Source organism: Gorilla gorilla, chromosome 15 (genome assembly GCF_029281585.2).
Source record: "Gorilla gorilla gorilla isolate KB3781 chromosome 15, NHGRI_mGorGor1-v2.1_pri, whole genome shotgun sequence".
Lineage (NCBI taxonomy): Eukaryota > Metazoa > Chordata > Mammalia > Primates > Hominidae > Gorilla > Gorilla gorilla.
In genome coordinates this window covers 8,374,160-8,662,517 of record NC_073239.2, presented here as the reverse complement: position 1 = coordinate 8,662,517, position 288,358 = coordinate 8,374,160, and positions in this window count along the sequence as shown.

Sequence of the window (288,358 nt, the reverse complement as noted above, 5' to 3'; positions counted from 1 at the left end):
AGCGGTGTAGATATTTCCATGTTTATACAGATAGCGGTGAAGATGTATGCATGTTTGCACAGATAGTGGTGTAGATATTTCCATGTTCATACAGATAGCGGTGTAAATATTTCCATGTTCATACAGATAGTGGTGTAGATATTTCCATGTTCATACAGATAGCGGTGTAGATATTTCCATGTTCATAGAGATAGCGGTGTAAATATTTCCATGTTCATCCTGAAGGCTGTGTAGATATTTCCATGTTTATACAGATAGCGGTGCTGATATTTCCATGTTGATACAGGTAGCGGTGTAGATATTTCCATGTTCATACAGATAGTGGTGTAGATATTTCCATGTTCATACAGATAGCGGTGTAGATATTTCCATGTTCATACAGATAGCGGTGTAGCTATTTCCATGTTCATACAGATAGCGGTGTAGATATTTCCATGTTCATCCAGATGGGTGTGTAGATAAATCCATGTTCATACAGATGGCGGTGAAGATATTTCCATGTTCATACAGATAGCGGTGTAGATATTTCCATGTTTATACAGATATCGGTGTAGATATTTCCATGTTTATACAGATAGCCTAGTAGATATCTCCATCTTAATACAGATGGCGGTGTAGATATTTATATGATCATACAGATGGCGGTGCAGATATTTCCATGTTCATACAGATGGCGGTGTAGATATTTCCATGTTTATAGAGATAGCGGTGTAGTTATTTCCATGTGTAAAGAGATAGCTGTATAGATAATTCCATGTACATGCAGATAGCTTTGTAGATATTTCCATTTTCATGCAGATAGCGGTGTAGATATTTCCATGTTCAAACAGATAGCGGTGCAGATATTTCCATGTTCATACAGATAGCTGTGTAGATATTTCCATGTTTAAACAGATAGTGGTGAAGATGTATACATGTTTACACAGATAGCGGTGTAGATATTTCCATGCTCATACAGATAGCGGTGTAGATACTTCCGTGTTCATCCAGATGGCAGTGTAGATATATCCATGTTCATACAGATGGCGGTGAAGATATTTCCATGTTCATACAGATAGCGGTGTAGATATTTCCATGTTCATACAGACAGCGGTGTAGATATTTCCATGTTCATACAGATAGTGGTGTAGATATTTCCATGTTCATACAGATAGCGGTGTAGCTATTTCCATGTTCATACAGATAGCGGTGTAGATATTTCCATGTTCATAGAGATAGCGGTGTAGATATTACCATGGTCATACAGATAGCGGTGCTGATATTTCCATGTTTATACAGGTAGCGGTGTAGATAATTCCATGTTTATACAGATAGCGGTGTAGTTATTTCCATGTTCATACAGATAGCGGTGTAGATATTTCCTTGTTTATACAGATAGCGGTGTAGATATTTCCATGTTTATACAGATAGTGGTGTATATATTTCCATGTTAATAGAGATAGAGGTGTAGTTATTTCCATGTTCATACAGATAGCGGTGCTGATATTTCCATGTTTATACAGATAGCGATGTAGATATTTCCATGTTTATACAGATAGCGGTATAGATATTTCCATGTTCATACAGATAGCGGTGTGGTTATTTCCATGTTCATACAGATAGCGGTGCTGATATTTCCATGTTTAAACAGATAGCGGTGTAGATATCTCCATCTTAATACAGATGGCGGTGTAGATATTTATATGTTCATACAGATGGCGGTGCAGATATTTCCATGTTCATACAGATGGTGGTGTAGATATTTCCATGTTTATAGAGATAGCAGTGTAGTTATTTCCATGTGTAAAGAAGTAGCTTTGTAGATATTTCCGTGTATATGCAGATAGCTGTGTAAATATTTCCATTTTCATGCAGATAGCGGTGTAGATATTTCCATGTTCAAACAGTTAGCGGTGTAGATATTTCCATGTTCATACAGATAGCGGTGTAGATATTTCCATGTTTATACAGATAGCGGTGAAGGTGTATGCATGTTTGCACAGACAGTGGTGTAGATATTTCCATGTTCATACAGATAGCGGTGTAAATATTTCCATGTTCATACAGATAGTGGTGTAGATATTTCCATGTTCATACAGATAGCGGTGTAGATATTTCCATGTTTATACAGATAGCGGAGTAGATATTTCCATCTTAATACAGATGGCAGTGTAGATATTTATATGATCATACAGATGGCGGTGCAGATATTTCCATGTTCATACAGATGGTGGTGTAGATATTTCCATGTTTATAGAGATAGCGGTGTAGTTATTTCCAAGTGTAAAGAGATAGCTGTATAGATATTTCCATGTATATGCAGATAGCTTTGTAGATATTTCCATTTTCCTGCAGATAGCGGTGTAGATATTTCCATGTTCAAACAGATAGCGGTGTAGATATTTCCATGTTCATACAGATAGCTGTGTAGATATTTCCATGTTTAAACAGATAGTGGTGAAGATGTATACATGTTTACACAGATAGCGGTGTAGATATTTCCATGCTCATACAGATAGCGGTGTAGATATTTCCGTGTTCATCCAGATGGCTGTGTAGATATATCCATGTTCATACAGATGGCGGTGAAGATATTTCCATGTTCATACAGATAGTGGTGTAGATATTTCCATGTTCATAGAGATAGCGGGGTAGATATTTCCATGTTTTTACAGAGAGTGGTGTATATATTTCCACGTTTACAGAGATAGCGGTGTAGTTATTTCCATGTGTAAAGAGATAGCTTTGTAGATATTTCCATGTATATGCAGATAGCTGTGTAGATATTTCCATTTTCATGCAGATAGCGGTGTAGATATTTCCATGTTCATACAGATAGCGGTGTAGATATTTCCATGTTCATACAGATAGCGGTGCTGATATTTCCATGTTTATACAGGTAGCGGTGTAGATATTTCCATGTTTATACAGATAGCGGTGTAGATATTTCCATGTTTATACAGATAGCGGTGTAGATATTTCCATGTTTATACAGATAGCGGTGTAGATATATCCATCTTAATACAGATGGCGGTGTAGATATTTATATGTTCATTCAGATGGCGGTGCAGATATTTCCATGTTCATACAGATGGTGGTGTAGATATTTCCATGTTTATAGAGATAGCGGTGTAGTTATTTCCATGTGTAAAGAAATAGCTTTTTAGATATTTCCGTGTATATGCAGATAGCTGTGTAAATATTTCCATTTTCATGCAGATAGCGGTGTAGATATTTCCATGTTCAAACAGATAGCGGTGTAGATATTTCCATGTTCATACAGATAGCGGTGTAGATATTTCCATGTTTATACAGATAGCGGTGAAGATGTATGCATGTTTGCACAGATAGTGGTGTAGATATTTCCATGTTCATACAGATAGCGGTGTAAATATTTCCATGTTCATACAGATAGTGGTGTAGATATTTCCATGTTCATGAAGATAGCGTTGTAGATATTTCCATGTTCATACAGATAGCGGTGTAGATATTTCCTTGTTCATCCAGAACGCTGTGTAGATATTTCCATGTTCATACAGATAGCGGTGCTGATATTTCCATGTTGATACAGGTAGCGGTGTAGATATTTCCATGTTCATACAGATAGCGGTGTAGATAATTCCATGTTCATCCAGATAGCGGTGTAGATATTTCCATGTTCATACAGATAGCGGTGTAGCTATTTCCATGTTCATACAGATAGCGGTGTAGATATTTCCATGTTCATCCAGATGGGTGTGTAGATAAATCCATGTTCATACAGATGGCGGTGAAGATATTTCCATGTTCATACAGATAGCGGTGTAGATATTTCCATGTTCATACAGATAGCGGTGTAGCTATTTCCATGTTCATACAGATAGCGGTGTAGATATTTCCATGTTCATCCAGATGGGTGTGTAGATAAATCCATGTTCATACAGATGGCGGTGAAGATATTTCCATGTTCATACAGATAGCGGTGTAGATATTTCCATGTTTATACAGATATCGGTGTAGATATTTCCATGTTTATACAGATAGCGGAGTAGATATCTCCATCTTAATACAGATAGCGGTGTAGATATTTATATGATCATACAGATGGCGGTGCAGATATTTCCATGTTCATACAGATGGCGGTGTAGATATTTCCATGTTTATAGAGATATCGGTGTAGTTATTTCCATGTGTAAAGAGATAGCTGTATAGATATTTCCATGTATATGCAGATAGCTTTGTAGATATTTCCATTTTCATGCAGACAGCGGTGTAGATATTTCCATGTTCAAACAGATAGCGGTGTAGATATTTCCATGTTCATACAGATAGCTGTGTAGATATTTCCATGTTTATACAGATAGCGGTGTAGATATCTCCATCTTCATACAGATGGCTGTGTTGATATTTATATGTTCATTCAGATGGCGGTGCAGATATTTCCATGTTCATACAGATGGTGGTGTAGATATTTCCATGTTTATAGAGATAGCGGTGTAGTTATTTCCATGTGTAAAGAAATAGCTTTGTAGATATTTCCGTGTATATGCAGATAGCTGTGTAGATATTTCCATTTTCATGCAGAAAGCGGTGTAGATATTTCCATGTTCAAACTGATAGCGGTTTAGAGATTTCCATGTTCATACAGATATCGGTGTAGATATTTCCATGTTTATACAGATAGCGGTGAAGATGTATGCATGTTTGCACAGATAGTGGTGTAGATATTTCCATGTTCATACAGATAGCGGTGTAAATATTTCCATGTTCATGCAGATAGTGGTGTAGATATTTCCATGTTCATACAGATAGCGGTGTAGATATTTCCATGTTCATACAGATAGCGGTGTAGGTATTTCCATGTTCATCCAGAAGGCTGTGTAGATATATCCATGTTCATAAGGATGGCGGTGAAGATATTTCCATGTTCATACAGATAGCGGTGTAGATATTTCCATGTTCATACAGATAGCGGTGTAGATATTTCCATGTTCATACAGATAGCGGTTTAGATATTTCCATATTCATACAGATAGCGGTGTAGCTATTTCCATGTTCATACAGATAGCGGTGCAGATATTTCTATATTCATACAGATGGCGGTGTAGATATTTCCATGTTTATAGAGATAGCGGTGTAGTTATTTCCATGTGTAAAGAAATAGCTTTGAAGATATTTCCATGTATATGCAGATAGCTGTGTAGATATTTCCATTTTCATGCAGATAGCGGTGTAGATATTTCCATGTTCAAACAGATAGCGGTGTAGATATTTCCATGTTCATTCAGATAGCGGTGTAGATATTTCCATGTTTATACAGATAGCGGTGTAGGTATTTCTATGTTTATACAGATAGCGGTGTAGATATTTCCATGTTCATACAGATAGCAGTGTAGATATTTCCATGTTTAAACAGATAGTGGTGAAGATGTATACATGTTTACACAGATAGCGGTGTAGATATTTCCATGTTCATTCAGGTAGCGGTGTAGATATTTCCATGTTCATCCCGATGGCTGTGTAGATATATCCATGTTCATACAGATGGCAGTGAAGATATTTCCATGTTCATACAGATAGCGGTGTAGACCTTTCCATGTTCATAGAGATAGCGGTGTAGATCTTTCTATGTTCATACAGATTGCGGTGTAGATATTTCCATGTTCATCCAGATTGCTGTGTAGATATATCCATATTCATACAGATGGCGGTGAAGATATTTCCATGTTCATACAGATAGCGGTATAGATATATCTATGTTCATACAGATAGTGGTGTAGATATTTCCATGTTCATACAGATAGCAGTGTAGCTATTTCCATGTTCATACAGATAGCGGTGTAGATATTTCCATGTTCATCCAGATGGCTCTGTAGATATTTCCATGTTTATACAGATTGCGGTGCTGATATTTCCATGTTTATACAGGTAGAGGTGTAGATATTTCCATATATATACAGATAGCGGTGTAGATATTTCCATGTTTATACAGATAGCGGTGTAGATATTTCCATGTTTATACAGATAGCGGTGTAGATATCTCCATCTTAATACAGATGGCGGTGTAGATATTTATATGTTCATACAGATGGCGGTGCAGATATTTCCATGTTCTTACAGATGGCGGTGTAGATATTTCCATGTTAATAGAGATAGCGGTGTAGTTATTTCCATGTGTAAAGAAATAGCTTTGTAGATATTTCCATGTATATGCAGATTGGTGTGTAGATATTTCCATTTTCATGCAGATAGCGGAGTAGATATTTCCATGTTCAAACAGATAGCGGTGTAGATATTTCCATGTTCATACAGATAGCGGTGTAGATATTTCCATGTTTATACAGATAGCGGTGCAGGTGTATGCATGTTTACACAGATAGTGGTGTACATATTTCCATGTTCATACAGATAGCGGTGTAGATATTTTCATGTTCATCCAGATGTCTATGTAGATATATCCATGTTCATACAGATGGCGGTGAAGATATTTCCATGTTCATACAGATAGCGGTGTAGATATTTCCATGTTCATACAGATAGCGGTGTAGATATTTCCATGTTCATACAGATAGCGGTGTAGCTATTTCCATGTTCATACATATAGCGGTGCTGATATTTCCATGTTTATACATGTAGCAGTGTAGATATTTCCATGTTTATACAGATAGCGGTGAAGATGTATGCATGTTTACACAGTTAGCGGTGTAGATATTTCCATGTTCATACAGATAGCGGTGTAGATATTTCCATGTTCATCCAGATGGCTGTGTAGACATATCCATGTTCAGAACGATGGCGTTGAAGATATTTCCATGTTCATACAGGTAGCGGTGAAGATATTTCCATGTTCATACAGATAGCGGGGTAGATATATCCATGTTCATACAGATGGCTGTGTGGATATATCCATGTTCATACAGATGGCGGTGTAGATATTTCCATGTTTATAGAGATAGCAGTGAAGTTATTTCCATGTGTAAAGAGATAGCTTTGTAGATATTTCCATGTATATGCAGATAGCTGTGTAGATATTTCCATTTTCATGCAGATAGCGGTGAAGATGTATACATGTTTACACAGATAGCAGTGTAGATATTTCCATGTTCATACAGATAGCGGTGTAGATATTTCCATGTTCATACAGATGGCTGTGTAGATATATCTATGTTCTTACAGATGGCGGAGAAGATATTTCCATGTTCATACAGATAGCGGTGTAGATATTTCCATTTTCATACAGATAGCGGTGCAGATATTTCCATGTTCATACAGATAGCCGTGTAGATATTGCCATGTTTATACCGATAGCGGTGCTGATACTTCCATGTTTATACAGGTAGCGGTGTACATATTTCGATGTTTATACAGATAGCGGTGTAGATATTTCCATGTTCATACAGATAGCAGTGTAGATATTTCCATGTTCATAGAGATAGCGGTGTAGATATTTACATGTTCATACATATAGCGGTGCTGATATTTCCATGTTTATACAGGTAGCGGTGTAGACATTTCCATGTTTATACAGATAGTGGTGTAGATATTTCCATGTTTATACAGATAGCGGTGTAGATATTTCCAAGTTTATACAGATAGCGGTGTAGATATCTCCATCTTAATACAGATGGCGGTGTAGATATTTATATGTTCATTCAGATGGCAGTGCAGATATTTCCATGTTCATACAGATGGCGGTGTAGATATTTCCATGTTCATACAGATAGCGGTGTAGTTATTTCCATGTGTAAAGAGAGAGCTGTGTAGATATTCCCATGTATATGCAGATAGCTGTGTAGATATTTCCATTTTCAAGCAGATAGCGGTGTATATACTTCCCTGTTCAAACAGATAGTGGTGTAGATATTTCCATGATCATACAGATAACGGTGTAGCTATTTCCATGTTCATACAGATAGCGGTGTGGATATTTCCATGTTTACACAGATAGCAGTGAAGATGTATGCATGTTTACACAGATAGCGGTGTAGATATTTTCATGTTCATCCAGATGGCCGTGTAGATATTTCCGTGTTCATACAGATAGCGGTGTAGATATGTCAATGTTCATCCAGATGGCTGTGTAGATATATCCATGTTCATACAGATGGCGGTGAAGATATTTCCATGTTCATACAGATGGCTGTGTAGATATATCCATGTTCATACAGATGGCGGTGACGATATTTCCATGTTCATACAGACGGCGGTGTAGATATTTCCATGTTCATACTGATAGCGGTGCTGATATTTCCATGTTTATACAGGTGGCGGTGTAGTTATTTCAATGTTTATACAGATAGCGGTGTAGATATATCCATGTTCATCCAGATGGCTGTGTAAATATATCCATGTTCATACAGATGGCGGTGAAGACATTTCCATGTTCATACAGATAGCAGTGAAGATATTTCCATGTTCATACAGATAACCGTGTAGATATTGCCATGTACATACCGATAGCGGTGCTGATACTTCCATGTTTATACAGGTAGCGGTGTAGCTATTTCCATGTTTATACAGATAGCGGTTTAGATATCTCCATCTTAATACAGATGGCGGTGTAGATATTTATATGTTCATACAGATGGCGGTGCAGATATTTCCATGTTCATACGGATGGCGGTGAAGATATTTCCATGTTCAGACAGATGGCGGTGTAGAAACTTCCATGTTCATACTGATAGCGGTGCTGACATTTCCATGTTTATACTGGTATCGGTGTAGATATTTCCATGTTTATACAGATAGCAGTGTAGATATTTCCATGTTTATACACATAGCGGTGTAGATATTTCCATGTTTATACAGATAGCGGTGTAGATATTTCCATGTTTATGCAGATAGTGGTGTAGATATCTCCATCTTAATACAGATGGCGGTGTAGTTATTTAAATGTTCATACAGATGGCGGTGCAGATATTTCCATGTTCATACAGATGGCGGTGTAGATATTTCCATGTTCATACAGATAGCGGTGTAGTTATTTCCATGTGTAAAGAGATAGCTGTGTAGATATTTCCATGTATAAGCAGATAGCTGTGTAGATATTTCCGTTTTCATGCAGATAGCGGTGTATATATTTCCCTGTTCAAACAGTTAGCGGTGTAGATATATCCATGTTCATAAAGATAGCGGTGTAGATATTTCCATGTTTATACAGATAGCGGTGTAGATATTTCCATGTTCATACAGATAGCCGTGTAGATATTGCCATGTTCATACCGATAGCGGTGCTGATACTTCCATGTTTATACAGGTAGCGGTGTACATATTTCCGTGTTTATACAAATAGCAGTGTAGATATTTCCATGTTCATACAGATAGCGGTGTAGATATTTCCATGTTTATACAGATAGTGGTGTAGATATCTCCTACTTAATACAGATGGCGGTGTAGATATTTCCATGTTCATACAGACGGCGGTGTAGATATTTCCATGTTTATAGAGATAGCGGTGTAGTTATTTCCATGTGTAAAGAGATAGCTGTGTAGATATTTCCATTTATATGCAGATAGTTGTGTAGATATTTCCATTTTTATACCGATAGCGCTGCTGATACTTCCATGTTTATACAGGTAACGGTGTACATATTTCCGTGTTCATACTGGTAGCGGTGTAGATATTTCCATGTTTATACACATAGCGGTGTAGATATTTCCATGTTTATACAGATAGCGGTGTAGATATCTCCATCTTAATACAGATGGCGGTGTAGATATTTATATGTTCATACAGATGACGGTGCAGATATTTCCATGTTCATACAGATGGCGGTGAAGATATTTCCATGTTCATACAGATGGCGGTGTAGATACTTCCATGTTCATACTGATAGCGGTGCTGATATTTCCATGTTTATACAGGTAGCGGTGTAGATATTTCCATGTTTATACAGATAGCGGTGTAGATATTTCCATGTTTATACACATAGCGGTGTAGATATTTCCATGTTTATACAGATAGCGTTGTAGATATCTCCATCTTAATACAGATGGCGGTGTAGATATTTATATGTTCATTCAGATGGCGGTGCAGATATTTCCATGTTCATACAGATGGCCGTGTAGATATTTCCATGTTCATACAGATAGCGGTGTAGTTATTTCCCTGTGTAAAGGGATAGCTGTGTAGATATTTCCATTTATATGCAGATAGCTGTGTAGACATTTCCATTTTCATGCAGATAGTGGTGTATATATTTCCCTGTTCAAACAGTTAGCGGTGTAGATATTTCCATGTTCATAAAGATAACAGTGTAGATATATCCATGTTTATACAGATAGCGGTAAAGATTTATGCATGTTTACACAGATAGCGGTGTAGATATTTCCATGTTCATCCAGATGGCTGTGTAGATATATCCATGTTCATACAGATAGCGGTGTAGATATATCCATGTTCATACAGATAGCGGTGCAGATATTTCCATGTTCATCCAGATGGCTGCGTAGCTATTTCAATGTTCATACAGATTGTGGTGTAGATATTTCCATGTTCATACAGATAGCGGTGTAGATATTTCCATGTTCATACAGATAGCCGTGTAGATATTGCCATGTTCATTCCGATAGCGGTGCTGATACTTCCATGTTTATATAGGTAGCGGTGTAGATATTTCCAAGTTCATACAGATAGCGGTGTAGATATTTCCATGTTTATACAGATAGCGGTGTAGATATCTCCTTCTTAATACAGATGGCGGTGTAGATATTTATATGTTCATACAGATGGCGGTGCAGATATTTCCTTGTTCATACAGATGGTGGTGTAGATATTTCCATGTTTATAGAGATAGCGGTGTAGTTATTTCCATGTGCAAAGAGATAGCGGTGTTGATATTTCCATGTAAATGCAGATAGCTGTGTAGATATTTCCATTTTCATGCAAATAGCGGTGTAGATATTTCCATGTTCAAACAGATAGCGGTGTAGACATTTCCATGTTCATACAGATAGCGTTGTGGATATTTCCATGTTTATACAGATAGCGGTGAAGATGTATGCATGTTTACACAGATTGCGGTGTAGATAATTCCAGGTTCATACAGATAGCGGTGTAGATATCTCCATGTTCATCCAGACGGCTGTGTAGACATATCCATTTTCATACAGATGGCGTTGAAGATATTTCCATGTTCATACAGATAGCGGTGTAGATATTTCCATGTTCATACAGATAGCGGTGTAGATATTTCCATGTTCATACAGATAGCGGTGTAGATATTTCCATGTTCATCCAGATGGCTGTGTAGATATATCCATGTTCATACAGATGGCTGTGAAGATATTTCCATGTTCATACAGATAGCGGTGTAGATATTTCCATGTTCATACAGATAGCCGTGTAGATATTGCCATGTTCATACCGATAGCGGTGCTGATACTTCCATGTTTATACAGGTAGCGGTGTACTTATTTCCGTGTTTATACAGATAGCGGTGTAGATATTTCCATGTTCATACAGATATCGGTGTAGATATTTCCATGTTTATACAGATAGCGGTGTAGATATCTCCTTCTTAATACAGATGGTGGTGTAGATATTTCCATGTTCATACAGATGGCGGTGTAGATATTTCCATGTTTATAGAGATAGCGGTGTAGTTATTTCCATGTGCAAAGAGATAGCTGTGTAGATATTTCCATTTATATGCAGATAGTTGTGTAGATATTTCCATTTTCATGCAGATATCGGTGTAGATATTTCCATGTTCAAACAGATAGCGGTGTAGATATTTCCATGTCCATACAGATAGCGGTGCAGATATTTCCATGTTTATACAGATAGCGGTGAAGATATATGCATGTTTACACAGATAGCGGTGTAGATATTTCCATGTTCATACAGACGGCTGTGTAGACATATCCATGTTCATACAGATGGCGGTGAAGATATTTCCATGTTCATACAGATGGCTTTGTAGATATATCCATGTTCATACAGATGGCGGTGACGATATTTCCATGTTCATACAGACGGCCCTGTAGATATTTCCATGTTCATACAGATAGCGGTGCTGATATTTCCATGTTTATACAGGTAGTGGTGTAGATATTTCCATGTTTATACAGATAGCGGTGTAGATATTTCCATGTTCATCCAGATGGCTGTGTAGATATATCCATGTTCATACAGATGGCGGTGAAGACATTTCCTTGTTCATACAGATAGCGGTGTAGATATTTCCATGTTCATACAGATAACCGTGTAGATATTGCCATGTTCATACCGATAGCGGTGCTGATACTTCCATGTTTATACAGGTAGCGGTGTAGATATTTCCATGTTTATACACTTAGCGGTGTAGATATTTCCATGTTTATACAGATAGCGGTGTAGATATCTCCATCTTAATACAGATGGCGGTATAGATATTTATATGTTCATACAGATGGCGGAGCAGATATTTCCATGTTCATATGGATGGCGGTGAAGATATTTCCATGTTCATACAGATGGCGGTGTAGAAACTTCCATGTTCATACTGATAACGGTGCTGACATTTCCATGTTTACACAGGTAGCGGTGTAGATATTTCCATGTTTATACAGATAGCAGTGTAGATATTTCCATGTTTATACATATAGCGGTGTAGATATTTCCATGTTTATACAGATAGCAGTGTAGATATTTCCATGTTATGCAGATAGTGGTGTAGATATCTCCATTTTAATGCAGATGGCGGTGTAGATATTTGAATGTTCATACAGTTGGCGGTGCAGATATTTCCATGTTCATACAGATGGCGGTGTAGATATTTCCATGTTTATACAGATAGCGGTGTAGATATTTCCATGTTCATACAGATAGCCGTGAAGATATTGCCATGTTCATACCGATAGCGGTGCTGATACTTCCATGTTTATACAGGTAGCGGTGTACATATTTCCGTGTTTATACAGATAGCGGTGTAGATATTTCCATGTTCATACAGATAGCGGTGTAGATATTTCCATGTTTATAGAGATAGCGGTGTAGATATCTCCTTCTTAATACAGATGGCGGTGTAGATATTCCCATGTTCATACAGATGGCGGTGTAGATATTTCCATGTTTATAGAGATAGCGGATAGTTATTTCCACGTGCAAAGAGATAGCTGTGTAGATATTTCCATTTATATGCAGATAGTTGTGTAGATATTTCCATTTTCATGCAGATAGCGGTGTAGATATTTCCATGTTCATACAGATAGCGGTGCAGATATTTCCATGTTTATACAGATAGCGGTGTAGATATCTCCATCTTCATACAGATGGCGGTGTAGATATTTATATGTTCATACAGATGGAGGTGCAGATATTTCCATGTTCATACGTGTGGCGGTGAAGATATTTCTATGTTCATACAGATAGCGGGGCTGATATTTCCATGTTTATACATGTAGCAGTGTAGATATTTCCATGTTTATACAGATAGCGGTGTAGATATTTCCATGTTTATACACATAGCGGTGTAGATATTTCCATGTTCATACAGATAGCGGTGTATGTATTTCCATTTTCATACAGATGGCGGTGTAGATATTTCCATTTTCATGCAGATAGCGGTGTATATATTTCCCTGTTCAAACAGTTAGCGGTGTAGATATTTCCATGTTCATACAGATAGCGGTGTAGATATTTCCATGTTCATACAGATAGCGGTGTAGATATTTCCATGTTCATACAGATAGCGGTGTATGTATTTCCATGTTCATACAGATAGCGATGTAGATATTTCCATGTTCATCCTGATGGCTGTGTAGAGATTTCCATGTTCATACAGATAGCGGTGTAGATATCTCCATCTTAATACAGATGGCGGTGTAGATATTTATATGTTCATTCAGATGGCGGTGCATATATTTCCATGTTCATACAGATGGCGGAGTAGATATTTCCATGTTCATACAGATAGCGGTGTAGTTATTTCCATGTGTAAAGAGATAGCTGTGTAGATATTTCCATGTATATGCAGATAGCTGTGCAGACATTTCCATTTTCATGCAGATAGCGGTGTATATGTTTCCCTGTTCAAACAGTTAGCGGTGTAGATATTTCCATGTTCATAAAGATAGCAGTGTAGATATTTCCATGTTTATACAGATAGCAGTGAAGATGTATGCATGTTTACACAGATAGCGGTGTAGATATTTCCATGTTCATCCAGATGGCTGTGTAGATATATCCATGTTCATACAGATAGCGGTGTAGATATTTCCATGTTCATACAGATAGCGGTGCAGATATTTCCATGTTCATCCAGATGGCTGTGTAGATATATCCATGTTCATACAGACGGCGGTGAAGATATTTCCATGTTCATACAGATAGCGGTGTAGATATTTCCATTTTCATACAGATAGCGGTGTAGATATTTCCATGTTCATACAGATAGCGGTGTATGTATTTCCATGTTCATACAGATAGCGGTGTAGATATTTCCATGTTCATCCAGATGGCTGTGTAGATATATCCACGTTCATTCAGATAGCGGTGTAGATATTTCCTTGTTCATCCAGATGGCTGTGTAGCTATTTCCATGTTCATACAGATAGTGGTGTAGATATTTCCATGTTCATACAGATAGCGCTGTAGATATTTCCATGTTCATACAGATAGCCGTGTAGATATTGCCATGTTCATTCCTATACCGGTGCTGATACTTCCATGTTTATACAGGTAGCGGTGTACATATTTCCGTGTTTATATAGGTAGCGGTGTAGATATTTCCATGTTCATACAGATAGCGGTGTAGATATTTCCATGTTTATACAGATAGCGGTGTAGATATCTCCTTCTTAATACAGATGGCGGTGTAGATATTTATATATTCATACAGATGGCGGTGCAGATATTTCCATGTTCATACAGATGGTGGTGTAGATATTTCCATGTTTATAGAGATAGCGGTGTAGTTATTTCCATGTGCAAAGAGATAGCTGTGTTGATATTTCCATCTAAATGCAGATAGCTTTGTAGATATTTCCATTTTCATGCAAATAGCGGTGTAGATGTTTCCATTTTCAAACAGATAGCGGTGTAGATATTTCCATGTTCATACAGATAGCATTGTGGATATTTCCATGTTTATACAGATAGCGGTGAAGATGTATGCATGTTTACACAGATTGCGGTGTAGATATTTCCATGTTCATACAGATAGCGGTGTAGATATTTCCATGTTCATCCAGACGGCTGTGTAGACATATCCATGTTCATACAGATGGCGGTGAAGATATTTCCATGTTCAAACAGATGGCTGTGTAGATATATCCATGTTCATACAGATGGCGGTGAAGATTTTTCCATGTTCAGACAGATGGCGGTGTAGATATTTCCATGTTCATGCAGATAGCGGGGCTGATATTTCCATGTTTATACAGGTAGCAGTGTAGATATTTCCATGTTTATACAGATAGCGGTGTAGATATTTCCATGTTTATACACATAGCGGTGTAGATATTTCCATGTTTATACAGGTAGCGGTGTAGATATCTCCATCTTAATACAGATGGCGGTGTAGATATTTATATGTTCATGCAGATGGCGGTGCAGATATTTCCATGTTCATACAGATGGCGGTGAAGATATTTCCATGTTCATACAGATGGCGGTGTAGATACTTCCATGTTCATACTGATAGCGGTGCTGATATTTCCATGTTTATACAGGTAGCGGTGAAGATATTTCCATGTTTATACAGATAGCGGTGTAGATATGTCCATGTTTATACAGATAGCGGCATAGATATTTCCAGGTTTATACAGATAGCGGTGAAGATATCTCCATCTTAATACAGATGGCGGTGTAGATATTTATATGTGAATACAGATAGCGGTGCTGATATTTCCATGTTTATACAGGTAGCCGTGTAGATATTTCCATGCTTATACAGATAGCGGTGTAGGTTTTTCCAAGTTTATACAGATAGCGGTGTAGATATCTCCATCTTAATACAGATGGTGGTGTAGAAATTTATATGTTCATACAGATGGCGGTGCAAATATTTCCATGTTCATACAGATGGCGGTGTAGATATTTCCATGATTATAGAGATAGCAGTGTAGTTATTTCCATGTGTAAAGAGATAGCTTTGTAGATATTTCCATGTATATGCAGATAGCTGTGTAGATATTTCCATTTTCATGCAGATAGCGGTGAAGATGTATGCATGTTTACACAGATAGCGGTGTGGATATTTCCATGTACATACAGATTGCGGTGTAGATATTTCCATGTTCATCCAGATGGCTGTGTAGATATATCCATGTTCATACAGATGGCGTTGAAGATATTTCCATGTTCATACACATAGCGGTGTATATATTTCCATGTTCATACAGATGGCGGTGTAGATATTTCAATGTTCATAAAGATAGCGGTGTAGATATTTCCATGTTTATACAGATAGCGGTGTAGATATCTCCTTCTTTATACAGATGGCGGTGGAGATATTTATATGTTCATACAGATGGCGGTGCAGATATTTCCATGTTCATACAGATGGCGGTGTAGATATTTCCATGTTTATAGAGATAGCGGTGTAGATATTTCCATGTATAAAGAGATAGCAGTGTAGATATTTCCATGTATATGCAGATATCTGTAGATATTTCCATTTTCATGCAGATAGCGGTGTAGATATTTCCATGTTCAAATAGATAGCAGTGTAGATATTGCCATGTTCATTCAGATAGCGGTGTAGATATTTCCATGTTTATACAGATAGCGGTGAAGATGTATGCATGTTTACACAGATAGCGGTGTAGATATTCCATGTTCATACAGATAGCGGTGTAGATATTTCCATGTTCATCCAGATGGCTGTGTAGACATATCCATTTTCATACAGATGACGTTGAAGATATTTCCATGTTCATACAGATATCGGTGTAGATATTTCCATGTTCATACAGATAGCGGGTTAGATATTTCCATGTTCATACAGATGGCTGTGTAGATATATCCATGTTCATACAGATGGCGGTGAAGATATTTCCATGTTCATACAGATGGCGGTGTAGATATTTCCCTGTTCCTACACATAGCGGTGTAGATATTTCCATGTTCATACCGATAGCGGTGCTGTTATTTCCATGTTTATACAGGTAGCGGTGTAGATATTTCCATGTTGATACAGATAGCGGTGTAGATATTTCCATGTTTATACAGACAGCAGTGTAGATATTTCCTTGTATGTACAGATGGCGGTGTAGATTTCTCCTTCTTAATACAGACGGCGGTGTAGATGTTTATATGTTCATACAGATGGCGGTGCAGATATTTCCATGTTCATACAGATGGCGGTGTAGATATTTCCATGTTCATACAGATAGAGGTGTAGATATTTCCATGTTCATACAGATAGCGGTGTATATATTTCCATGTACATACAGATAGAGGTGTAGATATTTCCATGTTCATACAGATAGCGGTGTAGATATTTCCATGTTTATACTGGTAGATGTGTAGATATTTCCATTTTTATACAGATAGCGGTGTAGATATCTCCATCTTAATACAGATGGCGGTGTAGATATTTATATGTTCATACAGATGGCGGTGCAGATATTCCCATGTTAATACAGATGGCGGTGTAGATATTTCCATGTTCATACAGATAGCGGTTTAGTTTTTTCCATGTGTAAAGAGATAGCTGTGTAGATATTTCCATGTATATGCAGATAGCTGTGTAGATATTTCCATTTTCATGAAGATAGCGGTGTATATATTTCCATGTTCAAACAGATAGCGGTGTAGATATTTCCATGTTTATACAGATAGCGGTGAAGATGTATGCATGTCTACACAGATAGCAGTGTAGATATTTCCATGTTCATCCAGATGGCTGTGTAGATATATCCATGTTCATACAGATAGCGGTGTAGATATTTCCATGTTCATGCAGATAGCGGTGTAGATATTTCCATGTTCATCCAGATGGCTGTGTAGATATATCCATGTTCATACAGATAGCGGTGTAGATATTTCCATGTTCATACAGATAGTGGTGTAGATATTTCCATGTTCATAAAGATAGTGGTGTAGCTATTTCCATGTTCATACAGATAGCGGTGTAGATATTTCCATGTTCAAAGAGGTAGCGGTGTAGATATTTCCATGTTCATACAGATAGCTGTGCTGATATTTCCATATTTAAACAGGTAGCGGTGTAGATATTTCCATGTTTATACAGACAGTGGTGTAGAAATTTCCATGTTTATACAGATAGCGGTGTAGATATTTCCATGTTTATACAGATAGCGGTGAAGATGTATGCATGTTAACAAGGATAGCAGTGTAGATATTTCCATGTTCATACAGATAGCGGTGTAGATATTTCCATGTTCATACACATGGCTGTGTAGTTATATCCATGTTCATGCAGATGGCAGTGAAGATATTTCCATGTTCACACAGATGGCGGTGTAGATATTTCCATGTTCCTACACATAGTGGTGTAGATATTTCCATGTTCATACCTATAGCGGTGCTGTTATTTCCATGTTTATACAGGTAGCGGTGTAAATATTTCCATGTTCATACAGACAGCAGTGTAGATATTTCCTTGTTTATACAGATAGCGGTGTAGATATCTCCTTCTTAATAAAGACGGCGGTGTAGATGTTTATATGTTCATACAGATGGCGGTGCAGATATTTCCATGTTCATACAGATGGCGGTGTAGATATTTCCATGTTTACAGAGATAGCGGTGTAGATATCTCCTTCTTAATACAGAAGGCGGTGTAGATGTTTATATGTTCATACAGATGGCGGTGCAGATATTTCCATGTTCATACAGATAGCTGTGTAGATATTTCCATGTATATGCAGATAGCTGTGTAGATATTTCCATTTTCATGCAGATAGCGGTGTAGATATTTCCATGTTCAAACAAATAGCGGTGTAGATATTTCCATGTTCATACAGATAGCGATGTAGATATTTCCATGTTCATACAGATAGAGGTGTAGATATTTCCATGTTCATACAGATAGCGGTGTAGATATTTCCATGTTCATACAGATAGAGGTGTAGATATTTCCATGTTCATACAGATAGCGGTGTAGATATTTCCATGTTCATACAGACAGCGGTGCTGATATTTCCATGTTTATACAGGTAGTGGTGTAGATATCTCCATGTTTATACAGATAGCGGTGTAGATATCTCCATCTTAATACAGATGGCGGTTTAGATATTTATATGTTCATACAGATGGCGGTGCAGATATTCCCATGTTAATACAGATGGCGATGTAGATATTTCCATGTTCAAACAGATTGCGGTGTAGATATTTCCACGTTTATACAGATAGCGGTGAAGATATATTCATGTCTACACAGATAGCAGTGTAGATATTTCCATGTTCATCCAGAGGGCTGTGTAGATATATCCATGTTCATACAGATAGCGGTGTAGATATTTCCATGTTCATACAGATAGCGGTGTAGATATTTCCATGTTCATACAGATGGCTGTGTAGATATATCCATGTTCATACAGATAGCGGTGTAGATATTTCCATGTTCATACAGATAGTGGTGTAGATATTTCCATGTTCATACAGATAGTGGTGTAGATATTTCCATGTTCATACAGATAGCGTTGTAGATATTTCCATGTTCAAAGAGATAGCGGTGTAGATATTTCCATGTTCATACAGATAGCTGTGCTGATATTTCCATGTTTATACAGGTAGCGGTGTAGATATTTCCATGTTTATACAGATAGCGGTGTAGATATTTCCATGTTCATACAGATAGCGGTGTAGATATTTCCGTGTTCATACCGATAGCGGTGCTGATATTTCCATGTTTATACATGTAGCGGTGTAGATATTTCCATGTTTATACAGATAGCGGTGTAGATATTTCCATGTTTATACAGATAGCAGTGTAGATATTTCCATGTTTATACAGATAGCGGTGTAGATATCTCCTTAATACAGATGGCGGTGTAGATATTTATATGTTCATACAGATGGCGGTGCAGATATTTCCATGTTCATACAGATGGCGGTGTAGATATTTCCATGTTCATACAGATAGCAGTGTAGTTATTTCCAAGTGTAAAGAGATAGCTGTGTAGATATTTCCATTTATATGCAGATAGCTGTGTAGATATTTCCATTTTCATGCAGATAGCGGTGTATATATTTCCCTGTTCAAACAGATAGCGGTGTAGATATTTCCATGTTCATACAGATAGCGGTGTAGATATTTCCATCTTCATACAGATAGCGTTGCTGATATTTCCATGTTTATACAGGTAACGGTGTAGATATTTCCATGTTTATACAGATAGTGGTGTAGATATCTCCATCTTAATACAGATGTTTGTGTAGATATTTATATGTTCATACAGATGGCGGTGCAGATATTCCCATGTTAATACAGATGGCGATGTAGATATTTCCATGTTCAAACAGATAGCGGTGTAGATATTTCCACCTTTATACAGATAGTGGTGAAGATGTATGCATGTCTACACAGATAGCAGTGTAGATATTTCCATGTTCATCCAGATGGCTGTGTAGATATATCCATGTTCATACAGATAGCGGTGTAGATATTTCCATGTTCATACTGATAGCGGTGTAGATATTTCAATGTTCATACAGATGGCTGTGTAGATATATCCATGTTCAAACAGATAGCGGTGTAGATATTTCCATGTTCATACAGATAGTGGTGTAGATATTTCCGTGTTCATACAGATAGCGGTGTAGCTATTTCCATGTTCATACAGATAGCGGTGTAGATATTTCCATGTTCAAAGAGATAGCGGTGTAGATATTTCCATGTTCATACAGATAGCTGTGCTCATATTTCCATGTTTATACAGGTAGCGGTGTAGATATTTCCATGTTTATACAGATAGTGGTGTAGATATTTCCATGTTTATACAGATAGCGGTGTAGATATTTCCAAGTTTATACAGATAGATGTGTAGATATCTCCATCTTAATACAGATGGCGGTGTAGATATTTATATGTTCATACAGATGGCGGTGCAGATATTTCCATGTTCATACAGATGGCGGTGCAGATATTTCCATGTTCATACAGATGGCGGTGTAGATATTTCCATGATTATAGAGATAGCAGTGTAGTTATTTCCATGTGTAAAGAGATAGCTTTGTACATATTTCCATGTATATGCAGATAGCTGTGTAGATATTTCCATTTTCATGCAGATAGCGGTGAAGATGTATGCATGTTTACACAGATAGCGGTGTAGATATTTCCATGTGCATACAGATAGCGGTGTAGATATTTCCATGTTCATCCAGATGGCTGTGTAGATATATCCTTGTTCATACAGATGGCGGTGAAGATATTTCCATGTTCACACAGATAGCGGTGTAGATATTTCCATGTTCATACAGATAGCGGTGTTGTTATTTCCATGTTCATACAGATAGCGGTGTAGATATTTCCATGTTTATACAGATAGCGGTGTAGATATCTCCTTCTTTATACAAATGGCGGTGGAGATATTTATATGTTCATACAGATGGCGGTGCAGATATTTCCATGTTCATACAGATGGCGGTGTAGGTATTTCCATGTTTATAGAGATAGCGGTGTAGATATTTCCATGTGCAAAGAGATAGCTGTGTAGATATTTCCATATACATGCAGATATCTGTGTAGATATTTAAATTTTCATGGAGATAGCGGTGTAGATATTTCCATGTTCAAATATATAGCTGTGTAGATATTTCCATGTTCATACACATAGCGGTGTAGATATTTCCATGTTTATACAGATAGCGGTGAAGATGTATGCATGTTTACACAGATAGCGGTGTAGATATTTCCATGTTCATACAGATAGTGGTGTAGATATTTCCATGTTCATCCAGATGGCTGTGTAGACATTTCCATTTTCATAAAGATGGCGTTGAAGATATTTCCATGTTCATACAGATAGCGGTGTAGATATTTCCATGTTCATACAGATAGCGGGTTAGATATTTCCATGTTCATACAGATGGCTGTGTAGATATATCCATGTTCATACAGATGGCGGTGAAGATATTTCCATGTTCATACAGATGGCGGTGTAGATATTTCCATGTTCCTACACATAGTGGTGTAGATATTTCCATGTTCATACCGATAGCGGTGCTGTTATTTTCATGTTTATACAGGTACCGGTGTAGATATTTCCATGTTCATACAGATAGCGGTGTAGATATTTCCATGTTTATACAGACAGCAGTGTAGATATTTCCTTGTTTATACTGAGAGCGGTGTAGTTTTCTCCTTCTTAATACAGACTCCGGCGTAGATGTTTATATGTTCATAGAGATGGCGGTGCAGATATTTCCATGTTCATACAGATAGAGGTGTAGATATTTCCATGTTCATACAGATAGCGGTGTAGATATTTCCATCTTCATACAGATAGCGTTGCTGATATTTCCATGTTTATACAGGTAACGGTGTAGATATTTCCATGTTTATACAGATAGTGGTGTAGATATCTCCATCTTAATACAGATGTTTGTGTAGATATTTATATGTTCATACAGATGGCGGTGCAGATATTCCCATGTTAATACAGATGGCGATGTAGATATTTCCATGTTCAAACAGATAGCGGTGTAGATATTTCCACCTTTATACAGATAGTGGTGAAGATGTATGCATGTCTACACAGATAGCAGTGTAGATATTTCCATGTTCATCCAGATGGCTGTGTAGATATATCCATGTTCATACAGATAGCGGTGTAGATATTTCCATGTTCATACTGATAGCGGTGTAGATATTTCAATGTTCATACAGATGGCTGTGTAGATATATCCATGTTCAAACAGATAGCGGTGTAGATATTTCCATGTTCATACAGATAGTGGTGTAGATATTTCCGTGTTCATACAGATAGCGGTGTAGCTATTTCCATGTTCATACAGATAGCGGTGTAGATATTTCCATGTTCAAAGAGATAGCGGTGTAGATATTTCCATGTTCATACAGATAGCTGTGCTCATATTTCCATGTTTATACAGGTAGCGGTGTAGATATTTCCATGTTTATACAGATAGTGGTGTAGATATTTCCATGTTTATACAGATAGCGGTGTAGATATTTCCAAGTTTATACAGATAGATGTGTAGATATCTCCATCTTAATACAGATGGCGGTGTAGATATTTATATGTTCATACAGATGGCGGTGCAGATATTTCCATGTTCATACAGATGGCGGTGCAGATATTTCCATGTTCATACAGATGGCGGTGTAGATATTTCCATGATTATAGAGATAGCAGTGTAGTTATTTCCATGTGTAAAGAGATAGCTTTGTACATATTTCCATGTATATGCAGATAGCTGTGTAGATATTTCCATTTTCATGCAGATAGCGGTGAAGATGTATGCATGTTTACACAGATAGCGGTGTAGATATTTCCATGTGCATACAGATAGCGGTGTAGTTATTTCCATGTTCATCCAGATGGCTGTGTAGATATATCCATGTTCATACAGATGGCGGTGAAGATATTTCCATGTTCACACAGATAGCGGTGTAGATATTTCCATGTTCATACAGATAGCGGTGTTGTTATTTCCATGTTCATACAGATAGCGGTGTAGATATTTCCATGTTTATACAGATAGCGGTGTAGATATCTCCTTCTTTATACAGATGGCGGTGGAGATATTTATATGTTCATACAGATGGCGGTGCAGATATTTCCATGTTCATACAGATGGCGGTGTAGGTATTTCCATGTTTATAGAGATAGCGGTGTAGATATTTCCATGTGCAAAGAGATAGCTGTGTAGATATTTCCATATACATGCAGATATCTGTGTAGATATTTAAATTTTCATGGAGATAGCGGTGTAGATATTTCCATGTTCAAATATATAGCTGTGTAGATATTTCCATGTTCATACACATAGCGGTGTAGATATTTCCATGTTTATACAGATAGCGGTGAAGATGTATGCATGTTTACACAGATAGCGGTGTAGATATTTCCATGTTCATACAGATAGTGGTGTAGATATTTCCATGTTCATCCAGATGGCTGTGTAGACATTTCCATTTTCATAAAGATGGCTTTGAAGATATTTCCATGTTCATACAGATAGCGGTGTAGATATTTCCATGTTCATACAGATAGCAGGTTAGATATTTCCATGTTCATACAGATGGCTGTGTAGATATATCCATGTTCATACAGATGGCGGTGAAGATATTTCCATGTTCATACAGATGGCGGTGTAGATATTTCCATGTTCCTACACATAGTGGTGTAGATATTTCCATGTTCATACCGATAGCTTTGCTGTTATTTTCATGTTTATACAGGTACCGGTGTAGATATTTCCATGTTCATACAGATAGCGGTGTAGATATTTCCATGTTTATACAGACAGCAGTGTAGATATTTCCTTGTTTATACTGAGAGCGGTGTAGTTTTCTCCTTCTTAATACAGACTCCGGCGTAGATGTTTATATGTTCATAGAGATGGCGGTGCAGATATTTCCATGTTCATACAGATAGAGGTGTAGATATTTCCATGTTCATACAGATAGCGGTGTAGATATTTCCATGTTCATACAGATAGAGGTGTAGATATTTCCATGTTCATACAGATAGCGGTGTAGATATTTCCATGTTCATACAGATAGCTGTGCTGATATTTCCATGTTTATACAGGTAGCGGTGTAGATATATCCATGTTTATACAGATAGCGGTGTAGATATCTCCATCTTAATAGAGATGGCGGTGTAGATATTTATATGTTCATACAGATGGCGGTGCAGATATTCCCATGTTAATACAGATGGCGGTGTAGATATTTCCATGCTCATACAGATAGCGGTGTAGTTTTTTCCATGTGTAAAGAGATAGCTGTGTAGATATTTCCATGTATATGCAGATAGCTATGTAGATATTTCCATTTTCATGCAGATAGCGGTGTATATATTTCCATGTACAAACAGATAGCGGTGTAGATGTTTCCATGTTTATACAGATATCGGTGAAGACGTATGCATGTCTACACAGATAGCAGTGTAGATATTTCCATGTTCATCCAGATGGCTGTGTAGATATATCCATGTTCATACAGATATCGGTGTAGATATTTCCATGTTCATACAGATAGCGGTGTAGATATTTCCATGTTCATCCAGATGGCTGTGTAGATATATCCATGTTCATACAGATGGCGGTGAAGATATTTCCATGTTCATACAGATAGCGGTGTAGATATTTCCATGTTCATACAGATAGCGGTGTAGATATTTCCATGTTCATACAGATAGCGGTGTAGATATTTCCATGTTTATACAGATAGCGGTGTAGATATCTCCTTCTTTATACAGATGGCGGTGGAGATATTTATATGTTCATACAGATGGCAGTGCAGATATTTCCATGTTCATACAGATGGCGGTGTAGATATTTCCATGTTTATAGAGATAGCGGTGTAGATATTTCCATGTGCAAAGAGATAGCTGTGTAGATATTTCCATGTATATGCAGATATCTGTGTAGATATTTCCATTTTCATGCAGATAGCGGTGTAGATATTTCCATGTTCAAATAGATAGCTGTGTAGATATTTCCATGTTCATACAGATAGCGGTGTAGTTATTTCCATGTTTATACAGATAGCGGTGAAGATGTATGCATGTTTACACAGATAGCGGTGTAGATATTTCCATGTTCATACAGATAGCGGTGTAGATATTTCCATGTTCATCCAGATGGCTGTGTAGACATGTCCATTTTCATACAGATGGCGTTGAAGATATTTCCATGTTCATACAGATAGCGGTGTAGATATTTCCATGTTCATACAGATAGCGGGTTAGATATTTCCATGTTCATACAGATGACTGTGTAGATATATCCATGTTCATACAGATGGCGGTGAAGATATTTCCATGTTCATACAGATGGCGGTGTAGATATTTCCATGTTCCTACACATAGCGGTGTAGATATTTCCACGTTCATACCGATAGCGGTGCTGTTATTTTCATGTTTATACAGGTACCGGTGTAGATATTTCCATGTTCATACAGATAGCGGTGTAGATATTTCCATGTTTATACAGACAGCAGTGTAGATATTTATTTGTTTATACTGAGAGCGGTGTAGTTTTCTCCTTCTTAATACAGACTCCGGCGTAGATGTTTATATGTTCATACAGATGGCGGTGCAGATATTTCCATGTTCATACAGATAGAGGTGTAGATATTTCCATGTTCATACAGATAGCGGTGTAGATATTTCCATGTTCATACAGATAGAGGTGTAGATAATTCCATGTTCATACAGATAGCGGTGTAGATATTTCCATGTTCATACAGATAGCTGTGCTGATATTTCCATGTTTATACAGGTAGCGGTGTAGATATATTAATGTTTATACAGATAGCGGTGTAGATATCTCCATCTTAATAGAGATGGCGGTGTAGATATTTATATGTTCATACAGATGGCGGTGCAGATATTCCCATGTTAATACAGATGGCGGTGTAGATATTTCCATGCTCATACAGATAGCGGTGTAGTTTTTTCCATGTGTAAAGAGATAGCTGTGTAGATATTTCCATGTATATGCAGATAGCTGTGTAGATATTTCCATTTTCATGCAGATAGCGGTGTATATATTTCCATGTTCATACAGATAGCGGTGTAGATATTTCCATGTTCATACAGATAGCGGTGTAGATATTTCCATGTTCATCCAGATGGCTGTGTAGATATATCCATGTTCATACAGATGGCTGTGTAGATATATCCATGTTCATACAGATATCGGTGTAGATATTTCCATGTTCATACAGATAGCGGTGTAGATATTTCCATGTTCATCCAGATGGCTGTGTAGATATATCCATGTTCATACAGATAGCGGTGTAGATATTTCCATGTTTATACAGATAGCGGTGAAGATGTATGCATGTTTACACAGATAGCGGTGTAGATATTTCTATGTTCATACAGATAGCGGTGTAGATATTTCCATGTTCATCCAGATGGCTGTGTAGACATATCCATTTTCATACAGATGGCGTTGAAGATATTTCCATGTTCATACAGATAGCGGTGTAGATATTTCCATGTTCATACAGATAGCGGGTTAGATATTTCCATGTTCATACAGATGGCTGTGTAGATATATCCATGTTCATGCAGATGGCGGTGAAGATATTTCCATGTTCATACAGATGGCGGTGTAGATATTTCCATGTTCATACCGATAGCGGTGCTGTTATTTCCATGTTTATACAGGTAGCGGTGTAGATATTTCCATGTTCATACAGATAGCGGTGTAGATATTTCCATGTTTATACAGACAGCAGTGTAGATATTTCCTTGTTTATACAGATAGCGGTGTAGATTTCTCCTTCTTAATACAGACGGCGGTGTAGATGTTTATATGTTCATACAGATGGCGGTGCAGATATTTCCATGTTCATACAGATAGAGGTGTAGATATTTCCATGTTCATACAGATAGCGGTGTAGATATATCCATGTTCATACAGATAGAGGTGTAGTTATTTCCATGTTCATTCAGATAGCGGTGTAGATATTTCCATGTTCATACAGATAGCGGTGCTGATATTTCCTTGTTTATACAGGTAGCGGTGTAGATATTTCCATGTTTATACAGATAGCGGTGTAGATATCTCCATCTTAATAGAGATGGCGGTGTAGATATTTCCATCCTCATACAGATAGCAGTGTAGTTTTTTCCATGTAAAGAGATAGCTGTGTAGATATTTCCATTTTCATGCAGATAGCGGTGTATATATTTCCATGTTCAAACAGATAGCGGTGTAGATATTTCCATGTTTATACAGATAGCGGTGAAGATGTATGCATGTCTACACAGATAGCAGTGTAGATATTTCCATGTTCATCCAGATGGCTGTGTAGATATATCCATGTTCATACAGATAGCGGTGTAGATATTTCCATGTTCATACAGATAGCGGTGTAGATATTTCCATGTTCATCCAGATGGCTGTATATATATATCAATGTTCATACAGATAGCGGTGTAGATATTTCCATGTTCATACAGATAGTGGTGTAGATATTTCCATGTTCAAGGAGATAGCGGTGTAGATATTTCCATGTTCAAGGAGATAGCGGTGTAGATATTTCCATGTTCATACAGATAGCTGTGCTGATATTTCCATATTTATACAGGTAGCAGTGTAGGTATTTCCATGTTTATACAGATAGTGGTGTAGATATTTCCATGTTTATACAGATAGCGGTGTAGATATTTCCAAGTTTATACAGAGAGATGTGTAGATATCTCCATCTTAATACAGATGGTGGTGTAGATATTTATATGTTCATACAGATGGCGGTGCAGATATTTCCGTGTTCATATAGATGGCCGTGTAGATATTTCCATGTTTATAGAGATAGCGGTGTAGTTATTTCCATGTGCAAAGAGATAGCTTTGTAGATATTTCCATGTGTATGCAGACTGCTGTGTAGATATTTCCATTTTCATGCGGATAGCTGTGTAGATATTTCCATGTTCAAACAGATAGCGGTGTAGATATTTCCATGTTCATACAGATAGCGGTGTAGATATTTCCATGTTTATACAGATAGCGGTGAAGATGTATGCATGTTTACAAGGATAGCAGTGTAGATATTTCCATGTTCATCCAGATGGCTGTGTAGATATTTCCATTTTCATCCAGATGGCTGTGTAGATATATCCATGTTCATACAGATGGCAGTGAAGATATTTCCATGTTCACACAGATGGCGGTGTAGATATTTCCATGTTCCTACACATAGCGGTGTAGATATTTCCATGTTCATACCTATAGCGGTGCTGTTATTTCCATGTTTATACAGGTAGCGGTGTAGATATTTCCATGTTCATACAGATAGCGGTGTAGATATTTTCATGTTTATACAGACAGCAGGGTAGATATTTCCTTGTTTATACAGATAGCGGTGTAGATAACTCCTTCTTAATACAGACGGCGGTGTAGATGTTTATAGGTTCATACAGATGGCGTTTTAGATACTTCCATGTTCATACTGATAGCGGTGCTGATATTTCCATGTTTATACAGGCAGCGGTGTAGATATTTCCATGTTTATACAGATAGCGGTGTAGATATTTCCATGTTTATACACATAGCGGTGTAGATATTTCCATGTTTATACAGATAGCGGTGTAGATATCTCCATATTAATACAGATGGCGGTGTAGATATTTATATGTTCATTCAGATGGCAGTGCAGATATTTCCAAGTTCATACAGATGGCGGTGTAGATATTTCCATGTTCATACAGATAGCGGTGTAGTTATTTCCATGTGTAAAGAGATAGCTGTGTGGATATTTCCATGTATATGCAGATAGCTGTGTAGACATTTCCATTTTCATGCATATAGTGGTGTATATATTTCCCTGTTCAAACAGTTAGCGGTGTAGATATTTCCATGTTCATAAAGATAGCAGTGTAGATATTTCCAAGTTTATACAGATAGCGGTGAAGTTGTATGCATGTTTACACAGACAGCGGTGTAGTTATTTCCATGTTCATCCAGATGGCTGTGTAGATATATCCATGTTCATACAGATTGCGTTGTAGATATTTCCATGTTCATACAGATAGCGGTGCAGATATTTCCATGTTCATCCAGATGGCCGTGTAGATATATCCATGTTCATACAGATGGCGGTGAAGATATTTCCATGTTCATACAGATGGCGGTGTAGATATTTCCATGTTCATACAGATAGCGGTGTAGATATTTCCATGTTCATACAGATAGCGGTGTATGTATTTCCATGTTCATACAGATAGCGGTGTAGATATTTCCATGTTCATCCAGATGGCTGTGTAGATATATCCATGTTCATTCAGATCACGGTGTAGATATTTCCATGTTCATCCAGATGGCTGTGTAGCTATTTCCATGTTTATACAGATAGTGGTGTAAATATTTCCATATTCATACAGATAGCGGTGTAGATATTTCCATGTTCATACAGATAGCCGTGTAGATATTGCCATGTTCATACCGATAGCGGTGCTGATACTTCCATGTTTATGCAGCTAGCGGTGTACATATTTCCGTGTTTATATAGGTAGCGGTGTAGATATTTCCATGTTCATACAGATAGCGGCGTAGATATTTCCATGTTTATATAGATAGCGGTGTAGATATCTCCTTCTTAATACAGATGGCCTTGTAGATATTTATATGTTCATACAGATGGCGGTGCAGATATTTCCATGTTCATACAGATGGTGGTGTAGATATTTCCATGTTTATAGAGATAGCGGTGTAGTTATTTCCATGTGCAAAGAGATAGCTGTGTTGATATTTCCATGTAAATGCAGATAGCTGTGTAGATATTTCCATTTTCATGCAAATAGCGGTGTAGATATTTCCATGTTCAAACAGATAGCGGTGTAGATATTTGCATGTTCATACAGATAGCGGTGTGGATATTACCATGTTTATACACATAGCGGTGAAGATGTATGCATGTTTACACAGATTGCGGTGTAGATATTTCCATGTTCATATAGATAGTGGTGTAGATATTTCCATGTTCATCCAGACGGCTGTGTAGACATATCCATGTTCATACAGATGGCGGTGAAGATATTTCCATGTTCATACAGATGGCTGTGTAGATATATCCATGTTCATACAGATGGCGGTGAAGATTTTTCCATGTTCATTCAGATGGCGGTGTAGATATTTCTATGTTCATGCAGATAGCGGTGCTGATATTTCCATGTTTATACAGGTAGCAGTGTAGATATTTCCATGTTTATACAGATAGCGGTGTAGATATTTCCATGTTTATACACATAGCGGTGTAGATATTTCCATGTTTATACAGATAGCGGTGTAGATATCTCCATCTTAAAACAGATGGCGGTGTAGATATTTATATGTTCATACAGATGGCGGTGCAGATATTTCCATGTTCATACAAATGGCGGTGTAGATACTTCCATGTTCATACTGATAGCGGTGCTGATATTTCCATGTTTATACAGGTAGCGGTGTAGATATTTCCATGTTTGTACAGATAGCGGTGTAGATATGTCCATGTTTATACAGATAGCGGCGTAGATATTTCCAGGTTTATACAGATAGCGGTGAAGATATCTCCATCTTAATACAGATGGCGGTGTAGATATTTAAATGTGCATACAGATAGCGGTAGTGATATTTCCATGTTTTTACAGGTAGCCGTGTAGATATTTCCATGGTTATACAGATAGCGGTGTAGGTTTTTCCAGGTTTATACAGATAGCGGTGTAGATGTCTCCATCTTAATACAGATGGCGGTGTAGAAATTTATATGTTTATACAGATGGCGGTGCAGATATTTCCATGTTAATACAGATGACGGTGTAGATATTTCCATGATTACAGAGATAGCAGTGTAGTTATTTCCATGTGTAAAGAGATATCTTTGTAGATATTTCCATGTATATGCAGATAGCTGTGTAGATATTTCCATTTTCATGCAGATAGCGGTGAAGATGTATGCATGTTTACACAGATAGCGGTGTAGATATTTCCATGTGCATACAGATACCGGTGTAGATATTTCCATGTTCATCCAGATGGCTGTGTAGATATATCCATGTTCATACAGATGGCGATGAAGATATTTCCATGTTCATACAGATAGCGGTGTAGATATTTCCATGTTCATACAGATAGCGGTGTAGATATTTCCATGTTCATACAGATAGCGGTGTAGATATTTCCATGTTTATACAGATAGCGGTGTAGATATCTCCTTCTTTATAGAGATGGCGGTGGAGATATTTATATGTTCATACAGATGGCGGTGCAGATATTTCCAAGTTCATACAGATGGCGGTGTAGATATTTCCTTGCTTATAGAGATAGCGGTGTAGATATTTCCATGTGCAAACAGATAGCTGTGTAGATATTTCCATGTATATGCAGATATCTGTGTAGATATTTCCATTTTCATGCAGATAGCGGTGTAGATATTTCCATGTTCAAATAGATAGCAGTGTAGATATTTCCATGTTCATACAGATAGCGGTGTACATATTTCCATGTTCATACAGATAGCGGTGTAGATATTTCCGTGTTCATACCGATAGCGGTGCTGATATTTCCATGTTTATACATGTAGCGGTGAAGATATTTCCATGTTTATACAGATAGCGGTGTAGATATTTCCATGTTTATACAGATAGCAGTGTAGATATTTCCATGTTTATACAGATAGCGGTGTAGATATCTCCTTAATACAGATGGCGGTGTAGATATTTATATGTTCATACAGATGGCGGTGCAGATATTTCCATGTTCATACAGATGGCGGTGTAGACATTTCCATGTTCATACTGATAGCAGTGTAGTTATTTCCAAGTGTAAAGAGATAGCTGTGTAGATATTTCCATTTATATGCAGATAGCTGTGTAGATATTTCCATTTTCATGCAGATAGCGGTGTATATATTTCCCTGTTCAACCAGATAGCGGTGTAGATATTTCCATGTTCATACAGATAGAGGTGTAGATATTTCCATGTTCATACAGATAGTGGTGTAGATATTTCCATGTTCATACAGATAGCGGTGTAGCTATTTCCATGTTCATACAGATAGCGGTGTAGATATTTCCATGTTCATAGAGATAGCGGTGTAGATATTTACATGTTCATACAGATAGCAGTGCTGATATTTCCATGTTTATAGAGGTTGCGGTGTAGATATTTCCATGTTTATACAGATACTGATGTAGATATTTCCATGTTTATTCAGATAGCGGTGTACATATTTCCAAGTTTATACAGATAGCGGTGTAGATATCTCCATCTTAATACAGATGGCGGTGTAGATATTTATATGTTCATACAGATGGCGGTGCAGATATTTCCATGTTCATATAGATGGCGGTGTAGATATTTCCACGTTTATAGAGATAGCGGTGTAGTTATTTCCATGTGTAAAGAGATAGCTTTGAAGATATTTCCAAGTGTATGCAGACAGCTGTGTAGATATTTCCATTTTCAAGCAGATAGCGGTGTAGATATTTCCATGTTCAAACAGATAGCGGTGTAGATATTTCCATGTGCATACAGATAGCGGTGTAGATATTTCCATGTTTATGCAGATAGCGGTGAAGATTTATGCATGTTCACAAGGATAGCAGTGTAGATGTTTCCATGTTCATGCAGATAGCGGTGTAGATATTTCCATGTTCATCCAGATGGCATTGTAGATATATCCATGTTCATACAGATGGCAGTGAAGATATTTCCATGTTCATACAGATAGCGGTGTAGATATTTCAATGTTCATACAGATAGCGGTTTAGATATTTCCGTGTTCATACCGATAGCAGTGCTGATATTTCCATGTTTATTCAGGTAGCGATGTAGATATTTCCATGTTTGTACAGATAGCGGTGTAGATATTTCCATGTTTATACAGATAGCAGTGTAGATATTTCCATGTTTATACAGATAGCGGTGTAGATATCTCTTTCTTAATACAGATGGCAGTGTAGATATTTATATGTTCATAGAGATGGCGGTGCAGATATTTTCATGTTCATACAGATGGCGGTGTAGATATTTCCATGTTCATACAGTTAGCCGTGTAGTTATTTCCATGTGTAAAGAGATAGCTGTATAGATATTTCCATGTATATGCAGATAGCTGTGTAGATATTTCCATTTTCATGCAGATAGCGGTGTATATATTCCCGTGTTCAAACAGATAGCGGTGTAGATATTTCCATGTTCATACAGATAGTGGTGTAGATATTTCCATGTTCATACAGATAGCGGTGTAGATATTTCCATGTTCATCCAGATGGCTGTGTAGATATATCCATGTTCATACAGATAGCGGTGTAGATGTTTCCATGTTCAAACAGATAGTGGTGTAGATATTTCCATGTTCATACAGATAGCGGTGTAGCTATTTCCACGTTCATACAGATAGCGGTGTAGATATTTCCATGTTTATACAGATAGCGGTGAAGATGTATGCATGTTTACAAGGATAGCAGTGTAGATGTTTCCATGTTCATGCAGATAGCGGTGTAGATATTTCCATGTTCATACAGATAGCGGTGTATGTATTTCCATGTTCATACAGATAGCGGTGTAGATATTTCCATGTTCATCCAGATGGCTGTGTAGATATATCCATGTTCATACAGATAGCGGTGTAGATATTTCCATGTTCATCCAGATGGCTGTGTAGCTATTTCCATGTTCATACATATAGTGGTGTAGATATTTCCATGTTCATACAGATAGCGGTGTAGATATTTCCATGTTCATACAGATAGCCGTGTAGATATTGCCATGTTCATACTGATAGCGCTGCTGATACTTCCATGTTTATACATTTAGCGGTGTACATATTTCCGTGTTTATACAGGTAGCGGTGTAGATATTTCCATGTTCATACAGATAGCGGTGTAGATATTTCCATGTTTATACAGATAGCGGTGTAGATATCTCCTTCTTAATACAGATGGCGGTGTAGATATTTATATGTTCACACAGATGGCAGTGCAGATATTTCCATGTTAATACAGATGGTGGTGTAGATATTTCCATGTTTATAGAGATAGCGGTGTAGTTATTTCCATATGCAAAGAGATAGCTGTGTAAATATTTCCATGTATATGCAGATAGCTTTGTAGATATTTCCATTTTCATGCAGATAGCGGTGTAGATATTTCCATGTTCAAACAGATAGTGGTGTAGATATTTCCATGTTCATACAGATAGCGGTGTGGATATTTCCATGTTTTTACAGATAGCGGTGAAGATGTATGCATGTTTACACAGATAGCGGTGTAGATATTTTCAAGTTCATACAGATAGCGGTGTAGATATTTCCATGTTCATCCAGACGGCTGTGTAGACATATCCATGTTCATACAGATGGCGGTGAAGATATTTCCATGTTCATACAGATGGCTGTGTAGATATATCCATGTTCATACAGATGGCGGTGAAGATTTTTCCGTGTTCATACAGATGGCGGTGTAGATATTTCCATGTTCATACAGATAGCGGGGCTGATATTTCCATGTTTATACAGGTAGCAGTGTAGATATTTCCATGTTTATACAGATAGCGGTGTAGATATTTCCATGTTTTTGTACACACAGCGGTGTAGATAGTTCCATGTTTATACAGATAGCGGTGTAGATATCTCCATCTTAATACAGATGGTGGTGTAGATATTTATATGTTCATACTGATGGCGGTGCAGATATTTCCATGTTCATACAGATGGCGGTGAAGATATTTCCATGGTCATACAGATGGCGTTGTAGATACTTCCATGTTCATACTGATAGCGGTGCTGATATTTCCATGTTTATACAGGTAGCGATGTAGATATTTCCATGTTTATACAGATAGCGGTGTAGATATTTCCATGTTTATACACATAGCGGTGTAGACATTTCCATGTTTATACAGATAGCGGTGTAGATATCTGCATCTTAATACAGATGGCGGTGTAGATATTTATATGTTCATTCAGATGGCGGTGCAGATATTTCCATGTTCATACAGATGGCAGTGTAGATATTTCCATGTTCATACAGATAGCGGTGTAGTTATTTCCATGTGTAAAGAGATATCTGTGTAGATATTTCCATGTATATGCAGATAGCTGTGTAGACATTTCCATTTTCATGCAGGTAGCGGTGTATATATTTCCCTGTTCAAACAGTTAGCGGTGTAGATATTTCCATGTTCATAAAGATAGCAGTGTAGATATTTCCATGTTTATACAGATAGCGGTGAAGATGTATGCATGTTTATACAGATAGCGGTGTAGATATTTCCATGTTCATCCAGATGGCTGTGTAGATATATCCATGTTCATACAGATAGCGGTGTAGATATTTCCATGTTCATACAGATAGCGGTGCAGATATTTCCATGTTCATCCAGATGGCCGTGTAGATATATCCATGTTCATACAGATGGCGGTGAAGATATTTCCATGTTCATACAGATGGCGGTATAGATATTTCCATGTTCATACAGATTGCGGTGTAGATATTTCCATGTTCATACAGATAGCGGTGTATGTATTTCCATGTTCATACAGATAGCGGTGTAGATATTTCCATGTTCATTTAGATGGCTGTGTAGATATATCCATGTTCATTCAGATAGCGGTGTAGATATTTCCATGTTCATCCAGATGGCTGTGTAGCTATTTCCATGTTCATTCAGATAGCGGTGCTGATATTTCCATGTTTATACTGGTAGCCGTGTAGATATTTCCATGCTTATACAGATAGCGGTGTAGGTTTTTCCAAGTTTATACAGATAGCGGTGTAGATGTCTCCATCTTAATACAGATGGCGGTGTAGAAATTTATATGTTCATACAGATGGCGGTGCAGATATTTCCATGTTCATACAGATGGCGGTGTAGATATTTCCATGATTATAGAGATAGCAGTGTAGTTATTTCCATGTGTAAAGAGATAGCTTTGTAGATATTTCCATGTATATGCAGATAGCTGTGTAGATATTTCCATTTTCATGCAGATAGCGGTGAAGATGTATGCATGTTTACACAGATAGCGGTGTAGATATTTCCATGTGCATACAGATAGCGGTGTAGATATTTCCATGTTCATCCAGATGGCTGTGTAGATATATCCATGTTCATACAGATGGCGGTGAAGATATATCCATGTTCATACAGATAGCGGTGTAGATATTTCCATGTTCATACAGATAGCGGTGTAGATATTTCCATGTTCATACAGATAGCGGTGTAGATATTTCCATGTTTATACAGATAGCGGTGTAGATATCTCCTTCTTTATACAGATGGCGGTGGAGATATTTATATGTTCATACAAATGGCGGTGCAGATATTTCCATGTTCATACAGATGGCGGTGTAGATATTTCCATGTTTATAGAGATAGCGGTGTAGATATTTCCATGTGCAAAGAGATAGCTGTGTAGATATTTCCATGTATATGCAGATATCTGTGTAGATATTTCCATTTTCATGCAGATAGCGGTGTAGATATTTCCATGTTCAAATAGATAGCAGTGTAGATATTTCCATGTTCATACAGATAGCGGTGTAGATATTTCCATGTTTATACAGATAGCGGTGAAGATGTATGCATGTTTACACAGATAGCAGTGTAGATATTTCCATGTTCATACAGATAGCGGTGTAGATATTTCCATGTTCATCCAGATGGCTGTGTAGACATATCCATTTTCATACAGATGGCGTTGAAGATATTTCCATGTTCATACAGATATCGGTATAGATATTTCCATGTTCATACAGATAGCGGGTTAGATATTTCCATGTTCATCCAGATGGCTGTGTAGATATATCCATGTTCTTGCAGATGGCGGTGAAGATATTTCCATGTTCATACAGATGGCGGTGTAGATATTTCCATGTTCATACCGATAGCGGTGCTGTTATTTCCATGTTTATACAGGTAGCGGTGTAGATATTTCCATGTTCATACAGATAGCGGTGTAGATATTTCCATGTTTATACAGACAGCAGTGTAAATATTTCCTTGTTTATACAGATAGCGGTGTAGATTTCTCCTTCTTAATACAGACGGCGGTGTAGATGTTTATATGTTCATACAGATGGCGGTGCAGATATTTCCATGTTCAAACAGATAGAGGTGTAGATATTTCCATGTTCATACAGATAGCGGTGTAGATATATCCATGTTCATACAGATAGAGGTGTAGTTATTTCCATGTTCATACAGATAGCGGTGTAGATATTTCCATGTTCATACAGATAGCGGTGCTGATATTTCCATGTTTATACAGGTAGCGGTGTAGATATTTCCATTTTTATACAGATAGCGGTGTAGATATCTCCATCTTAATAGAGATGGCGGTGTAGATATTTCCATGCTCATACAGATAGCGGTGTAGTTTTTTCCATGTGTAAAGAGATAGCTGTGTAGATATTTCCATTTTCATGCAGATAGCGGTGTATATATTTCCATGTTCAAACAGATAGCGGTGTAGATATTTCCATGTTTATACAGATAGCGGTGAAGATGTATGCATGTCTACACAGATAGCAGTGTAGATATTTCCATGTTCATCCAGATGGCTGTGTAGATATATCCATGTTCATACAGATAGCGGTGTAGATATTTCCATGTTCATACAGATAGTGGTGTAGATATTTCCATGTTCATAAAGATAGCGGTGTAGCTATTTCCATGTTCATACAGATAGCGGTGTAGATATTTCCATGTTCAAGGAGATAGCGGTGTAGATATTTCCATGTTCAAGGAGATAGCTTTGTAGATATTTCCATGTTCATACAGATAGCTGTGCTGATATTTCCATATTTATACAGGTAGCTGTGTAGATATTTCCATGTTTATACAGATAGTGGTGTAGATATTTCCATGTTTATACAGATAGCGGTGTAGATATTTCCAAGTTTATACAGATAGATGTGTAGATATCTCCATCTTAATACAGATGGTGGTGTAGATATTTATATGTTCATACAGATGGCGGTGCAGATATTTCCGTGTTCATATAGATGGCCGTGTAGATATTTCCATGTTTATAGAGATAGCGGTGTAGTTATTTCCATGTGCAAAGAGATAGCTTTGTAGATATTTCCATGTGAATGCAGACTGCTGTGTAGATATTTCCATTTTCATGCGGATAGCGGTGTAGATATTTCCATGTTCAAACAGATAGCGGTGTAGATATTTCCATGTTCATACAGATAGCGGTGTAGATATTTCCATGTTTATACAGATAGCGGTGAAGATGTATGCATGTTTACAAGGATAGCAGTGTAGATATTTCCATGTTCATACAGATAGCGGTGTAGATATTTCCATGTTCATCCAGATGGCTGTGTAGATATATCCATGTTCATACAGATGGCAGTGAAGATATTTCCATGTTCACACAGATGGCGGTGTAGATATTTCCATGTTCCTACACATAGCGGTGTAGATATTTCCATGTTCATACCGATAGCGGTGCTGTTATTTCCATGTTTATACAGGTAGCGGTGTAGATATTTCCATGTTCATACAGATAGCGGTGTAGATATTTCCATGTTTATACAGACAGCAGGGTAGATATTTCCTTGTTTATACAGATAGCGGTGTAGATAACTCCTTCTTAATACAGACGGCGGTGTAGATGTTTATATGTTCATACAGATGGCGGTGCAGATATTTCCATGTTCATACAGATGGCGGTGTAGATATTTCCATGTTTATAGGGATAGCGGTGTAGATATCTCCTTCTTAATACAGATGGCGGTGTAGATGTTTATATGTTCATACAGATGGCGGTGCAGATATTTCCATGTTCATACAGATAGCTGTGTAGATATTTCCATGTATATGCAGATAGCTGTGTAGATATTTCCATTTTCATGCAGATAGCGGTGTAGATATTTCCATGTTCAAACAGATAGCGGTGTAGATATTTCCATGTTCATACAGATAGCGATGTAGATATTTCCGTGTTCATACAGATAGATGTGTAGATATTTCCATGTTCATACAGATAGCGGTGTAGATATTTCCATCTTCATACAGATAGCGTTGCTGATATTTCCATGTTTATACAGGTAACGGTGTAGATATTTCCATGTTTATACAGATAGTGGTGTAGATATCTCCATCTTAATACAGATGTTTGTGTAGATATTTATATGTTCATACAGATGGCGGTGCAGATATTCCCATGTTAATAAAGATGGCGATGTAGATATTTCCATGTTCAAACAGATAGCGGTGTAGATATTTCCACCTTTATACAGATAGTGGTGAAGATGTATGCATGTCTACACAGATAGCAGTGTAGATATTTCCATGTTCATCCAGATGGCTGTGTAGATATATCCATGTTCGTACAGATAGCGGTGTAGATATTTCCATGTTCATACTGATAGCGGTGTAGATATTTCAATGTTCATACAGATGGCTGTGTAGATATATCCATGTTCAAACAGATAGCGGTGTAGATATTTCCATGTTCATACAGATAGTGGTGTAGATATTTCCGTGTTCATACAGATAGCGGTGTAGCTATTTCCATGTTCATACAGATAGCGGTGTAGATATTTCCATGTTCAAAGAGATAGCGGTGTAGATATTTCCATGTTCATACAGATAGCTGTGCTCATATTTCCATGTTTATACAGGTAGCGGTGTAGATATTTCCATGTTTATACAGATAGTGGTGTAGATATTTCCATGTTTATACAGATAGCGGTGTAGATATTTCCAAGTTTATACAGATAGATGTGTAGATATCTCCATCTTAATACAGATGGCGGTGTAGATATTTATATGTTCATACAGATGGCGGTGCAGATATTTCCATGTTCATACAGATGGCGGTGCAGATATTTCCATGTTCATACAGATGGCGGTGTAGATATTTCCATGATTATAGAGATAGCAGTGTAGTTATTTCCATGTGTAAAGAGATAACTTTGTAGATATTTCCATGTATATGCAGATAGCTGTGTAGATATTTCCATTTTCATGCAGATAGCGGTGAAGATGTATGCATGTTTACACAGATAGCGGTGTAGATATTTCCATGTGCATACAGATAGCGGTGTAGATATTTCCATGTTCATCCAGATGGCTGTGTAGATATATCCTTGTTCATACAGATGGCGGTGAAGATATTTCCATGTTCACACAGATAGCGGTGTAGATATTTCCATGTTCATACAGATAGCGGTGTTGTTATTTCCATGTTCATACAGATAGCGGTGTAGATATTTCCATGTTTATACAGATAGCGGTGTAGATATCTCCTTCTTTATACAAATGGCGTTGGAGATATTTATATGTTCATACAGATGGCGGTGCAGATATTTCCATGTTCATACAGATGGCGGTGTAGGTATTTCCATGTTTATAGAGATAGCGGTGTAGATATTTCCATGTGCAAAGAGATAGCTGTGTAGATATTTCCATATACATGCAGATATCTGTGTAGATATTTAAATTTTCATGGAGATAGCGGTGTAGATATTTCCATGTTCAAATATATAGCTGTGTAGATATTTCCATGTTCATACACATAGCGGTGTAGATATTTCCATGTTTATACAGATAGCGGTGAAGATGTATGCATGTTTACACAGATAGCGGTGTAGATATTTCCATGTTCATACAGATAGTGGTGTAGATATTTCCATGTTCATCCAGATGGCTGTGTAGACATTTCCATTTTCATAAAGATGGCGTTGAAGATATTTCCATGTTCATACAGATAGCGGTGTAGATATTTCCATGTTCATACAGATAGCGGGTTAGATATTTCCATGTTCATACAGATGGCTGTGTAGATATATCCATGTTCATACAGATGGCGGTGAAGATATTTCCATGTTCATACAGATGGCGGTGTAGATATTTCCATGTTCCTACACATAGTGGTGTAGATATTTCCATGTTCATACCGATAGCGGTGCTGTTATTTTCATGTTTATACAGGTACCGGTGTAGATATTTCCATGTTCATACAGATAGCGGTGTAGATATTTCCATGTTTATACAGACAGCAGTGTAGATATTTCCTTGTTTATACTGAGAGCGGTGTAGTTTTCTCCTTCTTAATACAGACTCCGGCGTAGATGTTTATATGTTCATAGAGATGGCGGTGCAGATATTTCCATGTTCATACAGATAGAGGTGTAGATATTTCCATGTTCATACAGATAGCGGTGTAGATATTTCCATCTTCATACAGATAGCGTTGCTGATATTTCCATGTTTATACAGGTAACGGTGTAGATATTTCCATGTTTATACAGATAGTGGTGTAGATATCTCCATCTTAATACAGATGTTTGTGTAGATATTTATATGTTCATACAGATGGCGGTGCAGATATTCCCATGTTAATACAGATGGCGATGTAGATATTTCCATGTTCAAACAGATAGCGGTGTAGATATTTCCACCTTTATACAGATAGTGGTGAAGATGTATGCATGTCTACACAGATAGCAGTGTAGATATTTCCATGTTCATCCAGATGGCTGTGTGGATATATCCATGTTCATACAGATAGCGGTGTAGATATTTCCATGTTCATACTGATAGCGGTGTAGATATTTCAATGTTCATACAGATGGCTGTGTAGATATATCCATGTTCAAACAGATAGCGGTGTAGATATTTCCATGTTCATACAGATAGTGGTGTAGATATTTCCGTGTTCATACAGATAGCGGTGTAGCTATTTCCATGTTCATACAGATAGCGGTGTAGATATTTCCATGTTCAAAGAGATAGCGGTGTAGATATTTCCATGTTCATACAGATAGCTGTGCTCATATTTCCATGTTTATACAGGTAGCGGTGTAGATATTTCCATGTTTATACAGATAGTGGTGTAGATATTTCCATGTTTATACAGATAGCGGTGTAGATATTTCCAAGTTTATACAGATAGATGTGTAGATATCTCCATCTTAATACAGATGGCGGTGTAGATATTTATATGTTCATACAGATGGCGGTGCAGATATTTCCATGTTCATACAGATGGCGGTGCAGATATTTCCATGTTCATACAGATGGCGGTGTAGATATTTCCATGATTATAGAGATAGCAGTGTAGTTATTTCCATGTGTAAAGAGATAGCTTTGTACATATTTCCATGTATATGCAGATAGCTGTGTAGATATTTCCATTTTCATGCAGATAGCGGTGAAGATGTATGCATGTTTACACAGATAGCGGTGTAGATATTTCCATGTGCATACAGATAGCGGTGTAGTTATTTCCATGTTCATCCAGATGGCTGTGTAGATATATCCATGTTCATACAGATGGCGGTGAAGATATTTCCATGTTCACACAGATAGCGGTGTAGATATTTCCATGTTCATACAGATAGCGGTGTTGTTATTTCCATGTTCATACAGATAGCGGTGTAGATATTTCCATGTTTATACAGATAGCGGTGTAGATATCTCCTTCTTTATACAGATGGCGGTGGAGATATTTATATGTTCATACAGATGGCGGTGCAGATATTTCCATGTTCATACAGATGGCGGTGTAGGTATTTCCATGTTTATAGAGATAGCGGTGTAGATATTTCCATGTGCAAAGAGATAGCTGTGTAGATATTTCCATATACATGCAGATATCTGTGTAGATATTTAAATTTTCATGGAGATAGCGGTGTAGATATTTCCATGTTCAAATATATAGCTGTGTAGATATTTCCATGTTCATACACATAGCGGTGTAGATATTTCCATGTTTATACAGATAGCGGTGAAGATGTATGCATGTTTACACAGATAGCGGTGTAGATATTTCCATGTTCATACAGATAGTGGTGTAGATATTTCCATGTTCATCCAGATGGCTGTGTAGACATTTCCATTTTCATAAAGATGGCTTTGAAGATATTTCCATGTTCATACAGATAGCGGTGTAGATATTTCCATGTTCATACAGATAGCAGGTTAGATATTTCCATGTTCATACAGATGGCTGTGTAGATATATCCATGTTCATACAGATGGCGGTGAAGATATTTCCATGTTCATACAGATGGCGGTGTAGATATTTCCATGTTCCTACACATAGTGGTGTAGATATTTCCATGTTCATACCGATAGCGGTGCTGTTATTTTTATGTTTATACAGGTACCGGTGTAGATATTTCCATGTTCATACAGATAGCGGTGTAGATATTTCCAAGTTTATACAGACAGCAGTGTAGATATTTCCTTGTTTATACTGAGAGCGGTGTAGTTTTCTCCTTCTTAATACAGACTCAGGCGTAGATGTTTATATGTTCATAGAGATGGCGGTGCAGATATTTCCATGTTCATACAGATAGAGGTGTAGATATTTCCATGTTCATACAGATAGCGGTGTAGATATTTCCATGTTCATACAGATAGAGGTGTAGATATTTCCATGTTCATACAGATAGCGGTGTAGATATTTCCATGTTCATACAGATAGCTGTGCTGATATTTCCATGTTTATACAGGTAGCGGTGTAGATATATCCATGTTTATACAGATAGCGGTGTAGATATCTCCATCTTAATAGAGATGGCGGTGTAGATATTTATATGTTCATACAGATGGCGGTGCAGATATTCCCATGTTAATACAGATGGCGGTGTAGATATTTCCATGCTCATACAGATAGCGGTGTAGTTTTTTCCATGTGTAAAGAGATAGCTGTGTAGATATTTCCATGTATATGCAGATAGCTGTGTAGATATTTCCATTTTCATGCAGATAGCGGTGTATATATTTCCATGTACAAACAGATAGCGGTGTAGATGTTTCCATGTTTATACAGATATCGGTGAAGACGTATGCATGTCTACACAGATAGCAGTGTAGATATTTCCATGTTCATCCAGATGGCTGTGTAGATATATCCATGTTCATACAGATATCGGTGTAGATATTTCCATGTTCATACAGATAGCGGTGTAGATATTTCCATGTTCATCCAGATGGCTGTGTAGATATATCCATGTTCATACAGATGGCGGTGAAGATATTTCCATGTTCATACAGATAGCGGTGTAGATATTTCCATGTTCATACAGATAGCGGTGTAGATATTTCCATGTTCATACAGATAGCGGTGTAGATATTTCCATGTTTATACAGATAGCGGTGTAGATATCTCCTTCTTTATACAGATGGCGGTGGAGATATTTATATGTTCATACAGATGGCGGTGCAGATATTTCCATGTTCATACAGATGGCGGTGTAGATATTTCCATGTTTATAGAGATATCGGTGTAGATATTTCCATGTGCAAAGAGATAGCTGTGTAGATATTTCCATGTATATGCAGATATCTGTGTAGATATTTCCATTTTCATGCAGATAGCGGTGTAGATATTTCCATGTTCAAATAGATAGCTGTGTAGATATTTCCATGTTCATACAGATAGCGGTGTAGTTATTTCCATGTTTATACAGATAGCGGTGAAGATGTATGCATGTTTACACAGATAGCGGTGTAGATATTTCCATGTTCATACAGATAGCGGTGTAGATATTTCCATGTTCATCCAGATGGCTGTGTAGACATGTCCATTTTCATACAGATGGCGTTGAAGATATTTCCATGTTCATACAGATAGCGGTGTAGATATTTCCATGTTCATACAGATAGCGGGTTAGATATTTCCATGTTCATACAGATGGCTGTGTAGATATATCCATGTTCATACAGATGGCGGTGAAGATATTTCCATGTTCATACAGATGGCGGTGTAGATATTTCCATGTTCCTACACATAGCGGTGTAGATATTTCCATGTTCATACCGATAGCGGTGCTGTTATTTTCATGTTTATACAGGTACCGGTGTAGATATTTCCATGTTCATACAGATAGCGGTGTAGATATTTCCATGTTTATACAGACAGCAGTGTAGATATTTATTTGTTTATACTGAGAGCGGTGTAGTTTTCTCCTTCTTAATACAGACTCCGGCGTAGATGTTTATATGTTCATACAGATGGCGGTGCAGATATTTCCATGTTCATACAGATAGAGGTGTAGATATTTCCATGTTCATACAGATAGCGGTGTAGATATTTCCATGTTCATACAGATAGAGGTGTAGATAATTCCATGTTCATACAGATAGCGGTGTAGATATTTCCATGTTCATACAGATAGCTGTGCTGATATTTCCATGTTTATACAGGTAGCGGTGTAGATATATTAATGTTTATACAGATAGCGGTGTAGATATCTCCATCTTAATAGAGATGGCGGTGTAGATATTTATATGTTCATACAGATGGCGGTGCAGATATTCCCATGTTAATACAGATGGCGGTGTAGATATTTCCATGCTCATACAGATAGCGGTGTAGTTTTTTCCATGTGTAAAGAGATAGCTGTGTAGATATTTCCATGTATATGCAGATAGCTGTGTAGATATTTCCATTTTCATGCAGATAGCGGTGTATATATTTCCATGTTCATACAGATAGCGGTGTAGATATTTCCATGTTCATACAGATAGCGGTGTAGATATTTCCATGTTCATCCAGATGGCTGTGTAGATATATCCATGTTCATACAGATGGCTGTGTAGATATATCCATGTTCATACAGATATCGGTGTAGATATTTCCATGTTCATACAGATAGCGGTGTAGATATTTCCATGTTCATCCAGATGGCTGTGTAGATATATCCATGTTCATACAGATAGCGGTGTAGATATTTCCATGTTTATACAGATAGCGGTGAAGATGTATGCATGTTTACACAGATAGCGGTGTAGATATTTCTATGTTCATACAGATAGCGGTGTAGATATTTCCATGTTCATCCAGATGGCTGTGTAGACATATCCATTTTCATACAGATGGCGTTGAAGATATTTCCATGTTCATACAGATAGCGGTGTAGATATTTCCATGTTCATACAGATAGCGGGTTAGATATTTCCATGTTCATACAGATGGCTGTGTAGATATATCCATGTTCATGCAGATGGCGGTGAAGATATTTCCATGTTCATACAGATGGCGGTGTAGATATTTCCATGTTCATACCGATAGCGGTGCTGTTATTTCCATGTTTATACAGGTAGCGGTGTAGATATTTCCATGTTCATACAGATAGCGGTGTAGATATTTCCATGTTTATACAGACAGCAGTGTAGATATTTCCTTGTTTATACAGATAGCGGTGTAGATTTCTCCTTCTTAATACAGACGGCGGTGTAGATGTTTATATGTTCATACAGATGGCGGTGCAGATATTTCCATGTTCATACAGATAGAGGTGTAGATATTTCCATGTTCATACAGATAGCGGTGTAGATATATCCATGTTCATACAGATAGAGGTGTAGTTATTTCCATGTTCATTCAGATAGCGGTGTAGATATTTCCATGTTCATACAGATAGCGGTGCTGATATTTCCATGTTTATACAGGTAGCGGTGTAGATATTTCCATGTTTATACAGATAGCGGTGTAGATATCTCCATCTTAATAGAGATGGCGGTGTAGATATTTCCATCCTCATACAGATAGCAGTGTAGTTTTTTCCATGTAAAGAGATAGCTGTGTAGATATTTCCATTTTCATGCAGATAGCGGTGTATATATTTCCATGTTCAAACAGATAGCGGTGTAGATATTTCCATGTTTATACAGATAGCGGTGAAGATGTATGCATGTCTACACAGATAGCAGTGTAGATATTTCCATGTTCATCCAGATGGCTGTGTAGATATATCCATGTTCATACAGATAGCGGTGTAGATATTTCCATGTTCATACAGATAGCGGTGTAGATATTTCCATGTTCATCCAGATGGCTGTATATATATATCAATGTTCATACAGATAGCGGTGTAGATATTTCAATGTTCATACAGATAGTGGTGTAGATATTTCCATGTTCAAGGAGATAGCGGTGTAGATATTTCCATGTTCAAGGAGATAGCGGTGTAGATATTTCCATGTTCATACAGATAGCTGTGCTGATATTTCCATATTTATACAGGTAGCAGTGTAGGTATTTCCATGTTTATACAGATAGTGGTGTAGATATTTCCATGTTTATACAGATAGCGGTGTAGATATTTCCAAGTTTATACAGAGAGATGTGTAGATATCTCCATCTTAATACAGATGGTGGTGTAGATATTTATATGTTCATACAGATGGCGGTGCAGATATTTCCGTGTTCATATAGATGGCCGTGTAGATATTTCCATGTTTATAGAGATAGTGGTGTAGTTATTTCCATGTGCAAAGAGATAGCTTTGTAGATATTTCCATGTGTATGCAGACTGCTGTGTAGATATTTCCATTTTCATGCGGATAGCTGTGTAGATATTTCCATGTTCAAACAGATAGCGGTGTAGATATTTCCATGTTCATACAGATAGCGGTGTAGATATTTCCATGTTTATACAGATAGCGGTGAAGATGTATGCATGTTTACAAGGATAGCAGTGTAGATATTTCCATGTTCATCCAGATGGCTGTGTAGATATTTCCATTTTCATCCAGATGGCTGTGTAGATATATCCATGTTCATACAGATGGCAGTGAAGATATTTCCATGTTCACACAGATGGCGGTGTAGATATTTCCATGTTCCTACACATAGCGGTGTAGATATTTCCATGTTCATACCTATAGCGGTGCTGTTATTTCCATGTTTATACAGGTAGCGGTGTAGATATTTCCATGTTCATACAGATAGCGGTGTAGATATTTTCATGTTTATACAGACAGCAGGGTAGATATTTCCTTGTTTATACAGATAGCGGTGTAGATAACTCCTTCTTAATACAGACGGCGGTGTAGATGTTTATAGGTTCATACAGATGGCGGTGCAGATATTTCCATGTTCATACAGATGGCGGTGTAGATATTTCCATGTTTATAGGGATAGCGGTGTGGATATCTCCTTCTTAATACAGATGGCGGTGTAGATGTTTATATGTTCATACAGATGGCGGTGCAGATATTTCCATGTTCATACAGATAGCTGTGTAGATATTTCCATGTATATGCAGATAGCTGTGTAGATATTTCCATTTTCATGCAGATAGCGGTGCAGATATTTCCATGTTCATACAGATAGCTGTGTAGATATTTCCATGTATATGCAGATAGCTGTGTAGATATTTCCATTTTCATGCAGATAGCGGTGTAGATATTTCCATGTTCAAACAGATAGCGGTGTAGATATTTCCATGTTCATACAGATAGCGATGTAGATATTTCCATGTTCATACAGATAGATGTGTAGATATTTCCATGTTCATACAGATAGCGGTGTAGATATTTCCAAGTTTATACAGATAGATGTGTAGATATTTCCATTTTCATGCGGATAGCGGTGTAGATATTTCCATGTTCAAACAGATAGCGGTGTAGATATTTCCATGTTCATACAGATAGCGGTGTAGATATTTCCATGTTTATACAGATAGCGGTGAAGATGTATGCATGTTTACAAGGATAGCAGTGTAGATATTTCCATGTTCATACAGATAGCGGTGTAGATATTTCCATGTTCATCCAGATGGCTGTGTAGATATATCCATGTTCATACAAAAGGCAGTGAACATATTTCCATGTTCATACAGATAGCGGTGTAGATATTTCCATGTTCATACAGATAGCGGTGTAGATATTTCCGTGTTCATACCGATAGCGGTGCTGAAATTTCCATGTTTTTACATGTAACGGTGTAGATATTTCCATGTTTACACAGATAGCGGTGTAGATATTTCCATGTTTATACAGATTGTAGTGTAGATATTTCCATGTTTATACAGATAGCGGTGTAGATATCTCCTTCTTAATACAGATGGCGGTGTAGATATTTATATGTTCATACAGATGGCGGTGCAGATATTTCCATGTTCATACAGATGGCGGTGTAGATATTTCCATGTTCATACAGATAGCGGTGTAGTTATTTCCATGTGTAAAGAGATAGCTGTGTAGATATTTCCATGTATATGCAGATAGCTGTGTAGATATTTCCATTTTCATACAGATAGCGTTGTATATATTTCCCTGTTCAAACAGATAGCGGTGTAGATATTTCCATGTTCATACAGATAGAGGTGTAGATATTTCCATGTTCATACAGATAGTGCTGTAGATATTTCCATGTTCATACAGATAGCGGTGTAGCTATTTCCATTTTCATACAGATAGCGGTGCTGATATTTCCATGTTTTTACAGGTAGCGGTGTAGATATTTCCATGTTTATACAGATACTGATGTAGATATTTCCATGTTTATTCAGATAGCGGTGTAGATATTTCCAAGTTTATACAGATAGCGGTGTAGATATCTCCATCTTAATACAGATGGCGGTGTAGATATTTATATGTTCATACAGATGGCGGTGCAGATATTTCCATGTTCATATAGATGGCCGTGTAGATATTTCCATGTTTATAGAGATAGCGGTGTAGTTATTTCCATGTGTAAAGAGATAGCTTTGTAGATATTTCCATGTGTATGCAGATAGCTGTCTAGATATTTCCATTTTCATGCAGATAGCGGTGTAGATATTTCCATGTTCAAACAGATAGCGGTGTAGATATTTCCATGTTCATACAGATAGCGGTGTAGATATTTCCATGTTTATACAGATAGCGGTGAAGATTTATGCATGTTTACAAGGATAGCAGTGTAGATGTTTCCATGTTCATGCAGATAGCGGTGTAGATATTTCCATGTTCATTCAGATGGCGTTGTAGATATATCCATGTTCATACAGATGGCAGTGAAGATATTTCCATGTTCATACAGATAGCGGTGTAGATATTTCCATGTTCATACAGATAGCGGTGGAGATATTTCCGTGTTCATACCGATAGCGGTGCTGATATTTCCATGTTTATACAGGTAGCGATGTAGATATTTCCATGTTTGTACAGATAGCGGTGTAGATATTTCCATGTTTATACAGATAGCAGTGTAGATATTTCCATGTTTATACAGATATCAGTGTAGATATCTCCTTGTTAATGCAGATGGCAGTGTAGATATTTATATGTTCATACAGATGGCGGTGCAGATATTTCCATGTTCATACAGATGGCGGTGTAGATATTTCCATGTTCATACAGATAGCGGTGTAGTAATTTCCATGTGTAAAGAGATAGCTGTGTAGATCTTCCCATTTATATTCAGATAGCTGTGTAGATATTTCCATTTTCATGCAGATAGCGGTGTATATATTTCCCTGCTCAAACAGATAGCGGTGTAGATATTTCCATGTTCATGCAGAGAGTGGTGTAGATATTTCCATGTTCATACAGATAGCGGTGTAGCTATTTCCATGTTCATACAGATAGCGGTGTGGATATTTCCATGTTCATAGAGATAGCTGTGTAGATATTTCCATGTTCATACAGATAGCGGTGCTGATATTTCCATGTTTATACAGGTAGCAGTGTAGATATTTCCATGTTTATACAGATAGCGGTGAAGATGTATGCATGTTTACACATATAGCGGTGTACATATTTTCATGTTCATCCAGATGGCTGTGTAGATATTTCCATGTTCATACCGATAGCGGTGTAGATATTTCCATGTTCATCCAGATGTCTGTGTAGATATATCCATGTTCATACAGATAGCGGTGTAGATAATTCCATGTTCATACAGATAGTGGTGTAGATATTTCCATGTTCATACAGATAGCGGTGTAGCTATTTCCATGTTCATACAGATAGCGGTGTAGATATTTCCATGTTTATACAGATAGCGGTGAAGATGTATGCATGTTTTCAAGGATAGCAGTGTAGATGTTTCCATGTTCATGCAGATAGCGGTGCTGATATTTCCATGTTTATACAGGTAGCGGTGTAGATATTTCCATGTTTATACAGATAGCGGTGAAGATGTATGCATGTTTACACATATAGCGGTGTACATATTTTCATGTTCATCCAGATGGCTGTGTAGATATTTCCATGTTCATACAGATAGCGGTGTAGATATTTCCATGTTCATCCAGATGGCTGTGTAGATATATCCATGTTCACACAGATGGCACTGAAGATATTTCCATGTTCACACAGATAGCGGTGTAGATATTTCCATGTTCATACAGATAGCGGTGTAGATATTTCTGTGTTCATACCGATAGCGGTGCTGATATTTCCATGTTTATACAGGTAGCGGTGTAGAAATTTCCATGTTTATACAGATAGCGGTGTAGATATTTCCATGTTTATACAGATGGCAGTGTAGATATTTCCATGTTTATACAGATAGCGGTGTAGATATCTCCTTATTAATACAGATGGCAGTGTAGATATTTATATGTTCATAGAGATGGCGGTGCAGATATTTCCATGTTCATACAGATTGCGGTGTAGATATTTCCATGTTCATACAGATAGCGGTGTAGTTATTTCCATGTGTAAAGAGATAGCTGTATAGATATTTCCATGTATATGCAGATAGCTGTGTAGATATTTCCATTTTCATGCAGATAGCGGTGTATATATTTCCCTGTTCAAACAGATAGCGGTGTAGATATTTCCATGTTCATACAGATAGTGGTGTAGATATTTCCTTTTTCATACAGATAGCGGTGTAGCTATTTCCATGTTCATACAGATAGCGGTGTGGATATTTCCATGTTCATAGAGATAGCGGTGTAGATATTTCCATGTTTATACAGATAGCGGTGTAGATATCTCCATCTTAATAGAGATGGCGGTGTAGATATTTCCATGCTCATACAGATAGCGGTGTAGTTTTTTCCATGTGTAAAGAGATAGCTGTGTAGATATTTCCATTTTCATGCAGATAGCGGTGTATATATTTCCATGTTCAAACAGATAGCGGTGTAGATATTTCCATGTTTATACAGATAGCGGTGAAGATGTATGCATGTCTACACAGATAGCAGTGTAGATATTTCCATGTTCATCCAGATGGCTGTGTAGATATATCCATGTTCATACAGATAGCGGTGTAGATATTTCCATGTTCATACAGATAGTGGTGTAGATATTTCCATGTTCATAAAGATAGCCGTGTAGCTATTTCCATGTTCATACAGATAGCGGTGTAGATATTTCCATGTTCAAGGAGATAGCGGTGTAGATATTTCCATGTTCAAGGAGATAGCTTTGTAGATATTTCCATGTTCATACAGATAGCTGTGCTGATATTTCCATATTTATACAGGTAGCTGTGTAGATATTTCCATGTTTATACAGATAGTGGTGTAGATATTTCCATGTTTATACAGATAGCGGTGTAGATATTTCCAAGTTTATACAGATAGATGTGTAGATATCTCCATCTTAATACAGATGGTGGTGTAGATATTTATATGTTCATACAGATGGCGGTGCAGATATTTCCGTGTTCATATAGATGGCCGTGTAGATATTTCCATGTTTATAGAGATAGCGGTGTAGTTATTTCCATGTGCAAAGAGATAGCTTTGTAGATATTTCCATGTGAATGCAGACTGCTGTGTAGATATTTCCATTTTCATGCGGATAGCGGTGTAGATATTTCCATGTTCAAACAGATAGCGGTGTAGATATTTCCATGTTCATACAGATAGCGGTGTAGATATTTCCATGTTTATACAGATAGCGGTGAAGATGTATGCATGTTTACAAGGATAGCAGTGTAGATATTTCCATGTTCATACAGATAGCGGTGTAGATATTTCCATGTTCATCCAGATGGCTGTGTAGATATATCCATGTTCATACAGATGGCAGTGAAGATATTTCCATGTTCACACAGATGGCGGTGTAGATATTTCCATGTTCCTACACATAGCGGTGTAGATATTTCCATGTTCATACCGATAGCGGTGCTGTTATTTCCATGTTTATACAGGTAGCGGTGTAGATATTTCCATGTTCATACAGATAGCGGTGTAGATATTTCCATGTTTATACAGACAGCAGGGTAGATATTTCCTTGTTTATACAGATAGCGGTGTAGATAACTCCTTCTTAATACAGACGGCGGTGTAGATGTTTATATGTTCATACAGATGGCGGTGCATATATTTCCATGTTCATACAGATGGCGGTGTAGATATTTCCATGTTTATAGGGATAGCGGTGTAGATATCTCCTTCTTAATACAGATGGCGGTGTAGATGTTTATATGTTCATACAGATGGCGGTGCAGATATTTCCATGTTCATACAGATAGCTGTGTAGATATTTCCATGTATATGCAGATAGCTGTGTAGATATTTCCATTTTCATGCAGATAGCGGTGTAGATATTTCCATGTTCAAACAGATAGCGGTGTAGATATTTCCATGTTCATACAGATAGCGATGTAGATATTTCCGTGTTCATACAGATAGATGTGTAGATATTTCCATGTTCATACAGATAGCGGTGTAGATATTTCCATCTTCATACAGATAGCGTTGCTGATATTTCCATGTTTATACAGGTAACGGTGTAGATATTTCCATGTTTATACAGATAGTGGTGTAGATATCTCCATCTTAATACAGATGTTTGTGTAGATATTTATATGTTCATACAGATGGCGGTGCAGATATTCCCATGTTAATACAGATGGCGATGTAGATATTTCCATGTTCAAACAGATAGCGGTGTAGATATTTCCACCTTTATACAGATAGTGGTGAAGATGTATGCATGTCTACACAGATAGCAGTGTAGATATTTCCATGTTCATCCAGATGGCTGTGTAGATATATCCATGTTCATACAGATAGCGGTGTAGATATTTCCATGTTCATACTGATAGCGGTGTAGATATTTCAATGTTCATACAGATGGCTGTGTAGATATATCCATGTTCAAACAGATAGCGGTGTAGATATTTCCATGTTCATACAGATAGTGGTGTAGATATTTCCGTGTTCATACAGATAGCGGTGTAGCTATTTCCATGTTCATACAGATAGCGGTGTAGATATTTCCATGTTCAAAGAGATAGCGGTGTAGATATTTCCATGTTCATACAGATAGCTGTGCTCATATTTCCATGTTTATACAGGTAGCGGTGTAGATATTTCCATGTTTATACAGATAGCGGTGTAGATATTTCCAAGTTTATACAGATAGATGTGTAGATATCTCCATCTTAATACAGATGGCGGTGTAGATATTTATATGTTCATACAGATGGCGGTGCAGATATTTCCATGTTCATACAGATGGCGGTGCAGATATTTCCATGTTCATACAGATGGCGGTGTAGATATTTCCATGATTATAGAGATAGCAGTGTAGTTATTTCCATGTGTAAAGAGATAGCTTTGTAGATATTTCCATGTATATGCAGATAGCTGTGTAGATATTTCCATTTTCATGCAGATAGCGGTGAAGATGTATGCATGTTTACACAGATAGCGGTGTAGATATTTCCATGTGCATACAGATAGCGGTGTAGATATTTCCATGTTCATCCAGATGGCTGTGTAGATATATCCATGTTCATACAGATGGCGGTGAAGATATTTCCATGTTCACACAGATAGCGGTGTAGATATTTCCATGTTCATACAGATAGCGGTGTTGTTATTTCCATGTTCATACAGATAGCGGTGTAGATATTTCAATGTTTATACAGATAGCGGTGTAGATATCTCCTTCTTTATACAGATGGCGGTGGAGATATTTATATGTTCATACAGATGGCGGTGCAGATATTTCCATGTTCATACAGATGGCGGTGTAGGTATTTCCATGTTTATAGAGATAGCGGTGTAGATATTTCCATGTGCAAAGAGATAGCTGTGTAGATATTTCCATATACATTCAGATATCTGTGTAGATATTTAAATTTTCATGGAGATAGCGGTGTAGATATTTCCATGTTCAAATATATAGCTGTGTAGATATTTCCATGTTCATACACATAGCGGTGTAGATATTTCCATGTTTATACAGATAGCGGTGAAGATGTATGCATGTTTACACAGATAGCGGTGTAGATATTTCCATGTTCATACAGATAGTGGTGTAGATATTTCCATGTTCATCCAGATGGCTGTGTAGACATTTCCATTTTCATAAAGATGGCGTTGAAGATATTTCCATGTTCATACAGATAGCGGTGTAGATATTTCCATGTTCATACAGATAGCGGGTTAGATATTTCCATGTTCATACAGATGGCTGTGTAGATATATCCATGTTCATACAGATGGCGGTGAAGATATTTCCATGTTCATACAGATGGCGGTGTAGATATTTCCATGTTCCTACACATAGTGGTGTAGATATTTCCATGTTCATACCGATAGCGGTGCTGTTATTTTCATGTTTATACAGGTACCGGTGTAGATATTTCCATGTTCATACAGATAGCGGTGTAGATATTTCCATGTTTATACAGACAGCAGTGTAGATATTTCCTTGTTTATACTGAGAGCGGTGTAGTTTTCTCCTTCTTAATACAGACTCCGGCGTAGATGTTTATATGTTCATAGAGATGGCGGTGCAGATATTTCCATGTTCATACAGATAGAGGTGTAGATATTTCCATGTTCATACAGATAGCGGTGTAGATATTTCCATCTTCATACAGATAGCGTTGCTGATATTTCCATGTTTATACAGGTAACGGTGTAGATATTTCCATGTTTATACAGATAGTGGTGTAGATATCTCCATCTTAATACAGATGTTTGTGTAGATATTTATATGTTCATACAGATGGCGGTGCAGATATTCCCATGTTAATACAGATGGCGATGTAGATATTTCCATGTTCAAATAGATAGCGGTGTAGATATTTCCACCTTTATACAGATAGTGGTGAAGATGTATGCATGTCTACACAGATAGCAGTGTAGATATTTCCATGTTCATCCAGATGGCTGTGTAGATATATCCATGTTCATACAGATAGCGGTGTAGATATTTCCATGTTCATACTGATAGCGGTGTAGATATTTCAATGTTCATACAGATGGCTGTGTAGATATATCCATGTTCAAACAGATAGCGGTGTAGATATTTCCATGTTCATACAGATAGTGGTGTAGATATTTCCGTGTTCATACAGATAGCGGTGTAGCTATTTCCATGTTCATACAGATAGCGGTGTAGATATTTCCATGTTCAAAGAGATAGCGGTGTAGATATTTCCATGTTCATACAGATAGCTGTGCTCATATTTCCATGTTTATACAGGTAGCGGTGTAGATATTTCCATGTTTATACAGATAGTGGTGTAGATATTTCCATGTTTATACAGATAGCGGTGTAGATATTTCCAAGTTTATACAGATAGATGTGTAGATATCTCCATCTTAATACAGATGGCGGTGTAGATATTTATATGTTCATACAGATGGCGGTGCAGATATTTCCATGTTCATACAGATGGCGGTGCAGATATTTCCATGTTCATACAGATGGCGGTGTAGATATTTCCATGATTATAGAGATAGCAGTGTAGTTATTTCCATGTGTAAAGAGATAGCTTTGTAGATATTTCCATGTATATGCAGATAACTGTGTAGATATTTCCATTTTCATGCAGATAGCGGTGAAGATGTATGCATGTTTACACAGATAGCGGTGTAGATATTTCCATGTGCATACAGATAGCGGTGTAGATATTTCCATGTTCATCCAGATGGCTGTGTAGATATATCCATGTTCATACAGATGGCGGTGAAGATATTTCCATGTTCACACAGATAGCGGTGTAGATATTTCCATGTTCATACAGATAGCGGTGTTGTTATTTCCATGTTCATACAGATAGCGGTGTAGATATTTCCATGTTTATACAGATAGCGGTGTAGATATCTCCTTCTTTATACAGATGGCGGTGGAGATATTTATATGTTCATACAGATGGCGGTGCAGATATTTCCATGTTCATACAGATGGCGGTGTAGGTATTTCCATGTTTATAGAGATAGCGGTGTAGATATTTCCATGTGCAAAGAGATAGCTGTGTAGATATTTCCATATACATGCAGATATCTGTGTAGATATTTAAATTTTCATGGAGATAGCGGTGTAGATATTTCCATGTTCAAATATATAGCTGTGTAGATATTTCCATGTTCATACACATAGCGGTGTAGATATTTCCATGTTTATACAGATAGCGGTGAAGATGTATGCATGTTTACACAGATAGCGGTGTAGATATTTCCATGTTCATACAGATAGTGGTGTAGATATTTCCATGTTCATCCAGATGGCTGTGTAGACATTTCCATTTTCATAAAGATGGCGTTGAAGATATTTCCATGTTCATACAGATAGCGGTGTAGATATTTCCATGTTCATACAGATAGCGGGTTAGATATTTCCATGTTCATACAGATGGCTGTGTAGATATATCCATGTTCATACAGATGGCGGTGAAGATATTTCCATGTTCATACAGATGGCGGTGTAGATATTTCCATGTTCCTACACATAGTGGTGTAGATATTTCCATGTTCATACCGATAGCGGTGCTGTTATTTTCATGTTTATACAGGTACCGGTGTAGATATTTCCATGTTCATACAGATAGCGGTGTAGATATTTCCATGTTTATACAGACAGCAGTGTAGATATTTCCTTGTTTATACTGAGAGCGGTGTAGTTTTCTCCTTCTTAATACAGACTCCGGCGTAGATGTTTATATGTTCATAGAGATGGCGGTGCAGATATTTCCATGTTCATACAGATAGAGGTGTAGATATTTCCATGTTCATACAGATAGCGGTGTAGATATTTCCATGTTCATACAGATAGAGGTGTAGATATTTCCATGTTCATACAGATAGCGGTGTAGATATTTCCATGTTCATACAGATAGCTGTGCTGATATTTCCATGTTTATACAGGTAGCCGTGTAGATATATCCATGTTTATACAGATAGCGGTGTAGATATCTCCATCTTAATAGAGATGGCGGTGTAGATATTTATATGTTCATACAGATGGCGGTGCAGATATTCCCATGTTAATACAGATGGCGGTGTAGATATTTCCATGCTCATACAGATAGCGGTGTAGTTTTTTCCATGTGTAAAGAGATAGCTGTGTAGATATTTCCATGTATATGCAGATAGCTGTGTAGATATTTCCATTTTCATGCAGATAGCGGTGTATATATTTCCATGTACAAACAGATAGCGGTGTAGATATTTCCATGTTTATACAGATATCGGTGAAGACGTATGCATGTCTACACAGATAGCAGTGTAGATATTTCCATGTTCATCCAGATGGCTGTGTAGATATATCCATGTTCATACAGATATCGGTGTAGATATTTCCATGTTCATACAGATAGCGGTGTAGATATTTCCATGTTCATCCAGATGGCTGTGTAGATATATCCATGTTCATACAGATGGCGGTGAAGATATTTCCATGTTCATACAGATAGCGGTGTAGATATTTCCATGTTCATACAGATAGCGGTGTAGATATTTCCATGTTCATACAGATAGCGGTGTAGATATTTCCATGTTTATACAGATAGCGGTGTAGATATCTCCTTCTTTATACAGATGGCGGTGGAGATATTTATATGTTCATACAGATGGCGGTGCAGATATTTCCATGTTCATACAGATGGCGGTGTAGATATTTCCATGTTTATAGAGATAGCGGTGTAGATATTTCCATGTGCAAAGAGATAGCTGTGTAGATATTTCCATGTATATGCAGATATCTGTGTAGATATTTCCATTTTCATGCAGATAGCGGTGTAGATATTTCCATGTTCAAATAGATAGCTGTGTAGATATTTCCATGTTCATACAGATAGCGGTGTAGTTATTTCCATGTTTATACAGATAGCGGTGAAGATGTATGCATTTTTACACAGATAGCGGTGTAGATATTTCCATGTTCATACAGATAGCGGTGTAGATATTTCCATGTTCATCCAGATGGCTGTGTAGACATGTCCATTTTCATACAGATGGCGTTGAAGATATTTCCATGTTCATACAGATAGCGGTGTAGATATTTCCATGTTCATACAGATAGTGGGTTAGATATTTCCATGTTCATACAGATGGCTGTGTAGATATATCCATGTTCATACAGATGGCGGTGAAGATATTTCCATGTTCATACAGATGGCGGTGTAGATATTTCCATGTTCCTACACATAGCGGTGTAGATATTTCCATGTTCATACCGATAGCGGTGCTGTTATTTTCATGTTTATACAGGTACCGGTGTAGATATTTCCATGTTCATACAGATAGCGGTGTAGATATTTCCATGTTTATACAGACAGCAGTGTAGATATTTATTTGTTTATACTGAGAGCGGTGTAGTTTTCTCCTTCTTAATACAGACTCCGGCATAGATGTTTATATGTTCATACAGATGGCGGTGCAGATATTTCCATGTTCATACAGATAGAGGTGTAGATATTTCCATGTTCATACAGATAGCGGTGTAGATATTTCCATGTTCATACAGATAGAGGTGTAGATATTTCCATGTTCATACAGATAGCGGTGTAGATATTTCCATGTTCATACAGATAGCTGTGCTGATATTTCCATGTTTATACAGGTAGCGGTGTAGATATATTAATGTTTATACAGATAGCGGTGTAGATATCTCCATCTTAATAGAGATGGCGGTGTAGATATTTATATGTTCATACAGATGGCGGTGCAGATATTCCCATGTTAATACAGATGGCGGTGTAGATATTTCCATGCTCATACAGATAGCGGTGTAGTTTTTTCCATGTGTAAAGAGATAGCTGTGTAGATATTTCCATGTATATGCAGATCGCTGTGTAGATATTTCCATTTTCATGCAGATAGCGGTGTATATATTTCCATGTTCATACAGATAGCGGTGTAGATATTTCCATGTTCATACAGATAGCGGTGTAGATATTTCCATGTTCATCCAGATGGCTGTGTAGATATATCCATGTTCATACAGATGGCTGTGTAGATATATCCATGTTCATACAGATATCGGTGTAGATATTTCCATGTTCATACAGATAGCGGTGTAGATATTTCCATGTTCATCCAGATGGCTGTGTAGATATATCCATGTTCATACAGATAGCGGTGTAGATATTTCCATGTTTATACAGATAGCGGTGAAGATGTATGCATATTTACACAGATAGCGGTGTAGATATTTCTATGTTCATACAGATAGCGGTGTAGATATTTCCATGTTCATCCAGATGGCTGTGTAGACATATCCATTTTCATACAGATGGCGTTGAAGATATTTCCATGTTCATACAGATAGCGGTGTAGATATTTCCATGTTCATACAGATAGCGGGTTAGATATTTCCATGTTCATACAGATGGCTGTGTAGATATATCCATGTTCATGCAGATGGCGGTGAAGATATTTCCATGTTCATACAGATGGCGGTGTAGATATTTCCATGTTCATACCGATAGCGGTGCTGTTATTTCCATGTTTATACAGGTAGTGGTGTAGATATTTCCATGTTCATACAGATAGCGGTGTAGATATTTCCATGTTTATACAGACAGCAGTGTAGATATTTCCTTGTTTATACAGATAGCGGTGTAGATTTCTCCTTCTTAATACAGACGGCGGTGTAGATGTTTATATGTTCATACAGATGGCGGTGCAGATATTTCCATGTTCATACAGATAGAGGTGTAGATATTTCCATGTTCATACAGATAGCGGTGTAGATATATCCATGTTCATACAGATATAGGTGTAGTTATTTCCATGTTCATTCAGATAGCGGTGTAGATATTTCCATGTTCATACAGATAGCGGTGCTGATATTTCCATGTTTATACAGGTAGCGGTGTAGATATTTCCATGTTTATACAGATAGCGGTGTAGATATCTCCATCTTAATAGAGATGGCGGTGTAGATATTTCCATCCTCATACAGATAGCAGTGTAGTTTTTTCCATGTAAAGAGATAGCTGTGTAGATATTTCCATTTTCATGCAGATAGCGGTGTATATATTTCCATGTTCAAACAGATAGCGGTGTAGATATTTCCATGTTTATACAGATAGCGGTGAAGATGTATGCATGTCTACACAGATAGCAGTGTAGATATTTCCATGTTCATCCAGATGGCTGTGTAGATATATCCATGTTCATACAGATAGCGGTGTAGATATTTCCATGTTCATACAGATAGCGGTGTAGATATTTCCATGTTCATCCAGATGGCTGTATATATATATCAATGTTCATACAGATAGCGGTGTAGATATTTCCATGTTCATACAGATAGTGGTGTAGATATTTCCATGTTCAAGGAGATAGCGGTGTAGATATTTCCATGTTCAAGGAGATAGCGGTGTAGATATTTCCATGTTCATACAGATAGCTGTGCTGCTATTTCCATATTTATACAGGTAGCAGTGTAGATATTTCCATGTTTATACAGATAGTGGTGTAGATATTTCCATGTTTATACAGATAGCGGTGTAGATATTTCCAAGTTTATACAGAGAGATGTGTAGATATCTCCATCTTAATACAGATGGTGGTGTAGATATTTATATGTTCATACAGATGGCGGTGCAGATATTTCCGTGTTCATATAGATGGCCGTGTAGTTATTTCCATGTTTATAGAGATAGCGGTGTAGTTATTTCCATGTGCAAAGAGATAGCTTTGTAGATATTTCCATGTGTATGCAGACTGCTGTGTAGATATTTCCATTTTCATGCGGATAGCTGTGTAGATATTTCCATGTTCAAACAGATAGCGGTGTAGATATTTCCATGTTCATACAGATAGCGGTGTAGATATTTCCATGTTTATACAGATAGCGGTGAAGATGTATGCATGTTTACAAGGATAGCAGTGTAGATATTTCCATGTTCATCCAGATGGCTGTGTAGATATTTCCATTTTCATCCAGATGGCTGTGTAGATATATCCATGTTCATACAGATGGCAGTGAAGATATTTCCATGTTCACACAGATGGCGGTGTAGATATTTCCATGTTCCTACACATAGCGGTGTAGATATTTCCATGTTCATACCTATAGCGGTGCTGTTATTTCCATGTTTATACAGGTAGCGGTGTAGATATTTCCATGTTCATACAGATAGCGGTGTAGATATTTTCATGTTTATACAGACAGCAGGGTAGATATTTCCTTGTTTATACAGATAGCGGTGTAGATAACTCCTTCTTAATACAGACGGCGGTGTAGATGTTTATAGGTTCATACAGATGGCGGTGCAGATATTTCCATGTTCATACAGATGGCGGTGTAGATATTTCCATGTTTATAGGGATAGCGGTGTGGATATCTCCTTCTTAATACAGATGGCGGTGTAGATGTTTATATGTTCATACAGATGGCGGTGCAGATATTTCCATGTTCATACAGATAGCTGTGTAGATATTTCCATGTATATGCAGATAGCTGTGTAGATATTTCCATTTTCATGCAGATAGCGGTGTAGATATTTCCATGTTCAAACAGATAGCGGTGTAGATATTTCCATGTTCATACAGATAGCGATGTAGATATTTCCATGTTCATACAGAGAGATGTGTAGATATTTCCATGTTCATACAGATAGCGGTGTAGATATTTCCAAGTTTATACAGATAGATGTGTAGATATTTCCATTTTCATGCGGATAGCGGTGTAGATATTTCCATGTTCAAACAGATAGCGGTGTAGATATTTCCATGTTCATACAGATAGCGGTGTAGATATTTCCATGTTTATACAGACAGCGGTGAAGATGTATGCATGTTTACAAGGATAGCAGTGTAGATATTTCCATGTTCATACAGATAGCGGTGTAGATATTTCCATGTTCATCCAGATGGCTGTGTAGATATATCCATGTTCATACAAAAGGCAGTGAACATATTTCCATGTTCATACAGATAGCGGTGTAGATATTTCCATGTTCATACAGATAGCGGTGTAGATATTTCCGTGTTCATACCGATAGCGGTGCTGAAATTTCCATGTTTTTACATGTAACGGTGTAGATATTTCCATGTTTACACAGATAGCGGTGTAGATATTTCCATGTTTATACAGATTGTAGTGTAGATATTTCCATGTTTATACAGATAGCGGTGTAGATATCTCCTTCTTAATACAGATGGCGGTGTAGATATTTATATGTTCATACAGATGGCGGTGCAGATATTTCCATGTTCATACAGATGGCGGTGTAGATATTTCCATGTTCATACAGATAGCGGTGTAGTTATTTCCATGTGTAAAGAGATAGCTGTGTAGATATTTCCATGTATATGCAGATAGCTGTGTAGATATTTCCATTTTCATACAGATAGCGTTGTATATATTTCCCTGTTCAAACAGATAGCGGTGTAGATATTTCCATGTTCATACAGATAGAGGTGTAGATATTTCCATGTTCATACAGATAGTGCTGTAGATATTTCCATGTTCATACAGATAGCGGTGTAGCTATTTCCATGTTCATACAGATAGCGGTGCTGATATTTCCATGTTTTTACAGGTAGCGGTGTAGATATTTCCATGTTTATACAGATACTGATGTAGATATTTCCATGTTTATTCAGATAGCGGTGTAGATATTTCCAAGTTTATACAGATAGCGGTGTAGATATCTCCATCTTAATACAGATGGCGGTGTAGATATTTATATGTTCATACAGATGGCGGTGCAGATATTTCCATGTTCATATAGATGGCCGTGTAGATATTTCCATGTTTATAGAGATAGCGGTGTAGTTATTTCCATGTGTAAAGAGATAGCTTTGTAGATATTTCCATGTGTATGCAGATAGCTGTCTAGATATTTCCATTTTCATGCAGATAGCGGTGTAGATATTTCCATGTTCAAACAGATAGCGGTGTAGATATTTCCATGTTCATACAGATAGCGGTGTAGATATTTCCATGTTTATACAGATAGCGGTGAAGATTTATGCATGTTTACAAGGATAGCAGTGTAGATGTTTCCATGTTCATGCAGATAGCGGTGTAGATATTTCCATGTTCATTCAGATGGCATTGTAGATATATCCATGTTCATACAGATGGCAGTGAAGATATTTCCATGTTCATACAGATAGCGGTGTAGATATTTCCATGTTCATACAGATAGCGGTGGAGATATTTCCGTGTTCATACCGATAGCGGTGCTGATATTTCCATGTTTATACAGGTAGCGATGTAGATATTTCCATGTTTGTACAGATAGCGGTGTAGATATTTCCATGTTTATACAGATAGCAGTGTAGATATTTCCATGTTTATACAGATATCAGTGTAGATATCTCCTTGTTAATGCAGATGGCGGTGTAGATATTTATATGTTCATACAGATGGCGGTGCAGATATTTCCATGTTCATACAGATGGCGGTGTAGATATTTCCATGTTCATACAGATAGCGGTGTAGTAATTTCCATGTGTAAAGAGATAGCTGTGTAGATCTTCCCATGTATATTCAGATAGCTGTGTAGATATTTCCATTTTCATGCAGATAGCGGTGTATATATTTCCCTGTTCAAACAGATAGCGGTGTAGATATTTCCATGTTCATGCAGAGAGTGGTGTAGATATTTCCATGTTCATACAGATAGCGGTGTAGCTATTTCCATGTTCATACAGATAGCGGTGTGGATATTTCCATGTTCATAGAGATAGCTGTGTAGATATTTCCATGTTCATACAGATAGCGGTGCTGATATTTCCATGTTTATACAGGTAGCAGTGTAGATATTTCCATGTTTATACAGATAGCGGTGAAGATGTATGCATGTTTACACATATAGCGGTGTACATATTTTCATGTTCATCCAGATGGCTGTGTAGATATTTCCATGTTCATACCGATAGCGGTGTAGATATTTCCATGTTCATCCAGATGTCTGTGTAGATATATCCATGTTCATACAGATAGCGGTGTAGATAATTCCATGTTCATACAGATAGTGGTGTAGATATTTCCATGTTCATACAGATAGCGGTGTAGCTATTTCCATGTTCATACAGATAGCGGTGTAGATATTTCCATGTTTATACAGATAGCGGTGAAGATGTATGCATGTTTTCAAGGATAGCAGTGTAGATGTTTCCATGTTCATGCAGATAGCGGTGCTGATATTTCCATGTTTATACAGGTAGCGGTGTAGATATTTCCATGTTTATACAGATAGCGGTGAAGATGTATGCATGTTTACACATATAGCGGTGTACATATTTTCATGTTCATCCAGATGGCTGTGTAGATATTTCCATGTTCATACAGATAGCGGTGTAGATATTTCCATGTTCATCCAGATGGCTGTGTAGATATATCCATGTTCACACAGATGGCACTGAAGATATTTCCATGTTCACACAGATAGCGGTGTAGATATTTCCATGTTCATACAGATAGCGGTGTAGATATTTCCGTGTTCATACCGATAGCGGTGCTGATATTTCCATGTTTATACAGGTAGCGGTGTAGAAATTTCCATGTTTATACAGATAGCGGTGTAGATATTTCCATGTTTATACAGATGGCAGTGTAGATATTTCCATGTTTATACAGATAGCGGTGTAGATATCTCCTTATTAATACAGATGGCAGTGTAGATATTTATATGTTCATAGAGATGGCGGTGCAGATATTTCCATGTTCATACAGATTGCGGTGTAGATATTTCCATGTTCATACAGATAGCGGTGTAGTTATTTCCATGTGTAAAGAGATAGCTGTATAGATATTTCCATGTATATGCAGATAGCTGTGTAGATATTTCCATTTTCATGCAGATAGCAGTGTATATATTTCCCTGTTCAAACAGATAGCGGTGTAGATATTTCCATGTTCATACAGATAGTGGTGTAGATATTTCCTTTTTCATACAGATAGCGGTGTAGCTATTTCCATGTTCATACAGATAGCGGTGTGGATATTTCCATGTTCATAGAGATAGCGGTGTAGATATTTCCATGTTCATACAGATAGCGGTGCTGATATTTCCATGTTTATACAGGTAGCGGTGTAGATATTTCCATGTTTATACAGATAGCGGTGAAGATGTATGCATGTTTACACATATAGCGGTGTATATATTTTCATGTTCATCCACATGGCTGTGTAGATATTTCCATGTTCATACCGATAGCGGTGTAGATATTTCCATGTTCATCCAGATGGCTGTGTAGATATATCCATGTTCATACAGATGGCAGTGAAGATATTTCCATGTTCATACAGATAGCGGTGTAGATATTTCCATGTTCATACAGATAGCGGTTTAGATATTTCCGTGTTCATACCGATAACGGTGCTGTTAGTTCCATGTTTATACAGGTAGCGGTGTAGATATTTCCATGTTTATACAGATAGCGGTGTAGATATTTCCATGTTTATACAGATAGCAGTGTAGATATTTCCATGTTTATACAGATAGCGGTGAAGATATCTCTTTCTTAATACAGAGGGCAGTGTAGATATTTATATGTTCATAGAGATGGCGGTGCAGATATTTCCATGTTCAGACAGGTGGCGGTGTAGATATTTCAATGTTCATACAGATAGCGGTGTAGTAATTTCCATGTGTAAAGAGATAGCTGTATAGATATTTCCATGTATATGCAGATAGCTGTTTAGATATTTCCATTTTCATGCAGATAGCGGTGTATATATTTCCCTGTTCAAACAGATAACGGTGTAGATATTTCCATGTTCATACAGATAGTGGTGTAGATATTTCCATGTTCATACAGATAGCGGTGTAGATATTTCCATGTTCATCCAGATGGCTGTGTAGATATATCCATGTTCATACATATAGCGGTGTAGATAATTCCATGTTCATACAGATAGTGGTGTAGATATTTCCATGTTCATACAGATAGCGGTGTAGCTATTTCCATGTTCATACAGATAGCGGTGTACATATTTCCATGTTTATACAGATAGCGGTGAAGATGTATGCATGTTTACAAGGATAGCAGTGTAGATGTTTCCATGTTCATGCAGATAGCTGTGTAGATATTTCCATGTTCATCCAGATGGCATTGTAGATATATCCATGTTCATACAGATGGCAGTGAAGATATTTCCATGTTCATACAGAGAGTGGTGTAGATATTTCCATGTTCATACAGATAGCGGTGGAGATATTTCTGTGTTCAGACCGTTAGCGGTGCTGATATTTCCATGTTTATACAGGTAGCGATGTAGATATTTCCATGTTTGTACAGATAGCGGTGTAGATATTTCCATGTTTATACAGATAGCAGTCTAGATATTTCCATGTTTATACAGATATCGGTGTAGATATCTCCTTCTTAATGCAGATGGCGGTGTAGATATTTATATGTTCATACAGATGGCGGTGCAGATATTTCCATGTTCATACAGATGGCGGTGTAGATATTTCCATGTTCATACAGATAGCGGTGTAGTTATTTCCATGTGTAAAGAGATAGCTGTGTAGATATTCCCATGTATATTCAGATAGCTGTGTAGATATTTCCATTTTCATGCAGATAGCGGTGTATATATTTCCCTGTTCAAACAGATAGCGGTGTAGATATTTCCTTGTTCATACAGATAGTGGTGTAGATATTTCCATGTTCATACAGATAGCGGTGTAGCTATTTCCATGTTCATACAGATAGCGGTGTGGATATTTCCATGTTCATATAGACAGCGGGGTAGATATTTCCATGTTCATACAGATAGCGGTGTAGATATTTCCATGTTCATACAGATGGCTGTGTAGATATTTCCATGTTTATACAGATGGCAGTGAAGATATTTCCATGTTCATACAGATAGCGGTGTAGATATTTCCATGTTCATACAGATAGCGGTGTAGATATTTCCGTGTTCATACCGATAGCGGTGCTGATATTTCCATGTTTATACAGGTAGCGGTGTAGAAATTTCCATGTTTATACAGATAGCGGTGTAGATATTTCCATGTTTATACAGATAGCAGTGTAGATATTTCCATGTTTATACAGATAGCGGTGTAGATATCTCCTTCTTAATACAGATGGCAGTGTAGATATTTATATGTTCATAGAGATGGCGGTGCAGATATTTCCATGTTCATACAGATGGCGGTGTAGATATTTCCATGTTCATACAGATAGCGGTGTAGTTATTTCCATGTGTAAAGAGATAGCTGTATAGATATTTCCATGTATTTGCAGATAGCTGTGTAGATATTTCCATGTTTATACTGATAGCGGTGTAGATATCTCCTTCTTAATACAGATGGCGGTGTAGATATTTCCATGTTCATGCAGATGGCGGTGTAGATATTTCCATGTTTATAGAGATAGCGGTGTAGTTATTTCCATGAGCAAAGAGATAGCTGTGTAGATATTTCCATTTATATGCAGATAGTTGTGTAGATATTTCCATTTTCATGCAGATAGCGGTGTAGAAATTTTCATGTTCATACAGATAGCGGTGTAGATATTTCCATGTTTATACAGATAGCGGTGTAGATATCTCCATCATAATACAGATGGCGGTGTAGATATTTATATGTTCATACAGATGGCGGTGCAGATATTTCCATGTTCATACGTATGGCGGTGAAGATATTTCCATGTTCATACAAATGGCGGTGTAGATATTTCCATGTTCATACTGATAGCGGGGCTGATATTTCCATGTTTATACATGTAGCGTTGTAGATATTTCCATGTTTATACAGATAGCGGTGTAGATATTTCCATGTTTATACACATAGCGGTGTAGATATTTCCATGTTCATACAGATAGCGGTGTATGTATTTCCATTTTCATACAGATAGCGGTGTAGATATTTCCATTTTCATGCAGATTGCGGTGTATATATTTCCCTGTTCAAACAGTTAGCGGTGTAGATATTTCCATGTTCATAAAGATAGCGGTGTAGATATTTCCATGTTTATACAGATAGCGGTGAAGTTGTATGCATGTTTACACAGATAGCGGTGTAGATATTTCCACGTTCATCCAGATGGCTGTGTAGATATATCCATGTTCATACAGATTGCGGTGAAGGTATTTCCAAGTTCATATAGATAGCGGTGTAGATATTTCCATGTTCATACAGATAGCGGTGTAGGTATTTCCATGTTCATACAGATAGCGGTGTAGATATTTCCATGTTCATACAGATAGCGGTGTATGTATTTCCATGTTCATACAGATAGCGGTGTAGATATTTCCATGTTCATCCAGATGGCTGTGTAGATATTTCCATGTTCATACAGATAGCGGTGTAGATGTTTCCATGTTCATTCAGATGGCTGTGTAGATATATCCATGTTCATACAGATAGCGGTGAAGACATTTCCATGTTCATACAGATAGCGGTGTAGATATTTCCATGTTCATACAGATAGCCGTGTGGATATTGCCATGTTCATACCGATAGCGGTGCTGATCCTTCCATGTTGATCCAGGTAGCGGTGTAGATATTTCCATGTTTATACACATAGCGGTGTAGATATTTCCATGTTTATACAGATAGCGGTGTAGATATCTCCATCTTAATACAGATGGCGGTGTAGATATCTATATGATCATACAGATGGCGGTGCAGTTATTTCCATGTTCATACGGATGGCGGTGAAGATATTTCCATGTTCATACAGATGGCGGTGTAGAAACTTCCATGTTCTTACTGATAGCGGTGCTGATATTTCCACGTTTATACAGGTATCGTTGTAGATATTTCCATGTTTATACAGATAGCAGTGTAGATATTTCCATGTTTATACTCATAGCGGTGTAGATATTTCCATGTTTATACAGATAGCGGTGTAGATATTTCCATGTTTATGCAGATAGTGGTGTAGATATCTCCATCTTAATACAGATGGCGGTGTAGATATTTAAATGTTCATACAGATGGCTGTGCAGATATTTCCATGTTCATACAGATGGCGGTGTAGATATTTCCATGTTCATACAGATAGCGGTGTAGTTATTTCCATGTGTAAAGAGATAGCTGTGTAGATATTTCCATGTATAAGCAGATAGCTGTGTGGATATTTCCGTTTTCATGCAGATAGCGGTGTGTGTATCTCCCTGTTCAAACAGTTAGCGGTGTAGATATTTCCATGTACATAAAGATAGCGGTGTAGATATTTCCATGTTTATACAGATAGCGGTGAAGATGTATGCATGTTTACACAGATAGCGGTGTAGATATTTCCATGTTCATCCACATGGCTGTGTAGATATATCCATGTTCATACAGATGGCGTTGAAGATATTTCCATGTTCATACAGATAGCGGTGTAGATATTTCCATGTTCATACAGATAGCGGTGTAGATATTTCCATGTTCATACAGATAGCGGTGTATGTATTTCCATGTTCATACAGATAGCGGTGTAGATATTTCCATGTTCATCCTGATGGCTGTGTAGATATTTCCAAGTTCATACAGATAGCGGTGTAGATATCTCCATCTTAATACAAATGGCGGTGTAGATATTTATATGTTCATTCAGATGGCGGTGCATATATTTCCATGTTCATACAGATGGCGGAGTAGATATTTCCATGTTCATACAGATAGCGGTGTAGTTATTTCCATGTGTAAAGTGATAGCTGTGTAGATATTTCCATGTATATGCAGATAGCTGTGCAGACATTTCCATTTTCATGCAGATAGCGGTGTATATATTTCCCTGTTCAAACAGTTAGCGGTGTAGATATTTCCACGTTCATACAGATGGCGGTGAAGATATTTCCACGTTCATACAGATAGCGGTGAAGATGTATGCATGTTTACACAGATAGCGGTGTAGATATTTCCATGTTCATACAGATAGCGGTGTAGATATTTCCATGTTTATACAGATGGCTGTGTAGATATATCCATGTTCATACAGATGGCGGTGAAGATATTTCCATGTTCATACAGATGGCGGTGTAGATATTTCCATGTTTATAGAGATAGCGGTGTAGATATTTCCATGTGTAAAGAGATAGCTTTGTAGATATTTCCATGTATATGCAGATATCTGTGTAGATATTTCCATTTTCATGCAGATAGCGGTGTAGATATTTCCATGTTCAAATAGATAGCAGTGTAGATATTTCCATGTTCATACAGATTGCGGTGTAGATATTTCCATGTTTATACAGATAGCGGTGAAGATGTATGCATGTTTACACAGATAGCGGTGTAAATATTTCCATGTTCATACAGATAGAGGTGTAGATATTTCCATGTTCATACAGATGGCTGTGTAGATATATCCATGTTCATACAGATAGCGGTGTAGATATTTCCATGTTCATACAGATAGCGGCGTAGATATTTCCATGTTCATCCAGATGGCTGTGTAGACATATCCATTTTCATACAGATGGCGTTGAAGATATTTCCATGTTCATACAGATAGCGGTGTAAATATTTCCATGTTCATACAGATAGCGGGTTAGATATTTCCATGTTCATACAGATGGCTGTGTAGATATATCCATGTTCATACAGATGGCGGTGAAGATATTTCCATGTTCATACAGATGGCGGTGTAGATATTTCCATGTTCCTACACATAGCGGTGTAGATATTTCCATTTTCATACCGATAGCGGTGCTGTTATTTCCATGTTTATACAGGTAGCGGTGTAGATATTTCCATGTTCATACAGATAGCGGTGTAGATATTTCCATGTTTATACAGACAGCAGTGTAGATATTTCCTTGTTTATACTGAGAGCGGTGTAGATTTCTCCTTCTTAATACAGACGCCGGTGTAGATGTTTATATGTTCATACAGATGGCGGTGCAGATATTTCCATGTTCATACAGATAGAGGTGTAGATATTTCCATGTTCATACAGATAGCGGTGTAGATATTTCCATGTTCATACAGATAGAGGTGTAGATATTTCCATGTTCATACAGATAGCGGTGTAGATATTTCCATGTTCATACAGATAGCGGTGCTGATATTTCCATGTTTATACAGGTAGCGGTGTAGATATTTCCATGTTTATACAGATAGCGGTGTAGATATCTCCTTCTTAATAGAGATGGCGGTGTAGATATTTATATGTTCATACAGATGGCGGTGCAGATATTCCCATGTTAATACAGATGGCGGTGTAGATATTTCCATGCTAATACAGATAGCGGTGTAGTTTTTTCCATGTGTAAAGAGATAGCTGTGTAGATATTTCCATGTATATGCAGATAGCTGTGTAGATATTTCCATTTTCATGCAGATAGCGTTGTATATATTTCCATGTACAAACAGATAGCGGTGTAGATATTTCCTTGTTTATACAGATATCGGTGAAGATGTATGCATGTCTACACAGATAGCAGTGTAGATATTTCCATGTTCATCCAGATGGCTGTGTAGATATATCCATGTTCATACAGATAGCGGTGTAGATATTTCCATGTTCATACAGATAGCGGTGTAGCTATTTCCATGTTCATCCAGATGGCTGTGTAGATATATCCATGTTCATACAGATAGCGGTGTAGATATTTCCATGTTCATACAGATAGCGGCGTAGATATTTCCATGTTCATCCAGATGGCTGTGTAGACATATCCATTTTCATACAGATGGCGTTGAAGATATTTCCATGTTCATACAGATAGCGGTGTAAATATTTCCATGTTCATACAGATAGCGGGTTAGATATTTCCATGTTCATACAGATGGCTGTGTAGATATATCCATGTTCATACAGATGGCGGTGAAGATATTTCCATGTTCATACAGATGGCGGTGTAGATATTTCCATGTTCCTACACATAGCGGTGTAGATATTTCCATTTTCATACCGATAGCGGTGCTGTTATTTCCATGTTTATACAGGTAGCGGTGTAGATATTTCCATGTTCATACAGATAGCGGTGTAGATATTTCCATGTTTATACAGACAGCAGTGTAGATATTTCCTTGTTTATACTGAGAGCGGTGTAGATTTCTCCTTCTTAATACAGACGCCGGTGTAGATGTTTATATGTTCATACAGATGGCGGTGCAGATATTTCCATGTTCATACAGATAGAGGTGTAGATATTTCCATGTTCATACAGATAGCGGTGTAGATATTTCCATGTTCATACAGATAGAGGTGTAGATATTTCCATGTTCATACAGATAGCGGTGTAGATATTTCCATGTTCATACAGATAGCGGTGCTGATATTTCCATGTTTATACAGGTAGCGGTGTAGATATTTCCATGTTTATACAGATAGCGGTGTAGATATCTCCTTCTTAATAGAGATGGCGGTGTAGATATTTATATGTTCATACAGATGGCGGTGCAGATATTCCCATGTTAATACAGATGGCGGTGTAGATATTTCCATGCTAATACAGATAGCGGTGTAGTTTTTTCCATGTGTAAAGAGATAGCTGTGTAGATATTTCCATGTATATGCAGATAGCTGTGTAGATATTTCCATTTTCATGCAGATAGCGTTGTATATATTTCCATGTACAAACAGATAGCGGTGTAGATATTTCCATGTTTATACAGATATCGGTGAAGATGTATGCATGTCTACACAGATAGCAGTGTAGATATTTCCATGTTCATCCAGATGGCTGTGTAGATATATCCATGTTCATACAGATAGCGGTGTAGATATTTCCATGTTCATACAGATAGCGGTGTAGCTATTTCCATGTTCATCCAGATGGCTGTGTAGATATATCCATGTTCATACAGATAGCGGTGTAGATATTTCCATGTTCATACAGATAGTGGTGTAGATATTTCCATGTTCATAAAGATAGCAGTGTAGCTATTTCCATGTTCATACAGATAGCGGTGTAGATATTTCCATGTTCAAGGAGATAGCGGTGTAGATATTTCCATGTTCATACAGATAGCTGTGCTGATATTTCCATATTTATACAGGTAGCGGTGTTGATATTTCCATGTTTATACAGATAGCAGTGTAGATATTTCCATGTTTATACAGGTAGCGGTGTAGATATTTCCATGTTCATACAGATAGCGGTGTAGATATTTCCATGTTTATACAGACAGCAGTGTAGATATTTCCTTGTTTATACAGATAGCGGTGTAGATTTCTCCTTCTTAATACAGACGGCGGTGTAGATGTTTATATGTTCATACAGATGGCGGTGCAGATATTTCCATGTTCATACAGATAGAGGTGTAGATATTTCCATGTGCTTACAGATAGCGGTGTAGATATTTCCATGTTCATACAGATAGTGGTGTAGATATTTCCATGTTCATACAGATAGCGGTGTAGATATTTCCATGTTCATCCACATGGCTGTGTAGATATATCCATGTTCATACAGATGGCGTTGAAGATATTTCCATGTTCATACAGATAGCGGTGTAGATATTTCCATGTTCATGCAGATAGCGGTGTAGATATTTCCATGTTCATACAGATAACGGTGTATGTATTTCCATGTTCATACAGATAGCAGTGTAGATATTTCCATGTTCATCCTGATGGCTGTGTAGATATTTCCATGTTCATAGAGATAGCGGTGTAGATATCTCCATCTTAATACAGATGGCGGTGTAGATATTTATATGTTCATTCAGATGGCGGTGCATATATTTCCATGTTCATACAGATGGCGGAGTAGATATTTCCATGTTCATACAGATAGCGGTGTAGTTATTTCCATGTGTAAAGTGATAGCTGTGTAGATATTTCCATGTATATGCAGATAGCTGTGCAGACATTTACATTTTCATGCAGATAGCGGTGTATATATTTCCCTGTTCAAACAGTTAGCGGTGTAGATATTTCCACGTTCATACAGGTGGCGGTGAAGATATTTCCACGTTCATACAGATAGCGGTGAAGATGTATGCATGTTTACACAGATAGCGGTGTAGATATTTCCATGTTTATACAGATGGCTGTGTAGATATATCCATGTTCATACAGATGGCGGTGAAGATATTTCCATGTTCATACAGATGGCGGTGTAGATATTTCCATGTTCCTACACATAGCGTTGTAGATATTTCCATGTTCATACCGATAGCGGTGCTGTTATTTCCATGTTTATACAGGTAGCGGTGTAGATATTTCCATGTTCATACAGATAGCGGTGTAGATATTTCCATGTTTATACAGACAGCTGTGTAGATATTTCCTTGTTTATACTGAGAGCGGTGTAGATTTCTCCTTCTTACTACAGACGCCGGTGTAGATGTTTATATGTTCATACAGGTGGCGGTGCAGATATTTCCATGTTCATACAGATAGAGGTGTAGATATTTCCATGTTCATACAGATAGCGGTGTAGTTATTTCCATGTTCATACAGATAGAGGTGTAGATATTTCCATGTTCATACAGATAGCGGTATAGATATTTCCATGTTCATACAGATAGCGGTGCTGATATTTCCATGTTTATACAGGTAGCGGTGTAGATATTTCCATGTTTATACAGATAGCGGTGTAGATATCTCCATCTTAATAGAGATGGCAGTGTAGATATTTATATGTTCATACAGATGGCGGTGCAGATATTCCCATGTTAATACAGATGGCGGTGTAGATATTTCCATGCTAATACAGATAGCGGTGTAGTTTTTTCCATGTGTAAAGAGATAGCTGTGTAGATATTTCCATGTATATGCAGATAGCTGTGTAGATATTTCCATTTTCATGCAGATAGCGTTGTATATATTTCCATGTACGAACAGATAGCGGTGTAGATATTTCCATGTTTATACAGATATCGGCGAAGATGTATGCATGTCTTCACAGATAGCAGTGTAGATATTTCCATGTTCATCCAGATGGCTGTGTAGATATATCCATGTTCATACAGATAGCGGTGTAGATATTTCCATGTTCATACAGATAGCGGTGTAGCTATTTCCATGTTCATCCAGATGGCTGTGTAGATATATCCATGTTCATACAGATAGCGGTGTAGATATTTCCATGTTCATACAGATAGCGGTGTAGATATTTCCATGTTCATAAAGATAGCGGTGTAGCTATTTCCATGTTCATACAGATAGCGGTGTAGATATTTCCATGTTCAAGGAGATAGCGGTGTAGATATTTCCATGTTCATACAGATAGCTGTGCTGATATTTCCATATTTATACAGGTAGCGGTGTTGATATTTCCATGTTTATACAGATAGCGGTGTAGATATTTCCATGTTTATACAGGTAGCGGTGTAGATATATCCATGTTCATACAGATAGCGGTGTAGATATTTCCATGTTTATACAGACAGCAGTGTAGTTATTTCCTTGTTTATACAGATAGCGGTGTAGATTTCTCCTTCTTAATACAGACGGCGGTGTAGATGTTTATATGTTCATACAGATGGCGGTGCAGATATTTCCATGTTCATACAGATAGAGGTGTAGATATTTCCATGTGCATAAAGATAGCGGTGTAGATATTTCCATGTTCATCCAGATGGCTGTGTAGATATATCCATGTTCATACAGATGGCGGTGAAGATATTTCCATGTTCATACAGATAGCAGTGTAGATATTTCCAAGTTCATACAGATAGCGGTGTAGATATTTCCATGTTCATACAGATATCGGTGTAGATATTTCCATGTGCATACAGATAGCGGTGTAGATATTTCCATGTTCATCCAGATGGCTGTGTAGATATATCCATGTTCATACAGATGGCGGTGAAGATATTTCCATGTTCATACAGATAGCAGTGTAGATATTTCCAAGTTCATACAGATAGCGGTGTAGATATTTCCATGTTCATACAGATATCGGTGTAGATATTTCCATGTGCATACAGATAGCGGTGTAGATATTTCCATGTTCATCCAGATGGCTGTGTAGATATATCCATGTTCATACTGATGGCGGTGAAGATATTTCCATGTTCATACAGATAGAGGTGTAGATATTTCCATGTCCATACAGATAGCGGTGTAGATATTTCCATGTTCATACAGATAGCGGTGCTGATATTTCCATGTTTATACAGGTAGCGGTGTAGATATTTCCATGTTTATACAGATAGCGGTGTAGATATCTCCATCTTAATAGAGATGGCAGTGTAGATATTTATATGTTCATACAGATGGCGGTGCAGATATTCCCATGTTAATACAGATGGCGGTGTAGATATTTCCATGCTAATACAGATAGCGGTGTAGTTTTTTCCATGTGTAAAGAGATAGCTGTGTAGATATTTCCATGTATATGCAGATAGCTGTGTAGATATTTCCATTTTCATGCAGACAGCGTTGTATATATTTCCATGTACAAACAGATAGCGGTGTAGATATTTCCATGTTTATACAGATATCGGTGAAGATGTATGCATGTCTACACAGATAGCAGTGTAGATATTTCCATGTTAATCCAGATGGCTGTGTAGATATATCCATGTTCATACAGATAGCGGTGTAGATATTTCCATGTTCATACAGATAGCGGTGTAGCTATTTCCATGTTCATCCAGTTGGCTGTGTAGATATATCCATGTTCATACAGATAGCGGTGTAGATATTTCCATGTTCATACAGATAGTGGTGTAGATATTTCCATGTTCATAAAGATAGCGGTGTAGCTATTTCCATGTTCATACAGATAGCGGTGTAGATATTTCCATGTTCAAGGAGATAGCGGTGTAGATATTTCCATGTTCATACAGATAGCTGTGCTGATATTTCCATATTTATACAGGTAGCGGTGTTGATATTTCCATGTTTATACAGATTGCGGTGTAGATATTTCCATGTTTATACAGGTAGCGGTGTAGATATTTCCATGTTCATACAGATAGCGGTGTAGATATTTCCATGTTTATACAGACAGCAGTGTAGATATTTCCTTGTTTATACAGATAGCGGTGTAGATTTCTCCTTCTTAATACAGACGGCGGTGTAGATGTTTATTTGTTCATACAGATGGCGGTGCAGATATTTCCATGTTCATACAGATAGAGGTGTAGATATTTCCATGTGCATACAGATAGCGGTGTAGATATTTCCATGTTCATACAGATAGCGGTGTAGATATTTCCATGTTCATACAGATATCGGTGTAGATATTTCCATGTTTATACAGATAGCGGTGTAGATATCTCCTTCTTTATACAGATGGCGGTGAGATATTTATATGTTCATACAGGTGGCGGTGCAGATATTTCCATGTTCATACAGATGGCGGTGTAGATATTTCCATGTTTATAGAGATAGCGGTGTAGATATTTCCATGTGTAAAGAGATAGCTTTGTAGATATTTCCATGTATATGCAGATATCTGTGTAGATATTTCCATTTTCATGCAGATAGCGGTGTATATATTTCCCTGTTCAAACAGTTAGCGGTGTAGATATTTCCACGTTCATACAGATGGCGGTGAAGATATTTCCACGTTCATACAGATAGCGGTGAAGATGTATGCATGTTTACACAGATAGCGGTGTAGATATTTCCATGTTCATACAGATAGCGGTGTAGATATTTCCATGTTTATACAGATGGCTGTGTAGATATATCCATGTTCATACAGATGGCGGTGGAGATATTTCCATGTTCATACAGATAGCGGGTTAGATATTTCCATGTTCATACAGATGGCTGTGTAGATATATCCATGTTCATACAGATGGCGGTGAAGATATTTCCATGTTCATACAGATGGCGGTGTAAATATTTCCATGTTCCTACACATAGCGGTGTAGATATTTCCATGTTCATACCGATAGCGGTGCTGTTATTTCCATGTTTATACAGGTAGCGGTGTAGATATTTCCATGTTCATACAGATAGCGGTGTAGATATTTCCATGTTTATACAGACAGCAGTGTAGATATTTCCTTGTTTATACTGAGAGCGGTGTAGATTTCTCCTTCTTAATACAGACGCCGGTGTAGATGTTTATATGTTCATACAGATGGCGGTGCAGATATTTCCATGTTCATACAGATAGAGGTGTAGATATTTCCATGTTCATACAGATAGCGGTGTAGATATTTCCATGTTCATACAGATAGAGGTGTAGATATTTCCATGTTCATACAGATAGCGGTGTAGATATTTCCATGTTCATACAGATAGCGGTGCTGATATTTCCATGTTTATACAGGTAGCGGTGTAGATATTTCCATGTTTATACAGATAGCGGTGTAGATATCTCCATCTTAATAGAGATGGCTGTGTAGATATTTATATGTTCATAAAGATGGCGGTGCAGATATTCCCATGTTAATACAGATGGCGGTGTAGATATTTCCATGCTAATACAGATAGCGGTGTAGTTTTTTCCATGTGTAAAGAGATAGCTGTGTAGATATTTCCATGTATATGCAGATAGCTGTGTAGATATTTCCATTTTCATGCAGATAGCGTTGTATATATTTCCATGTACAAACAGATAGCGGTGTAGATATTTCCATGTTTATACAGATATCGGTGAAGATGTATGCATGTCTACACAGATAGCAGTGTAGATATTTCCATGTTCATCCAGATGGCTGTGTAGATATATCCATGTTCATACAGATAGCGGTGTAGATATTTCCATGTTCATACAGATAGCGGTGTAGCTATTTCCATGTTCATCCAGATGGCTGTGTAGATATATCCATGTTCATACAGATAGCGGTGTAGATATTTCCATGTTCATACAGATAGCGGTGTAGATATTTCCATGTTCATAAAGATAGCGGTGTAGCTATTTCCATGTTCATACAGATAGCGGTGTAGATATTTCCATGTTCATACAGATAGCGGTGTAGATATTTCCATGTTCATACAGATATCGGTGTAGATATTTCCATGTTTATACAGATAGCGGTGTAGATATCTCCTTCTTTATACAGATGGTGGTGGAGATATTTATATGTTCATACAGGTGGCGGTGCAGATATTTCCATGTTCATACAGATGGCGGTGTAGATATTTCCATGTTTATAGAGATAGCGGTGTAGATATTTCCATGTGTAAAGAGATAGCTTTGTAGATATTTCCATGTATATGCAGATATCTGTGTAGATATTTCCATTTTCATGCAGATAGCGGTGTAGATATTTCCATGTTCAAATAGATAGCAGTGTAGATATTTCCATGTTCATACAGATAGCGGTGTAGATATTTCCATGTTTATACAGATAGCGGTGAAGATGTATGCATGTTTACACAGATAGCGGTGTAGATATTTCCATGTTCATACAGATAGCGGCGTAGATATTTCCATGTTCATCCAGATGGCTGTGTAGACATATCCATTTTCATACAGATGGCGTTGAAGATATTTCCATGTTCATACAGATAGCGGTGTAGATATTTCCATGTTCATACAGATAGCGGGTTAGATATTTCCATGTTCATACAGATGGCTGTGTAGATATATCCATGTTCATACAGATGGCGGTGAAGATATTTCCATGTTCATACAGATGGCGGTGTAGATATTTCCATGTTCCTACACATAGCGGTGTAGATATTTCCATGTTCATACCTATAGCGGTGCTGTTATTTCCATGTTTATACAGGTAGCGGTGTAGATATTTCCATGTTCATACAGATAGCGGTGTAGATATTTCCATGTTTATACAGACAACAGTGTAGATATTTCCTTGTTTATACTGAGAGCGGTGTAGATTTCTCCTTCTTAATACAGACGCCGGTGTAGATGTTTATATGTTCATACAGATGGCGGTGCAGATATTTCCATGTTCATACAGATAGAGGTGTAGATATTTCCATGTTCATACAGATAGCGGTGTAGATATTTCCATGTTCATACAGATAGAGGTGTAGATATTTCCATGTTCATACAGATAGCGGTGTAGATATTTCCATGTTCATACAGATAGCGGTGCTGATATTTCCATGTTTATACAGGTAGCGGTGTAGATATTTCCATGTTTATACAGATAGCGGTGTAGATATCTCCATCTTAATAGAGATGGCGGTGTAGATATTTATATGTTCATACAGATGGCGGTTCAGATATTCCCATGTTAATACAGATGGCGGTGTAGATATTTCCATGCTAATACAGATAGCGGTGTAGATTTTTCCATGTGTAAAGAGATAGCTGTGTAGATATTTCCATGTATATGCAGATAGCTGTGTAGATATTTCCATTTTCATGCAGATAGCGTTGTATATATTTCCATGTACAAACAGATAGCGGTGTAGATATTTCCATGTTTATACAGATATCGGTGAAGATGTATGCATGTCTACACAGATAGCAGTGTAGATATTTCCATGTTCATCCAGATGGCTGTGTAGATATATACATGTTCATACAGATAGCGGTGTAGCTATTTCCATGTTCATCCAGATGGCTGTGTAGATATATCCATGTTCATACAGATAGCGGTGTAGATATTTCCATGTTCATACAGATAGTGGTGTAGATATTTCCATGTTCATACAGATAGAGGTGTAGATATTTCCATGTGCATACAGATAGCGGTGTAGATATTTCCATGTTCAAGGAGATAGCGGTGTAGATATTTCCATGTTCATACAGATAGCTGTGCTGATATTTCCATATTTATACAGGTAGCGGTGTTGATATTTCCATGTTTATACAGATAGCGGTGTAGATATTTCCATGTGCATACAGATAGCGGTGTAGATATTTCCATGTTCATCCAGATGGCTGTGTAGATATATCCACGTTCAAACAGATGGCGGTGAAGATATTTCCACGTTCATACAGATAGCGGTGTAGATATTTCCATGTTCATACAGATAGCGGTGTAGATATTTCCATGTTCATACAGATAGCGGTGTAGATATTTCCATGTTTATACAGATAGCGGTGTAGATATCTCCTTCTTTATACAGATGGCAGTTGAGATATTTATATGTTCATACAGATGGCGGTGCAGATATTTCCATGTTCATACAGATGGCGGTGTAGATATTTCCATGTTTATAGAGATAGCGGTGTAGATATTTCCATGTTCAAATAGATAGCAGTGTAGATATTTCCATGTTCATACACATAGCGGTGTAGATATTTCCATGTTTATACAGATAGCGGTGAAGATATATGCATGTTTAAACAGATAGCGGTGTAGATATTTCCATGTTCATAGAGATAGCGGTGTAGATATTTCCATGTTCATCCAGAAGGCTGTGTAGACATATCCATTTTCATACAGATGGCGTTGAAGATATTTCCATGTTCATACAGATAGCGGTGTAGATATTTCCATGTTCATACAGATAGCGGGTTAGATATTTCCATGTTCATCCAGATGGCTGTGTAGATATATCCATGTTCATACAGATGGCGGTGAAGATCTTTCCATGTTCATACAGATGGCGGTGTAGATATTTCCATGTTCCTACGCATAGCGGTGTAGATATTTCCATGTTCATACCAATAGCGGTGCTGTTATTTCCATGTTTATACAGGTAGCGGTGTAGATATTTCCATGTTCATACAGATAACGGTGTAGATATTTCCATGTTTATACAGACAGCAGTGTAGATATTTCCTTGTTTATACTGAGAGCGGTGTAGAATTCTCCTTCTTAATACAGACGGCGGTGTAGATGTTTATATGTTCATACAGATGGCGGTGCAGATATTTCCATGTTCATACAGATAGAGGTGTAGATATTTCCATGTTCATACAGATAGCGGTGTAGATATTTCCATGTTCATACAGATAGAGGTGTAGATATTTCCATGTTCATACAGATAGCGGTGTAGATATTTCCATGTTCATACAGATAGCGGTGCTGATATTTCCATGTTTATACAGGTAGCGGTGTAGATATTTCCATGTTCATACAGAGAGCGGTGTAGATATCTCCATCTTAATAGAGATGGCGGTGTAGATATTTATATGTTCATACAGATGGCGGTGCAGATATTCCCATGTTAATACAGAAGGCGGTGTAGATATTTCCATGCTAATACAGATAGCGGTGTAGTTTTTTCCATGTGTAAAGAGATAGCTGTGTAGATAGTTCCATGTATATGCAGATAGCTGTGTAGATATTTCCATTTTCATGCAGATAGCGTTGCATATATTTCCATGTACAAACAGATAGCAATGTAGATATTTCCATGTTTATACAGATATCGGTGAAGATGTATGCATGTCTACACAGATAGCAGTGTAGATATTTCCATGTTCATCCAGATGGCTGTGTAGATATATCCATGTTCATACAGATAGCGGTGTAGATATTTCCATGTTCATACAGATAGCGGTGTAGATATTTCCATGTTCATCCAGATGGCTGTGTAGATATATCCATGTTCATACAGATAGCGGTGTAGATATTTCCATGTTCATACAGATAGTGGTGTAGATATTTCCTTTTTCATAAAGATAGCGGTGTAGCTATTTCCATGTTCATACAGATAGCGGTGTAGATATTTCCATGTTCAAGGAGATTGCGGTGTAGATATTTCCATGTTCATACAGATAGCTGTGCTGATATTTCCATATTTAAACAGGTAGCGGTGTTGATATTTCCATGTTTATACAGATAGCGGTGTAGATATTTCCATGTTTATACAGGGAGCGGTGTAGATATTTCCATGTTCATACAGATAGCGGTGTAGATATTTCCATGTTTATACAGACAGCAGTGTAGATATTTCCTTGTTTATACAGATAGCGGTGTAGATTTCTCCTTCTTAATACAGACGGCGATGTAGATGTTTATAAGTTCATACAGATGGCGGTGCAGATATTTCCATGTTCATACAGATAGAGGTGTAGATATTTCCATGTGCATACAGATAGCGGTGTAGATATTTCCATGTTCATCCAGATGGCTGTGTAGATATATCAATGTTCATACAGATGGCGGTGAAGATATTTCCATGTTCATACACATAGCGGTTTAGATATTTCCATGTTCATACAGATAGCGGTGTAGATATTTCCATGTTCATACAGATAGCGGTGTAGATATTTCCATGTTTATACAGATAGCGGTGTAGATATCTCCTTCTTTATACAGATGGCGGTGGAGATAATTATATGTTCATACAGATGGCGGTGCAGATATTTCCATGTTCATATAGATGGCGGTGTAGATATTTCCATGTTTATAGAGATAGCGGTGTAGATATTTCCATGTGCAAAGAGATAGCTGTGTAGATATTTCCATGTATATGCAGATATCTGTGTAGATATTTCCATTTTCATGCAGATAGCGGTGTAAATATTTCCTTGTTCAAATAGATAGCAGTGTAGATATTTCCATGTTCATACAGATAGCGGTGTAGATATTTCCATGTTTATACAGATAGCGGTGAAGATGTATGCATGTTTACACAGAGAGCGGTGCAGATATTTCCATGTTCATACAGATAGCGGCGTAGATATTTCCATGTTCATCCAGATGGCTGTGTAGATATATCCATGTTCATACAGATGGCGTTGAAGATATTTCCATGTTCATACAGATAGCGGTTTAGATATTTCCATGTTCATACAGATAGCGGTGCTGATATTTCCATGTTTATACAGGTAGCGGTGTAGATATTTCCATGTTCATACAGATAGCGGTGTAGCTATTTCCATGTTCATACAGGTAGCGGTGTAGATATTTCCATGTTCAAGGAGATTGTGGTGTAGATATTTCCATGTTCATACAGATAGCTGTGCTGATATTTCCATATTTAAACAGGTAGCGGTGTTGATATTTCCATGTTTATACAGATAGCGGTGTAGATATTTCCATGTTTATACAGGTAGCGGTGTAGATATTTCCATGTTCATACAGATAGCGGTGTAGATATTTCCATGTTTATACAGACAGCAGTGTAGATATTTCCTTGTTTATACAGATAGCGGTGTAGATTTCTCCTTCTTAATACAGACGGCGGTGTAGATGTTTATAAGTTCATACAGATGGCGGTGCAGATATTTCCATGTTTATTCAGATAGAGGTGTAGATATTTCCATGTGCATACAGATAGCGGTGTAGATATTTCCATGTTCATCCAGATGGCTGTGTAGATATATCCATGTTCATACAGATGGCGGTGAAGATATTTCCATGTTCATACACATAGCGGTGTAGATATTTCCATGTTCATACAGATAGTGGTGTAGATATTTCCATGTTCATACAGATAGCGGTGTAGATATTTCCATGTATATACAGATAGCGTTGTAGATATCTCCTTCTTTATACAGATGGCGGTGGAGATATTTATATGTTCATACAGATGGCGGTGCAGATATTTCCATGTTCATACAGATGGCGGTGTAGATATTTCCATGTTTATAGAGATAGCGGTGTAGATATTTCCATGTTCATACAGATAGTGCTGTAGATATTTCCATGTTCATACAGATAGCGGTGTAGCTATTTCCATGTTCATACAGATAGCGGTGTAGATATTTCCATGTTCAAAGAGATAGCTGTGTAGGTATTTCCATGTTCATACAGATAGCTGTGCTGATATTTCCATGTTTATACAGGTAGCTGTGTAGATATTTCCATGTTTATACAGATAGTGGTGTAGATATTTCCATGTTTATACAGATAGCGGTGTAGATATTTCCATGTTCATACCAATAGCGGTGCTGTTATTTCCATGTTTATACAGGTAGCGGTGTAGATATTTCCATGTTCATACAGATAGCGGTGTAGATATTTCCATGTTTATACAGACAGCAGTGTAGATATTTCCTTGTTTATACTGAGAGCGGTGTAGAATTCTCCTTCTTAATACAGACGCCGGTGTAGATGTTTATATGTTCATACAGATGGCGGTGCAGATATTTCCATGTTCATACAGATAGAGGTGTAGATATTTCCATGTTCATACAGATAGCGGTTTAGATATTTCCATGTTCATACAGATAGAGGTGTAGATATTTCCATGTTCATACAGATAGCGGTGTAGATATTTCCATGTTCATACAGATAGCGGTGCTGATATTTCCATGTTTATACAGGTAGCGGTGTAGATATTTCTACGTTCATACAGATAGCGGTGTAGATATCTCCATCTTAATAGAGATGGCGGTGTAGATATTTATATGTTCATACAGATGGCGGTGCAGATATTCCCATGTTAATACAGAAGGCGGTGTAGATATTTCCATGCTAATACAGATAGCGGTGTAGTTTTTTCCATGTGTAAAGAGATAGCTGTGTAGATATTTCCATGTATATGCAGATAGCTGTGTAGATATTTCCATTTTCATGCAGATAGCGTTGCATATATTTCCATGTACAAACAGATAGCGATGTAGATATTTCCATGTTTATACAGATATCGGTGAAGATGTATGCATGTCTACACAGATAGCAGTGTAGATATTTCCATGTTCATCCAGATGGCTGTGTAGATATATCCATGTTCATACAGATAGCGGTGTAGATATTTCCATGTTCATACAGATAGCGGTGTAGCTATTTCCATGTTCATCCAGATGGCTGTGTAGATATATCCATGTTCATACAGATAGCGGTGTAGATATTTCCATGTTCATACAGATAGTGGTGTAGATATTTCCTTTTTCATAAAGATAGCGGTGTAGCTATTTCCATGTTCATACAGATAGCGGTGTAGATATTTCCATGTTCAAGGAGATTGCGGTGTAGATATTTCCATGTTCATACAGATAGCTGTGCTGATATTTCCATATTTAAACAGGTAGCGGTGTTGATATTTCCATGTTTATACAGATAGCGGTGTAGATATTTCCATGTTTATACAGGGAGCGGTGTAGATATTTCCATGTTCATACAGATAGCGGTGTAGATATTTCCATGTTTATACAGACAGCAGTGTAGATATTTCCTTGTTTATACAGATAGCGGTGTAGATTTCTCCTTCTTAATACAGACGGCGGTGTAGATGTTTATAAGTTCATACAGATGGCGGTGCAGATATTTCCATGTTCATACAGATAGAGGTGTAGATATTTCCATGTGCATACAGATAGCGGTGTAGATATTTCCATGTTCATCCAGATGGCTGTGTAGATATATCCATGTTCATACAGGTGGCGGTGAAGATATTTCCATGTTCATACACATAGCGGTGTAGATATTTCCATGTTCATACAGATAGCGGTGTAGATATTTCCATGTTCATACAGATAGCGGTGTAGATATTTCCATGTTTATACAGATAGCGGTGTAGATATCTCCTTCTTTATACAGATGGCGGTGGAGATAATTATATGTTCATACAGATGGCGGTGCAGATATTTCCATGTTCATACAGATGGCGGTGTAGATATTTCCATGTTTATAGAGATAGCGGTGTAGATATTTCCATGTGCAAAGAGATAGCTGTGTAGATATTTCCATGTATATGCAGATATCTGTGTAGATATTTCCATTTTCATGCAGATAGCGGTGTAAATATTTCCTTGTTCAAATAGATAGCAGTGTAGATATTTCCATGTTCATACAGATAGCGGTGTAGATATTTCCATGTTTATACAGATAGCGGTGAAGATGTATGCATGTTTACACAGAGAGCGGTGCAGATATTTCCATGTTCATACAGATAGCGGCGTAGATATTTCCATGTTCATCCAGATGGCTGTGTAGATATATCCATGTTCATACAGATGGCGTTGAAGATATTTCCATGTTCATACAGATAGCGGTGTAGATATTTCCATGTTCATACAGATAGCGGTGCTGATATTTCCATGTTTATACAGGTAGCGGTGTAGATATTTCCATGTTCATACAGATAGCGGTGTAGATATTTCCATGTTCATACAGATAGTGGTGTAGATATTTCCTTTTTCATAAAGATAGCGGTGTAGCTATTTCCATGTTCATACAGGTAGCGGTGTAGATATTTCCATGTTCAAGGAGATTGCGGTGTAGATATTTCCATGTTCATACAGATAGCTGTGCTGATATTTCCATATTTAAACAGGTAGCGGTGTTGATATTTCCATGTTTATACAGATAGCGGTGTAGATATTTCCATGTTTATACAGGTAGCGGTGTAGATATTTCCATGTTCATACAGATAGCGGTGTAGATATTTCCATGTTTATACAGACAGCAGTGTAGATATTTCCTTGTTTATACAGATAGCGGTGTAGATTTCTCCTTCTTAATACAGACGGCGGTGTAGATGTTTATAAGTTCATACAGATGGCGGTGCAGATATTTCCATGTTTATTCAGATAGAGGTGTAGATATTTCCATGTGCATACAGATAGCGGTGTAGATATTTCCATGTTCATCCAGATGGCTGTGTAGATATATCCATGTTCATACAGATGGCGGTGAAGATATTTCCATGTTCATACACATAGCGGTGTAGATATTTCCATGTTCATACAGATAGTGGTGTAGATATTTCCATGTTCATACAGATAGCGGTGTAGATATTTCCATGTTTATACAGATAGCGTTGTAGATATCTCCTTCTTTATACAGATGGCGGTGGAGATATTTATATGTTCATACAGATGGCGGTGCAGATATTTCCATGTTCATACAGATGGCGGTGTAGATATTTCCATGTTTATAGAGATAGCGGTGTAGATATTTCCATGTTCATACAGATAGTGCTGTAGATATTTCCATGTTCATACAGATAGCGGTTTAGCTATTTCCATGTTCATACAGATAGCGGTGTAGATATTTCCATGTTCAAAGAGATAGCTGTGTAGGTATTTCCATGTTCATACAGATAGCTGTGCTGATATTTCCATGTTTATACAGGTAGCTGTGTAGATATTTCCATGTTTATACAGATAGTGGTGTAGATATTTCCATGTTTATACAGATAGCGGTGTAGATATTTCCAAGTTTATACAGATAGATGTGTAGATATCTCCATCTTAATACAGATGGCGGTGTAGATATTTATATGTTCATTCAGATGGCGGTGCAGATATTTCCATGTTCATATAGATGGCGGTGTAGATATTTCCATGTTTATAGAGATACCGGTGTAGTTATTTCCATGTGTAAAGAGATAGCTTTGTAGATATTTCCATGTGTATGCAGATAGCTGTGTAGATATTTCCATTTTCATGCGGATAGCGGTGTAGATATTTCCATGTTCAAACAGATAGCGGTGTAGATATTTCCATGTTCATACAGATAGCGGTGTAAATATTTCCATGTTTATACAGATAGCGGTGAAGATGTATGCATGTTTACAAGGATAGCAGTGTAGATGTTTCCATGTTCATGCAGATAGCGGTGTAGATATTTCCATGTTCATCCACATGGCATTGTAGATATATCCATGTTCATACAGATGGCAGTGAAGATATTTCCAGGTTCATACAGATAGCGGTGTAGATCTTTCCATGTTCATACAGATAGCGGTGGAGATATTTCCGTGCTCATACCGATAGCGGTGCTGATATTTCCATGTTTATACAGGTAGCGATGTAGATATTTCCATGTTTGTACAGATAGCGGTGTAGATATTTCCATGTTTATACAGATAGCAGTGTAGATATTTCCATTTTTATACAGATATCGGTGTAGATATCTCCTTCTTAATACAGATGGCGGTGTAGATATTTACATGTTCATACAGATGGCGGTGCAGATATTTCCATGTTCATACAGATGGCGGAGTAGATATTTCCATGTTCATACAGATAGCGGTGTAGTTATTTCCATGTGTAAAGAGATAGCTGTGTAGATCTTCCCATGTATATTCAGATAGCTGTGTAGATATTTCCATTTTCATGCAGATAGCGGTGTAGCTATTTCCCTGTTCAAACAGATAGCGGTGTAGATATTTCCATGTTCATACAGATAGTGGTGTAGATATTTCCTTTTTCATACAGATAGCGGTGTAGCTATTTCCATGTTCATACAGATAGCGGTGTGGATATTTCCATGTTCATAGAGATAGCGGTGTAGATATTTCCATGTTTATACAGGTAGCAGTGTAGATATTTCCATGTTTATACAGGTAGCGGTGAAGATGTATGCATGTTTACATAGATAGCGGTGTAGATATTTTCATGTTCATCCAGATGGCTGTGTAGATATTTCCATGTTCATACAGATAGCGGGGAAGATATTTCCATGTTCATACAGATAGCGGTGTAGATATTTCCTTGTTCATACAGATGGCTGTGTAGATATATCCTTGTTCCTACAGATTTCGGTGAAGATATTTCCATGTTCATACAGATGGCGGTGTAGATATTTCCATGTTCATACAGATAGCGGTGCTGATATTTCCATGTTTATACATGTAGCGGTGTAGATATTTCCATGTTTTTACAGATAGCGGTGTAGATATTTCCATGTTTATACACATAGTGGTGTAGATATTTCCATGTTTATACAGATAGCAGTGTACATATTTCCATGTTTATGCAGATAGTGGTGCAGATATCTCCAACTTAATACAGATGGCGGTGTAGATATTTATATGTTCATACAGATGGCGGTGCAGGTATTTCCATGTTCATACAGATGGCGGTGTAGATATTTCCATGTTCATACAGATAGCGGTGTATTTTTTTCCATGTGCAAAGAGATAGCTGTGTAGATATTTCCATATATAAGCAGATAGCTGTGTAGATATTTCCATTTTCATGCAGATAGCGGTGTATATATTTCCCTGTTCAAACAGTTAGCGGTGTAGATATTTCTATGTTCATAAAGATAGCTGTGTAGATATTTCCATGTTTATACAGATAGCGGTGAAGGTGTATGCATGTTTACACAGATAGCGGTGTAGATATTTCCATGTTCATCCAGCTGGCTGTGTAGATATATCCATGTTCATGCAGATAGCGGTGTAGATATTTCCATGTTCATACAGATAGCGGTGCAGATATTTCCATGTTCATCTAGATGGCTGTGTAGATATATCCATGTTCATACAGATGGCGGTGAAGGTATTTCCATGTTCATACAGATAGCGGTGTAGATATTTCCATGTTCATACAGATAGCGGTGTAGATATTTCCATGTTCATACAGATAGCTTTGTAAGTATTTCCATGTTCATACAGATAGCCGTGTAGATATTTCCATTTTTAAGCAGATAGCGGTGTATATATTTCCCTGTTCAAACAGTTAGCGGTGTAGATATTTCCATGTTCATAAAGATAGCGGTGTAGATATTTCCATGTTTATACAGATAGCGGTGAAGTTGTATGCATGTTTACACAGATAGCGGTGTAGGTATTTCCACGTTCATCCAGATGGCTGTGTAGGTATATCCATGTTCATACAGATGGCGGTGAAGTTATTTCCATGTTCATACAGATAGCGGTGTAGATATTTCCATGTTCATACAGATAGTGGTGTAGATATTTCCATGTTCATAAAGATAGCGGTGTAGATATTTCCATGTTTATACAGATAGCGGTGTAGATATCTCCTTCTTTATACAGATGGCGGTGGAGATATTTATATGTTCATACAGGTGGCGGTGCAGATATTTCCATGTTCATACAGATGGCGGTGTAGATATTTCCATGTTTATAGAGATAGCGGTGTAGATATTTCCATGTGTAAAGAGATAGCTGTGTAGATATTTCCATGTATATGCAGATATCTGTGTAGATATTTCCATTTTCATGCAGATAGCAGTGTAGATATTTCCATGTTCAAATAGATAGCAGTGTAGATATTTCAATGTTCATAAAGATAGCTTTGTAGATATTTCCATGTTTATACTGATAGCGGTGAAGATGTATGCATGTTTACACAGATAGCGGTGTAGATATTTCTATGTTCATACAGATAGCGGTGTAGATATTTCCATGTTCATCCAGATGGCTGTGTAGACATATCCATTTTCATACAGATGGCGTTGAAGATATTTCCATGTTCATTCAGATAGCGGTGTAGATATTTCCATGTTCATACAGATAGCGGTGCTGATATTTCCATGTTTATACAGGTAGCGGTGTAGATATCTCCATCTTAATAGAGATGGCGGTGTAGATATTTATATGTTCATACAGATGGCGGTGCAGATATTCCCATGTTAATACAGATGGCGGTGTAGATATTTCCATGCTCATACAGATAGCGGTGTAGTTTTTTCCATGTGTAAAGAGATAGCTGTGTAGATATTTCCATGTATATGCAGATAGCTGTGTAGATATTTCCATTTTCATGCAGATAGCGGTGTATATATTTCCATGTTCAAACAGATAGCGGTGTAGATATTTCCATGTTTATACAGATAGCGGTGAAGATGTATGCATGTCTACACAGATAGCAGTGTAGATATTTCCATGTTCATCCAGATGGCTGTGTAGATATATCCATGTTCATACAGATAGCGGTGTAGATATTTCCATGTTCATACAGATAGCGGTGTAGATATTTCCATGTTCATCCAGATGGCTGTATAGACATATCCATGTTCATACAGATAGTGGTGTAGATATTTCCATGTTCATACAGATAGTGGTGTAGATATTTCCATGTTCATAAAGATAGCTGTGTAGCTATTTCCATGTTCATACAGATAGCGGTGTAGATATTTCCATGTTCAAGGAGATAGCGGTGTAGATATTTCCATGTTCATACAGATAGCTGTGCTGATATTTCCATATTTATACAAGTAGCGGTGTAGATATTTCCATGTTTATACAGATGGTGGTGTAGATATTTATATGTTCATACAGATGGCGGTGCAGATATTTCCGTGTTCATATAGATGGCCGTGTAGATATTTCCATGTTTATAGAGATAGCGGTGTAGTTATTTCCATGTGTAAAGAGATAGCTTTGTAGATATTTCCATGTGTATGCAGATAGCTGTGTAGATATTTCCATTTTCATGCGGATAGCGGTGTAGATATTTCCATGTTCAAACAGATAGCGGTGTAGATATTTCCATGTTCATACAGATAGCGGTGTAGATATTTCCATGTTTATACAGATAGCGGTGAAGATGTATGCATGTTTACAAGGATAGCAGTGTAGATATTTAGATGTTCATACAGATAGAGGTGTAGATATTTCCATGTTCATCCAGATGGCTGTGTAGATATATCCATGTTCATACAGATGGCAGTGAAGATATTTCCATGTTCACACAGATGGCGGTGTAGATATTTCCATGTTCCTACACATAGCGGTGTAGATATTTCCATGTTCATACCTATAGCGGTGCTGTTATTTCCATGTTTATACAGGTAGCGGTGTAGATATTTCCATGTTCATACAGATAGCGGTGTAGATATTTCCATGTTTATACAGACAGCAGTGTAGATATTTCCTTGTTTATACAGATACCGGTGTAGATATCTCCTTCTTAATACAGACGGCGGTGTAGATGTTTATATGTTCATACAGATGGCGGTGCAGATATTTCCATGTTCATACAGATGGCGGTGTAGATATTTCCATGTTTATAGAGATAGCGGTGTAGATATCTCCTTCTTAATACAGATGGCGGTGTAGATGTTTATATGTTCATACAGATGGCGGTGCAGATATTTCCATGTTCATACAGATAGCTGTGTAGATATTTCCATGTATATGCAGATAGCTGTGTAGATATTTCCATTTTCATGCAGATAGCAGTGTAGATATTTCCATGTTCAAACAGATAGCGGTGTAGATATTTCCATGTTCATACAGATAGCGATGTAGTTATTTCCATGTTCATACAGATAGAGGTGTAGATATTTCCATGTTCATACAGATAGCGGTGTAGATATTTCCATGTTCATACAGATAGCGGTGCTGATATTTCCATGTTTATACAGGTAGAGGAGTAGATATTTCCATGTTTATGCACATAGCGGTGTAGATATTTCCATGTTCATCGAGATGGCTGTGTAGATATATCCATGTTCATACAGATAGCGGTGTAGATATTTCCATGTTCATACAGATAGCGGTGTAGATATTTCCATGTTCATACAGATGGCTGTGTAGATATATCCATGTTCATACAGATAGCGGTGTAGATATTTCCTTGTTCATACAGATAGCGCTGTAGATATTTCCATGTTCATACAGATAGCGGTGTAGCTATTTCCATGTTCATACAGATAGCGGTGTAGATATTTCCATGTTCACAGAGATAGCTGTGTAGATATTTCCATGTTCATACAGATAGCTGTGCTGATATTTCCATGCTTATACAGGTAGCGGTGTAGATATTTCCATGTTCATACAGATAGTGGTTTAGATATTTCCATGTTCATACAGATAGCGGTGTAGATATTTCCATGTTCATACAGATAGCAGTGTATGTATTTCCATGTTCATACAGATAGCGGATTAGATATTTCCATGTTCATCCAGATGGCTGTGTAGATATATCCATGTTCATACAGATGGCGGTGAAGACATTTCCATGTTCATACGGATAGCGGTGTAGATATTTCCATGTTCATACAGATAACCGTGTAGATATTGCCATGTTCATACCAATAGCGGTGCTGATACTTCCATGTTTATACAGGTAGCGGTGAACATATTTCCGTGTTTATACAGATAGCGGTGTAGATATTTCCATGTTTATACAGATAGCGGTGTAGATATCTCCTTCTTAATACAGATGGCGGTGTAGATATTTCCATTTTCATACATATGGCGGTGTAGATATTTCCATGTTTATAGAGATAGCGGTGAAGTTATTTCCATGTGCAAAGAGATAGCTGTGTAGATATTTCCATTTATATGCAGATAGTTGTGTAGATATTTCCATTTTCATGCAGATAGCGGTGTAGATATTTCCATGTTCATACAGATAGCGGTGTAGATATTTCCATGTTTATACAGATAGCGGTGAAGATGTATGCATGTTTACACAGATAGCGGTGTAGATATTTCCATGTTCATACAGATAGCGGTGTAGATATTTCCATGTTCATCCAGACGGCTGTGTAGAGACATCCATGTTCATACAGATGGCGGTGAAGATATTTCCTTGTTCATACAGATGGCAGTGTAGATATATCCATGTTCATACAGATGGCGGTGACGATATTTCCATGTTCATACAGATGGCGGTGTAGATATTTCCATGTTCATAGAGATAGCGGTGCTGATATTTCCATGTTTATACAGGTATCGGTGTATATATTTCCATGTTTATACAGATAGCGGTGTAGATATTTCCATGTTTATACAGATAGCGGTGTAGATATTTCCATGTTTATACAGATAGCGGTGTAGATATCTCCATCTTAATACAGATGGCGGTGTAGATATTTTTATGTTCATACAGATGGCGGTGCAGATATTTCCATGTTCATACGGATGGCGGTGAAGATATTTCCATGTTCTTACAGATGGTGGTGTAGAAACTTCCATGTTCATACTGATAGCGGTGCTGATATTTCCATGTTTATACAGGTAGCGGTGTAGATATTTCCATGTTTATACAGATAGCGGTGTAGATATTTCCATGTTTATACACATAGCGGTGTAGATATTTCCATGTTTATACAGATAGCGGTGTAGATATTTCCATGTTTATGCAGATAGTTGTGTAGATATCTCCATCTTAATACAGATGGCGGTGTAGATATTTAAATGTTCATTCAGATGGCTGTGTAGACATATCCATGTTCATACAGATGGCGGTGAAGATATTTCCATGTGCATACAGATAGCGGTGTAGATATTTCCATGTTCATACAGATAGCGGTGTAGATATTTCCATTTTCATACAGATGGCTGTGTAGATATATCCATGTTCCTACAGATGGCGGTGAAGATATTTCCATGTTCATACAGATGGCGGTGTAGATATTTCCATGTTCATACAGATAGCGGGGCTGATATTTCCATGTTTGTACATGTAGCGGTTAAGATATTTCCATGTTTATACACATAGCGGTGTAGATATTTCCATGTTCATACAGATAGCAGTGTATGTATTTCCATGTTCATACAGATAGCGGTGTAGATATTTCCATTTTCATGCAGATAGCGGTGTATATATTTCGCTGTTCAAACAGTTAGCGGTGTTGATATTTCCATGTTCATAAAGATAGCGGTGTAGATATTTCCATGTTTATACAGATAGCGGTGAAGTTGTATGCATGTTTACACAGATAGCGGTGTAGATATTTCCACGTTCATCCAGATGGCTGTGTAGATATATCCATGTTCATACAGATGGCGGTGAAGATATTTCCATGTTCATACAGATAGCGGTGTAGATATCTCCATCTTAATACAGATGGCGGTGTAGATATTTATATGTTCATACAGATGGCAGTGCAGATATTTCCATGTTCATACGGATGGCGGTGAAGATATTTCCATGTTCATACAGATGGAGGTGTAGAAACTTCCATGTTCATACTGATAGCGGTGCTGATATTTCCATGTTTATACAGGTAGCGGTGTAGATATTTCCATGTTTATACAGATAGCAGTGTAGATATTTCCATGTTTATACACATAGCGGTGTAGATATTTCCATGTCTATACAGATAGCGGTGTAGATATTTCCATGTTTATGCAGATAGTGGTGTAGATATCTCCATCTTAATACAGATGGCGGTGTAGATATTTAAATGTTCATACAGATGGTGGTGCAGATATTTCCATGTTCATACAGATGGCGGTGTAGATATTTCCATGTTCGTACAGATAGCGGTGTAGTTATTTCCATGTGTAAATAGATAGCTGTGTAGATATTTCCATGTATAAGCAGATAGCTGTGTAGATATTTCCGTTTTTATGCAGATAGCGGTGTATATATTTCCCTGTTCAAACAGTTAGTGGTGTAGATATTTCCATGTTCATAAAGATAGCGGTGTAGATATTTCCATCTTTATTCAGATAGCAGTGAAGATGTATGCATGTTTACACAGATAGCGGTGTAGATATTTCCATGTTCATCCAGATGGCTGTGTAGATATATCCATGTTCATACAGATAGCAGTGTAGATATTTCCATGTTCATACAGATAGCGGTGCAGATATTTCCATGTTCATCCAGATGGCTGTGTAGATATATCCATGTTCATACTGATGGCGGTGAAGATATTTCTATGTTCATACAGATAGTGGTGTAGATATTTCCATGTTCATACAGATGGCTGTGTAGATATATACATGTTCATACAGATGGCGTTGTAGATATTTCCATGTTCATTCAGATAGCCGTGTAGATATTGCCATGTTCATACCGATAGCGGTGCTGATACTTCCATGTTTATACAGGTTGCGGTGTACATATTTCCGTGTTTATACAGGTAACGGTGTAGTTATTTCCATGTTCATACTGATAGCGGTGTAGATATTTCCATGTTTATACAGATAGCGGTGTAGATATCTCCTTCTTATTACAGATGGCGGTGTAGATATTTATATGTTCATACAGATGGCGGTGCAGATATTTCCATGTTCATACAGATGGTGGTGTAGATATTTCCATGTTTATAGAGATAGCGGTGTAGTTATTTCCATGTGCAAAGAGATAGCTGTGTAGATATTTCCATGTGTATGCAGATAGCTGTGTAGATATTTCCATTTTCATGCAGATAGCGGTGTAGATATTTCCATGTTCAAACAGATAGCGGTGTAGATATTTCCATGTTCATACAGATAGCGGTGTGGATATTTCCATGTTTATACAGATAGCGGTGAAGATGTATGCATGTTTACACAGATAGACGTGTAGATATTTCCATGTTAATACAGATAGCGTTGTAGATATTTCCATGTTCATCCAGACGGCTGTGTAGACATATCCATGTTCATACAGATGGCGGTGAAGATATTTCCATGTTCATACAGATGGCTGTGTAGATATATCCATGTTCATACAGATGACGGTGAAGATTTTTCCATTTTCATACAGATGGCGGTGTAGTTATTTCCATGTTCATACAGATAGCGGTGCTGATATTTCCATGTTTATACAGGTAGCATTGTAGATATTTCCATGTTTATGCAGATAGCGGTGTAGATATTTCCATGTTCATCCAGACGGCTGTGTAGACATATCCATGTTCATACAGATGGCGGTGAAGATATTTCCATCTTCATACAGATGGCTGTGTAGATATATCCATGTTCATACAGATGACGGTGAAGATTTTTCCATGTTCATACAGATGGCGGTGTAGATATTTCCATGTTCATACAGATAGCGGTGCTGATATTTCCATGTTTGTACAGGTAGCGGTGTAGATATTTCCATGTTTATACAGATAGCGGGGTAGATATTTCCATGTTTATACACATAGCGGTGTAGATATTTCCATGTTCATACAGATAGCGGTGTAGATATCTCCATCTTAATACAGATGGCGGTGTAGATATTTATATGTTCATACAGATGGCGGTGCAGATATTTCCATGTTCATACAGATGGTAGTGAAGATATTTCCATGTTCATACAGATGGCGGTGTAGATACTTCCATGTTCATACTGATAGCGGTGCTGATATTTCCATGTTTATACAGGTAGCGGTGTAGATATTTCCATGTTTATACAGATGGCGGGGAAGATATTTCCATGTTTATACACATAGCGGTGTAGATATTTCCATCTTTATACAGATAGCGGTGTAGATATCTCCATCTTAATACAGATGGTGGTGTAGATATTTATATGTTCATTCAGATGGCGGTGCAGATATTTCCATGTTCATACAGATGGCGGTGTAGATATTTCCATGTTCATACAGATAGCGGTGTAGTTATTTCCATGTGTAAAGAGATAGCTGTGTAGATATTCCCATGTATATGCAGATAGCTGTGTAGATATTTCCATTTTCAAGCAGATAGCGGTGTATATACTTCCCTGTTCAAACAGATAGTGGTGTAGATATTTCCATGTTCATACAGATAGTGGTGTAGATATTTCCATGTTTGTACAGATATCGGTGTAGATATCTCCATCTTAATACAGATGGCGGTGTAGATATTTACATGTTCATACAGATGGCGGTGCAGATATTTCCATGTTCATACAGATAGTGGTGCAGTTATTTCCATGTGTAAAGAGATAGCTGTGTAGATATTTCCATGTATATGCAGATAGCTCTGTAGATATTTCCATTTTCATGCAGATAGCGGTGTATATATTTCCCTGTTCAAACAGTTAGCGGTGTAGATATTTCCATGTTCAGAAAGATAGCGGTGTAGATATTTCCATGTTTATACAGATAGCGGTGAAGATGTATGCATGTTTACACAGATAGCGGTGTAGATATTTCCATGTTCATCCAGATGGCTGTGTAGATATATCCATGTTCATACAGATAGCGGTGTAGATATTTCCATCTTCATACAGATAGCGGTGCAGATATTTCCATCTTCATCCAGATGGCTGTGTAGATATATCCATGTTCATACAGAAGGCGGTGAAGATATTTCCATGTTCATACAGATAGCGGTGTAGATATTTCCATGTTCATACAGAAAGCTGTGTAGATATTTCCATGTTCATACAGATAGCGGTGTAGATATTTCCATGTTTATACAGTTAGCGGTGTAGATACCTCCTTCTTAATACAGATGTCGGTGTAGATATTTCCATGTTCATACAGATGGCGGTGTAGATATTTCCATGTTTATAGAGATAGCTTTGTAGTTATTTCCATGTGCAAAGAGATAGCTGAGTAGATATTTCCATTTATATGCAGATAGTTGTGTAGATATTTCCATTTTCATGCAGATAGCTGGTTAGATATTTCCATGTTCATACAGATGGCTGTGTAGATATATCCATGTTCATACAGATGGCGGTGAAGATATTTCCATGTTCATACAGATGGCGGTGTAGATATTTCCATGTTCCTACACATAGCGGTGTAGATATTTCCATGTTCATACCGATAGCGGTGCTGTTATTTCCATGTTTATACAGGTAGCGGTGTAGATATTTCCATGTTCATACAGATAGCGGTGTAGATATTTCCATGTTTATACAGACAGCAGTGTAGATATTTCCTTGTTTATACTGAGAGCGGTGTAGAATTCTCCTTCTTAATACAGACGCCGGTGTAGATGTTTATATGTTCATACAGATGGCGGTGCAGATATTTCCATGTTCATACAGATAGAGGTGTAGATATTTCCATGTTCATACAGGTAGCGGTGTAGTTATTTCCATGTGTAAAGAGATAGCTGTGTAGATTTTCCCATGTATATGCAGATAGCTGTGTAGATATTTCCATTTTCAAGCAGATAGCGGTGTATATACTTCCCTGATCAAACAGATACCGGTGTAGATATTTCCATGTTCATACAGATAGTGGTGTAGATATTTCCATGTTCATACAGATAGCGGTGTAGCTATTTCCATGTTCATACAGATAGCGGTGTGGATTTTTCCATGTTCATAGAGGTAGCGGTGTAGATATTTCCATGTTGATACAGATAGCGGTGTAGATATTTCCATGTTTATACAGGTATCGGTGTAGATATTTCCATGTTTATACAGATAGCAGTGTAGATATTTCCATGTTTATACACATAGCGGTGTAGATATTTCCATGTTTATACAGATAGCGGTGTAGATATTTCCATGTTTATGCAGATAGTTGTGTAGATATCTCCATCTTAATACAGATGGCGGTGTAGATATTTAAATGTTCATACTGATGGCGGTGCAGATATATACATGTTCATACAGATGGCGGTGTAGATATTTCCATGTTCATACAGATAGCGGTGTAGTTATTTCCATGTGTAAAGAGATAGCAGTGTAGATATTTCCATGTATAAGCAGATAGCTGTGTAGATATTTCCATGTTCATACAGATAGCGGTGTAGATATTTCCATGTTCATCCAGATGGCTGTGTAGATATTTCCATGTTCATACAGATAGCGGTGTAGATATTTCCATGTTCATACAGATAGCGGTGTTTGTATTTCCATGTTCATACAGATAGCGGTGAAGGCATTTCCATGTTCATCCAGATGGCTGTGTAGATATCTCCATGTGCATACCAATAGCGGTGTAGATATTTCCATGTTCATACAGATAGCCGTGTAGATATTTCCATGTTCATTCTGATGGCTGTGTAGATATATCCATGTTCATACAGATGGCGGTGAAGATATTTCCATGTTCATACAGATAGCGGTGTAGATATTTCCATGTTCATACAGATAGCCGTGTAGATATTGCCATGTTCATATCGATAGCGGTGCTGATACTTCCATGTTTATACAGGTAGCGGTGTACATATTTCCGTGTTTATACAGATAGCGGTGTAGATATTTCCATGTTCATACAGATGGCGGTGTAGATATTTCCATGTTTATAGAGATAGCGGTGTAGTAATTTCCATGTGTAAAGAGATAGCTTTGTAGATATTTCCATGTATGTGCAGATAGCTGAGTAGATATTTCCATTTTCATGCAGATAGCGGTGTGGATATTTCCATATTCAAACAGATAGCGGTGTTGATATTTCCATGTTCATACAGATAGCGGTGTAGATATTTCCATGTTTACACAGATAGCGGTGAAGATGTATTCATGTTTACACAGATAGCGGTGTAGATATTTCCATGTTCATACAGAAAACGGTGTAGATATTTCCATGTTTATACAGATAGCGGTGAAGATGTATGCATCTTTACACAGATAGCGGTGTAGATAATTCCATGTTCATCCAGATGGCTGTGTAGATATTTCCACGTTCATCCAGATGGCTGTGTAGATATATGAATGTTCATACAGATGGCGGTGAAGATATTTCCATATTCATACAGATGGCGGTGTAGATATTTCCATGTTCATACCAATAGCGGTGCTGATATTTCCATGTTCATACAGGTAACTGTGTAGATATTTCCATGTTTATACAGATAGCGGTGTAGATATTTCCATGTTTATTCACATAGCGGTGTAGATATTTCCATGTTTATACTGATAGCGGTGTAGATATCTCCATCTTAATACAGATGGCGGTGTAGGTATTTATATGTTCATACAGATGGCTGTGCAGTTATTTCCATGTTCATACAGATGACGGTGTAGATATTACCATGTTTATAGAGATAGCGGTGTAGTTATTTCCATGTGTAAAGAGATAGCTGTACAGTTATTTCCATGTATATGCAGATAGCTGTGTAGATATTTCCATTTTCATGCAGATAGCGGTGTAGATATTTCCATGTTCAAACAGATAGCGGTGTAGATATTTCCATGTTCATACAGATAGCGCTGTAGATATTTCCATGTTCATACAGATAGCGGTGTAGATATTTCCATGTTCATACAGATAGCAGTGTATGTATTTCCATGTTCATACAGATAGCGGTGTAGATATTTCCATTTTCATGCAGATAGCGGTGTAGATATTTCCCTGTTCAAACAGTTAGCGGTGTAGATATTTCCATGTTTATACAGATAGCGGTGAAGATGTATGCATGTTTACACAGATAGCGGTGTAGATAATTCCATGTTCATCCAGATGGCTGTGTAGATATATCCATGTTCATACAGATGGCGTTGAAGATATTTCCTTGTTCATACAGATAGCGGTGTAGATATTTGATGTTCATACAGATAGCGGTGTAGATATTTCCATGTTCATACAGACAGCGGTGAATGTATCTCCATGTTCATACAGATAGCGGTGTAGGTATTTCCATGTACATCCAGATGGCTGTGTAGTTATTTCCATGTTTATAGAGATAGCGGTGTAGTTATTTCCATGTGCAAAGAGGTAGCTTTGTAGATATTTCCAAGTATGTGCAGACAGCTGTGTAGATATTTCCATTTTCATGCAGATAGCGGTGTAGATATTTCCATTTTCAAACAGATAGCGGTGTATGTATTTCCGTGTTCATACAGATAGCGGTGTAGACATTTCCATGTTCATACAGATAGCGGTGTTGATATTTCCATGTTTATACAGATAGCGGTGAAGATGTATGCATGTTTACACAGATAGCAATGTAGATATTTCCATGTTCATACAGAAAACGGTGTAGATATTTCCATGTTTATACTGATAGCGTTGAAGAAGTATGCATGTTTACACAGATAGCGCTGTAGATAATTCCATGTTCATCCAGATGGCTGTGTAGATATTTCCACGTTCATCCAGATGGCTGTGTAGATATATCCATGTTCATACAGATGGCGGTGAAGATATTTCCATGTTCATCCAAATGGCTGTGAAGATATTTCCATGTTCATACCGATAGCGGTGTAGATATTTCCATGTTCATACAGATAGCGGTGTAGATATTTCCATGTTCATCCTGATGGCTGTGTAGATATATCCATGTTCATACAGATAGCCGTGTAGATATTGCCATGTTCATACCGATAGCGGTGCTGATACTTCCATGTTTATACAGGAAGCGGTGTACATATTTCCGTGACTATACAGGTAGCGGTGTAGATATTTCCATGTTCATACAGATAGCGGTGTAGATATTTCCATGTTTATACAGATAGCGGTGTAGATATCTCCTTCTTAATACAGATGGCGGTGTAGATATTTATATGTTCATACAGATGGCGGTGCAGATATTTCCATGTTCATACAGATGGCGGTGTAGATATTTCCATGTTTATAGAGATAGCGGTGTAGTTATTTCCATGTGCAAAGAGATAGCTGTGTAGATATTTCCATGTATATACAGATAGCTGTGTAGATATTTCCATTTCCATGCAGATAGCGGTGTAGATATTTCCATGTTCAAACAGATAGCGGTGTTGATATTTCCATGTTCATACACATAGCGGTGTAGATATTTCCATGTTTACACAGATAGCGGTGAAGATGTATTCATGTTTACACAGATAGCGGTGTAGATATTTCCATGTTCATACAGAAAACGGTGTAGATATTTCCATGTTTATACAGATAGCGGTGAAGATGTATGCATCTTTACACAGATAGCGGTGTAGATAATTCCATGTTCATCCAGATGGCTGTGTAGATATTTCCACGTTCATCCAGATGGCTGTGTAGATATATGAATGTTCATACAGATGGCGGTGAAGATATTTCCATATTCATACAGATGGCGGTGTAGATATTTCCATGTTCATACCAATAGCGGTGCTGATATTTCCATGTTCATACAGGTAACTGTGTAGATATTTCCATGTTTATACAGATAGCGGTGTAGATATTTCCATGTTTATTCACATAGCGGTGTAGATATTTCCATGTTTATACTGATAGCGGTGTAGATATCTCCATCTTAATACAGATGGCGGTGTAGGTATTTATATGTTCATACAGATGGCTGTGCAGTTATTTCCATGTTCATACAGATGACGGTGTAGATATTACCATGTTTATAGAGATAGCGGTGTAGTTATTTCCATGTGTAAAGAGATAGCTGTACAGTTATTTCCATGTATATGCAGATAGCTGTGTAGATATTTCCATTTTCATGCAGATAGCGGTGTAGATATTTCCATGTTCAAACAGATAGCGGTGTAGATATTTCCATGTTCATACAGATAGCGCTGTAGATATTTCCATGTTCATACAGATAGCGGTGTAGATATTTCCATGTTCATACAGATAGCAGTGTATGTATTTCCATGTTCATACAGATAGCGGTGTAGATATTTCCATTTTCATGCAGATAGCGGTGTAGATATTTCCCTGTTCAAACAGTTAGCGGTGTAGATATTTCCATGTTTATACAGATAGCGGTGAAGATGTATGCATGTTTACACAGATAGCGGTGTAGATAATTCCATGTTCATCCAGATGGCTGTGTAGATATATCCATGTTCATACAGATGGCGTTGAAGATATTTCCTTGTTCATACAGATAGCGGTGTAGATATTTGATGTTCATACAGATAGCGGTGTAGATATTTCCATGTTCATACAGACAGCGGTGAATGTATCTCCATGTTCATACAGATAGCGGTGTAGGTATTTCCATGTACATCCAGATGGCTGTGTAGTTATTTCCATGTTTATAGAGATAGCGGTGTAGTTATTTCCATGTGCAAAGAGGTAGCTTTGTAGATATTTCCAAGTATGTGCAGACAGCTGTGTAGATATTTCCATTTTCATGCAGATAGCGGTGTAGATATTTCCATTTTCAAACAGATAGCGGTGTATGTATTTCCGTGTTCATACAGATAGCGGTGTAGACATTTCCATGTTCATACAGATAGCGGTGTTGATATTTCCATGTTTATACAGATAGCGGTGAAGATGTATGCATGTTTACACAGATAGCAATGTAGATATTTCCATGTTCATACAGAAAACGGTGTAGATATTTCCATGTTTATACAGATAGCGTTGAAGAAGTATGCATGTTTACACAGATAGCGCTGTAGATAATTCCATGTTCATCCAGATGGCTGTGTAGATATTTCCACGTTCATCCAGATGGCTGTGTAGATATATCCATGTTCATACAGATGGCGGTGAAGATATTTCCATGTTCATCCAAATGGCTGTGAAGATATTTCCATGTTCATACCGATAGCGGTGTAGATATTTCCATGTTCATACAGATAGCGGTGTAGATATTTCCATGTTCATCCTGATGGCTGTGTAGATATATCCATGTTCATACAGATAGCCGTGTAGATATTGCCATGTTCATACCGATAGCGGTGCTGATACTTCCATGTTTATACAGGAAGCGGTGTACATATTTCCGTGACTATACAGGTAGCGGTGTAGATATTTCCATGTTCATACAGATAGCGGTGTAGATATTTCCATGTTTATACAGATAGCGGTGTAGATATCTCCTTCTTAATACAGATGGCGGTGTAGATATTTATATGTTCATACAGATGGCGGTGCAGATATTTCCATGTTCATACAGATGGCGGTGTAGATATTTCCATGTTTATAGAGATAGCGGTGTAGTTATTTCCATGTGCAAAGAGATAGCTGTGTAGATATTTCCATGTATATACAGATAGCTGTGTAGATATTTCCATTTCCATGCAGATAGCGGTGTAGATATTTCCATGTTCAAACAGATAGCGGTGTAGATATTTCCATGTTCATACAGATAGCGGTGTGGATATTTCCATGTTTATACAGATAGCGGTGAAGATGTATGCATGTTTACACAGATAGCGGTGTAGATATTTTCATGTTCATACAGATAGCGGTGTAGATATTTCCATGTTCATCCAGACGGCTGTGTAGACATATCCAAGTTCATACAGATGGCGGTGAAGATATTTCCATGCTTATACAGAAGCTGTTTAGATATATCCATGTTCATACAGATGGCGCTGAAGATTTTTCCATGTTCATACAGATGGCGGTGTAGATATTTCCATGTCCATACAGATAGCGGTGCTGATATTTCCATGTTTATACAGGTAGCAGTGTCGATATTTCCATGTTTATACAGATAGTGGTGTAGATATTTCCATGTTTATACACATAGCGGTGTAGATATTTCCATGTTTATACAGATAGCGGTGTAGATATCTCCATCTTAATACAGATGGCGGTGTAGATATTTATATGTTCATACAGATGGCGGTGCAGATATTTCCATGTTCATACAGATGGCGGTGAAGATATTTCCATGTTCATACAGATGGCGGTGTAGATACTTCCATGTTCATACTGATAGCGGTGCTGGTATTTCCATGTTTATACAGGTAGCGGTGTAGACATTTCCATGTTTATACAGATAGCGGTGTAGATATTTCCATGTTTATACACATAGCGGTGTAGATATATCCATGTTTATACACATAGCGGTGTAGATAACTCCATCTTAATACAGATGCCCGTGTAGATATTTATATGTTCATTCAGATGGCGGTGCAGATATTTCCATGTTCATACAGATGGCGGTGTAGATATTTCCATGTTTATACAGATAGCGGTGTAGTTATTTCCATGTGTAAAGAGATAGCTGTGTAGATATTTCCATGTATATGCAGATAGCTGTGTAGACATTTCCATTTTCATGCAGATAGCGGTGTATATATTTCCCTGTTTAAACAGTTAGCGGTGTAGATATTTCCATGTTCATGAAGATAGCAGTGTTGATATTTCCTTGTTTATACAGATAGCGGTGAAGATGTATGCATGTTTACACAGATAGCGGTGTAGATATTTCCATGTTCATCCAGATGGCTGTGTAGATATATCCATGTTCATACAGATAGCGGTGTAGATATTTCCATGTTCATACAGATAGCGGTGCAGATTTTTCCATGTTCATCCAGATGGCTGTGTAGATATATGCATGTTCATACAGATGGCGGTGAAGATATTTCCATGTTCATACAGATAGCGGTGTAGATATTTCCATGTTCATACAGATAGCGGTGTAGATATTTCCATGTTCATACAGATAGCGGTGTAGATATTTCCATGTTCATCCAGATGGCTGTGTAGATATATCCATGTTCATACAGATAGCGGTGTAGATATTTCCATGTTCATACAGATAGCCGTGTAGATATTGCCATGTTCATACCGATAGCGGTGCTGATACTTCCATGTTTATACAGGTAGCGGTGTACATATTTCCGTGTTTATACAGGTAGCGGTGTAGATATTTCCATGTTCATACAGATAGCGGTGTAGCTATTTCCATGTTCATACAGATAGCGGTGTAGATATCTCCTTCTTAATACAGATGGCGGTGTAGATATTTCCATGTTTATACAGATAGCGGTGAAGATGTATGCATGTTTACACAGATAGTGGTGTAGATATTTCCATGTTCATACAGATAGCGGTGTAGATATTTCCATGTTCCTCCAGAAGGCTGTGTAGTCATATCCATGTTCATACAGATGGCTGTGAAGATATTTCCATGTTCATACAGATGGCTGTGTAGATATATCCATGTTCATACAGATGGCGGTGAAGATTTTTACATGTTCATACAGATGGCGGTGTAGATATTTCCATGTTCATACAGATAGCGGTGCTGATATTTCATTGTTTATACAGGTATCAGTGTAGTTATTTCCATGTTTATACAGATAGCAGTGTAGATATTTCCATGTTTATACAGATAGCGGTGTAGATATCTCCATCTTAATACAGATGGCGGTGTAGATATTTATATGTTCATACAGATGGCGGTGCAGGTATTTCCATGTTCATACAGATGGCGGTGAAGATATTTCCATGTTCATACAGATGGCGGTGTAGATATTACCATGTTTATAGAGATAGCGGTGTAGTTATTTCCATGTGTAAAGAGATAGCTGCGTAGATATTTCCATGTATATGCAGATAGCTGTGTAGATATTTCCATTTTCATGCAGATAGCGGTGTAGATATTTCCGTGTTTATAAAGATAGCGGTGAAGATGTATGCATGTTTACACAGATAGCGGTGTAGATATTTCCATGTTCATCCAGATGGCTGTGTAGATATATCCATGTTCATCCAGATGGCTGTGTAGATATATCCATGTTCATACAGATGGCAGTGAAGATATTTCCATGTTCATACAGATATCGGTGTAGATATTTCCATGTTCATACAGATAGCGGTGTAGATATTTCCAAGTCTATACAGGTAGCGGTGTAGGTATTTCCATGTTTATACAGATAGCGGTGTAGATATTTCCATGTTTATACAGGTAGCATTGTAGATATTTCCATGTTTAAACAGATAGCGGTGTAGATATCTTCATCTTAATACAGATGGCGGTGTAGATATTTATATGTTCATAAAGATTGCGGTGCAGATATTTCCATGTTCATACAGATGGCCGTGTAGATATTTCCATGTTTATAGAGATAGCGGTGTAGTTATTTCCATGTGTAAAGAGATAGCTGTGTAGATATTTCCATGTATGTGCAGATAGCAGTGTAGATATTTCCATTTTCATGCAGATAGCGGTGTAGGTATTTCCATTTTCAAACAGATAGCGGTGTAGACATTTCCATGTTCATACAGATAGCGGTGTAGATATTTCCATGTTTATACAGATAGCGGTGAAGATGTATGCATGTTTACACAGATAGCGGTGTAGATATTTCCATGTTCATACAGAAGAAGGTGTAGATATTTCCATGTTTATACAGATAGCGGTGAAGATGTATGCATGTTTACACAGATAGCGGTGTAGATAATTCCATGTTCATCCAGATGGCTGTGTAGATATATCCATGTTCATACAGATAGCGGTGCAGATATTTCCATGTTCATCCAGATGGCTGTGTAGATATATCCATGTTCATACATATGGCGGTGAAGATATTTCCATGTTCATACAGATAGCGGTGTAGATATTTCCATGTTCATACAGATAGCGGTGTAGATATTTCCATGTTCATACAGACAGCGGTGTACGTATCTCCATGTTCATACAGATAGCGGTGTAGATATTTCCATGTTCATCCAGATGGCTGTGTAGATATTTCAATGTTCATACAGATAGCGGTGTAGATATTTCCATGTTCATACATATAGCGGTGCAGATATTTCCATGTTCATCCAGATAGCGGTGCAGATATTTCCATGTTCATCCAGATGGCTGTGTAGATATATCCAAGTTCATACAGATGGCGGTGAAGATATTTCCATGTTCATACAGATGGTGGTGTAGATATTTCCATGTTCATACAGATAGCGGTGTAGATATTTCCATGTTCATACAGATAGCGGTGTTTGTATTTCCATGTTCATACAGATAGCGGTGAAGGCATTTCCATGTTCATCCAGATGGCTGTGTAGATATCTCCATGTGCATACCAATAGCGGTGTAGATATTTCCATGTTCATACAGATAGCAGTGTAGATATTTCCATGTTCATTCTGATGGCTGTGTAGATATATCCATGTTCATACAGATGGCGGTGAAGATATTTCCATGTTCATACAGATAGCGGTGTAGATATTTCCATGTTCATACAGATAGCCGTGTAGATATTGCCATGTTCATATCGATAGCGGTGCTGATACTTCCATGTTTATACAGGTAGCGGTGTACATATTTCCGTGTTTATACAGATAGCGGTGTAGATATTTCCATGTTCATACAGATGGCGGTGTAGATATTTCCATGTTTATAGAGATAGCGGTGTAGTAATTTCCATGTGTAAAGAGATAGCTTTGTAGATATTTCCATGTATGTGCAGATAGCTGAGTAGATATTTCCATTTTCATGCAGATAGCGGTGTGGATATTTCCATATTCAAACAGATAGCGGTGTTGATATTTCCATGTTCATACAGATAGCGGTGTAGATATTTCCATGTTTACACAGATAGCGGTGAAGATGTATTCATGTTTACACAGATAGCGGTGTAGATATTTCCATGTTCATACAGAAAACGGTGTAGATATTTCCATGTTTATACAGATAGCGGTGAAGATGTATGCATCTTCACACAGATAGCGGTGTAGATAATTCCATGTTCATCCAGATGGCTGTGTAGATATTTCCACGTTCATCCAGATGGCTGTGTAGATATATGAATGTTCATACAGATGGCGGTGAAGATATTTCCATATTCATACAGATGGCGGTGTAGATATTTCCATGTTCATACCGATAGCGGTGCTGATATTTCCATGTTCATACAGGTAACTGTGTAGATATTTCCATGTTTATACAGATAGCGGTGTAGATATTTCCATGTTTATTCACATAGCGGTGTAGATATTTCCATGTTTATACTGATAGCGGTGTAGATATCTCCATCTTAATACAGATGGCGGTGTAGGTATTTATATGTTCATACAGATGGCTGTGCAGTTATTTCCATGTTCATACAGATGACGGTGTAGATATTACCATGTTTATAGAGATAGCGGTGTAGTTATTTCCATGTGTAAAGAGATAGCTGTACAGTTATTTCCATGTATATGCAGATAGCTGTGTAGATATTTCCATTTTCATGCAGATAGCGGTGTAGATATTTCCATGTTCAAACAGATAGCGGTGTAGATATTTCCATGTTCATACAGATAGCGCTGTAGATATTTCCATGTTCATACAGATAGCGGTGTAGATATTTCCATGTTCATACAGATAGCAGTGTATGTATTTCCATGTTCATACAGATAGCGGTGTAGATATTTCCATTTTCATGCAGATAGCGGTGTAGATATTTCCCTGTTCAAACAGTTAGCAGTGTAGATATTTCCATGTTCATACAGATAGCGGTGTAGATATTTCCATGTTTATACAGATAGCGGTGAAGATGTATGCATGTTTACACAGATAGCGGTGTAGATAATTCCATGTTCATCCAGATGGCTGTGTAGATATATCCATGTTCATACAGATGGCGTTGAAGATATTTCCTTGCTCATACAGATAGCGGTGTAGATATTTGATGTTCATACAGATAGCGGTGTAGATATTTCCATGTTCATACAGACAGCGGTGAATGTATCTCCATGTTCATACAGATAGCGGTGTATGTATTTCCATGTACATCCAGATGGCTGTGTAGTTATTTCCATGTTTATAGAGATAGCGGTGTAGTTATTTCCATGTGTAAAGAGGTAGCTTTGTAGATATTTCCAAGTATGTGCAGACAGCTGTGTAGATATTTCCATTTTCATGCAGATAGCGGTGTAGATATTTCCATTTTCAAACAGATAGCGGTGTATGTATTTCCGTGTTCATACAGATAGCGGTGTAGACATTTCCATGTTCATACAGATAGCGGTGTTGATATTTCCATGTTTATACAGATAGCGGTGAAGATGTATGCATGTTTACACAGATAGCAGTGTAGATATTTCCATGTTCATACAGAAAACGGTGTAGATATTTCCATGTTTATACAGATAGCGTTGAAGAAGTATGCATGTTTAAACAGATAGCGCTGTAGATAATTCCATGTTCATCCAGATGGCTGTGTAGATATTTCCACGTTCATCCAGATGGCTGTGTAGATATATCCATGTTCATACAGATGGCGGTGAAGATATTTCCATGTTCATCCAAATGGCTGTGAAGATATTTCCATGTTCATACCGATAGCGGTGTAGATATTTCCATGTTCATCCTGATGGCTGTGTAGATATATCCATGTTCATACAGATGGCGGTGAAGATATTTCCATGTTCATACAGATAGCGGTGTAGATATTTCCATGTTCATCCAGAAGGCTGTGTAGATATATCCATGTTCATACAGATGGCGGTGAAAATATTTCCATGTTCATACAGATAGCGGTGTAGATATTTCCATGTTCATACAGATAGCGGTGCTGATATTTCCTTGTTCATCCAGATGGCTGTGTAGATATTTCCATGTTCATAGAGATGGCGGTGAAGATATTTCCATGTTCATACAGATATCGGTGTAGATATTTCCATGTTCATACAGATAGCGGTGTAGATATTTCCATTTTCATACAGATAGCGGTGCTGATATTTCCATGTTTATACAGGTAGGGGTGTAGGTATTTCCATGTTTATACAGATAGCGGTGTAGATATTTCCATGTTTATACAGGTAGCGGTGTAGATATTTCCATGTTTATACATATAGCGGTGTAGATATCTTCATCTTAATTCAGATGGCGGTGTAGATATTTATATGTTCATACAGATGACGGTGCAGATATTTCCATGTTCATACTGATGGCGGTGTAGATATTTCCATGTTTATAGAGATAGTGGTGTACTTATTTCCATGTGTAAAGAGATAGCTTTGTAGATATTTCCATGTATGTGCAGATAGCTGTGTAGATATTTCCATTTTCATGCAGATAGCGGTGTAGATATTTCCATTTTCAAACAGATAGCGGTGTAGATATTTCCATGTTCATACAGATAGCGGTGTAGATATTTCCATGTTTATACAGATAGCGGTGTATATATTTCCATGTTTATAGAGATAGAGGTGTAGTAATTTCCATGTGTAAAGAGATAGCTTTGTAGATATTTCCATGTATGTGCAGATAGCTGAGTAGATATTTCCATTTTCATGCAGATAGCGGTGTGGATATTTCCATGTTTACACAGATAGCGGTGAAGATGTATGCATCTTTACACAGATAGCGGTGTAGATAATTCCATGTTCATCCAGATGGCTGTGTAGATATTTCCACGTTCATCCAGATGGCTGTGTAGATATATCCATGTTCATACAGATGGCGGTGAAGATATTTCCATATTCATACAGATGGCGGTGTAGATATTTCCATGTTCATACCGATAGCGGTGCTGATATTTCCATGTTCATACAGGTAACTATGTAGATATTTCCATGTTTATACAGATAGCGGTGTAGATATTTCCATGTTTATACACATAGCGGTGTAGATATTTCCATGTTTATACTGATAGCGGTGTAGATATCTCCATCTTAATACAGATGGCGGTGTAGATATTTATATGTTCATACAGATGGCTGTGCAGTTATTTCCATGTTCATACAGATGACGGTGTAGATATTACCATGTTTATAGAGATAGCGGTGTAGTTATTTCCATGTGTAAAGAGATAGCTGTATAGTTATTTCCATGTATATGCAGATAGCTGTGTAGATACTTCCATTTTCATGCAGATATCAGTGTAGATATTTCCATGTTCAAACAGATAGCGGTGTAGATATTTCCATGTTCATACAGATAGCGGTGCAGATATTTCCATGTTCATACAGATAGCGGTGTAGATATTTCCATGTTCATACAGATAGCAGTGTATGTATTTCCGTGTTCATACAGATCGCGGTGTAGATATTTCCATATTCATGCAGATAGCGGTGTAGATATTTCCCTGTTCAAACAGTTAGCGGTGTAGATATTTCCATGTTCCTACAGATAGCGGTGTAGATATTTCCATGTTTATACAGATAGTGGTGAAGATGTATGCATGTTTACACAGATAGCGGTGTAGATAATTCCATGTTCATCCAGATGGCTGTGTAGATATATCCATGTTCATACAGATGGCGGTGAAGATATTTCCTTGTTCATACAGATAGCGGTGTAGATATTTGATGTTCATACAGATAGCGGTGTAGATATTTCCATGTTCATAGAGACAGCGGTGAATGTATCTCCATGTTCATACAGATAGCGGTGTAGGTATTTCCATGTTCACCCAGATGGCTGTGTAGTTATTTCCATGTTTATAGAGATAGCGGTGTAGTTATTTCCATGTGTAAAGAGATAGCTTTGTAGATATTTCCAAGTATGTGCAGACAGCTGTGTAGATATTTCCATTTTCATGCAGTTAGCGGTGTAGATATTTCCATTTTCAAACAGATAGCGGTGTATGTATTTCCATGTTCATACAGATAGCGGTGTAGACATTTCCATGTTCACACAGATAGCGGTGTAGATATTTCCATGTTTATACAGATAGCGGTGAAGATGTATGCATGTTTACACAGATAGCGGTGTAGATATTTCCATGTTCATACAGAAAACGGTGTAGATATTTCCATGTTTATACAGATAGCGTTGAATATGTATGCATGTTTACACAGATAGCGCTGTAGATAATTCCATGTTCATCCAGATGGCTGTGTAGATATTTCCACGTTCATTCAGGTAGCTGTGTAGATATATCCATGTTCATACAGATGGCGGTGAAGATATTTCCATGTTCATCCAAACGGCTGTGTAGATATTTCCATGTTCATACCGATAACGGTGTAGATATTTCCATGTTCATACAGATAGCGGTGTAGATATTTTCATGTTCATCCTGATGGCTGTGTAGATATATCCATGTTCATACAGATGGCGGTGAAGATATTTCCATGTTCATACAGATAGCGGTGTAGATATTTCCATGTTCATCCAGATGGCTGTGTAGATATATCCATGTTCATACAGATGGCGGTGAAGATATTTCCATGTTCATACAGATAGCGGTGTAGATATTTCCATGTTCGTCCAGATGGCTGTGTAGGTATATCCATGTTCATACAGATGGCGGTGAAAATATTTCCATGTTCATACAGATAGCGGTGTAGATATTTCCATGTTCATACAGATAGCGGTGCTGGTATTTCCTTGTTCATCCAGATGGCTGTGTAGATATTTCCATGTTCATAGAGATGGTAGTGAAGATATTTCCATGTTCATACAGATATCGGTGTAGATATTTCCATGTTCATACAGATAGCGGTGTAGATATTTCCATGTTCATACAGATAGCGGTGCTGATATTTCCATGTTTATACAGGTAGGGGTGTAGGTATTTCCATGTTTATACAGATAGCGGTGTAGATATTTCCATGTTTATACAGGTAGCGGTGTAGATATTTCCATGTTTATACATATAGCGGTGTAGATATCTTCATCTTAATTCAGATGGCGGTGTAGATATTTATATGTTCATACAGATGACGGTGCAGATATTTCCATGTTCATACTGATGGCGGCGTAGATATTTCCATGTTTATAGAGATAGCGGTGTACTTATTTCCATGTGTAAAGAGATAGCTTTGTAGATATTTCCATGTATGTGCAGATAGCTGTGTAGATATTTCCATTTTCATGCAGATAGCGGTGTAGATATTTCCATTTTCAAACAGATAGCGGTGTAGATATTTCCATGTTCATACAGATAGCGGTGTAGATATTTCCATGTTTATACAGATAGCGGTGAAGATGTATGCATGTTTACACATATAGCGGTGTAGATATTTCCATGTTCATACAGAAAACGGTGTAGATATTTCCATGTTTATACAGATAGCCGTGAAGATGTATGCATGTTTACACAGATAGCGGTGTAGATAATTCCATGTTCATCCAGATGGCTGTGTAGATATTTCCACGTTCATCCAGATGGCTGTGTAGATATATCCATGTTCATACAGATGGCGGTGAAGATATTTCCATGTTCATCCAAATGGCTGTGTAGATATTTCCATGTTCATACCGATAGCGGTGTAGATATTTCCATGTTCATACAGATAGCGGTGTAGATATTTCCATGTTCATCCTGATGGCTGTGTAGATATATCCATGTTCATACAGATGGCGGTGAAGATATTTCCATGTTCATACAGATAGCGGTGTAGATATTTCCATGTTCATCCAGATGGCTGTGTAGATATATCCATGTTCATACAGATGGCGGTGAAGATATTTCCATGTTCATACAGATAGCGGTGTAGATATTTCCATGTTCGTCCAGATGGCTGTGTAGGTATATCCATGTTCATACAGATGGCGGTGAAAATATTTCCATGTTCATACAGATAGCGGTGTAGATATTTCCATGTTCATACAGATAGCGGTGCTGGTATTTCCTTGTTCATCCAGATGGCTGTGTAGATATTTCCATGTTCATAGAGATGGTAGTGAAGATATTTCCATGTTCATACAGATATCGGTGTAGATATTTCCATGTTCATACAGATAGCGGTGTAGATATTTCCATGTTCATACAGATAGCGGTGCTGATATTTCCATGTTTATACAGGTAGGGGTGTAGGTATTTCCATGTTTATACAGATAGCGGTGTAGATATTTCCATGTTTATACAGGTAGCGGTGTAGATATTTCCATGTTTATACATATAGCGGTGTAGATATCTTCATCTTAATTCAGATGGCGGTGTAGATATTTATATGTTCATACAGATGACGGTGCAGATATTTCCATGTTCATACTGATGGCGGCGTAGATATTTCCATGTTTATAGAGATAGCGGTGTACTTATTTCCATGTGTAAAGAGATAGCTTTGTAGATATTTCCATGTATGTGCAGACAGCTGTGTAGATATTTCCATTTTCATGCAGATAGCGGTGTAGATATTTCCATTTTCAAACAGATAGCGGTGTAGATATTTCCATGTTCATACAGATAGCGGTGTAGATATTTCCATGTTTATACAGATAGCGGTGAAGATGTATGCATGTTTACACATATAGCGGTGTAGATATTTCCATGTTCATACAGAAAACGGTGTAGATATTTCCATGTTTATACAGATAGCCGTGAAGATGTATGCATGTTTACACAGATAGCGGTGTAGATAATTCCATGTTCATCCAGATGGCTGTGTAGATATTTCCACGTTCATCCAGATGGCTGTGTAGATATATCCATGTTCATACAGATGGCGGTGAAGATATTTCCATGTTCATCCAAATGGCTGTGTAGATATTTCCATGTTCATACCGATAGCGGTGTAGATATTTCCATGTTCATACAGATAGCGGTGTAGATATTTCCATGTTCATACAGATAGCCGTGTAGATATTGCCATGTTCATACCGAAAGCTGTGCTGATACTTCCATGTTTATACAGGTAGCGGTGTACATATTTCCGTGTTTATACAGATAGCGGTGTAGATATTTCCACGTTCATACAGATGGCGGTGTAGATATTTCCATGTTTATAGAGATTGCGGTGTAGTTATTTCCATGTGTAAAGAGATAGCTTTGTAGATATTTCCATGAATGTGCAGATAGCTGAGTAGATATTTCCATTTTCATGCTGATAGCGGTGTGGATATTTCCATTTTCAAACAGATAGCGGTGTAGATTTTTCCATGTTCATACAGATAGCGGTGTAGATATTTCCATGTTTACACAGATAGCGGTGAAGTTGTTTGCATGTTTACACAGATAGCGGTGTAGATATTTCCATGTTCATACAGAAAACGGTGTAGATATTTCCATGTTTATACAGATAGCGGTGAAGATGTATGCATCTTTACACAGATAGCGGTGTAGATAATTCCATGTTCATCCAGATGGCTGTGTAGATATTTCCACGTTCATCCAGATGGCTGTGTAGATATATCCATGTTCATACAGATGGCGGTGAAGATATTTCCATATTCATACAGATGGCGGTGCAGATATTTCCATGTTCATACCTATAGCGGTGCTGATATTTCCATGTTCATACAGATAGCGGTGTAGATATTTCCATGTTCATACATATAGCGGTGTAGATATTTCCATGTTCATACAGATAGCAGTGTATTTATTTCCATGTTCATACAGATAGCAGTGTAGATATTTCCATTTTCATGCAGATAGCGGTGTAGTTATTTCCCTGTTCAAACAGTTAGCGGTGTAGATATTTCCATGTTCATACAGATAGCGGTGTAGATATTTCCATGTTTATACAGATAGCGGTGAAGATGTATGCATGTTTACACAGATAGCGGTGTAGATAATTCCATGTTCATCCAGACGGCTGTGTAGAGATTTCCATGTTCATACAGATGGCGGTGAAGATATTTCCTTGTTCATACAGATAGCGGTGTAGATATATGATGTTCATACAGATAGCGGTGTAGATATTTCCATGTTCATACAGACAGCGGTGAATGTATCTCCATGTTCATACAGATAGCGGTGTAGGTATTTCCATGTTCATCCAGATGGCTGTGTAGATATTTCCATGTTTATAGAGATAGTGGTGTAGTTATTTCCATGTGTAAAGAGATAGCTTTGTAGATATTTCCATGTATGTGCAGACAGCTGTGTAGATATTTCCATTTTCATGCAGATAGCGGTGTAGATATTTCCATTTTCAAACAGATAGCGGTGTAGACATTTCCATGTTCATACAGATAGCGGTGTAGACATTTCCATGTTCACACAGATAGCGGTGTTGATATTTCCATGTTTATACAGATAGCGGTGAAGATGTATGCATGTTTACACAGATAGCGGTGTAGATATTTCCATGTTCATACAGAAAACGGTGTAGATATTTCCATGTTTATACAGATAGCGTTGAAGATGTATGCATGTTTACACAGATAGCGCTGTAGATAATTCCATGTTCATCCAGATGGCTGTGTAGATATTTCCACGTTCATTCAGATAGCTGTGTAGATATATCCATGTTCATACAGATGGCGGTGAAGATATTTCCATGTTCATCCAAACGGCTGTGTAGATATTTCCATGTTCATACCGATAGCGGTGTAGATATTTCCATGTTCATACAGATAGCGGTGTAGATATTTCCATGTTCATCCTGATGGCTGTGTAGATATATCCATGTTCATACAGATGGCGGTGAAGATATTTCCATGTTCATACAGATAGCGGTGTAGATATTTCCATGTTCATCCAGATGGCTGTGTAGATATATCCATGTTCATACAGATGGCGGTGAAGATATTTCCATGTTCATACAGATAGCGGTGTAGATATTTCCATGTTCATCCAGATGGCTGTGTAGATATATCCATGTTCATACAGATGGCGGTGAAAATATTTCCATGTTCATACAGATAGCGGTGTAGATATTTCCATGTTCATACAGATAGCGGTGCTGGTATTTCCTTGTTCATCCAGATGGCTGTGTAGATATTTCCATGTTCATAGAGATGGCGGTGAAGATATTTCCATGTTCATACAGATATCGGTGTAGATATTTCCATGTTCATACAGATAGCGGTGTAGATATTTCCATGTTCATACAGATAGCGGTGCTGATATTTCCATGTTTATACAGGTAGGGGTGTATGTATTTCCATGTTTATACAGATAGCGGTGTAGATATTTCCATGTTTATACAGGTAGCGGTGTAGATATTTCCATGTTTATACATATAGCGGTGTAGATATCTTCATCTTAATTCAGATGGCGGTGTAGATATTTATATGTTCATACAGATGACGGTGCAGATATTTCCATGTTCATACTGATGGCGGCGTAGATATTTCCATGTTTATAGAGATAGCGGTGTACTTATTTCCATGTGTAAAGAGATAGCTTTGTAGATATTTCCATGTATGTGCAGATAGCTGTGTAGATATTTCCATTTTCATGCAGATAGCGGTGTAGATATTTCCATGTTCATACCGATAGCGGTGCTGATATTTCCATGTTCATACAGGTAACTATGTAGATATTTCCATGTTTATACAGATAGCGGTGTAGATATTTCCATGTTTATACACATAGCGGTGTAGATATTTCCATGTTTATACTGATAGCGGTGTAGATATCTCCATCTTAATACAGATGGCGGTGTAGATATTTATATGTTCATACAGATGGCTGTGCAGTTATTTCCATGTTCATACAGATGACGGTGTAGATATTACCATGTTTATAGAGATAGCGGTGTAGTTATTTCCATGTGTAAAGAGATATCTGTATAGTTATTTCCATGTATATGCAGATAGCTGTGTAGATATTTCCATTTTCATGCAGATAGCGGTGTAGATATTTCCATGTTCAAACAGATAGCGGTGTAGATATTTCCATGTTCATACAGATAGCGGTGTAGATATTTCCATGTTCATACAGATAGCGGTGTAGATATTTCCATGTTCATACAGATAGCAGTGTATGTATTTCCATGTTCATACAGATAGCGGTGTAGATATTTCCATTTTCATGCAGATAGCGGTGTAGATATTTCCCTGTTCAAACAGTTAGCGGTGTAGATTTTTCCATGTTCATACAGATAGCGGTGTAGATATTTCCATGTTTATACAGATAGCGGTGAAGATGTATGCATGTTTACACAGATAGAGGTGTAGATAATTCCATGTTCATCCAGATGGCTGTGTAGATATATCCATGTTCATACAGATGGCGGTGAAGATATTTCCTTGTTCATACAGATAGCGGTGTAGATATTTGATGTTCATACAGATAGCGGTGTAGATATTTCCATGTTCATACAGACAGCGGTGAATGTATCTCCATGTTCATACAGATAGCGGTGTAGGTATTTCCATGTTCATCCAGATGGCTGTGTAGTTATTTCCATGTTTATAGAGATAGCGGTGTAGTTATTTCCATGTGTAAAGAGATAGATTTGTAGATATTTCCAAGTATGTGCAGACAGCTGTGTAGATATTTCCATTTTCATGCAGATAGCGGTGTAGATATTTCCATTTCCAAACACATAGCGGTGTATGTATTTCCATGTTCATACAGATAGCGGTGTAGACATTTCCATGTTCATACAGATAGCGGTGTTGATATTTCCATGTTTATACAGATAGCGGTGAAGATGTATGCATGTTTACACAGATAGCGGTGTAGATATTTCCATGTTCATACAAAAAACGGTGTAGATATTTCCATGTTTATACAGATAGCGTTGAAGATGTATGCATGTTTACACAGATAGCGCTGTAGATAATTCCATGTTCATCCAGATGGCTGTGTAGATATTTCCACGTTCATCCAGGTGGCTGTGTAGATATATCCATGTTCATACAGATGGCGGTGAAGATATTTCCATGTTCATCCAAATGGCTGTGTAGGTATTTCCATGTTCATACCGATAGCGGTGTAGATATTTCCATGTTCATACAGATAGCGGTGTAGATATTTCCATCTTCATCCTGATGGCTGTGTAGATATATCCATGTTCATACAGATGGCGGTGAAGATATTTCCATGTTCATACAGATAGCGGTGTAGATATTTCCATGTTCATACAGATAGCGGTGCTGATATTTCCTTGTTCATCCAGATGGCTGTGTAGATATTTCCATGTTCATAGAGATGGCGGTGAAGATATTTCCATGTTCATACAGATATCGGTGTAGATATTTCCATGTTCATACAGATAGCGGTGTAGATATTTCCATGTTCATACAGAAAGCGGTGCTGATATTTCCATGTTTATACAGGTAGGGGTGTAGGTATTTCCATCTTTATACAGATAGCGGTGTAGATATTTCCATGTTTATACAGGTAGCGGTGTAGATATTTCCATGTTTATACATATAGCGGTGTAGATATCTTCATCTTAATTCAGATGGCGGTGTAGATATTTATATGTTCATACAGATGACGGTGCAGATATTTCCATGTTCATACTGATGGCGGTGTAGATATTTCCATGTTTATAGAGATAGCGGTGTACTTATTTCCAAGTGTAAAGAGATAGCTTTGTAGATATTTCCATGTATGTTCAGATAGCTGTGTAGATATTTCCATTTTCATGCAGATAGCGGTGTAGATATTTCCAATTTCAAACAGATAGCGGTGTAGATATTTCCATGTTCATACAGATAGCGGTGTAGATATTTCCATGTTTATACAGATAGCGGTGAAGATGTATGCATGTTTACACATATAGCGGTGTAGATATTTCCATGTTCATACAGAAAACGGTGTAGATATTTCCATGTTTATACAGATAGCGGTGAAGATGTATGCATGTTTACACAGATAGCGGTGTAGATAATTCCATGTTCATCCAGATGGCTGTGTAGATATTTCCACGTTCATCCAGATGGCTGTGTAGATATATCCATGTTCATACAGATGGCGGTGAAGATATTTCCATGTTCATACAGATAGCGGTGTAGATATTTCCATGTTTTTACAGGTAGCGGTGTAGATATTTCCATATTTATACAGATAGCGGTGTAGATATTTCCATGTTTATACAGATAGCGGTGTAGATATTTCCATGTTAATACAGATAGCGGTGTAGATATTTCCATGTTCATCCAGAAGGCTGTGTAGATATTTCCATGTTCATACAGATAGCGGTGCTGATATTTCCATGTTTATATAGATAGCGGTGTAGATATTTCCATGTTCATACAGATAACGGTGTAGATATTTCCATGTTTATACAGATAGCAGTGTAGATATTTCCATGTTTATACTGATAGCGGTGTGGATATCTCCATCTTAATACAGATGGTGGTGTAGATATTTATATGTTCATGCAGATGGCGGTGCAGATATTTCCATGTTCATACAGATGGCGGTGTAGATATTTCTATGTTTATAGAGATAGCGGTGTAGTTATTTCCATGTGTAAAGAAATAGCTTTGTAGATATTTCAATGTATATGCTGATAGCTCTGTAGATATTTCCATTTTCATGCAGATAGCAGTGTAGATATTTCCATGTCCATACAGATAGCGGTGGAGATATTTCCATGTTTATACAGATAGCGGTGAAGATGTATGCATGTTTACACAGATAGCGGTGTAGATATTTCCATGTTCATTCAGGTAGCGGTGTAGATATTTCCATGTTCATCCAGATAGCTGTGTAGATATATCCATGTTCATACAGATGGCGGTGAAGATTTTTCAATGTTCATACAGATAGCGGTGTAGATCTTTCCATGTTCATGCAGATAGCGGTGTATATATTTCCATGTTCATACAGATAGAGGTGTAGCTATTTCCATGTTCATACAGATTGCGGTGTAGATATTTCCATGTTCATCCAGATGGCTGTGTAGATATATCCATGTTCATACAGATGGCGGTGAAGATATTTCCATGTTCATACAGATAGCGGTGTAGATATTTCCATGTTCATACAGATAGTGGTGTAGATATTTCCATGTTCATACAGATAGCGGTGTATCTATTTCCATGTTCATACAGATGGCGGTGTAGATATTTCCATGTTCATCCAGATGGCTGTGTAGATATTTCCATGTTCATACAGATAGCGGTGCTGATATTTCCAAGTTTATACAGGTAGCGGTGTAGATATTTCCATGTTTATACAGATAGCGGTGTAGATATTTCCATGTTTATACAGATTGCGGTGTAGATATCTCCATCTTAATACAGATGGCGGTGTAGATATTTAAATGTTCATACAGATGGCGGTGGAGATATCTCCATGTTCATACAGATGGCGTTGTAGATATTTCCATGTTAATAGAGATAGCGGTGTAGTTATTTCCATGTGTAAAGAAATAGCTTTGTAGATATTTCCATGTATATGCAGATAGCTGTGTAGATATTTCCATTTTCATGCAGATGGCGGAGTAGATATTTCCATGTTCAAACAGATAGCGGTGTAGATATTTCCATGTTCATACAGATAGCGGTGTAGATATTTCCATGTTTATACAGATAGCGGTGAAGATGTATGCATGTTTACACAGATAGTGGTGTAGATATTTCCATGTTCATACAGATAGCGGTGTAGATATTTCCATGTTCATTCAGATGGCTATGTAGATATACCCATGTTCATACAGATGGCGGTTAAGATATTTCCATGTTCATACAGATAGCGGTGTAGATATCTCCATCTTAATACAGATGGCGGTGTAGATATTTATATGTTCATACAGATGGCGGTGCAGATATTTCCATGTTCATACAGATGGCGGTGAAGATATTTCCATGTTCATACAGATGGCGGTGTAGATACTTCCATGTTCATACTGATAGCGGTGCTGAAATTTCCATGTTTATACAGGTAGCAGTGTAGATATTTCCATGTTTATACAGATAGCAGTGTAGATATTTCCATGTTTATACACATAGCGGTGTAGATATTTCCATGTTTATACAGATAGCGGTGTAGATATCTCCATCTTAATACAGATGGTGGTGTGGATATTTATATGTTCATTCAGATTGCGGTGCATGTATTTCCATGTTCATACAGATGGCGGTGTAGATATTTCCATCTTCATACAGATAGCGGTGTAGTTATTTCCATGTGTAAAGAGATAGCTGTGTAGATATTTCCATATATATGCAGATAGCTGTGTAGACATTTCCATTTTCATGCAGATAGCGGTGTATATATTTCCCTGTTCAAACAGTTAGCGGTGTACATATTTCCATGTTCATAAAGATAGCAGTGTAGATATTTCCATGTTTATACAGATAGCGGTGAAGATGTATGCATGTTTACACAGATAGCGGTGTAGATATTTCCATGTTCATCCAGATGGCTGTGTAGATATATCCATGTTCATACAGATAGCGGTGTAGATATATCCATGTTCATACAGATAGCGGTGTATGTATTTCCATGTTCATACAGATAGCGGTGTAGATATTTCCATGTTCATCCAGATGCCTGTGTAGATATATCCATGTTCATACAGAAAGCGGTGTAGATATTTCCATGTTCATCCAGATGGCTGTGTAGCTATTTCCATGTTCATACAGATAGTGGTGTAGATATTTCCATGTTCATACAGATTGCAGTGTAGATATTTCCATGTTCATTCAGATAGCCGTGTAGATATTGCCATGTTCATACCGATAGCGCTGCTGATACTTCCATGTTTATACAGGTAGCGGTGTACATATTTCCGTGTTTATACAGGTAGCGGTGTAGATATTTCCATGTTCATACAGATAGCGGTGTAGATATTTCCATGTTTATACAGATAGCGGTGTAGATATCTCCTTCTTAATACAGATGGCGGTGTAGATATTTATATGTTCATACAGATGGCAGTGCAGATATTTCCATGTTCATACAGATGGCGGTGTAGATATTTCCATGGTTATAGAGATAGCAGTGTAGTTATTTCCATGTGCAAAGAGATAGCTGTGTAGATATTTCCATGTATATGCAGATAGCTTTGTAGATATTTCCTTTTTCATGCAGATAGCGGTGTAGCTATTTCCATGTTCAAACAGATAGCGGTGTAGATATTTCCATGTTCATACAGATAGCGGTGTGGATATTTCCATGTTTTTACAGATAGCGGTGAAGATGTATGCATGTTTACACAGATAGCGGTGTAGATATATTCATGATCATACAGATAGCGGTGTAGATATTTCCATGTTCATCCAGACGGCTGTGTAGACAAATCCATGTTCATACAGATGGCGGTGAAGATATTTCCATGTTCATACAGATGGCTGTGTAGATATATCTATGTTCATACAGATGGCGGTGAAGATTTTTCCATGTAAATACAGATGGCGGTGTAGATATTTCCATGTTCATACAGATAGCGGGGCTGTTATTTCCATGTTTATACAGGTAGCAGTGTAGATATTTCCATGTTTATACAGATAGCGGTGTAGATATTTAAATGTTTATACACATAGCGGTGTAGATATTTCCATGTTTATACAGATAGAGGTGTAGATATCTCCATCTTAATACAGATGGCGGTGTAGATATTTATATATTCATGCATATGGTGGTGCAGATACTTCCATGTTCATACAGATGGCGGTGAAGATATTTCCATGTTCATACAGATGGCGGTGTAGGTACTTCCATGTTCATACTGATAGCGGTGCTGATATTTCCATGTTTATACAGGTAGCGGTGTAGATATTTCCATGTTTATACAGATAGCGGTGTAGGTATTTCCATGTTTATACACGTAGCGGTGTAGATATTTCCATGTTTATACAGATAGCAGTGTAGATATCTCCATCTTAATACAGATGGCGGTGTAGATATTTATATGTTCATTCAGATGGCGGTGCAGATATTTCCATGTTCATACAGATGGCGGTGAAGATATTTCCATATTCATACAGATAGCGGTGTAGTTATTTCCATGTGTAAAGAGATAGCTGTGTAGATATTTCCATGTATATGCAGATAGCTGTGTAGACATTTCCATTTTCATGCAGATAGCGGTGTATATATTTCCCTGTTCAAACAGTTAGCGGTGTAGATATTTCCATGTTCATAAAGATAGCAGTGTAGATATTTCCATGTTTATACAGATAGCGGTGAAGATGTATGCATGTTTACACAGATAGCGGTGTAGATATTTCCATGTTCATCCAGATGGCTGTGTAGATATATCCATGTTCATACAGATAGCGGTGTAGATATTTCCATGTTCATACAGATAGCGGTGCAGATATTTCCATGTTCATCCAGATGGCTGTGTAGATATATCCATGTTCATACAGATGGCGGTGAAGATATTTCCATGTTCATACAGATGGCGGTGTAGATATTTCCATGTTCATACAGATAGCGTTGTAGATATTTCCATGTTCATACATATAGCGGTGTATGTATTTCCATGTTCATACAGATAGCGGTGTAGATATTTCCATGTTCATCCGGATGCCTGTGTACCTATTTCCATGTTCATACAGATAGCGGTGTAGATATTTCCATGTTCATACAGATAGCGGTGTAGATATTTCCATGTTCATACAGATGGCGGTGAAGATATTTCCATGTTCATACAGATGGCGGTGTAGATATTTCCATGTTCATACAGATAGCGTTGTAGATATTTCCATGTTCATACATATAGCGGTGTATGTATTTCCATGTTCATACAGATAGCGGTGTAGATATTTCCATGTTCATCCGGATGCCTGTGTACCTATTTCCATGTTCATACAGATAGCGGTGTAGATATTTCCATGTTCATACAGATAGCGGTGTAGATATTTCCATGTTCATACAGATAGCCGTGTAGATATTGCCATGTTCATACCGATAGCGGTACTGTTACTTCCATGTTTATACAGGTAGCGGTGTACATATTTCCGTGTTTATACAGGTAGCGGTGTAGATATTTCCGTGTTCATACAGATAGCGGTGTAGATATTTCCATGTTTATACAGATAGCGGTGTAGATATCTCCTTCTTATTACAGATGGCGGTGTAGATATTTATACTTTCATACAGATGGCGGTGCAGATATTTCCATGTTCATACAGATGGTGGTGTAGATATTTCCATGTTTATACAGATAGCGGTGAAGATGTATGCATGTTTACACATATAGCGGTGTAGATATTTCCATGTTCATACAGAAAACGGTGTAGATATTTCCATGTTTATACAGATAGCGGTGAAGATGTATGCATGTTTACACAGATAGCGGTGTAGATAATTCCATGTTCATCCAGATGGCTGTGTAGATATTTCCACGTTCATCCAGATGGCTGTGTAGATATATCCATGTTCATACAGATGGCGGTGAAGATATTTCCATGTTCATACAGATAGCGGTGTAGATATTTCCATGTTTTTACAGGTAGCGGTGTAGATATTTCCATATTTATACAGATAGCGGTGTAGATATTTCCATGTTTATACAGATAGCGGTGTAGATATTTCCATGTTAATACAGATAGCGGTGTAGATATTTCCATGTTCATCCAGAAGGCTGTGTAGATATTTCCATGTTCATACAGATAGCGGTGCTGATATTTCCATGTTTATATAGATAGCGGTGTAGATATTTCCATGTTCATACAGATAACGGTGTAGATATTTCCATGTTTATACAGATAGCAGTGTAGATATTTCCATGTTTATACTGATAGCGGTGTGGATATCTCCATCTTAATACAGATGGTGGTGTAGATATTTATATGTTCATGCAGATGGCGGTGCAGATATTTCCATGTTCATACAGATGGCGGTGTAGATATTTCTATGTTTATAGAGATAGCGGTGTAGTTATTTCCATGTGTAAAGAAATAGCTTTGTAGATATTTCAATGTATATGCTGATAGCTCTGTAGATATTTCCATTTTCATGCAGATAGCAGTGTAGATATTTCCATGTTCATACAGATAGCGGTGGAGATATTTCCATGTTTATACAGATAGCGGTGAAGATGTATGCATGTTTACACAGATAGCGGTGTAGATATTTCCATGTTCATTCAGGTAGCGGTGTAGATATTTCCATGTTCATCCAGATAGCTGTGTAGATATATCCATGTTCATACAGATGGCGGTGAAGATTTTTCAATGTTCATACAGATAGCGGTGTAGATCTTTCCATGTTCATGCAGATAGCGGTGTATATATTTCCATGTTCATACAGATAGAGGTGTAGCTATTTCCATGTTCATACAGATTGCGGTGTAGATATTTCCATGTTCATCCAGATGGCTGTGTAGATATATCCATGTTCATACAGATGGCGGTGAAGATATTTCCATGTTCATACAGATAGCGGTGTAGATATTTCCATGTTCATACAGATAGTGGTGTAGATATTTCCATGTTCATACAGATAGCGGTGTATCTATTTCCATGTTCATACAGATGGCGGTGTAGATATTTCCATGTTCATCCAGATGGCTGTGTAGATATTTCCATGTTCATACAGATAGCGGTGCTGATATTTCCAAGTTTATACAGGTAGCGGTGTAGATATTTCCATGTTTATACAGATAGCGGTGTAGATATTTCCATGTTTATACAGATTGCGGTGTAGATATCTCCATCTTAATACAGATGGCGGTGTAGATATTTAAATGTTCATACAGATGGCGGTGGAGATATCTCCATGTTCATACAGATGGCGTTGTAGATATTTCCATGTTAATAGAGATAGCGGTGTAGTTATTTCCATGTGTAAAGAAATAGCTTTGTAGATATTTCCATGTATATGCAGATAGCGGTGTAGATATTTCCATTTTCATGCAGATGGCGGAGTAGATATTTCCATGTTCAAACAGATAGCGGTGTAGATATTTCCATGTTCATACAGATAGCGGTGTAGATATTTCCATGTTTATACAGATAGCGGTGAAGATGTATGCATGTTTACACAGATAGTGGTGTAGATATTTCCATGTTCATACAGATAGCGGTGTAGATATTTCCATGTTCATTCAGATGGCTATGTAGATATACCCATGTTCATACAGATGGCGGTTAAGATATTTCCATGTTCATACAGATAGCGGTGTAGATATCTCCATCTTAATACAGATGGCGGTGTAGATATTTATATGTTCATACAGATGGCGGTGCAGATATTTCCATGTTCATACAGATGGCGGTGAAGATATTTCCATGTTCATACAGATGGCGGTGTAGATACTTCCATGTTCATACTGATAGCGGTGCTGAAATTTCCATGTTTATACAGGTAGCAGTGTAGATATTTCCATGTTTATACAGATAGCAGTGTAGATATTTCCATGTTTATACACATAGCGGTGTAGATATTTCCATGTTTATACAGATAGCGGTGTAGATATCTCCATCTTAATACAGATGGTGGTGTGGATATTTATATGTTCATTCAGATTGCGGTGCATGTATTTCCATGTTCATACAGATGGCGGTGTAGATATTTCCATCTTCATACAGATAGCGGTGTAGTTATTTCCATGTGTAAAGAGATAGCTGTGTAGATATTTCCATATATATGCAGATAGCTGTGTAGACATTTCCATTTTCATGCAGATAGCGGTGTATATATTTCCCTGTTCAAACAGTTAGCGGTGTACATATTTCCATGTTCATAAAGATAGCAGTGTAGATATTTCCATGTTTATACAGATAGCGGTGAAGATGTATGCATGTTTACACAGATAGCGGTGTAGATATTTCCATGTTCATCCAGATGGCTGTGTAGATATATCCATGTTCATACAGATAGCGGTGTAGATATATCCATGTTCATACAGATAGCGGTGTATGTATTTCCATGTTCATACAGATAGCGGTGTAGATATTTCCATGTTCATCCAGATGCCTGTGTAGATATATCCATGTTCATACAGAAAGCGGTGTAGATATTTCCATGTTCATCCAGATGGCTGTGTAGCTATTTCCATGTTCATACAGATAGTGGTGTAGATATTTCCATGTTCATACAGATTGCAGTGTAGATATTTCCATGTTCATTCAGATAGCCGTGTAGATATTGCCATGTTCATACCGATAGCGCTGCTGATACTTCCATGTTTATACAGGTAGCGGTGTACATATTTCCGTGTTTATACAGGTAGCGGTGTAGATATTTCCATGTTCATACAGATAGCGGTGTAGATATTTCCATGTTTATACAGATAGCGGTGTAGATATCTCCTTCTTAATACAGATGGCGGTGTAGATATTTATATGTTCATACAGATGGCAGTGCAGATATTTCCATGTTCATACAGATGGCGGTGTAGATATTTCCATGGTTATAGAGATAGCAGTGTAGTTATTTCCATGTGCAAAGAGATAGCTGTGTAGATATTTCCATGTATATGCAGATAGCTTTGTAGATATTTCCTTTTTCATGCAGATAGCGGTGTAGCTATTTCCATGTTCAAACAGATAGCGGTGTAGATATTTCCATGTTCATACAGATAGCGGTGTGGATATTTCCATGTTTTTACAGATAGCGGTGAAGATGTATGCATGTTTACACAGATAGCGGTGTAGATATATTCATGATCATACAGATAGCGGTGTAGATATTTCCATGTTCATCCAGACGGCTGTGTAGACAAATCCATGTTCATACAGATGGCGGTGAAGATATTTCCATGTTCATACAGATGGCTGTGTAGATATATCTATGTTCATACAGATGGCGGTGAAGATTTTTCCATGTAAATACAGATGGCGGTGTAGATATTTCCATGTTCATACAGATAGCGGGGCTGTTATTTCCATGTTTATACAGGTAGCAGTGTAGATATTTCCATGTTTATACAGATAGCGGTGTAGATATTTAAATGTTTATACACATAGCGGTGTAGATATTTCCATGTTTATACAGATAGAGGTGTAGATATCTCCATCTTAATACAGATGGCGGTGTAGATATTTATATATTCATGCATATGGTGGTGCAGATACTTCCATGTTCATACAGATGGCGGTGAAGATATTTCCATGTTCATACAGATGGCGGTGTAGGTACTTCCATGTTCATACTGATAGCGGTGCTGATATTTCCATGTTTATACAGGTAGCGGTGTAGATATTTCCATGTTTATACAGATAGCGGTGTAGGTATTTCCATGTTTATACACGTAGCGGTGTAGATATTTCCATGTTTATACAGATAGCAGTGTAGATATCTCCATCTTAATACAGATGGCGGTGTAGATATTTATATGTTCATTCAGATGGCGGTGCAGATATTTCCATGTTCATACAGATGGCGGTGAAGATATTTCCATATTCATACAGATAGCGGTGTAGTTATTTCCATGTGTAAAGAGATAGCTGTGTAGATATTTCCATGTATATGCAGATAGCTGTGTAGACATTTCCATTTTCATGCAGATAGCGGTGTATATATTTCCCTGTTCAAACAGTTAGCGGTGTAGATATTTCCATGTTCATAAAGATAGCAGTGTAGATATTTCCATGTTTATACAGATAGCGGTGAAGATGTATGCATGTTTACACAGATAGCGGTGTAGATATTTCCATGTTCATCCAGATGGCTGTGTAGATATATCCATGTTCATACAGATAGCGGTGTAGATATTTCCATGTTCATACAGATAGCGGTGCAGATATTTCCATGTTCATCCAGATGGCTGTGTAGATATATCCATGTTCATACAGATGGCGGTGAAGATATTTCCATGTTCATACAGATGGCGGTGTAGATATTTCCATGTTCATACAGATAGCGTTGTAGATATTTCCATGTTCATACATATAGCGGTGTATGTATTTCCATGTTCATACAGATAGCGGTGTAGATATTTCCATGTTCATCCGGATGCCTGTGTACCTATTTCCATGTTCATACAGATAGCGGTGTAGATATTTCCATGTTCATACAGATAGCGGTGTAGATATTTCCATGTTCATACAGATGGCGGTGAAGATATTTCCATGTTCATACAGATGGCGGTGTAGATATTTCCATGTTCATACAGATAGCGTTGTAGATATTTCCATGTTCATACATATAGCGGTGTATGTATTTCCATGTTCATACAGATAGCGGTGTAGATATTTCCATGTTCATACAGATAGCGGTGTAGATATTTCCATGTTCATACAGATAGCCGTGTAGATATTGCCATGTTCATACCGATAGCGGTACTGTTACTTCCATGTTTATACAGGTAGCGGTGTACATATTTCCGTGTTTATACAGGTAGCGGTGTAGATATTTCCGTGTTCATACAGATAGCGGTGTAGATATTTCCATGTTTATACAGATAGCGGTGTAGATATCTCCTTCTTATTACAGATGGCGGTGTAGATATTTATACTTTCATACAGATGGCGGTGCAGATATTTCCATGTTCATACAGATGGTGGTGTAGATATTTCCATGTTTATAGAGATAGCGGTTTAGTTATTTCCATGTGCAAAGAGATAGCTGTGTTGATATTTCCATGTATATGCAGATAGCAGTGTAGATATTTCCATTTTCATGCAGATAGCTGTGTAGATATTTCCATGTTCAAACAGATAGCGGTGTAGATATTTCCATGTTCATACAGATAGCGGTGTGGATATTTCCATCTTTATACAGATAGCGGTGAAGATGTATGCATGTTTACACAGATTGCTGTGTAGATATTTCCATGTTCATACAGATAGCGGTGTAGATATTTCCATGCTCATCCAGACGGCTGTGTAGACATATCCATGTTCATACAGATAGCCGTGTAGATATTGCCATGTTCATACCGATAGCGGTACTGTTACTTCCATGTTTATACAGGTAGCGGTGTACATATTTCCGTGTTTATACAGGTAGCGGTGTAGATATTTCCGTGTTCATACAGATAGCGGTGTAGATATTTCCATGTTTATATAGATAGCGGTGTAGATATCTCCTTCTTATTACAGATGGCGGTGTAGATATTTATACTTTCATACAGATGGCGGTGCAGATATTTCCATGTTCATACAGATGGTGGTGTAGATATTTCCATGTTTATAGAGATAGCGGTTTAGTTATTTCCATGTGCAAAGAGATAGCTGTGTTGATATTTCCATGTATATGCAGATAGCAGTGTAGATATTTCCATTTTCATGCAGATAGCTGTGTAGATATTTCCATGTTCAAACAGATAGCGGTGTAGATATTTCCATGTTCATACAGATAGCGGTGTGGATATTTCCATCTTTATACAGATAGCGGTGAAGATGTATGCATGTTTACACAGATTGCGGTGTAGATATTTCCATGTTCATACAGATAGCGGTGTAGATATTTCCATGTTCATCCAGACGGCTGTGTAGACATATCCATGTTCATACAGATGGCTGTGAAGATATTTCCATGTTCATACAGATGGCTGTGTAGATATATCCATGTTCATACAGATGGCGGTGAAGATTTTTCCATGTTCATACAGAAGGCGGTGTAGATATTTCCATGTTCATGCAGATAGCGGTGCTGATATTTCCATGTTTATACAGGTAGCAGTGTAGATATTTCCATGTTTATACAGATAGCCGTGTAGATATTTCTATGTTTATACACATAGCGGTGTAGATATTTCCATGTTTATACAGATAGCGGTGTAGATATTTCCATGTTCATACAGATAGCGATGCAGATATTTCCATGTTCATACAGATAGCGGTGCAGATATTTCCATGTTCATCCAGATGGCTGTGTAGATATATCCATGTTCATACAGATGGCGGTGAAGATATTTCCATGTTCATACAGATAGCGGTGTAGATATTTCCATGTTCATACAGATAGCAGTGTAGATATTTCCATGTTCATACAGATAGCGGTGTATGTGTTTCCATGTTCATACAGATAGCAGTGTAGATATTTCCATGTTCATCCAGATGGCTGTGTAGATATATCCATGTTCATACAGATAGCGGTGTAGATATTTCCATGTTCACCCAGATGGCTGTGTAGCTATTTCCATGTTCATACAGATAGTGGTGTAGATATTTCCATGTTCATACAGATAGCGGTGTAGATATTTCCATGTTCATGCAGATAGCGGTGCTGATATTTCCATGTTTATACAGGTAGCAGTGTAGATATTTCCATGTTTATACAGATAGCCGTGTAGATATTTCTATGTTTATCCACATAGCGGTGTAGATATTTCCATGTTTATACAGATAGCGGTGTAGATATTTCCATGTTCATACAGATAGCGATGCAGATATTTCCATGTTCATACAGATAGCGGTGCAGATATTTCCATGTTCATCCAGATGGCTGTGTAGATATATCCATGTTCATACAGATGGCGGTGAAGATATTTCCATGTTCATACAGATAGCGGTGTAGATATTTCCATGTTCATACAGATAGCGGTGTAGATATTTCCATGTTCATACAGATAGCGGTGTATGTGTTTCCATGTTCATACAGATAGCAGTGTAGATATTTCCATGTTCATCCAGATGGCTGTGTAGATATATCCATGTTCATACAGATAGCGGTGTAGATATTTCCATGTTCACCCAGATGGCTGTGTAGCTATTTCCATGTTCATACAGATAGTGGTGTAGATATTTCCATGTTCATACAGATAGCGGTGTAGATATTTCCATGTTCATACAGATAGCCGTGTAGATATTGCCATGTTCATACCGATAGCGGTGCTGATACTTCCATGTTTATACAGGTAGCGGTGTACATATTTCCGTGATTATACAGGTAGCGGTGTAGATATTTCCATGTTCATACAGATAGCGGTGTAGATATTTCCATGTTTATACAGATAGCGGTGTAGATATCTCCTTCTTAATACAGATGGCGGTGCAGATATTTCCATGTTCATACAGATGGCGGTGTAGATATTTCCATGTTTATAGAGGTAGCGGTGTAGTTATTTCCAAGTGCAAAGAGATAGCTGTGTAGATATTTCCATGTATATACAGATAGCTGTGTAGATATTTCCATTTCCATGCAGATAGCGGTGTAGATATTTCCATGTTCAAACAGATAGCGGTGTAGATATTTCCATGTTCATACAGATAGCGGTGTGGATATTTCCATGTTTATACAGATAGCGGTGAAGATGTATGCATGTTTACACAGATAGCGGTGTAGATATTTTCATGTTCATACAGATAGCGGTGTAGATATTTCCATGTTCATCCAGACGGCTGTGTAGACATATCCAAGTTCATACAGATGGCGGTGAAGATATTTCCATGCTTATACAGAAGCTGTTTAGATATATCCATGTTGATACAGATGGCGCTGAAGATTTTTCCATGTTCATACAGATGGCGGTGTAGATATTTCCATGTCCATACAGATAGCGGTGCTGATATTTCCATGTTTATACAGGTAGCAGTGTCGATATTTCCATGTTTATTCAGATAGCGGTGTAGATATTTCCATGTTTATACACATAGCGGTGTAGATATTTCCATGTTTATACAGATAGCGGTGTAGATATCTCCATCTTAATACAGATGGCGGTGTAGATATTTATATGTTCATACAGATGGCGGTGCAGATATTTCCATGTTCATACAGATGGCGGTGAAGATATTTCCATGTTCATACAGATGGCGGTGTAGATACTTCCATGTTCATACTGATAGCGGTGCTGATATTTCCATGTTTATACAGGTAGCGGTGTAGATATTTCCATGTTTATACAGATAGCGGTGTAGATATTTCCATGTTTATACACATAGCGGTGTAGATATATCCATGTTTATACACATAGCAGTGTAGATAACTCCATCTTAATACAGATGGCGGTGTAGATATTTATATGTTCATTCAGATGGCGGTGCAGATATTTCCATGTTCATACAGATGGCGGTGTAGATATTTCCATGTTGATACAGATAGCGGTGTAGATAACTCCATCTTAATACAGATGGCGGTGTAGATATTTATATGTTCATAAAGATGGCGGTGCAGATATTTCCATGTTCATACAGATGGCCGTGTAGATATTTCCATGTTTATAGAGATAGCGGTGTAGTTATTTCCATGTGTAAAGAGATAGCTGTGTAGATATTTCCATGTATGTGCAGATAGCTGTGTAGATATTTCCGTTTTCATGCAGATAGCGGTGTAGATATTTCCATTTTCAAACAGATAGCGGTGTAGACATTTCCTTGTTCATACAGATAGCGGTGTAGATATTTCCATGTTTATACAGATAGCGGTGAAGTTGTATGCATGTTTACACAGATAGCGGTGTAGATATTTCCATGTTCATACAGAAAAAGGTGTAGATATTTCCATGTTCATACAGAAAAAGGTGTAGATATTTCCATGTTTATACAGATAGCGGTGAAGATGTATGCATGTTTACGCAGATAGCGGTGTAGATATTTCCATATTCATACAGATGGCGGTGTAGATATTTCCATGTTCATACCGATAGCAGTGCTGATATTTCCATGTTCATACCGGTAACTGTGTAGATATTTCCATGTTTATACAGATAGCGGTGTAGATATTTCCATGTTTATTCACATAGCGGTGTAGATATTTCCATGTTTATACTGATAGCGGTGTAGATATCTCCATCTTAATACAGATGGCGGTGTAGGTATTTATATGTTCATACAGATGGCTGTGCAGTTATTTCCATATTCATACAGATGACGGTGTAGATATTACCATGTTTATAGAGATAGCGGTGTAGTTATTTCCATGTGTAAAGAGATAGCTGTATAGTTATTTCCATGTATATGCAGAAAGCTGTGTAGATATTTCCATTTTCATGCAGATAGCGGTGTAGATATTTCCATGTTCAAACAGATAGCGGTGTAGATATTTCCATGTTCATACAGATAGCGGTGTAGATATTTCCATGTTCATACAGATAGCGGTGTAGATATTTCCATGTTCATACAGATAGCAGTGTATGTATTTCCATGTTCATACAGATAGCGGTGTAGATATTTCCATTTTCATGCAGATAGCGGTGTAGATATTTCCCTGTTCAAACAGTTAGCGGTGTAGATATTTCCATGTTCATACAGATAGTGGTGTAGATATTTCCATGTTTATACAGATAGCGGTGAAGATGTATGCATGTTTACACAGATAGCGGTGTAGATAATTCCATGTTCATCCAGATGGCTGTGTAGATATATCCATGTTCTTACAGATGGCGGTGAAGATATTTCCTTGTTCATACAGATAGCGGTGTAGATATTTGATGTTCATACAGATAGCGGTGTAGGTATTTCCATGTTCATCCAGATGGCTGTGTAGTTATTTCCATGTTTATTGAGATAGCGGAGTAGTTATTTCCATGTGTAAAGAGATAGCTTTGTAGATATTTCCAAGTATGTGCAGACAGCTGTGTAGATATTTCCATTTTCATGCAGATAGCGGTGTAGATATTTCCATTTTCAAACAGATAGCGGTGTATGTATTTCCATGTTCATACAGAGAGCGGTGTAGACATTTCCATGTTCATACAGATAGCGGTGTTGATATTTCCATGTTTATACAGATAGCGGTGAAGATGTATGCATGTTTACACAGATAGCGGTGTAGATATTTCCATGTTCATACAGAAAACGGTGTAGATATTTCCATGTTTATACAGATAGCGTTTAAGATGTATGCATGTTTACACAGATAGAGCTGTAGATAATTCCATGTTCATCCAGATGACTGTGTAGATATTTCCACGTTCATCCAGATGGCTGTGTAGATATATTCATGGTCTTACAGATGGCGGTGAAGATATTTCCATGTTCATCCAAATGGCTGTGTAGATATTTCCATGTTCATACCGATAGCGGTGTAGATATTTCCATGTTCATACAGATAGCGGTGTAGATATTTCCATGTTCATCCTGATGGCTGTGTAGATATATCCATGTTCATACAGATGGCGGTGAAGATATTTCCATGTTCATACAGATAGCGGTGCAGATATTTCCATGTTCATACAGATAGCCGTGTAGATATTGCCATGTTCATACCGATAGCGGTGCTGATACTTCCATGTTTATACAGGTAGCGGTGTACATATTTCCATGTTTATACAGATAGCGGTGTAGATATTTCCATGTTCATACAGATGGCGGTGTAGATATTTCCATGTTTATAGAGATAGCGGTGTAGTTATTTCCATGTGTAAAGAGATAGCTTTGTAGATATTTCCATGTATGTGCAGATAGCTGAGTAGATATTTCCATTTTCATGCAGATAGCGGTGTGGATATTTCCATTTTCAAACAGATAGCGGTGTAGATATTTCCATGTTCATACAGATAGCGGTGTAGATATTTCCATGTTTACACAGATAGCGGTGAAGATGTATGCATGTTTACACAGATAGCGGTGTAGATATTTCCATGTTCATACAGAAAACGGTGTAGATATTTCCATGTTTATACAGATAGCGGTGAAGATGTATGCATCTTTACACAGATAGCGGTGTAGATAATTCCATGTTCATCCAGATGGCTGTGTAGATATTTCCACGTTCATCCAGATGTCTGTGTAGATATATCCATGTTCATACAGATGGCGGTGAAGATATTTCCATATTCATACAGATGGCGGTGCAGATATTTCCATGTTCATACCGATAGCGGTGCTGGTATTTCCATGTTCATACAGGTAACTGTGTAGATATTTCCATGTTTATACAGATAGCGGTGTAGATATTTCCATGTTTATACACATAGCGGTGTAGATATTTCCATGTTTATACTGATAGCGGTGTAGATATCTCCATCTTAATACAGATGGCGGTGTAGATATTTATATGTTCATACAGATGGCTGTGCAGTTATTTCCATGTTCATACAGATGACGGTGTAGATATTACCATGTTTATAGAGATAGCGGTGTAGTTATTTCCATGTGTAAAGAGATAGCTGTATAGATATTTCCATGTATATGCAGATAGCTGTGTAGATATTTCCATTTTCATGCAGATAGCGGTGTAGGTATTTCCATGTTCAAACAGATAGCGGTGTAGATATTTCCATGTTCATACAGATTGCGGTGTAGATATTTCCATGTTCATACAGATAGCAGTGTATGTATTTCCATGTTCATACAGATAGCAGTGTAGATATTTCCATTTTCATGCAGATAGCGGTGTAGTTATTTCCCTGTTCAAACAGTTAGCGGTGTAGATATTTCCATGTTCATACAGATAGCGGTGTAGATATTTCCATGTTTATACAGATAGCGGTGAAGATGTATGCATGTTTACACAGATAGCGGTGTTGATATTTCCATGTTCATACTGAAAACGGTGTAGATATTTCCATGTTTATACAGATAGCGTTGAAGATGTATGCATGTTTACACAGATAGCGCTGTAGATAATTCCATGTTCATCCAGATGGCTGTGTAGATATTTCCACGTTCATCCAGATGGCTGTGTAGATGTATCCATGTTCATACAGATGGCGGTGAAGATATTTCCATGTTCATCCAAATGGCTGTGTAGATATTTCCATGTTCATACCGATAGCGGTGTAGATATTTCCATGTTCATACAGATAGCGGTGTAGATATTTCCATGTTCATCCTGATGGCTGTGTAGATATATCCATGTTCATACAGATGGCGGTGAAGATATTTCCATGTTCATACAGATAGCGGTGCAGATATTTCCATGTTCATCCAGATGGCTGTGTAGATATATCCATATTCATACAGATCGCGGTGAAAATATTTCAATGTTCATACAGATAGCGGTGTAGATATTTCCATGTTCATACAGATGGCGGTGCTGATATTTCCTTGTTCATCCAGATGGCTGTGTAGATATTTCCATGTTCATAGAGATCGCGGTGAAGATATTTCCATGTTCATACAGATATCGGTGTAGATATTTCCATGTTCATACAGATAGCGGTGTAGATATTTCCATGTTCATACAGATAGCGGTGCTGATATTTCCATGTTTATACAGGTAGGGGTGTAGGTATTTCCATGTTTATACAGATAGCGGTGTAGATATTTCCATGTTTATACAGGTAGCGGTGTAGATATTTCCATGTTTATACATATAGCGGTGTAGATATCTTCATCTTAATTCAGATGGCGGTGTAGATATTTATATGTTCATACAGATGACGGTGCAGATATTTCCATGTTCATCCAGATGGCTGTGTAGTTATTTCCAAGTTTATAGAGATAGCGGTGTAGTTATTTCCATGTGTAAAGAGATAGCTTTGTAGATATTTCCAAGTATGTGCAGACAGCTGTGTAGATATTTCCATTTTCATACAGATAGCGGTGTAGATATTTCCATTTTCAAACAGATAGCGGTGTATGTATTTCCATGTTCATACAGATAGCGGTGTAGACATTTCCATGTTCATACCGATAGCGGTGCTGATATTTCCACGTTCATACAGGTAACTGTGTAGATATTTCCATGTTTATACAGATAGCGGTGTAGATATTTCCATGTTTATACACATAGCGGTGTAGATATTTCCATGTTTATACTGATAGCGGTGTAGTTATATCCATCTTAATACAGATGGCAGTGTAGATATTTATATGTTCATACAGGTGGCGGTGCAGTTATTTCCATGTTCATACAGATGGCGGTGTAGATATTACCATGTTTATAGAGATAGCGGTGTAGTTATTTCCATGTGTAAAGAGATAGCTGTATAGATATTTCCATGTATATGCAAATAGCTGTGTAGATATTTCCATTTTCATGCAGATAGCTGTGTAGATATTTCCATGTTCAAACAGTTAGCGGTGTAGATATTTCCATGTTCATAAAGATAGCGGTGTAGATATTTCCATGTTTATACAGATAGCGGTGAAGATGTATGCATGTTGACACAGATAGCGGTGTAGATATTTCCATGTTCATCCAGATGGCTGTGTAGATATATCCATGTTCATACAGATGGCGGTGAAGATATTTCCATATTCATACAGATAGCGGAGTAGATATTTCCATGTTCATACAGATAGCGGTGTAGATATTTCCATGTTCATACAGACAGCGGTGTACGTATCTCCATGTTCATACAGATAGCGGTGTAGATATTTCCATGTTCATCCAGATGGCTGTGTAGATATTTCCATGTTCATACAGATAGCGGTGTAGATATTTCCATGTTCATACATATAGCGGTGCAGATATTTCCATGTTCATCCAGATAGCGGTGCAGATATTTCCATGTTCATCCAGATGGCTGTGTAGATATATCCAAGTTCATACAGATGGCGGTGAAGATATTTCCATGTTCATACAGATGGCGGTGTAGATATTTCCGTGTTCATACAGATAGCGGTGTAGATATTTCCATGTTCATACAGATAGCGGTGTTTGTATTTCCATGTTCATACAGATAGCGGTGAAGACATTTCCATGCTCATCCAGATGACTGTGTAGATATTTCCATGTGCATACCGATAGCGGTGTAGATATTTCCATGTTCATACAGATAGCAGTGTAGATATTTCCATGTTCATCCAGATGGCTGTGTAGATATATCCATGTTCATACAGATGGCGGTGAAGATATTTCCATGTTCATACAGATAGCGGTGTAGATATTTCCATGTTCATACAGATAGCCGTGTAGATATTGCCATGTTCATACCGATAGCGGTGCTGATACTTCCATATTTATACAGGTAGCGGTGTACATATTTCCGTGTTTATACAGATAGCGGTGTAGATATTTCCATGTTCATACAGATGGCCGTGTAGATATTTCCATGTTTATAGAGATAGCGGTGTAGTAATTTCCATGTGTAAAGAGATAGCTTTGTAGATATTTCCATGTATGTGCAGATAGCTGAGTAGATATTTCCATTTTCATGCAGATAGCGGTGTGGATATTTCCATGTTTACACAGATAGCGGTGAAGATGTATGCATCTTTACACAGATAGCGGTGTAGATAATTCCATGTTCATCCAGATGGCTGTGTAGATATTTCCACGTTCATCCAGATGGCTGTGTAGATATATCCATGTTCATACAGATGGCGGTGAAGATATTTCCATATTCATACAGATGGCGGTGTAGATATTTCCATGTTCATACCGATAGCGGTGCTGATATTTCCATGTTCATACAGGTAACTGTGTAGATATTTCCATGTTTATACAGATAGCGGTGTAGATATTTCCATGTTTATTCACATAGCGGTGTAGATATTTCCATGTTTATACTGATAGCGGTGTAGATATCTCCATCTTAATACCGATGGCGGTGTAGATATTTATATGTTCATACAGATGGCTGTGCAGTTATTTCCATGTTCATACAGATGACGGTGTAGATATTACCATGTTTATAGAGATAGCGGTGTAGTTATTTCCATGTGTAAAGAGATAGCTGTATAGTTATTTCCATGTATATGCAGATAGCTGTGTAGATATTTCCATTTTCATGCAGATAGCGGTGTAGATATTTCCATGTTCAAACAGATAGCGGTGTAGATATTTCCATGTTCATACAGATAGCGGTGTAGATATTTCCATGTTCATACAGATAGCGGTGTAGATATTTCCATGTTCATACAGATAGCAGTGTATGTATTTCCATGTTCATACAGATAGCGGTGTAGATATTTCCATTTTCATGCAGATAGCGGTGTAGATATTTCCCTGTTCAAACAGTTAGCGGTGTAGATTTTTCCATGTTCATACAGATAGCGGTGTATATATTTCCATGTTTATACAGATAGCGGTGAAGATGTATGCATGTTTACACAGATAGCGGTGTAGATAATTCCATGTTCATCCAGATGGCTGTGTAGATATATCCATGTTCATACAGATGGCGGTGAAGATATTTCCTTGTTCATACAGATAGCGGTGTAGATATTTGATGTTCATACAGATAGCGGTGTAGATATTTCCATGTTCATACAGACAGCGGTGAATGTATCTCCATGTTCATACAGATAGCGGTGTAGGTATTTCCATGTTCATCCAGATGGCTGTGTAGTTATTTCCATGTTTATAGAGATAGCGGTGTAGTTATTTCCATGTGTAAAGAGATAGCTTTGTAGATATTTCCAAGTATGTGCAGACAGCTGTGTAGATATTTCCATTTTCATGCAGATAGCGGTGTAGATATTTCCATTTCCAAACACATAGCGGTGTATGTATTTCCATGTTCATACAGATAGCGGTGTAGACATTTCCATGTTCATACAGATAGCGGTGTTGATATTTCCATGTTTATACAGATAGCGGTGAAGATGTATGCATGTTTACACAGATAGCGGTGTAGATATTTCCATGTTCATACAGAAAACGGTGTAGATATTTCCATGTTTATACAGATAGCGTTGAAGATGTATGCATGTTTACACAGATAGCGCTGTAGATAATTCCATGTTCATCCAGATGGCTGTGTAGATATTTCCACGTTCATCCAGGTGGCTGTGTAGATATATCCATGTTCATACAGATGGCGGTGAAGATATTTCCATGTTCATCCAAATGGCTGTGTAGATATTTCCATGTTCATACCGATAGCGGTGTAGATATTTCCATGTTCATACAGATAGCGGTGTAGATATTTCCATGTTCATCCTGATGGCTGTGTAGATATATCCATGTTCATACAGATGGCGGTGAAGATATTTCCATGTTCATACAGATAGCGGTGTAGATATTTCCATGTTCATACAGATAGCGGTGCTGATATTTCCTTGTTCATCCAGATGGCTGTGTAGATATTTCCATGTTCATAGAGATGGCGGTGAAGATATTTCCATGTTCATACAGATATCGGTGTAGATATTTCCATGTTCATACAGATAGCGGTGTAGATATTTCCATGTTCATACAGAAAGCGGTGCTGATATTTCCATGTTTATACAGGTAGGGGTGTAGGTATTTCCATGTTTATACAGATAGCGGTGTAGATATTTCCATGTTTATACAGGTAGCGGTGTAGATATTTCCATGTTTATACATATAGCGGTGTAGATATCTTCATCTTAATTCAGATGGCGGTGTAGATATTTATATGTTCATACAGATGACGGTGCAGATATTTCCATGTTCATACTGATGGCGGTGTAGATATTTCCATGTTTATAGAGATAGCGGTGTACTTATTTCCATGTGTAAAGAGATAGCTTTGTAGATATTTCCATGTATGTTCAGATAGCTGTGTAGATATTTCCATTTTCATGCAGATAGCGGTGTAGATATTTCCATTTTCAAACAGATAGCGGTGTAGATATTTCCATGTTCATACAGATAGCGGTGTAGATATTTCCATGTTTATACAGATAGCGGTGAAGATGTATGCATGTTTACACATATAGCGGTGTAGATATTTCCATGTTCATACAGAAAACGGTGTAGATATTTCCATGTTTATACAGATAGCGGTGAAGATGTATGCATGTTTACACAGATAGCGGTGTAGATAATTCCATGTTCATCCAGATGGCTGTGTAGATATTTCCACGTTCATCCAGATGGCTGTGTAGATATATCCATGTTCATACAGATGGCGGTGAAGATATTTCCATGTTCATACAGATAGCGGTGTAGATATTTCCATGTTTTTACAGGTAGCGGTGTAGATATTTCCATATTTATACAGATAGCGGTGTAGATATTTCCATGTTTATACAGATAGCGGTGTAGATATTTCCATGTTTATACAGATAGCGGTGTAGATATTTCCATGTTTATACAGATAACAGTGCAGATATTTCTGTGTTTATACAGATAGCCGTGTAGATATTTCCATCATCATTCAGCTGGCGGTGTAGATATTTGCAAGCTGATACAGATGGCGGTTTAGATATTTCCAAGTTTATAGAGATGGCGTACAGATATTTCCATGTTCTCACCGACGGCGGTGTAAATATTTCCATGTTTATTGAGATGGCGGTGTAGATATTTCCATGTTTATACACTTATCGCTGTAGATATTTCCATGTATATTCAGATAGCAGTGTTGATATTTCCATGTTTATACAAATAGCGGTGTAGATATTTCCATGTTTATAGAGATAGTGGTGTAGGATTTCCATGTTTATAGAGATAGTGGTATAGATATTTCCATGATTATAGAGATTGTGGTTTAGTTATTTCCATGTTTATAGAGATAGCAGTGTAGAAATTTCCCTGTTTCACAGAAAGCAGTGTAGATATTTCCATGTTTATACAGATAGCGGTGTAGATATTTCCATGTTTATACAGATGGCAGTGTAGATATTTCCATGTTTATAGAGATGGCGGTGTAGATATTTCCTTGTTTATACAGATAGCAGTGTAAATATTTCGATGTTTATAGAGATAGGTTTGTAGGTATTTCCATGTTCATACAGATAGCGGTGTAGATATTTCCATGTTTATATAGAAGGCGGTGTAGATATTTCCATCTTCATACAGATGGCGGTGAAGATATTTGCATGTTCATACAGATGGCGGTGTAGATATTTCCATGTTCATACAGATGTCGGTGTAGATATTTCCATGTTCACACAGATGTCTGTGTAGTTATTTCCATGTTCATACAGATGACGTTGTTGATATTTCCATGTTCATACCGAGGGCGGTGTAGATATTTCCATGTTTATAGAGATGGCGGTGTAGATATTTCCAAGTTTATACAGATGGCGGTTTAGATATTTCCATGTTCATACAGATAGCATTGTAGATATTTCCATGTTTATGGAGATATCGGTGTAGATATTTGCATGTTTATACAGATAGCGGTGTAGATATTTCCATGATTACACAGATAGCGGTGTAGATATTTCCATGTTTATATAGATAGCGGTGTAGGTATTTACATGTTTATACAGATAGCGGTGAAGATATTTCCATGTTTATACAGACAGCGGTGTAGATATTTCCATGTTTATACAGAGAGCATTGTAGATATTTCCATGTTTATAGAGTTAGCGGTGTAGATATTTCCCTGTTTTACAGATAGCAGAGTAGATATTTCCATGTTTATACAGATAGCAGTGTTGACATTTCCATGTTTATACCTATAACGGTGTAGATATTTCTGTGTTTATACATATAACGGTGTAGATATTTCCATGATCATACAGATGGCGGTGTGGATATTTCCATTTTGATACAGACTGGGTGTAGATATTTTCATGTTTATACAGATGACGGTGTAGATATTTACATGTTTATAGACATGGCGGTGTAGATATTTCCATGTTTTTACACATAGCAGTGGCGATATTTCCATGTTTATGGAGATATCGGTGTAGGTATTTCTATGTTTATAGAGAGAGTGTTGTAGATATTTCCATGTTTATACAGATAGCGGTGTAGATATTTCCCTGTTTTACAGATAGCAGTGTAGATATTTCCATGTTTATACAGATAGCGGTGTAGATATTTCCATGTACATACAGATAGCGGTGTAGATATTCCCATGTTTATTCAGATGGCAATGTAGATATTTACATGTTTATAGGGATGGCGGTGTAGATATTTCCTTGTATTGACAGATAGCTGTGTAGATATTTCCATTTTTATACAGATAGCGCTGAAGATATTTCCATGATTATAGAAATAGTGGTGTAGATATTTCCATGTTTATACAGATAGCGGTGTAGATATTTCCATGTTTATACAGATAGCGGTGTAGATATTTCCATGTTTATGGAGATGGCATTATAGTTATTTACTTGTTTATACAGATGGTGGTGTCGATATTTCCATGTTCATACAGATAGCGGTGTAGATATTTCCATATTTATACACATGGCGGTGTAGATATTTCCATGTGCATACAGATGCCGGTTTAGATATTTCAATGTTTATAGAGATGACGGTGTAGATATTTCCATGTTTATACAGATGGCGGTGTAGATATTTCCATGTTTATACCCATAGCTGTGTAGATATTTCCATGTTTATACACATAGCGGTATAGATATTTCTATGTTTACAGAGATATTGGTGTAGATATTTCCATGTTTATAGAGATAGTCGTGTAGATATTTCCATGTTTATAGAGATAGCGGTGTCGATAATTCCCTGTTTCACAGACAGCAGTGTAGATATTGCCATGTTTATTCAGAAAGCGGTGTAGATATATCCATGTTTATAGAGATAGCGGTGTAATTATTTCCATGTTTATAGAGATGGCGGTGGAGATATTTCCATGTTTATACAGATGGCGGTGTAGGTATTTCCATGTTTATACAGATAGCGGTGTAGGTATTTCCATGCTTATACAGAAAGCGGTGTAGATATTTCCATGTTCATACAGATAGCGTTGTAAATATTTCCATGTTTATACAGATAGCGGTGTAGATATTTCCATGTTTATAGAGATAGCGTTTTAGATATTTCCATGTTTATACATATAGTGGTATAGATATTTCCATGTTTAAACAGATGGCGGTGTAGATATTTCCATGTTTATACAGGTGGCGGTGTAGTTATTTCCATATTCATACAGATGGTGTTGTAGATATTTCAATGTTTATAGAGATGGCGGTGTAGATATTTCCATGTTTATACAGATGGCGGTGTAGTTATTTCCATGTTTATACAGATAGCGGTGTAGGTATTTCCATGCTTATACAGATAGCGGTGTAGATATTTCCATGTTCATACAGATAGCGTTGTAAATATTTCCATGTTTATACAGATAGCGGTGTAGATATTTCCATGTTTATAGAGATAGCGGTATAGATGTTTCCATGTTGATACACATAGCGGTGTAGATATTTCCATGTTTATAGAGATAGCGGTGTAGATATTTCCAAGTTTATAGAGATGGCGGCTTGCATATTTCCATGTTTATATATGTGGCGGTGTATATATTTCCATGTTTATGCAGATGGCGGTGTAGATATTTCCATGTTTATACAGATGGCGGTGTAGATATTTCCATGTTTATACAGATGGCGGTGTAGATACTTCCATATTTATACAGATGGCGCTGTAGATATTTTCATGTTCATACAGATAGCGGTGTAGATATTTCCATGTTTATAGAGATGGCGCTGTAGATATTTCCTTGTTTATACACATAGCAGTGTAGATATTTCCATGTTTAAAGAGATGGCGGTGTAGATATTTCCATGTTTGTACAGGTAGCGGTGAAGATATTTCCATATTTATACAGGTAGCGGTACAGATATGTGAATTCATTAAACCTCTTTTTCTTTATAAATTACCCAGTCTTGGGTATGTCTTTATAAGCAGCATGAAAATTGACTAATACACTCACTGTCCATGAATGATACTCTGTTAGCCCATTTGCATTGTTATAAAGAAATACCTGAGGCTGGGTTATTTATAAAGAAATGCGGTTTATTTGGCTCCTTGTTGTGAAGGCTGTACATGAAGCATAGTACTGGCACCTGCTTCCAGGGAGGGCATCGGGAACCTTCCAATCATGGTGGAAGGTGAAGGGAAACCAGCATATCACATGGTGAGAGCGGAAGCAAGAGAAACAGGGAAGAGGTGTCAGTCTCTTTTAAACAACCAGATATCGCATGAACTCACAGGGTAAGAACTCATTCATTACCAAGAGGACAGCACCAAGCCATTCAGGAGGCATCTATCTCCAACATTGGGGATCACATTTTAACGTGAGATTTGAAGGGGACAAACATCCAAACTATGTCAGATACCAAAGCTGACAATGCTTATTATCTTTAGCTGTTCCAGGTTCTGGGAAAAGGGAGAGAGTTAGCTTCCCTCGTCTATGCTGTGCTACTCCATATTATATTAGTAATTATTGTTCTCTAAAGGTTTTTGAAAGCAAATAAACAAATGCAAGGCAAAATATACGAAATGCAAGGCAAAACATACGAAATGCAAGGCAAATGCATTAAAAACTTTTGAGTGTTAATATATAGATTTTATTTTATCTTTTTAATTTCTTTTGCTTAACCAAATAGATTATGTAGTTTTGATTAACTGGCCATGAAATAGCTCTGCCTACATAGAATTTCCCATGAATAATTGGTTGTGGAGACTTTTGTGTGTAACCCAAATCCTCCCTCGAAACTGAAGTTTGCCCAGCTATTGGGAGTGTTGGCAAATCATGCCTCTCAGCTGATTCTCTCTAGAATTTATTCTCAGGAGATCTAATTAATAACTTGTCAAGCTGATGTCCATCCTTGGGGACAACTCGTATCTGAAGAATGGCCAGTGAAAGGTATTAAAACTCCATACTCCTACCTCAATTTAGGGCAACTCTGAAGGGTCACCCCAGCTTCTCAGCTCCCCCTTGAGATTAGCTGAGGTATTTGTTGTGACTGCCTCACATCTCAACTCCCTTTGTCCAATTCAGCTTTTTAGCCACAGTTGTTGGCTCCTAGGATTTTACCCAGTTAAATGTTCTCTACACAAATCTCTATCTCAAATCTGCTTTACAGGGAATGTGGCCTCAGACAGGTTTTCATTAGGTTCTGGACGTAACTCTCATTAGTCATTGATATGATTCGGCTGTGTCTCCATCCGAATCTCACCTTGATTGTAATTATCCCCGCATGTCAAGGATGGAGTCAGGTGGAGATCATTGAATCATAGGGGCGGGTTCCCCCTACTGTTCTCCTGGTAGCGAATAAGTCTCACGAGATCTGATGCTTTTAAAATGGGAGCTTCCCTACACAAGCTTTCTTCTCTGCTACCATTTAAGATGTGCCTTTGCTTCTTTTTTGCCTTCTGCCGTGACTGTGAGGCCTCCCCAGCCATGAGGAATTGTGAGTTCATTAAACCTCTTTCCTTTCTAAATTACCCGGTCTTGGGTATGACTTTATTAGCAGCATGAGAACAAACTAGTACAGTCTGTTCTATAAGCCCAAGTCGGATCACAGAGTCCCGCTTTCTGTTTTTTTTTTCTAGCCCATATTTCTACTAAAACTTGACTCATATAGACTTAAAACAAAATAATTAAGCATGGCTAGTAATTATTTAATATTTTATACGTGTCAGGTACTGTATTTTGTAACTTATCTTTTAATAATCTTTCCAAATCTCTAAAAGGAGAATTCTGCTCTTTTATAGAGAAAACAAGGATGGCTCAATCTTTTGATTTTTATTACAAGCTTTATTTTGTATAACATATAATAAACTAAAAATATTGAAAGTTTAGAAACCATCAGCACACAATCGAGGTGATGGAAATATACTTCACCTCCAGTTTCCTGATGCCTCTTTATAATACATTTCTCTGGCCCCTCATTCCTGGCCCTTAAAAACCACCAAACTGCTTTCTGTCACTGGACAGTAATTTATACAGTCAAAAAATGTATATAAATAAAATTTTACACTATGCACTTTTTTGTCTGACATTTTATGTTTTTTTCTCTGCATGTTTTACCTCTAGAGTCTGCCTTGTTTCACTTAGTATAGTTATTTTGAGATTCATTCATGTTATAGTATGTATCCATAATTAATTCGGATAAAGCAAGTTAATTCATTAATGTATTGATTGATATTTAGACTGTTTCTAGTTTGGGCTATTATGAATACATGTGCTATGAACATTTGTGTTGATATCATTATATGAACACCTACTTTTATCTCTCTTGGGTAAATACCCAGGAGTGCAATGGCTGAGTCTTACGGCAGAAGTATGTTTAACTTTTTAAGGGACTCTTAAACTGTTTTTCAAAGGTTACACTTTTTTGTATTCCCATCAGCAGTGTATGAGAGTTTCAGCTTCTCCACATCCAAGCCAGTGCTTGGCTATTATCAGTCATGCTAATCTTAGCTATTTAAAAATAGATAGTGGCGTCTCATTTTGGTTTTAATTTGCATTGCACTAAGCATTAATTATGTTGAGCATATGTGCTTATTTACCAAACAAATGTCTACTTTGAAATGTCTGTTCCAGTCTTTCACCCAAGTTTTAAATGGGGTTGTTTGTTTTTCATTATTAAATTTTGAGCTTTTAAAATATATTTTTGATGCAAGCCTTTCATCAGATATATGAATTGCAAATATTTTCTCCCAGCCTGCAGCTTGTCTTTTCAGTCTCTTAATAGATTCTTTTGAAGAGCAGATTCTTTTTTTTAAATTTGATGAGTTCTTCTTATCAATATATTATTATATAAATCATGCTGTGGGGTCATATCAAAGAAAGCTTTGCCTGACTCAAAGTCCCAAATGTTTTCACATCTTCCCTCTCCTCTCCTTTGGGAACTGAGATTACACGTAAATTCAGTTACTTGAAATTTACTGTCTACTATTGCTCTGTTCATGTTTTTTAAAAGTTTATTTTCTCTCTATATTTTATTTTGAGAGGTGTCTATCTTTTCTTCTTTAATGTCTAACGTGCTATCAGCCTACCATGTAGCTGGGACTACAGCCGCATGCTACTATGCCCCGCTAATTTTTGTATTTTTAGTAGAGATGGGATTTCACCATATTGGTCAGGCTGGTCCTGAACTCCTGACTTCGTGATCCACCTGCCTCGGCCTCACAAAATGCTGAGATTACAGGCGTGAGCCACTGCGCCCAGCCTCCTTTAGTGTATCTTGCATGTCTCTATTTTAGAACATATAGAATACTGTTTCAATAAGCATTTGAATGTTCTTAACTGATAACTCTGGCACCTTGATTTACTCTGGATCAGTTCTGACTCAGTGATTTTTCTCCTTATTATGAGCCACGTTCTTCTGTCTTTTGTTGTTACTGTTGTGTCTCTGCTAAACTGTGTCTGGATGTCAGATATGGTGACTTTTATCTTATTGAGTGCTGGAAGTATATATAAATATTCTTGATCTTTGTATTGGTATGTATTTAAGTTTAGTTGGAAAGAGTTTGACTCTTTTTGGTCTTGCTTTAAAAATTCATTAGGTGGGATCAGACCAGTTCTCATTTTAGAGCTAATCACTCCCAACTAGTGAGGCAAGATCCTTCTGGGTATCCCTGGGAATCTTGAGGTGTTCCTGGTTTGGCTGATAAAATAAGCACTATTACTGGACCTTGGTGAGCATGTGTACTGTTACTTTTCATCTTATCTGGGTGTTGTTTCCCCAACCGTAGGTACTTTTCTCTAGGCCTGTCCTAACAATTACTTAGCTATGTACTTTAGGGGGACCCTTTGCAGAGCTCTGGAGTTCTCTTTCTGTGCAGCCCCTTCTTCTCGGAAACCTTGTCCTGAGAGCTCATGTCAACATGGTTTCTGTGGACTCTCAGCTCTGTCCCCTCAGCTCAGGGAGAACGATGGGCTCCTCTTGGGCTTTTCTCCTGGAGTAGTGGGCTGGAAAACTTTCTCCAGGCATAAATTAGGGCAGTTGATAGGCTCACCTTGTTTGAGACTGACTTTACAGGGTCTTGCAAACTTTTGTGGCATACATTTTGGCCATTTTTTTGGTTGTTTCAGGAGGGAGAGAAAGTCCAGTTCTTGTTACTCCATCATGGTCATTGCAGAAGTCAACCTAACTGATATTTATCAATACAGTCTGTTGCTACACATTGAACTTGCTTAAGATAATTTTTAGATGGCACAGAACTTTCTGTCCATTGAATGAGACTCTCTGCTTATTTTGCAAGTGCTCATTTGTATGGAGACATTTGTATGGAGAAACTTCAAAAAGTTTGTGGAAAAATGAAGTTAAAAGATAAACATTGAAAATGTGATCTTCGGTTTTCATCCCTAAAGAATTGATGGTCCTGGGAACTTAACAATGTCAATGCAGTCTCTTATACATTATTAACTTAAGAAAAATGGGTGCCCTTTCCACATTTGTTGAGATTGGGAAACAAAAAGAAGTCAGAAGGAGCCAAATCAGAGCTGTAAGGTGGATGCCTGACAATTTCCCATTGAGACTCTCACAAAATTGCCTTTGCTTGATGACAGGAATGAGCAGAAACATTGTGGTGTTAGAGGACTGTCTGCTAAAGCTTTCCCAGGTATTTTGCCCTAAAACTTTGGCTAACTTATTCAAAACACTCTCATGATATGCAGATATTATTGTTCTTTGACCTTCCACAAAGTCAACAAGCAAAATGCCTGGAATGTCCCCAAAAAACTGTTGCCGTGACCTTTGCTCTTGAGTGATCCCCTTTAGCTTTGACTGGACCACTTCCACCTTTGGTAGCCATTGCTTTGATTGTGTTTTGCCCTCAGGATCATACTGGGAAAGCCATGTTTTATCTTCTGTTACAATTCTTCAAAGAAATCCTTCAGGATCTTGACCCTAGTTCTTTAAAATTTCCATTGAGAGCTCTCCTCTTGTCTGCAGCTGATCTGAGCACAACACTTTTGGCACCCATGCAGTGGAAAGTTGGTTCAACTTTAATTTTTTAGTCAGAACTGTGTAAGCTGAACCAATTAAGATGTCTACGATGTTGGCTATTGTTTGTGCTGTTGATTATCAGTCCTCTTCAATTAGGGCACAAACAAGATTAATTTTTTTCCTTGCAAATTGATATGGATGATCTGTCCCTGTGGACTTCATCTTCCACATCATCTCGTTTCTTCTTTAAAAAAGCTGTCCGCTTGTGAACTACTGATTTCTTTGGTGCATTGTCCCCTCAAGCTTCTTGTAAAGCATCAGTGATTTCACCATTCTTTCACTCAAGCTTCATCATAATCTAATGTTTGTTCTTGCTTCAATTTTAGCAGAATTTACATTGCTCTGCTAGGGGCTCTTTTCAAACTAATGTCTACTCCTTCTTACTGTCTCAAACTAGATCCTGTTCAAACATGCTATAATAAATTAGTATGAGTTTATTTTGCTGCCAAAATTGAAACCTTTGCATAGTTTTTTTCATAATATACATTTTCCATGAACTTTTTAAGGCCTCTCATGTATCCACAGGTAGAGTGCCTTACCTATTCTGACTTCAGTCAATTATTCAAGACCTTTCCTTGTCAGTGATACATTAGAAAGGTAGAGTATTGAAAAATAAGAGTAGCTTCTGCTGATTAAGAAATACTATATCTTTTTCTACTTCTTTCTTTTTTTTTTTTTCTTTTTTTTTTTTTTTTGAGACAGCATCTTTCTCTGTCACCCAGGCTGGAGTGCAGTGGTGTGATCTCAGCTCACTGCAACCTCTGCCTCCCAGGGTCAAGTGATTCTCCTGCCTCAGCCTCCCGAGTAGCTGGGACTATAGGTGCCTGCCACCACACCCAGCTAATTTTTGTATTTTTAGTGGAGACAAGGTTTTACCATATTGGCCAGGCTGGTCTTGAACTCCTGACCTTGTGATCTGCCTGATTCGGCCTCCCAAAGCACTGGGATTACAGTCATGAGCCACCGTACCTAGCTTTCTACTTCTTTCTTATTATTTTCCTCCTCTCTCATTCCTATATTCTCTCCTTTCTCCTACTTTCCTCCCCACTCCCTGTTTCCTTCCTTTCATCTTTCCTATTTTCAAGACTTAATATTTCTTGAACCTCCGATGTTATCATAGTATGTTATTTGTTTAATTTTCACATAACAATAATAGTTTAAATACAAATAATATTTATTTTCATCCCCATGTTATCAGTATAACAGTAAAGATGTGGAGAGGCCAGCTGGGCATGGTGGCTCAAGCCTGTAATCCCAGCACATTGGGAGGCCGAGGTGGGTGGATCACGAGGTCAGGAGATCGAGACCATCCTGGCTAACATGGTGAAACCCCATCTCTACTAAAAAATAGAAAAAATTAGCTGGGCGTGGTGGCACGTGCCTGTAGTCCCAGCTACTCGGGAGGCTGAGGCAGGAGAATAGTGTGAACCCGGGAGGCAGAACTTGCAGTGAGCCAAGATCACGCCACTGCACTCCAGCCTGGGCGACAGAGCGAGACTCTGTCTCAAAAAATAAATAAATAAATAAATGAAAATAAAATTAAAAAAATGATGTGGAGAGGCCAAACCAATGGCTCTTATATCCACGTTCTTTCTTCTAAATGATTTCACCTTAGTTTTGGTCTGCATCTCTAACCATAGCTAGTTGCAGCAGGACTTCTATCTGGCCTTGCTGCTCTCATTTTTGGACCTCCTCACTGAAATCAAATTGATCTTTCTAAAATGCAAACCTGGTCTTAGTATTTTATTACTTAAAACCCATTGGTGGCTTTCCATGATTTATGGAATAAAGTCAAAATTCCTGTTTTTGCCCATGTTTCTGTGTGCCTCTCATCCCTACATTTACTGATTCCTGTGTGCCATAAATTGCCAGTTGTCCAGAGTTCATTCTCTTTTTGTACTTGGGAGGACTTCTGCATCCTGCAACTTTTCCCCTGAAACGTGCTTGGAAAATACCTACTCATTTTTTTCAGATTCAGGTTAGCTTTTTACTTCAGTTTCTTTTCCTGAAGCTTATACTGACTGCTCCATATGGCTTTGGGGATTAGCTACTCATTCCTTTGTGCCCTTTGTAGATACACATTTATCATGGAGTCTTTTTTTTTTTTTTTTTTTTTGAGACAGAGTCTCACTCTGTCACCAGGCTGGAGTGCAGTGGTGTGATCTCAGCTCACTGCAACCTTTACCTTCCAGGTTCAACTGATTCTCTTGCCTCAGCCTCCCAAGTAACTACAGGCGTGCACCACCGTGCCCAGCTAATTTTTGTATTTTTAGTAGAGACGGGGTTTCACTATGTTGGCCAGGATGGTCTCGATCTCTTGACCTCGTGATCTGCCCACGTTGGCCTCCCAAAGTGCTGGGATTACAGGCATGAACCACCGCTCCCAATCAGTCATGCAGTCTTTATACTTACTTGTTTACTTGCCTGTGAGCTCACTGAATGCAGGGACTATTTCCTTGTTGCTCTAGCACCTACACCAGTACCTGGTATCCAGAAGCTGTATGCTAAATGTTTGTTGAGTGGCTGTTTGACTGAATGATTGTACTCCTAATTAGTAGATAGAAAGCCATGAACTTCCCAGTTCATCATTCTTTGTGCTCAATTCTGGTTTCTTTATTGTGTTCAAAAGAGTTCCTTAGTGACATAAAACTATGGAGCTAGTATGTCAGCTCATTTAAGCAATGATTGGTTTATGTATATAAGAGACTTCAATAATTATATATTTTTATTTCAGTTTCAATAAATGATCAATTGATTAATTTTCTCTGTTTTGGCTTATTGTTCACATTTAATATCAAATAAAAGTGTTTTACTTAAAATTATTCATGCCAATTATGACAGTTAGGTGAATATTACTTTGATTTACATTCCAGTAGTAGTTTTGGTTGAACCCTGAATATGCTAAGACGTCCCTTTTCTTTTTTCTTATGAACAGGCTACTGTGTTTACATATATTATTAAAATCTTCTTTGAAAATACGAAGAATGTTACATTTCTTATATTTAGTTCTCTGTGCTTCAGAATTCCTGTGATACTTGCACTTAAGTCCTTCTGAGCAGTTGATGTTGATATTTATGTGGTTAATGTCATGAAACGTGGTGGTTTTCATTTCTATCATTAATTTATACAGGAGATAGACTGTTTTCCAGGTGTAAGCTCAGTCATATAATTAGAAAATTTATAAGCAGAAAGGAGTTATTTGGTCTAACCCATTTATTCTACAGATAGAGAAATTAGAGTCCAGAAACTCTGTCTTCTTTAAAGTCTTACAGGTATTTAAGAAAAAAGAATAGACTTGAGGTTTCTGTGCTCTGAACCCAGTGATCTTGACACTGTAACGATCTTCATCCATATTATTCACAGAAGTAAATATAATCACATATTAAATAAGAAACAAAAATACTAAGGAGATATTATACTGAAAAATGAAATAATATTATCTTAATTATTTTGATCAGATTCAATCTATAGCAGCTTGAAGGCTAATAATTCCAATGATTCTCTGAATAAACCATTTTTCTAATAAGATTACAGGTTTTAGTAATCTAATTATTTTGACTGATGCAAATGTTACCCCGCCAGTCTGAAAAATGTGTTTATTTATATGTCATAAAGAATAATTTATTCCAAAAAGGCTAATTTTCAAAATATATGTATCTTCTGAAACTGTATCTATTTTTTCCCCACGTTTTCTAAATATATTTTAGAGGGCATTTGTAGATTTTCATGGTGCTGAAAAATTAAGGTATAATGGTCTCATGAAGGAGAATAATGTCATTTAGACATTGTAATTTTGGAGGATCACAATACTTTTTGGAATGTGGTTGTTGCAGCACTGGTCACTTATACTAATTATATAATAACATACTATACTAATGCAATAATATACCATATGAAATTATTCAGTGGTAAATTTGTCTTAAATCCTCTAGAATACTGCAAAGAAATAGTTTATATAAGAAAGAGTACCATAGCAGATGTGAACACAATATTTCCTATTTTTTTCTTCTTTTTTATTTTTTTGAAGACAAGTTCTCACTCTGTTGCCCAGACTGGAGTTCAGTGCCATGTTCATAGTTCACTGCAACCTCAAACTCCCAAGCTCAAGTGATCCTCTTGATTCAGCCTCTGAAGTAGCTGTGCCTATAGGTGTGCACCACCACACCGGCTAAGTTTTAAAATTTTTTATAGATATGTTGCCCAAGCTGGTCTCAAATTCTTGAGCTCAAGAGATCTTCTCACCTTGGCCTCCCAGAGTGTTGGGATTACAGGCATGAGCCACCATACTCAGCCAATATTTCTTTTGTAAAAGACATTTTCTAACATACTTCTCATTTTAACTAACATAATATTCAAAGTGTAGATCTGAGAAAGAGATAGTGCCTGCAGATCTGGGATCCTACATGCTAATATTATGGGATGCATTCAGATTTGATCAGCAGATATTCCATTTATTCTAGAACACCACCAGCAGAAGAATGTAATTACGTCTATCACTAAAACTTTGTGTCAATACAGACTACTGTATTTGTTATCATAGATGGTCCTTGGATGGCAGCCTTAAGCAATTTTAAACCTAGACAGGTGATGTACTTTTTCTTCTTGGATAATTTTCATGGTTTTATCTAATTTGGTTGTAACTAATGTGTTTAATATGGCTTGCTTGTTTTTTAAAAAGTTGTTCAGTATCCTTAGAACTCAGTGCTGATTTCTTTTTCTAGCAGGCCTTTTATATAGGACATCTCACTTTCTCCTGGCTCTCTACTACTAGCATGAGGTCTCTGAAAAATCAAGACAGCAAAATAATTTGTTATAGAACAGCCTATGTAGAGGGACAGGGGAGGAGTCATATTCCAAGAGGGAAAGACCTTTGAGCCAGGCTCAATTTGTAGAGGCTGTTGAATGAAAATGAGAGAGAGAGAATGCACACTTTATTGCACTATTAAAGCAAAATTCTGACAATAACTTCTAAAAATGATTCAACTCTTATACACTGAGAATATGACAGACCTTCCAAAAGTATAATTTCTTATATGAACGTCCAGGTATATAAGGAAAAATAACTATTTCATACCAATATCTCCAGCCGCCTTTATTGTTGGTTCACCACATAGGTTTTTATCAGAATCGCAGAACATTAATTTTTTAAAGTAGCTACCATTACAACTAGCTTGAGAAGAACTTTCTTTTTAATAATTCGACCCAGATGCATTCTAGATACTCCAGTGTTACGAATCGATGGCTTCATGAGGAGCCGCTGTTGACTCATGCTATCTCTGGACACACTGACAGGAAACGTTTTCTTACACCTGTTTTCCTCCTGCTTTTCCTTGGTAGGACTTAGTGCCTTGGCATAGTTCAGTATCAATGGCAGTCATAGAGAAGTGTTACAGAAACCCAGCTTATTCCAACTTGTGAATTATTTGGCACCCAGGAACCAGGTCTTACAATCTTCAACCCACTTTTTCCTAACATGGCCCCTTTTCTGAAATGTTTATTTATATATGATGTAGGCCTGGGGAAAGGACATGGACTTTCAAAGAAAATATTCTCCAATAGATCTCTCAACTCCAGAGAACCTTCTGACTAAATCTGAAAGAATTCCACTGTGCTCTGATAACATCCTTTAATAATGAAGGAAAAGATATTTTTCCCCCAGGAGGATTTTGTAGTGAAAGAGATGGCATAATTTTCTTAAAAAATGTTGTTTATAATCTCATTTGTTTTTTCATTTGTGGGGTGTGTCTTAAATCCTAAATGGTACATCCTTTTTAAAATACTTCTAGTAATAAAATGTTTCTGAAGTTATGTTGTAAGTATCATTGGACTATGTTTAATAATGTTAAGTTGATCCCACTTCCCCTGAAATTATATACATAAATGCTGAAAGTATAAATTTACATATACAACTTCATGGAACATTTTTCTTCCAAGTGTGCATTTGCTAGAATTTGCATTGAAAGGTTTTGGAAGGAGCCTGTTGGTATGAATCCTGTGTGAGCAACACTCAGATTTGTTGCATACTGAACAGCATGCTAAATCTCACTTCACAATCTTAGATTTCTCATCTACCATCTTGAGCTGAATTTAAAATGTAACTGCAGTTTATTATGTCACCTGTTCGTCAAACACTGATGCAAAGCTTAGTTTTCAGTGTGAAGAACCCATGACTAGAGAAGGGAAGAAGAAAGGGTCAAGCAGACCTCATTAAAGAGTGTATGGGCAAGAAAACACATCAGATGTCTTGATAGGTTTTTTAAAGTCCTGTTAGACTTGTCATGATTTCCAAAACACTAAATGCCATCTAGTATTTTGGACCCTCCAAAATTACAGTAGAATATTATTATGGGTCATCTTAATTGGAAATATACAGGGAAATCCTGATGATTAATGTAGACTAGTGATAGCTCTCACACATTTATATAACCTATGTTGAAAAGAAAGAAGAAAGTCAGGAAGGAAAGAAGGAAAAAGAGCGGAGAGAGAGGAACAAGAAAACACGTGGATTTGTGGAAATGAAAATTTTTAAATTACTAATTTGCAAGAATGGGTAAGAAAAATACCGAGTATGAACATAAATGCTTTCAATTCCGTTTGTCTCTTAATCCTTCTCAGTCCGTGGCCAGTTTTGAAACTTGGTGTAACTTCCTTCCTTTATTCCTCCCTCCCTTGCTCCCTCCATCCCTTCTTGCCAGCCTCCTTCCCTTCCTCTCTCCTTGAGTTTCCTTCTTCTTTCTTGTTCCCTCCCTCCCTCCCTCTCTCTTTTTTCCCCTTAGTTTCCCCAGAAGCACATATACCAGCCATTTGAATGCTTTCTGCTCATAGATACTGCCAAGCCCCCTCACCCAGACTGCTGACTAGATTTGGTAGAATGGAGTGAGAAACATAGACTTTGTGTCTGTGGCGGCCACCTCTGATGGTGCAGACTTTTGCCGTGATTATGCACTCCAGCCGAGGGACGCTAGAGAGGTTGAAATTTCAACTGTGGGATTTGCCATTTTGGAATTTGCAGAAATGTACTGGATATGCTAACAGCAGCCTGGCTAGCCTCCACTTCACAAGGAAGTATTTAAATATACACGTGTAATATGAAGAAAATTGCATTAGATCATAAGGGATGAATTATTTTGTAAATGACTATACCATCAAATACCATACCTGATATCAATCATCTTCATCAGACAGTATCTGTGTATGTAAGTAGATAAACAAAAAAGCAGGAGTTTATTTCTCTCTAATGTATCCTCGACTCTCTAGCAGTGACCTCTGAAATGTCTCTTCTGATCCAGACTTGTTTGAATCATGTGCAACATTTTAGATTTGTCTTTTCTCTGCAAGTTTTTTTTCATTAAGTACCATAACATATTGAACCAAATAGTTTTGCTTGCTTTCTATTGATGACACATGATTTTGGCTTTTATCTTCAGTGGAAAATCAATGTGTCACACGGAGTTCACTAAGAAAAAGGTATGGGGCCTCTTTGTAATTCTTTGTCAGATGATTGCTTTATCTTGATTTATGCCTTCAAACTTTTTCCCATTCAGCAGAAAATATTGTGTCGCTATCTGTGAGAGCAAAACGATCTATACCAATTTATGCTCTAAGTGTAGCCTCCTTCCAGAACTGCTTATGGAACATATCAACTCACTATAGATTAGGGACATAATGGATTCTTCTTTCTTAAAAGTGGCAGATTGACAATTTTAGTTCATATACAAGCTTTTATATTAACATTAAAACAATATTTCTATGTAAAGTAAAATATTGTAGTTGATTATTATTTGAGGGCCTCCCAGAATTTCAAGGTCTGAAAATAAATTCAGTGTTCCTGGTGGTAACAAAATTGCCCCTACTTCCTTGTATCAGGACTGCCATTTGGAACTGCTGGGGAAGCTCTTTTCAGAAATTATTTTCAAAACAGCATTGTTGCCTTTTGCCAAACTGAAATCTGGTTGTAAACTTTTGAAAACTAGTTCCTTGGAATGGAATTCAAGTTGTCTTCTAAGCAATTTTTTTTAACTCAAACATACATTCTATCTTGCTTTATTATGTCGCTATTTGTGTAGGAAACATATTTCTATTTTTACCATTTTCAATTTATTTACATTTACATTTACATTTGTGTGTATATATATATACACACATACATACACTTTAAGTTCTGGGATACATTTGCAGAACTTGCAGTTTTGTGAAATAGGTATACATGTGCTGTCGTGGTTTGCTGCACCCATCAACTCGTCATCTACATTAAGTATTTCTCCTAATGCTATCCCTCCTCTTTCCTTCCTACCCACTGACAGGCCCCAGTGTGTGATGTTCCCCTCCCTGTGTCTATGTGTTCTCATTGTTCAACTCCCACTTATGAGTGAGAACATGTGGTGTTTGGTTTTCTGTTCTTGTGATAGTTTGCTGAGAATGATGGTTTCCAGCTTCATCCATGTCTCTGCAAAAGACATTAATCCATCCTTTTTTATAGCTGCATGGTATTCCATGGTGTATATGTGCCACATATTCTTTATCCAGTCTATCGTTGATGGGCATTTGGGTTGGTTCCTAGTCTTTGCTCTTGTGAATAGTGCTGCAATAAACATATGTGTGAATGTGTCTTTATAGTAGAATGATTTATAATCCTTTGGATGTGTACCTAGTAATGAGACTGTTAGGTCAAATGATATTTCTAGTTCTGGATCCTTGAGGAATTGCTACACTGTCTTCCACAATGGTTGAACTAATTTACACTCCCACCAACAGTGTAAAAGCATTCCTATTTCTCCACATCCTCTCTAGCACCTGTTGTTTCCTGACTTTTTAATGATTGCCATTCTAACTGGCGCGAGATGGTATCTCATTGGACCAGGGGTGATGAGCTTTTTTTTTTTTTTCTTCGAGACAGCCTCACTCTGTCACCCAGGGTGGAGTGCAGTGGCACAATTTCGGCTCACTGCAACCTCCACCTAATGGGTTCAAGCAATTCTCCTGTCTTAGCCTCTTGAGTAGCTGGGATTACAGATATATACCACCACGCCTGGCTAAAGTTTTTTTGTGTGTTTTTGGTAGAGACAGAGTTTCACCATAGTGGCCAGGCAAGTCTCAAACTCCTGACCTTGTGATCCACTCGCCTTGGCCTCCCAAAGTGATGGGATTACAGGCGTGAGCCACCACGCCCAGCCTATGATGAGCTTTTTCTCATGTGTTTATTGGCCGCATAAATGTCTTCTTTTGAGAAGTGTCTGTTCATATCCTTTTCCCACTTTTTGATGGGGTTGTTTTTTTCTTGTAAATTTGTTTAAGTTCCTTGTAGATTCTGGATATTAGCCCTTTGTTAGATGGATAGATTGCAAAAATTTTCTCCCACTCTGTAGGTTGTGTGTTCACTCCGATGATAGTGTCTTTTGCTGTGCAGAAGCTATCTTTAGTTTAATTAGATCCCATTTCTCAATTTTGGCTTTTGTTGCCACTGCTTTTGGTGTTTTGGTCGTGAAGTCTTTGCCTATGCCTATGTTCTGAATGGTATTGGCTAGGTTGTCTTCTAGAGTTTTTATGGTTTTAGATCTTATGTTTAAGTCTTTAATCCATCTTGAGTTAATTATTTTATAAGGTGTAAGGAAGGGGTCCACTTTCAGCTTTCTTCATTTGGCTAGCCAGTTTTCCCATCACCATTTATTAAATAGTCAATCTTTCCCCATTGTTTGTTTTCGTCAGGTGTGTCAGAGATATGTTGTATATTTCATGGTACAATGCCTTCTGTCAATGGGGAAAAATAACAAGCATATATGGGATGAATGAAGTCTGCTATGGTTAAGGTTGAGAATATTTACTGATCCTTGAGTTCAGTCTCCAGGAATGTTGGAAATAGAGAATGGAGATAATGGAGATAAAGAAAAGTTCTGAAAATGACACTTCCCATAGTGTCAAAATTGTGATCTATTGCAGAATTCTGTGATACATCAAAATCTCTGTTTATACTGAGGTTTGTTATTGTGTATGAGCATATCTTTATCAGGTGTAGGCTATTTCTATACTTTCATGTCTTTAAATCAATGTTTCTATTCACATATGTATATGTGCAAATAGAAGCATGTTAATATTATATATATATTTTCTGTCATTACCATGATTGCTATGATTATCATTAGCATGTATTATTAGTGTGACCGAAGTATCATCAGTATCAGTTTCTTTCTCACTGCAGTGCTCCTGTAATGCTTCATTTCTACAGAGCCAACCTACACCCACCGTTTCCCTGACTATAACTTTACCTAAAGTATAAGCCCTTATAAAGCCATGAAAGCCTACCAAGAATTGTCAAAGAAGCTAGGCAGCAGCCAGGCTCTGCCTTAGGAAAAGATTTTACTTTTTATTATCATGTGCAGTACTTAACTACTTGTTTTGACCTCTAAGATTTTGCTCTCCTATATTTCTATCCCCTGGCTTTCTGATATTTCATGTGATTATATTTGAAATTTTAACCTTGCTTTTCTTTTTGGAATCTCTGATATCTCTGCTGCCACAGGTAATGACAGGTTCCTCTCTAACTGTTGGTGTTATCCCTGGTCAGATTATTACTGATGACAGAAGTAGATGTTTTACGTGGATTCTCTCGATATCAGAAACAAATACAGATATCACAACTCAAAAATGACAGACTGATAACCATTATGAACTTAGATGCAACATTCTTAATACAATATTAGCAAATTGAGTCTAGGAATATTTAAAAATGATAATGTGTTTTAACCAAGTGGGGTTTATCTCAAGTTGGTTTCAACAACTGAAAATCTACCATGCTGACAGAAAAAAGAAAAATCACGTGACACTCTCAATAGATGCAAAAAAGGAATTTACAAAATGTAACACATTTTTTAAATTAAAAACTCCCAGCAAACTGAGGATAGAAAAGTACATTTTCAAACTGATTATGTGTTTACAAAAAATCTATAGCAAACATCTTACTTAAAATGGTGAAAGCCTTAATACTTTCTACATAAGATTATGAAAAATGCAATGATGTCCTCTCTCCCTAGTTCTTTAAAGTATTGCATTCAATATTAAATAAGTGGAAATATATACCAAGTTCATTGATAAATATTTAATACTTATGAGATGATAATTCTCCTGAAATTGATCTCTAGATTCAGTGGAATTCCCATGAAACCTTATAGGTCCTTTTGGATAAATTACAAAACTGATTCTAAAACAGGGAGAAAGAAAGAAGGGAAGGAAGGAGGAATGGACAGAAAGAAGAAAGAAATAAAGAGAAAAGAAAAGAAAATAAGAAATAAGTGACACCCAAGTTGGGAAGAAAGAAAAATACTATTCTCACGTGATGTAAACATATACATAGAAAATCCTTAGGCATCTGCAGAAGTGTGCTAGAGGTATGAAGTGAATTTAACAAAGTTGTAGGATGAAAGATCAATAAATAAAATCAATTGTGTTTCTATACACAATCAACACCAATTAGAAAATAAAATTATGTAAGCAATTTAACTTATAATACCCTCAAAAATAATGAAATAATTCAGAATAAATTTAATAAAAGGTATGCTGATCCAAAATTTCTAAATCACTAATACGAGAGATTGAATAGGTAGAAATATGTATCAAGTTCATTGGTAAATACACATGTCATACTTATTAGATGATAATTCTTCTGAAACTGATCTCCAGATTTGGCACAATCCCAGTCAAACCTATAGGCCTTTTTGGAGAAATTACAAAGCTGATTCTAATTTTTTTTTTTTAAATGCAGAAGTCCTAGAATAGCCAGAGCATGTTTTAGAAAGAAGAATAAAGTTGGAAAACTTTCCAAATTTCAAGACATATTGTAAAGCTACACTAAACAGTACAGTAAACTTACTGGCATGAAGAAGACATATATATCAGTGAAACAGAATAAATAATTTAGAAATATATCCTGCCTTACATGGCCAAAGTTGCCAAAATATTTCAATAAGGAAATCAATGTCTTTATAAAGATGGTACTATTAAAATTGGATATTAAATGGAGAATATGAACTTCAGAATTACCTCACACCATATCCTCAAATTAACTCAACATGTATTTTATACATAATGTAAATATAAAATGTATAAAGCTTACTGAATAGGAAAAATTTTTAATAATCTTACTATAGCTAAAAATTTTTTAGATAAGAAAAGGATGGATGAAAATGGAAAAAAATAGTAAGTTGGACTTCATGAAATTAAGACTTTTGCAACTTAAAACATAGCATCAAAAAATGAAAAGGCAAACCACAGATTGGGACAGAATAATTTTAAATATGTCTGATAAAGAACTTTCATCTAGAATGTACACATAACTAAAAAACTAAATAACAAAACACAAATAACTCATTTAACGTAATATTTTGACCTAAATGGGCCAAATATTTGTACAGATATTTTAATTTAAAAAGAGATGGTGTCCAATACACAAATGAAAAGATACTTAACATTACCCGTCATCAGGGAAATTCAAGTTAAAACCACATTGAGGTACCACTGTACACCCACTGGAGTGGCTGACACGAGCAGAACTGACCATACCACATGATGTGAAGAATTGCTATTCACACCTGGCTAGTGGGACTTCAAAATGGTACAGACATTTTGGAAAGCAGTTTGGCAGTTTCTTTTAATGTTAAACTTAGTACTGATCATATAGCCAAATAATTCCACTGCGACTCAAAATAAATAAAAACATATCCGTACCAAGCCTCATCCTTGAAGTTCATAGCAGATGTGTCCATCAACTTGTAAATGGATAAACCAGTTGTAGATGGAGTACCACTCAACAATAAAAAGGAGCAAACTGATACAACAGCAATATAAATGAATATCAAAAGCATTATGCTCAGTGAAAGAAGCTAGACATGAAAGACACCAATGTATCATTCCACTAATAGGATACTCTAGAAAATGCAAACTGTAGAAACAGAAGCAGATTAGTGGTTGCCTGTGTTCAGGAATGGAGAAAAGATCAAATGCAAAACAGCAAAAGAAAACGTTTTGTGATGATGCAGATTTTCTGTATCTTGATCATGATTGTGGTCAAATGATGATATTCATCTGCCATAACCCATTAAATTGCACATTGAAAAGGGTGAATTTTACTGTGTGTACATTATACTTAAATGGAGCTGTAAATATGTTTGGAGCTTATCTGTGAACATTAGTTGCAGAGCAGGAGTTACTTTTATAGAGTGGAAATCTGCTGAGTGCCAACTTGAGAAGGGTTGAAAAAAATTAGAACCTTCTTCCAACACATTTCAGTTAGAACACTCTTAGGATGTCGTTACAGCTGCGCTCTATATTGGAGTCTCTGATGAAATCACATGTCTGACGATCTCAGCATGCCTTTAATCAACAGAATATACACGTGTTTTCTTTTATTACTATAAAGGATATACCAAACAACTTTTTCAAGACTTTACTTCAAAAAGGCACGTAGTTTTGCAACATTTTTGGTAAGTCTTTAATTATTTCAAAATGAAAAATTGAAAATAAAATGCAATTATTTACTCAGGCCCCCCAAAAAAAGGTCTGTACGGGGAATGCATGTGGTGTGTGTGTGTGTGTGTGTGTGTAAGTGTGTGATTTGAAGAATTGAAAAAATTTTAGTGGGGTTTTGTAGCATCACTTTGATAGCATCCTGTAATTTTGTATTGTGTTTGAAATAAAAATAAAGTGAATACACTGATAAAAGAATTTGAAAAGAATTTGCATTATTGCCTAAATTATGTGTGGTTTCCACAGTGGCATGAATCGAGCATCTTTAACCTACATAACAATATATCAGAAGTATTAGGTAAAAAATAAGTAAACTAGTATAACAAAGTTAAATATTTCTAAAGTAAAATTATAGCTTTATTTTTTTTTTCCTGAAATGTTTTGAGGAGATATTTACACCAAAAGATATTATCACTGATCAATGAAACTTTTTAAGAATTTGCTTGTGTCCCACCAATATTTGATTACATAGTGCTTCTGTGAGTTCCATTTCATTAATTTAGCTTTGACAGGAGAGAAGGCAATGGCTCTGCAGCCTCTCTCGGTGTGGCATGATCCTGGTTCCGCTGGCTGATCTCTATTAGAACCATGGCCTTAATCATGCCTTTCATGCTTCTAACTTGATTTGCATTTGTTGTGTGATCCAAATTTATTCTCTCGTTTAGTCGCTTCCACCCATAGAAAAGCAGGTCTTTTTCATTTCTCCTTCACCATTGCCCCCATTTTTTCTTTTTGTCCTCCCATGATGAAAAACAAGACAGAAAATAAACTATAACAACAACAGACACCTTTTGTCTGTGGTCACCAATGCATTGTAGCACTAAACTTTGTTAAAAATCTCTAGATCTGACCTCTATATCTGCTGTTCCCAGAGTTTTTCAATGTGTTCTCTAGACTGCTGTGACCCACTGACAGAAAGTCTAGCTATATTTAATTGAAAGTTATTACTGTCTGATATGGTTTGGCTGTGTCCCCACTGAAATCTCATCTTGCACTGTAGCTCCCATAATTCACATGTTGTGGGAGGGACCCAGTGAGAGGTAAGTGGATCATGGGGGCAGTTTTCCCCACACTGTTCTAGTGGTAGTGAATAAGTCTCATGAGATCTGATGGTTTTATAAGGGGAAACCCCTTTCGCCTTTCACTTGGTTCTCATTTGCTGTTTGCCTGCTGCCATGTAAGATGCGCCTTTCGCCTTCTGCCATAACTGTGAGGCCTCCTCAGCCATGTGGAACTGTGAATTCATTAAACCTCTTTTTCTTTATAAATGACCCAGTCTTGGGTATGTCTTTATCAGCAGCATGAAAATTGACTAATACACTCACTGTCCATGAATGATACTCTGTTAGCCCATTTGCATTGTTATAAAGAAATACCTGAGGCTGGGTAATTTATAAAGAAATGCGGTTTATTTGGCTCCTTGTTGTGAAGGCTGTACATGAAGCATAGTACTGGCACCTGCTTCCAGGGAGGGCCTCAGGAACCTTCCAATCATGGTGGAAGGTGAAGGGAAACCAGCATATCACATGGTGAGAGCGGAAGCAAGAGAGACAGGGAGGAGGTGTCAGTCTCTTTTAAACAACCAGATATCGCATGAACTCACAGGGTAAGAACTCATTCATTACCAAGAGGACAGCACCAAGCCATTCAGGAGGCATCTATCTCCAACATTGGGGATCACATTTTAACGTGAGATTTGAAGGGGACAAACATCCAAACTATGTCAGATACCAAAGCTGACAATGCTTAGGATCTTTAGCTGTTCCAGGTTCTGGGAAAAGGGAGAGAGTTAGCTTCCCTCGTCTATGCTGTGCTACTCCATATTATATTAGTAATTATTGTTCTCTAAAGGTTCTTAAAAGCAAATAAACAAATGCAAGGCAAAACATATAAAAGGCAAGGCAAAACATACGAAATGCAAGGCAAATGCATTAAAAAACTTTTGAGTGTTAATACATAGATTTTATTTTATTTTTTTAATTTCTTTTGCTTAACCAAATAGATTATGTAGTTTTGATTAACTGGCCATGAAATAGCTCTGCCTACATAGAATTTCCCATGAAGAATTGGTTGTGGAGACTTTTGTGTGTGACCCAAATCCTCCCTCAAAACTGAAGTTTGCCCAGCTATTGGGAGTGTTGGCAAATCATGCCTCTCAGCTGATTCTCTCTAGAATTTATTCTCAGGAGATCTAATTAATAACTTGTCAAGCTGATGTCCATCCTTGGGGACAACTCTTATCTGAAGAATGGCCAGTGAAAGGTATTAAAACTCCATACTCCTGCCTCAATTTAGGGCAACTCTGAAGGGTCGCCCCAGCTTCTCAGCTCCCCCTTGAGATTAGCTGAGGTATTTGTTGTGACTGCCTCACATCTCAACTCCCTTTATCCAATTCAGCTTTTTCGCCACAGTTGTTGGTTCCTAGGATTTTACCCAGTTAAATGTTCTCTACACAAATCTCTATCTCAAATCTGCTTTACAGGGAATGTGGCCCCAGACAGGTTTTCATTAGGTTCTGGACGTAACTCTCATTAGTCATTGATATGATTCGGCTGTGTCTCCATCCGAATCTCACCTTGATTGTAATTATCCCCGCATGTCAAGGATGGAGTCAGGTGGAGATCATTGAATCATAGGGGCGGGTTCCCCCTACTGTTCTCCTGGTAGCGAATAAGTCTCACGAGATCTGATGCTTTTAAAATGGGAGCTTCCCTACACAAGCTTTCTTCTCTGCTACCATTTAAGATGTGCCTTTGCTTCTTTTTTGCCTTCTGCCGTGACTGTGAGGCCTCCCCAGCCATGTGGAATTGTGAGTTCCTTAAACCTCTTTCCTTTCTAAATTACCCGGTCTTGGGTATGACTTTATTAGCAGCATGAGAACAAACTAGTGCAGTCTGTTCTATAAGCCCAAGTCGGATCACAGAGTCCCGCTTTCTGTTTTTTTTTCTAGCCCATATTTCTACTAAAACTTGACTCATATAGACTTAAAACAAAATAATTAAGCATGGCTAGTATTTATTTATTATTTTATACGTGTCAGGTACTGTATTTTGTAACTTATCTTTTAATAATCTTTCCAAATCTCTAAAAGGAGAACTCTGCTCTTTTATAGAGAAAATAAGGATGGCTCTGAAAATGTTAGCATTAGGGGAAGTAGGGTGAGGGACATAGGGGGCACTTTGTGTTATTTGTGCATTTTGCTATCAATCTAAAATCAGGTCAAAATAAAAATTAAAAAAATGGGTAGTAGAAGCAGGTTGTTAAGATTTTCAGTGTGACTCTAGAATTTTTTTGTTTGTTGTTTGTTTTGGAGTGTAGTGGTAAGATCTCTGCTCACTGCAACCTCCACTTCCCAGGCTCAAGCAATTCTCCTGCCTCAGTCTCCCAAGTAGCTGGGATTATAGGTGCCCGCCACCACACCCAGCTAAGTTTTCTATTTTTTTTTTTTAGTAGAGATGGGGTTTCAGCATGTTGGCCAGTCCAGTCTCCTACTCCTGACTTCAAGTCATCCGCCCGCCTCAGCCTCCCGAAGTGCTGGGATTATAGGCATGAGCTCCCACTCCTGGCCCAAAGTTCATATTTTAACTACTAACCTAAATTATTTTAAAAACAAAAGCCTCCTTGGACTCAAACCAGGTCAGAGTGACATGATCATGTGCCTGTTTTGTGCAGGGTGAAGTGAGATTATTATCTAGGAAATAGCTGAAATGTCTTGTTGTGGGCATACATATTTCATATAAATTCTAAGCTTCATATTAGCACTTAGATTATAATTATCTAAAGAATAGAGAACAATTTCATATAATTTTCAGTGTATCAGGCGAATCAAAAGTGTACATACAAGCATGCAGATGAATTTCAGTGAATATAGTGGTGACAATGCTCAACAGAATATATGTCCCCCACCCAACCCTGCTTCTTGCTCTTTCACTGTCCTAAAGATAGAACAAAATGGTTCAGGCATCCAGCTTGTCCCCTCCACACTTCACACTTTTACTTAATAGCAGCTTATCTTTAACACTTTGTCATCTTTAAGATGTTGCTAATTCTTTCTGGTAGATCCCAGGACTGAGGATGAGGAAGAATGATTTTATTTAAATAAAGTTGCTTAATAAAAAACAATTTTTTTAGTTTTAAAATATTTTCATTATTTTATAAAATTTTTGTGGGTACATAGGAGGTTTATATATTTGTGGGGTACATGAGATGTTTTGATACAGGCAGGCAGTGTGAAATAATCACGTCATGAGGAATGGGCTTTCCATCCCCTCAAGCATTCATCCTCTGAGTTAAAAACTATTCAATTGGCTGGGCACGGTGGCTCACGCCTGTAGTCCCAGCTCTTTGGGAGGCCGAGGTTGGCGGATCGCCTGAGGTCAGGAGTTTGAGACCAGCCTGGCCAACATGATGAAACCCCATCTCTACTAAAAATACAAAAATTAGCCGGGTGTGGTGGCGAGTGCCTGTCATCCCAGCTACTCGGGAGGCTGAGACAGGAGAATCATTTGAACCTGGGAGGTGGAGGTTACAGTGAGCCGAGATCATGCCATTGTACTCCAGCCTGAGTGACAAGAGTGAAACTCCATGTCAAAAACAAACAAAAATCAATTACATTCTTTAAGTTATTAAAATTAAACATTGTAAATGATTTTTTTTCCCAAAGCTTTTTCAAAGAAAAAAAAGTAGAAACAAAGACACTTTCTACTGATTTCCAATATGGTGACTCTGTATTTCTAGCATGTGTTAAGGTGAAAAATTGATTTTATGTTTAATACAAAACATAGCATAATGTAATGAAAAGCAAGATTGTAATGATAAAGGAAAATAACACTAGTGCTAATTTTTTTCAATTTGAAGCATTGGATTAAAATGAATTAGGTTATATTCCAACATGTTTATATTGAATTTCTTTTTTCTCCAATTGGTTTCTTTTTATTAATGGGTGAGTGTTGCATTTGTATAAGGTTTCCCTATTATATTCAATTGTTTTGAGATGCTTTTAATTTGAAGTTTTTATGTTTTCTTTTTGATGTATACATGTTATGCTTTTATGCTGAATTTGATAATTGGTGCTGTATATGCAAAGCAAATGTAATTTCCCAGCTTTTATTTTTTAAAGCCCTGGGAAGCAACATAATAAAGTAGAAATAGTATCAAGACAGGAGTTAGAATACCTGGATTCTAAAATTTAAATTAAATTAGGATCTAGTGACATTATAGGTGTTCCTTGATCTTCTGATGACCTGATTCCTCAAAAGAAAAATAAAATAATCTATAAATTGTTTCTAATTCTAAAACTCTATAAATCCTATTTTTAAAATTATAATTAGTTGAACTCTATAAGGTCACAAAAATCCCTATTAAGAAACTAAAATAAAATTTTATCATATCTTAAAAATACTCTGATCTTTTTTTATATGCTGACATGAATTCTAATTATTTTTGAGCCCCTAAAAAACATTTAAGATCACAGTTTATGTTTTATTATTGACTTTCAGATAATTAACATTTTACTGATAGATATGAACAAATCTACTCTAACAGAGATAGTCATTAGTTTATTTCTCTCTTTTCAGTATCAATAAAAAGTATCGATTTACCAATAACAATGAATTAATTGCCTGAAATAAATGAAACGTAAGCAGCAAAAGTGAACTTTTTAGTATAACTCTTCTTGTAAACATTGACTTAGTTCAAAGGGAGCTTATCTTTAAAAAAACAAGCGCTAATTCATGTCTATTGGTATAGATATAATCTTTTTTTCCTTGAAAATAGATCCTACTATACTCCAGACACTATGCCACTAGGTGCAGATATTAACACAAATAGCAGGTGATCATTGTCCTCATGGAGTTTATTTTAAAGAGAACAAAGTGAGACAAAGGCACACAAGCAAAGAACTACAATACAAAGGGGATGGCATCTGACTCAGCATGGAGGTGTCACGGAAGGTGTTGTTTTGCTTAGGTTTTGAAGTGTGGGTAGGAGATGGCCCATGTTGAGAGTGGGAACTGGGAATTAAAAAGATGAGGAGGTCTCTGCAAATCTACATGGATGGGAAGTAGCATGCTGATGTGGGAAACAACTAAAAAGTTCCAGAATGCATGGTTTATAAAGCGTGAGTCAGAGAGGGCTAGACCAGTAGCCAGATCAAGGATATCTCAGATGTTATAGTCATGAATTAGTGCATTGACCTGCAGGCCATGGGAGTCACTGAAGGTTTCAGTCAGGTAAGTGAGCTGATCAGAACAGTCCTTTAGATAGGCCGCTCTTTTGGCTGTAATGGGGACACGTTTGAAGTAGGGCTATAGCTAAAAATATACAGACACTTCCTCTTGTCTACAGCCCTGCTGGCATCTGTTGTATTTTGACTTTTTAATAATAGCCATTCCAACCGGTATGAAATGGTATCTCATTGTGTTTTGATTTGCATTTTTCTGATGATTAGTGATTCTAAGCATTTTTTTTTTCGTGTATTTGTTGGCCATTTGTATGTGTTCTTTTGAGAAGTGTTTGTTCATGTCCTTTGCCCATTTTTTAATTGGGTTATTTTTTTTTCTAATTGATTTAAGTTCCCTGTAGATTCTGGATACTAAAAAACAAACAAAAACCAGAAGTAAATAAATTCTCAGGACACACACACCCACACCCACACCCACAGAGAGAGAGAGAGAGAGAGAGAGAGAGAGAGAGCGCCTAGGTAAGAGGCCACCAACCACCAGGGTCTAAACTGGGAACACTTTCTAGTACAGAATGAATGGAAAGGATTCATGAAATATCTAGAAAGTAACGTTAATGAGATTTACATGTATGGAGTGAATGAGGAGAAACAGGGATCATTCAGGATTCTGGTGGGAATAACAGGGGGAGCCATTAGTTGAAATTTTGAAGTGGGAGAAGGAGAGGGAGTTTTAGGGAGAAAGATGAGTTGTTTTTTTAGGTATTTCAAACCCTTGAAGCTTCTATGGGACATCGAAGTGGAAATAACAGTCTGTGGGTTGGGACAATAAAGAAAGAAATTGGTTGAAGACTAGGGGAAGAGTATAGAGCAAAGAAATATTTAAGATAATAAACATATAGAGATAGCTGAAAATGTGGGACTGGATTACAAAGGAAGAATGATTTAGTTATGAAGCCCAAGGGCTGACAGGAATGGGTGACTAGTCGAGGAGTTCATATGCATCTGTTATTGTATGAATAAAAAAAATTATCTGTTCCTTCCTAAAGATATCTTCAACCTGTTTTTGGATACATATGGGCACTGCTTTTCACTCTCTTAGCCCCATTTCTTATTTTAGCCTCTGCTGTAGCGATCAGTTCTGCACAGGCTTTGACCCAGGCTTTGACTAGTTGGTGCAGGTGTGATATGACACTTACCTGGCATGGCCCACAGTTTGTGGCTGCTCTTACTTAAGCAGGTGGGATGCTCATGTAGGTGTAACCTAGCAGCTTGGTAGAGTTTATGCCCATGGGGCAACCTGTGACCACTCAAAAATAAAGCCCTTTCCTCCTCCCAGATTGAGGAGTCTTGCATTATGTAATAAAACTCCTTAGAAGGCCTATTAGGTTCCAATACAGCATTAGGCAACTTGATAAGGTATCCCATCATCAGCCTTCCTTTCTTCCCTCATTCCTCTGCCTCTCACTCTTTCTTCCTAAGTTAACTTCTTAGATAAAATGCCAACTTTCTATATTTTGTCTCACATCAGGGAAAATAATTGTATACCCCATTTCAAAAGCACGTAAAAAGGTTACTGTATAGAAAATTTGTCTTTAAGAGATTAAGCTGTAATTTTCCAAATACTTTAAAATTTTATTTCAGATACGTTTTTCATTTTTATAAGCTTCATCTAAAAGCAGAGTTCACCTAAGAATATACCTAAGAGCATATTACATAGAATATATTTTATATTTCAGTAGTTTAGCTAGGATTCTTTCAAAATTGAGAGGATCTACAAATATTTCTAACACATTAGTTTTCAGTCTTAAGGCTGAGTCAAGAACAAAGCTCCTAAACTTTGCATTGGTGATTGAGAACATTTTAAAATTGTTATTTAATTCATTAATTTATTTTTTAAAAAATTTCACATTGTAATTATATAGATTTATAGGATACAATTTGATGTTTCAATGAATATGTATGTTGTCTAATGATCCAATAAGGATAGTTAGTGTATTAATTACCTCATGCATTCATCATTTCTTTTTAATAAGAAATTTCAAAATCCTTTCTTCTAGATACTTTGTGATATACAATACTTTACTTTTAACTATAGTCACCCTGCTTTGCAAAGAACACTACAACTTATTCTTCCTATATAATTGTGATTTCATAACTGTTAACCAATCTATCTCCATTTTGCCCTCCCCACTTCTTCCTCACTGTTTGGTAACCACTATTCTACTCTACTTCTCTATTAACATTTTTTTTTTTAAGATTCCACATATGAGCGAGATCATGCGGTATTTGCTTTCTGTGTCTGGCTTATTTCACTTAACATTGTATCCTACAGGGTCATCCATGTTGTTGCAACTGGCAGAATTTCATTCTTTTTTTATGGCTGAATAGTATTTCATTGTGTGTGTGTCCATATATATATATATATATATATATATATATATATAATTTTATATATAATTATAATTACACATAAAATTATATATAATTATAATTAATTTTATGCATAATTCTAATTACACATAAAATTATATATAATTATAATTATAATTATATATAATTATATATAATAATAATATATATTATATGTAATATATAATATACATAATATACATAATGTATATTATATATAATATACATAATGTATATTATATATAATATACATAATGTATATTATATATAATATACATAACGTATATTATATACATTATACATTATATATATTATAATATACATAATATATATTATGTATATAATATACATAATATGTATTATATATAAAATATACATAATATGTATTATATATAAAATATACATAATATATAATGTATATTATACATATAATATATATTATATATTAATAATATATTAATATCAATATTAATTATTATTAATTATTATTAATTAATAATTATTATTTATTATTAATATTATTAATATTAATATATAATATATTAATATTAATAATATATTAATATATAATATATTATACATAATATATTATATATAATATACATAATATGTATTATATATAATATACATAATATATATTATATATATAATTCACTTGTTTGTTTTTATACACATAGGTTGATTCCATATCTGATTATTAGAAATAGTGCTACAGTAAACATAAGAGTGCAGATATTTTTCAAACACAATGATTTCATTTCCTATGGATATATACCCAGTAGTGGGATTGCTGGGTTATGTGATCGAATGATTGTTTTTTTTTTTTATTTTTTATTTTTTAACGAACTTCCATAAAGTTTTGCTTAATGGTTGTACTAGTTTACAACCCCATCAACAGTGCGTAAGTGTTCCGTTTTCTCCACTTCCTTGCCAACTCTTGTTATCTTTTACCTTTTTGCTAATAGCCATTCTAATGGGTGAACTGGTATCTCATTGCGGTTTTGATTTGCATTTCCCTGATGGTTAGTGATGTTGAACATGATTTTATTATATATTCGTCTTGACCCTTTCTATATTTTCTCTTGTGGCATTTCTTTTTGTTTATTTTGTCCTTTTTTTTTTTTTTTTTTTGCGAAGGAGTCTTGCTCTGTTGCCCAAGCTGGAGTGCAGTGGTGCAATCGGGGCTCACGGCAACCTCCATCTCCCTGGTTCAAGCAATTCCCCTGCCTCAGCCTGCTGAGTAGCTGGGGTTACAGGCACACGCCATCATGTTTGGCTAAATTTTTGTATTTTTAGTAGAGAAATGATTTCACCATATTGGTCAGGCTGGTCTCAAACTCCTGACCTCAGGCAATCCGCCTGCCTCAGCCTCCCAGTTTTGCCCATTTTTAAATAAGTTTTTTATGTTTTTGCTGTTGAGTTGTTTAAGTTTGTTATATAATCTGGGCATTAACTCCTTAGCAGATGTATAGTTTGCAAATATTGTATCCCATTCTGTAAGTTGTTTTTTCACTCTGTTAAGTTTCCTTTGCTGTGCAAAAGCATTTTAGTTTGATGAAACCCCATTTATCTCTTTTTTGCTTTTGTTGCCTGTGCTTTTGACGTCTCATTTAAAAAATCCTTGTAGAACCCAAAGTTATAGAGAATTTCCCACATGTTATCTTCTAGTAGTTTTTCATAGTTTTCAATCTTACCTTTAGGTCTTTAATCGCATTTGAGTTGATTTTTGTATAAGGTAAAAGATAGGGGTCTAATTTCATTATCCCACATGTAGATATCCAATCTTCTCAGTACCATTTAATGAAGAGACTGTCTTTACCCCTGTGTGTGCTCTTGACTCCTTTTTTGAAAATCAGTTGACTTTAGGTATGAGAATTTATTTCTGAGCTGTATATTCTCTTCCATTGGTCTATGTGTTTGCTTTATGGCAGTGCCATGCTGTTTTGCTTACTATGGCTTTGTAGTATATTTTGAAGTCAGGTAGTGTGGTGCCTCCAGCTTTGTTATTTTTGCACAGGATTGCTTTGGTTATTTGGGGTCTTTTCTGGTTTCATACAAATTTTAGGGTATTTTTTTCTATTTCTGTGAAGAATTTCATTGGTATTTTGATAGGGATTGCATTGAATCTGTAGGACATTTTGTTAGTATGGTCATTTCAATAGTATCAGTTCTTCCATTCCATGAGTATATAGTGTCCATTTTTTGTGGATCGTAAATTTTTCCATCAGTGTGTTATAGTTTTCATTGTAGAGATCTTTCACGACCTTGATTAAATTTATCTGCAGATTTCTTGGTAGCTATTGTAAATGGAATTCCTTTCTTGATGACTTTTTCAGATAGTTCACTATTAGTGTATAGAAACAACACTGAATTTTCTGTGTTGATTTTGTATACTACAACTTTACTGAATTTATTTATGATTTCTAGTAGTTTTTGGTCAAGTCTTTAGGGTTCTCACTCTATATAAGTATATATAGAAAGAACCCTAAAGAGAGAGAGATCATATATATCTATATGATCATATATATAGATGTATACATATGTATGTGAGATCACATTTTCTACAAACAGAAACAATCTGACTTCCTTCTTTCCAGTTTGGATCCCTCTTATTTATTTCTTTTGTCTAATTGCTCTGGCTCTGACCTCCAGTACTATGCTAAATAGAAGTGGTAGAAGTTGACATCCTTGTCTTCCTCCATATCATAGAGGAAAAGCATTTAACTATTCACCATAAATAAGATGTTAGCTGTGGGTTTGTCACATATGGCCTTTACTGCGTTGAGGTACACTCCTATACCTACTTTCTTGACAGTTTTTATCATAAAGGAATGTTGACTTTTGTCAAGTGTTCTTTTTGCATCTGTTGAAATGATCACATGGTTTTTGTTCTTCTTTCTATTGTGGTGGTGTATCATATTTACTGATTTGTGCATGTTAAGCCATCCTTTCATCCCTGGGATGAACCCCACTTGATTATAGTGAATACTCTTTTTAGTGTGCTGTCGAAGTCAGTTCACTTGTATCTTGTTGAGAATTTTTGTATCTATGTTCTTCAGGAATATTGGCCTGTTATTTTCATTTTGTGCGTGTCTTTGTCTGGTTTTAGAATCAGGATGTTGCGAGCCTCATAAGATGAGTATGGAAGTATTCCTTCCTCATTACTTTTGTGGAAAAGTTTGTGGAGAATTGGTAGTTATTCTTTAACTGTTTGGTAGAATTCAGCAGTGAAGACATCAGGTCCTGGGTGTTGGTTGTTGTTGTTGTTGTTTTGATGGAAGATGTTTTATTATTGATTCAATTTCCAAACTCATTATTGATGTGTTCAGATGTTATATTTCCTCACAATTTAATCTGGGTAGTTGTATGTGTGCAGAAATTTATTCATTTTATTCTACATTATCAAATTTGTTGGCATATAGTTATGAGTAATGTCTTACAATCCCTTCTATTTCTGTGGTGTATCAGTTGTAATGTCTCCTTTTTCATCTTTTATTTATTTGAATTTTCTCTCCTTTTGTCTTAGTTTAGCTAAAGGTTTGTCAGTTTTACCTTTACACTTTGTCTTATTTATCTTTTGAAATATTTTTTAGTGTCTGTTTCATTTATATCTGCTGTGAGCTTTATTATTTCCTTCCTTCTACCAATTTTGGGTTTAGTTTGTTTTTGATGTTCTAGTTACTTCAAGTGTATAATTTTGCTTTGTGATTTGAAAATCTTTCTTCTTTTTTGGTGTAGGCTTTTATTGCTATAAATTTCCCTCTTAGAACTGCTTTTGCTACGTTCCATAGGTTTGGGTATGTTGGATTTTCATTCTTACTTGTCTCAGTGACTTTTGAAATTTTCCTATTAATGTCTTAATGAGACCTATTGATTTCTTGGGTGCGTGCTATTTAATTTCCATGTTTTTATAAAATTTCCAAGGGCTTTCCTGTTGTTGATTTCTGACTTTATATCCCTGTAATCAGAAAAGATACTTCATATGATATCTGTCTTCTTAAGTTTGTTAAGACTTATTATGTGTCACAATGTATGATTGGTCCTAGAGAATGTTTGGTGTACAGTTGAGAATAATTTGTATTCTGCAGCTGTTGGATGATGTATTAGTCTGTTTTCATACTGCTGATAAAGACATACCCGAGACTGGGTAATTTACAGAGAAAAAGAGGTTTAGTGGACTCATAGTTCCACGTGGCTGGGGAGGTCTCCCAATCATGATGGAAGGCGAAAGACACATCTTACATGGTAGCAAACAAAATAGAATTGAGAACCAAGTGAAAGGGTTCCCCCTTATAAAACCATCAGATCTTGTTAGACGTATTCACTACCACAAGAACAGTATGGGGGAACCGCCCCCATGATTCAATTATCTCCCACTGGTTCCCTCCCACAACATGTATGAATTATGGGAGCTATAATCAAGATGAGATTTGGGTGGGGATATACAGCCAAACCATATCAGGTGAGATCTTCTTTACCTGCTAGGTCCATTTGGTCTATGGTATAGTTTGAGTCTGTCATTTTTTGGTTGATTTTCTCTTCATAGAATCTGTCCATTTTTAAAGTGGAGTGTTGAAATTTCCTACTAATATTGTATTGCAGTCTATCTCTACCTTTAAATCTAATATTTGCTTTATATATCTGGTTGTTCTGGTGTTGGGTACATATATAGTTACACCTAAGTAATATATATGTTATGTCCTCGTATTGAATTGGGCCTTTCATCATTTCATTATACAGTGACATTCTTTTTTTATATAGTTTTTTTATTTAAAGCCTTTTAAAATATGACATGACTGTGGCTACTCCTGCTTGCTTTTCATTTGTTTGCATAAAATATATTTTTCCATCTCTTCACTTTCAGTCTATTTGTCTTTAATAGTGAGGTAAGTATCATGTAGGCAGCATATAGGTGGGTTTTGCTATCTGAATCCATTCATCCACTTTATATCTTTTAAGTAGAGTTTAATCCACTTCTATTCAAGTTTATTATTGATAAATTAGGACTTCCTTCTACCATTTCATTAGTTGTTTTTTAGATTACTTGTTCACTTCTTCCTTTCTTATTGTTTATCCCTCTAGTTTGGTGGTTTTCTGTGGTGCTAAGCTTTGTTTCTTTTCCCTTTTTTGGTGTGTGTGTGTGTATCTGCTGTAATTTCTTTCTTTCTGGTTAGTGAAACTAACATACAGAGTCCTGTATTTGTAACAGACTATTTTACACTGATAACAACTTAACTTCTGTCACATAAAAATACTCTTGACTTCTCCCCCCCACACACATAATTTATATTTTTGTTACCTTACATTGCATCTTTATGAATGGTAGACTCCATGGAACATAGGATCTATGTCACAACTAAATCAATTATTTAATGGCAGCATTAAAGCAGCCCAAAGAATGTGAAAAACTGGTGTGGGTGTATTTAACTTTTTAAAAACTATGTTTCATAATGTTTTCATTAAAAAGTCTTTATCAGTTTGCTAATGCCTAATTTTTACAACCAGCCACCATAGATTTTACAGGATAAATATATTATTTCAGTGGTAATTGAAGCAGAATTTTTGTTGCTCTTCTTACCCTTAGAGATTGTGTATTATCCTCAGACGTAATTCTTTGATTTTTTTTTTCTTTTCATGTTGTTACACATAGTTACCAACAATCAACGTGAGAATAACCTTTGAATATTTTCAAGCATTAAGATTTGTTTATACAGCTGCACAATTAGACAACCAACACTCTTGGGTCTTTACCTCTCAGCATACACCTGATTATTAACTTAAAGGTATGATGGGAAAAGTATCAATTTTTGTTGGTCACCTAGATTTGGAAATATGTAATAACTATAAGCTTGGGTCTGCTTCTTCAGAAGCCTAGGAATTGGAGTGATGGTTCTCTGAAGAAGCTGGAAACAAAGTATGTGTTTCCAGAAGGCTTAATAGAATATGTTGAGACATAGGCCATTAACACAAAAGTGAAAGAAATGCAAAAAATGTATGAAAGTAAGGATTTGAGAAGGGAAATTTTATTTTTAAGTCTAAGATTCCTATGAATTATATGAAAATAAATGTCCTATCCTTAAAATTAGCCAAAGGAAGCACTTTACTTATCAATATGATATGACTTTTCATACTCTTATCTAAAGATATCCTAAACTAAGATCCAGTTTTCTAAGTAAAGACGTTTTAATCATGCTTTAAAGCATGTTAGATGATTCCTACCACATCACATCATGTTGTTTACATGTATGATTTAAACTGCATTTATTCTTCAACTCACTGGTTCCTTAGGCTTCTTATCTTTCCTTGCACGCTTAGATAATTTTATGTTAAATTGATTTTTAGAAGTTTAGTTGCTGGGCGTAGTGGCTGTCGCCTGTAAACCCAGTACTATGGGAATTCAAGGCAGGTGTATTGCTTGAGTCTTGGAGTTTGAGGCCTGCCTGGGAAAGATGACAAACCCCATTGGTACAAAAATAAAAATATTAGCTGGATATGGTGGCACATGCCTGTGGTCCCAGCTACTCCAAGGCTGAGGTGGGAGGATGGCTTGAGTCTGAGAGGCAGAGGTGTGAGCCAAGATCATGCCCTGCTCTTCAGCCTGGGCAACCAAGCCAGACCCTGTTTCAAAAAAAAAAAATCTAGTGAGATTTGATTTCTATTTCTATGTGATTCTAAACTAGGAGAGCTTCAAGGCTAATGCCTATTAAAAAATGGCCATTGCTACTTGCATTTTCTATGAAGCCAGCATACACAGCAACGTGCAACCTAAAAACCAAGCTATTTAATAAGTAGCTTAGATTTCAGGTTTGATTGTCTTTGAGGTTTGATTATTGCAGAGATCAATTGCCAGAAAAAATATAGACTAATTCTGTATTTGGTCCTTTTATCATATGAAACATCCCATCGTTGGGTATAAATTAAGAGCAAATATGGATGTTTATACCGATAGCGGTGCAGATATTTCCATGTTTCTACAGATAGCGGTGTAGATATTTCCATGTTCATACAGATAGTGGTGTAGATATTTCCATGTTCATACAGATAGCGGTGTAGCTATTTCCATGTTCATACAGATAGCGGTGTAGATATTTCCATGTTCATCCAGATGGCTGTGTAGATATATCCATGTTCATACAGATGGCGGTGAAGATATTTCCATGCTCATACAGATAGCGGTGTAGATAGTTTCATGTTCATACAGATAGTGGTGTAGATATTTCCATGTTCATACAGATAGAGGGGCTGATATTTCCATGTTCATACAGATAGCGGTGCTGATATTTCCATGTTTATACAGGTAGCGGTGTAGATATTTCCATGTTTATGCAGATAGCGGTGTAGATATTTCCATGTTTATACAGATAGCGGTGTAGATATTTCCATGTTTACACAGATAGCGGTGCAGATTTCTCCATCTTTATACAGATGGCGGTGCAGATATTTATATGTTCATACAGATGGCCGTGCAGATATTTCCATGTTCACACAGATGGCGGTGTAGATATTTCCATGTGTAAAGAGATAGCTGTGTAGATATTTCCATGTATATGCAGATAGCTGTGAAGATATTTCCATTTTCATGCAGATAGCGGTGTAGATATTTCCATGCTTATACAGATAGCGGTGAAGATGTATGCATGTTTACACAGATAGCGGTGTAGATATTTCCATCTTCATACAGATAGCGGTGTAGATATTTCCATGTTCATCCGGATGGCTGTGTAGATATATCCATGTTCATACTGATGGCGGTGAAGATATTTCCATGTTCATACAGATAGCGGTGTAGATCTTTCCATGTTCATACAGATAGCGGTGTAGATATTTCCATGTTCATACAGATAGAGGTGTAGCTATTTCCATGTTCATACAGATAGCGGTGTAGATATTTCCATGTTCATCCAGATGGCTGTGAAGATATATACATGTTCATACAGGTGGCGGTGAAGATATTTCCATGTTCATGCAGATAGTGGTGTAGATTTTTCCATGTTCATACAGATAGCGGTTAGATGCCTCCATCTTAATACAGATGGTGGTGTAGATATTTGTATGTTAATACAGATGGCGTTGCAGATATTTCCATGTTCATACAGATGGCGGTATAGATATTTCCATGTTTATAGAGATAGCGGTGTAGTTTTTTCCATGTGTAAAGAGATAGCTTTGTAGATATTTCCATGTACATGCAGATAGCTGCGTAGATATTTCCATTTTCATGCAGATAGCGGTGTAGATATTTCCATGTTCAAACAGATAGCGGTGTAGATACTTCCATGTTCATACAGATAGCGCTGTAGATATTTCCATGTTTATACAGATAGCGGTGAAGATGTATGCAAGTTTACACAGATAGCGGTGTAGATATTTCCATGTTCACACAGATAGGGGTGTAGATATTTCCATGTTCATCCAGATGGCTGTGTACATATATCCATGTTCATACAGATGGCGGTGAAGATATTTCCATGTTCATGCAGATAGCGGTGTAGATATTTCCATGTTCATACAGATAGCGGTGTAGATATTTCCATGTTCATCCAGATAGCGGTGTAGCTATTTCCATGTTCATATATATAGCGGTGTAGATATTTCCATGTTCATCCAAATGGCTGTGTAGATATATCCATGTTCATACAGATGGCGGTGAAGATATTTCCATGTTCATACAGATAGTGGTGTAGATATTTCCATGTTCATACAGATAGCGGTGTAGCTATTTCCATGTTCATACAGATAGCGGTGTAGATATTTCCATGTTCATACAGATGGCTGTGTAGATATTTCCATGTTCATACAGATAGCGGTGCTGATATTTCCATGTTTATACAGGTAGCAGTGTAGATATTTCCATGTTTATACAGATAGCGCTGTAGATATTTCCATGTTTATACAGATAGCGGTGAAGATGTATGCATGTTTACACAGATAGCGGTGTAGATATTTCCATGTTCATACAGATAGCGGGGTAGATGTTTCCATGTTCATCCCGGTGGCTGTGTAGATATATCCATGTTCATACAGATGGCGGTGAAGATATTTCCATGTTCATACAGATAGCGGTGTAGATATTTCAATGTTCATACAGATAGTGGTGTAGATATTTCCATGTTCATACAGATAGCGGTGTAGATATTTCCATGTTCATACAGATAGCGGTGTAGATATTTCCATGTTCATCCAGATGGCTGTGTAGATATTTCCATGTTCATACAGATAGCGGTGCTGATATTTCCATGTTTTTACAGGTAGCAGTGTAGATATTTCCATGTTTATACAGAAAGTGCTGTAGATATTTCCATGTTTATACAGATAGCGGTGAAGATGTCTGCATGTTTACACAGATAGCGGTGTAGATATTTCCATGTTCATACAGATAGCGGTTTAGATATTTCCGTGTTCATCCCGATGGCTGTGTAGATATATCCATCTTCATACAGATGGCGGTGAAGATATTTCCATGTTCATACAGATAGCGGTGTAGATATTTCCATGTTCATACAGACAGCGGTGTAGATATTTCCATGTTCATACAGACAGCGGTGCTGATATTTCCATGTTCATCCAGATGGCTGTGTAGATATATCCATGTTCATACAGATGGCGGTGAAGATATTTCCATGTTCATACAGATAGCGGTGTAGATATTTCCATGTTCATACAGATAGAGGTGTAGATATTTCCATGTTCATACAGATAGCGGTGCTGATATTTCCATGTTTATACAGGTAGCGGTGTAGATATTTCAATGTTTATACAGATAGCGGTGTAGATATTTCCATGTTTATACAGACAGCGGTGTAGATATTTCCATGTATATACAGATAGCGGTGTAGATAACTTCATCTTAATACAGATGGCGGTGTACATATTTATCTGTTCATACAGATGGCGGTGCAGATATTTCCATGTTCATACAGATGACGGTGTAAATATTTCCATGTTTATAGAGACAGCGGTGTAGTCATTTCCATGTGTAAAGAAATAGCTTTGTAGATATTTCCATGTATATGCAGATAGCTGTGTAGATATATCCATTTTCAGGCAGATAGCGGTGTAGATATTTCCAAGTTCAAACAGATAGCGGTGTAGATATTTCCATGTTCATACAGATAGCGGTGTAGATATTTCCATGTGTATACAGATAGCGGAGAAGATGTATGCATGTTTACACAGATAGCGGTGTAGATATTTCCATGTTCATGCAGATAGCGGTGTAGGTATTTCCATGTTCATCCAGATGGCTGTGTAGATATATCCATGTTCATACAGATAGCGGTGTAGATATTTCCATGTTCATAAAGATAGCGGTGTAGATATTTCCATGTTCATACAGATAGCGGTGTAGATATTTCCAAGTTCATACAGATAGCGGTATAGCTATTTCCATGTTCATACAGATAGCGGTGTAGATATTTCCATGTTCAAACAGATAGCGGTGTAGATAATTCCATGTTCATACAGATAGCGGTGCTGATATTTCCATGTTTATACAGGTAGCGGTGTAGATATTTCCATGTTTATACAGATAGCGGTGTAGATATTTCCATGTTTATACAGATAGCGGTGTAGATATCTCCATCTTAATACAGATGGCAGTGTAGATATTTATATGTTCATACAAATGGCCGTGCAGATATTTCCAAGTTCATACAGATGGCGGTGTAGATATTTCCATGTTCATACAGATAGCGGTGTAGTTATTTCCATGTGCAAAAAGATAACTGTGTAGATATTTCCATGTATATGCAGATAGCAGTGTATATATTTCCATTTTCATGCAGATAGCGGTTTAGATATTTCCATGTTCAAACAGAGAGCAGTGTAGATATTTCCATTTTCATGCAGATAGCGGTGTAGATATTTCCATGTTTACACAGATAGCGGTGAAGAAGTATGCATGTTTACACAGATATCGGTGTGGATATTTCCATGTTCATACAGATAGCGGTGTAGATATTTCCATGTTCATCCAGATGGCTGTGTAGATATACCCATGTTCATAGAGATAGCGCTTTAGATATTTCCATGTTCATAGAGATAGTGGTTTAGATATTTCCATGTTCATACAGATAGAGGTGTAGCTATTTCCATGTTCATACAGGTAGCGGTGTAGATATTTCCATGTTCATACAGATAGCGGTGTAGATATTTCAATGTTCATACAGATAGCGGTGCTGATATTTCCATGTTTATACAGGTAGCGGTGCAGATATTTCCATGTTTATACAGATAGCGGTGTAGATATTTCCATGTTTATACAGATAGCGGTGTAGATATTTCCAGGTTTATACAAATAGCGGTGTAGATATCTCCATCTTAATACAGATGGCGGTGTAGTTATTTATATGTTCATACAGATGGCGGTGCAGATATTTCCATGTTCATACAGATGGCGGTGGAGATATTTGCATGTTCATACAGATGGCGGTGTAGATATTTCCATGTTAATCCAGATGGCTGTGTAGAGATATCCATCTTCATACAGATGGCGGTGAAGATATTTCCATGTTCATACAGATGGCGCTGTAGATATTTCCATGTTCATACAGATAGTGGTGTAGATATTTCCATGTTCATACTGATAGGGGGGCTGATATTTCCATGTTCATACAGATAGCGGTGCTGATATTTCCATGTTTATACAGGTAGCGGTGTAGATATTTCCAGGTTTATACAGATAGCGGTGTAGACATTTCCATGTTTATACAGATAGCGGTGTAGATATTTCCATGTTTATACAGATAGAGGTGTAGATATCTCCATCTTAATACAGATGGCAGTTTAGATATTTATATGTTCATACAGATGGCCGTGCAGATATTTCCATGTTCATACAGATGGTGGTGTAGATATATCCATGTTCATACAGATAGCGGTGTAGTTTGTTCCATGTGTAAAGAGATAGCTGTGTAGATATTTCCATGTATACGCAGATAGCTGTGTAGATATTTCCATTTTCATGCAGATAGCGGTGTAGATATTTCCATGTTCATACAGATAGCTTTGTAGATATATCCATGTTTATAAAGATAGCGGCGAAGATGTATGCATGTTTACACAGACAGCGGTGTAGATATTTACATGTTTATACAGATAGCGGTGTAGATATTTCCATGTTCATACGGATAGTGCTGTAGATATTTCCATGTTCATACAGATAGCGGTGCAGCTATTTCCATGTTCTTACAGATAGCGGTGTAGATATTTCCATGTTCGTACAGATAGCGGTGTAGATATTTCCATGTTCATTCAGATAGCGGTGCTTATATTTCCATGTTTATACAGATAGCGGTGTAGATATTTCCATGTTCATACAGATAACGGTGTAGATATTTGCATGTTTATACAGATAGCGGTGAAGATGTATGCATGTTTGCACAGATAGCGGTGTAGATATTTACATGTTCATACAGATATCGGTGAAGATATTTCCATGTTCATAAAGATAGCGGTGTAGATATTTCCATGTTCATACAGATAGCGGTGTAGATATTTCCATATTCATACAGATAGCGGTGTAGATATTTCCATGTTCATCCAGAAGGCTGTGTAGATATTTCCATGTTCATACAGATAGCGGTGCTGATATTTCCATGTTTATATAGCTAGCAGTGTAGATATTTCCATGTTCATACAGATAGCGGTGTAGATATTTCCATGTTTATACAGATTGCGGTGTAGATATTTCCATGTTTATAGAGATAGCGGTGTGGATATCTCCATCTTAATACAGATGGTGGTGTAGATATTTATATGTTCATGCAGATGGCGGTGCAGATATTTCCATGTTCATACAGATGGCGGTGTAGATATTTCTATGTTTATAGAGATAGCGGTGTAGTTACTTCCATGTGTAAAGAAATAGCTTTGTAGATATTTCCATGTATATGCAGATAGGTCTGTAGATATTTCCATTTTCATGCAGATAGCGGTGTAAATATTTCCATGTTCATACAGATAGCGGTGGAGATATTTCCATGTTTATACAGATAGCGGTGAAGATGTATGCATGTTTACACAGATAGCGGTGTAGATATTTCCATGTTCATTCAGGTAGCGGTGTACATATTTCCATGTTCATCCAGATGGCTGTGTAGATATATCCATGTTCATACAGATGGAGGTGAAGATATTTCCATGTTTATACAGATAGCGGTGTAGATCTTTCCATGTTCATACAGATAGCGGTGTAGATATTTCCATGTTCATACAGATAGAGGTGTAGCTATTTCCATGTTCATACAGATTGCGGCGTAGATATTTCCATGTTCATCCAGATGGCTGTGTAGATATATCCATGTTCATACAGATGGCAGTGAAGATATTTCAATGTTCATACAGACAGCAGTGTAGATATTTCCATGTTCATACAGATAGCGGTGTAGATATTTCTATGTTCATCCAGATGGCTGTGTAGATATATCCATGTTCATTCAGATGGCCCTGAAGATATTTCCATGTTCATACAGATAGCGGTGTAGATATTTCCATGTTCATACAGACAGCTGTGTAGATATTTCCATGTTCATACAGACAGCGGTGTAGATATTTCCATGTTCATACAGATAGTGGTGTAGATATTTCCATGTTCATACAGATAGCGGTGTAGCTATTTCCATGTTCATACAGATAGCGGTGTAGATATTTCCATGTTCATAGAGATAGCGGTGTAGATATTTCCATGTTCATACAGATAGCGGTGCTGATATTTCCATGTTTATACAGGTAGCCGTGTAGATATTTCCATGTTTATACAGATAGCGGTGTAGATATTTCCATGTTTATACAGATAGCGCTGTAGATATTTTCATGTTTATACAGATAGCGGTGTAGGTATCTCCATCTTAATACAGATGGCGGTGTAGATGTTTATATGTTCATACAGATGGCGGTGCAGATATTTCCATGTTCATACAGATGGCGGTGTAGATATTTCCATTTTTATAGAGACTGCGGTGTAGATGTTTCCATGTGTAAAGATATAGCTTTGTAAATATTTCCATGTATATGCAGATAGCTGTGTAGATATTTCCATTTTCATGCAGATAGCGGTGTAGATATTTCCATGTTCAAACAGATAGCTGTGTAGATATTTCCATGTTCATACAGATAGCGGTGAAGATATTTTCATGTTTATACAGATAGCGGTGAAGATGTATGCATGTTAACACAGATAGCGTTGTAGATATTTCCAAGTTCATACAGATAGCGGTGTAGATATTTCCATGTTCATCCAGATGGCTGTGTAGATATATCCATGTTCATACAGATGGCGGTGAAGATATTTCCATGTTCATGCAGACAGCGGTGTAGATATTTCCATGTTCATACAGATAGCGGTGTAGACATTTCCATGTTCAGACTGATAGCGGTGAAGTTGTATGCTTGTTAACACAGATAGCGGTGTAGATATTTCCAAGTTCATACAGATAGCGGTGTAGATATTTCCGTGTTCAAACAGATAGCTGTGTAGATATTTCCATGTTCATACAGATAGCGGTGTAGATATTTCCATATTCATCCAGATGGCTGTGTAGGTATATCCATGTTCATGCAGATGGCGGTGAAGTTATTTCCATGTTCATACAGATAGGGGTGTAGATATTTCCATGTTCATACAGATAGCGGTGTAGATATTTCCATGTTCATACAGATAGCGGTGTAGCTATTTCCATGTTCATACAGATAGCGGTGTAGATATTTCCATGTTCATCCAGATGGCTGTGTAGATATGTCCATGTTCATACAGATGGCGGTGAAGATATTTCCATGTTCATACAGATAGCGGTGTAGATATTTCCATGTTTATAAAGATATCGGTGTAGATATTTCCATGTTTATACAGATAGCGGTGTAGATATCTCCATCTTAATACAGATGGCGGTGTAGATAATTATAAGATCATACAGATGGCGGTGCAGATATTTCCATGTTCATACAGATGGCGGTGTAGATATTTCCATGTTTATAGAAATAGCGGTGTAGTTATTTCCATGTGTAAAGAGATAGCTGTATAGGTATTTCCATGTATATGCAGATAGCTTTGTAGATATTTCCATTTTCATGCAGATAGCGGTGTAGATATTTCCATGTTCAAACAGATAGCGGTGTAGATATTTCCATGTTCATACAGGTAGCAGTGTACATATTTCCATGTTTAAACAGATAGTGGTGAAGTTGTATACATGTTTACACAGATAGCGGTGCAGATATTTCCATGCTCATACAGATAGCAGTGTAGATATTTCCGTGTTCATCCAGATGGCTGTGTAGATATATCCATGTTCATACAGATGGCGGTGAAGATATTTCCATGTTCATACAGATAGCGGTGTAGATATTTCCATGTTCATACAGATAGCGGTGTAGATATTTCCATGTTCATACAGACAGCGGTGCTGATATTTCCATGTTCATCCAGATGGCTGTGTAGATATATCTATGTTCATACAGATGGTGGTGCAGATATTTCCATGTTCATACAGATGGCGGTGTAGATATTTCCATTTTTATAGAGACTGCGGTGTAGATGTTTCCATGTGTAAAGATATAGCTTTGTAAATATTTCCATGTATATGCAGATAGCTGTGTAGATATTTCCATTTTCATGCAGATAGCGGTGTAGATATTTCCATGTTCAAACAGATAGCTGTGTAGATATTTCCATGTTCATACAGATAGCGGTGAAGATATTTTCATGTTTATACAGATAGCGGTGAAGATGTATGCATGTTAACACAGATAGCGGTGTAGATATTTCCAAGTTCATACAGATAGCGGTGTAGATATTTCCATGTTCATCCAGATGGCTGTGTAGATATATCCATGTTCATACAGATGGCGGTGAAGATATTTCCATGTTCATGCAGACAGCGGTGTAGATATTTCCATGTTCATACAGATAGCGGTGTAGACATTTCCATGTTCAGACTGATAGCGGTGAAGATGTATGCTTGTTAACACAGATAGCGGTGTAGATATTTCCAAGTTCATACAGATAGCGGTGTAGATATTTCCATGTTCAAACAGATAGCTGTGTAGATATTTCCATGTTCATACAGACAGCGGTGCTGATATTTCCATGTTCATCCAGATGGCTGTGTAGATATATCTATGTTCATACAGATGGTGGTGCAGATATTTCCATGTTCATACAGATGGCGGTGTAGATATTTCCATTTTTATAGGGACTGCGGTGTAGATGTTTCCATGTGTAAAGATATAGCTTTGTAAATATTTCCATGTATATGCAGATAGCTGTGTAGATATTTCCATTTTCATGCAGATAGCGGTGTAGATATTTCCATGTTCAAACAGATAGCTGTGTAGATATTTCCATGTTCATACAGATAGCGGTGAAGATATTTTCATGTTTATACAGATAGCGGTGAAGATGTATGCATGTTAACACAGATAGCGGTGTAGATATTTCCAAGTTCATACAGATAGCGGTGTAGATATTTCCATGTTCATCCAGATGGCTGTGTAGATATATCCATGTTCATACAGATGGCGGTGAAGATATTTCCATGTTCATGCAGACAGCGGTGTAGATATTTCCATGTTCATACAGATAGCGGTGTAGACATTTCCATGTTCAGACTGATAGAGGTGAAGATGTATGCTTGTTAACACAGATAGCGGTGTAGATATTTCCAAGTTCATACAGATAGCGGTGTAGATATTTCCATGTTCAAACAGATAGCTGTGTAGATATTTCCATGTTCATACAGATAGCGGTGTAGATGTTTCCATGTTTATACAGATAGCGGTGAAGATGTATGCATGTTAACACACATAGCGGTGTAGATATTTCCATGTTCATACAGATAGCGGTGTAGATATTTCCATATTCATCCAGATGGCTGTGTAGATATATCCATGTTCATACAGAAGGCGGTGAAGATATTTCCATGTTCATACAGATAGCGGTGTAGATATTTCCATGTTTATACCGATATCGGTGTAGATATTTCCATGTTTATACAGATAGCGGAGTAGATATCTCCATCTTAATACAGATGGCGGTGTAGATATTTTTATGATCTTACAGATGGCGGTGCAGATATTTCCATGTTCATACAGATGGCGGTGTAGATATTTCCATGTTTATAGAGGTAGCAGTGTAGTTATTTCCATGTGTAAAGAGATAGCTGTATAGATATTTCCATGTATATGCAGATAGCTTTGTAGATATTTCCATTTTCATGCAGAAAGCGGTGTAGATATTTCCATGTTCAAACAGATAGTGGTGTAGATATTTCCATGTTCATAATGATAGCAGAGTAGATATTTCCATGTTTAAACAGATAGTGGTGAAGATGTATACATGTTTACAGAGATAGTGGTGTAGATATTTCCATGCTCATACATATAGCGGTGTAGATATTTCCGTGTTCATCCAGATGGCTGTGTAGATATATCCATGTTCATACAGATGGCGGTGAAGATATTTCCATGTTCATACAGATAGCGGTGTAGATATTTCCATGTTCATACAGATAGCGGTGTAGATATTTCCATGTTCATACAGACAGCGGTGCTGATATTTCCATGTTCATCCAGATGGCTGTGTAGATATATCTATGTTCATACAGATGGTGGTGAAGATATTTCCATGTTCATACAGATATCGGTGTAGATATTTCCATGTTCATACAGATAGCAGTGTAGGTATTTCCATGTTCATACAGATAGCGGTGCTGATATTTCCATGTTTATACAGGTAGCGGTGTAGATATTTCCATGTTCATACAGATAGCGGTGTAGATATTTCCATGTTTATACAGATGGCGGTGTAGATATTTCCATGTTTATACAGATAGCGGTGTGGATATCTCCATCTTAATACAGATGGTGGTGTAGATATTTATATGTTCATGCAGATAGCGGTGCAGATATTTCCATGTTCATACAGATGGCGGTGTAGATATTTCTACGTTTATAGAGATAGCGGTGTATTTATTTCCATGTGTAAAGAAATAGCTTTGTAGATATTTCCATGTATATGCAGATAGCTCTGTAGATATTTCCATTTTCATGCAGATAGCGGTGTAGATATTTACATGTTCATACAGATAGCGGTGGAGATATTTCCATGTTTATACAGATAGCGGTGAAGGTGTATGCATGTTTACACAGATAGCGGTGTAGATATTTCCATGTTCATTCAGGTAGCGGTGTAGATATTTCCATGTTCATCCAGATGGCTTTGTAGATATATCCATGTTCATACAGATGGCGGTGAAGATATTTCCATGTTCATACAGATAGCGGTGTAGATCTTTCCATGTTCATACAGATAGCGGTGTAGATATTTCCATGTTCATACAGATAGAGGTGTAGCTATTTCCATGTTCATACAGGTTGCGGCGTAGATATTTCCATGTTCATCCGGATGGCTGTGTAGATATATCCATGTTCATACAGATGGCGGTGAAGATATTTCCATGTTCATACAGATAGCAGTGTAGATATTTCCATGTTCATACAGATAGTGGTGTAGATATTTCCATGTTCATACAGATAGCGGTGTATCTATTTCCATGTTCATACATATAGCGGTGTAGATATTTCCATGTTCCTCCAGATGGCTGTGTAGATATTTCCATGTTCATACAGATTGCGGTGCTGATATTTCCATGTTTATACAGGTAGCGGTGTAGATATTTCCATGTTTATACAGATAGCGGTTTAGATATTTCCATGTTTATACAGATAGCGGTGTAGATATTTCCATATTTATACAGATAGCGGTGTAGATATCTCCATCTTAATACAGATGGCAGTGTAGATATTTATATGTTCATACAGATGGCGGTGAAGATATCTCCATGTTCATACAGATGGCGGTGTAGATATTTCCATGTTAATAGAGATAGTGGTGTAGTTATTTCCATGTGTAAAGAAATAGCTTTGTAGATATTTCCATGTATATGCAGATAGCTGTGTAGATATTTCCATTTTCATGCAGATAGCGGAGTAGATATTTCCATGTTCAAACAGATAGCGGTGTAGATATTTCCATGTTCATACAGATAGCGGTGTAGATATTTCCATGTTTATACAGATAGCGGTGAAGATGTATGCATGTTTACACAGATAGTGGTGTAGATAATTCCATGTTCATACAGATAGCGGTGTAGATATTTCCATGTTCATTCAGATGGCTATGTAGATATATCCATGTTCATACAGATGGCGGTGAAGATATTTCCATGTTCATACAGATAGCGGTGTAGATATTTCCATGTTCATACAGATAGCTGTGTAGATATTTCCATGTTGATTCAGACAGCGGTATAGATATTTCCATGTTCAAACAGATAGTGGTGTAGATATTTCCATGTTCATACAGATAGCGGTGTAGCTATTAACATGTTCATCCAGATGGCTGTGTAGTTATATCCATGTTCATACAGATGGCGGTGAAGATATTTCCATGATCATACTGATAGCGGTGTAGATATTTCCATGTTCATACAGATAGCGGTGTAGACATTTCCATGTTCATACAGATAGCGGTGTAGCTATTTCCATGTTCATACAGATAGCGGTGTAGATATTTCCATGTTCATACAGATAGCAGTGTAGATATTTCCATGTTTAAACAGATAGTGGTGAAGATGTATACATGTTTACAGAGATAGCGGTGTAGATATTTCCATGCTCATACAGATAGCGGTGTAGATATTTCCGTGTTCATCCAGATGGCTGTGTAGATATATCCATGTTCATACAGATGGCGGTGAAGATATTTCCATGTTCATACAGATAGCGGTGTAGATATTTCCATGTTCATACAGATAGCGGTGTAGATATTTCCATGTTCATACAGACAGCGGTGCTGATATTTCCATGTTCATCCAGATGGCTGTGTAGATATATCTATGTTCATACAGATGGTGGTGAAGATATTTCCATGTTCATACAGATATCGGTGTAGATATTTCCATGTTCATACAGATAGCAGTGTAGGTATTTCCATGTTCATACAGATAGCGGTGCTGATATTTCCATGTTTATACAGGTAGCGGTGTAGATATTTCCATGTTCATACAGATAGCGGTGTAGATATTTCCATGTTTATACAGATGGCGGTGTAGATATTTCCATGTTTATACAGATAGCGGTGTGGATATCTCCATCTTAATACAGATGGTGGTGTAGATATTTATATGTTCATGCAGATAGCGGTGCAGATATTTCCATGTTCATACAGATGGCGGTGTAGATATTTCTACGTTTATAGAGATAGCGGTGTATTTATTTCCATGTGTAAAGAAATAGCTTTGTAGATATTTCCATGTATATGCAGATAGCTCTGTAGATATTTCCATTTTCATGCAGATAGCGGTGTAGATATTTACATGTTCATACAGATAGCGGTGGAGATATTTCCATGTTTATACAGATAGCGGTGAAGGTGTATGCATGTTTACACAGATAGCGGTGTAGATATTTCCATGTTCATTCAGGTAGCGGTGTAGATATTTCCATGTTCATCCAGATGGCTTTGTAGATATATCCATGTTCATACAGATGGCGGTGAAGATATTTCCATGTTCATACAGATAGCGGTGTAGATCTTTCCATGTTCATACAGATAGCGGTGTAGATATTTCCATGTTCATACAGATAGAGGTGTAGCTATTTCCATGTTCATACAGGTTGCGGCGTAGATATTTCCATGTTCATCCGGATGGCTGTGTAGATATATCCATGTTCATACAGATGGCGGTGAAGATATTTCCATGTTCATACAGATAGCAGTGTAGATATTTCCATGTTCATACAGATAGCGGTGTATCTATTTCCATGTTCATACATATAGCGGTGTAGATATTTCCATGTTCATCCAGATGGCTGTGTAGATATTTCCATGTTCATACAGATTGCGGTGCTGATATTTCCATGTTTATACAGGTAGCGGTGTAGATATTTCCATGTTTATACAGATAGCGGTTTAGATATTTCCATGTTTATACAGATAGCGGTGTAGATATTTCCATATTTATACAGATAGCGGTGTAGATATCTCCATCTTAATACAGATGGCAGTGTAGATATTTATATGTTCATACAGATGGCGGTGAAGATATCTCCATGTTCATACAGATGGCGGTGTAGATATTTCGATGTTAATAGAGATAGCGGTGTAGTTATTTCCATGTGTAAAGAAATAGCTTTGTAGATATTTCCATGTATATGCAGATAGCTGTGTAGATATTTCCATTTTCATGCAGATAGCGGAGTAGATATTTCCATGTTCAAACAGATAGCGGTGTAGATATTTCCATGTTCATACAGATAGCGGTGTAGATATTTCCATGTTTATACAGATAGCGGTGAAGATGTATGCATGTTTACACAGATAGTGGTGTAGATAATTCCATGTTCATACAGATAGCGGTGTAGATATTTCCATGTTCATTCAGATGGCTATGTAGATATATCCATGTTCATACAGATGGCGGTGAAGATATTTCCATGTTCATACAGATAGCGGTGTAGATATTTCCATGTTCATACAGATAGCTGTGTAGATATTTCCATGTTGATTCAGACAGCGGTATAGATATTTCCATGTTCATACAGATAGTGGTGTAGATATTTCCATGTTCATACAGATAGCGGTGTAGCTATTAACATGTTCATCCAGATGGCTGTGTAGTTATATCCATGTTCATACAGATGGCGGTGAAGATATTTCCATGATCATACTGATAGCGGTGTAGCTATTTCCATGTTCATACAGATAGCGGTGTAGATATTTCCATGTTCATCCAGATGGGTGTGTAGATATTTCCATGTTCATACAGATAGCGGTGCTGATATTTCCATGTTTATACAGGTAGCGGTGTAGATATTCCCATGTTTATACAGATAGCGGTGTAGATATTTCCATGTTTATACAGATAGAGGTGAAGATGTATGCATGTTTACACAGTTAGCGTTGCAGATATTTCCATGTTCATACAGATAGCGGTGTAGATATTTCCATGTTCATCCAGATGGCTGTGTAGATATATCCATGTTCATTCAGATGGCGGTGAAGATATTTCCATGTTCATACAGATAGCGGTGTAGATATTTCCAAGTTCATACAGATACCTGTGTAGATATTTCCATGTTCATACAGACAGCGGAGTAGATATTTCCATGTTCATACAGATAGTGGTGTAGATATTTCCATGTTCATACAGATAGCGGTGTATCTATTTCCATGTTTATACAGATAGCGGTGTAGATATTTCCATGTTCATAGAGATAGCGGTGTAGAAATTTCCATGTTCATACAGATAGCGGTGCTGATATTTCCATGTTTATACAGGTAGCGGTGTAGATATTTCCATGTTTATACAGATAGCGGTGTAGATATTTCCATGTTTATACAGATAGCGGTGTAGATATTTTCATGTTTATACAGATAGCGGTGTAGGTATCTCCATCTTAATACAGATGGCGGTGTAGATATTTATATGTTCATACAGATGGCGGTGCCGATATTTCCATGTTCATACAGATGACGGTGTAGATATTTCCATGTTTATGGAGACTGCGGTGTAGATATTTCCATGTGTAAAGAAATAGCTTTGTAAATATTTCCATGTATATGCAGATAGCTGTGTAGATATTTCCATTTTCATGCAGATAGCGGTGTAGATATTTCCATGTTCAAACAGATAGCTGTGTAGATATTTCCATGTACATACAGATAGCGGTGTAGGTATTTTCATGTTTATACAGATAGCGGTGAAGATGTATGCATGTTAACACAGATAGCTGTGTAGATATTTCCAAGTTCATACAGATAGCGGTGTAGATATTTCCATGTTCATCCAGATGGCTGTGTAGATATATCCATGTTCATACAGATGGCGGTGAAGATATTTCCATGTTCATGCAGACAGCGGTGTAGATATTTCCATGTTCATACAGATAGCGGTGTAGACATTTCCATGTTCATGCTGATAGCGGTGTAGCTATTTCCATGTTCATACAGATAGCGGTGTAGATATTTCCATGTTCATCCAGATGGCTGTGTAGATATATCCATGTTCATACAGATGGCGGTGAAGATATTTCCATGTTCATACAGACGGCGGTGTAGATATTTCCATGTTCATACAGATAGCACTGTAGATATTTCCATGTTCATACAGACAGCGGTGCTGTTATTTCCATGTTCATCCAGATGGCTGTGTAGATATATCCATGTTCATACAGATGGCGGTGAAGATATTTCCATGTTCATACAGATATCGGTGTAGATATTTCCATGTTCATAGAGATAGCGGTGTAGATATTTCCATGTTCATACAGATAGCGGTGCTGATATTTCCATGTTTATTCAGGGAGCGGTGTTGATATTTCCATGTTTATACAGATAGCGGTGTAGATATTTCCATGTTTATACTGATAGCTGTGTAGATATTTTCATGTTTATACAGATAGCGGTGTAGATATTTCCATCTTAATACAGATGGCGGTGTAGATATTTATATGTCCATACAGATGGCGGTGCAGATATTTCCATGTTCATTCAGATGGCGGTGTAGATATTTCCATGTTTATAGAGATTGCGGTGTAGATATTTCCATGTGTAAAGAAATAGCTTTGTAGATATTTCCATGTACATGCAGAGAGCTGTGTAGATATTTCCATTTTCATGCAGATAGCGGTGTAGATATTTCCATGTTCAAACAGATAGCTGTGTAGATATTTCCATGTTCATACAGATAGCGGTGTAGATATTTCCATGTTTATACAGATAGCGGTGAAGATGTATGCATGTTAACACAGATAGCGGTGTAGATATTTCCATGTTCATACAGATAGCGGTGTAGATATTTCCATATTCATCCAGATGGCTGTGTAGGTATATCCATGTTCATGCAGATGGCGGTGAAGTTATTTCTATGTTCATACCGATAGCGGTGTAGATATTTCCATGTTCATACAGATAGCGGTGTAGATATTTCCATGTTCATACAGATAGCGGTGTAGCTATTTCCATGTTCATACAGATAGCGGTGTAGATATTTCCATGTTCATCCAGATGGCTGTGTAGATATGTCCATGTTCATACAGATGGCGGTGAAGATATTTCCATGTTCATACAGATAGCGGTGTAGATATTTCCATGTTTATAAAGATAGCGGTGTAGATATCTCCATCTTAATACAGATGGCGGTGTAGATAATTATAAGATCATACAGATGGCGGTGCAGATATTTCCATGTTCATACAGATGGCGGTGTAGATATTTCCATGTTTATAGAAATAGCGGTGTAGTTATTTCCATGTGTAAAGAGATAGCTGTATAGGTATTTCCATGTATATGCAGATAGCTTTGTAGATATTTCCATTTTCATGCAGATAGCGGTGTAGATATTTCCATGTTCAAACAGATAGCGGTGTAGATATTTCCATGTTCATACAGGTAGCAGTGTACATATTTCCATGTTTAAACAGATAGTGGTGAAGTTGTATACATGTTTACACAGATAGCGGTGTAGATATTTCCATGCTCATACAGATAGCAGTGTAGATATTTCCGTGTTCATCCAGATGGCTGTGTAGATATATCCATGTTCATACAGATGGCGGTGAAGATATTTCCATGTTCATACAGATAGCGGTGTAGATATTTCCATGTTCATACAGATAGCGGTGTAGATATTTCCATGTTCATACAGACAGCGGTGCTGATATTTCCATGTTCATCCAGATGGCTGTGTAGATATATCTATGTTCAAACAGATGGTGGTGAAGATATTTCCATGTTCATACAGATATCGGTGTAGATATTTCCATGTTCATACAGATAGCAGTGTAGGTATTTCCATGTTAATACAGATAGCGGTGCTGATATTTCCATGTTTATACAGGTAGCGGTTTGGATATTTCCATGTTTATACAAATAGCGGTGTAGATATTTCCATGTTTATACAGATAGCGGTGTAGATATTTCCATGTTTATACAGATAGTGGTGTAGATATTTCCATGTTTATAGAGATAGCGGTGTAGTTATTTCCATGTGTAAAGAGATAGCTTTGTAGATATTTCCATGTATATGCAGATAGCTGTGTAGATATTTCTATTTTCATGCAGATAGCGGTGTAGATATTTCCATGTTCATACAGATAGCGGTGTAGATATTTCCATGTTCATCCAGATGGCTGTGTAGATATGTCCATGTTCATACAGATGGCGGTGAAGTTATTTCCATGTTCGTACAGTTGGCGGTGTAGATATTTCCATGTTCATACAGATAGCAGTGTAGATATTTCCATGTTCATACAGACAGCGGTGCTGTTACATCCATGTTCATCCAGATGGCTGTGTAGATATATCCATGTTCATACAGATGGTGGTGAAGATATTTCCATGTTCTTACAGATATCGGTGTAGATATTTCCATGTTTATTCAGGTAGCCGTGTTGATATTTCCATGTTTATACAGATAGCGGTGTAGATATTTCCATGTTTATACAGATAGCGGTGTAGATATTTTCATGTTTATACAGATAGCGGTGTAGATATGCCCATCTTAATACAGATGGCGGTGCAGATATTTCCATGTTCATTCAGATGGCGGTGTAGATATTTCCATGTTTATAGAGATTGTGGTGAAGATATTTCCATGTGTAAAGAAATAGCTTTGTAGATATTTCCATGTAGATGCAGAGTGCTGTGTAGATATTTCCATTTTCATGCAGATAGCGGTGTAGATATTTCCATGTTCAAACAGATAGCTGTGTAGACATTTCCATGTTCATACAGATAGCGGTGTAGATATTTCCATGTTTATACAGATAGCGGTGAAGATGTATGCATGTTAACACAGATAGCGGTGTAGATATTTCCATGTTCATACAGATAGCGGTGTAGATATTTCCATATTCATCCAGATGGCTGTGTAGATATATACATGTTCATACAGATGGCGGTGAAGATATTTCCATGTTCATACAGATAGCGGTGTAGATATTTCCATTTTCATACAGATAGCGGTGTAGATATTTCCATGTTCATACAGATAGCGGTGTAGCTATTTCCATGTTCATACAGATAGCGGTGTAGATATTTCCATGTTCATCCAGATGGGTGTGTAGATAAATTCATGTTCATACAGATGGCGGTGAAGATATTTCCATGTTTATACAGATATCGGTGTAGATATTTCCATGTTTATACAGATAGCGGAGTAGGTGTCTCCATCTTAATACAGATGGCGGTGTAGATATTTATATTTTCATACAGATGGCGGTGCAGATATTTCCATGTTCATACAGATGGCGGTGTAGATATTTCCATGTTTATAGAGACTGCGGTGTAGATATTTCCATGTGTAAAGAAATAGCTTTGTAAATATTTCCATGTATATGCAGATATTTGTGTAGATATTTCCATTTTCATGCAGATAGCCGTGTAGATATTTCCATGTTCAAACAGATAGCTGTGTAGATATTTCCATGTTCATACAGATAGTGGTGTAGATATTTCCATGTTTATACAGATAGCGGTGAAGGTGTATGCATGTTAACACAGACAGCGGTGTAGATATTTCCAAGTTCATAGAGATAGCGGTGTAGATATTTCCATGTTCATCCAGATGGCTGTGTAGATATATCCATGTTCATACAGATGGCGGTGAAGATATTTCCATGTTCATGCAGATAGCGGTGTAGATATTTCCATGTTCATACAGATAGCGGTGTAGACATTTCCATGTTCATACTAATAGCGGTGTAGCTATTTCCATGTTCATACAGATAGCGGTGTAGATATTTCCATGTTCATCCAGATGGCTGTGTAGATATGTCCATGTTCATACAGATGGCGGTGAAGTTATTTCCATGTTCATACAGATGGCGGTGTAGATATTTCCATGTTCATACAGATAGCAGTGTAGATATTTCCATGTTCATACAGACAGCGGTGCTGTTACTTCCATGTTCATCCAGATGGCTGTGGAGATATATCCATGTTCATACAGATGGCGGTGAAGATATTTCCATGTTCATACAGATATCGGTGTAGATATTTCCATGTTTATTCAGGTAGCTGTGTTGATATTTCCATGTTTATACAGATAGCGGTGTAGATATTTTCATGTTTATACAGATAGCGGTGTAGATATCTCCATCTTAATACAGATGGCGGTGTAGATATTTATATGCTCATACAGATGGTGGTGCAGATATTTCCATGTTCATTCAGATGGCGGTGTAGATATTTCCATGTTTATAGAGATTGCGGTGAAGATATTTCCATGTGTAAAGAAATAGCTCTGTAGATATTTCCATGTAGATGCAGAGTGCTGTGTAGATATTTCCATTTTTATGCAGATAGCGGTGTAGATATTTCCATGTTCAAACAGATAGCTGTGTAGACATTTCCATGTTCATACAGATAGCGGTGTAGATATTTCCATGTTTATACAGATAGCGGTTAAGATGTATGCATGTTAACACAGATAGCGGTGTAGATATTTCCATGTTCATACAGATAGCGGTGTAGCTATTTCCATGTTCATACAGATTGCGGTGTAGATATTTCCATGTTCATCCAGATGGGTGTGTAGATAAATTCATGTTCATACAGATGGCGGTGAAGATATTTCCATGTTCATACAGATAGCGGTGTAGATATTTCCATGTTTATACAGATATCGGTGTAGATATTTCCATGTTTATACAGGTAGCGGAGTAGATATCTCCATCTTAATACAGATGGCGGTGTAGATATTTATACGATCATACAGATGGCGGTGCAGATATTTCCATGTTCATACAGATGGCAGTGTAGATATTTCCATGTTTATAGAGATAGCGGTGTAGTTATTTCCATGTGTAAAGAGATAGCTGTATAGATATTTCCATGTATATGCAGATAGCTTTGTAGATATTTCCATTTTCATGCAGATAGCGGTGTAGATATTTCCATGTTCAAACAGATAGCGGTGTAGATATTTCCATGTTCATACAGATAGCAGTGTAGATATTTCCATGTTTAAACAGATAGTGGTGAAGATGTATACATGTTTACACAGATAGCGGTGTAGATATTTCCATGCTCATACAGATAGCGGTGTAGATATTTCCGTGTTCATCCAGATGGCTGTGTAGATATATCCATGTTCATACAGATGGCGGTGAAGATATTTCCATGTTCATACAGATAGCGGTGTAGATATTTCCATGTTCATACAGATAGCGGTGTAGATATTTCCATGTTCATACTGACAGCAGTGCTGATATTTCCATGTTCATCCAAATGGCTGTGTAGATATATCTATGTTCATACAGATGGTGGTGAAGATATTTCCATGTTCATACAGATATCGGTGTAGATATTTCCATGTTCATACAGATAGCAGTGTAGGTATTTCCATGTTCATACAGATAGCGGTGCTGATATTTCCATGTTTATACAGGTAGCGGTGTAGATATTTCCATTTTTATACAGATAGTAGTGTAGATATTTCCATGTTTATACAGATAGCGGTGTAGATATTTCCATGTTTATACAGATAGCGGTGTAGATATCTCCATCTTAATAGAGATGGCGGTGTAGATATTTATATGTTCATACAGATGGCGGTGCAGATATTTCCATGTTCATACAGATGGCGGTGTAGATATTTCTATGTTTATAGAGATAGCGGTGTAGTTATTTCCATGTGTAAAGAAATAGCTTTGTAGATATTTCCATGTATATGCAGATAGCTCTGTAGATATTTCCATTTTCATGCAGATAGCGGTGTAGATATTTCCATGTTCGAACAGATAGCGGTGTAGATATTTCCATGCTCATACAGATAGCGGTGTAGATATTTCCATGTTTATACAGATAGCGGTGAAGATGTATGCATGTTAACACAGATAGCGGTGAATATATTTCAATGTTCATGCAGATAGCGGTGTAGATATTTCCATGTTCATACAGATAGCGGTGTAGATATTTCCATGTTCATACAGATAGCGGTGTAGCTATTTCCATGTTCATACAGATAGCGGTGTAGATATTTCCATGTTCATCCAGATGGCTGTGTAGATATTTCCATGTTCATACAGATGGCGGTGAAGATATTTCCATGTTCATACAGATAGCGGTGTAGATATTTCCATGTTTATACAGATATCGGTGTAGATATTTCAATGTTTATACAGATAGCGGTGTAGATATCTCCATCTTAATACAGATGGCGGTGTAGATAATTATAAGATCATACAGATGGCGGTGCAGATATTTCCATGTTCATACAGATGGCGGTGTAGATATTTCCATGTTTATTGAGATAGCGGTGTAGTTATTTCCATGTGTAAAGAGATAGCTGTATAGGTATTTCCATGTATATGCATATAGCTTTGTAGATATTTCCATTTTCATGCAGATACCGGTGTAGATATTTCCATGTTCAAACAGATAGCGGTGTAGAAATTTCCATGTTCATACAGATAGCAGTGTAGGTATTTCCATGTTAATACAGATAGCGGTGCTGATATTTCCATGTTTATACAGGTAGCGGTGTAGATATTTCCATGTTTATACAAATAGCGGTGTAGATATTTCCATGTTTATACAGATAGCGGTGTAGATATTTCCATGTTTATACAGATAGTGGTGTAGATATTTCCATGTTTACAGAGATAGCGGTGTAGTTATTTCCATGTGTAAAGAGATAGCTTTGTAGATATTTCCATGTATATGCAGATAGCTGTGTAGATATTTCTATTTTCATGCAGATAGCGGTGTAGATATTTCCATGTTCATACAGATAGCGGTGTAGATATTTCCATGTTCATACAGATAGCGGTGCTTATATGTCCATGTTTATACAGGTAGCGGTGTAGATATTTCCATGTTTATAGAGATAGTGGTGTAGATATTTCCATGTTTATACAGATAGCGGTGTAGATATTTCCATGTTTATACAGATAGCGGTGTAGATATCTCCATCTTAATACAGATGGCGGTGTAGATATTTATATGTTCATACAGATGGCGGTGCAGATATTTCCATGTTCATACAGATGGTGGTGTAGATATTTCCATGTTTATAGAGATAGCGGTGTAGTTATTTCCATGTGTAAAGAAATAGCTTTGTATATATTTCCGTGTATATGCAGATAGCTGGGTAAATATTTCCATTTTCATGCAGATAGCGGTGTAGATATTTCCATGTTCAAACAGTTAGCGGTGTAGATATTTCCATGTTCATACAGATAGCGGTGTAGATATTTCCATGTTTATACAGATAGAGGTGAAGATGTATGCATGTTTGCACAGATAGTGGTGTAGATATTTCCATGTTCATACAGATAGCGGTGTAAATATTTCCATGTTCATACAGATAGTGGTGTAGATATTTCCATGTTCATACAGATAGCGGTTTAGATATTTCCATGTTCATACAGATAGCGGTGTAGATATTTCCATGTTCATCCAGAAGGCTGTGTAGATATTTCCATGTTCATACAGATAGCGGTGCTGATATTTCCATGTTGATACAGGTAGCGGTATAGATATTTCCATGTTCATACAGATAGCGGTGTAGATATTTCCATGTTCATACAGATAGCGGTGAAGCTATTTCCATGTTCATACAGATAGCGGTGTAGATATTTCCATGTTCATACAGACAGCGGTGCTGATATTTCCATGTTCATCCAGATGGCTGTGTAGATATATCTATGTTCATACAGATGGTGGTGAAGATATTTCCATGTTCATACAGATATCGGTGTAGATATTTCCATGTTCATACAGATAGCAGTGTAGGTATTTCAATGTTAATACAGATAGCGGTGCTGATATTTCCATGTTTATACAGGTAGTGGTGTAGATATTTCCATGTTTATACAAATAGCGGTGTAGATATTTCCATGTTTATACAGATAGCGGTGTAGATATTTCCATGTTTATACAGATAGTGGTGTAGATATTTCCATGTTTATAGAGATAGCGGTGTAGTTATTTCCATGTGTAAAGAGATAGCTTTGTAGATATTTCCATGTATATGCAGATAGCTGTGTAGATATTTCTATTTTCATGCAGATAGCGGTGTAGATATTTCCATGTTCATACAGATAGCGGTGTAGATATTTCCATGTTCATACAGATAGCGGTGCTGATATTTCCATGTTCATACAGATGGTGGTGTAGATATTTCCATGTTTATAGAGATAGCGGTGTAGTTATTTCCATGTGTAAAGAAATAGCTTTGTATATATTTCCGTGTATATGCAGATAGCTGGGTAAATATTTCCATTTTCATGCAGATAGCGGTGTAGATATTTCCATGTTCAAACAGTTAGCGGTGTAGATATTTCCATGTTCATACAGATAGCGGTGTAAATATTTCCATGTTCATACAGATAGTGGTGTAGATATTTCCATGTTCATACAGATAGCGGTGTAGATATTTCCATGTTCATACAGATAGCGGTGTAGATATTTCCATGTTCATCCAGAAGGCTGTGTAGATATTTCCATGTTCATACAGATAGCGGTGCTGATATTTCCATGTTGATACAGGTAGCGGTGTAGATATTTCCATGTTCATACAGATAGTGGTGTAGATATTTCCATGTTCATACAGATAGCGGTGTAGATATTTCCATCTTCATACAGATAACGGTGTAGATATTTCCATGTTCATACAGATAGCGGTGTAGATATTTCCATGTTTATACAGATATCGGTGTAGATATTTCCATGTTTATACAGATAGCGGAGTAGATATCTCCATCTTAATACAGATGGCGGTGTAGATATTTATATGATCATACAGATGGCGGTGCAGATATTTCCATGTTCATACAGATGGCGGTGTAGATATTTCCATGTTTATAGAGATAGCGGTGTAGTTATTTCCATGTGTAAAGAGATAGCTGTATAGATATTTCCCTGTATATGCAGATAGCTTTGTAGATATTTCCATTTTCATGCAGATAGCGGTGTAGGTATTTCCATGTTCAAACAGATAGCAGTGCAGATATTTCCATGTTCATACAGATAGCTGTGTAGATATTTCCATGTTTAAACAGATAGTGGTGAAGATGTATACATTTTTACACAGATAGCGGTGCAGATATTTCCATGCTCATACAGATAGCGGTGTAGATACTTCCGTGTTCATCCAGATGGCTGTGTAGATATATCCATGTTCATACAGACGGCGGTGAAGATATTTCCATGTTCATACAAATAGCGGTGTATATATTTCCATGTTCATACAGACAGCGGTGTAGATATTTCCATGTTCATACAGATAGCGGTTTAGCTATTTCCATCTTCATACTGATAGCGGTGTAGATATTTCCATGTTCATAGAGATAGCGGTGTAGATATTACCATGGTCATACAGATAGCGGTGCTGATATTTCCATGTTGATACAGGTAGCGGTGTAGATAATTCCATGTTTATACAGATAGCGGTGTAGATATTTCCATGTTCATACAGATAGCAGTGTAGATATTTCCATGTTTATACAGATAGCGGTGTAGATATTTCCATGTTTATACAGATAGTGGTGTATATATTTCCATGTTTACAGAGATAGCGGTGTAGTTATTTCCATGTGTAAAGAGATAGCTTTGTAGATATTTCCGTGTATATGCAGATAGCTGTGTAAATATTTCCATTTTCATGCAGATAGCGGTGTAGATATTTCCATGTTCAAACAGTTAGCGGTGTAGATATTTCCATGTTCATACAGATAGCGGTGTAGATATTTCCATGTTTATACAGATAGCGGTGAAGATGTATGCATGTTTGCACAGATAGTGGTGTAGATATTTCCATGTTCATACAGATAGTGGTGTAGATATTTCCATGTTCATACAGATAGCGGTGTAGATATTTCCATGTTCATAGAGATAGCGGTGTAGATATTTCCATGTTCATCCAGAAGGCTGTGTAGATATTTCCATGTTCATACAGATAGCGGTGCTGATATTTCCATGTTGATACAGGTAGCGGTGTAGATATTTCCATGTTCATACCGATAGCGGTGTAGATATTTCCATGTTCATACAGATAGCGGTGTAGATATTTCCATGTTCATACAGATAGCGGTGTAGCTATTTCCATGTTCATACAGATAGCGGTGTAGATATTTCCATGTTCATCCAGATGGGTGTGTAGATAAATCCATGTTCATACAGATGGCGGTGAAGATATTTCCATGTTCATACAGATAGCGGTGTAGATATTTCCATGTTTATACAGATATCGGTGTAGATATTTCCATGTTTATACAGATAGCGGAGTAGATATCTCCATCTTAATACAGATGGCGGTGTAGATATTTATATGACCATACAGATGGCGGTGCAGATATTTCCATGTTCATACAGATGGCGGTGTAGATATTTCCATGTTTATAGAGATAGCGGTGTAGTTATTTCCATGTGTAAAGAGATAGCTGTATAGATATTTCCATGTATATGCAGATAGCTTTGTAGATATTTCCATTTTCATGCAGATAGCGGTGTAGATATTTCCATGTTCAAACAGATAGCGGTGTAGATATTTCCATGTTCATACAGATAGCTGTGTAGATATTGCCATGTTCATACAGATAGCGGTGCTGATATTTCCATGTTTATACAGGCAGCGGTGTAGTTATTTCCATGTTTATACAGATAGCGGTGTAGATATTTCCATGTTTATACAGATAGCGGTGTAGATATTTCCATGTTTATACAGATAGCGGTGTAGATATCTCCATCTTAATACAGATGGCGGTGTAGCTATTTATATGTTCATTCAGATGGCGGTGCAGATATTTCCATGTTCATACAGATGGTGGTGTAGATATTTCCATGTTTATAGAGATAGCGGTGTAGTTATTTCCATGTGTAAAGAAATAGCTTTTTAGATATTTCCGTGTATATGCAGATAGCTGTGTAAATATTTCCATTTTCATGCAGATAGCGGTGTAGATATTTCCAAGTTCAAACAGTTAGCGGTGTAGATATTTCCATGTTCATACAGATAGCAGTGTAGCTATTTCCATGTTCATACATATAGCGGTGTAGATATTTCCATGTTCATCCAGATGGCTGTGTAGTTATATCCATGTTCATTCAGATGGCGGTGAAGATATTTCCATGATCATACAGATAGCGGTGTAGATATTTCCATGTTCCTACAGATAGCGGTGTAGATATTTCCATGTTCATACAGATAGAGGTGTAGCTATTTCCATGTTCATACAGATAGCGGTGTAGATATTTCCATGTTCATCCAGATGGCTGTGTAGATATTTCCATGTTCATACAGATAGCGGTGCTGATATTTCCATGTTTATACAGGTAGCAGTGTAGATATTTCCATGTTTATACAGATAGCGGTGTAGATATTTCCATGTTCATACAGATAGCGGTGTAGCTATTTCCATGTTCATACATATAGCGGTGTAGATATTTCCATGTTCATCCAGATGGCTGTGTAGTTATATCCATGTTCATTCAGATGGCGGTGAAGATATTTCCATGATCATACAGATAGCGGTGTAGATATTTCCATGTTCCTACAGATAGCGGTGTAGATATTTCCATATTCATACAGATAGCGGTGTAGCTATTTCCATGTTCATAAAGATAGCGGTGTAGATATTTCCATGTTCATCCAGATGGCTGTGTAGATATTTCCATGTTCATACAGATAGCGGTGCTGATATTTCCATGTTTATACAGGTAGCAGTGTAGATATTTCCATGTTTATACAGATAGCGGTGTAGATATTTCCATTTTCATACAGATAGCGGTGTTGCTATTTCCATGTTCATACATATAGCGTTGTAGATATTTCCATGTTCATCCAGATGGCTGTGTAGTTATATCCATGTTCATTCAGATGGCGGTGAAGATATTTCCATGATCATACAGATAGCGGTGTAGATGTTTCCATGTTCCTACAGATAGCGGTGTAGATATTTCCATGTTCATACAGATAGCGGTGTAGCTATTTCCATGTTCATACAGATAGCGGTGTAGATATTTCCATGTTCATCCAGATGGCTGTGTAGATATTTCCATGTTCATACAGACAGCGGTGCTGATATTTCCATGTTTATACAGGTATCAGTGTAGATATTTCCATGTTTATACAGATAGCGGTGTAGATATTTCCATGTTTATACAGATAGCTGTGAAGATGTATGCATGTTTACACAGTTAGCGGTGTAGATATTTCCATGTTCATACAGATAGCAGTGTAGATATTTCCATGTTCATCCAGATGGCTGTGTAGACATATCCATGTTCAGAAAGATGGCGTTGAAGATATTTCCATGTTCATACAGGTAGCGGTGTAGATATTTCCATGTTCATACAGATAGCGGGGTAGATATTTCCATGTTCATACAGATGGCTGTGTAGATATATCCATGTTCATACAGATAGCCGTGTAGATACTGCCATGTTTATACCGATAGCGGTGCTGATACTTCCATGTTTATACAGGTAGCGGTGTACATATTTCCATGTTTATACAGATAGCGGTGAAGATGTATGCATGTTTACACAGATAGCGGTTTAGATATTTCCATGTTCATACAGATGGCGGTGAAGATATTTCCATGTTCATACAGAGAGCGGTGTAGATATTTCCATGTTCATACAGATAGCGGTGTAGATATTTCCATGTTTGTACAGATAGCGGTGTAGATATCTCCATCTTAATACAGATGGCAGTGTAGATATTTATATGTTCATACAGATGGCTGTGCAGATATTTCCATGTTCATACAGACGGCGGTGTAGATATTTCCATGTTCATACAGATAGTGGTGTAGTTATTTCCATGTGTAAAGAGATAGCTGTGTAGATATTTCCATGTATATGCAGATAGCTGTGTAGATATTTCCATTCTCATGCAGATAGCGGTGTAGATATTTCCGTGTTCAAACAGATAGCGGTGTAGATATTTCCATGTTCATACAGATAGCGGTGTAGATATTTCCATGTTTATACATATAGCGGTGATGATATATGCATGTTTACACAGATAGCGTTGTAGATATTTCCATGTTCATCCAGACGGCTGTGTAGACATATCCATGTTCATACAGATGGTGGTGAAGATATTTCCATGTTCATACAGATGGCTGTGTAGATATATCCATGTTCATACAGATGGCGGTGACGATATTTCCATGTTCATACAGACGGTGGTGTAGATATTTCCATGTTCATACAGACAGCGGTGCTGATATTTCCATGTTTATACAGGTAGCGGTGTAGGTATTTCCATGTTTATACAGATAGCGGTGTAGATATTTCCATGTTTATACAGATAGCGGTGTAGATATTTCCATGTTTATACAGATAGCGGTGTAGATATCTCCATCTTAATACAGATGGCGGTGTAGATATTTATATGTTCATACAGTTGGCGGTGCAGATATTTCCATGTTCATACGTATGGCGGTGAAGATATTTCCATGTTCATACAGATAGCGGTGTAGATATTTCCATGTTTATAGAGATAGCAGTGAAGTTATTTCCATGTGTAAAGAGATAGCTTTGTAGATATTTCCATGTATATGCAGATAGCTGTGTAGATATTTCCATTTTCATGCAGATAGCGGTGAAGATGTATACATGTTTACACAGATAGCGGTGTAGATATTTCCATGTTCATACAGATAGCGGTGTAGATATTTCCATGTTCATTCAGATGGCTGTGTAGATATATCTATGTTCTTACAGATGGCGGAGAAGATATTTCCATGTTCATACAGATAGCGGTGTAGATATTTCCATGTTCATACAGATAGCGGTGTAGATATTTCCATGTTCATACAGATAGCGGTGTAGATATTTCCATGTTCATACAGATAGCGGTGTAGATATTTCCATGTTCATCCAGAAGGCTGTGTAGATATATCCATGTTCATACAGATGGCGGTGAAGATATTTCCATGTTCATACAGATAGCGGTGCAGATATTTCCATGTTCATACAGATAGCCATGTAGATATTGCCATGTTTATACCGATAGCGGTGCTGATACTTCCATGTTTATACAGGTAGCGGTGTACATATTTCGATGTTTATACAGATAGCGGTGTAGATATTTCCATGTTCATACAGATAGCAGTGTAGATATTTCCATGTTCAAAGAGATAGCGGTGTAGATATTTACAAGTTCATACAGATAGCAGTGCTGATATTTCCATGTTTATACAGGTAGCGGTGTAGACATTTCCATGTTTATACAGATAGTGGTGTAGATATTTCCATGTTTATACAGATAGCGGTGTAGATATTTCCAAGTTTATACAGATAGCGTTGTAGATAACTCCATCTTAATACAGATGGCGTTGTAGATATTTATATGTTCATTCAGATGGCGGTGCATATATTTCCATGTTCATACAGATGTCGGTGTAGATATTTCCATGTTCATACAGATAGCGGTGTAGTTATTTCCATGTGTAAAGAGATAGCTGTGTAGATATTCCCATGTATATGCAGATAGCTGTGTAGATATTTCCATTTTCAAGCAGATAGCGGTGTATATACTTCCCTGTTCAAACAGATAGCGGTGTAGATATTTCCATGTTCATACAGATAGTGGTGTAGATATTTCCATGATCATACAGATAGCGGTGTAGGTATTTCCATGTTCATACAGATAGCGGTGTGGATATTTCCATGTTCATAGAGATAGCGGTGTAGATATTTCCATGTTTATACAGGTAGCGGTGTAGATATTTCCATGTTTATACAGATAGCAGTGAAGATGTATGCATGTTTACACAGATAGCGGTGTAGATATTTTCATGTTCATCCAGATGGCCGTGTAGATATTTCCATGTTCATACAGATAGCGGTGTAGATATTTCCATGTTCATCCAGATGGCTGTGTAGATATATCCATGTTCATACAGATGGCGGTGAAGATATTTCCATGTTCATACAGATGGCTGTGTAGATATATCCATGTTCATACAGATGGGGGTGACGATATTTCCATGTTCATACAGACGGCGGTGTAGATATTTCCATGTTCATACTGATAGCGGTGGTGATATTTCCATGTTTATACAGGTGGCGGTGTAGATATTTCCATGTTCATACAGATAGCGGTGTAGTTATTTCCATGTGTAAAGAGATAGCTGTGTAGATATTTCCATGTATAAGCAGATAGCTGTGTAGATATTTCCGTTTTCATGCAGATCGCGGTGTATATATTTCCCTGTTCAAACAGTTAGCGGTGTAGATATTTCCATGTTCATAAAGATAGCGGTGTAGATATTTCCATGTTTATACAGATAGCGGTGTAGATATTTCCATGTTCATACAGATAGCCGTGTAGATATTGCAATGTTCATACCGATAGCGGTGCTGATACTTCCATGTTTATACAGGTAGCGGTGTACATATTTCCGTGTTTATACCGATAGCGGTGTAGATATTTCCATGTTCGTACAGATAGCTGTGTAGATATTTCCATGTTCATACAGATAGCGGTGTAGATATTTCCATGTTCATACAGATAACAGTGTAGATATTTCTATGTTCATACAGATAGTGGTGTAGATATTTCCATGTTCGTACAGATGGCGGTGTAGATATTTCCATGTTCATAGAGATGGCGGTGTAGATATTTCCATGTTCATACAGATAGCGGTGTAGATATTTCCATGTTCATACAGTTAGCGGTGTAGATATTTACATGTTCATACAGATAGCGGTGTTGATATTTTCATGTTCATACAGTTAGTGGTGTAGATATTTCCATGTTCATACAGATGGCGGTGCAGATATTTACATGTTCATACAGAGGGCGGTGTAGATATTTCCATGTTCGTACGGATGGCAGTGTAGATATTTCCATGTTCATACAGGTGGCGGTGTAGATATTTCCATGTTTATACAGATAGCAGTGTAGTTATTTCCTTGTTTATAGAGATAGCATTGTAGATATATCCATTGATATACAGATAGCTCTGTAGATATTTGCATGTTCATACAGATAGCGGTGTAGATATTTCCATGTTCATACAGATAGCGGTGTAGATATTTCCATGTTCTTACGGATAGCGGTGTAGTTATTTCCATGTTCATACAGATAACGGTGTAGATATTTCCATGTTCATACAGATAGCGGTGTATATATTTCCATGTTCATACTGTTAGCGGTGAAGATATTTCCATGTTCATACAGATGGCGGTGTAGATATTTACATGTTCATACAGATGGCGGTATAGATATTTCCATGTTCGTACAGATGGCGGTGTAGATATTTCCATGTTCATAGAGATGGCGGTGTAGATATTTCCATGTTTATGCAGATAGCGGTATAGATATTTCCATGTTTATACAGATGTTGGTGTAGCTATTTCCATGTCTATAGAGACGGCGGTCTAGATATTTCCATGTTTTCTGAGTTAGTGGTGTAGTTATTTCCAAGTTTATAGAGACAGCGTTGTAGATATTTCCATGTTTATACAGATAGCGGTGAAGATATTTCCATGTTTATACAGATAGCGTTGTAGATATTTCCACGTTTATACAGATAGCAGTGTAGATATTTCTATGTTTATAGAGATAGTGGTGTAGATAATTTCAATTTTATACAGAGAGCAGTGTAGATATTTCCAAGTTAATACAGATAGCGGTGTAGATATTTCCACGTTTACAGAGATGGCGGTGTAGATATTTCCATGTTCATACAGATGGCAGTGTAGATATTTCCACGTTTATAGGTATTGCGGTGTAGATATTTTCATTTTTACACAGATGGCGGTGTAGATATTTCCATGTTTACACAGATAGCGGTGTAGACATTTCCATGTTTACACAGATAGCGGTGTGGATATTTCCATGTTCATACAAATGTCGGTGTAGATATTTCCGTGTTCATAGAGATGACGGTGTAGATATTTCCATGTTTATACTGGTAGCAGTGTATTTATTACCATGTTTATAGACATAGCAGTGTAGATATTTCCATTGATTCACAGATAGCTGTGTAGATATTTGCATGTTCATAGAGATAGCGGTGCAGATATTTCCATGTTTATTCAGATAGCGGTGTAGATATTTCCATATTCATACAGTTAGCGGTGTAGATATTTCCATGTTCATACAAATGGCGGTGTAGATATTTCCATGTTTATACAGATAGCAGTGTAGAAGTTTCCATGTTTATAGAGATAGCAGTGTAGATATTTCCATTGATATACAGATAGCTGTGTAGATATTTGCATGTTCATACACATAGCGGTGTAGATATTTCCATGTTCATACAGATAGCGGTGTAGATATTTCCATGTTCGTACAGAGAGTGGTGTAGATATTTCCATGTTCATACAGATAGGGGTGTAGATATTTCCATGTTCATACAGATAACGGTGTAGATATTTCCATGTTCATACAGATAGCGGTGTAGATATTTCCATGTTCATACAAATGGCGGTGTAGATATTTCCATGTTCATAGAGATGGCGGTGTAGATATTTCCATGTTTATACAGATAGCAATGTAGTTATTTCCATGTTTATAGAGATAGCAGTGTAGATATTTCCATTGATATACAGATAGCTGTGTAGATATTTGCATGTTCATACAGATAGCGGTGAAGATATTTCCATGTTTATACAGATAGCGGTGTAGATATTTCCATGTTCATACAGATAGCGGTGTAGATATTTCCATGTTCATACAGTTAGCGGTGTAGATATTTCCATTTTCTTACAGATGGCAGTGTAGATATTTACATGTTCATACAGATGGCGGTGTAGATATTGCCATGTTCATACAGATGGCGGTGTAGATATTTCCATGTTCATACAGATGGCGGTGTAGATATTTCCATGTTCATACAGATAGCGGTGTAGATATTTCCATGTTCATACAGTTAGCTCTGTAGATATTTCCATGTTCATACAGATGGCGGTGCAGATATTTACATGTTCATACAGATGGCGGTGTAGATATTTCCATGTTCGTACGGATGGCAGTGTAGATATTTCCATGTTCATACCGGTGGCAGTGTAGATATTTCCATGTTTACACAGATAGCAGTGTAGTTATATCCATGTTTATAGAGATAGCATTGTAGATATATCCATTGATATACAGATAGCTGTGTAGATATTTGCATGTTCATACAGATAGCGGTGTAGATATTTCCATGTTCGTACAGATAGCGGTGTACATATTTCCATGTTCATACTGATAGCGGTGTAGTTATTTCCATGTTCAAACAGATAACGGTGTAGATATTTCCATGTTCATACAGATAGCGGTGTAGATATTTCCATGTTCATACAGTTAGCGGTGAAAATATTTCCATGTTCATACAGATGGCGGTGTAGATACTTACATGTTCATACAGATGGCGGTATAGATATTTCCATGTTCGTACAGATGGCGGTGTAGATATTTCCATGTTCATAGAGATGGCGGTGTAGATATTTCCATGTTTATGCAGATAGCGGTATAGATATTTCCATGTTTATACAGATGGTGGTGTAGATATTTCCATGTTTGTAGAGATGGCGGTCTAGATATTTCCATGTTTACAGAGATAGTGGTGTAGTTATTTCCAAGTTTATAGAGACAGCGTTGTAGATATTTCCATGTTTATACAGATAGCGGTGAAGATATTTCCATGTTTATACAGGTAGCGTTGTAGATATTTCCATGCTTGTACAGATAGCAGTGTAGATATTTCCATGTTTATAGAGATAGTGGTGTAGATAATTTCAATTTTATACAGAGAGCAGTGTAGATATTTCCAAGTTCATACAGATAGCGGTGTAGATATTTCCACGTTTACAGAGATGGCGGTGTAGATATTTCCATGTTCATACAGATGGCAGTGTAGATATTTCCACGTTTATAGGTATTGCGGTGTAGATATTTTCATGTTTACACAGATGGCGGTGTAGATGTTTCCATGTTTACACAGATAGCGTTGTAGACATTTCCATGTTTACACAGATAGCGGTGTGGATATTTCCATGTTCATACAAATGTCGGTGTAGATATTTCCATGTTCATAGAGATGACGGTGTAGATATTTCCATGTTTATACAGGTAGCAGAGTAGTTATTACCATGTTTATAGACATAGCAGTGTAGATATTTCCATTGATATACAGATAGCTGTGAGATATTTGCATGTTCATAGAGATAGCGGTGTAGATATTTCCATGTTTATTCAGATAGAGGTGTAGATATTTCCATATTCATACAGTTAGCAGTGTAGATATTTCCATGTTCATACAAATGGCGGTTTAGTTATTTCCATGTTTATAAAGATAGCAGTGTAGATGTTTCCATGTTTATAGAGATAGCAGTGTAGATATTTCCATTGATATACAGATAGCTGTGTAGATATTTGCATATTCATACACATAGCGGTGTAGATATTTCCATGTTCATACAGATAGCGGTGTGGATATTTCCATGTTCGTACAGAGAGCTGTGTAGATATTTCCATGTTCATACAGATAGCGGTGTAGATATTTCCATGCTCATACAGATGGCGGTGTAGATATTTCCATGTTCATACAGTTAGCGGTGTAGATATTTCCATGTTCATACAAATGGCGGTGTAGATATTTCCATGTTCATAGAGATGGCGGTGTAGATATTTCCATGTTTATGCAGATAGCGGTGTAGATATTTCCATGTTTATACAGATAGCAGTGTAGATATTTCCATGTTTATAGAGAGAGTGGTGTAGATAATTTCAATTTATACCGAGAGCAGTGTAGATATTTCCAAGTTCATACAGATAGCGGTGTAGATATTTCCACGTTTATAGGGATGGCGGTGTAGATATTTCCATGTTCATGCAGAGGGCGGTGTAGATATTTCCATGTTCATACAAATGGCGGTGTAGGTATTACCATGTTCATAGAGATGGCGGTGTAGATATTTCCATGTTCACACAAATGGCGGTGTAGGTATTTCCATGTTCATAGAGATAGCGGTGTAGATATTTCCATGTTTATACAGATAGCAGTGTAGTTATTTCCATGTTCATAGAGATAGCAGTGTAGATATTTCCATTGATAAACAGATAGCTGTGTAGATATTTGCATGTTCATACAGATAGCGGAGTAGATATTTCCATGTTTGTACAGATAGCGGTGTAGATATTTTCGTGTTCATACAGATAGCGGTGTAGTTATTTCCATGTTCATACAGTTAGCGGTGTAGATAATTCCATGTTCATACAGATGGCGGTGTAGATATTTACATGTTCATACAGATGGCGGTGAAGATATTTCCATGTTCATACAGATGTCGGTGTAGATATTTCCATGTTCATACAGATAGCGGTGTAGATATTTCCGTGTTCATACAGTTAGCGGTGTAGATATTTCCAAGTTCATACAGATGGCGGTGTAGATATTTACATGTTCATACAGATGGCGGTGTAGATATTTCCATGTTCGTATGGATGGCAGTGTAGATATTTCCATGTTCATATAGGTGGCGGTGCAGATATTTCCTTGTTTATACAGATAGCAGTGTAGTTATTTCCATGTTTATAGAGATAGCATTGTGGATATTTCCATTGATATACAGATAGCTGTGTAGGTATTTGCATGTTCATACAGATAGCGGTGTAGATATTTCCATGTTCATACAGATAGCGGTGTAGATATTTCCATGTTCATACTGTTAGCGGTGAAGATATTTCCATGTTCATACAGATGGCGGTGTAGATATTTACATGTTCATACAGATGGCGGTATAGATATTTCCATGTTCGTACAGATGGCGGTGTAGATATTTCCATGTTCATAGAGATGGTGGTGTAGATATTTCCATGTTTATGCAGATAGCGGTATAGATATTTCCATGTTTATATAGATGGTTGTGTAGCTATTTCCATGTTTATAGAGACGGCGGTCTAGATATTTCCATGTTTACAGAGATAGTGGTGTAGTTATTTCCAAGTTTATAGAGACAGCGTTTTAGATATTTCCATGTTTATACAGATAGCGGTGAAGATATTTCCATGTTTATACAGATAGCGTTGTAGATATTTCCATGTTTATACAGATAGCAGTGTAGATATTTCCATGTTTATAGAGATAGTGGTGTAGATAATTTCAATTTTATACAGAGAGCAGTGTAGATATTTCCAAGTTAATACAGATAGCGGTGTAGATATTTCCACGTTTACAGAGATGGCGGTGTAGATATTTCCATGTTCATACAGATGGCAGTGTAGATATTTCCACGTTTATAGGTATTGCGGTGTGGATATTTTCATGTTTACACAGATGGCGGTGTAGATATTTCCATGTTTACACAGATAGCGGTGTAGACATTTCCATGTTTACACAGATAGCGGTGTGGATATTTCCATGTTCATGCAAATGTCGGTGTAGATATTTCCGTGTTCATAGAGATGACGGTGTAGATATTTCCATGTTTATACTGGTAGCAGTGTATTTATTACCATGTTTATAGACATAGCAGTGTAGATATTTCCATTGATTCACAGATAGCTGTGTAGATATTTGCATGTTCATAGAGATAGCGTTGCAGATATTTCCATGTTTATTCAGATAACGGAGTAGATATTTCCATATTCATACAGTTAGCGGTGTAGATATTTCCATGTTCATACAAATGGCGGTGTAGATATTTCCATGTTTATACAGATAGCAGTGTAGAAGTTTCCATGTTTATAGAGATAGCAGTGTAGATATTTCCATTAATATACAGATAGCTGTGTAGATATTTGCATGTTCATACACATAGCGGTGTAGATATTTCCATGTTCATACAGATAGCGGTGTAGATATTTCCATGTTCGTACAGAGAGTGGTGTAGATATTTCCATGTTCATACAGATAGCGGTGTAGATATTTCCATGTTCATACAGATAACGGTGTAGTTATTTCCATGTTCATACAGATAGCGGTGTAGTTATTTCCATGTTCATACAGTTAGCGCTGTAGATATTTCCATTTTCATACAGATGGCGGTGCAGATATTTACATGTTAATACAGATGGCGGTGTAGATATTTCCATTTTCGTATGGATGGCAGTGTAGATATTTCCATGTTCATACAGGTGGCAGTGTAGATATTTCCATGTTTATACAGATAGCACTGTAGTTATTTCCATGTTTATAGAGATAGCATTGTAGATATATCCATTGATATACAGATAGCTGTGTAGGTATTTGCATGTTCATACAGATAGCGGTGTAGATATTTCCATGTTCATACAGATAGCGGTGTAGATATTTCCATGTTCATACTGTTAGCGGTGAAGATATTTCCATGTTCATACAGATGGCGGTGTAGATATTTCCATGTTCATACAGATGGCGGTATAGATATTTCCATGTTCGTACAGATGGCGGTGTAGATATTTCCATGTTCATAGAGATGGCGGTGTAGATATTTCCATGTTTATGCAGATAGCGGTATAGATATTTCCATGTTTATACAGATGGTGGTGTAGCTATTTCCATGTTTATAGAGACGGCGGTCTAGATATTTCCATGTTTACAGAGATAGTGGTGTAGTTATTTCCAAGTTTATAGAGACAGCGTTGTAGATATTTCCATGTTTATACAGATAGCGGTGAAGATATTTCCATGTTTATACAGATAGCGTTGTAGATATTTCCATGTTTATACAGATAGCAGTGTAGATATTTCCATGTTTATAGAGATAGTGGTGTAGATAATTTCAATTTTATACAGAGAGCAGTGTAGATATTTCCAAGTTAATACAGATAGCGGTGTAGATATTTCCACGTTTACAGAGATGGCGGTGTAGATATTCCCATGTTCATACAAATGGCGGTGTAGATATTTCCATGTTTATACTGATACCAGTGTAGAAGTTTCCATGTTTTTAGAGATAGCAGTGTAGATATTTCCATTGATATACAGATAGCTGTGTAGGTATTTGCATGTTCATACACATAGTGGTGTAGATATTTCCATGTTCATACAGATAGCGGTGTAGATATTTCCATGTTCGTACAGAGAGTGGTGTAGATATTTCCATGTTCATACAGATAGCGGTGTAGATATTTCCATCTTCATACAGATAACGGTGTAGATATTTCCATGTTCATACAGATAGTGGTGTAGATATTTCCATGTTCATACAGTTAGCGGTGTAGATATTTCCATGTTCATACAAATGGCGGTGTAGATATTTCCATGTTCACAGAGATGGCGGTGTAGATATTTCCATGTTTATACAGATAGCAGTGTAGTTATTTCCATGTTTATAGAGATAGCAGTGTAGATATTTCCATTGATATACAGATAGCTGTGTAGATATTTGCATGTTCATACAGATAGCGGTGTAGATATTTCCATGTTTATACAGATAGCGGTGTAGATATTTCCATGTTCATACAGATAACGGTGTAGATATTTCCATGTTCATACAGTTAGCGGTGTAGATATTTCCATGTTCTTACAGATGGCAGTGTAGATATTTACATGTTCATACAGATGGCGGTGTAGATATTTCCATGTTCATACAGATGGCGGTGTAGATATTTCCATGTTCATACAGATGGCGGTCTAGATATTTCCATGTTCATACAGATATCGGTGTAGATATTTCCATGTTCATACAGTTAGCGCTGTAGATATTTCCATGTTCATACAGATGGCGGTGCAGGTATTTACATGTTCATACAGATGGCGGTGTAGATATTTCCATGTTCGTACGGATGGCAGTGTAGATATTTCCATGTTCATACAGGTGGCAGTGTAGATATTTCCATGTTTATACAGATAGCAGTGTAGTTATTTCCATGTTTATAGAGATAGCATTGTAGATATATCCATTGATATACAGATAGCTGTGTAGATATTTGCATGTTCATACAGATATCGGTGTAGATATTTCCATGTTCGTACAGATAGCGGTGTAGATATTTCCATGTTCATACTGATAGCGGTGTAGTTATTTCCATGTTCATACAGATAACGGTGTAGATATTTCCATGTTCATACAGATAGCGGTGTAGATATTTCCATGTTCATACAGTTAGCGGTGAAAATATTTCCATGTTCATACAGATGGCGGTGTAGATACTTACATGTTCATACAGATGGCGGTATAGATATTTCCATGTTCGTACAGATGGCGGTGTAGATATTTCCATGTTTATAGAGATGGCGGTGTAGATATTTCCATGTTTATGCAGATAGCGGTATAGATATTTCCATGTTTATACAGATGGTGGTGTAGATATTTCCATGTTTGTAGAGATGGCGGTCTAGATATTTCCATGTTTACAGAGATAGTGGTGTAGTTATTTCCAAGTTTATAGAGACAGCGTTGTAGATATTTCCATGTTTATACAGATAGCGGTGAAGATATTTCCATGTTTATACAGATAGTGTTGTAGATATTTCCATGTTTGTACAGATAGCAGTGTAGATATTTCCATGTTTATAGAGATAGTGGTGTAGATAATTTCAATTTTATACAGAGAGCAGTGTAGATATTTCCAAGTTCATACAGATAGCAGTGTAGATATTTCCACGTTTACAGAGATGGCGGTGTAGATATTTCCATGTTCATACAGATGGCATTGTAGATATTTCCACGTTTATAGGTATTGCGGTGTAGATATTTTCATGTTTACACAGATGGCGGTGTAGATATTTCCATGTTTACACAGATAGCGGTGTAGACATTTCCATGTTTACAAAGATAGCGGTGTGGATATTTCCATGTTCATACAAATGTCGGTGTAGATATTTCCATGTTCATAGAGATGACGGTCTAGATATTTCCATGTTTATACAGGTAGTGTAGTTATTACCATGTTTATAGACATAGCAGTGTAGATATTTCCAATGACATACAGATAGCTGTGAGATATTTGCATGTTCATAGAGATAGCGGTGTAGATATTTCCATGTTTATTCAGATAGCGGTGTAGATATTTCCATATTCATACAGTTAGCAGTGTAGATATTTCCATGTTCATACAAATGGAGGTTTAGTTATTTCCATGTTTATACAGATAGCAGTGTAGATGTTTCCATGTTTATAGAGATAGCAGTGTAAATATTTCCATTGATATACAGATAGCTGTGTAGATATTTGCATGTTCATACACATAGCGGTGTAGATATTTCCATGTTCATACAGATAGCGGTGTGGATATTTCCATGTTCGTACAGAGAGCGGTGTAGATATTTCCATGTTCATACAGATAGCGGTGTGGATATTTCCATGTTCATACAGATGGCGGTGTAGATATTTCCATGTTCATACAGTTAGCGGTGTAGATATTTCCATGTTCATACAAATGGCGGTGTAGATATTTCCATGTTCATAGAGATGGCGGTGTAGATATTTCCATGTTTATGCAGATAGCTGTACAGATATTTCCATGTTTATACAGACGGTGGTGTAGATATTTCCATGTTTATAGAGATGGCGGTCTAGATATTTCCATGTTTACAGAGATAGTGGTGTAGTTATTTCCAAGTTTATAGAGACAGCGTTGTAGATATTTCCATGTTTATACAGATAGCGGTGAAGATATTTCCATGTTTATACAGATAGCGGTGTAGATATTTCCATGTTTATACAGATAGCAGTGTAGATATTTCCATGTTTATAGAGAGAGTGGTGTAGATAATTTCAATTTATACCGAGAGCAGTGTAGGTATTTCCAAGTTCATACAGATAGCGGTGTAGATATTTCCACGTTTATAGGGATGGCGGTGTAGATATTTCCATGTTCATGCAGAGGGCGGTGTAGATATTTCCATGTTCATACAAATGGCGGTGTAGGTATTTCCATGTTCATAGAGATGGCGGTGTAGATATTTCCATGTTCACACAAATGGCGGTGTAGGTATTTCCATGTTCATAGAGATAGCAGTGTAGATATTTCCATGTTTATACAGATAGCAGTGTAGTTATTTCCATGTTCATAGAGATAGCAGTGTAGATATTTCCATTGATAAACAGATAGCTGTGTAGATATTTGCATGTTCATACAGATAGCGGAGTAGATATTTCCATGTTTGTACAGATAGCGGTGTAGATATTTCCATGTTCATACAGATAGCGGTGTAGTTATTTCCATGTTCATACAGTTAGCGGTGTAGATAATTCCATGTTCATACAGATGGCGGTGTAGATATTTACATGTTCATACAGATGGCGGTGTAGATATTTCCATGTTCATACAGATGGCGGTGTAGATATTTCCATGTTCATACAGATAGCGGTGTAGATATTTCCGTGTTCATACAGTTAGCGGTGTAGATATTTCCAAGTTCATACAGATGGCGGTGTAGATATTTACATGTTCATACAGATGGCGGTGTAGATATTTCCATGTTCGTACGGATGGCAGTGTAGATATTTCCATGTTCATATAGGTGGCGGTGCAGATATTTCCATGTTTATACAGATAGCAGTGTAGTTATTTCCATGTTTATAGAGATAGCATTGTGGATATTTCCATTGATATACAGATAGCTGTGTAGGTATTTGCATGTTCATACAGATAGCGGTGTAGATATTTCCATGTTCATACAGATAGCGGTGTAGATATTTCCATGTTCATACAGATGGCGGTGCAGATATTTCCATGTTCATACAGATGGCGGTGTAGATATTTACATGTTCATACAGATGGCGGTATAGATATTTCCATGTTCGTACAGATGGCGGTGTAGATATTTCCATGTTCATAGAGATGGTGGTGTAGATATTTCCATGTTTATGCAGATAGCGGTATAGATATTTCCATGTTTATATAGATGGTGGTGTAGCTATTTCCATGTTTATAGAGACGGCGGTCTAGATATTTCCATGTTTACAGAGATAGTGGTGTAGTTATTTCCAAGTTTATAGAGACAGCGTTGTAGATATTTCCATGTTTATACAGATAGCGGTGAAGATATTTCCATGTTTATACAGATAGCGTTGTAGATATTTCCATGTTTATACAGATAGCAGTGTAGATATTTCCATGTTTATAGAGATAGTGGTGTAGATAATTTCAATTTTATACAGAGAGCAGTGTAGATATTTCCAAGTTAATACAGATAGCGGTGTAGATATTTCCACGTTTACAGAGATGGCGGTGTAGATATTTCCATGTTCATACAGATGGCAGTGTAGATATTTCCACGTTTATAGGTATTGCGGTGTGGATATTTTCATGTTTACACAGATGGCGGTGTAGATATTTCCATGTTTGCACAGATAGCGGTGTAGACATTTCCATGTTTACACAGATAGCGGTGTGGATATTTCCATGTTCATACAAATGTTGGTGTAGATATTTCCGTGTTCATAGAGATGACGGTGTAGATATTTCCATGTTTATACTGGTAGCAGTGTATTTATTACCATGTTTATAGACATAGCAGTGTAGATATTTCCATTGATTCACAGATAGCTGTGTAGATATTTGCATGTTCATAGAGATAGCGGTGCAGAGATTTCCATGTTTATTCAGACAGCGGTGTAGATATTTCCATATTCATACAGTTAGCGGTGTAGATATTTCCATGTTAATACAAATGGCGGTGTAGATATTTCCATGTTTATACAGATAGCAGTGTAGAAGTTTCCATGTTTATAGAGATAGCAGTGTAGATATTTCCATTAATATACAGATAGCTGTGTAGATATTTGCATGTTCATACACATAGCGGTGTAGATATTTCCATGTTCATACAGATAGCGGTGTAGATATTTCCATGTTCGTACAGAGAGTGGTGTAGATATTTCCATGTCCATACAGATAGCGGTGTAGATATTTCCATGTTCATACAGATAACGGTGTAGATATTTCCATGTTCATACAGATAGCAGTGTAGATATTTCCATGTTCATACAGTTAGCGGTGTAGATATTTCCATGTTCATACAAGTGGCGGTGTAGATATTTCCATGTTCATAGAGATGGCGGTGTGGATATTTCCATGTTTATACAGATAGCAGTGTAGTTATTTCCATGTTTATAGAGATAGCAGTGTAGATATTTCCATTGATATACAGATAGCTGTGTAGATATTTGCATGTTCATACAGATAGCGGTGTAGATATTTCCATGTTTATACAGATAGCGGTGTAGATATTTCCATGTTCATACAGATAGCGGTGTAGATATTTCCATGTTCATACAGTTAGCGGTGTAGGTATTTCCATGTTCTTACAGATGGCAGTGTAGATATTTACATGTTCATACAGATGGCGGTGTAGATATTTCCATGTTCATACAGATGGCGGTGTAGATATTTCCATGTTCATACAGATGGCGGTGTAGATATTTCCATGTTCATACAGATGGCAGTGTAGATATTTCCATGTTCATACAGTTAGCGCTGTAGATATTTCCATGTTCATACAGATGGCGGTGCAGATATTTACATGTTCATACAGATGGCGGTGTAGATATTTCCATGTTCGTACGGATTCCAGTGTAGATATTTCCATGTTCATACAGGTGGCAGTGTAGATATTTCCATGTTTATACAGATAGCAGTGTAGTTATTTCCATGTTTATAGAGATAGCATTGTAGATATATCCATTGATATACAGATAGCTGTGTAGATATTTCCATGTTCATCCAGATGGCTGTGTAGGCATATCCAAGTTCATACAGATAGCAGTGCTGATATTTCCATGTTCATACGGATGGCGGTGTAGATATTTCCATGTTTATAGAGATATCGGTGTAGTTATTTCCATGTGTAAAGAGATAGCTGTGTAGATATTTCCATGTTCATACAGATGGCGGTGTAGATATTTCCATGTTCATACAGATGGCGGTGTAGATATTTCCATGTTCATACAGTTAGCGCTGTAGATATTTCCATGTTCATACAGATGGCGGTGCAGATATTTAGATGTTCATACAGATGGCGGTGTAGATATTTCCATGTTCGTACGGATGGCAGTGTAGATATTTCCATGTTCATACAGGTGGCAGTGTAGATATTTCCATGTTTATACAGATAGCAGTGTAGTTATTTCCATGTTTATAGAGATAGCATTGTAGATATATCCATTGATATACAGATAGCTGTGTAGATATTTGCATGTTCATACAGATAGCGGTGTAGATATTTCCATGTTCGTACAGATAGCGGTGTAGATATTTCCATGTTCATGCTGATAGCGGTGTAGTTATTTCCATGTTCATACAGATAACGGTGTAGATATTTCCATGTTCATACAGTTAGCGGTGAAAATATTTCCATGTTCATACAGATGGCGGTGTAGATACTTACATGTTCATACAGATGGCGGTATAGATATTTCCATGTTCGTACAGATGGCGGTGTAGATATTTCCATGTTCATAGAGATGGCGGTGTAGATATTTCCATGTTTATGCAGATAGCGGTATAGATATTTCCATGTTTATACAGATGGTGGTGTAGATATTTCCATGTTTGTAGAGATGGCGGTCTAGATATTTCCATGTTTACAGAGATAGTGGTGTAGTTATTTCCAAGTTTATAGAGACAGCGTTGTAGATATTTCCATGTTTATACAGATAGCGGTGAAGATATTTCCATGTTTATACAGATAGCGTTGTATATATTTCCATGTTTGTACAGATAGCAGTGTAGATATTTCCATGTTTATAGAGATAGTGGTGTAGATAATTTCAATTTTATACAGAGAGCAGTGTAGATATTTCCAAGTTAATACAGATAGCGGTGTAGATATTTCCACGTTTACAGAGATGGCGGTGTAGATATTTCCATGTTCATACAGATGGCAGTGTAGATATTTCCACGTTTATAGGTATTGCGGTGTAGATATTTTCATGTTTACACAGATGGCGGTGTAGATATTTCCATGTTTACACAGATAGCGGTGTAGATATTTCCATGTTCATACAGATAGCGGTGTAGATATTTCCATGTTCATACAGTTAGCGCTGTAGATATTTCCATGTTCATACAGATGGCGGTGCAGATATTTACATGTTAATACAGATGGCGGTGTAGATATTTCCATGTTCGTACGGATGGCAGTGTAGATATTTCCATGTTCATACAGGTGGCAGTGTAGATATTTCCATGTTTATAAAGATAGCAGTGTAGTTATTTCCATGTTTATAGAGATAGCATTGTAGATATATCCATTGATATACAGATAGCTGTGTAGGTATTTGCATGTTCATACAGATAGCGGTGTAGATATTTCCATGTTCATACAGATAGCGGTGTAGATATTTCCATGTTCATACTGTTAGCGGTGAAGATATTTCCATGTTCATACAGATGGCGGTGTAGATATTTCCATGTTCATACAGATGGCGGTATAGATATTTCCATGTTCGTACAGATGGCGGTGTAGATATTTCCATGTTCATAGAGATGGCGGTGTAGATATTTCCATGTTTATGCAGATAGCGGTATAGATATTTCCATGTTTATACAGATGGTGGTGTAGCTATTTCCATGTTTATAGAGACGGCGGTCTAGATATTTCCATGTTTACAGAGATAGTGGTGTAGTTATTTCCAAGTTTATAGAGACAGCGTTGTAGATATTTCCATGTTTATACAGATAGCGGTGAAGATATTTCCATGTTTATACAGATAGCGTTGTAGATATTTCCATGTTTATACAGATAGCAGTGTAGATATTTCCATGTTTATAGAGATAGTGGTGTAGATAATTTCAATTTTATACAGAGAGCAGTGTAGATATTTCCAACTTAATACAGATAGCGGTGTAGATATTTCCACGTTTACAGAGATGGCGGTGTAGATATTTCCATGTTCATACAAATGGCGGTGTAGATATTTCCATGTTTATACAGATACCAGTGTAGATGTTTCCATGTTTTTAGAGATAGCAGTGTAGATATTTCCATTGATATACAGATAGCTGTGTAGGTATTTGCATGTTCATACACATAGTGGTGTAGATATTTCCATGTTCATACAGATAGCCGTGTAGATATTTCCATGTTCGTACAGAGAGTGGTGTAGATATTTCCATGTTCATACACATAGCGGTGTAGATATTTCCATCTTCATACAGATAACGGTGTAGATATTTCCATGTTCATACAGATGGCGGTGTAGATATTTCCATGTTCATACAGCTAGCGGTGTAGATATTTCCATGTTCATACAAATGGCGGTGTAGATATTTCCATGTTCATAGAGATGGCGGTGTAGATATTTCCATGTTCATACAGGTGGCAGTGTAGATATTTCCATGTTTATACAGATAGCAGTGTAGTTATTTCCATGTTTATAGAGATAGCATTGTAGATATATCCATTGATATACAGATAGCTGTGTAGATATTTGCATGTTCATACAGATAGCGGTGTAGATATTTCCATGTTCGTACAGATAGCGGTGTAGATATTTCCATGTTCATACTGATAGCGGTGTAGTTATTTCCATGTTCATACAGATAACGGTGTAGATATTTCCATGTTCATAAAGTTAGCGGTGAAAATATTTCCATGTTCATACAGATGGCGGTGTAGATACTTACATGTTCATACAGATGGCGGTATAGATATTTCCATGTTCGTACAGATGGCGGTGTAGATATTTCCATGTTCATAGAGATGGCGGTGTAGATATTTCCATGTTTATGCAGATAGCGGTATAGATATTTCCATGTTTATACAGATGGTGGTGTAGATATTTCCATGTTTGTAGAGATGGCGGTCTTGATATTTCCATGTTTACAGAGATAGTGGTGTAGTTATTTCCAAGTTTATAGAGACAGCATTGTAGATATTTCCATGTTTATACAGATAGCGGTGAAGATATTTCCATGTTTATACAGATAGCGTTGTAGATATTTCCATGTTTGTACAGATAGCAGTGTAGATATTTCCATGTTTATAGAGATAGTGGTGTAGATAATTTCAATTTTATACAGAGAGCAGTGTAGATATTTCCAAGTTAATACAGATAGCGGTGTAGATATTTCCACGTTTACAGAGATGGCGGTGTAGATATTTCCATGTTCATACAGATGGCAGTGTAGATATTTCCACGTTTATAGGTATTGCGGTGTAGATATTTTCATGTTTACACAGATGGCGGTGTAGATATTTCCATGTTTACACAGATAGCGGTGTAGATATTTCCATGTTCATACAGATAGCGGTGTAGATATTTCCATGTTCATACAGTTAGCGCTGTAGATATTTCCATGTTCATACAGATGGCGGTGCAGATATTTACATGTTAATACAGATGGCGGTGTAGATATTTCCATGTTCGTACGGATGGCAGTGTAGATATTTCCATGTTCATACAGGTGGCAGTGTAGATATTTCCATGTTTATAAAGATAGCAGTGTAGTTATTTCCATGTTTATAGAGATAGCATTGTAGATATATCCATTGATATACAGATAGCTGTGTAGGTATTTGCATGTTCATACAGATAGCGGTGTAGATATTTCCATGTTCATACAGATAGCGGTGTAGATATTTCCATGTTCATACAGTTAGCCTTGAAAATATTTCCATGTTCATACAGATGGCGGTGTAGATACTTACATGTTCATACAGATGGCGGTATAGATATTTCCATGTTCGTACAGATGGCGGTGTAGATATTTCCATGTTCATAGAGATGGCGGTGTAGATATTTCCATGTTTATGCAGATAGCGGTATAGATATTTCCATGTTTATACAGATGGTGGTGTAGATATTTCCATGTTTGTAGAGATGGCGGTCTAGATATTTCCATGTTTACAGAGATAGTGGTGTAGTTATTTCCAAGTTTATAGAGACAGCGTTGTAGATATTTCCATGTTTATACAGATAGCGGTGAAGATATTTCCATGTTTATACAGATAGCGTTGTAGATATTTCCATGTTTATACAGATAGCAGTGTAGATATTTCCATGTTTATAGAGATAGTGGTGTAGATAATTTCAATTTTATACAGAGAGCAGTGTAGATATTTCCAACTTAATACAGATAGCGGTGTAGATATTTCCACGTTTACAGAGATGGCGGTGTAGATATTTCCATGTTCATACAAATGGCGGTGTAGATATTTCCATGTTTATACAGATACCAGTGTAGATGTTTCCATGTTTTTAGAGATAGCAGTGTAGATATTTCCATTGATATACAGATAGCTGTGTAGGTATTTGCATGTTCATACACATAGTGGTGTAGATATTTCCATGTTCATACAGATAGCCGTGTAGATATTTCCATGTTCGTACAGAGAGTGGTGTAGATATTTCCATGTTCATACACATAGCGGTGTAGATATTTCCATCTTCATACAGATAACGGTGTAGATATTTCCATGTTCATACAGATGGCGGTGTAGATATTTCCATGTTCATACAGCTAGCGGTGTAGATATTTCCATGTTCATACAAATGGCGGTGTAGATATTTCCATGTTCATAGAGATGGCGGTGTAGATATTTCCATGTTCATACAGGTGGCAGTGTAGATATTTCCATGTTTATACAGATAGCAGTGTAGTTATTTCCATGTTTATAGAGATAGCATTGTAGATATATCCATTGATATACAGATAGCTGTGTAGATATTTGCATGTTCATACAGATAGCGGTGTAGATATTTCCATGTTCATACAGATAGCGGTGTAGATATTTCCATGTTCATACTGATAGCGGTGTAGTTATTTCCATGTTCATACAGATAACGGTGTAGATATTTCCATGTTCATAAAGTTAGCGGTGAAAATATTTCCATGTTCATACAGATGGCGGTGTAGATACTTACATGTTCATACAGATGGCGGTATAGATATTTCCATGTTCGTACAGATGGCGGTGTAGATATTTCCATGTTCATAGAGATGGCGGTGTAGATATTTCCATGTTTATGCAGATAGCGGTATAGATATTTCCATGTTTATACAGATGGTGGTGTAGATATTTCCATGTTTGTAGAGATGGCGGTCTAGATATTTCCATGTTTACAGAGATAGTGGTGTAGTTATTTCCAAGTTTATAGAGACAGCATTGTAGATATTTCCATGTTTATACAGATAGCGGTGAAGATATTTCCATGTTTATACAGATAGCGTTGTAGATATTTCCATGTTTGTACAGATAGCAGTGTAGATATTTCCATGTTTATAGAGATAGTGGTGTAGATAATTTCAATTTTATACAGAGAGCAGTGTAGATATTTCCAAGTTAATACAGATAGCGGTGTAGATATTTCCACGTTTACAGAGATGGCGGTGTAGATATTTCCATGTTCATACAGATGGCAGTGTAGATATTTCCACGTTTATAGGTATTGCGGTGTAGATATTTTCATGTTTACACAGATGGCGGTGTAGATATTTCCATGTTTACACAGATAGCGGTGTAGATATTTCCATGTTCATACAGATAGCGGTGTAGATATTTCCATGTTCATACAGTTAGCGCTGTAGATATTTCCATGTTCATACAGATGGCGGTGCAGATATTTACATGTTAATACAGATGGCGGTGTAGATATTTCCATGTTGGTACGGATGGCAGTGTAGATATTTCCATGTTCATACAGGTGGCAGTGTAGATATTTCCATGTTTATACAGATAGCAGTGTAGTTATTTCCATGTTTATAGAGATAGCAGTGTAGATATATCCATTGATATACAGATAGCTGTGTAGGTATCTGCATGTTCATACAGATAGCGGTGTAGATATTTCCATGTATATGCAGATAGCTGTGTAGATATTTCCATTTTCATGCAGATAGCGGTTTAGATATTTCCATGTACATACAGATGGCGGTGTAGATATTCACATGTTCATACAGATGGCGGTATAGATATTTCCATGTTCGTACAGATGGCGGTGTAGATATTTCCATGTTCATACAAATGGCGGTGTAGATATTTCCATGTTTATACAGATACCAGTGTAGAAGTTTCCATGTTTTTAGAGATAGCAGTGTAGATATTTCCATTGATATACAGATAGCTGTGTAGGTATTTGCATGTTCATACACATAGTGGTATAGATATTTCCATGTTCATACAGATAGCGGTGTAGATATTTCCATGTTCGTACAGAGAGTGGTGTAGATATTTCCATGTTCGTACAGATAGCGGTGTAGATATTTCCATCTTCATACAGATAACGGTGTAGATATTTCCATGTTCATACAGATGGCGGTGTAGATATTTCCATGTTCATACAGTTAGCGGTGTAGATATTTCCATGTTCATACAAATGGCGGTGTAGATATTTCCATGTTCATAGAGATGGCGGTGTAGATATTTCCATGTTTATACAGATAGCAGTGTAGTTATTTCCATGTTTATAGAGATAGCAGTGTAGATATTTCCATTGATATACAGATAGCTGTGTAGATATTTGCATGTTCATACAGATAGCGGTGTAGATATTTCCATGTTTATACAGATAGCGGTGTAGATATTTCCATGTTCATACAGATAGCGGTGTAGATATTTCCATGTTCATACAGTTAGCGGTATAGATATTTCCATGTTCTTACAGATGGCAGTGTAGATATTTACATGTTCATACAGATGGCGGTGTAGATATTTCCATGTTCATACAGATGGCGGTGTAGATATTTCCATGTTCATACAGATGGCGGTCTAGATATTTCCATGTTCATACAGATAGCGGTGTAGATATTTCCATGTTCATACAGTTAGCGCTGTAGATATTTCCATGTTCATACAGATGGCGGTGCAGATATTTACATGTTCATACAGATGGCGGTGTAGATATTTCCATGTTCGTACAAATGGCAGTGTAGATATTTCCATGTTCATACAGGTGGCAGTGTAGATATTTCCATGTTTATACAGATAGCAGTGTAGTTATTTCCATGTTTATAGAGATAGCATTGTAGATATATCCATTGATATACAGATAGCTGTGTAGATATTTGCATGTTCATACAGATAGCGGTATAGATATTTCCATGTTCGTACAGATAGCGGTGTAGATATTTCCATGTTCATACTGATAGCGGTGTAGTTATTTCCATGTTCATACAGATAACGGTGTAGATATTTCCATGTTCATACAGTTAGCCTTGAAAATATTTCCATGTTCATACAGATGGCGGTGTAGATACTTACATGTTCATACAGATGGCGGTATAGATATTTCCATGTTCGTACAGATGGCGGTGTAGATATTTCCATGTTCATAGAGATGGCGGTGTAGATATTTCCATGTTTATGCAGATAGCGGTATAGATATTTCCATGTTTATACAGATGGTGGTGTAGATATTTCCATGTTTGTAGAGATGGCGGTCTAGATATTTCCATGTTTACAGAGATAGTGGTGTAGTTATTTCCAAGTTTATAGAGACAGCGTTGTAGATATTTCCATGTTTATACAGATAGCGGTGAAGATATTTCCATGTTTATACAGATAGCGTTGTAGATATTTCCATGTTTATACAGATAGCAGTGTAGATATTTCCATGTTTATAGAGATAGTGGTGTAGATAATTTCAATTTTATACAGAGAGCAGTGTAGATATTTCCAACTTAATACAGATAGCGGTGTAGATATTTCCACGTTTACAGAGATGGCGGTGTAGATATTTCCATGTTCATACAAATGGCGGTGTAGATATTTCCATGTTTATACAGATACCAGTGTAGATGTTTCCATGTTTTTAGAGATAGCAGTGTAGATATTTCCATTGATATACAGATAGCTGTGTAGGTATTTGCATGTTCATACACATAGTGGTGTAGATATTTCCATGTTCATACAGATAGCCGTGTAGATATTTCCATGTTCGTACAGAGAGTGGTGTAGATATTTCCATGTTCATACACATAGCGGTGTAGATATTTCCATCTTCATACAGATAACGGTGTAGATATTTCCATGTTCATACAGATGGCGGTGTAGATATTTCCATGTTCATACAGCTAGCGGTGTAGATATTTCCATGTTCATACAAATGGCGGTGTAGATATTTCCATGTTCATAGAGATGGCGGTGTAGATATTTCCATGTTCATACAGGTGGCAGTGTAGATATTTCCATGTTTATACAGATAGCAGTGTAGTTATTTCCATGTTTATAGAGATAGCATTGTAGATATATCCATTGATATACAGATAGCTGTGTAGATATTTGCATGTTCATACAGATAGCGGTGTAGATATTTCCATGTTCATACAGATAGCGGTGTAGATATTTCCATGTTCATACTGATAGCGGTGTAGTTATTTCCATGTTCATACAGATAACGGTGTAGATATTTCCATGTTCATAAAGTTAGCGGTGAAAATATTTCCATGTTCATACAGATGGCGGTGTAGATACTTACATGTTCATACAGATGGCGGTATAGATATTTCCATGTTCGTACAGATGGCGGTGTAGATATTTCCATGTTCATAGAGATGGCGGTGTAGATATTTCCATGTTTATGCAGATAGCGGTATAGATATTTCCATGTTTATACAGATGGTGGTGTAGATATTTCCATGTTTGTAGAGATGGCGGTCTAGATATTTCCATGTTTACAGAGATAGTGGTGTAGTTATTTCCAAGTTTATAGAGACAGCATTGTAGATATTTCCATGTTTATACAGATAGCGGTGAAGATATTTCCATGTTTATACAGATAGCGTTGTAGATATTTCCATGTTTGTACAGATAGCAGTGTAGATATTTCCATGTTTATAGAGATAGTGGTGTAGATAATTTCAATTTTATACAGAGAGCAGTGTAGATATTTCCAAGTTAATACAGATAGCGGTGTAGATATTTCCACGTTTACAGAGATGGCGGTGTAGATATTTCCATGTTCATACAGATGGCAGTGTAGATATTTCCACGTTTATAGGTATTGCGGTGTAGATATTTTCATGTTTACACAGATGGCGGTGTAGATATTTCCATGTTTACACAGATAGCGGTGTAGATATTTCCATGTTCATACAGATAGCGGTGTAGATATTTCCATGTTCATACAGTTAGCGCTGTAGATATTTCCATGTTCATACAGATGGCGGTGCAGATATTTACATGTTAATACAGATGGCGGTGTAGATATTTCCATGTTGGTACGGATGGCAGTGTAGATATTTCCATGTTCATACAGGTGGCAGTGTAGATATTTCCATGTTTATACAGATAGCAGTGTAGTTATTTCCATGTTTATAGAGATAGCAGTGTAGATATATCCATTGATATACAGATAGCTGTGTAGGTATCTGCATGTTCATACAGATAGCGGTGTAGATATTTCCATGTATATGCAGATAGCTGTGTAGATATTTCCATTTTCATGCAGATAGCGGTTTAGATATTTCCATGTACATACAGATGGCGGTGTAGATATTCACATGTTCATACAGATGGCGGTATAGATATTTCCATGTTCGTACAGATGGCGGTGTAGATATTTCCATGTTCATACAAATGGCGGTGTAGATATTTCCATGTTTATACAGATACCAGTGTAGAAGTTTCCATGTTTTTAGAGATAGCAGTGTAGATATTTCCATTGATATACAGATAGCTGTGTAGGTATTTGCATGTTCATACACATAGTGGTATAGATATTTCCATGTTCATACAGATAGCGGTGTAGATATTTCCATGTTCGTACAGAGAGTGGTGTAGATATTTCCATGTTCGTACAGATAGCGGTGTAGATATTTCCATCTTCATACAGATAACGGTGTAGATATTTCCATGTTCATACAGATGGCGGTGTAGATATTTCCATGTTCATACAGTTAGCGGTGTAGATATTTCCATGTTCATACAAATGGCGGTGTAGATATTTCCATGTTCATAGAGATGGCGGTGTAGATATTTCCATGTTTATACAGATAGCAGTGTAGTTATTTCCATGTTTATAGAGATAGCAGTGTAGATATTTCCATTGATATACAGATAGCTGTGTAGATATTTGCATGTTCATACAGATAGCGGTGTAGATATTTCCATGTTTATACAGATAGCGGTGTAGATATTTCCATGTTCATACAGATAGCGGTGTAGATATTTCCATGTTCATACAGTTAGCGGTATAGATATTTCCATGTTCTTACAGATGGCAGTGTAGATATTTACATGTTCATACAGATGGCGGTGTAGATATTTCCATGTTCATACAGATGGCGGTGTAGATATTTCCATGTTCATACAGATGGCGGTCTAGATATTTCCATGTTCATACAGATAGCGGTGTAGATATTTCCATGTTCATACAGTTAGCGCTGTAGATATTTCCATGTTCATACAGATGGCGGTGCAGATATTTACATGTTCATACAGATGGCGGTGTAGATATTTCCATGTTCGTACAAATGGCAGTGTAGATATTTCCATGTTCATACAGGTGGCAGTGTAGATATTTCCATGTTTATACAGATAGCAGTGTAGTTATTTCCATGTTTATAGAGATAGCATTGTAGATATATCCATTGATATACAGATAGCTGTGTAGATATTTGCATGTTCATACAGATAGCGGTATAGATATTTCCATGTTCGTACAGATAGCGGTGTAGATATTTCCATGTTCATACTGATAGCGGTGTAGTTATTTCCATGTTCATACAGATAACGGTGTAGATATTTCCATGTTCATACAGTTAGCCTTGAAAATATTTCCATGTTCATACAGATGGCGGTGTAGATACTTACATGTTCATACAGATGGCGGTATAGATATTTCCATGTTCGTACAGATGGCGGTGTAGATATTTCCATGTTCATAGAGATGGCGGTGTAGATATTTCCATGTTTATGCAGATAGCGGTATAGATATTTCCATGTTTATACAGATGGTGGTGTAGATATTTCCATGTTTGTAGAGATGGCGGTCTAGATATTTCCATGTTTACAGAGATAGTGGTGTAGTTATTTCCAAGTTTATAGAGACAGCGTTGTAGATATTTCCATGTTTATACAGATAGCGGTGAAGATATTTCAATGTTTATACAGATAGCGTTGTAGATATTTCCATGTTTGTACAGATAGCAGTGTAGATATTTCCATGTTTATAGAGATAGTGGTGTAGATAATTTCAATTTTATACAGAGAGCAGTGTAGATATTTCCAAGTTAATACAGATAGCGGTGTAGATATTTCCACGTTTACAGAGATGGCGGTGTAGATATTTCCATGTTCATACAGATGGCAGTGTAGATATTTCCACGTTTATAGGTATTGCGGTGTAGTTATTTTCATGTTCACACAGATGGCGGTGTAGATATTTCCATGTTTACACAGATAGCGGTGTAGATATTTCCATGTTCATACAGATAGCGGTGTAGATATTTCCATGTTCATACAGTTAGCGCTGTAGATATTTCCATGTTCATACAGATGGCGGTGCAGATATTTCCATGTTCATACAGATGGCGGTGTAGATATTTACATGTTCATACAGATGGCGGTATAGATATTTCCATGTTCGTACAGATGGCGGTGTAGATATTTCCATGTTCATAGAGATGGCGGTGTAGATATTTCCATGTTTATTCAGATAGCGGTATAGATATTTCCATGTTTATATAGATGGTGGTGTAGCTATTTCCATGTTTATAGAGACGGCGGTCTAGATATTTCCATGTTTACAGAGATAGTGGTGTAGTTATTTCCATGTTCATACAGTTAGCGCTGTAGATATTTCCATGTTCATACAGATGGCGGTATAGATATTTCCATGTTCGTACAGATGGCAGTGTAGATATTTCCACGTTTATAGGTATTGCGGTGTAGATATTTTCATGTTTACACAGATGGCGGTGTAGATATTTCCATGTTTACACAGATAGCGGTGTAGACATTTCCATGTTTACACAGATAGCGGTGTGGATATTTCCATGTTCATACAAATGTCGGTGTAGATATTTCCGTGTTCATAGAGATGACGGTGTAGATATTTCCATGTTTATACTGGTAGCAGTGTATTTATTACCATGTTTATAGACATAGCAGTGTAGATATTTCCATTGATTCACAGATAGCTGTGTAGATATTTGCATGTTCATAGAGATAGCGGTGCAGATATTTCCATGTTTATTCAGATAGCGGTGTAGATATTTCCATATTCATACAGTTAGCGGTGTAGATATTTCCATGTTAATACAAATGGCGGTGTAGATATTTCCATGTTTATACAGATAGCAGTGTAGAAGTTTCCATGTTTATAGAGATAGCAGTGTAGATATTTCCATTAATATACAGATAGCTGTGTAGATATTTGCATGTTCATACACATAGCGGTGTAGATATTTCCATGTTCATACAGATAGCGGTGTAGATATTTCCATGTTCGTACAGAGAGTGGTGTAGATATTTCCATGTTCATACAGATAGCGGTGTAGATATTTCCATGTTCATACAGATAACGGTGTAGATATTTCCATGTTCATACAGATTGCGGTGTAGATATTTCCATGTTCATACAGTTAGCGGTGTAGATATTTCCATGTTCATACAAATGGCGGTGTAGATATTTCCATGTTCATAGAGATGGCGGTGTAGATATTTCCATGTTTATACAGATAGCAGTGTAGTTATTTCCATGTTTATAGAGATAGCAGTGTAGATATTTCCATTGATATACAGATAGCTGTGTAGATATTTGCATGTTCATACAGATAGCGGTGTAGATATTTCCATGTTTATACAGATAGCGGTGTAGATATTTCCATGTTCATACAGATAGCGGTGTAGATATTTCCATGTTCATACAGTTAGCGGTGTAGATATTTCCATGTTCTTACAGATGGCAGTGTAGATATTTCCATGTTCATACAGATGGCGGTGTAGATATTTCCATGTTCATACAGATGGCGGTGTAGATATTTCCATGTTCATACAGATGGCGGTGTAGATATTTCCATGTTCATACAGATGGCGGTGTAGATATTTCCATGTTCATACAGTTAGCGCTGTAGATATTTCCATGTTCATACAGATGGCGGTGAAGATATTTCCATGTTCATACAGATGGCGGTGTAGATATTTCCATGTTCATACAGATGGCGGTATAGATATTTCCATGTTCGTACAGATGGCGGTGTAGATATTTCCATGTTCATAGAGTTGGCGGTGTAGATATTTCCATGTTTATGCAGATAGCGGTATAGATATTTCCATGTTTATACAGATGGTGGTGTAGCTATTTCCATGTTTATAGAGACGGCGGTCTAGATATTTCCATGTTTACAGAGATAGTGGTGTAGTTATTTACAAGTTTATAGAGACAGCGTTGTAGATATTTCCATGTTTATACAGATAGCGGTGAAGATATTTCCATGTTTATACAGATAGCTTTGTAGATATTTCCATGTTTATACAGATAGCAGTGTAGATATTTCCATGTTTATAGAGATAGTGGTGTAGATAATTCAATTTTATACAGAGAGCAGTGTAGATATTTCCAAGTTAATACAGATAGCGGTGTAGATATTTCCAGGTTTACAGAGATGGCGGTGTAGATATTTCCATGTTCATACAAATGGCGGTGTAGATATTTCCATGTTTATACAGATACCAGTGTAGATGTTTCCATGTTTATTGAGATAGCAGTGTAGATATTTCCATTGATATACAGATAGCTGTGTACGTATTTCCATCTTCATACACATAGCGGTGTAGATATTTCTATGTTCATACAGATAGCGGTGTAGATATTTCCATGTTCGTACAGAGAGTGGTGTAGATATTTCCATGTTCATACAGATAGCGGTGTAGATATTTCCATCTTCATACAGATAACGGTGTAGATATTTCCATGTTCATACAGATAGCGGTGTAGATATTTACATGTTCATACTGTTAGCGGTGTAGATATTTCCATGTTCATACAAATGGCGGTGTAGATATTTCCATGTTCATAGAGATGGCGGTGTAGATATTTCCATGTTTATACAGATAGCAGTGTAGTTATTTCCATGTTTATAGAGATAGCAGTGTAGATATTTCCATTGATATACAGATAGCTGTGTAGATATTTGCATGTTCATACAGATAGCGGTGTAGATATTTCCATGTTTATACAGATAGCGGTGTAGATATTTCCATGTTCATACAGATAGCGGCGTAGATATTTCCATGTTCATACCGTTAGCGGTGTAGATATTTCCATGTTCTTACAGATGGCAGTGTAAATATTTACATGTTCATACAGATGGCAGTGTAGATATTTCCATGTTCATACAGATGGCGGTGTAGATATTTCCATGTTCATACAGATGGCGGTCTAGATATTTCCATGTTCATACAGATAGCGGTGTAGATATTTCCATGTTCATACAGTTAGCGCTGTAGATATTTCCATGTTCATACAGATGGCGGTGCAGATATTTACATGTTCATACAGATGGCGGTGTAGATATTTCCATGTTCGTACGGATGGCAGTGTAGATATTTCCATGTTCATACAGGTGGCAGTGTAGATATTTCCATGTTTATACAGATAGCAGTGTAGTTATTTCCATGTATATAGAGATAGCATTGTAGATATATCCATTGATATACAGATAGCGGTGTAGTTATTTCCATGTTCATACAGATAACGGTGTAGATATTTCCATGTTCATACAGTTAGCCTTGAAAATATTTCCATGTTCATACAGATGGCTGTGTAGATACTTACATGTTCATACAGATGCCGGTATAGATATTTCCATGTTTGTACAGATGGCGGTGTAGATATTTCCATGTTCATAGAGATGGCGGTGTAGATATTTCCATGTTTATGCAGATAGCGGCATAGATATTTCCATGTTTATACAGATGGTGGTGTAGATATTTCCATGTTTGTAGAGATGGCGGTCTAGATATTTCCATGTTTACAGAGATAGTGGTGTAGTTATTTCCAAGTTTATAGAGACAGCGTTGTAGATATTTCCATGTTTATACAGATAGCGGTGAAGATATTTCCATGTTTATACAGATAGCGTTGTAGATATTTCCATGTTTGTACAGATAGCAGTGTAGATATTTCCATGTTTATAGAGATAGTGGTGTAGATAATTTCAATTTTATACAGAGAGCAGTGTAGATATTTCCAAGTTAATACAGATAGCGGTGTAGATATTTCCACGTTTACAGAGATGGCGGTGTAGATATTTCCATGTTCATACAGATGGCAGTGTAGATATTTCCACGTTTATAGGTATTGCGGTGTAGTTATTTTCATGTTTACACAGATGGCGGTGTAGATATTTCCATGTTTACACAGATAGCGGTGTAGATATTTCCATGTTCATACAGATAGCGGTGTAGATATTTCCATGTTCATACAGTTAGCGCTGTAGATATTTCCATGTTCATACAGATGGCGGTGCAGATATTTACATGTTTATACAGATAGCAGTGTAGTTATTTCCATATTTATAGAGATAGCATTGTAGATATATCCATTGATATACAGATAGCTGTGTAGGTATTTACATGTTCATACAGATAGCGGTGTAGATATTTCCATGTTCATACAGATAGCGTTGTAGATATTTCCATGTTCATACTGTTAGCGGTGAAGATATTTCCATGTTCATACAGATGGTGGTGTAGATATTTCCATGTTCATACAGATGGCGGTATAGATATTTCCATGTTCGTACAGATGGCGGTGTAGATATTTCCATGTTCATAGAGATGGCGGTGTAGATATTTCCATGTTTATGCAGATAGCGGTATAGATATTTCCATGTTTATACAGATGGTGGTGTAGCTATTTCCATGTTTATAGAGACGGCGGTCTAGATATTTCCATGTTTACAGAGATAGTGGTGTAGTTATTTCCAAGTTTATAGAGACAGCGTTGTAGATATTTCCATGTTTATACAGATAGCGGTGAAGATATTTCCATGTTTATACAGATAGCGTTGTTGATATTTCCATGTTTATACAGATAGCAGTGTAGATATTTCCATGTTTATAGAGATAGTGGTGTAGATAATTTCAATTTTATACAGAGAGCAGTGTAGATATTTCCAAGTTAATACAGATAGCGGTGTAGATATTTCCACGTTTACAGAGATGGCGGTGTAGATATTTCCATGTTCATACAGATGGCAGTGTAGATATTTCCACGTTTATAGGTATTGCGGTGTAGATATTTTCATGTTTACACAGATGGCGGTGTAGATATTTCCATGTTTACACAGATAGCGGTGTAGACATTTCCAAGTTTACACAGATAGCGGTGTGGATATTTCCATGTTCATACAAATGTCGGTGTAGATATTTCCGTGTTCATAGAGATGACGGTGTAGATATTTCCATGTTTACACAGGTAGCAGTGTATTTATTACCATGTTTATAGACATAGCAGTGTGTATATTTCCATTGATTCACAGATAGCTGTGTAGATATTTGCATGTTCATAGAGATAGCGGTGCAGATATTTCCATGTTTATTCAGATAGCGGTGTAGATATTTCCATATTCATACAGTTAGCGGTGTAGATATTTCCATGTTCATACAAATGGCGGTGTAGATATTTCCATGTTTATACAGATAGCAGTGTAGAAGTTTCCATGTTTATAGAGATAGCAGTGTAGATATTTCCATTGATATACAGATAGCTGTGTAGGTATTTGCATGTTCATACACATAGCGGTGTAGATATTTCCATGTTCATACAGATAGCGGTGTAGATATTTCCATGTTCGTACAGAGAGTGGTGTAGATATTTCCATGTTCATACACATAGCGGTGTAGATATTTCCATCTTCATACAGATAACGGTGTAGATATTTCCATGTTCATACAGATAGCGGTGTAGATATTTCCATGTTCATACAGTTAGCGGTGTAGATATTTCCAAGTTTATACAAATGGCGGTGTAGATATTTCCATGTTCATAGAGATGGCGTTGTAGATATTTCCATGTTTATACAGATAGCAGTGTAGTTATTTCCATGTTTATAGAAATAGCAGTGTAGATATTTCCATTGATATACAGATAGCTGTGTAGATATTTGCATGTTCATACAGATAGCGGTGTAGATATTTCCATGTTTATACAGATAGCGGTGTAGATATTTCCATGTTCATACAGATAGCGGTGTAGATATTTCCATGTTCATACAGTTAGCGGTGTAGGTATTTCCATGTTCTTACAGATGGCGGTGTAGATATTTCCATGTTCATACAGATGGCGGTGTAGATATTTCCATGTTCATACAGATGGCGGTGTAGATATTTCCATGTTCATACAGATGGCGGTGTAGATATTTCCATGTTCATACAGTTAGCGCTGTAGATATTTCCATGTTCATTCAGATGGCGGTGCAGATATTTACATGTTCATACAGATGGCGGTGTAGATATTTCCATGTTCGTACGGATGGCAGTGTAGATATTTCCATGTTCATACAGGTGGCAGTGTAGATATTTCCATGTTTATACAGATAGCAGTGTAGTTGTTTCCATGTTTATAGAGATAGCATTGTAGATATATCCATTGATATACAGATAGCTGTGTAGATATTTGCATGTTCATACAGATAGCGGTGTAGATATTTCCATGTTCGTACAGATAGCGGTGTAGATATTTCCATGTTCATACAGATGGCGGTGAAAATATTTCCATGTTCATACAGATGGCGGTGTAGATACTTACATGTTCATACAGATGGCGGTGTAGATATTTCCAGGTACGTACCGATAACTGTGTAGATATTTCCATGTTCATACAGATAGCGGTGTAGATATTTCCATGTTCGTACAGATAACAGTGTAGATATTTCCATGTTCATACAGATAGCGGTGTAGTTATTTCAATGTTCATACAGATAACTGTGTAGATATTTCCATGTTCATACAGATAGCGGTGTAGATATTTCCATGTTCATACAGTTAGCAGTGAAGATATTTCCATGTTCATACAGATGGCGGTGTAGATACTTACATGTTCATACAGATGGCGGTATAGATATTTCCATGTTCGTACAGATGGCGGTGTAGATATTTCCATGTTCATAGAGATGGCGGTGTAGATATTTCCATGTTTATGCACATAGCGGTATAGATATTTCCATGTTTATACAGATGGTGGTGTAGATATTTCCATGTTTGTAGAGATGGCGGTCTAGATATTTCCATGTTTACAGAGATAGTGGTGTAGTTATTTCCAAGTTTATAGAGACAGCGTTGTAGATATTTCCATTTTTATACAGATAGCGGTGAAGATATTTCCATGCTTATACAGATAGCGTTGTAGATATTTCCATGTTTGTACAGATAGCAGTGTAGATATTTCCATGTTTATAGAGATAGTGGTGTAGATAATTTCAATTTTATACAGAGAGCAGTGTAGATATTTCCAAGTTAATACAGATAGCGGTGTAGATATTTCCACGTTTACAGAGATGGCGGTGTAGATATTTCCATGTTCATACAGATGGCAGTGTAGATATTTCCACGTTTATAGGTATTGCGGTGTAGATATTTTCATGTTTACACAGATGGCGTTGTAGATATTTCCATGTTTACACAGATAGCGGTGTAGACATTTCCATGTTTACACAGATAGCGGTGTAGATATTTCCATGTTCGTACAAAGAGAGGTGTAGATATTTCCATGTTCATACAGATAGCGGTGTAGATATTTCCATGTTCATACAGATGGCGGTGTAGATATTTCCATGTTCATACAGTTAGCGGTGTAGATATTTCCATGTTCATACAAATCGCGGTGTAGATATTTCCATGTTCATAGAGATGGCGGTGTAGATATTTCCATGTTCATACAGGTGGCAGTGTAGATATTTCCATGTTTATACAGATAGCAGTGTAGTTATTTCCATGTTTATAGAGATAGCATTGTAGATATATCCATTGATATACAGATAGCGGTGTAGATATTTGCATGTTCATACAGATAGCGGTGTAGATATTTCCATGTTCGTACAGATAGCGGTGTAGATATTTCCATGTTCATACAGATGGCGGTGAAAATATTTCCATGTTCATACAGATGGCGGTGTAGATACTTACATGTTCATACAGATGGCGGTGTAGATATTTCCAGGTACGTACAGATAACTGTGTAGATATTTCCATGTTCATACAGATAGCGGTGTAGATATTTCCATGTTCGTACAGATAACAGTGTAGATATTTCCATGTTCATACAGATAGCGGTGTAGTTATTTCAATGTTCATACAGATAACTGTGTAGATATATCCATGTTCATACAGATAGCGGTGTAGATATTTCCATGTTCATACAGTTAGCAGTGAAGATATTTCCATGTTCATACAGATGGCGGTGTAGATACTTACATGTTCATACAGATGGCGGTATAGATATTTCCATGTTCGTACAGATGGCGGTGTAGATATTTCCATGTTCATAGAGATGGCGGTGTAGATATTTCCATGTTTATGCACATAGCGGTATAGATATTTCCATGTTTATACAGATGGTGGTGTAGATATTTCCATGTTTGTAGAGATGGCGGTCTAGATATTTCCATGTTTACAGAGATAGTGGTGTAGTTATTTCCAAGTTTATAGAGACAGCGTTGTAGATATTTCCATTTTTATACAGATAGCGGTGAAGATATTTCCATGTTTATACAGATAGCGTTGTAGATATTTCCATGTTTGTACAGATAGCAGTGTAGATATTTCCATGTTTATAGAGATAGTGGTGTAGATAATTTCAATTTTATACAGAGAGCAGTGTAGATATTTCCAAGTTAATACAGATAGCGGTGTAGATATTTCCACGTTTACAGAGATGGCGGTGTAGATATTTCCATGTTCATACAGATGGCAGTGTAGATATTTCCACGTTTATAGGTATTGCGGTGTAGATATTTTCATGTTTACACAGATGGCGTTGTAGATATTTCCATGTTTACACAGATAGCGGTGTAGACATTTCCATGTTTACACAGATAGCGGTGTAGATATTTCCATGTTCGTACAAAGAGAGGTGTAGATATTTCCATGTTCATACAGATAGCGGTGTAGATATTTCCATGTTCATACAGATGGCGGTGTAGATATTTCCATGTTCATACAGTTAGCGGTGTAGATATTTCCATGTTCATACAAATCGCGGTGTAGATATTTCCATGTTCATAGAGATGGCGGTGTAGATATTTCCATGCTCATACAAATGGCGGTGTAGATATTTCCATGTTCATAGAGATGGCGGTGTAGATCTTTCCATGTTTATACAGATAGCAGTGTAGTTATTTCCATGTTTATAGAGATAGCAGTGTGGATATTTCCATTGATATACAGATAGCGGGGTAGATATTTCCATGTTCATACAGATAGCGGTGTAGACATTTCCATGTTCATACAGTTAGCGGTGTAGATATTTCCATGTTCATACAGATGGCGGTGTAGATATTTCCATGTTCATACAGATGGCGGTGTAGATATTTCCATGTTCATACAGATAGCGATGTAGTTATTTCCATGTTCATACCAATAGCGGTGTAGATATTTCCATGTTCATACAGTTAGCGGTGTAGATATTTCCATGTTCATACAGATGGCGGTGAAGATATTTACGTGTTCATACAGATGGCGGTGTAGATATTTCCATGTTCGTACGGATGGCAGTGTAGATATTTCCATGTTTATATAGGCGGCGGTGTAGACATTTCCATGTTTATACAGATAGCAGTGTAGTTATTTCCATGTTTATAGAGATAGAGGTGTGGATATTTCCATTGATATACAGATAGCTCTGTAGGTATTTGCATGTTCATACAGATAGCGGTGTAGATATTTCCATGTTCATACTGATAGCTGTGTAGATATTTCCATGTTCATACAGATAGCGGTGTAGATATTTCCATGTTCATACAGATAACGGTGTAGATATATCCATGTTCATACACATAGCGGTGTAGATATTTCCATGTTCATACAGTTAGCGGTGTAGATATTTCCATGTTCATAGAGATAACGGTGTAGATATTTCCATGTTCATACAGATATCGGTGTAGATATTTCCATGTTCATACAGTTAGCGGTGTAGATATTTCCATGTTCTTACAGATGGCGGTGTAGATATTTACATGTTCATACAGATGGCGGTGTAGATATTTCCATGTTCATACAGATGGCGGTGTAGATATTTCCATGTTCATAGAGATGGCGGTGTAGATATTTCCATGTTTATGCAGATAGCGGTATAGATATTTCCATGTTTGTACAGATGGTGGTGTAGATATTTCCATGTTTATAGAGATGGCGGTCTAGATATTTCCATGTTTACAGAGATAGTGTTGTAGTTATTTCCAAGTTTATAGAGACAGCGTTGTAGATATTTCCATGTTTATACAGATATCGGTGAAGATATTTCCATGTTTATACAGATAGCTTTGTAGATATTTCCATGTTTATACAGATAGCAGTGTAGATATTTCCATGTTTATAGAGATAGTGGTGTAGATAATTTGAATTTATACCGAGAGCAGTGTAGATATTTTCAAGTTCATACAGATAGCGGTGTAGATATTTCCACGTTTATAGAAATGGCGCTGTAGATATTTCCATGTTCATGCAGATGGCGGTGTAGATATTTCCATGTTCATACAAATGGCGGTGTAGGTATTTCCATGTTCATAGAGATGGCGGTGTAGATATTTCCATGTTCATACAAATGGCGGTGTAGATATTTCCATGTTCATACAGATAGCGGTGTAGATATTTCCATGTTCATACAGATGGCGGTGTAGATATTTCCATGATCATAGAGATGGCGGTGTAGATATTTCCATGTTCATACAGTTAGCGGTGTAGATATTTCCATGTTCATACAGATGGCGGTGTAGATATTAACATGTTCATACAGATGGCGGTGTAGATATTTCCATGTTCATAGAGATGGCGGTGTAGATATTTCCATGTTTATGCAGATAGCGGTATAGATATTTCCATGTTTATACAGATGGTGGTGTAGATATTTCCATGTTTATACAGATGGCGGTCTAGATATTTCCATGTTTACAGAGATAGTGGTGTAGTTATTTCCAAGTTTATAGAGACAGCGTTGTAGATATTTCCATGTTTATACAGATAGCGGTGAAGATATTTCCATGTTTATACAGATAGCTGTGTAGATATTTCCATGTTTATACAGATAGCAGTGTAGATATTTCCATGTTTATAGAGATAGTGTTGTAGATAATTTCAATTTATACCGAGAGCAGTGTAGATATTTCCAAGTTCATACAGATAGCGGTGTAGATATTTCCACGTTTATAGAGATGGCGGTGTAGATATTTCCATGGTCATGCAGATGGCGGTGTAGATATTTCCATGTTCATACAAATGGCAGTGTAGGTATTTCCATGTTCATAGATATGGCGGTGTAGTTATTTCCATGTTCATACAAACGGCGGTGTAGTTATTTCCATGTTCATAGAGATGGCGGTGTAGATATTTCCATGTTTATACAGATAGCAGTGTAGTTATTTCCATGTTTATAGAGATAGCATTGTAGATATTTCCATTGTTATACAGATAGCTGTGTAGATATTTGCATGTTCATACAGATAGCGGTATAGGTATTTCCATGTTCGTACAGATAGCGGTGTAGATATTTTCATGTTCATACAGATAGCAGTGTAGATATTTCCATGTTCATACAGATAACGGTGTAGATATTTCCATGTTCATACAGATAGCGGTGTAGATATTTCCATGTTCATACAGTTAGCGGTGAAGATATTTCCATGTACATACAGATGGCGGTGTAGATATTTACATGTTCATACAGATGGCGGTATAGATATTTCCATGTTCGTACAGATGGCGGTGTAGATATTTCCATGTTCATAGAGATGGCGGTGTAGATATTTCCATGTTTATGCAGATAGCGGTATAGATATTTCCATGTTTATACAGATGGTGGTGTAGATATTTCCATGTTTATAGAGATGGCGGTTTAGATATTTCCATGTTTACAGAGATAGTGGTGTAGTTATTTCCAAGTTTATAGAGACAGCGTTGTAGATATTTCCATGTTTATGCAGATAGCGGTGAAGATATTTCCATGTTTATACAGATAGCGTTGTAGATATTTCCTTGTTTATACAGATAGCAGTGTAGATATTTCCATGTTTATAGAGATAGTGGTGTAGATAATTTCAATTTTATACAGAGAGCAGTGTAGATACTTCCAAGTTAATACAGATAGCGGTGTAGATATTTCCACGTTTACAGAGATGGCGGTGTAGATATTTCCATGTTCATACAGATGGCAGTGTAGATATTTCCACGTTTATAGGTATTGCGGTGTAGATATTTTCATGTTTACACAGATGGCGGTGTAGATATTTCCATGTTTACACAGATAGCGGTGTAGACATTTCCATGTTTACACAGATAGCGGTGTGGATATTTCCATGTTCATACAAATGTCGGTGTAGATATTTCCATGTTCATAGAGATGACGGTGTAGATATTTCCATGTTTATACAGGTAGCAGTGTAGTTATTACCATGTTTATAGACATAGCAGTGTAGATATTTCCATTGATATACAGATAGCTGTGTTGATATTTGCATGTTCATAGAGATAGCGGTGTAGATATTTCCATGTTTATTCAGATAGCGGTGTAGATATTTCCATATTCATACAGTTAGCTGTGCAGATATTTCCATGTTCATACTAATGGCGGTGTAGATATTTCCATGTTTATACAGATAGCAGTGAAGATGTTTCCATGTTTATAGAGATAGCAGTGTAGATATTTCCAGTGATATACAGATAGCTGTGTAGATATTTGCATGTTCATACACATAGCGGTGTAGATATTTCCATGTTCATACAGATAGCGGTGTAGATATTTCCATGTTCGTACAGAGAGCGGTGTAGATATTTCCATGTTCATACATATAGCAGTGTAGATATTTCCATGTTCATACAGATGGCGGTGTAGGTATTTCCATGTTCATACAGTTAGCGGTGTAGATATTTCCATGTTCATACAAATGGCGGTGTAGATATTTCCATGTTCATAGTAATGGCGGTGTAGATATTTCCATGTTCATACAAATGGCGGTGTAGATCTTTCCATGTTCATAGAGATGGCGGTGTAGATCTTTCCAAGTTTATACAGATTGCGCTGTAGTTATTTCCATGTTTATAGAGATAGCAGTGTAGATATTTCCATTGATATACAGATAGCGGGGTAGATATTTCCATGTTCATACAGTTAGCGGTGTAGATATTTCCATGTTCATACAGATGGCGGTGTAGATATTTCCATGTTCATACAGATGGCGGTGTAGATATTTCCATGTTCATACAGATAGCGATGTAGTTATTTCCATGTTCATACCGACAGCGGTGTAGATATTTCCATGTTCATACAGTTAGCGTTGTAGATATTTCCATGTTCACACAGATGGCGGTGAAGATATTTACGTGTTCATACAGATGGCGGTGTAGATATTTCCATGTTCGTACGGATGGCAGTGTAGATATTTCCATGTTTATATAGGTGGCGGTGTAGACATTTCCATGTTTATACAGATAGCAGTGTAGTTATTTCCATGTTTATAGAGATAGCAGTGTGGATATTTCCATTGATATACAGATAGCTGTGTAGGTATTTGCATGTTCATACAGATAGCGGTGTAGATATTTCCATGTTCATACTGATAGCTGTGTAGATATTTCCATGTTCATACAGATAGCGGTGTAGATATTTCCATGTTCATACAGATAACGGTGTAGATATATCCATGTTCATACACATAGCGGTGTAGATATTTCCATGTTCATACAGTTAGCGGTGTAGATATTTCCATGTTCATAGAGATAACGGTGTAGATATTTCCATGTTCATACAGATATCGGTGTAGATATTTCCATGTTCATACTGTTAGCGGTGTAGATATTTCCATGTTCTTACAGATGGCGGTGTAGATATTTACATGTTCATACAGATGGCGGTGTAGATATTTCCATGATCATACAGATGGCGGTGTAGATATTTCCATGTTCATAGAGATGGCGGTGTAGATATTTCCATGTTTATGCAGATAGCGGTATAGATATTTCCATGTTTGTACAGATGGTGGTGTAGATATTTCCATGTTTATAGAGATGGCGGTCTAGATATTTCCATGTTTACAGAGATAGTGTTGTAGTTATTTCCAAGTTTATAGAGACAGCGTTGTAGATATTTCCATGTTTATACAGATAGCGGTGAAGATATTTCCATGTTTATACAGATAGCTTTGTAGATATTTCCATGTTTATACAGATAGCAGTGTAGATATTTCCATATTTATAGAGATAGTGGTGTAGATAATTTGAATTTATACCGAGAGCAGTGTAGATATTTTCAAGTTCATACAGATAGCGGTGTAGATATTTCCACGTTTATAGAAATGGCGCTGTAGATATTTCCATGTTCATGCAGATGGCGGTGTAGATATTTCCATGTTCATACAAATGGCGGTGTAGGTATTTCCATCTTCATAGAGATGGCGGTGTAGATATTTCCATGTTCATACAAACGGCGGTGTAGATATTTCCATGTTCATAGAGATGGCGGTGTAGATATTTCCATGTTTATACAGATAGCAGTGTAGTTATTTCCATGTTTATAGAGATAGCAGTGTAGACATTTCCATTGATATACAGATAGCTGTGTAGATATTTGCATGTTCATACAGATAGCGGAGTAGATATTTCCATGTTCATACAGATAGCGGTGTAGATATTCCCATGTTCATACAGATAGCGGTGTAGTTATTTCCATGTTCATACAGTTAGCGGTGTAGATATTTCTATGTTCTTACAGATGGCAGTGTAGATATTTACATGTTCATACAGATGGCGGTGTAGATATTTCCACGTTCTTACAGATGGCGGTGTAGATATTTCCATGTTCATACAGATAGCGTTGTAGATATTTCCGTGTTCATACAGTTAGCGGTGTAGATATTTCCATGTTCATAGAGATGGCGGTGTAGATATTTACATGTTCATACAGATGGCGGTGTAGATATTTCCATGTTCATAGAGATGGCGGTGTAGATATTTCCATGTTCATACAGTTAGCGGTGTAGGTATTTCCATGTTCATACAGATGGCGGTGTAGATATTTACATGTTCATACAGATGGCGGTGTAGATATTTCCATGTTCATAGAGATGGCGGTGTAGATATTTCCATGTTTATGCAGATAGCGGTATAGATATTTCCATGTTTATACAGATGGTGGTGTAGATATTTCCATGTTTATAGAGATGGCGGTCTAGATATTTCCATGTTTACAGAGATAGTGGTGTAGTTATTTCCAAGTTTATAGAGACAGCGTTGTAGATATTTCCATGTTTATACAGATAGCGGTGAAGATATTTCCATGTTTATACAGATAGCTGTGTAGATATTTCCATGTTTATACAGATAGCAGTGTAGATATTTCCATGTTTATAGAGATAGTGTTGTAGATAATTTCAATTTATACCGAGAGCAGTGTAGATATTTCCAAGTTCATACAGATAGCGGTGTAGATATTTCCACGTTTATAGAGATGGCGGTGTAGATATTTCCATGGTCATGCAGATGGCGGTGTAGATATTTCCATGTTCATACAAATGGCAGTGTAGGTATTTCCATGTTCATAGATATGGCGGTGTAGTTATTTCCATGTTCATACAAACGGCGGTGTAGTTATTTCCATGTTCATAGAGATGGCGGTGTAGATATTTCCATGTTTATACAGATAGCAGTGTAGTTATTTCCATGTTTATAGAGATAGCATTGTAGATATTTCCATTGTTATACAGATAGCTGTGTAGATATTTGCATGTTCATACAGATAGCGGTGTAGGTATTTCCATGTTCGTACAGATAGCGGTGTAGATATTTTCATGTTCAAACAGATAGCAGTGTAGATATTTCCATGTTCATACAGATAACGGTTTAGATATTTCCATGTTCATACAGATAGCGGTGTAGATATTTCCATGTTCATACAGTTAGCGGTGAAGATATTTCCATGTACATACAGATGGCGGTGTAGATATTTACATGTTCATACAGATGGCGGTATAGATATTTCCATGTTCGTACAGATGGCGGTGTAGATATTTCCATGTTCATAGAGATGGCGGTGTAGATATTTCCATGTTTATGCAGATAGCGGTATAGATATTTCCGTGTTTATACAGATGGTGGTGTAGATATTTCCATGTTTATAGAGATGGCGGTCTAGATATTTCCATGTTTACAGAGATAGTGGTGTAGTTATTTCCAAGTTTATAGAGACAGCGTTGTACATATTTCCATGTTTATGCAGATAGCGGTGAAGATATTTCCATGTTTATACAGATAGCGTTGTAGATATTTCCATGTTTATACAGATAGCAGTGTAGATATTTCCATGTTTATAGAGATAGTGGTGTAGATAATTTCAATTTTATACAGAGAGCAGTGTAGATACTTCCAAGTTAATACAGATAGCGGTGTAGATATTTCCACGTTTACAGAGATGGCGGTGTAGATATTTCCATGTTCATACAGATGGCAGTGTAGATATTTCCACGTTTATAGGTATTGCGGTGTAGATATTTTCATGTTTACACAGATGGCGGTGTAGATATTTCCATGTTTACACAGATAGCGGTGTAGACATTTCCATGTTTACACAGATAGCGGTGTGGATATTTCCATGTTCATACAAATGTCGGTGTAGATATTTCCATGTTCATAGAGATGACGGTGTAGATATTTCCATGTTTATACAGGTAGCAGTGTAGTTATTACCATGTTTATAGACATAGCAGTGTAGATATTTCCATTGATATACAGATAGCTGTGTAGATATTTGCATGTTCATAGAGATAGCGGTGTAGATATTTCCATGTTTATTCAGATAGCGGTGTAGATATTTCCATATTCATACAGTTAGCGGTGTAGATATTTCCATGTTCATACAAATGGCGGTGTAGATATTTCCATGTTTATACAGATAGCAGTGTAGATGTTTCCATGTTTATAGAGATAGCAGTGTAGATATTTCCAGTGATATACAGATAGCTGTGTAGATATTTGCATGTTCATACACATAGCGGTGTAGATATTTCCATGTTCATACAGATAGCGGTGTAGATATTTCCATGTTCGTACAGAGAGCGGTGTAGATATTTCCATGTTCATACAGATAGCGGTGTAGATATTTCCATGTTTATAGAGACGGCGGTCTAGATATTTCCATGTTTACAGAGATAGTGGTGTACTTATTTCCAAGTTTATAGAGACAGCGTTGTAGATATTTCAATGTTTATACAGATAGCGGTGAAGATATTTCCATGTTTATACAGATAGCGGTGTAGATATTTCCATGTTTATACAGATAGCAGTGTAGATATTTCCATGTTTATAGAGAGAGTGGTGTAGATAATTTCTATTTATACCGAGAGCAGTGGAGATATTTCCAAGTTCATACAGATAGCGGTGTAGATATTTCCACATTTATAGTGATGGCGGTGTAGATATTTCCATGTTCATGCAGAGGGCGGTGTAGATATTTCCATGTTCATACAAATGACGGTGTAGGTATTTCCATGTTCATAGAGATGGCGGTGTAGATATTTCCATGTTTATACAGATAGCAGTGTAGTTATTTCCATGTTTATAGAGATAGCAGTGTAGATATTTCCATTGATATACAGATAGCTGTGTAGATATTTGCATGTTCATACAGATAGCGGAGTAGGTATTTCCATGTTTGTACAGATAGCGGTGTAGATATTTCCATGTTCATACAGATAGCGGTGTAGATATTTCCATGTTCATACAGTTAGCGGTGTAGATATTTCCATGTTCTTACAGATGGCAGTGTAGATATTAACATGTTCATACAGATGGCGGTGTAGATATTTCCATGTTCATACAGATGGCGGTGTAGATATTTCCATGTTCATACAGATAGCGGTGTAGATATTTCCGTGTTCATACAGTTAGCAGTGTAGATATTTCCATGTTCATACAGATGGCGGTGTATATATTTACATGTTCATACAGATGGCGGAGTAGATATTTCCATGTTCGTACGGATGGCAGTGTAGATATTTCCATGTTCATATAGGTGGCGGTGTAGATATTTCCATGTTTATACAGATAGCAGTGTAGTTATTTCCATGTTTATAGAGATAGCATTGTGGATATTTCCATTGATATACAGATAGCTGTGTAGGTATTTGCATGTTCATACAGATAGCAGTATAGTTATTTCCATGTTTATAGAGATAGCATTGTGGATATTTCCACTGATATACAGATAGCTGTGTATGTATTTGCATGTTCATACAGATAGCGGTGTAGATATTTCCATGTTCATACTGATAGCTGTGTAGATATTTCCATGTTCATACAGATAGCGGTGTAGATATTTCCATGTTCATACAGGTAACGGTGTAGATATTTCCATGTTCATACAGATGGCGGTGTAGATATTTCCATGTTCATACAGATGGCGGTGTAGATATTTCCATGTTCATAGAGATGGCGGTGTAGATATTTCCATGTTTATGCAGATAGCGGTATAGTTATTTCCATGTTTATACAGATGGTGGTGTAGATATTTCCATGTTTATAGAGATGGCGGTCTAGATATTTCCATGTTTACAGAGATATTGGTGTAGTTATTTCCAAGTTTATAGAGACAGCGTTGTAGATATTTCCATGTTTATACTGATAGCGGTGAAGATATTTCCATGTTTATACAGATAGCTGTGAAGATATTTCCATGTTTATACAGATACCAGTGTAGATATTTCCATGTTTATAGAGATAGTGGTGTAGATAATTTCAGTTTATACCGAGAGCAGTGTAGATATTTCCAAGTTCATACAGATAGCAGTGTAGATATTTCCACGTTTATAGTGATGGTGGTGTAGATATTTCCATGGTCATGCAGATGGCGGTGTAGATATTTCCATGTTCATACAGTTAGCGGTGTAGATATTTCCATGTTCATACAAATGGCAGTGTAGGTATTTCCATGTCCATAGATATGGCGGTGTAGCTATTTCCATGTTCATACAAATGGCGGTGTAGATATTTCCATGTTCATAGAGATGGCGGTGTAGATATTTCCATGTTTATACAGATAGCAGTGTAGTTATTTCCATGTTTATAGAGATAGCAGTGTAGATATTTCCATTGATATACAGATAGCTGTGTAGATATTTGCATGTTCATACAGATAGCGGTGTAGATATTTCCATGTTCGTACAGTTAGCGGTGTAGATATTTCCATTTTCATACAGATAGCGGTGTAGATATTTCCATGTTCATACAGATAACGGTGTAGATATTTCCATGTTCATACAGATAGCGGTGTAGATATTTCCATGTTCATACAGTTAGCGGTGAAGATATTTCCATGTTCATAAAGATGGCGGTGTAGATATTTACATGTTCATACAGATGGCGGTATAGATATTTCCATGTTCGTACAGATGGCGGTGTAGATATTTCCATGTTCATAGAGATGGCGGTGTAGATATTTCCATGTTTATGCAGATAGCGGTATAGATATTTCCATGTTTATACAGATGGTGGTGTAGATATTTCCATGTTTATAGAGATGGCGGTCTAGATATTTCCATGATTACAGAGATAGTGGTGTAGTTATTTCCAAGTTTATAGAGACAGCGTTGTAGCTATTTCCATGTTTATACAGATAGCAGTGTAGATATTTCCATGTTTATAGAGATAGCAGTGTAGATATTTCCATTGATATACAGATAGCTGTGTAGATATTTGCATGTTCATACAGATAGCGGAGTAGGTATTTCCATGTTTGTACAGATAGCGGTGTAGATATTTCCATGTTCATACAGATAGCGGTGTAGATATTTCCATGTTCATACAGTTAGCGGTGTAGATATTTCCATGTTCTTACAGATGGCAGTGTAGATATTAACATGTTCATACAGATGGCGGTGTAGATATTTCCATGTTCATACAGATGGCGGTGTAGATGTTTCCATGTTCATAGAGATGGCGGTGTAGATATTTCCATGTTCGTACAGATAGCTGTGTAGATATTTCCATGTTCATACAGATAGCAGTGTAGATATTTCCATGTTCATACAGATAACGGTGTAGATATATACATGTTCATTCAGATAGCGGTGTAGATATTTCCATGTTCATACAGTTAGCGGTGTAGATATTTCTATGTTCATAGAGATAACGGTGTAGATATTTCCATGCTCATACAGATAGCGGTGTAGATATTTCCATGTTCATACAGTTAGCGGTGTAGATATTTCCATGTTCATACAGATGGCGGTGTAGATATTTACATGTTCATACAGATGGCGGTGTAGATATTTCCATGTTCGTATAGATGGCAGTGTAGATATTTCCATGTTCATAGAAATGGCGGTGTAGATATTTCCATGTTTATGCAGATAGCGGTATAGATATTTCCATGTTTATACAGATGGTGGTGTGGATATTTCCATGTTTATAGAGACGGCGGTCCAGATATTTCCATGTTTTCAGAGATAGTGGTGTACTTATTTCCAAGTTTATAGAGACAGCGTTGTAGATATTTCCATGTTTATACAGATAGCGGTGAAGATATTTCCATGTTTATACAGATAGCGGTGTAGATATTTCCATGTTTATACAGATAGCAGTGTAGATATTTCCATGTTTATAGAGAGAGTGGTGTAGATAATTTCTATTTATACCGAGAGCAGTGTAGATATTTCCAAGTTAATACAGATAGCGGTGTAGATATTTCCACGTTTACAGAGATGGCGGTGTAGATATTTCCATGTTCATACAGATGGCAGTGTAGATATTTCCACGTTTATAGGTATTGCGGTGTAGATATTTTCATGTTTACACAGATGGCGGTGTAGATATTTCCATGTTTACACAGATAGCGGTGTAGACATTTCCATGTTTACACAGATAGCGGTGTGGATATTTCCATGTTCATACAAATGTCGGTGTAGATATTTCCATGTTCATAGAGATGACGGTGTAGATATTTCCATGTTTATACAGGTAGCAGTGTAGTTATTACCATGTTTATAGACATAGCAGTGTAGATATTTCCATTGATATACAGATAGCTGTGTAGATATTTGCATGTTCATAGAGATAGCGGTGTAGATATTTCCATGTTTATTCAGATAGCGGTGTAGATATTTCCATATTCATACAGTTAGCAGTGTAGATATTTCCATGTTCATACAAATGGCGGTGTAGATATTTCCATGTTTATACAGATAGCAGTGTAGATGTTTCCATGTTTATAGAGATAGCAGTGTAGATATTTCCAGTGATATACAGATAGCTGTGTAGATATTTGCATGTTCATACACATAGCGGTGTAGATATTTCCATGTTCATACAGATAGCGGTGTAGATATTTCCATGTTCGTACAGAGAGCGGTGTAGATATTTCCATGTTAATACAGATAGCGGTGTAGATATTTCCATGTTTATAGAGACGGCGGTCTAGATATTTCCATGTTTACAGAGATAGTGGTGTACTTATTTCCAAGTTTATAGAGACAGCGTTGTAGATATTTCCATGTTTATACAGATAGCAGTGAAGATATTTCCATGTTTATACAGATAGCGGTGTAGATATTTCCATGTTTATACAGATAGCAGTGTAGATATTTCCATGTTTATAGAGAGAGTGGTGTAGATAATTTCTATTTATACCGAGAGCAGTGGAGATATTTCCAAGTTCATACAGATAGCGGTGTAGATATTCCCACATTTATAGAGATGGCGGTGTAGATATTTCCATGTTCATGCAGAGGGCGGTGTAGATATTTCCATGTTCATACAAATGGCGGTGTAGGTATTTCCATGTTCATAGAGATGGCGGTGTAGATATTTCCATGTTCATACAAATGGCGGTGTAGATATTTCCATGTTCATAGAGATGGCGGTGTAGATATTTCCATGTTTATACAGATAGCAGTGTAGTTATTTCCATGTTTATAGAGATAGCAGTGTAGATATTTCCATTGATATACAGATAGCTGTGTAGATATTTGCATGTTCATACAGATAGCGGAGTAGGTATTTCCATGTTTGTACAGATAGCGGTGTAGATATTTCCATGTTCATACAGATAGCGGTGTAGATATTTCCATGTTCATACAGTTAGCGGTGTAGATATTTCCATGTTCTTACAGATGGCAGTGTAGATATTAACATGTTCATACAGATGGCGGTGTAGATATTTCCATGTTCATACAGATGGCGGTGTAGATATTTCCATGTTCATACAGATAGCGGTGTAGATATTTCCGTGTTCATACAGTTAGCAATGTAGATATTTCCATGTTCATACAGATGGCGGTGTAGATATTTACATGTTCATACAGATGGCGGTGTAGATATTTCCATGTTCGTACGGATGGCAGTGTAGATATTTCCATGTTCATATAGGTGGCGGTGTAGATATTTCCATGTTTATACAGATAGCAGTGTAGTTATTTCCATGTTTATAGAGATAGCATTGTGGATATTTCCATTGATATACAGATAGCTGTGTAGGTATTTGCATGTTCATACAGATAGCGGTGTAGATATTTCCATGTTCGTACAGATAGCTGTGTAGATATTTCCATGTTCATACAGATAGCGGTGTAGATATTTCCATGTTCATACAGATAGCGGTGTAGATATTTCCATGTTCGTACAGATAGCTGTGTAGATATTTCCATGTTCATACAGATAGCGGTGTAGATATTTCCATGTTCATACAGGTAACGGTGTAGATATTTCCATGTTCATACAGATGGCGGTGTAGATATTTCCATGTTCATACAGATGGCGGTGTAGATATTTCCATGTTCATAGAGATGGCGGTGTAGATATTTCCATGTTTATGCAGATAGCGGTATAGATATTTCCATGTTTATACAGATGGTGGTGTAGATATTTCCATGTTTATAGAGATGGCGGTCTAGATATTTCCATTTTTACAGAGATAGTGGTGTAGTTATTTCCAAGTTTATAGAGACAGCGTTGTAGATATTTCCATGTTTATACTGATAGCGGTGAAGATATTTCCATGTTTATACAGATAGCTGTGAAGATATTTCCATGTTTATACAGATAGCAGTGTAGATATTTCCATGTTTATAGAGATAGTGGTGTAGATAATTTCAGTTTATACCGAGAGCAGTGTAGATATTTCCAAGTTCATACTGATAGCGGTGTAGATATTTCCACGTTTATAGAGATGGCGGTGTAGATATTTCCATGGTCATGCAGATGGCGGTGTAGATATTTCCATGTTCATACAGTTAGCGGTGTAGATATTTCCATGTTCATACAAATGGCAGTGTAGGTATTTCCATGTCCATAGATATGGCGGTGTAGCTATTTCCATGTTCATACAAATGGCGGTGTAGATATTTCCATGTTCATAGAGATGGCGGTGTAGATATTTCCATGTTTATACAGATAGCAGTGTAGTTATTTCCATGTTTATAGAGATAGCAGTGTAGATATTTCCATTGATATACAGATAGCTGTGTAGATATTTGCATGTTCATACAGATAGCGGTGTAGATATTTCCATGTTCGTACAGTTAGCGGTGTACATATTTCCATTTTCATACAGATAGCGGTGTAGATATTTCTATGTTCATACAGATAACGGTGTAGATATTTCCATGTTCATACAGATAGCGGTGTAGATATTTCCATGTTCATACAGTTAGCGGTGAAGATATTTCCATGTTCATAAAGATGGCGGTGTAGATATTTACATGTTCATACAGATGGCGGTATAGATATTTCCATGTTCATAGAGATGGCGGTGTAGATATTTCCATGTTTATGCAGATAGCGGTATAGATATTTCCATGTTTATACAGATGGTGGTGTAGATATTTCCATGTTTATAGAGATGGCGGTCTAGATATTTCCATGATTACAGAGATAGTGGTGTAGTTATTTCCAAGTTTATAGAGACAGCGTTGTAGCTATTTCCATGTTTATACAGATAGCAGTGTAAATATTTCCATGTTTATAGAGATAGCAGTGTAGATACTTCCATTGATATACAGATAGCTGTGTAGATATTTGCATGTTCATACAGATAGCGGAGTAGGTATTTCCATGTTTGTACAGATAGCGGTGTAGATATTTCCATGTTCATACAGATAGCGGTGTAGATATTTCCATGTTCATACAGTTAGCTGTGTAGATATTTCCATGTTCTTACAGATGGCAGTGTAGATATTAACATGTTCATACAGATGGCGGTGTAGATATTTCCATGTTCATACAGATGGCGGTGTAGATATTTCCATGTTCATAGAGATGGCGGTGTAGATATTTCCATGTTCGTACAGATAGCTGTGTAGATATTTCCATGTTCATACAGATAGCAGTGTAGATATTTCCATGTTCATACAGATAACGGTGTAGATATATACATGTTCATTCAGATAGCGGTGTAGATATTTCCATGTTCATACAGTTAGCGGTGTAGATATTTCTATGTTCATAGAGATAACGGTGTAGATATTTCCATGCTCATACAGATAGCGGTGTAGATATTTCCATGTTCATACAGTTAGCGGTGTAGATATTTCCATGTTCATACAGATGGCGGTGTAGATATTTACATGTTCATACAGATGGCGGTGTAGATATTTCCATGTTCGTACAGATGGCAGTGTAGATATTTCCATGTTCATAGAAATGGCGGTGTAGATATTTCCATGTTTATGCAGATAGCGGTATAGATATTTCCATGTTTATACAGATGGTGGTGTGGATATTTCCATGTTTATAGAGACGGCGGTCTAGATATTTCCATGTTTTCAGAGATAGTGGTGTACTTATTTCCAAGTTTATAGAGACAGCGTTGTAGATATTTCCATGTTTATACAGATAGCGGTGAAGATATTTCCATGTTTATACAGATAGCGGTGTAGATATTTCCATGTTTATACAGATAGCAGTGTAGATATTTCCATGTTTATAGAGAGAGTGGTGTAGATAATTTCTATTTATACCGAGAGCAGTGTAGATATTTCCAAGTTCATACAGATAGCGGTGTAGATATTTCCACATTTATAGAGATGGCGGTGTAGATATTTCCATGTTCATGCAGAGGGCGGTGTAGATATTTCCATGTTCATAGAGATGGCGGTGTAGATATTTCCATGTTTATACAGATAGCAGTGTAGTTATTTCCATGTTTATACAGATAGCAGTGTAGATATTTCCATTGATATACAGATAGCTGTGTAAATATTTGCATGTTCATACAGATAGCGGAGTAGGTATTTCCATGTTTGTACAGATAGCGGTGTAGATATTTCCATGTTCATACAGATAGCGGTGTAGATATTTCCATGTTCATACAGTTAGCGGTGTAGATATTTCCATGTTCTTACAGATGGCAGTGTAGATATTAACATGCTCATACAGATGGCGGTGTAGATATTTCCATGTTCATACAGATGGCGGTGTAGATATTTCCATGTTCATACAGATAGCGGTGTAGATATTTCCGTGTTCATACAGTTAGCAGTGTAGATATTTCCATGTTCATACAGATGGCAGTGTAGATATTTACATGTTCATACAGATGGCGGTGTAGATATTTCCATGTTCGTACGGATGGCAGTGTAGATATTTCCATGTTCATATAGGTGGCGGTGTAGATATTTCCATGTTTATACAGATAGCAGTGTAGTTATTTCCATGTTTATAGAGATAGCATTGTGGATATTTCCATTGATATACAGATAGCTGTGTAGGTATTTGCATGTTCATACAGATAGCGGTGTAGATATTTCCATGTTCGTACAGATAGCTGTGTAGATATTTCCATGTTCATACAGATAGCGGTGTAGATATTTCCATGTTCATACAGGTAACGGTGTAGATATTTCCATGTTCATACAGATGGCGGTGTAGATATTTCCATGTTCATACAGATAGCGGTGTAGATAATTCCATGTTCATACAGTTAGCAGTGTAGATATTTCCATGTTCATACAGATGGCGGTATAGATATTTACATGTTCATACAGATGGCGGTGTAGATATTTCCATGTTCATAGAGATGGCGGTGTAGATATTTCCATGTTTATGCAGATAGCGGTATAGATATTTCCATGTTTATACAGATGGTGGTGTAGATATTTCCATGTTTATAGAGATGGCGGTCTAGATATTTCCATGTTTACAGAGATAGTGGTGTAGTTATTTCCAAGTTTATAGAGACAGCGTTGTAGATATTTCCATGTTTATACTGATAGCGGTGAAGATATTTCCATGTTTATACAGATAGCTGTGTAGATATTTCCATGTTTATACAGATAGTAGTGTAGATATTTCCATGTTTATAGAGATAGTGGTGTAGATAATTTCAGTTTATACCGAGAGCAGTGTAGATATTTCCAAGTTCATACAGATAGCGGTGTAGATATTTCCACATTTATAGAGATGGCGGTGTAGATATTTCCATGTTCATGCAGAGGGCGGTGTAGATATTTCCATGTTCATACAAATGGCGGTGTAGGTATTTCCATGTTCATAGAGATGGCGGTGTAGATATTTCCATGTTCATACAAATGGCGGTGTAGATATTTCCATGTTCATAGAGATGGCGGTGTAGATATTTCCATGTTTATACAGATAGCAGTGTAGTTATTTCCATGTTTATAGAGATAGCAGTGTAGATATTTCCATTGATATACAGATAGCTGTGTAGATATTTGCATGTTCATACAGATAGCGGAGTAGGTATTTCCATGTTTGTACAGATAGCGGTGTAGATATTTCCATGTTCATACAGATAGCGGTGTAGATATTTCCATGTTCATACAGTTAGCGGTGTAGATATTTCCATGTTCTTACAGATGGCAGTGTAGATATTAACATGTTCATACAGATGGCGGTGTAGATATTTCCATGTTCATACAGATGGCGGTGTAGATATTTCCATGTTCATACAGATAGCGGTGTAGATATTTCCGTGTTCATACAGTTAGCAGTGTAGATATTTCCATGTTCATACAGATGGCGGTGTAGATATTTACATGTTCATACAGATGGCGGTGTAGATATTTCCATGTTCGTACGGATGGCAGTGTTGATATTTCCATGTTCATATAGGTGGCGGTGTAGATATTTCCATGTTTATACAGATAGCAGTGTAGTTATTTCCATGTTTATAGAGATAGCATTGTGGATATTTCCATTGATATACAGATAGCTGTGTAGGTATTTGCATGTTCATACAGATAGCGGTGTAGATATTTCCATGTTCGTACAGATAGCTGTGTAGATATTTCCATGTTCATACAGATAGCGGTGTAGATATTTCCATGTTCATACAGGTAACGGTGTAGATATTTCCATGTTCATACAGATGGCGGTGTAGATATTTCCATGTTCATACAGATAGCGGTGTAGATAATTCCATGTTCATACAGTTAGCAGTGTAGATATTTCCATGTTCATACAGATGGCGGTATAGATATTTACATGTTCATACAGATGGCGGTGTAGATATTTCCATGTTCATAGAGATGGCGGTGTAGATATTTCCATGTTTATGCAGATAGCGGTATAGATATTTCCATGTTTATACAGATGGTGGTGTAGATATTTCCATGTTTATAGAGAAGGCGGTCTAGATATTTCCATGTTTACAGAGATAGTGGTGTAGTTATTTCCAAGTTTATAGAGACAGCGTTGTAGATATTTCCATGTTTATACTGATAGCGGTGAAGATATTTCCATGTTTATACAGATAGCTGTGAAGATATTTCCATGTTTATACACATAGCAGTGTAGATATTTCCATGTTTATAGAGATAGTGGTGTAGATAATTTCAGTTTATACCGAGAGCAGTGTAGATATTTCCAAGTTCATACAGATAGCTGTGTAGATATTTCCACGTTTATAGAGATGGCGGTGTAGATATTTCCATGGTCATGCAGATGGCGGTGTAGATATTTCCATGTTCATACAGATGGCGGTGTAGATATTTCCATGTTCATACAGTTAGCGGTGTAGATATTTCCATGTTCATACAAATGGCAGTGTAGGTATTTCCATGTTCATAGATATGGCGGTGTAGCTATTTCCATGTTCATACAAATGGCGGTGTAGATATTTCCATGTTCATAGAGATGGCGGTGTAGATATTTCCATGTTTATACAGATAGCAGTGTAGTTATTTCCATGTTTATAGAGATAGCATTGTAGATATTTCCATTGATATACAGATAGCTGTGTAGATATTTGCATGATCATACAGATAGCGGTGTAGATATTTCCATGTTCGTACAGATAGCGGTGCAGATATTTCCATGTTCATACAGAGAGCGGTGTAGATATTTCCATGTTCATACAGATAACGGTGTAGATATTTCCATGTTCATACAGATAGCGGTGTAGATATTTCCATGTTCATACAGTTAGCGGTGAAGATATTTCCATGTTCATACAGATGGTGGTGTAGATATTTACATGTTCTTACAGATGGCGGTATAGATATTTCCATGTTCGTACAGATGGCGGTATAGATATTTCCATGTTCACAGAGATGGCGGTGTAGATATTTCCATGTTTATGCAGAGAGCGGTATAGATATTTCCGTGTTTATACAGATGGTGGTGTAGATATTTCCATGTTTATAGAGATGGCGGTCTAGATATTTCCATGTTTACAGAGATAGTGGTGCAGTTATTTCCAAGCTTATAGAGACAGCGTTGTAGATATTTCCATGTTTATACAGATAGCAGTGAAGATATTTCCATGTTTATACAGATAGCGTTGTAGATATTTCCATGTTTATACAGATAGCAGTGTAGATATTTCCATGTTTATAGAGATAGTGGTGTAGATAATTTCAATTTTATACAGAGAGCAGTGTGGATATTTCCAAGTTAATACAGATAGCGGTGTAGATATTTCCACGTGTATAGAGATGGCGGTGTAGGTATTTCCATGTTCATACAGAAGGCAGTGTAGATATTTCCACGTTTATAGGTATTGCGGTGTAGATATTTTCATGTTTACACAGATGGCGGTGTAGATATTTCCATGTTTACACAGATAGCGGTGTAGACATTTCCATGTTTACACAGATAGCGGTGTGGATATTTCCATGTTCATACAAATGTCGGTGTGGATATTTCCATATTCATAGAGATGACGGTGTAGATATTTCCATGTTTATACAGGTAGCAGTGTAGTTATTACCATGTTTATAGACATAGCAGTGTAGATATTTCCATTGATATACAGAGAGCTGTGTAGATATTTGCATGTTCATAGAGATAGCGGTGTAGATATTTCCATGTTTATTCAGATAGCGGTGTAGATATTTCCATATTCATACAGTTAGCGGTGTAGATATTTCCATGTTCATACAAATGGCGGTGTAGATATTTCCATGTTTATACAGATAGCAGTGTAGATGTTTCCATGTTTATAGAGATAGCAGTGTAGATATTTCCATTGATATACAGATAGCTGTGTAGATATTTGCATGTTCATACACATAGCGGTGTAGATATTTCCATGTTCATACAGATAGCGGTGTAGATATTTCCATGTTCGTACAGAGAGCGGTGTATGTATTTCCATGTTCATACAGATAGCGGTGTAGATATTTCCATGTTCATACAGATGGCGGTGTAGATATTTCCATGTTCATACAAATGGCGGTGTAGATATTTCCATGTTCATAGAGATGGCGGTGTAGATATTTCCATGTTTATACAGATAGCAGTGTAGTTATTTCCATGTTTATAGAGATAGCAGTGTAGATATTTCCATTGATATACAGATAGCTGTGTAGATATTTGCATGATCATACAGATAGCGGTGTAGATATTTCCATGTTCGTACAGATAGCGGTGTAGATATTTCCATGTTCTTACAGATGGCAGTGTAGATATTTACATGTTCATACAGATGGCGGTGTAGATATTTCCATGTTCATATAGATGGCGGTGTAGATATTTCCATGTTCATACAGATGGCGGTCTAGATATTTCCATGTTCATACAGATAGCGGTGTAGATATTTCCATGTTCATACAGTTAGCGCTGTAGATATTTCCATGTTCATACAGATGGCGGTGCAGATATTTACATGTTCATACAGATGGCGGTGTAGATATTTCCATGTTCGTAGGGATGGCAGTGTAGATATTTCCATGTTCATACAGGTGGCAGTGTAGATATTTCCATGTTTATACAGATAGCAGTGTAGTTATTTCCATGTTTATAGAGATAGCATTGTAGATATATCCATTGATATACAGATAGCTGTGTAGATATTTGCATGTTCATACAGATATCGGTGTAGATATTTCCATGTTCGTACAGATAGCGGTGTAGATATTTCCATGTTCATACTGATAGCGGTGTAGTTATTTCCATGTTCATACAGATAACGGTGTAGATATTTCCATGTTCATACAGTTAGCCTTGAAAATATTTCCATGTTCATACAGATGGCGGTGTAGATACTTACATGTTCATACAGATGGCGGTATAGATATTTCCATGTTCGTACAGATGGCGGTGTAGATAATTCCATGTTCATAGAGATGGCGGTGTAGATATTTCCATGTTTATGCAGATAGCGGTATAGATATTTCCATGTTTATACAGATGGTGGTGTAGATATTTCCATGTTTGTAGAGATGGCAGTCTAGATATTTCCATGTTTACAGAGATAGTGGTGTAGTTATTTCCAAGTTTATAGAGACAGCGTTGTAGATATTTCCATGTTTATACAGATAGCGGTGAAGATATTTCCATGTTTATACAGATAGCGTTGTAGATATTTCCATGTTTGTACAGATAGCAGTGTAGATATTTCCATGTTTATAGAGATAGTGGTGTAGATAATTTCAATTTTATACAGAGAGCAGTGTAGATATTTCCAAGTTAATACAGATAGCGGTGTAGATATTTCCACGTTTACAGAGATGGCGGTGTAGATATTTCCATGTTCATACAGATGGCAGTGTAGATATTTCCACGTTTATAGGTATTGCGGTGTAGTTATTTTCATGTTTACACAGATGGCGGTGTAGATATTTCCATGTTTACACAGATAGCGGTGTAGATATTTCCATGTTCATACAGATAGCGGTGTAGATATTTCCATGTTCATACAGTTAGCGCTGTAGATATTTCCATGTTCATACAGATGGCGGTGCAGATATTTCCATGTTCATACAGATGGCGGTGTAGATATTTCCATGTTCATACAGATGGCGGTATAGATATTTCCATGTTCGTACAGATGGCGGTGTAGATATTTCCATGTTCATAGAGATGGCGGTGTAGATATTTCCATGTTTATTCAGATAGCGGTATAGATATTTCCATGTTTATATAGATGGTGGTGTAGCTATTTCCATGTTTATAGAGACGGCGGTCTAGATATTTCCATGTTTACAGAGATAGTGGTGTAGTTATTTCCAAGTTTATAGAGACAGCGTTGTAGATATTTCCATGTTTATACAGATAGCGGTGAAGATATTTCCATGTTTATACAGATAGCGTTGTAGATATTTCCATGTTTATACAGATAGCAGTGTAGATATTTCCATGTTTATAGAGATAGTGGTGTAGATAATTTCAATTTTATACAGAGAGCAGTGTAGATATTTCCAAGTTAATACAGATAGCGGTGTAGATATTTCCACGTTTACAGAGATGGCTGTGTAGATATTTCCATGTTCATACAGATGGCAGTGTAGATATTTCCACGTTTATAGGTATTGCGGTGTAGATATTTTCATGTTTACACAGATGGCGGTGTAGATATTTCCATGTTTACACAGATAGCGGTGTAGACATTTCCATGTTTACACAGATAGCGGTGTGGATATTTCCATGTTCATACAAATGTCGGTGTAGATATTTCCGTGTTCATAGAGATGACGGTGTAGATATTTCCATGTTTATACTGGTAGCAGTGTATTTATTACCATGTTTATAGACATAGCAGTGTAGATATTTCCATTGATTCACAGATAGCTGTGTAGATATTTGCATGTTCATAGAGATAGCGGTGCAGATATTTCCATGTTTATTCAGATAGCGGTGTAGATATTTCCATATTCATACAGTTAGCGGTGTAGATATTTCCATGTTAATACAAATGGCGGTGTAGATATTTCCATGTTTATACAGATAGCAGTGTAGAAGTTTCCATGTTTATAGAGATAGCAGTGTAGATATTTCCATTAATATACAGATAGCTGTGTAGATATTTGCATGTTCATACACATAGCGGTGTAGATATTTCCATGTTCATACAGATAGCGGTGTAGATATTTCCATGTTCGTACAGAGAGCGGTGTAGATATTTCCATGTTCATACAGATAGCGGTGTAGATATTTCCATGTTCATACAGATAACGGTGTAGATATTTCCATGTTCATACAGATAGCGGTGTAGATATTTCCATGTTCATACAGTTAGCGGTGTAGATATTTCCATGTTCATACAAATGGCGGTGTAGATATTTCCATGTTCATAGAGATGGCGGTGTAGATATTTCCATGTTTATACAGATAGCAGTGTAGTTATTTCCATGTTTATAGAGATAGCAGTGTAGATATTTCCATTGATATACAGATAGCTGTGTAGATATTTGCATGTTCATACAGATAGCGGTGTAGATATTTCCATGTTTATACAGATAGCGGTGTAGATATTTCCATGTTCATACAGATAGCGGTGTAGATATTTCCATGTTCATACAGTTAGCGGTGTAGATATTTCCATGTTCTTACAGATGGCAGTGTAGATATTTACATGTTCATACAGATGGCGGTGTAGATATTTCCATGTTCATACAGATGGCGGTGTAGATATTTCCATGTTCATACAGATGGCGGTGTTGATATTTCCATGTTCATACAGATGGCGGTGTAGATATTTCCATGTTCATACAGTTAGCGCTGTAGATATTTCCATGTTCATACAGATGGCGGTGAAGATATTTCCATGTTCATACAGATGGCGGTGTAGATATTTCCATGTTCATACAGATGGCGGTATAGATATTTCCATGTTCGTACAGATGGCGGTGTAGATATTTCCATGTTCATAGAGATGGCGGTGTAGATATTTCCATGTTTATGCAGATAGCGGTATAGATATTTCCATGTTCATACAGATGGCGGTATAGATATTTCCATGTTCGTACAGATGGCGGTGTAGATATTTCCATGTTCATAGAGATGGCGGTCTAGATATTTCCATGTTTACAGAGATAGTGGTGTAGTTATTTCCAAGTTTATAGAGACAGCGTTGTAGATATTTCCATGTTTATACAGATAGCGGTGAAGATATTTCCATGTTTATACAGATAGCGTTGTAGATATTTCCATGTTTATACAGATAGCAGTGTAGATATTTCCATGTTTATAGAGATAGTGGTGTAGATAATTTCAATTTTATACAGAGAGCAGTGTAGATATTTCCAAGTTAATACAGATAGCGGTGTAGATATTTCCAGGTTTACAGAGATGGCGGTGTAGATATTTCCATGTTCATACAAATGGCGGTGTAGATATTTCCATGTTTATACAGATACCAGTGTAGAAGTTTCCATGTTTATAGAGATAGCAGTGTAGATATTTCCATTGACATACAGATAGCTGTGTAGGTATTTGCATGTTCATACACATAGCGGTGTAGATATTTCCATGTTCATACAGATAGCGGTGTAGATATTTCCATGTTCGTACAGAGAGAGGTGTAGATATTTCCATGTTCATACAGATAGCGGTGTAGATATTTCCATGTTCATGCAGATGGCGGTGTAGATATTTCCATGTTCATACAGTTAGCGGTGTAGATATTTCCATGTTCATACAAATCGCTGTGTAGATATTTCCATGTTCATAGAGATGGCGGTGTAGATATTTCCATGCTCATACAAATGGCGGTGTAGATATTTCCATGTTCATAGAGATGGCGGTGTAGATCTTTCCATGTTTATACAGATAGCAGTGTAGTTATTTCCATGTTTATAGAGATAGCAGTGCAGATATTTCCATTGATATACAGATAGCGGGGTAGATATTTCCATGTTCATACAGATAGCGGTGTAGATATTTCCATGTTCATACAGTTAGCGGTGTAGATATTTCCATGTTCCAACAGATAGCGGTGTAGATATTTCCATGTTAATACAGTTAGCGGTGTAGATATTTCCATGTTCATAGAGATAACGGTGTAGATATTTCCATGTTCATACTGATGGCGGTGTAGATATTTCTATGTTCATACAGTTAGCGGTGTAGATATTTCCATGTTCATACAGATGGCGGTGTAGATATTTACATGTTCATACAGATCGCGGTGTTGATATTTCCATGTTCGTACAGATGGCAGTGTAGATATTTCCATGTTCATAGAGATGGCGGTGTAGATATTTCCATGTTTATGCAGATAGCGGTATAGATATTTCCATGTTTATACAGATGGTGGTGTAGATATTTCCATGTTAATAGAGATGGCGGTCTAGATATTTCCATGTTTACAGAGATAGTGGTGTAAATATTTCCAAGTTTATAGAGACAGCGTTGTAGATATTTCCATGTTTAAACAGATAGCGGTGAAGATATTTCCATGTTTATACAGATAGCTGTGTAGATATTTCCATGTTTATACAGATAGCAGTGTAGATATTTCCAGGTTTATAGAGATAGTGGTGTAGATAATTTCAATTTATACCGAGAGCAGTGTAGATATTTCCAAGTTCATACAGATAGCGGTGTAGATATTTCCACGTTTATAGAGATGGCGGTGTAGATATTTCCATGGTCATACAAATGGCAGTGTAGGTATTTCCATGTTCATAGATATGGCGGTGTAGATATTTCCATGTTCATACAAATGGCGGTGTAGATATTTCCATGTTCATAGAGATGGCGGTGTAGATATTTCCATGTTTATACAGATAGCAGTGTAGTTATTTCCATGTTTATAGAGATAGCATTGTAGATATTTCCATTGATATACAGATAGCTGTGTAGATATTTGCATGATCATACAGATAGCGGTGTAGATATTTCCATGTTCGTACAGATAGCGGTGTAGATATTTCCATGTTCATACAGAGAGCGGTGTAGATATTTCCATGTTCATACAGATAACGGTGTAGATATTTCCATGTTCATACAGATAGCGGTGTAGATATTTCCATGTTCATACAGTTAGTGGTGAAGATATTTCCATGTTCATACAGATGGTGGTGTAGATATTTACATGTTCATACAGATGGCGGTATAGATATTTCCATGTTCGTACAGATGGCGGTGTAGATATTTCCATGTTCACAGAGATGGCGGTGTAGATATTTCCATGTTTATGCAGAGAGCGGTATAGATATTTCCGTGTTTATACAGATGGTGGTGTAGATATTTCCATGTTTATAGAGATGGCGGTCTAGATATTTCCATGTTTACAGAGATAGTGGTGTAGTTATTTCCAAGCTTATAGAGACAGCGTTGTAGATATTTCCATGTTTATACAGATAGCAGTGAAGATATTTCCATGTTTATACAGATAGTGTTGTAGATATTTCCATGTTTATACAGATAGCAGTGTAGATATTTCCATGTTTATAGAGATAGTGGTGTAGATAATTTCAATTTTATACAGAGAGCAGTGTGGATATTTCCAAGTTAATACAGATAGCGGTGTAGATATTTCCACGTGTATAGAGATGGCGGTGTAGATATTTCCATGTTCATACAGAAGGCAGTGTAGATATTTCCACGTTTATAGGTATTGCGGTGTAGATATTTTCATGTTTACACAGATGGCGGTGTAGATATTTCCATGTTTACACAGATAGCGGTGTAGACATTTCCATGTTTACACAGATAGCGGTGTGGATATTTCCATGTTCATACAAATGTCGGTGTAGATATTTCCATATTCATAGAGATGACGGTGTAGATATTTCCATGTTTATACAGGTAGCAGTGTAGTTATTACCATGTTTATAGACATAGCAGTGTAGATATTTCCATTGATATACAGATAGCTGTGTAGATATTTGCATGTTCATACCCATAGCGGTGTAGATATTTCCATATTCATAGAGATGACGGTGTAGATATTTCCATGTTTATACAGGTAGCAGTGTAGTTATTACCATGTTTATAGACATAGCAGTGTAGATATTTCCATTGATATACAGATAGCTGTGTAGATATTTCCATGTTCATACAGATAGCGGTGTAGATATTTCCATGTTCGTACAGAGAGCGGTGTAGGTATTTCCATGTTCATACAGATAGCGGTGTAGATATTTCCATGTTCATACAGATGGCGGTGTAGATATTTCCATGTTCATACAAATGGCGGTGTAGATATTTCCATGTTCATAGAGATGGCGGTGTAGATATTTCCATGTTTATACAGATAGCAGTGTAGTTATTTCCATGTTTATAGAGATAGCAGTGTAGATATTTCCATTGATATACAGATAGCTGTGTAGATATTTGCATGATCATACAGATAGCGGTGTAGATATTTCCATGTTCGTACAGATAGCGGTGTAGATATTTCCATGTTCATACAGATAGCGGTGTAGATATTTCCACGTTTACAGAGATGGCGGTGTAGATATTTCCATGTTCAAACAAATGGCGGTGTAGATATTTCCATGTTTATACAGATACCAGTGTAGAAGTTTCCATGTTTTTAGAGATAGCAGTGTAGATATTTCCATTGATATACAGATAGCTGTGTAGGTATTTGCATGTTCATACACATAGTGGTATAGATATTTCCATGTTCATACAGATAGCGGTGTAGATATTTCCATGTTCGTACAGAGAGTGGTGTAGATATTTCCATGTTCATACAGATAGCGGTGTAGATATTTCCATCTTCATACAGATAACGGTGTAGATATTTCCATGTTCATACAGATGGCGGTGTAGATATTTCCATGTTCATACAGTTAGCGGTGTAGATATTTCCATGTTCATACAAATGGCGGTGTAGATATTTCCATGTTCATAGAGATGGCGGTGTAGATATTTCCATGTTTATACAGATAGCAGTGTAGTTATTTCCATGTTTATAGAGATAGCAGTGTAGATATTTCCATTGATATACAGATAGCTGTGTAGATATTTGCATGTTCATACAGATAGCGGTGTAGATATTTCCATGTTTATACAGATAGCGGTGTAGATATTTCCATGTTCATACAGATAGCGGTGTAGATATTTCCATGTTCATACAGTTAGCGGTGTAGATATTTCCATGTTCTTACAGATGGCAGTGTAGATATTTACATGTTCATACAGATGGCGGTGTAGATATTTCCATGTTCATACAGATGGCGGTGTAGATATTTCCATGTTCATACAGATGGCGGTCTAGATATTTCCATGTTCATACAGATAGCGGTGTAGATATTTCCATGTTCATTCAGTTAGCGCTGTAGATATTTCCATGTTCATACAGATGGCGGTGCAGATATTTACATGTTCATACAGATGGCGGTGTAGATATTTCCATGTTCGTACGGATGGCAGTGTAGATATTTCCATGTTCATACAGGTGGCAGTGTAGATATTTCCATGTTTATACAGATAGCAGTGTACTTATTTCCATGTTTATAGAGATAGGATTGTAGATATATCCATTGATATACAGATAGCTGTGTAGATATTTGCATGTTCATACAGATAGCGGTGTAGATATTTCCATGTTCGTACAGATAGCGGTGTAGATATTTCCAGGTTCATACTGATAGCGGTGTAGTTATTTCCATGTTCATACAGATAACGGTGTAGATATTTCCATGTTCATACAGTTAGCCTTGAAAATATTTCCATGTTCATACAGATGGCGGTGTAGATACTTACATGTTCATACAGATGGCGGTATAGATATTTCCATGTTCGTACAGATGGCGGTGTAGATATTTCCATGTTCATAGAGATGGCGGTGTAGATATTTCCATGTTTATGCAGATAGCGGTGTAGATATTTCCATGTTTATACAGATGGTGGTGTAGATATTTCCATGTTTGTAGAGATGGCGGTCTAGATATTTCCATGTTTACAGAGATAGTGGTGTAGTTATTTCCAAGTTTATAGAGACAGCGTTGTAGATATTTCCATGTTTATACAGATAGCGGTGAAGATATTTCCATGTTTATACAGATAGCGTTGTAGATATTTCCATGTTTGTACAGATAGCAGTGTAGATATTTCCATGTTTATAGAGATAGTGGTGTAGATAATTTCAATTTTATACAGAGAGCAGTGTAGATATTTCCAAGTTAATACAGATAGCGGTGTAGATATTTCCACGTTTACAGAGATGGCGGTGTAGATATTTCCATGTTCATACAGATGGCAGTGTAGATATTTCCACGTTTATAGGTATTGCGTGTAGTTATTTTCATGTTTACACAGATGGCGGTGTAGATATTTCCATGTTTACAAAGATAGCGGTGTAGATATTTCCATGTTCATACAGATAGCGGTGTAGATATTTCCATGTTCATACAGTTAGCGCTGTAGATATTTCCATGTTCATACAGATGGCGGTGCAGATATTTCCATGTTCATACAGATGGCGGTGTAGATATTTACATGTTCATACAGATGGCGGTATAGATATTTCCATGTTCGTACAGATGGCGGTGTAGATATTTCCATGTTCATAGAGATGGCGGTGTAGATGTTTCCATGTTTATTCAGATAGCGGTATAGATATTTCCCTGTTTATATAGATGGTGGTGTAGCTATTTCCATGTTTATAGAGACGGCGGTCTAGATATTTCCATGTTTACAGAGATAGTGGTGTAGTTATTTCCAAGTTTATAGAGACAGCGTTGTAGATATTTCCATGTTTATACAGATAGCGGTGAAGATATTTCCATGTTTATACAGATAGCGTTGTAGATATTTCCATGTTTATACAGATAGCAGTGTAGATATTTCCATGTTTATAGAGATAGTGGTGTAGATAATTTCAATTTTATACAGAGAGCAGTGTAGATATTTCCAAGTTAATACAGATAGCGGTGTAGATATTTCCACGTTTACAGAGATGGCGGTGTAGATATTTCCATGTTCATACAGATGGCAGTGTAGATATTTCCACGTTTATAGGTATTGCGGTGTAGATATTTTCATGTTTACACAGATGGCGGTGTAGATATTTCCATGTTTACACTGATAGCGGTGTAGACATTTCCATGTTTACACAGATAGCGGTGTGGATATTTCCATGTTCATACAAATGTCGGTGTAGATATTTCTGTGTTCATAGAGATGACGGTGTAGATATTTCCATGTTTATACTGGTAGCAGTGTATTTATTACCATGTTTATAGACATAGCAGTGTAGATATTTCCATTGATTCACAGATAGCTGTGTAGATATTTGCATGTTCATAGAGATAGCGGTGCAGATATTTCCATGTTTATTCAGATAGCGGTGTAGATATTTCCATATTCATACAGTTAGCGGTGTAGATATTTCCATGTTCATACAAATGGCGGTGTAGATATTTCCATGTTTATACAGATAGCAGTGTAGAAGTTTCCATGTTTATAGAGATAGCAGTGTAGATATTTCCATTAATATACAGATAGCTGTGTAGATATTTGCATGTTCATACACATAGCGGTGTAGATATTTCCATGTTCATACAGATAGCGGTGTAGATATTTCCATGTTCGTACAGAGAGCGGTGTAGATATTTCCATGTTCATACAGATAGCGGTGTAGATATTTCCATGTTCCTACAGATAACGGTGTAGATATTTCCATGTTCATACAGATAGCGGTGTAGATATTTCCATGTTCATACAGTTAGCGGTGTAGATATTTCCATGTTCATACAAATGGCGGTGTAGATATTTCCATGTTCATAGAGATGGCGGTGTAGATATTTCCATGTTTATACAGATAGCAGTGTAGTTATTTCCATGTTTATAGAGATAGCAGTGTAGATATTTCCATTGATATACAGATAGCTGTGTAGATATTTGCATGTTCATACAGATAGCGGTGTAGATATTTCCATGTTTATACAGATAGCGGTGTAGATATTTCCATGTTCATACAGATAGCGGTGTAGATATTTCCATGTTCATACAGTTAGCGGTGTAGATATTTCCATGTTCATACAGATGGCGGTGTAGATATTTCCATGTTCATACAGTTAGCGGTGTAGATATTTCCATGTTCATACAAATGGCGGTGTAGATATTTCCATGTTCATAGAGATGGCGGTGTAGCTATTTCCATGTTTATACAGATAGCAGTGTAGTTATTTCCATGTTTATAGAGATAGCAGTGTAGATATTTCCATTGATATACAGATAGCTGTGTAGATATTTGCATGTTCATACAGATAGCGGTGTAGATATTTCCATGTTTATACAGATAGCGGTGTAGATATTTCCATGTTCGTACAGATAGCGGTGTAGATATTTCCATGTTCATACAGTTAGCGGTGTAGATATTTCCATGTTCTTACAGATGGCAGTGTAGATATTTACATGTTCATACAGATGGCGGTGTAGATATTTCCATGTTCGTACGGATGGCAGTGTAGATATTTCCATGTTCATACAGGTGGCAGTGTAGATATTTCCATGTTTATACAGATAGCAGTGTACTTATTTCCATGTTTATAGAGATAGCATTGTAGATATATCCATTGATATACAGATAGCTGTGTAGATATTTGCATGTTCATACAGATAGCGGTGTAGATATTTCCATGTTCATACAGATGGCGGTCTAGATATTTCCATGTTCATACAGATAGCGGTGTAGATATTTCCATGTTCATACAGTTAGCGCTGTAGATATTTCCATGTTCATACAGATGGCGGTGCAGATATTTACATGTTCATACAGATGGCGGTGTAGATATTTCCATGTTCGTACGGATGGCAGTGTAGATATTTCCATGTTCATACAGGTGGCAGTGTAGATATTTCCATGTTTATACAGATAGCAGTGTACTTATTTCCATGTTTATAGAGATAGCATTGTAGATATATCCATTGATATACAGATAGCTGTGTAGATATTTGCATGTTCATACAGATAGCGGTGTAGATATTTCCATGTTCGTACAGATAGCGGTGTAGATATTTCCATGTTCATACTGATAGCGGTGTAGTTATTTCCATGTTCATACAGATAACGGTGTAGATATTTCCATGTTCATACAGTTAGCCTTGAAAATATTTCCATGTTCATACAGATGGCGGTGTAGATACTTACATGTTCATACAGATGGCGGTATAGATATTTCCATGTTCGTACAGATGGCGGTGTAGATATTTCCATGTTCATAGAGATGGTGGTGTAGATATTTCCATGTTTATGCAGATAGCGGTATAGATATTTCCATGTTTATACAGATGGTGGTGTAGATATTTCCATGTTTGTAGAGATGGCGGTCTAGATATTTCCATGTTTACAGAGATAGTGGTGTAGTTATTTCCAAGTTTATAGAGACAGCGTTGTAGATATTTCCATGTTTATACAGATAGCGGTGAAGATATTTCCATGTTTATACAGATAGCGTTGTAGATATTTCCATGTTTGTACAGATAGCAGTGTAGATATTTCCATGTTTATAGAGATAGTGATGTAGATAATTTCAATTTTATACAGAGAGCAGTGTAGATATTTCCAAGTTAATACAGATAGCGGTGTAGATATTTCCACGTTTACAGAGATGGCGGTGTAGATATTTCCATGTTCATACAGACGGCAGTGTAGATATTTCCACGTTTATAGGTATTGCGGTGTAGTTATTTTCATGTTTACACAGATGGCGGTGTAGATATTTCCATGTTTACAAAGATAGCGGTGTAGATATTTCCATGTTCATACAGATAGCGGTGTAGATATTTCCATGTTCATACAGTTAGCGCTGTAGATATTTCCATGTTCATACAGATGGCGGTGCAGATATTTCCATGTTCATACAGATGGCGGTGTAGATATTTACATGTTCATACAGATGGCGGTATAGATATTTCCATGTTCGTACAGATGGCGGTGTAGATATTTCCATGTTCATAGAGATGGCGGTGTAGATGTTTCCATGTTTATTCAGATAGCGGTATAGATATTTCCCTGTTTATATAGATGGTGGTGTAGCTATTTCCATGTTTATAGAGACGGCGGTCTAGATATTTCCATGTTTACAGAGATAGTGGTGTAGTTATTTCCAAGTTTATAGAGACAGCGTTGTAGATATTTCCATGTTTATACAGATAGCGGTGAAGATATTTCCATGTTTATACAGATAGCGTTGTAGATATTTCCATGTTTATACAGATAGCAGTGTAGATATTTCCATGTTTATAGAGATAGTGGTGTAGATAATTTCAATTTTATACAGAGAGCAGTGTAGATATTTCCAAGTTAATACAGATAGCGGTGTAGATATTTCCACGTTTACAGAGATGGCGGTGTAGATATTTCCATGTTCATACAGATGGCAGTGTAGATATTTCCACGTTTATAGGTATTGCGGTGTAGATATTTTCATGTTTACACAGATGGCGGTGTAGATATTTCCATGTTTACACTGATAGCGGTGTAGGCATTTCCATGTTTACACAGATAGCGGTGTGGATATTTCCATGTTCATACAAATGTCGGTGTAGATATTTCCGTGTTCATAGAGATGACGGTGTAGATATTTCCATGTTTATACTGGTAGCAGTGTATTTATTACCATGTTTATAGACATAGCAGTGTAGATATTTCCATTGATTCACAGATAGCTGTGTAGATATTTGCATGTTCATAGAGATAGCGGTGCAGATATTTCCATGTTTATTCAGATAGCGGTGTAGATATTTCCATATTCATACAGTTAGCGGTGTAGATATTTCCATGTTCATACAAATGGCGGTGTAGATATTTCCATGTTTATACAGATAGCAGTGTAGAAGTTTCCATGTTTATAGAGATAGCAGTGTAGATATTTCCATTAATATACAGATAGCTGTGTAGATATTTGCATGTTCATACACATAGCGGTGTAGATATTTCCATGTTCATACAGATAGCGGTGTAGATATTTCCATGTTCGTACAGAGAGCGGTGTAGATATTTCCATGTTCATACAGATAGCGGTGTAGATATTTCCATGTTCATACAGATAACGGTGTAGATATTTCCATGTTCATACAGATAGCGGTGTAGATATTTCCATGTTCATACAGTTAGCGGTGTAGATATTTCCATGTTCATACAAATGGCGGTGTAGATATTTCCATGTTCATAGAGATGGCGGTGTAGATATTTCCATGTTTATACAGATAGCAGTGTAGTTATTTCCATGTTTATAGAGATAGCAGTGTAGATATTTCCATTGATATACAGATAGCTGTGTAGATATTTGCATGTTCATACAGATAGCGGTGTAGATATTTCCATGTTTATACAGATAGCGGTGTAGATATTTCCATGTTCATACAGATGGCGGTGTAGATATTTCCATGTTCATACAGATGGCGGTCTAGATATTTCCATGTTCATACAGATAGCGGTGTAGATATTTCCATGTTCATACAGTTAGCGCTGTAGATATTTCCATATTCATACAGATGGTGGTGCAGATATTTACATGTTCATACAGATGGCGGTGTAGATATTTCCATGTTCGTACGGATGGCAGTGTAGATATTTCCATGTTCATACAGGTGGCAGTGTAGATATTTCCATGTTTATACAGATAGCAGTGTAGTTATTTCCATGTTTATAGAGATAGCATTGTAGATATATCCATTGATATACAGATAGCTGTGTAGATATTTGCATGTTCATACAGATAGCGGTGTAGATATTTCCATGTTCGTACAGATAGCGGTGTAGATATTTCCATGTTCATACTGATAGCGGTGTAGTTATTTCCATGTTCATACAGATAACGGTGTAGATATTTCCATGTTCATACAGTTAGCCTTGAAAATATTTCCATGTTCATACAGATGGCTGTGTAGATACTTACATGTTCATACAGATGGCGGTATAGATATTTCCATGTTTGTACAGATGGCGGTGTAGATATTTCCATGTTCATAGAGATGGCGGTGTAGATATTTCCATGTTTATGCAGATAGCGGTATAGATATTTCCATGTTTATACAGATGGTGGTGTAGATATTTCCATGTTTACAGAGATAATGGTGTAGTTATTTCCAAGTTTATAGAGACAGCGTTGTAGATATTTCCATGTTTATACAGATAGCGGTGAAGATATTTCAATGTTTATACAGATAGCGTTGTAGATATTTCCATGTTTGTACAGATAGCAGTGTAGATATTTCCATGTTTATAGAGATAGTGGTGTAGATAATTTCAATTTTATACAGAGAGCAGTGTAGATATTTCCAAGTTAATACAGATAGCGGTGTAGATATTTCCACGTTTACAGAGATGGCGGTGTAGATATTTCCATGTTCATACAGATGGCAGTGTAGATATTTCCACGTTTATAGGTATTGCGGTGTAGTTATTTTCATGTTTACACAGATGGCGGTGTAGATTTTTCCATGTTTACACAGATAGCGGTGTAGATATTTCCATGTTCATACAGATAGAGGTGTAGATATTTCCATGTTCATACAGTTAGCGCTGTAGATATTTCCATGTTCATACAGATGGCGGTGCAGATATTTACATGTTAATACAGATGGCGGTGTAGATATTTCCATGTTCGTACGGATGGCAGTGTAGATATTTCCATGTTCATACAGGTGGCAGTGTAGATATTTCCATGTTTATACAGATAGCAGTGTAGTTATTTCCATGTTTATAGAGATAGCATTGTAGATATATCCATTGATATAGAGATAGCTGTGTAGGTATTTGCATGTTCATACAGATGGCGGTGTAGATATTTCCATGTTCATACAGATAGCTTTGTAGATATTTCCATGTTCATACTGTTAGCGGTGAAGATATTTCCATGTTCATACAGATGGCGGTGTAGATATTTCCATGTTCATACAGATGGCGGTATAGATATTTCCATGTTCGTACAGATGGCGGTGTAGATATTTCCATGTTCATAGAGATGGCGGTGTAGATATTTCCATGTTTATGCAGATAGCGGTATAGATATTTCCATGTTTATACAGATGGTGGTGTAGCTATTTCCATGTTTATAGAGACGGCGGTCTAGATATTTCCATGTTTACAGAGATAGTGGTGTAGTTATTTCCAAGTTTATAGAGACAGCGTTGTAGATATTTCCATGTTTATACAGATAGCGGTGAAGATATTTCCATGTTTATACAGATAGCGTTGTAGATATTTCCATGTTTATACATATAGCAGTGTAGATATTTCCATGTTTATAGAGATAGTGGTGTAGATAATTTCAATTTTATACAGAGAGCAGTGTAGATATTTCCAAGTTAATACAGATAGCGGTGTAGATATTTCCACGTTTACAGAGATGGCGGTGTAGATATTTCCATGTTCATACAAATGGCGGTGTAGATATTTCCATGTTCATAGAGATGGCGGTGTAGATATTTCCATGTTTATACAGATAGCAGTGTAGTTATTTCCATGTTTATAGAGATAGCAGTGTAGATATTTCCATTGATATACAGATAGCTGTGTAGATATTTGCATGATCATACAGATAGCGGTGTAGATATTTCCATGTTCGTACAGATAGCGGTGTAGATATTTCCATGTTCATACAGATAGCGGTGTAGATATTTCCACGTTTACAGAGATGGCGGTGTAGATATTTCCATGTTCATACAAATGGCGGTGTAGATATTTCCATGTTTATACAGATACCAGTGTAGAAGTTTTCATGTTTTTAGAGATAGCAGTGTAGATATTTCCATTGATATACAGATAGCTGTGTAGGTATTTGCATGTTCATACACATAGTGGTATAGATATTTCCATGTTCATACAGATAGCGGTGTAGATATTTCCATGTTCGTACAGAGAGTGGTGTAGATATTTCCATGTTCATACAGATAGCGGTGTAGATATTTCCATCTTCATACAGATAACGGTGTAGATATTTCCATGTTCATACAGATGGCGGTGTAGATATTTCCATGTTCATACAGTTAGCGGTGTAGATATTTCCATGTTCATACAAATGGCGGTGTAGATATTTCCATGTTCATAGAGATGGCGGTGTAGATATTTCCATGTTTATACAGATAGCAGTGTAGTTATTTCCATGTTTATAGAGATAGCAGTGTAGATATTTCCATTGATATACAGATAGCTGTGTAGATATTTGCATGTTCATACAGATAGCGGTGTAGATATTTCCATGTTTATACAGATAGCGGTGTAGATATTTCCATGTTCATACAGATAGCGGTGTAGATATTTCCATGTTCATACAGTTAGCGGTGTAGATATTTCCATGTTCTTACAGACGGCAGTGTAGATATTTACATGTTCATACAGATGGCGGTGTAGATATTTCCATGTTCATACAGATGGCGGTGTAGATATTTCCATGTTCATACAGATGGCGGTCTAGATATTTCCATGTTCATACAGATAGCGGTGTAGATATTTCCATGTTCATACAGTTAGCGCTGTAGATATTTCCATGTTCATACAGATGGCGGTGCAGATATTTACATGTTCATACAGATGGCGGTGTAGATATTTCCATGTTCGTACGGATGGCAGTGTAGATATTTCCATGTTCATACAGGTGGCAGTGTAGATATTTCCATGTTTATACAGATAGCAGTGTAGTTATTTCCATGTTTATAGAGATAGCATTGTAGATATATCCATTGATATACAGATAGCTGTGTAGATATTTGCATGTTCATACAGGTAGCGGTGTAGATATTTCCATGTTCGTACAGATAGCGGTGTAGATATTTCCATGTTCATACTGATAGCGGTGTAGTTATTTCCATGTTCATACAGATAACGGTGTAGATATTTCCATGTTCATACAGTTAGCCTTGAAAATATTTCCATGTTCATACAGATGGCGGTGTAGATACTTACATGTTCATACAGATGGCGGTATAGATATTTCCATGTTCGTACAGATGGCGGTGTAGATATTTCCATGTTCATAGAGATGGCGGTGTAGGTATTTCCATGTTTATGCAGATAGCGGTATAGATATTTCCATGTTTATACAGATGGTGGTGTAGATATTTCCATGTTTGTAGAGATGGCGGTCTAGATATTTCCATGTTTACAGAGATAGTGGTGTAGTTATTTCCAAGTTTATAGAGACAGCGTTGTAGATATTTCCATGTTTATACAGATAGCGGTGAAGATATTTCCATGTTTATACAGATAGCGTTGTAGATATTTCCATGTTTGTACAGATAGCAGTGTAGATATTTCCATGTTTATAGAGATAGTGGTGTAGATAATTTCAATTTTATACAGAGAACAGTGTAGATATTTCCAAGTTAATACAGATAGCGGTGTAGATATTTCCACGTTTACAGAGATGGCGGTGTAGATATTTCCATGTTCATACAGATGGCAGTGTAGATATTTCCACGTTTATTGGTATTGCGGTGTAGTTATTTTCATGTTTACACAGATGGCGGTGTAGATATTTCCATGTTTACAAAGATAGCGGTGTAGATATTTCCATGTTCATACAGATAGCGGTGTAGATATTTCCATGTTCATACAGTTAGCGCTGTAGATATTTCCATGTTCATACAGATGGCGGTGCAGATATTTCCATGTTCATACAGATGGCGGTGTAGATATTTACATGTTCATACAGATGGCGGTATAGATATTTCCATGTTCGTACAGATGGCGGTGTAGATATTTCCATGTTCATAGAGATGGCGGTGTAGATGTTTCCATGTTAATTCAGATAGCGGTATAGATATTTCCATGTTTATATAGATGGTGGTGTAGCTATTTCCATGTTTATAGAGACGGCGGTCTAGATATTTCCATGTTTACAGAGATAGTGGTGTAGTTATTTCCAAGTTTATAGAGACAGCGTTGTAGATATTTCCATGTTTATACAGATAGCGGTGAAGATATTTCCATGTTTATACAGATAGCGTTGTAGATATTTCCATGTTTATACAGATAGCAGTGTAGATATTTCCATGTTTATAGAGATAGTGGTGTAGATAATTTCAATTTTATACAGAGAGCAGTGTAGATATTTCCAAGTTAATACAGATAGCGGTGTAGATATTTCCACGTTTACAGAGATGGCGGTGTAGATATTTCCATGTTCATACAGATGGCAGTGTAGATATTTCCACGTTTATAGGTATTGCGGTGTAGATATTTTCATGTTTACACAGATGGCGGTGTAGATATTTCCATGTTTACACTGATAGCGGTGTAGACATTTCCATGTTTACACAGATAGCGGTGTGGATATTTCCATGTTCATACAAATGTCGGTGTAGATATTTCCGTGTTCATAGAGATGACGGTGTAGATATTTCCATGTTTATACTGGTAGCAGTGTATTTATTACCATGTTTATAGACATAGCAGTGTAGATATTTCCATTGATTCACAGATAGCTGTGTAGATATTTGCATGTTCATAGAGATAGCGGTGCAGATATTTCCATGTTTATTCAGATAGCGGTGTAGATATTTCCATATTCATACAGTTAGCGGTGTAGATATTTCCATGTTAATACAAATGGCGGTGTAGATATTTCCATGTTTATACAGATAGCAGTGTAGAAGTTTCCATGTTTATAGAGATAGCAGTGTAGATATTTCCATTAATATACAGATAGCTGTGTAGATATTTGCATGTTCATACACATAGCGGTGTAGATATTTCCATGTTCATACAGATAGCGGTGTAGATATTTCCATGTTCGTACAGAGAGCGGTGTAGATATTTCCATGTTCATACAGATAGCGGTGTAGATATTTCCATGTTCATACAGATAACGGTGTAGATATTTCCATGTTCATACAGATAGCGGTGTAGATATTTCCATGTTCATACAGTTAGCGGTGTAGATATTTCCATGTTCATACAAATGGCGGTGTAGATATTTCCATGTTCATAGAGATGGCAGTGTAGATATTTCCATGTTTATACAGATAGCAGTGTAGTTATTTCCATGTTTATAGAGATAGCAGTGTAGATATTTCCATTGATATACAGATAGCTGTGTAGATATTTGCATGTTCATACAGATAGCGGTGTAGATATTTCCATGTTCATACAGATAGCGGTGTAGATATTTCCATGTTCATACAGATAGCGGTGTAGATATTTCCATGTTCATACAGTTAGCGGTGTAGATATTTCCATGTTCTTACAGATGGCAGTGTAGATATTTACATGTTCATACAGATGGCGGTGTAGATATTTCCATGTTCATACAGATGGCGGTGTAGATATTTCCATGTTCATAAAGATGGCGGTGTAGATATTTCCATGTTCATACAGATGGCGGTGTAGATATTTCCATGTTCATACAGTTAGCGCTGTAGATATTTCCATGTTCATACAGATGGCGGTGAAGATATTTCCATGTTCATACAGATGGCGGTGTAGATATTTCCATGTTCATACAGATGGCGGTATAGATATTTCCATGT